This window comes from Argiope bruennichi, chromosome 9 (assembly GCF_947563725.1).
Source record: "Argiope bruennichi chromosome 9, qqArgBrue1.1, whole genome shotgun sequence".
Lineage (NCBI taxonomy): Eukaryota > Metazoa > Arthropoda > Arachnida > Araneae > Araneidae > Argiope > Argiope bruennichi.
Window position 1 is genome coordinate 78807037 of NC_079159.1, and position 217894 is coordinate 79024930.

General features: G+C 29.4%; 2 protein-coding genes and 2 non-coding genes across 6 annotated transcripts; all 4 read left to right on the top strand.

Annotated features, from left to right (window-relative positions):
* Positions 1–17639: 17639 nt before the first annotated feature.
* On the top strand, positions 17640–136031 carry LOC129983771 (phosphatidylinositol phosphatase PTPRQ-like). 3 transcript variants are annotated; one of them, XM_056093393.1, is made up of 32 exons: positions 17640–17799; positions 40170–40476; positions 46973–47218; positions 50703–50984; positions 58995–59273; positions 60977–61264; positions 64202–64483; positions 68302–68580; positions 70856–71137; positions 72331–72612; positions 75414–75695; positions 77964–78248; positions 81011–81292; positions 84231–84512; positions 85125–85409; positions 91848–92174; positions 93545–93669; positions 94882–95065; positions 97319–97465; positions 97577–97690; positions 100441–100588; positions 103067–103131; positions 106798–106936; positions 108571–108651; positions 110190–110271; positions 112991–113081; positions 115798–115874; positions 116701–116967; positions 124476–124627; positions 125866–126001; positions 129518–129596; positions 135277–136031. In XM_056093393.1, exons 1-32 carry the CDS (start codon positions 17695–17697, stop codon positions 135321–135323), a joined length of 6309 nt encoding a protein of 2102 aa, XP_055949368.1. In that variant the 5' UTR covers positions 17640–17694; the 3' UTR covers positions 135324–136031. The 3 variants fall into 3 exon arrangements, with proteins under 3 accessions (XP_055949368.1, XP_055949369.1, XP_055949370.1); XM_056093394.1 differs by having other exon boundaries at positions 116710–116967; XM_056093395.1 differs by lacking the exon at positions 50703–50984 and having other exon boundaries at positions 17641–17799.
* Positions 136032–146919: 10888 nt separating this feature from the next.
* Positions 146920–203811, top strand: LOC129984705 (receptor-type tyrosine-protein phosphatase F-like). The gene is made up of 18 exons (XM_056094646.1): positions 146920–147060; positions 156230–156521; positions 159515–159796; positions 161400–161684; positions 167735–168016; positions 169409–169690; positions 175281–175559; positions 180244–180522; positions 183571–183694; positions 184500–184580; positions 186226–186307; positions 188737–188827; positions 189968–190044; positions 194218–194475; positions 197337–197488; positions 198767–198902; positions 200152–200230; positions 203197–203811. The coding sequence occupies exons 1-18, from the start codon at positions 146971–146973 to the stop codon at positions 203205–203207; spliced, it is 3162 nt and encodes a 1053-aa protein (XP_055950621.1). The 5' UTR covers positions 146920–146970; the 3' UTR covers positions 203208–203811.
* A 4414-nt stretch (positions 203812–208225) lies between these two features.
* On the top strand, positions 208226–208297 carry Trnaa-ugc (transfer RNA alanine (anticodon UGC)). Its single transcript has one exon. It is a non-coding gene; the product is annotated as a tRNA-Ala (tRNA).
* A 1236-nt stretch (positions 208298–209533) lies between these two features.
* Positions 209534–209605, top strand: Trnap-ugg (transfer RNA proline (anticodon UGG)). The gene has a single exon. It is a non-coding gene; the product is annotated as a tRNA-Pro (tRNA).
* The last annotated feature ends 8289 nt before the right edge of the window (positions 209606–217894 follow it).

The window sequence follows — 217894 nt, forward strand, 5'->3', positions numbered from 1 at the left end:
ATCACCAAGTCTACATACCTCCACCAAAATCCTATATTGCCACAGCGCTTCAATTGCCACTCTATCTGCTAAACTATATGCCATACCGGAAGTCACTATACACTTCATATATCCACAGTAAGATGCTGATAAATCATTCTTTAGACCCACAATTAAATACTTTCCACGAAACGTTGACAATAGAAATATTTTCGACTTCCAATATCTAAGGGCTCAGAATTTCATTCTACTGGACAGTTCTTATTCAAACCGACCAAAAGAAGAGAAGATAAAACACCCCTGGATATTTCGGGATTGGGACACTTATACTCATATACAAGAGATGAACCCATTTAATTAAGAAATTCTTATATTTTTTATCATAATATTCTGTATCACTATTTACGTTTTATTCTAACTATCGTGTTTATACATACACTGAGAGACAAAGGATGGACTTCTTTTGAGTGAGTTTCGTAAATTTAGAATAAAATTGGCAAACCAAATTTCATTCGTCTGTATTTTTAGACAGTTAGAATTAAATTATTTTAAGAATGCATTTCCCGATCTCAAGGAAATCTAAAATATAGCAATCTCAAAATCAAAATTTTGGACTTTTACAATAGTTTTCCTTATTGTATAATATGTATGCGAAAGAATAATCTGAATATTATAGTTTATGATATCCTCTAAATTAAAACCATTCTGTTGGCATATTAAAAATAAAATAAAATATAATATTCCGCTTGATATGTAAAATATTCTTTTACTTAAATTTTTCTTGTGTTCTTAAATAAGTGAATCTTTTCCATTAATTAATATTATTTTTTAAAAAATCTTTTTTTTTTAGGTTCTTGAACAAAAAAATGATATTAAAAAAATTGATTATGTATTGGAAACTCTTTTTAGATCCGACTGGCCAGATTATGAAAAGTAAGATACTTTATTTATATTACTTTAACATTTTAAATTATAATTTTATATTATTCAACATGTACATTAAACTAAAGTCGAAAATAGTTTAGGTCGCAAATTTTCAATTGCCTTCTTTTAAGCTCCACAGCACTGCAAGGAAAAATAATTTACACACTAATCTAAAAATAAATAATTTTATTCAAATTTGTTAAAACACATTTGTAAATTGGTGTATTTTATTCCTCCGTTATTGTCATTAATTCATAGTTGCTTTTTAAATCATAACTAAAATTTAAGACAAATGCTTTTGACATTTGCAATATTTTTTTCTATTTAGTTTTAATAAATTCTTTTATTAGAATTTATTAAAATATTCTCTTATTATATTAGAACTTAAACTTTGTTGGATAAATTCAATTATCTATTTTTTATATCCAAATGACTATTAATTCATAATTACTTTTTAACTTATAACAAAACCTTAAGACAAACTTTTCTTCTATTTGCAATAATTGTACTGTTTAGTTATCTAATTATTTTCTTAGAATTTTATTAAAATATTTTAATTATTATATAAGATCTTAAACGCTACTGGAGAATTCAATTTTCTATTTCTTTTTTTATCCAAACTGCTCGAATTTGTAAGCAATAACAGAGAAAATCTGAACTTTGTGGTTACCCCGTCGGTACGCCAACTCTCGCGAAAATGCGCCAATCCATTGGCGCTATCATTATTGTTTGGCGTCAATTACTGCATTGCTAATGCGGTTATTGGCTCAGAAGCTACTTTTTGGCGATAAGATCGGGTTGGCAAAAATTGTCTACGGAATAATCCCAAAGAAAAAAATGGTCGATGAGATAATCCCAAAGTACCAAAAAAACTAATATAATGTTGCTGGCGTTTTAAATGTATTGGCGCAAAATAATACTTGGTCATACTGCACCAAACAAATCTCATGATCCTAGATTATAAAAAAAGTCATTGAAATGTAAAAAAAAAGTATCAAGATTGATTGACTGAAATGGGATGAGAATGGTATTTTTGGCATCAAAGGCCATTATCCAGCTATCTTTAGATAAACAACTTTATTCTTTGTCAAAGAAATATACAATATACAAAACAAAATGAAGAATTCTTTTAAAATACTACTTTTTACGGATAAAAGACCACAGAAAACAGTATAAAGTCGACTTAAAACTTTTCCTCTTTTCACATTCCATATTTTTTTTATAACTAATGGATGTTAAATAAAGAGTTTAAGAGAATAGGATTTTTCTTTTTCCAAATCAGTGCAAAAATGCCATCTGGAATTTCTCCTCAAATTGAATGTTTTAAAAAATTGTATTAAAGCAGCATTATACTTCTGAGTTAAAGTTTGCATGAAAGGTGGGAATGCATTTCGTTCACACAATACAGTATTTAGGTAACATATTCTCTCACAATATTTTGTGATGTGGCGCTCTATATTCGTTAAGTGTTCAGGTACTGTGGCCCTGGTTTTAAAACGTCTATTGTTATTACAAAATAAATATAGGAAACAGATTCAACAATCTAAGAAAAACAAGACAACTAAAAACGGATATTGAGTGCATGTGTATTCTTTACAACTCGCACCGTTTTCGCTAATGTGGCACAAATTTGCTTTTATACGTTGAATAAGAAGATTCTGACAATTTTATTTTCTAATATACAAAGTGTACCGTTTAGAAAAATGCATCTAAATCCCAAATTTGATTATCACCCTCTAGCAAAACTGCAAGCCAAAGGTTAATCGCCAATAACCTCGCCAAGTATCATACAACAGATTCAGTAAAAATGCCAAATTCACTCCAAAAGTTAATATTTCGTAAAATTATAGGGCAATGCTAGAGTAAGGCGGTCGCTTTTTTAACCAAGAACCATAATTTTTTGAAAAATGTGGGGTATATGTAATCTTTATTTGAAGTTTTGAAGAAACCACTCTCACTGTGTGTATGTGTGTGTGTTTCCCAAGGTAACTTAGGAAAATATTATTGGAGGAAAATTATGCATGATTCAATATAAAATAATCCAATCCAACATAAAATTTATAATTTATATTTATAATGATATCTTTGATTGATTGATTGAATGAGGGCTTTAAAGGATTTTTAGCTACAAAGGCTGTCATCCCAGCGTTCAACAATATCTTCAATCAATAAATGTCAAAAAATTTCAAGTGTTGAAGGAAAATATGGAGAGACAGTTTATCTGCAAATACTTTGCTCGTGAGTTGTTTAAAATTACAGGTTGAAAGAGAGATGAGGCCCAACTTCGACCAAAGGCAACGTCTGATGATTGAGTATTTTCGGCAGTGCAGTAAGATATGATCCAAATTATTCAAAGAGTGGCATGTTTCACAGTTTGGTTGATTCGACAGTTAAAACGATGTAGGAGGCTAGGTGTAATTAGTGTTTTGATAGATATAATGATATATGTTTTGTTGTCCTCGTTTTTTTTCTTCTTATTTCAGTTCTAAAGCATTTTTGTTGTTTTTAGTCATTATAATTAGAATGTAGCGTAAATAACTTTTTTTTTAAATTCTGACAAAATAAAAAATTGTACAATTTTTAAAAATATTTAAAATATTTTCCTCTTTTCAGACATGAGTATTTTGACAGAGGATGGCAACATGTTTCTGATGAGTCCACTTACTATCCTGATACCACCACAAATACGGCTACATCAGAAACCGAAGTAATGAAAAAATAATGAATTTTAAATAGAAGTATTAAATAAGTAGCTTTTAATTACACAACGACATGCAAATACGTTCAAATATTTCAAAAAGAATACATTTGTTTAAAAAATTAATTCTATATAAATTTGGATGCATGGTAATGTGGACTGCTTTTCTGCCTGCTCCAGTATTCAGCAGAATGAAAAAATTATGTTATATTTAGGAAGCTATTAAAATCAAAGCAAAACTGAAAATTAATTTTTTTTTTAATTTTACGCTTTTTAAAACGATGACTAGCCGTTTTTTTGTATATTTTCAATATGATTTTTTTTCCTTGTTAATGTGTACATATTTAAAAAATTCCGCTTAATGGAACTTTCCTTATATTAGCAATATTACATTTAAAAAATTTTAATAATCCAGTAGACTTAATAAATCATTTGACTCTTCGAACTCATAAGCCAGACCATTAAACTCATGTTTACTGTCCGAAAATATGCTGAAGTAAGGTCATGTATACGAGTCATTTTAAAAAGAAAGATTTTTAAACATACCAGGTGCCATGAAATGATGTCGTATACTGTCGCTGCATCAATCTTTAAAAAAAATAACTTTCTAAAAAGTTACATCATATTAAATAATTTGATAATTGCGGTGATTTGAATTAATAGCAGTGACTCTAAAATATTTTTCATTGATGCAATTGTTTTTAAAAATGATGATTATTTTTTTAAAGCAATTGTAGCTTGTTGAGATCTCAGCTACAAAATAGGAAATAAATTCTAAATAGGAAGTTTTGAGACTCGTTTCCTCCTATTATTGAAGTCGATAATAGTTCTTAACCATTGTTAATATTTTCATTTGGGCTTCATATTAATTGAAAAAAAGAAAGAAAAAAATTAAAAGAAAAATAATATATCCAATAATTTGTATGAAATATAAGTAATGCTGTCAAAGTAGTTTTCAATAGAAACGATATATAATTTTCTGAAAAACTGATTGTAATTTTTAAATTAATAATATTTTCTTTTCATTTCAGGCATCTGATACTGAGACCTATGATCTATACCATAACTTAAAGGATATTTACCAAGATCTCACTGTTTTGTCAAAAAAATTAGACGAAATAGCCACCCTTCAAAAACTTCTGTAATTAACTATTTTATGGAAGAAAAATTTGATACAAACACTTTAAAAGAACTTACATGCAATTAAACAAATTCTATACACTTGATGAAATATCTTCCGCCTATCAATAGATACTTGCCGTCAATCTCCACTTTAAAAACTGTGTGCGCTCTCGAAAGAAGCTTTTAAAACAAGCATAAAGTGTTTTCCAGGAATTCCGAGTTCTGTCAATATTAAGGAATGAAGCGTTGAAAAGATCCTTTCTAACTACAATCAAAACGGAACAGCGGCGAGATGGGCTGTTTTTAAGATCGAGCATGCCACACCGTGTGTAAAAAAGGATGACTTAAGAATCACCAATGAACTGGATAAACATTCTTCTAACTTTGCTTCTTAAACCATGTCTGGAGCTGTTGCACATGCTGATTAACGTCAATTCAACTATGAACAATCAACTACATGGGTCATCAAGGGACTTTTCAGCAAATTTTGAATTTTTCGACTGCTCCTCTGCTTTACTAATGATACGAGGTAGTTGTTTGTTTCACACATGAAAAAAAATCGAATGTAAAGAAAATATATTAATCTGAAAGATAAATCCTCAATTAGAAATTATTCCTCCGGATACACCGAATCGTTGGAAGGCAGTGGCGGAGAAGTTCAATAATGTCAACAGATAGATCAAGAATTTGGCTGCATTTCAAGAATCTTGTATATCGATCGACACAGATCAGGAAAATATGGCAATCCTTGAACTTAACTAAGGATCCTAACAACAAAATATCGGGATGAAAAAGCTTGAGAATGGTAAAATATTATCGCCAACTGACAATTTCTTATCCCCAGTAATTTTGGATCTCTGACAACTATTACCATGCTTAAACCACAATGTACAAACCAATGTTCATAGATTCAGAAATAGAATCTGGTTGGAGCAAGTTTTTGCTCTGCTTTGATGCAAAGATGGAGCCAACAGTAAAAACATACAGATATTTCTCACAGAAAAGGTTTGTGATATATCGTCAGTGGAAATCTTACAAAAAAAAAGAATACAGGATAAATTAAAGTACATGGATATGAGTTGAAAACTTGTTCCAGAACCCATAAATAATTGCAACTCCTTATTTGAACACTCATTCTAAGCTAAACCACTAAATTTATGGAATTTTTAAAAAAAATATTTTTGAAATCCTTGAAAAAGTAACAGACACGACATTATCTTTTACACAAATGTGGCGTATAGGAGTTGCATGGTTGCTAGACTCAATTCCTAAGTTAAGAGAAAAATCATTATCAAATTTTCGTATAAAAAATGAGCATTTTATATTTGATGTCAACTCCCACCACCCAGTTTCTAACAAGTAGTGAAAATGCTTTACAGGCAAGAAAATGGAACAGCAATCAAATGTGTTAAACTTTTTATCAATACTATAGAGTTTTTTGGAAAAGAAACCAAGTAGTTCCACTATTGATGCAGCTTGCGTCTGAAATGCAGAACCTAGAGCAAAATCCGAAGGTTCAACCATTAAAGATATATGAGTATTCGGTGGAAGAAAAAAAAAAACAGAAATTGCGTCAGAAATAAGTTTTTACAAGACCCGACAATAGATTCGGCTTCTTTTGTCCATATAATGGGCGTTTCTTCTGCTCTTAATATATATATTTTTAAAATTCATAGAAACAAGTTTTCTTTTCATGTGCATTTTATATGAAACAATGGAACAAGTAACATTGTATCGTCACAAATTCCCTTCGACTGTGGAAAATTTTTCTTCAAAGTGGTCATTTTCTAACCATACATTTCTGTTAGTTATCTCTGATTTAGTAGAAACTTCAGGTTTATGATCAATTTGTGCAAAAGTTAAATTGTGAAGATCGATTTGTTCAAAGAGGCATCACGAGCTTCATCGATAAATTTTAGCAGTTAATCCAATGAATCTTTGCAAATCGGTACTATATGCAAGTGACAAATATGTCACCACAATATCTACGCGGGAAATGACATATATCGTGCCAGTTCCATTTTCTCACATGTTTAAACCACCAGCGTAGAAGTCAGAAAATTGGCACAGATGTTGATGAAGTCATCACAGGAAGATCAACCGATGGACTGATATGCCATATATGAAATTATATCACATCAACATCATGACTACAATATCTTAAAACGAAAAGAGGACTTCTCAATGTACTGGACTATACAAAGAATATTTGATACACACATCGAAAGGAAAGAATATAGTAATGATTAGAGCAATTACCGCTTCGCTACATGATCAGAAATCGAGGCATAATTTCTTATTGAATTTCCCTCATATAATCCAAGTTGATGACGATTTTTCAATAAATGGGGACCATTCTTTAACAAAGGTAGTCACAGAATAATTGTAACTTGCCTATAGATTTATTGTACATTACGTGTATTCATTCTACAAGCATAACAGATGAAGGCAGGTTTTGAAATTCCTGGACGATTCAATTTACCAAATAACTTTCATTCACCAGGAAAAAAATCGTTTACTAAAATGCCATTATCATGTTTATTTAATTCCAACGAAAGTATCAGCTTCCATTGGATCATAATAGCAAATAGGATCAATTTCTCGGATTTATCACATGAAGACTTCTTATTGAGGTTCAGAACAATCGTGAGGTATCAATAAATCAAATATAATGAGGAATATATGTTAAATATTCTTAAAAAAATAATCTTTTAATAAACAAAACAAATGTTTCATTCCAATGCATCGAAACCACTTGTAAGAATACGGACTTTCAATGATTCACAGAACTATCGAACTCTTGATAGACATTCTATATTTCTTAAAGATATTCTGGGACGATCTGGAATTTATAAATTCATCATGGGTTATGGATGAATAAAATCCTTATAAGGAATGCTTTTTTCATCGTCCAGTGGAAGCCAACTTTGAAAAATTCACTTTAACCGAATATTTTTAATGCATTGAAACCCCCACAGAGAAAAGTTAATCAATTTATTATATGGAAAAGGTTTGGAAATTTCTTTATCAACTCTGTAAACTTGATTAGTTAAAAGTGTGCAAAGAATATTCATCAAAAGACATCAATCATTCATCAAATTTGAAGCTACGAGTACTTAAATATACTATACGAGGACAAAATATTTTTTTAAAACTATTTCTGCGTATGTTATTATTTATAACAAGCAAAGGGTTTAAAATATTCCTAATAAAGTTACTTTAACAAATATTTAAAAAAATTAATTCTATCAAGGATTGCAATCATAAGAAGAATTGTTTATCAAATCTGTATTATAAAATCTGACTTTTTAGAATAAAATATTTTTTTGGCATCAGATTGTGTTGAATTTTATGGAGCCGTGTTTTTTTAAATAGTTATGCTTATGTCGTTTTAATGGCTCACAAGAGAATCTTCCCAATGATTTCACTTTTAACATCAGTCTCATTGAAAACATAACTATCCATATTGTTTGTCTTTTAATTACAATTTCCCTTTCTTGGTACCGTAACTTCTTATTCCGCATGTAAATTACGCAGATAATACACAGAATTTTTTTTTGGTCTTGTTTTGCAACACGAATAAAATCTATTTGAATCGGGAAAAAAATGAAATTTTTATTTATTTGAGGTTTCAATTTAAAAGGTTTGAATTCCATATGGCCAATAATATATATTGCTAAAAATGAAACAAAAAAGTGTTTTTAAAAATTTGCTAAATTTTAAGAAAAATTTTAGATGACAATTAAATTGGTATCATCAAGAAGAAAATTTCGTATATTGGTGTAAAAATAAGTTATGCGCAGTAATATTTCTCTGTATTATCAAGGGAAAAATGCTAAAATCTATGCTTCAACTCTAATTAATTAATAATCTAATAAAAATTTCAAAAAAATCATTTCAGCTAGCGTATAAATGTACACAGCATTCTCTTTTAATATCAGCAGAGATAAATTTTTAAATGGGATGAAATAAAGTGATTTATCGTTCAACAGCGTTATAGCCAAAAACTATATTGAACTAAATTCATGATTAAATTTTAATTAGTTACAGTAATAAAATTAAATCTAAGTGCTTAGATAAGTTAAAAAATATTAATACGACTTGTGAAAATCCATAAGTTAAGAGATTATTAAAACCATATATTTAAAAATCGCGATATATAAACGTAAGACAAAATAAAATCTTACATATTTTAAAGGTTGATTATGAAATTTAAAAAAAAAATTATACGCTTTTATTTCCGTACGAAAAAAAAAAATGGAAAACGAATTCTTATTGTATTAATCGATGTTGGTAGATTTTTAAAACCTCTGGCGGAGAGTAATTTTTTTAATTCAGTAGAAGTGCAAAACACTCGAAATATCAAACCCTCTAATGTTGTCATTTAACTTATAATTTCATCCAAATTATCTTTTTTTTTCAAGATAATCTAAAATCCCTGATGGCTTGGGCTTAGAAATTTTACTTAAATTTGTATCTTCATCGCAATTAGATTCTTTCCTCTTTAACAAATTTATATTATGTTTCGTTTTTAAATGAGTATGGAGTCCACTTGTACTTCCTCAGTTTACTTTAATAACTCTTGAACATTTTTTACATTGTGCCACCATATTATTTTCATCATATAAATAATGAAACCAAACAGAATTATTATCAAATAATTTTTTATGTTCTTTAAAGTTATTTTTATTCATTATTATGGGTTATTATTTTTTAGTATACATACAATAAATCTGAAAAATATTTTGCACCCTAAAGTATGATATGCAAATACAATGTGAATAACAAACTCAGCAGTTAAAAAAAAATATTGAAATAGTACGCACTTTCTTCACAACTACAACCTTGTTTTTGTTGGTATCCTTGCATAGGGGTAGCGCATCTTCCTCGTGATTTGGGCGTCTCGGGTTCGAATCCCGGTTCGGGCATGGTTGTTCTTCATCTGTGTTCTATCTGTGAGGTGTGTGAATGTGCCCCCCTTTAAAAAGGAGTTGTGCAAGCGAATGTGTGAGTGTCATCTTCCTATGAGCTAGAAGTCAGACTTCTGCCCTCGGGTACTCAGGGATCTTTGCCCTCAGAAGCTACTGCACTCCCTTTCCGTGGTAACGCGGACACGACATCATCATCATCATCACAAGCTTGTTTTCACAGATACGAATATCAGACTGCGAATCCTGTCTGTGTGCAGTATCATTCTGAGAACTGCAATAGAATAGTTTTGACCCGCCTCCTTGGATGATTCACATACTAAGTGATAAATACTACTAGTAATTCATCGCTTCTCTTGATTGTACGATGCAACTTTGTATTTACGCGTAATTAATTTCGCCAGTTAGGGCGACATAAAAACATATACTATTTTGCTATGCTGGCTATCCCTGAACATATAGTGTAGGCAATTTAAAAAATTTCTAGTAAATACCGAAAAAACGGTATTTAAACTTGTGAATACCGGTATTACAGAATTGTATAAATGGCTCAAATTACCGGTATTCGGTATACCAGTATTGCAATCCCTAATATTGCAATCCTAACCGGTATTGCAATCCCTAACTTTGTGAGTTTTTTTATCTAGTACGAATGTTTCCTTTTTTATTTCTAATTTATCTTAAAGTTGGTATACGGTTTATGGAAAACTCAATCGTTTCAAGAATGTATAAGCAGAATTTGAGCTTATTCACACAAAATAAATTTAAATAAAAAATAGCTATTTCCACTTTTTCTGCATTAGCCATATTAAAGAAAACGAGCATTAATCGAAGAATTATCAGTTATAGCAAGCAATCAGACGCATATCATCCGTATTTTCTGGAAAAAAAAATCAGAAATATATAGGAATAAAAAGCAAATTTTAAATATAGTTATATAATTATAGCGAATGCAATATTATATATCATTAATTTTTACAAGTCGGATAAAATCATAATGTGGAACAGAAAACGTTTCAATTGCTGAAATAATCTTCCCCGCAGTATTAATGATTTTCATGCCTTACCAATGTCAGTAATCGATGCAATAAAAATTTATTTCGTTGTAGATTGCTGATAAAACTAACGCATTAAAAATCCATTACTTAAATGAGAAATTGAAATGTTTCATTTTATTACTTCGATAAATGATGTGTTGCCATAAAATGGCTCCTTGGTGATAAAAAGAGAAGACATTGGTATCAGTATTGCGAAAATTATGTAAAATAATTCGAATATCTATTTTAAATGGATGAATAGCTGACAAAAGAAATAAAAAAATGCTAACCATTATGAAATTATTTATGAGCATTTATTGGAAAGATAGCAAAATATTTTAAAGTGAATTTTAATAAATTTTGTAAATTTTATCACAAAATAATTTAAAATACATTTTTGATATTTATTTTATAAACTTAATTATTGCGGAATGAAAGTGGATAAATTTTTTTAATAATACGATTGCAATTATTTTTTCAGAAATCGCATGTATTTCATCAGAATATAATAAACCTAATAAAAAAAACTCTTAAACGTAACAAGAAAACAATTACCTAAAAAAATAATCTTTTTTCATTTTACTCTACAGGGAAAACAGTAATATCGAATCATAACACTGTTAAACTTAATTATTCGAAATTCTTTTATTATAAAATATATTTTAAGTGATTCATGATTTTACAGCGATGAAAATAGATAAATATACAATGACAAAAATTGATTATTCTGTTTTACGTATAAATGAATTCATATACACGAGAGATCCCAGTGTTTCCCGTAAAAACATATTTTAAATCAAAATAACAACAACAAAAAAAATCTATTCATAATATTTATTTATTAGAAAACACCGTCTGGATATAACATTTTGTGACATTAACATAATATTTATTTTCGGAGAAACGTCTGTTTTTCTCGTAAAATAATCATATTTTACATCTATCTCGGCAATTCCGTAGTTTATTTTTATTTTCATTGTTTGTATCGGAAAATGTATACTATTTATGCTTGAAATATTTCAGCTAATAAATTTAATAAGATTCTTTGGAACGTTGATTTATTATCATATATGTTGTTGCAGTCTTATAGATATTAATTTTTATTTTGTGTCAGGTAAAACAAATATTGCTAAATCGAAACCTTTATGAAGGTGTGCCATAATCTTTCGTAGAAAAATTCTTTTTTAGCTTTAAAATATTGTTCTGTGACTGTGATTTTGATAATTTTGGAAATCCTTCTTTTCCTTTTCTTTCGTTGTTTTAATAAATACATAAAGGCATAAATACATGTTTATATAAATCACAAATCACAAACTAGCCACTCCGACCCGTGGGAAGAAACACAAAAAAACTTGAATGACCGAAACGCCGCAACAACAACACTGGCGGGAACTGTGGTTGAGTCCTAAGGGGCATCAAAGGCCAAGGTACATACCTTCCTTAAGGAAATAAGTCCCATCACCGAAGGGAGGAACCAGACCCCCACCTTTTCGAGTACTCACAGGGGGTGGCGGAACGAGGCCTCAATTACGAGGTCCCCCCCCACGTGGAACACATGTTTAAATAAACACATATTTCATGTCTCATAAACATTTTATGAAAATTTCACTAGATTTAAGATTTTTTTTTTGTTTTAGTATTTATACTTTTGCAGTTGCAAATAATTTATATAGTATGTCTCAATGCATATCATTAAAACGATTTCTACTTGATTAACTAAATGAAAGGTTACAATAAGATGGTGAAATTAATTGATATTTAAAATGTCATTCAATTGAATTCAATATTTATTACATTTGATTATTTTTTATTTAATATTTTGATCAAAGAGCTGTAAACCAGAACAATTACTCTAAAATTTTGCTAATGGGAGAAACTTTACAGAAATATATGTAAAATATGTCTATCTTCTTTTCAGAATAAATATGAACCGAGCATTTTAAAATCGCAACGAGCTAATAGATAACATTTTCTGCAAGTATGTGAAACCAAAATACAGATCTGAGTCAAATAATGGACTAAATCAGTTAAAACTGAATACCTGTTGGATCGAATATTGTATGAACATGAATAAAATAATTAAAAAACGATGTCATTATAGACTGAGGAATTTTAGTATATGTTTTTCACATCAGAAATGTATACTTTTGTTGATTCAGTTGGCTTAGCAGAAGCATTCAAAATTAGTGGTGATTTTAGGTTGTTTGCTGTCCTAAGCATCGTATGAAGTCAATTTAATTTTACATTTTGAAATCACTTTATTTTATTTCAGATTAACTATTCTTTGTTTCATTAAGTTGATTTATTTATTAGGACTGGGTGTCCATATTTCTATATGTTAGTAGTGAAAGCCACCTTCTGTAATAATAAATATTCTAATAACTAATGACCCATTAAAACGCTTAGAAACCTGACCAATTATACATGATAAAATGTTACTACTATTCTGATCTTTCATAATCCATAGAATTTACGCTTTTTATTTGGCAATTAGTAAAAAAATATCATTTAATGGACCTCCTTGTGATCGTTTACTATTTGTGGGAAATCAATCACTGTTCAAAACACATGTTCAGTTCTCTTCAGTATAAGACAGAAAATATAAAATGCGCGCGCCATCTATTGAAGTTATTTGTAAACATTATTAATTAAAATCATGTAAGTAGAATATTCCTATCGTTCATTAAATTCACGAACAAAATCCGTCGGTTATTTTCAAATTTATGAATCCCATGTTGTTTAACCTTTCTCAGTTTTAATAACTTTTCATTTTAAACGTAAATAACTTATGCCACCTTATAAAATATTTGAAATAATTAAACAGCAGAAATACTCAATTTTATTCCCAAATTTGAAAATTTCAAGAACATTTTAAGAAATGATTTCATGGAAGTCCAAACCTTTCGAGACATGTATCTTGAAATACTTGCGAAATTCGAGGAGAAATTTGAAGTAAAATTTCATTTCCTTAAACTGAACTTTCAAGAATCGTGTTGCGAAAATTCGATTAATTCGTTTTGGAAAATTTCTGGACATTCTAGAAAAACTTTAAGGAAGCAGATGGCGATAAAACTATTGCCACTGAAAATAAGACAAAAGTATTTATTAAAATCTATGAAAACAAAATCTGAATCTAGATGTCTGCTGTTGGATTTCTTGAATATAGTGTAAAAATATATTATCTTTACTTTATGTAAGCATAATAACTTCATGCTCAACTGATGCATGAATGAGAACTTGCGACATTCATTAATCAAAACCGGTTTTTATTTCTATCAGACGGAGTGGTGTTTTTCTGAGTTTAATCAGCTGCCTCGAGTTGCTAGAATGGCATTCAGGAAAGATAATTAAATAAATGTTATTAAACTTCTTAAATAAATTTGGGAAAAAATAAAATTTTTATAAATTATATAAGTTAGTATTGCAATGTGTCCTTACGTAATTATTAAAATCATTGTTAAACGAACTAAAACTAAATAATTACTTATTCATAATTTATTGGAATATTAGTCATTCGTTTAATTGATTGTGGCATATTTCACTTGACAGACCCTATAAAATAAAAATTTTGAATGTTATATTTAGTTTAAAAATTTTATTTCTTTACAGTCTATTATAATAATTAAATACTTTTATTTATAAATAATAAAATTATTAATATATAATGATGATAATTTTTTCAAGAATTTTATTATTTTTATAATTTTTTCCATGCTACATATATATATATATATATATATATATATATATATATATAGATATATATATATATATATAATGTATTTTGTTTGAAGCAGACTGCAGGTTTGACAAGCAGTGAAGAGACTTTGTATTTTTAATTTCGTTTTATTCTCTCTTGGGGAACAGTCATGATTTATTTACAAGACGACGCAGCGCGACACAAAAGCAGAAGTAAAGAAGAAGAGCCGAAACAAATGATCCCTAGTCTTATATAATATAGGTTTTCCGGTCACGTGCCGATGGAATACATGTGTTGACCTTTGACAAGGGCAACGTAAGTATTACTTTCATTTGATACGTAGTACTGATGGCGCATTATTTTTACAAAGGAATGAATTAAACCGAAAGTGGAATTATATCAGGAAATAAGAGAATATTTTACTATGGGCTAAATTAAGATAAAATTTTGGAAATTAATTTGGTTTAACCTAAGAGTTTAAAATGTCATTACATATATATGAAATGATATTTTAAACTCTTAATTTAATCCAAATTAATTTCCAAAACTTTATCTTAATTTATAGCCCATCGTAACTTCATTCTAAAATATTCTCTTATTTCGTGATCCAATTCCAATTTCGGTTTAGTTCGGTGTGTAATGATATGGAGCACTAACAGTATACGCAGGGTAGTGGAGTTTGAGTGATATGGATGTAAAGAAATAATTCTCCATCTTCTTGGTCTCCCTATAAATTAAAAAAAAAATGACATTAAAAATTATTATTTTATACAAAGTGTATAATGGAATCTAGTATATTCAATTATTAAATAATTGATGTTCCAGTATATTATAAAATAATTATTTATATTGTATTTAATATTTTTACAATTCAGTGTGCACACACGTTATAGTTCCAATATTTGGTAATAAAAAGTGTATTTTTTAATTTAGTTATTTGACAACTAGATTATCATTTTTTAATCGACCGACCGACGCTCCCTTTTCATTCCACTGGCTTTAGGCAGATGGTTAGTCAGTTACCCACTACTGTACTCTTCTTTTATTTCCAGCTTTTGTTTTCGTCTTAATATAAATTTTAAATTTATTTAGCCAAAATGAATTCCCTGAATAACATGCACTGATTAATTTATATCTATGCGTTTAAAAAGCCGGGAGTATTTATGCAAATGAAAAAAAAAAGAAAGAAAAAAAAAAGCATTCAATTAATTTTTGTACATTGGAATTTTTGCTAGAGTGATTTTATGCATCGACTGTAGTTTACATATCCGAAACTTTTTCTTACGGTATGTCACTAATTGAAATTTTTAATGGATTGATCTTATGTACCACTGTTGTTTACGTATCCGATACATTTTTTCCTAAAGTATGAGGCTACTTTTATGGTGAAGGTTTTGAAAAATCACAAAATGTTTATCTTTTTGTGTAAAATAAATTTAAGAATAATTTAAAAACATATATGAAACAGAAGTATATCATTTAAAAGCCAAAATTCCTTTGAAAATTGGAAGATGTAAGATTTTTTTTTTTTTTTTTTTTTTGGCTAAAAAGAGGTATACTATCTTCAGTTTGGTATAATATACGATTTGTTCAAATTCTTGCCGATAAGAAATATATTTCGTATTTTATGAACTGTAAATATACTTTATTTCTATCTAATCCTTGAAATTCGAGGTTCAGATGATAAATAACATGAAAATTTCAAGTCTAACAGAATTTTCTTAGGAACAATCTAAATTTTGATTCATTGCAACTGGCGCCATCTGGTTGCAAATTTGAGAAAAAATGATTTTCTTGATTCCTAAGTAATTTTTATATCGATAAATCAAATTAAGGAAATAGAAAATGATAACAATAAAAATGTTTTTTTAACATGCTTTTAAAAATGATTTACAAATTCGAAATTTTTTTTTTCTATCAAAAAGCTGAAGGTTGAATCAAAGTTATAAAATAATATGTGGCACTTTGAAAGGAAACGTGCTGCAAATAATATATAAAACTGAAAGGAATATCACTAGAAATTTCCTAAATATTTTGCATAAACATTACAAAACATTTTTAAAAGATAAAAGAACATATACTTTATTATATTTTTAAACACCAAATTACTTGAAGGATTTCTTCCAACATCTGGTGTTTTTATAATTAATTTTAATATTTATATTTGTAAAAAATATTTTTCACTTTTTTTCATAAAAATTGGATTTAAAAATATTTTTATGTTTATTTTTATCAATTTATTTTGTCTATTTTTATCAATATTGTAATTTAACAATTAATATTTCTGATGAACTACAATATGAGATTCTTAGAAGTAAGTATAAGAACAATTTAGATCTTTTAATAAATTCCTAAACAAAAGTTAAAAGGCAATGGAAAACAAGAAAAAAGATAGATGAAAACAAGTGAAATGGAATAAAATATGAATATATGATACATACATGAAAGAAAAAAAAAGTGTCAATACAAACATGCACACACACACACAAAAAAAAAAAAAAAAACTATAAACTATGATGAACGTAGTTACACTGAAAATTTATAGCCAAAAGTTCAATTTTGGAAATAACGAATATAAGAAGACAAAGATCAATCTTAAATGAAGGAAAACAAATATACACACGCACAAAATAAATAAATTAATTAAGAGATGAAAAATATCAAAAGACAAAAAAAAAGAAAAAAAAAGAAATGAAAAAAGGAAGGATAGAACAAATGAAAGCAAAAGTATAAAAGGAAAAAAAAAAAAAAAAAAAGCTAAGCAAAATAGTCTAATGAGAAGTATAAAGATTAAAGTTTATTTTTATTAACTGGAAATTAATCCTCAAATTCTTATATATTCTCGCATAATTGAAAAAAAAGAAAGAAAACGAGCATACATTGACCTATCCTGGAATTGTCTACTGATTACCTAACTGAAGAGTAGAAAATTACGCAATGGCTGACAACAAACAGATGTAACATGTTTGAAACACAGGTACTAACATTAATCTACCCCAAACAAAAATAAAAACTTTTACAAAAACGGAATTATTCTCATTTAGACCCTACTTTATTAGAAATACTTTGGATTTTATTTATATTTTCATTTGTTATGAAAAAAACAAATCGCAACCACTGAGCAAGACACAGATTCTGTGACGTATGGGGAGCTGCCGTATTTCTTATCTGAGCATTTCCGCTGGAAAAAGAGTTCTTCCTGACAGAAAACTTTTCTCTGGTTTTTATCTCTGCTGTACCCTTATCGCAAATGTAGAGGATTAAAAAGGGGTGGTTGTGCGACGAGCTGGGCTAAGAATGTAGACAATGGCAGGGGCAGCGGTGCTGTTGTTGTGTGTCTTCCTAGGACTAACTGACACCACCACGGCACAAGCGACAACGGACGAGCCTACCACATTACCAACTACGGAGGTGAGTCATATTGTTATGAGGGATTTTTTACCTTGCTATAATCAAAAATTAGCATATATATTTTCTAATCAATATTTTTGATGATTTAAATTATAACATGGATTTTGATGATAGGTAATAAAAGTGAATTGTAAATGGATTGATGAGTGAAACATATTTAATAGATCGTATCGAGTCACGCTGTTGCTAGAAAAGTCAGTTATAACGATCAAATTAATATCTACGTTTCGCCAGTAATGCTGTTGATAATGTATAGGTTTAGATGAAATGTTGACGTTTGTTAGATAATTAAGGATTTATATCGAAAATTGATGCAACATTATTCTGAGTCATGTATTTCTGTGTAATTTCATAACCTTAAATATAAACTGAAAAGCTAAATTTCATAAATAGCATTTCAAGAAAATGAACGAATTTGATGAATTTATATGTTTATGAGAAAAGAAATGTATGTTGTACTATCATTGGAGAGAAACATTTATAACATTGGGTTGAATCACATCATTACTTTAACTTTTACAATATAAATGAAAGTTTTAATACCTGAATTTTATATGCAATATTATTGAAAACAAATTGGAATTCTAGAGTTCATTTTAAATGCTGTATGCCAACATAATATTTCCAGCACCATATTGAGTTACACCGTTGCATGAAATATTACGTTAAATGACAATATCAATTCATATATTGCAACTGATGTTGTTAATGCTTAAAAAAATGATAAATTTTGATATTTATTAGTTATAAAGTATGCTATATGATAGGTCAAAGAATTAATCCATTAACATGATAAGAATAGGTTATTTTGTAATGCTGAAAACAAAGCTTTTTTTTTGTTTTATTACTGATTGGTTAAAAATATGAAGAATTAATTTAAAAATTGTTCGTCATCTTTTAAACCAGCATTTCTTAAATTATGATACTTGTACCATTTATGCCCCCTTACGTTATTTTTGAGGGTGCAATTTTTTAGTAAAAGATTTAAGGGGATGTAAACGAATAAGAATCTGTAGATCTTAATAATTGCTTTCTTTATCTCTAGATGATTTAATAATGATATGCATAACTTAAAATTAATACATACATATATCTTTGATTTCAAACAGGTTGTATTTTTTTAATAGTTTTAGTACTATTAATATTTTAAATGTTTTTAAGCCCAATTTTCACTTTCCGCAACAGATTTCCAGTCAGGACAAATATAACTTTCATTTGAATTTTGATACTTATTATAGCCTACAATTCAATAGTGTACTAGAAATTTATTTATTTTCAAAAGTAATAAGCTGTATTCTGATTTTTAAAATTTTTCTAATGCGCATAGTTTATTAATATTTATTATAATTTCCATAAATTTAGAATCGTTTTTTTCCAGAATATTTTTAAACAACTGCATAAATAAATTCGTTGTATGTATAGCTTCGAATAGCTAATATTTTAACTATGATGTTGTTTTTATATCAAAAAGTATTTCTCACGTATTTTATTCCTAATTTTTATGAAAGCTTTTATTTCGGATTTTCAAATAAAACTGGACATTCTTTTTGTAAAAGTGAGTAATAGATTGATAAAATCTTTTAATTGATAATTAATTAATTTTCTTTTTAAATTATTCCCTTTTGATTGTAAAATAACTTGCTCTGTTGGAAGACCACTGTAGCTAAAACTAATGAAAAAATGAAACTGAATTTTAAATTCAAATTGTGGAAGATACGGAATTTGAATTTCTTAAGAAAATTGTAAAGAAATTGGATTATGCAAAACTTGATCGATAAAAAAAAAAAAAAAAAAAAAAAAAAAAAAAAATTGAATTTTAGAAAAAAAATAATCTTTTATTAATTAACATTAGATGATTGATTTTTGGTCCGCATGCACCGTTTTAGGTTAAACTAAAGAATTTAATGCAATCGCCAAACGGTAATTTTTAAAAGCAATAAATTGCCAAAGATGATAACCTAATTGCATTCTGTATTTGATATCTGGCGAATTTTCTACTGTTTGATATGATTTGGCAGAGACTCGTCAAAAATTTAACCGTGTTCTTTAGTTTTACCGCATTTATAATCTGGTATTTTCCCAGCGTTCAGAATATCGCATCGACAACTTTTGATACTTTCTTTTTATTTTCACGAAATTCATCTTCCCGTCCCTTCTACAGTCTTTGTACAAAATTTGGTTAACTTTAAGTATCTACAGACTGGAAAAGTTATTTAATGGGCTCCCTGTCCATTTAAAAAATTTCAATCGTTAGAATATCATCACTTCAGTTTTTCTTAGCATTATATAGAAAATTTTAAACACCAATTATTATAATTCAGAAGGCTATGTCGTATTAATATTTTACGGTCAATATAGTTAATCGGCTATTTCTTATAATACATGTAATTAGTATTTGTTAACTTCGATTAACATAAATAATAATTTGCTATTATTAATATTAATCAATTTATCAAATTACATATTCATGCATCTGATTTTCCGCGAAAATATTTGAAAATAAATACAATCCTTAATCAGAACATGTAGCAAACTTGGCTCGTACAAAACATGAAAGTATTACATAATGGGTCCATACTTTCACTGTTTAAAATAGTATATTAATTTTAAGACTTGTCTTAGCGTCACTATTACTTAAAAATGTTCTACGTTAAGTTTCCCAAAATATTCTAACGTTGAAAAATCTATATATATAAAACGCTAACGTACGTGGCACAGAAATCGCTCTTATTACTAATTACGGAATGGCAGCAATGAAATGTAAACATGTCGATGAACGAAAGTTTCAACAGAGTGCTTTATGCAGCGCTTTTATAGCTGCACTTGATGCAGCTCGCCTTGTCAAAGACTTCAGTCAGACAGAAGATATAAAAGAAATTAAGATATAAACTTTAATCGAAAAGTTTAACAATCAAGAATGAAAATAGGCTTAACCATCGCTATGGATACTCACTTGGACTTCTTTTGCATGCTTTCTAGAAAACTATCCGTTTTCTTAAGCTTGAAAATATAGCTTGCAGAGCATCTTAAATTCTTAAAACTAAAATAATATTCCAAGCAATTTAGAATTCCATCGGCTTGTTTATTCTTTCAACATAACAGCGTATCTTCCAAACATTGCTAGATTTCAGAAGGCTTACAATTGATCATCAGCTATTATACAAAAAATAAACGAAATAATATTAACAAAATATTTTTATGAAAGAAAAAAATCGTTTGCTTTTACTTTTTAATAATATTTTAACAAAATAAAAATAGTAGCAGTTATAAAATGTCTGAAAAGGAATCGTCTGCTAAATGTCTGTGGTAGTGGGACAGATGCGTACAACCATTTGCGTACGAATCATAAAACTGTCAATCAGTTGTCTCGTTTACAATGCGGTTGAGTTACTGAGAAGGTTCAGTTCTAGAAGAGGTTACAACATCTTAAACGTTAGCTAAAAGTGTCATATTTGGCGAGAGTTAGCCTGATGTTTGACACAATTTCGAATACTTAACGATACGTTCATTAATATAATTTCATGCGTTTTAATACTATAGGAGTAATTTCTACTTGCTTTTTCAATGTATATATTTAAAAATGTAAGATAAAAACATTGGGGAAAGATATTTCTGCTCATATAAATAGTGTATCCACTTCGAAATAATAATCATTTTTTCTAGATTTCAGATATAAATGCATTACTTTACATAAATATAACGTTTTGCATTAAACGAAAGAGTTTGCGTTTCATTAATTTTTTATTTATTTATTCTTGATTCGTTTATTTAATTCAATAAGTTCGTTATTTAAATATAGGCAATTAAAAATTATTTCTTAAATTTAAAGTACAATTAAATGAGGTTAGTGGAATTGGAAGGATTTGTAAGGTGGGATTTGTATTTGTTTTTAAAAAATCAGTTTCCAGAGTAGAACGCCATTCAAATTTAAACTTTTCTGTTTATCATCGTAGATTTAATTTAAATGTTGTTACATCTTTTTCAAAAATCTGTACTCTGATAAAGATAAATTATTTGTTCATTATACGACTTTGCACTTTATGTATGAAATATTTTAAGTATAAGGTGCGTAAAATAAGCAGCTTACTAAATCAGAAGTATATTAATATTTTGCTAACTGATCATTTGTACCTGCGAAAATTTGTAGGAAATATTAGCTGAATTCAAATTTAATTTTCTTCTAGTTGCACTATTCATTAAACTATAATCGAAATCTACTGTTAAATATAAAACAAAATTAAGAAAAAGGATTTTTACATTAATATATGTAGTATATGTTCTTCAGAAACTTTAATTTCATTAAAGATCGTTCTTATATGTAAAAAAAGTCATTAAAAATAGTGTTGAATGGAGTTCTGGTAATACACTCTTCAACAATATACATCTACCCCTTTATTGAAATGTTTACTTATTAGCTATGCGTTTTTTTCCATATTTTAAACAATGTAATTATTTCTAATTTCAAAAGAATTCATGGCCGTTTTAAACCTCCCTGGGACTCTGAGATAATGCAAATCTCAAAGCCCCCTTTTCCCTCCAAATTTTTTATTGATTTTAATTTAATTTTTATTTACCAATTTTAAGTAGTAAATTTTGAAAACTGAAGTTGCAAGTCCCTTTCTAAAAAGTTCATTTCAATATTGTACAAATAAAAAAAGTGCACTGACAAGACGTAAAATTAATTTTAAGCAAAATATCGAAAACAAAAGAAAACTTTCTATAACACTCTAAACAATATTGTAAAAGGAGGGAATATATTTCTTTAAACTGTAAAGCTTCAAATTTTTTAGAATTATAAAATAGCATAACGAGTAAATGGTAATTAGAAATATTACTAGAGTAAAGTCTCAAAATTAATTTATAATTTTGATTATAACTTGAATAAATTTGACTGCACGGCCCACTGTCATTAAATGAAAGTATAAAACTATTTACCTTTCTACAACTATTAAAAATTATCAAGAGCTGAGGGGTTCCTTGACAATTGCCAACTTTACCTATTTAAAAATCTTGTCCCCTCCCCCCCCCCAGATTAGAATTATTTAAATAATTTTTTTGGACTGTTGACATAACAGCTCCTGCATAGTAGATTCAAATCTCTTGGGAATTTAATTATATTTAATAGAAATGGCTTCAAGGGCATCTTTCGATTTTACCATTGATTCGGACGTTCTTAAGCGATTTTTTTTCTTGAAAACAATGCACAATTTGCAGATATTTTGCTATGGAAAAAGTCTGGTTATCTCAGAATGAGCCCATAGTTTTCAGAAGTCCAGTCGAGATCCATATAAGATTTTAAGAGCAAATGAATTTAGAACATTAGTTTCTTTATTTAAAAAAATAAAGTCAGACTTCTTTTACTGCATTGCAGAAGAAACTCTTGCTGTAACATTAAAGAAATTTTTAAAGAGATGTTTTATTTCTTCATAACTATATAAGTGAACATTCACTTCTATTTCTGTAATTTACTTTCATTCATAATACATGAAACTTTGATTAAATCTTCAGTATTCCATTATAGTATTTCCATTATAGAAATTTGCAATCTTGTAATTAAAATAAAATGAATAATTTCCTATTAGTATATTGCTAAATAAAAAAAACTGCTTATAATACTTATGTAACAGTTATAATTTTTTTTCTCAATATAGGCTAAAAGTTTGGTGAGTTTGTATTGGATTTGAAGGAATATTTCACAGAGCATTAATTCTTTAATGCTACTATGTACAAAACAATAATTTAAATGATTTCTTAGATCATAGTATTCAATACACTGCAATATTATAAAAATCAAATAAATAGTAAATGCGGGATAAGTTTAAAAATTGTGAAAAATGCTTTCTTACGTATTATTATTCCATTTCCATTTGTAATGTTCCATTAAAATATCCTGAGTTTTATTTTTAATTCATAAAACAAAATAAGGACTGTTTTAGGAACTTAAATAAAAAATTACCTAATAACATACGCACACACACACAAAGGATGGGGGGGGGGATTGGCTTTTAACACGGGAGCATGTATTTTAAATTTCACAGATATCTCCAAATTTTTCGTTTAAAATTATTCAAAAATTAAAGTGTGGAATATTCAGACTTTAATCTAAAAGTTTTAATTAACAAAATAAGATTTTCTTCCAAGAATGAAAGTGAATGTATATATATGCGTCTATCATTCTATTTAAAATATCGACCATTGGACGTAGAGATACTAAATTTAACACACGTATATTTGGAAGAAAAAAATGCAATTCAGTGCATTTAAAAATATTAATACAAAAAATATTATGTCTTACGTAAATTATCTTAAAATAATTTTTAAAAAATTCATTAATTTTATTGGTTTATCAGTCTTTGCTTAATTTTATTCTGTAAAAAGAATACAGATCTTAGATAGCATGTATGCTTTATAGTCAAGATCTTCCGTTTATATTTACGTACGAAAAGATAAAGTTTTCACATAAAAGAGAATACTAGATTTTTAAATATAAGATAAGATGTATTTTTATTATATCAGGCTTCTTAAATTATTTATTTCATGTGTATTTGAATTATTTATTTGAGTTCCAGAAATTCAAAAGCTTTGAACAGATTTAATTTCAAATAGTAGTAAATTTATCACTGTTAAATTCTCTTATTGATTTATGTGCTATTAATTAGCTGAAATGCACATTTAAATGATCCGCTTATTTTAAAACAATGGGAATCGTTTGTGATGGTAATAGTTAAGTTCAGGTGTATTTTTTTTCTTTTTTAGAATGGAATTTCTATTTCAGATTTTTTTAAAGTTTATTGATTTTCATTTCATGAGAACTATATTTAGCATACTTTGATTTTGAATGAATAATGCAGAGAATTTATATGATTTGGAAGTAAAAACTATTTTTTACTGTAAATTTTTAGAAAATTATCAAATAATTCTCTTATTTTTTGATAAATTAAAATTCTAATTAAAAATTCAAAAAATCCCTTTCCTACCCTCTAAAATATATATTTGCCAAATTTGATAGGCAGACGGCAAGGTGTGTACAGAGCCAGCATATACACATAGAGACAAAAGTTTTTTCCCTGTGTTTAAGCATCAAAATTTAGTTGAAATACCAATACATTTTCTCGCCAAATACTCTTGCCAACAGATAACATATGTTTTAGCAAACCTAGACTAATTACTCCCTACCCCCTTTTTTCAAAGAGCTACGCGTGATTTATTGGCTTTTTTATGAGCTGTACGCAAATGGTTGTACGCATCTGTCATACAACCAATGTCGGTTAACAGATTTAGATTATGATATTTACCGAAAAACTACCTTACTAGAAATAGATGATTTCCATTACTATTTATTCCCCCAAAAGATTTTTTCCCTATCTTAAAACTCAAAAAATTATCTTTTTATTGATTCCGATATCATTTCCATATAGTTTTTTTTTACTTTACTTTTATTGAATTCTTCAAGTTTAATTTACAATGTTACAATGCTTTTAATATTTGGTTTTCTTTAGTTTAGTTTGGTTTGTAAGATGATTTTTAAGAGTAATGCTTACTTCAATTGCCTTTTTTATGTCATGAAAGTCAAACTCCTCCATCGAATATTATCAGTCGTGTATATTAAAATTAAGACAAAAAAATCTTTTTATCATTAATTTCAATATAAGATTTTAACTTCCCCTTACATTTCATAATATATATACTTCTAATTTGTACCCACAATAATTTGCAGAATTATTCAATTAAAATCCTACTTTTAAGTTGTATCATATAAATTTTTTTTAAAAAATGCATTCCATATTTATCAACCTTCCGTATTAGTAACCTCAAAAATCAGCAATCTCGATGGGCAAGCTGGTCACCAATGGTGGCTAGTATTTGTATAAGTTAGCTTCCCCATTTCCCAAGTTCAATGAGATTATTCTATCTTATTATGTAATGTCATGCATCACTAGAGATACCAATTATTATATTAAACTTTACATTTACAATTATTATATTACACTTTACATTAGTAATGCCATGCATCATAATTACACATTATATTAAACTTTACATTTCGACATATAACATACTATATGTCGACGCAATATAAAATATTGTCAACAATATTTTATATAATGGCGACATTATATTTTATATGTGCTGTATGAATCATGGCGTTATATTTCCCTAAATAGGAATTATTTTGATTACATAAAGTCAAATATTGTTATATTTGGCTATATTCTTTCGAAATCCGGTTTCCACTTTTATCATTCATTTATTTTGTTTATTTTTATGCCTATGTCGGTACGGCATTATTTGAAAACGTGTAGATGTTTGCTTATCCTGACCGGAAATGCAATTCACAGCTGACTCATAAGCATTGATTCATTTGTCCACCGGAAGTGTGACCGTCATTGGAACAAAGAAATCGAACTTTTTCATTGCTGGTAATTTCTTTACATTCTGTGAAAAAAAAAGCTGAAGTTCAAAATTGTGGAATTTTATTATAATTGCAAAGACTTACTTTCGAAATTCTGTAATTTAAAAATTAAAGATAAATAAGTAAAAATTAGCGAAATGAAATATCAGATGTAAACAACAACTTAATATTCAGAAGTTAAAAGTTCCAAAAATTTCTCATTTCTCCATTGTACTTAATATTAAAAAAATAATTTTAAAAAAAACTGTTTCTGTTTTCGTCTGTGTCTAAGGATTAGTGTTTAATATCTAGCACGAAATAAATTTTCGTTTACAGATTTGTTTACAGAAAGTAAAAACTTATTTACATTTGGAATCGCTAATGTAAATGGGGACCAGTAAAGCTCTTTATTAGGGAATTAATTAAAAGAATTCAATAAATAAATTGTACAAGGTAATTTATAAGGCACAAGGTAATTTACTCTTTAATAGCCATGGCCGTACGTTATATGTGCATGATATTATTTGATTTAATTTAGTGGAGTTTAGTGTCGCAAAAACCAATCCTGATTCTGCTGCGCCAAACGAATGGTATGAAAAATTTTGTTTTATAAACTCTTAGATAAATTGTTATCATTTATCATGACTTGCCAATGTTTATACGATAAAAAGCAGGTAAGAAAACTTTGAAATTGAAATTTTATTAATTAGATGAAATGGTAAATCATTTTTAAGAAAGTAAAAAAAAAGCAAATATCTTTTCCCAAATTTATTAACTAAATTTTTTTAATTCATAGAAATATTTTTCCATGCAAAAATTACAAGTATGCTAAGGAACTTTCAGTTGTGTTAACATATATCCCAAACTTAAAATAACAAATATCCCAAATGAAAATACATCATCTAATTAGATAGTAGAGAAAACACAAAACGATTTAAATATTAATGAAATTTAGATTTAAAATGGCAGAAAGAAGCTTTAAGATTAAAAGCCTGCGAAATTTGTATAGCTATGGATTGCCAGCCATTTGATTAATTTAAGTACTTCAAGCCGACGTCCTGGCATAGGGGTAGCGCGTCTTCCCCGTGATCTGTGCGTCCCAGTTTGGGCATGGTTGTTCTTCCATTGTTCTATCTGTGAGATGTGTGAATGTGCCCTCCTGTAAAAAGGGGTTGTTTGCAAGCGAATGAATGATACGTGAGTAGCAAAGTCGTACTCTTGGCCCTAGTTGGCGCTACTATAAAAACAAGAGACGCTCCCCCTCCAGCTTAAATCGCTGTCTTTGTAACAGCGGGCTTATCCGTGGCAAGTGTCATAAGAAACAACAGCAACAAGTACTTCAATTATTTATTGATACTACATCCTGCTTACCATGTTGTATAAAACTTGCCATGCCAAGTCTTTTGAACATTTAAGTACTTACAAGATTTGTTTTTGATGTTATTTCCTGCTTGCTATTATAGCTGTCCCGTTGCGTACTGAAATTTAAATGGCAAGTCCTCTGAAATTTAATTTAAGCACTTCAAAGATATTTGCCGATATTACTTTCCACTTTCCATTTTATGTTGCCTGCAGCTTTTAATGTTTTTCACGCAATTTTGTAGCTGTATTGTGATGAATTTGTATTTCCTTAAGCAGTGTTGCACATTTTATTTAATGTATCATTTTCTTTAATTTAATCTAACAAAGAGCCACCTGTAGTGGAGGCCACACACTATGTTTACTACCCTAATTCTATTGTGAAAATGATTTATTTCAATATGCCTGAACACAATTAAAATTAAACGTTCTTTTGAAACACCCTGTAGGCAACCTAAATTCATTTTACAAGATTTTATTTCCTTTATTTGAATTTTAAAAGTACATACTAGGAATTTTTATGAAGCGTTTGTAATTATTTTAGTAAAATTAATTTTATTAAAAATCAAATCCTAATTTTCTCATTTCTAGATTTTGATGATCTAGAATTCCTTTTGTCACAAAATTTAATATTTCTTTTATTTGTGATCATCATATTCGCTTTATCTAAAAGCATATATTTGGCAAAATAGAAGCTGATACGAGATAAAAATTTTCATGTAAATAACTAATAATGATAACAAAAATATCTTCTTTATGACAAAAGCATATTGGATCAAACGATATCGTGTTATCTCTTCTATCCAACGACTGTCAACACGAAATGCCTGCGTCTGTAGTAATTCGAAGAAAAGTGATAATAAGTTTACTTTCACCTGATAAGAGTTGACAGACGAGGTGAAAGGAAGACAATTTGGTTCCTTCGATAATAAAGTTGGAGGCTTTGTTTTCCTTCTCTTTGTTTTGTGCTATTGAGTCAGTTGTCTATTTTCTGATGAATTTCCTTTTATCTTTTTTTTCTTCTTTTATACTGATTGACATCTTGCGAAGTTCTGGAAATAAACTAGACCATGCAAAAAATGTATATAAATATCCTTACATTTTATATTTCAAATTTTATATTTTTCAACAACAAAAAGCATATTTCTTGTTTTGGTGTAATGAAATCATTGGAACGACGCCAAAATAAATTATATTGTCACCACGAACACTATCTTTTCCTCACCTTTAAAAGTAAACAAGGAAAACTAGGAGTTGAAGTTTGTGTGTGAATAATTGAAAATGATTGAATTAACTAATTAACTGTTTTAATATCTTCAGAAAATGAGTATCTAAATTGTGTCTCATGCTTAATTATTTACTCATTATTTATTAATTGTAACTCCTGTGTAAAATGTATTTATGTCTCCTGATTAATTGTTACACCTGACTAATAAACTCGTCATAATGCAATATTTTGTATTTTCTTCATGATGAGAATACTCATCAAAAACAGTTAATTGGTTAAGAAACAGAATGAAAAGAACAATATTTCAAGAATATATATAGACGAACAAATATTTCAAAAATATTGTCTATTTTATTTAGCTTCTGTTTTCTTATCCAGTATGCATGTATTTTTTGAAAATTTTAATCTGAATTTATTTTATTTAATGATAAACAATATCAACAAATGATTAATTAAAATTTCTTACTTTATATGAAGTATGCAAATGTGCTTAGGAATTTACAAAAAGAGGAAAAAAAAAAAAAAAAAACACATTCTGTGAATTTGTGACACAGTGAATTGTAATAGCTCAAGAATGATTTTTTTCTGTCTCTTGGTATCACTTTATAATGAACATCTATCTAATTCAAAATTCATCCAATGGAATCTGTTCTTACCTACGTTTTAAAATATTTCTAATAGACCTCATGTCATAATCATTAAAAGTAATAGATTTTTGTCTGTTTGGTCCATTTGATACAAGCCCAAGAAACATACAACTTCAACTCATTTAACACTAATTTCAAAAATCAAAGAAATAAAAACATTCTTTTTTCTTTACCCATTCTCTGAATTTCCCCTTCTTTGATTTTTAGGAAAAACAGAGGAACTGATGATCTTTTTAAATTATTTCCTATCACCATGAATTTACAACCCTTTCCCCGTTTTGGAAAAAAAAAATCCACAAATATGACATAAGAGCAAATCATTACTTTGCGTAAAATTTCATTCATTGTTTTATTGCATAGTCTCATAGACCTTGGATTTAGTTGCTTAAATTATATCAGATGTGAAATCGAAATAATATAGTGCCAGGAAAATTAGCAATTAAATACTATTTTTATCAATTTCATAAATAAACTAGAGGGAGTGGTCTCTGTAAAACTTTCGTGCATTCTCTGTAACAGAGGTGCTGTGCCAGAGAACACCTTGGCGTACAAAGCTACTGAATATTAACTTTTGGCGTGAATTTAATCTTTTTATTGAATCTATCATGCGATCCTTGGCTAGTTATTTGGCGATTAATTTCGGGCTTGCGGTTAATAGTATCCGAAAATGAAATTTGTGTTTTAGATACGTTTTTCTCAATTAATTGAAAGAAAAATTTGTCACAAAACTGCATTTGTAGTCACAAAACTCCATACTTGATTTGATATATTTCAGGCATTGCATTATTGAGCTATCGAGTTTATATGTTTCTGAAAGTACAGACCGACTGACGATCACCCCTCATTGGATTTGACTCACAATTTGATAAGTGTTTACACTATAAATACTAAATGTATATGTCTAATTTTACATCATCTTTTCGTTTTGTTGTTATCATGTTAACTTCGAACAGACGGACAGACAGACTTCATCTGAGTGTATTTTGCTCAAAATATGATAGAAATCTACAAGATAGTATAAAGACCGTATACAAAATTTCATCTGTATAGCTCAATGAGTTATCTTTGTCACAGATAGACAGACAGACATTTTCCAGAAACGTGTTTTTCGAACTCGGGTTGGTCTAAAACGTTTAAATTCTTCAAAATCTCGATTTCGATTTTTCTGATGATTACTATATTTTCTCTATACTACCTATACGTGAATGTAAAAATATAAAAGGATGCTCTCTTTTCTTTCTTTATTTTTTAAATTTCTTCTTTGATGTTATTAAGAAAAAAAGAAATTGATTACAGTTTGAATAACTCGTACACTATCAGGAATTGAAGAAAATCATTCCTTTACCACCCTAAAAAATCCAGTATTGTGCCATATAGGAAAATAATATTTATTTTATAAATTGTAAATGCTGAATCAGCATTCTCACAATCTTCGGGATTAGTTTGGGTGATATAGAATGTGAAACTGAAGTGATTTAGTACCAGGAAAAGTATTTGCACCGATTTCATAAATCAAAGAAGTAGGGATGTAGTCTCTTTTTTTCCTCTTCCTTTGAGTATCCTCTTTCCTGATGTTTTAGAATAAAAGGAACTTGTCCTAATTCTAAATAATACTCATATTGCTAGTAATTCCCGAGAATCAGCTTTTAAGTGCCCTTGAAAAGTTCAGCATCCGGGTTTGGATATTGTTATAAAGAAGATGAAATAAAAATTCGCGGAACACACAAATCTGCATTGAGTTCGAATTGGATATTTTCTCAAAATCGATCAAATCGAAACGTCGAAGTTTTACTTTATACATTAATGAGGAACAGGCCAAAGGCAGGATCTGATATTAAGTTTCTAATTTTTACTTAAAACCAGAAATTTGTGGAAATTTATTTAAAGAGTACACAAGACGTTAGAAATGTGAAAAATCGACCTGCCGACCGAAATCGAATTTTCGAATTTCAGGCGAAGTTTCTTTTCGTTTAGCATTCATGGCTGCACAGAGTTAAAAAACACAAAAATTCCAAAACAAACTGGAGCGAAATAAATACTGCAGACGATTTTATAAATTATTGCCAGTTGCTTTTGAGTAAAAATAAAACCACCAAAAATATTTTTATTGCTTATTTCAGTCGATTTTTGTTGCATATCAAATGATGTCCCATCACTTATGTGAGTTATTTTTTGCTCCGTTCTAAACAATTGTTTTTTTATTAAATTAATATTTTAATATTTTGACAAAATGTATGTTATGTAATAATTGTTACTAAATTTAAGTATGAAACACACCCACAAAAAATTTGTATATGTTTATTTAATTTAATTTATTACAATTTCCTTTTGTAGAGCTTATACATACAGTGTCTCACAAAAGTGTCCCATCACTTTTGTGAGACACTGTATGTATAAGCATATTTTGATAGAATTTTGCATAAATAAATCATTTAAGAATATATATATTTTTAAATAAAGGCCTTGTACATTCTGCAAATGTTCAATCCTTTAAGTCTTCAATTATTTTGATGTAACAGATACAAGAGCTGGGAAATTAGTATCTAAAAGGAATAAATCGGGGCATTTTTTTGTGTTTAATGAAATCTATAATGTCTTAAGAATATTATTTTGAAAAGTATTCATTAGTAAAAGTATATGATATTATGAAAAATATTATTAATAAAAGTATTAAGCAGATGATTCAAATATCGAAACTTGATAAATCTGCTTTTAAAGTGAACTGAAAGAAAAAAGAAAATTGCTTTTTTATTAAAAGCTTAAAAGATGAAATCGTGCTGCATTTAATGCAAAAATTATTATTTTAATTGGACTGAATACGCATAATACAACTCAAGTACCTTTGATAATTCTGAAGATAAGGCATTTTTATTCGATACAGAAATTGCGCATAATTCAGAAACATCCCAAGCATTGCTTAAATCCTGAGCATGTAAGTAAATGTATGGAAGTAAATGAATCATTGAGAAAACACATTCACAATGATACATTCTTTAGCCAATGTGTATGTCTGAAGTTTTGTGTATATGTGAGTGTGCAATCGATACGTATGTCTGAAACTTAGCAATCAATTTTAAACTATCTTCCTGATGAGTTAACGACTTGACATGGCGCCATTTGAGATAATGAAAGTTTTTAACCGATTGCAAAATTTGCACCGAACGAACAAATAGACAGACAAGAAAACAAATCAATATTGCATTTTCATCCATTTTTAAATACGTTTTACGTTTCAAGCTTCTGGCTCATCTAGAAGTTAGTTAAAATCAGTTGCAAAATTGGTTTCAAATAGACAAACTGACAGAATTTAAAGCGGTTTAACAAAAACACATTAATGTAAAAAAAAGAAAGTATTAAAATAATGTAGGAATAAAAATATCATTGCTCTTATCTTTCAATATGTATATGACGTCAATTCTATTTCCGCCATAAGATTAGCCTATTTTGAAACTTCTGGTTCATTTTGTAAATTCAAAAATTAAATAATAGTATTTTTAGATATTAAAATGCTTTTTCATATAATCACATTTATATTTTTATTTTTAAAATTATCTATTCCATCCTTTGTTTACTGTAACTTGAGAATAATGTTTTTATCTAGCTAAAGATTTGACATCATAATTTATCCAATCAATTTATTAGCAATGAATTTTGCTATCCAACTGTAGGTTGCTTGATTCATTTTTTCTTTAGCTTGATTTGGCTGATGTAGGGAGTCAATTTTTACTCATATAATTTGAGTAAAAATTATATGAGTAATTTAAAACTTATTTTTAATTATGAGTATATAAAAATTATATGAGTTTTTATCTAGCTAAAGATTTGACGTCATAATTTATCCAATCAATTTATTAGCAATGAATTTTGCTATCCAACTGTAGGTTGCTTGATTCATTTTTTCTTTAGCTCGATTTGGCTGATGTAGGGAGTCAATTTTTACTCATATAATTTGAAAATCTGCTGCAGAACTAAATATGGTAGATCCCACGTGGATAGGGGACGATTTTAATTTGCCTCATTGTCATTCAGCAAGCTAGAATGAAGAAATTTTGCTTTTTTCTTCTATAATGGGATCTTGGAGAAGTAGGTCGTAACTAAATTTCCATTTCATATTTAAAAATTAATTTCAAGAACATCTCACAAATCTAGCATTTTTTAATAGTTTTTGTGATCACCGTATGGAACCCCTTAAAATAGTATTGAATAAATTTTAAATAATAATTGGTTATTTCTTTTCCCGATCATAATCTTTATCAGGATTTTAAAATATACCACTTCTTATCGAGTTGGCTATGATTAACAGAAATGATTCACGAGTGTGATTCATAACTCCAATTCTATTAGATAATTACCTTCTTTGTTGTAAGATAGTTAGAGATAGTAAAGTAAGGATTAATCTATTTAGAAAGAAGATGCGAGTTGCAGTGAAAGTAATAATATTACTCAAAATAATCTTATTTTGCTTTTTAAAAATTCCAAACTTATTACATACATGCCAGAAGGTTAATCAGATTAATTTAGAATTTATATAAAAGAATACTTTCATATAAAGAATGAAGCAAAGCTCAGTAAGAATGCAGCAAAACTTCATTCTATACTGAGAAAATTACATCTATTTAAAAAGCTATTTTTTTATGGGCATATTGGAATTTCGACTAAAATTAAATATATTTTCATTTTCTCGTGTATGAAATTTTTTGCTTGTATATTTTAATAATTGTTTTAATATACTATATTAATTTGAAGCTTCATATGTAATCACTTATTCTGAAAGTGAATGAAATACTATAACACTTGAGTGAATTTTTTACTATAGCATTTTTCTTTATAAATCTTTTATATTTTGTTCATAAATAATAAAATTATTTTGGTCATCTACACTTATATATAAAGCTCAATGTGTGTGTGTGTGTTGGCTCTCTACAGAAAAGACCATTTGACCTACAGCTACCAAATTTGGTACATGTATACCTTGGAGGTCGGGAATGTGCACCTGGAGTCCCGTTTTTTGAATTTTGAATTAGAATTTTAATTATTAATTAAAAACTAACTTTCCCGCCAAAAAAATCTTTTCATTTTCCCCACTGCCAAATGAGTAAGGGTTCAGTTTTTTTTCCCCAAAAGAAATGAGGCTAGGCTTAAGATTTTTCGGCCGATTATTTCAAACGATTCTGTTTATTTTCTTAATGTTTGATGCATTTAAAATTAAACGTTAATTAATCGATCTTTCAGATTCTATTCTGAAGTACTTTTGAATTAAAATAAAACAGAATAAAGGAAATTAAAAATTTCTAATCTGCATAGCGTTACCCCAACTGGCGTAGAAAAACTCACGCATTTGCATTACCATTTCAGGCGTTGAAAATTCACGCATGCGCATTGTGTTCTGATCGTTGACATGACAACCATTATCAACGGATGATTTAAATTATTTTTAGATCAGTTGCATGCTTTTGTAACTAAAGTGTATTTATGTTAGTTATATATTTTTTGTATATGCTTATAGTTTTAAGTCCATCGTTTTTTAAGTAGTTTTTTTTAACCTGTTTTCAACCGATTATTTTAAACGATTAGTTTTATTTTTTTAGTGTTTGATGCATTTAAAATTAAACATTGTTAATTAATCGATCTGATCATGATGAATCTGAGAAAATTTTGTTGACAAATTCTTGAAATATTACATAAATTAAGAAAGATATTCTTTAGTGCCCATAAAGTTTAAACGCTCAGTGGCTGTTTTCAGTAATCATATTACAAAAAAGTACTTTGTTTCAGTAAAAACTATTATTATATTAATTGCAGATTAATCCTTTCAGCTTTAATTTAAAGTATAAATTCCACGGGAGCTAACAGAAAATTAGAGAGATACATATTACGTTATGGCTGAAGGCGTTTATAATATTATGAGTGAATTATATGACTATCAAAATTTGAAGTTTTAAAATATATTGATGAAGAAGCTATTAAAGTAGGAATTGCATAAAATATTTAATTATTAAAATTTTAACGAACATTAAGATTGGCGAACCGGCTGGTCGCCAAAGGCGGCTAGTAAATAATAAAATATAAGCACAATTATAACAAAGATTTTATAAAAAGTATTTAAACAGTTGATGTATCATTAGTGAAAATATGTCAAAATAATTTCATCTCGATAGAAGTTGAAAATATCATGAATTCACACATATAATTAAATCGTGCGGATTCTTTTCAAAACAACAGCAGTGATTAATATTGTGAAATTTCATTCGGGGGCATTAACCTGAATTTTTTTTTTTCATTTCCATCAATACTATTCAAAATTAGATTTGTCTTATCAAGATACATTTTTTAAATAATTTTTAAATTCAAAATTATAAAAGTCTTTCTATAAATTCAAAAAATGAAGTCTGAGTAAGATAATTTAAAAACTCAGCAAGCTATAAAAATAAATATTAATATTTAGTTTGATGCATACATTATACATATATATTGAATTTCGTACATAATTGAGACAAGAATTCACAAGCATTTTGTTTTCTTAATATTCACAAGTATTATTTACTATACTAATCAGGAAAGAGTCGTATTGCATAACTAGGCGATAAGTTCCTGGGAAAATTATTTCTGTTGATATTCTTTACTTTCGAAAAATATTTACAGTGGCTGAAATGAAAATACAAAATAAATTTCTCAAAAACATAACGGATATCATGGTTGGTTTTAACATAGTATATAATTAATAATTTCATTCTTTACATTTTTAAATGTGTTCTTTTTCATTACGTTCTAAATTCCATCTTATGATCTTAAAAATTATCAGAAAATTTGAGAACATTTATTGTCTTTAGAAATCGATGTATACTTTTCTTTTCGTAGACTTTTTACACTTCTTTTAAAATTTTTGTTGCAGATTTATATCAAGATATTGCAGTGAAATCTACCTCTTTAATGAATACAAATAAAAGAGATTTTAAATGTTAATAAATGCTACTTTAAATTAGTCCAAAAATGTATGGTATAGTATATATTTTGTTTTACAAAATGGGTTTTTATTTTTATTTCCATGAGATTCAATTCAAATATTTTACGTCCCCTTTGTTTCAATAACTATTTAAAATTTTACTTTTATAAATGTAACCCTAAATTTATTTTATGCTTACAAAAAATTGAATTAAAAATTAGCGATGAAAATTTCAGTTTTTATTAACTAACTAGCTGCCTTTGGCGACCAGCCGGTTCGCCAATCTTAATGTTCGCTAAAATTTCCTTTATTCTGTTGTATTTTAATTCAAAATTACTTCAAAATAAATCTGAAAGATCGATTAATTAACAAGGTTTAATTTTAAATGCATCAAACATTAAGAAAATAAACAGAATCGTTTGAAATAATCGGTCGAAAAATGTTAAGACTAACCTCATTAGCGTGGGGGAAAAAAGCTGAAGCCTTACTCAGTTGGCGGTGGGGAAATGAAGATTTTTTAGCGGGGAAGTTAATTTTTAATTAATAATTAAAATTCTAACGAAAAATTCAAAACAAAAAGGTATACATGTGCCAAATATGGTAGCTGTAGGTCAAACGGTCTGGCCTGCAGAGCACCAATACACACACATTGAGTTTTATTATAAGTATAGATTTTAGATGTTTCTTCCTAGTACTTTCACTACGAAGTTAAAATGTTTGTATTCTTTTATTAAAGAAAAAAAAATGAGTGATAATACTGAACCGATTCTGATATAAGTATTGTAGAAATATAATTTTCAGTCTTATTCAGTTTTTATGATAACATATTCGAAGCAATTCTTCGAATTATATAAAAATTTAACCAGTCTTTGCTCTACAATTTTATTACTTTTCCTGTTAGAATAACTTAAATTATAAATAAAAAAAACTAAATACATATGTTTATGTCAATACCTCTGAAAAAATTAATTTCTTTGCAAAAAACGCCTTAAAGAAATGACAAAACATCTAAACTTTTAAAAATATAATTTATTCAATAGAATGAAAAAATATTAGATATTAAAGTGAATAATCTAAATACATTTATTTAAGAGAACAAGAAACTAGTTAATAAAAGACGAATAGTAATTCAAAGAATAGATTCTGATAAAATACTTTCGAAGGTCAAAAACAGGTCGAAGAATGGTTCAAAGTGAAACCATTTTAAGAAAAACATTTGGTAATGCTGATAAATAGTCTTTGAAATGAAAATGCGATATACTTTTATTGAATCTGCTGATTTGACTACCGTATCAATGAAACACCTGTTTTTGTATTTCTTCTTTCCGCTGTATTCTATTTCTACAGTTAGACAAACTTTGTGAAAGGCTTTTGTGTATTCGAAGGCGTCAATGGTTCCACTTTCATTCTAAAGTTTTTCGATGGCATTTTCGATAAGATAACACTGTGGACAAAGCATTGTGGAGAGTATGTGTTCCTTCAAGTGCCCTTGTTGTTCAATAAGCACGTGATCTCATTGAAAAGCGATAGTTAGTACGGCAAAGTATTAATAAATACTTTGAGTAAATTTAATGTACAATTGAGTTCTGAAGAACCATGCTCATCACTATAATTAAGAAGAAAAAAGTTCTGAAACAATAAGAAGTTCAAATTTTTTGTGAATGTTATACAATGACTAAAAATAAAAACTGTATTTGTCAAAGTGTGAAAATTTTATCAAGCGTTTTTCGCATAAATTCAGCATAATACAATTCTTTATTTTTAGACTATGAAAACTATTTAAAGTATCATGACTCTTGTTCTTGAGAAAATTGCAAAAATGTTTTTTTTTTGTCTGGCTTAATGTTATCAACAGTTACAGTTATAATAACTTTTATAATAACTTTTATTATCAACAGTTATAATAACTTTTATTTCAAGAAATGTACAGAAATTATGAAAGCCTTAAAATATTATCAAGATAATAAAAGCAAAACTAAAAATTTTGATTTAGAATTAATGCCTAAAGAAAACATTTCTTTTTATTAAGACGTTATCATTGGCTTACTCGACAATGAAAGTTTTGGTGAAGCAATAAAATAGTTTTTATTTACATTATAAAAAATGCATTGTTACTAAATGTGTTAAGTATTAATTTTGAAAGGTTTATTAGAATTAGGAGAAAAAGGGAATGTGCAAGTCAATTTTATGTAATTGAATATGAAATAAAGTTAATTTTTCATTATTAAGTGCTCAGAATAACTTATTGTAGAGATAAAAGGTGATAAAAGGTGGATTTATTTTTTAATTATTCAAATATTCACTCACACACACGAGACACAGAGAGAACTATTGTAGATTTTTCGCAAATTCATAATTTTATAGATCTGACTGTAATAATCTAATCAACAAATTATCCAATGGACATTTGTTGTTAGATTATACTGTCTGCCTTGATGAACACACGCGCACTCACACATAAACACACGCATGCACACACGAGACAGAGGGAGAATTATTGTAGACATTCTGCAAGTGGATTCTTACTAAGTAAATATCAAGAATGTGACCACTTATTAACCAAAAAGTAACTACGTTCCAACTTAGTTAGATCTAGATCCAACTGTCTGCTGTGAAGAAACACCACAATGACAAAGGAATGTATGATATTCATTTTGCTAATTTAAAAAAATCTACTGTAACTCTCACTCTCTCTCTCATGTGTGCGTGTGTGTGCTACACACACGCACGCACGCACACGTGAGAGAGAGAGAGAGAGAGTTACAGTAGACTTTTGTAAGTTAGCAAAAATAATGTCATACATTCCTTTGTCATTGACTACATTTCGAAAAAATTAAATCGAATACAGTGTCTTTGTAGAAATGGAAAATTCTTATTTCAATTTTAATTAAAAATTTCCGATAAAAGTTTCAATTCATTTTTCAGAAGAACAAAAACAATAATAATTCTCAATATACACGGATTATTAAAAAAAAAGTTCTATTAGTAATTTAGGAATGCGCATAAGAACTGATTAATTCTAACTATTTCCAGGCCATCGAAACTGTTGTTTGGATTGATAGCAGATATCTCGGAGTGGGTTTATGATAGTCTATATTTTATGCTAATAAAGATGAATCATTATTGCTATTTATATTTCTTCTTGGCTTTTTTTTCTATTGTCGATTATTAAGATATTAAGATTTCGGCTTTACTTTTTTATATAGAGAATGTTTCAGTATAAAGTACGGTTTTAATAACATTATTGAAATTTCATTTTTATTACAATTAGGATTCAACTTCAAAACTAAGCAATAGTGAAATTTTTAAAATTCAAGACTGCTGCTCTTTCCAGCGACATAATTGGGCATGAGGCTTTTAAAATAATGTGTTATATATCTATTAAATTTCGAAGATTAAAAATATTTCCCCGAGGAAGCCATTAATATCACGTTTGAACAAAATATTTAATTAAAATTCTTAACAATATCAATCTTGACGAACTAACTAGTCGCCAAAGGCGGGTAGTATTGAAAATAATCTTTACTTAATCGTCCTCATGCGGTTGCAACAAATGATTCATCAAAAACTTTAATTGAGAAATATTCTCTCATCTATTCTCTATCTTTTACAACCTAGATCCCTCTACTGAATGACTTCCATGCATGCACTTTAGATAACGATTAAATATTTTGCTTCAGTAACGTTTTGCTCTCTTTTAGTTGACTTACTAAACTTGCTAACTAGATATCTAAATAATAGTGAAATTAGTTCTCCAATTTCGTTAATACGCTAATAGAAATTGTCTTTCTGTATTTACAGTTTCCATCAAATGATGATTGTTTTGCACCTTGGACCGTAAATGTGAGCAAACGTTTCGAAATAGTTTGGGATGGATTGGAAAGAGACGCGACTGTTTTTGTCAACATTGTAGTCATTGAATACTACGGAGATGACTGTTTGAAGAACATCTCTATCTCTGCTGAATTTCACGACAAAGAAGCTGCACCAATTCCAGAGTCTCCGTGTTTCAATTCTGTGTATAAGGTAGATGTTGAACTACGTTGCAATGACGAAAACAACACAGTGGCCCAGAATTACAAAACTGAAATATGGACTGAACCTGATGGTGAGTATCTTTCATTTATAGAATGTCGCGAATTTCAGAAATCTGGAAATTTGGAATTGTCTTCTCATTAAGAGTAGTATTATTTAAGGGGAGTAATTCTAAGTTCAGCATTTAAATTATTAGAAAACCAATATAAAAATATTTAATTTCACAGGAATACATAACGGAAAAATCATCATGATAAACTAGTGCAAAAGTTGCCAACGTGTAGTACGCTTTTCTGGAGGTACGTGGTAGAATTAGTTAGAAGTAAATAAAAATATGGATGATTATTGGATTTTCAAGTTATAGCATGGTTATCTGGAAGTATTTGACGTGCCAGTTAAGAATGCACTGAGGTAAAGTTGATAACTAGAGAAACGTTTCCTAATACATGGTGCGCTTTCTTGGAGGTACATGGTAGATTAATTAAAGATATATGGAAGAATGGTTGTTATTAAGTTTCCAATCTATAGCATGCTTATCTGGAGGTATTTAACGTACCAGTTAGGAAAGCACAAAAGTAAAGTTGAAAACTAGAGAAGAGGCTCCCAATCTATGTTACGCTTTTCTGGAGGTACGTGGTAGAACTAGTTAGAAGTAAATAAAAGTATGGATGATTATTGGGTTTTCAAGTTATAGCATGGTTATCTGGAGGTATTTGACGTACCAGTTAGGAATGCACTGATGTAAGGTAAATAACCAGAGAAACGGTTCATAATACATGTGCTCTTTCTTCGAGGTACATGGTAGATTAATTAAAGATAGATAGAAGAATGGTTGTTACTACTTTTCCAATCTATAGCATGCTTATCTGGAACTATTTGGCGTACCAGTTAGGAAAGCACAAAAGTAAAGTTGAAAACTAGAGAAGAGGTTCCCACTCTATGGTATGATTTTCTGGAAGTACGTGGTAGATCAGTTAGGAGGAAATTGAAGAATAGTTGGTTACTAAGTTTCTAACCTTTAGCATGCTTATTTGGAGTATTTAGGAACCTACAGAAGTAAGGTCGATACCTAGAGAAGAGGTTTCCAGTTTATAGTACACTTATCTGGAGTTTCGTAGTGGATAGATAAGGAAAAAAAAGTAAAGTTGTGATGGTAGAAAACGGAAACATAAGAGATTAAAAAAAAATTTAAATTCCTGTGAATTTCTACAAATTCGAAAGTCTGTTTACGAAATAAGCAGTGATGGATTTCCAATTAGACTGGTCTACTGGATAACGGAGAGGACGAAGGCATGTTGATTAGAAGTTGTCATTAGTCAGTTTGCCAGATAAATACATTTAAAGAAATGTCCAGAGTCTTCTGGAACATAAAATAAAGGAAAACATAAAATCAAGGGATTAAATATTTACACATAGTATTGATCGCATTGTCTCTAGTGGGATTCGAACTTACGGCCTCTTCATTATGAGACCAGGGATATGACCATTCGGCAATGGATAGTCGAATGCCTCTTTTCAATGCGGCAATATTAATATGTTTTATTACATTCTCTTTGCTGTTACAATATCTATAGACACTGAACTTTTAACTTTTCAAAAGTTACCAAGAAAAAAAAATTGAATCTTCTTAAGGCTTTCTGTTTCGACACTTTTATTTAAAACAGATTAAATAAAGGCATAACAAAACTGATGTACCACCATGTGTGTTAGATTTCATCATAAGTTAGCCGTAAATTATCCCAATGTCATTTTCTCTTGTTTTAATATTGAACATATATTATCATAAATTATACATATTAATTCAAGTCGCTTAACTATTTAAGTTAACCTAGGTTTTAAACATTATTAATGAAAACTTTCTTGTGACGTTTGATAGCTTCGAGAGATTTATCAGCTATCCAAAATGAAAAGACTGGTCAAGGAATGGAAAAATGTTTGGATCCCTTGAAAGATATAACAAGTACCAGATTCAAACTTTCAATTTGGCGATACTTTAGGATTAAACATTTCCATTTTTACCACAATAATCAAAGCTTCTACAATTGATAGTTATGCAAGTTTCATAGCAGCGATGCATGAATCGGTTAACACCTCTGAAATTATCTCACATTTTATTGATATTTGCTTTTGGTCTTCCGTTGCCTTAAACTACTCCACATGTCCGTCATCTCAGTATTTATCAATTGTTGTGTATTCTCTACAAAATGTGAATGTTGAATGACTAGTGCTGAAATACAACTGGCAGAGAAAGCTCTATAGTTTAACTTTTTGACTATTCCGATTATACTTTTATGTAAGATTCTAGCTTCTTATTGTGTTCGCTAACTTCCACTAACAGTTTATATGTCAAGTTTTAAATCACCCTGCATCTGTAAACAGAAACATTATGCTGGTGAGAAATGTGGAAATAATGTGTTATTTTTAAGTGATTATATTTTAGTATCTGAAGTGATTATATTTTAGTATCTGAAGTGATTATATTTTATTATCTGAAGTGATTATATTTTATTATCTGAAGTGATTATATTTAAGTGATCATATTTTATTATCTTACCGAGAATAATCGTAAATATTCATGTTTAGAGAATGTTTACAGATTGTATCTCGGAAGCTATAATAAGCAATGATGAAAGTTAAAAAACTTTCCTGGTATCATAAATACAAAACGATGTTCTATATATTCAAATAATTTAATTAAGATTCCAAAATTTCATATTACGTGATGTTCAGTCAACTTCATAATTATGTGACGATCGAGCGAAAAAGCATTATTTTTTAAGATAAATCTGTAGTACTAATAAAGATAAATATATACTTGTGTGTACTGGCATTCTACTGACCAAACAGTTTGACTACAGCTACCAGTTTGGCACATATATGCTATGGAGGATGGGAATATGCACCTCAGACCAATTTTTTTAATAAATTTAATCAACTAAAATTTAAGTTGAAATTTGAAATTTTCACGCAATAACTTCTGATAATATTATTGTAGAAAAATAAAAATTGAACCGTTTCAATATTTAACAAATTATCTTTTTAATGATATAAATTTTATAACCTTGAAAATGTCCCCTGAATTTTGAAAATCTTCTAAAAATAGTTTTTATGCCTAATTTTTAAAGTTGAATACATTGTTACCCTGAAATTAAAATCGTTTTCATTGTTTCATTATATATGAAATCCCGTGATTCAATTATTGGAAGCCAAAGAAAACAATTCCGTTTAATATCTGTGTAGTTCATGTAACTATGAAAAAAAGTGAAGCTACAATCCACGAAAATTAGAAGATAGATGAACAAGACAATTTGAAAATTTGGCGATATTATGGACTTGATGTCTAAATGATTTATCTGAAATTAATTATAACCAATATTATTTTCGAACCAGCTGGTAGCCAAGGCGATTAATTAATTAAAAAAAAAACAATTTATTTGGAACCTTTTGAAGGAACTAGATATGAGGCGAAAATGAACTTTTGAAGTATTTCACACCAGTAATTACAATTATGTGTGTTCGAAGTTTTACAGCATTACTAGGAATTTCAGAACTATTAATAAGTTATTGAAACATTCAAATATCATTCTACAGTAAATTAATGATTATTTCCATTTATTCAACTGGTTTTTCCCGTACTGTCTGTCAATATTTTTCTCTAATGGCGTTGCGACAGATTTCGCATTGACTTTAGGGCACTTTACTATAATCTACTTCCACATTTCTAAGTTTCTTGTTTTGAGCATTATTTAAATGTATTGGTTTCGTTTCGTTTCGTTTCGTTTCGTTATATTAACGTCCAGTTTGAAGCAACACTAGGGCTATTTTGGGATGGACCTCGTAATTTTGAACCGCGGTCAGATGACGAGGACGACACCTGAGCTGGCACCCCTCTCTCCACACCACACCACACCATACCACACCAGCGGGAGGACGTTTGGTCATGACGGATTTAACGTGCAACAGACCCCCTTACACGAAGGTTCTTCGGTGGAATCGCGTCACGAACCAGCAACCCTCCGGTTCCGAAGCCGAGACCTTACCACCAGGCCACCATGACCCAAAATGTATTTGTACACATCCATCAATGGAAGCATGATTCTTTATAATTGCATGTAGGTGTGGAGATTGAATTGCCGAGGACCGAACCCGCGACATTAGGCTTTAGCCGCTTAACATAACCACTAAACAAAAATGATCACCCTGGTCCAGAGGCTGTTAACTGCCTTATGAAGCTAACACCACATAGGTCCTTTGGAGCATAATTAACCTCTTTTTATGCTACTAAATAATATATGTTTAGTGAAATTATTAAAAATTAGCAAAAGAAAAAATTTCTAATGATATTTTATAATATGTATATATTACATCTCTTGTTTATCATTATATTATTTCATTTAAATACTACGGTCCCTGAAATCATTAATTAAAGCGCACTCTCTAGCACTCAATGACGCAAAAGTCGTAACAGAACGTTGCTTCATTAGAATCAGAACAGTTTCCGCGAATTTATATGAACTGAAAATTTATATATATTTGACTTCAACAGATTTCTGATCATGATTTCATAAAATATTCATTCCCGCCCTGCTGGTATGTACAATATTTATAGATGTTCATTATTTAACAATTAAACTCAGTGACAATTCGTTCGATGATCGTAGAAAGAATCCTGTAATGTTTTTTTTTCAATTCTTGACATATCTAAGAATTTTATTGTAATGCTTCTTATTTTTTATTTTTGGCATATGCAAGATGCTGATTTTAATGTCTTTTTTTTATCTCTTGAGATGTGTATGAGGATGAGGGTAAAGTTTCTTTTACTTTCTCGTACACGTAGTATAGAGAAAGTATAGCAATCGTCAAAAAACTTGAACTCGAGATTTTGACGAATCTCCCCGTTTTAATACTACCCTGAGATAGAAAAACACATTTTTTGTAAATGTCCTTTTGTATGTCTGTCTGTGACAAAGATAACTAATTATAAGACAAAAACGCCTTAATGAAGATGGATGAAATTTGGTATACAGTTTTCATACCAAATTTGTAGATTTCTATCAAATTTAGAGCAAAATCTGCTCAGAGGAAGTCTGTATGCCCGGCTCTTCGAATATAATTTAGCATGACAACTTCAAAACAAAGAGAGCTAGATAGATCAAATTCGAATATGATTTAACATGATACACACAATTAACATCTATTGTCTTACATTTTTCTAAGTTTGAGCCGAATCCAACAAAGAATTGGCAGTCTGTCGTTTTGTATTTTCAGAACATGTAAAACTGATGATTCGAAGAAGGCAATGACTTAAATATATCAAATTTGGTATAGGATTTTGAGACTACAATTGTATTTCTTTTTCAAATTTTTCTTTACAGTCGGTTGGAAAAGGTGCTTCTAAAACACAAATTCGATTTTCGGATATTTTTTAACCTTATACGGGGAATTCGTTGCCAAAAAAAAATCTCCAAGGATCACATAATACATTCAGTAAAAATGCTTTATTCACTCCAAAGGTTGATGTTTCGTAACTATTGTACGCCAATACCTTGCAAGGCGCTCTCTGAGATAAATCTTTATTAGAAGGTATGAGAGAAAGTTTTGAGAGACCACTCCCATTGGTTTTAATTCATGGCATAGATACGAGGTCGGTTTCATTGAAGTTCTCTTGAGTGAGTCGGTCTGCTGCAGATTATATCTAACGTGGACAGACGTACGCTATGGTAAAGCAAGATAAACTAGAAGGGCAAGGAAGAATAAAAGCTTCATATTGACTAAAGTGTCATCCTCCTCATCTGACCAAAACTCAAAATTATAATCCATTTTCAAACATTCCTGTTATAGTTTTAAAGCTAGATTAAAGCCAACACTACAGGATGTGTTAAACTACAGGACTCAAATTTTGGATCAAAAGTTTGAGTCAAATAATTATTCAAGTACAGCGAGAGTGCTTCTGCTGTACAGTTTGGTGCTTTGTTCCAGTTAAGATTGATTTAATCCAGTGCTTGACTGTTTGAATAGAGCAAATGAATGTTGATTTTTTTTTCTTGTTGAAGTTTGTTAATTTAAAAAATGATGTGCTAAAAATTTAAGTAACGATAATGTAAGTAAGTGTAAATAACGATACGCCCATCAAACAAATGCCTTGCTATGAATGTTGAAGCCTTCATTTGAATTGAATGTTAAAGAGTAGTGATCACCGGACACATCGAATGTGAATGTCCGATGCATGACATTTAAAGCTGGTAGGTCGAAGTTCCACTGCACACTGCTATAAACTATCTAGTTTTAGATGTTGGAAAGTCTTGTAACATCGAGTAGCGTCAACTTAAATCTAGAAAATTTGTTCAGGTATCTCTTTATATTTTTGCATTTTTATAATATTTTTATGAGAAAATTAAATCATCTGCGTGAAGTATAGCAATGCCTCACAAATAAACGCGACATACTTGCCTTTGTTACTTGATCAGTTACATGTTGCAGCCTTCTTAAATACATATTTATTGAAAAAAAACTTTATTTATTTTATATTTAGGTTTCTACTTTCGATTAATTTCTTTTTTCATTTCTAGTGCCTCGAAATGTTCACGTGACAAATGTGACCACGTCTAGTTTCCGTGTAGTATGGGACAAACCACCTGGTGCAATAGAAGAATATAAGGTGAGGGTGAATTCTGTCGAAACAAGCACAGCGGACACCTATCTTGACTTGAGAGATCTCCAACCCGTTACGAAATACCAAATTCAAGTTTCAGCGAAAAATAAACATGAATGGGGAAAGTGGTCAGAAGCAATTGGTATTGAAACAATGCAAATTGGTGAGTCGTGTTTCTGATTATTAAAAATACCTTTTGCTAAATTGAGAACATTAATTGAATTCGAGTTTTATAATCTTAATGCACTTAAGCCTATTTAGTTGCGGGATTTGTAAGTTAACTTTATGTAAAAAAATATAAGAGGGATTCTCAATTATATGATTAAAAATATCAAAGCAGATAGATGGAATGGAAGGATAGGATAGGATAGTCGGATTTAGTGGCGCAAGAGCCATATTTGACTCTACTGCGCCAGTCGTAGGGTTAAAATATAAAAAGCATTTTTATGTAAAATTCTGTAATGTCTTCTAACATTGTAAGCAAGATGTTAAAAATGGCAACAAACTGAAATGTTAAATAAAATGATAAAACACAATTGCTTTTAAAAAATTTAAAGATGTTTTTGTGGAGACGTTCCCCGACGAGGATTTGCATGTCCAGTGTTGAAGCATTAAAAATTATTAAACAATGATGATTAAAATCAGGACACTCAATTAAAAAATAAAGAACCGTTAAAATCACATGGCATCTCGAGCCGAGAGGAGCTTGATTGGCAAATAAAAGATGTTTATTAGTAAAAGAAGTGTGACCAATGCGGAGTTTAGACAATTATAGGGAACGGAAATAAGCAAATTTTATGGTAAAATCTAGGACAGGCGATCCCAAATTGTAGACAGTGGGTCAGTGTTTGGTGTGGTCTCGACAAGATCTTGAATTTATATGCATTTTTATATAATTATTCAAATATGCGATGTGAGCTTATTGCGTGTCGCACATTAAAATACTTTTTGTAAAGTTATATCTATTATTAAATATCCTTTTTCACATATGATATTTTTTCATTTGTTGGGACAATGAAACCATTTTTTGGTAAGAAGGGCTGGTCAGAATGGTCTAGAATTGTTTCTTCTAGGTCTAGATTTTTGGAACGCTATATCTAGAATAAAGTTAGTGAATAAAGGTGATATTAAAAGAATTAAGGATACAATTTTTGTCAGTTGATAGTTTCAAATGCGCCCGTCAGTAGTAATACAAAATTTTACTTAAGATTACTTAAGGATTTGAGTATTCAAGTAAGGAATTAACCCACTTTGTCGATACAAATAAAAATTCAGACGCTTATCTTGATCTATTCATTATGAAATTTTTAGATCATGATCTTATTGGGTGCATGAATTCCTTAGTGAATTGACAATCCATATATGTCAAATCTGATGATCATGTAAGGAATAGAACAGTTTCACTGTATTCGATTCAGTGAGGACGTCAGCAACGTTTAGATAACTTTAACCGTTAAATTGAGTTCAGGATTCGTCATACTCGAATTGTAATCGTGTTGGAACTATTGGAAAGAAATTCTTTTAAAGTGGCAGAAACTGTTTACTTGATCACTCTACCAACTGGATTAAATTTATTGATCCATAAAGTAGATTTTTTTCACACAGTTACAGAATTTCTTATAAGTATGCCGATTATTGATATATGTACAACATATATATGTATAATATGCGTATTATATACTATAATATGCGTCATCTTTTAATGGGGTCCTAATTATAAGTGCGACAAATGCATTACATTAATTGCTCAGTACAATCCAAATCTATTATTCTGCAATTTCCAGAAGAATGAGTCGTAAGCATAAGTGAAAAATAAGTCACTGTATGAGGATTTCAATGATTTTAGATGGACATAAACTCAGTTGGGTAGGGCGCATCTCAGCCAACAGGAGCTTAGGCGCCCATTTCGCGGCGCCTTTATTTAAATATTTAAATCCAAGAAGCTCCAAGATTTTCAAACATTCTAAAAAGGTTTTCGGCAAGAATAAATTTGTTATTGAACTGGGTACAAATAAAGGAGTTAAGTTTGTGTTCTTAATAAATTAATAAAGACACAGTTACTGAAGTTCTTGTAAGTGTGCCGCCTACTGATATATGCGCAATATTTATAATAGGCGTCATCTTTTAATCTGTCCTAATTAGCGGTGCGACAAAAATATAAAAAGAAATAATGCAATATTTTTAGTTCATACTGCAAGATAAATTATTATTTGTTGAGAAATTCTGCATCTTCAAAAAATTGCCACTCATTGAGAGCTGTCTCAGCGCCCCTGCTACGCTGTTGTTAAAACACAGGAATTTGAATTATATTTTGAAATTTGCATTATATAAAATAATTTGGTTCATTTTTTTAATGTATTGTGCTATAAACATAGGTTTCGGCATTAAAATTTTTTAATGAACCTTTATTATCTGACAAATTTATTAAATCTGGACTTTTACATTCACGTCGAAAAAACCAGCTAAAATTAAACCTGTCTCTGACTCATTATATGTAACTGATTCAGGGAGATTTCGGAAAATTTCAGGTGAAACATAGGAAATCTGTAAATCCGATTTACAGTTAACTTATGATAGTATAGCAACAATTGATTAATTATGGTTAAGGTGCTGAGAGATGTGAAATATTTCAAATGCCTCACGATAGTGACTACGTTATCGTGACTAGTTTTCCAAATTATGACAAAAAAAAAAAAAACTACATTTTTTTTTGCTGTTTACTTATCTTAAATTGATATGCTATTGTTATTATTATATCAGTAACACCAGAAAAGTGAAACTTTTCAGATGAGTCGCGATAATGCAAGGATATACTGCATATATAATCCATATATTTAAAATAATTAGGAAAGCCAAGAAATCCGTCCACCGGCCAGAATTACTGATCTGATTTCGTCGATTTTTATTTCACATGAAAATTTCTTCTGGATATGTCACCAGTGGTCATCTACTCCTCTTTTTGAGAGAAATCTCAGAATAACTGTTCACTGTAAATTTTCTTTGAGATGAAAACCAATACAGAGTTACCTAACCACAACTTCTGTTATGATTTCGCCAATTTTGTTTAAGGCTTGAAAGCACATTAAAGTTCCTCCTAGACCAGTGGTCATCTAGCCCCATTTTTGAGAGAAATCTCAGAAAACTGCTCACTGTGACTTCTCTTTGAGATTAAAACCACAACTTCTGTAACGATTTCGCCAATTTTGTTTCATATAAATCTCATGTTTTCTGCATAAGTCACCCTCCTCATCACTCTCTAGTTTCAGGATACATCGCAAAATAAAACTTCTGCGAAACTTCCGTCTGCTAGAACCAGACCGATTTCTTCAATTATATTCTCTCCTTGGCAAGCACAGCTAACCAATCAGAACGTTATATGTTTACTGCGCAAATATAACTTAAAATAAACTCTTTTTTTATTATGATAAGAAGTATATCATCAAAATTGGCTGACAAGGCTATATTAACAAAGCTATATATAACAAAGATTGGAGAAAGGCTGGTTGTCTAAAGCGGCTAGTAGACATTAAATTCCTATTGGTTAATTAATATAAAATTTTAAAATTATTATTTCAAATAAGAAGTTGAATATTGCGTTGTTTTCTAATCTTAGTGATTAATACATGCCCTTATTATTATTATCTCAGAGTTACCGACGCCGCAAAACTTGAGGCAACTCAGTATAACCAATACCACCGTCAAACTTGCTTGGAACGAAGTCGAATTCGAAGACTATCCGATCTTCTACAATTTGCGCTTCTGGTCCGGAAAACGACAAAAGCGTGGAAGAGGCTTAAACACGACACATTCCAGTATCAATCTTAAGCGTTTGAATCCCTACACCGACTATTTTATCCGGGTCCGTGCCTGTACACTCGAAGCGACAGGAAATTGGACGGAAGCACTCGCTGTCAAAACGTTGCCAGGAGGTACGTAATATCACAGTTCTAGATATATCCTTTTCCGGAATCAGCCAGTACTGATGAAAGCATTACGTAAGCGACTTTTAATATGCCACTTTAAATTAATTTCCAGTTTTAAGTTTGTATGTTTTGAGGGTTCGTTCACCTTTCCCGTAAATAGCGGAAGATGAAGGGATTTAACGGCCCTGGGCAGTGTACGTTATGATGCCTCTAGATTTATAAACGCCAAATTAATTCAATATTTCAGAAATTTTTTTAAGTAATCAGCATTTTAATGATTTATTATTTTTATTTTAGTGTTATATTATAGAGCTATTAAAAGTGGCGCAGTTTTAAAATATTATTTCTAATGACTGATAATATATGTAAAGACATCTATTGCGTATAGTTGAATAGAGAAAAGTTCAAAGTTTTATTTATATATATTTTTTTCATTCATCATGTTCTGTATTCGTTGCACAACAAATGCCACTTTTATGAAGTAATTGGGCATTGATTATTGAACTCACAGTTGTAACAGTTTCATCTCGTTGGACATGAAGAGTAACAGGCAGAGATGGTAAATACATAAAGCCTTTTATGTACGCTCACAGACTGGATTATTTTCTTTTGGGTAACATTCGCAAGTAGTTCGGATAACCACAACATTTTCATCTGATATTCGAGGAAAAATAGCTCCTTTTGTATATGCAACCCTCTTCCAAGAATGTATTGAGCCAATTCTTCTTTTGTTCATGATGAGACGGCTCTTTTTTTAGTTTACCACAAAATGTCGTTGCAACGCAACGGTGGATTCATTGGTTTATTTGTTGAAGTTACTGCAAAATTCACGTTGCAATACAACAATGGATTTATTGTTTTTTGTTATTGTTGAATTTACTACAAATATTATGTTCGAATGCAGCAATTGATTTCCTTTTCTTTTTGAACTTACTGCGAAATAAATGTATGCAGCAATGCAACAATGGATTCGTTGGTTTATTTGTTGAAGTTACTGCGAAATTCAAGTTGCAATACAACAATGGATTTATTGTTTTTTGTTATTGTTGAATTTACTACAAATATTATGTTCGAATGCAGCAATTGATTTCCTTTTGTTTTTGAACTTACTGCGAAATAAATGTATGCAGCAATGCAACAATGGATTCGTTGGTTTATTTGTTGAAGTTACTGCAAAATTCACGTTGCAATACAACAATGGATTTATTGTTTTTTGTTATGGTTGAATTTACTACAAATATTATGTTCGAATGCAGCAATTGATTTCCTTTTGTTTTTGAACTTACTGCGAAATAAATGTATGCAGCAATGCAACAATGGATTCGTTGGTTTATTTGTTGAAGTTACTGCGAAATTCACGTTGCAATACAACAATGGATTTATTGTTTTTTGTTATTGTTGAATTTACTACAAATATTATGTTCGAATGCAGCAATTGATTTCCTTTTGTTTTTGAACTTACTGCGAAATAAATGTATGCAGCAATGCAACAATGGATTCGTTGGTTTATTTGTTGAAGTTACTGCGAAATTCACGTTGCAATACAACAATGGATTTATTGTTTTTTGTTATTGTTGAATTTACTACAAATATTATGTTCGAATGCAGCAATTGATTTCCTTTTGTTTTTGAACTTACTGCGAAATAAATGTATGCAGCAATGCAACAATGGATTCGTTGGTTTATTTATTGAAGTTACTGCGAAATACATATTGAATGGAGCAATGGATTTACTGTTTTTTTTGTTTTGTTAATGTTGAACTTACTACGAAATGTATGATGCAGTGTAACAGGGGATTCATTGGTTTATTTGTTTGATCTTACTACGAAATCTATACTACAACGCAACAACGAATTTACTGGTTGCATATTGGACCATACAAAACAACTTTTTCTGAAGCATCGCTATTTTTTTCTAAACGAAAATCAGCGCCTCTTTAACCGATATTTTCAGAATGCTCAAAATAAATCTTTCGACTTAATTCTATTCAGTGATGCATCATATGCTTCTCTATCTATTGTCCTTCATCAGAAATAATTATTTATCATCTTCTCATTTTTGAATAATCTTACATATGTTTTAGTCATTTATTTGTTTATTATGACTGATGATTTCGAGACATACACGTTTATATACATTATTATTTAAGAAGGCGTTCAATGCTTAACTAAGGCTAATTAATTAATAGCACTTAAAGCAGAAGAATCCCGTCCAGTTATACTTGAAAAATTAAGTTAATATATTGCCAATATGTTTTCTTAATTCAGTTGATTTATATTTTTTTGCAAATTTATTTTTTTGATAAATTGGTTTCTAATATCTTTTAATAAATTTATCAACGGCCCTGAGATAATGCATAGATTGCCTAGTTAGGAATATGCCACTGCTTTTGAAGAAGTAAATGCACTCGACAGCCAATTCTCTCTGTATTGATATAAAAAGAAATGCGACGGAAGTTGCATTTTGATGAGATTTGTAATTTTATGTTAATATATTTTAATGATATTCCTTTCATAAATTGTTGAATATATACCGTGAATAGACTTAATTATTCTAAAAAATGTACTGTTAGAGTTATTTAGGTGATTTAATTTCGAATCATTGATGGTAGTAGAGAGTCATATGAATTAATCAAGTCATGGAAAAGTAAATGTTTTTAGGACAATGTTGTTCAAAAGTTATACTAAAAATAATAATTTTAATTTTTTATTCCGATATTTTAACATGGTAACTCTCCAGCATCTTGGTAAATTGTGCGAAATCTCCTCTCAATAGTTGATGCCTCATTGATTTGGTTAGCTCCCAGCTATGAAGATAGATCTCACATTTTAGTACCCCTTCTCAACAGTATCGATTGACTAGTATAAATTCAATTTATTTAATAATTTAAATTCAGAAATAGTGACTCTATTACGAAGAATAGAAAGCAGAATTTATTGACGAAATTATGGTAAGGTAATGTGCGCAAAATTGTTTCTCAATTACAACAAAAAGTGAGGATTTTCTTTTATGTGGCACTTAAATCGATTCAAATTTTACTCACTAAACTGTCGTTCTAAAAACTGAAACATGCACTCTGTATGTTGGTTTTCAGCGATGTTTCACTGGAACCAAAAATACAGATTGAAACGAAAATTGTGGCCTCACAAATCCCAATTCTGGATCTAAACAACATTGCTTGCAACACTAGAACTTGTTAATTTCTTGTAAAAATACGTAGAATTAAACTAAAATTCTTTCTTTCTATGCATCAGTATTATACCAAGGGAGTATCACTCCAGTATTTTTTTTAAATTGATTATATTACGTAATTATATCGAAGGTAAGAGTAATGTTTTAAATTGCAAATTATGTAGTTCAAGCTTATATCCGCTAATAATTCAGACAAATAGATTTTATTCATTATCGATGCAGTGTTCATAAAAACAGGCATCAATTTTAAAATTTCATAAAAGAGAAAAAAAATATCCATTTTGTAATTTTAAAAATAACTGGAAAATTTGCATCTCGTTTCCTTTCAGAATTATCGATACTTGCCGGATAGAATATGTCTTCCGTTATGGTATGAAATTTAGATTTAAAATACCCCGATTATTTTACTTTATTGTGAATTAAAAAAAAATTCTTTATATAATCCTAAAAAAAAATCAATCGATCATATTCAACCAATATCAAATTTTGAATAGTGAGCCAGAACGTGAGAACAATGAGCCAGTGTAATAGCCAATAGTGATAGCCTTTCTTATTATTAAATTCTATTAAATATAACAATTGTGATGTGATTTTGATCTATAGAATTTTTGTCACTGCATAATTTCTCTAACTTTGGGATTATATTGGAAGGAGCTATCTTTGACGAAAACCCGGCTTAGAAGAAACACGAATTACAAATAGGATTACAAATAAAGTTCTCCGAGCTTCAGCTATAAAAAGGGCATATTGATCTTTTATTGATAACAGAGATTCCAATCTTTTCATTCAACTGCTGAATTTTGCTTTTTTGATTTCAAGTTTTGGTAGTGGATTCATTGTCTTATTATGTTTAGATAAATCAAATATCTGGTACAGCTAAAATGCAGATAGTGGCAGAGCTAACAGATCAGTGGCATTAAATGGGCTTTGAATTAATATAAAATGATAGATAATAAAGTGTGAGTTAAAATGATTCATATTCCCAATTTCATAGATGTAAAGGGTGTCCCAAAATTAACATAAGATTTGTATTTGCCGCCATTCATACAGTAAAGTGTTGGCAACCCAATTAAAAAGCCATTTGACAGCTGATAATTTAGGGTTAGTAAAAAATGAAGCGTTACACGATAGAAAAACGTGCTTTTATTGTTCAGCAATATTTCAAAAATAATGGAAGTCTGGCGTCCACAGTTCGAAAATTTGAAAATTGGTTCTCCTCGATCATATGATTTAACACAATTGGATTTCTTTTTATAAGGTTATTTTAATATCACAGGTTTATGCTAACAAGCCCACATGCAAGCGTGCATTGAAGGAGGCAATTCAACGCTGCACCAATGAAAGTCAGCCATATTTATGCAAAATGGTCATGGAAAATTTCGACAAAAGAGCATGTATGTGTCAGCAAAGCCGTAGAGGCCATTTGCTCTATGTGTTATTCCAAACATAACCGTACTCAGTGCATTTTACGATTCAATAAAAATATAGCAATTTAAAGAAAAAAAACTGTGTATTTTCATTTAATTAAAATCTTGCGTTAACAGGTTGTTCTATCATGCAATGCTCCAATTTACTATCCCTAAACTATCAGGTGTCAAATGGTTTTTTAATAGGGTTGCCAACACTTTACTGCACGAATGATACCAAATTCTTGTCTTAATTTCGGGAGACCCTTTACTACGCAAAATGCAAAAAATGTATTCATTAAAAATATACATACAGGCAGAGGTCATATGAATAGTTTTGAATGCATATTTTTAAATCCGGCTAATAAATTATGATATGTGTTTCACAAAAATGTAAAAAAAAATGTAAAAACGTAAATAAAATTATTAAAAAATCTAAAATATTTCAAGACAGCTTTGTTATGCAGTTAAGATTCACCTTGGCTCTGAGGTGCATACTTTGGGTACCATTGGTTTGTTAGCAATTTTGATTTAATGATAGCTTATTTTTTTAAAACAACAATTGTTAATTCCTTATAAAGAAAAATATTGTCATCAACTTTGCATTTTTAATATTTTATTGGCCTTCGTTTACATCATGGTTTGATATATTATTGACCATCATGGCTATTTTTTAAGACAAATATTGCTATTTCCTTATTTAAGAAAAAAAAATGTCAACATTTTTGCATTCTTGATTTTATATTTACTAACCCTTAACCATTATTTTCACGTATATATTATGCTAAGCAAATATATTGTTTTATGAACATAGAGCTAACATATTGTATAGCAAATGATTTTGGATGCCTTTGATGAACAAAGATATTGCTTCAGAAATTAGCTTTATGTTGAAGGTTTTAGCTTTATGTTATGAATGTAAAATTACTTATATGCTTGTACGTCTACTTGTTGTGAAGAATAAATGTATGTCTTACTAACGCCGTCGTCTTTAACAAGCGTATTGATTTACAAACATATTCTAGTTTAGAGGATATAATATGGTAGCGTGGATTATTCCAAAGAAACAAGCAGATTTTTAAATCGAATTGGTTTATTTCTTTTTTTGACACATAGGGACGATCACTACATTACGCAACTTTACAAAGACTAATATTTAAACATGAAACATTTTAAATTTTAATAAACTATTCCTTCCGGTGTTCCTTTTTCACGCACACCACACCATTTCGCTCCACGCTTCTTTCTCCACGTTGCCACTCTGCGCCAACTAAATTTAGTTTCTGTCGCCATCTCACCAAAGCATCTAGTCCTTCAGTACTTTACAAGGAAAAGTATTAAATTGAATGTTTTTGCATTATATTTTATGCAAAATATTAAATTGAATTAAATAATTACTTTTATCAGTTGCAATTGTGTATTATGTTTTGCAATTGTGTTTGCTAGTTGCATTTGCTATTCAAATTTGAGTTTCTTAGTATTGATTGACTTCTTTTTTGGATTCATACTTTGATGCTTAGCGAAAACACTGCTTTTGTTAGTAAAATGTTGTTTTGCAAAAATATTTTAATTGCTGTACAAACATATAGTAACACGATTATAACTCATAAAAGAATACATTTTTGATTAAAGAACACATCTAAATGTTTTACGAATATTTTCTTATGATAAACGAGCTAATTGTTTTAGTAGTATTCTTTCATAAAACGAATTCATTATTATATATATTCTAATATTCAATGAAAGAATATAAGTGGATTAAATATATACCCCTACTAGTCCTGATTGCAAGTTAAGTTTGCTTTTCTTTGCATTTAATTAACTCGTATTTGAATTCATATTCTAATTTTAAGGAAATGTACTGTGCTTGCTAGGAGAATGCATTATTTTTCAAACATACTTTGGCTGCTGAACTTTATAAACAAAGAGAATATATTCGTAAATGAATATATTTTTACTTTAAACGAACGCAACTGTTTTACGAAAAAATCACTTGACTGAATATATCACGAAATTGTTTTACATTCAGCGAAACCTGTTATTTTATGTACATATCCTTATTCCCAATGTGAGAAAAGTAATAAGATTAAATATTACCCCTATCGATTGTAATTGTATATTTATGAATGATTAGTAGTCAAATTTACGATTCATGGTATTAAATTGCCCGTTCTTTTTAAATTCCCAATCTGATGCTAGGGAGCATACTGTATTGCTATTATAGAACATGCTATCGTGATTGTTTAATGAACATATTATAATAATATTTGTGTAAATGAGTATGTTTTAAGAACAAATGTTAAAAGAATACATCAAACTGTTTTACGAATATTCTTCCAGCACTTGGAGGACCAAACTTCTTTCGGCTTTCTTTCTTTATTTTTTTTTTTTTTCTTTTTTTTTGTGAAGTCGTGTGTTTCGGAGAAAATATTTAGATACGAATAACATACTGCTTACATGTAATTTTTTTCAATCTTATTTACATGCGAATTGATCATTTAAATAAAACTAATCATGAATGCACTTAGTATAAATGTTATTCGAATTGGCTTAACACAATAAATGCATTTTTGCGATTGGATGTGAGCCGAACGTATTCGTATTCGGATAATGTTACATAGCGCCATCTCACAAAATTCTGAGGTACCAATAGGTTATCAAGTACTGTAAAAAATTTACGTTCGCGCTGTTCCTGATTATGATTACACAATATGACATTGTCAGCACGAGAGCAGATAGAAAAAGACTCTAATAGTTGGTTATAATTTTTTTTTGTGCAACCCCCTTTTTTCAGGGAAGACACCTATTTAGATAATAACCAAAACCTTATTCGAATCCCGGTTCGAGCATGGTTGTTCTTCATCTGTGTTCTATCTGTGAGGTGTGTGAATTTGCCCCCTGTAAAAAGGGTTGTGCAAGCGAATGTGTGAGTTTCATCTTCATATGAGCTAGAAGTCAGACTTCTGCCCTCGGGTGCTCAGGGGTCTTTACCCTCAGAAGCTACTGTACCCCATTTCCTTGGTAACACGGACACGACATCATCATCATCACCAAAACCTTATCTAAAGATAAAATTTGACACTATAATTATTATAAATAAATATACATATAAACATTAAATATACATACATACATACATAAATGTATGGCTGTGGTTGCAGAATGTCGTCGAACGTTTTACTAAATATCTTTTCACTAGGTTAATTTTTAAACATCTTATATTATAAATGCATCCTTAATTTCGAGGTAAGAATAAAATAGAATGGTTATTATGCAAAAAAGAGAGATTTTTTAAAAAATTAAATCAATAATTGGATTATCTAGCTGTTTATCAGAATACTTTAATTTATTATATGTACTGTCCAAACACCAACTATTTTTTTTTAATTGTATGCATAATTTTTATTTTTTTTTTAGTTCCCTCTGAACCGGAAAACCTCACGGTAGAAAAAGTCGATAGCGTAAGCATAAAGTTACAGTGGGAAGAGCCATTTCCTTTTACAGGACCCATTATATCCTACACTGTGGAATGGATGGAGTCTCAAAACTTGCTCGAAGTTCAACAGGCGGTGACAAATGATTCATTTTATACGATTGAAAATCTGATCCCTCTGACATCTTACGACATATCGGTGGCTGCAGAAACGGAAGCCGGGGTAGGAAATTGGACGTCTCCGATTCAAGTGAAAACAAAAAGTAAGGCCTTATGTCTGCTTTCGCTTTCAAATTTTTAGTGTTTTTTAGGGTAACATTTTTCTGTTTGTAAATTGCATGATGGGGAAAAACTTACAAAGATAAGGTGACATGGTATATTAAGCGTAGAACGCAACATTAAACAGGGCAGATCGTTGGATATAAACTCTAAATTGGGATAGGGCAGTTTTTTTTAATAGGTTCTCGTTGAGAAAAATAGTTTAAAATTTCGAAGAGATTTTTTAATTAATTAAAAACAAATCGGATTTTTAATGATCCTTTTTAATAATTTCGGAGCATGTTATTTTATAAAAATCATTTTTGCATGATTTTAAAATTTTTTAAATTCACTTTTTATTGATATTAATTTTATTTTCGTAAAGATTTGTCTTAATTTTAAGTGATTTTTCAAAATGTATTTTAAAGCCCAATTTATAACACAGCTATTTATTGATTTTTGATATTTTAATCAATTTTAATGTTTCAGCAAGTTTTTTACTCGCATCAAAAATTTAGACCCATATCAAATTTTGAATTAACGCATCCAAATTTTTGGTTGTTGGTCGATCTGTATATACAAAAAAACACGAATAGCAGAAAAATGTAGCAACTAAGTTAAACAATGTGGTATCTTGGTATTTTGCTTTTGATTGCTAGCTTGCTACTAAAATTGTTTTGTATCAAACTTTGGTTTCAATCGGCCTCAGAAAAAGTGTCCAAATTCATATTAGATCTCTCTTCACTATGGTACGAAGTCCAAAATATTCATCTGCGGGACCTCTGAAAACAAAACACCCAAAATTAAAATTTACTAATAAAACAACTATATGTGCTTGAATTTGACATTCAGGGGTAATTAGTTTCCTTTTTAAAGTTTTTATATCTCTTATTACTGAGTGGTTATAAAAAATGTCCTGATATATGAAACCGTAATTATCATAGCATTCACAAGAACGGAATAAAATTTTGGTTCAAGATCTTCTGAGATATGCGCTCAAGAATCATATGAAAAATAACAGAACAAATGTGGTTACAGAGACAAAATTTAAAACTTTTCAAATGGCAATCATACCTGTAGCACAAAAATCACTAGCGGTAGACAGACTAAGAAGAAAAGAGAAAACAACCAATAACAGCAGAGAAGGAACAGAAACCTTTACAAAAAACAGACATTTTATTATGTTTCAAAAATTTTTTACTTGACCTACTTCAACCACCATGACACTTTGCATGCGGCAGATGGTGTCTAGATCCAAAGCAGGTACCATGCAGAGAGGATTCGATTTTCGTGCTACACGTACCGTTCCAATGTTATTTATTGTTTAGTGCTATAGTGAGCGTATTCCAATAAAAGAAAATCAGTATTTCCATTTGAAAATGTTGAAATTTTTTCATTGTAACCATAATTGTTAGAGTTGAACTGTTGCTTTTCATATGAGTTTTAAGCAAATAACCCAAAATACCTTCAACCAGAATTTTATTCCGTTCTTGTGAATTCTATGATAGTTACGATCTCATATATCGACATTTTTTTATATTTACCTGATATATATTATATTGCTGAATTCCTAATTAAAAACGAGACGTCAATAATTTTTACTCAACATTTTTGTCGTAATCTTTCTTTTAGTTTATTAAAAAAAGCAAATATTAAAGGCGTTTCAATAAGTTTTGCTTTGAACGATTAAAAATAATATTTCTTGTAGGTCCAGTACCTCCTGAGAACCTGAGGAGCACAAATATTAGCAGCAATAGTATCTCACTGGAATGGGAAGAACCTCAAATTTACAAAGGGAGAGGAATTTTTGTTGCTTATTCTGTCAGATGGAACCAGCTGACATTTCTAAAAGCAGAACCCATAAAAACGACAAATTTATCGATGACCATAAACGGATTAGAACCCAAAACAAGGTATATGTTTGAAGTTCAAGGATGGACAGAAAAAGGATCAAGTGAATGGTCTAAACCTTTGATGGTCGAAACAAAGGTTGGAGGTAAGTTAAGAGTATATGTTAGTAATTTTTAAAAAATATATATTGCTTTAAAGCTGAGATGTTTTAAGGTTTGCTCCATAATGAAGACCCTGGATTTTAAGTTGAATTTCTTTTCTTAGCTGAAATGGTCACAATGACTCATTCTTTTCCGTCAAGATATAAAGGGAAAGAAAACAAAAACAGTTCGACTTTCTTCAGCGAGAATCGAATGAATGATAGGTTTCGCCCGAAACACACATGCAAACACACATTAAAACAAAAAATCTTCACTTCTTAAACCCTTAGACATCCATTATGTCGCTTGTCAACCCCTTGATACGTCACCTTCAAACCTGCCATCTATCGGCATGAAAGAATTAAAAAAGGCATTCATGCTCTGCTCAAAACTATTGAGTCATGCAATCTATTTTCCCCAAGTACTACAGAAGCAGAACATGATGAATATATTAATCAAACCGGAATTGATAGTCATTTTATGTTTTACTAATTAATATGCATATTAAAATTTAAAAGTTACAATTTTTGTATGCGTAAAATTATACGTATGCTATTTCAATTTGTATACAAAAGTTTAATCTGTGTAGATAATTATAATAATGTCTTGATTCCCCCTCATAATCGTTAGAACTAAAAAGTTACTAATGTTTTATATTATCAAAATTTATTAATATTTCTGTCCTACGACATTCATTTTATTTAGTTCTTAAATCTTCTATTAGTTCTTTATTTAGTTAGAAAAATAAAACGAATGTGAATTTTTTTTGTTAGTAAATAAAAAATGAAACGAAATCAAGAGATTTCAGTAAATAAAATCTTATTTTAATACTTTGATATTATCAGCTTCTTCTTGTTTCTTGTGTACAGCCGACCACCCTGCCAACACTGAAGATAGCCAGTATCGACATGATTTGTTGTGGCCGACTGCTATCTTTAGTATTGTCCGTCCATATCATTGACCGATTCACCACACTGACATCCTCCATGAGGCAGTTGGTCCCTAGCCCCAAAGTGTTCAATTACTGATCTTCCTCCTCATCTTCCTGTATAACTATCTTCCTATGAAACAAAGAACAGGCCATCACTTAAAGAAAATCTCCTCGATATTCTTAATATTTCTCCAAATTCTCGTTTCACAACAACAGAAATCCAAATACTTCCAAACTTTCAAACTGTGCTAAAAAACTGACAATTTTTAACATCATGTCATATATCAACAGCTAATGACAGAATAATCTAAATAATTTTTAAAAAAATACTTTTATTAATGTAGTGAAAAGCATGGTTTTCATTTTAATTAGTTTCTATTTGTCAATTAAAAAATGTTTTTTCACTATCTAACTGATAAGTGAAGCCACTGTTCAGGAATCAAAATATTAAAATTAATTATTAATTAATTTCCTAGAATATTTGAATACTGCATTGAGAACGCATAAGTGCCCTAAATTTCGAAATTCACTGGGAATTGAACAAAATATTAATTGCGGAATTTTATTTTTATGAACATGAAACCGGTGTAGATAAATACATGAGTTTATTGAAATAAATAAGATAATTTAATGCCGGCGTCCTGGCATAGGGGTAGCGCGTCTTCCCCGTGATCTGGGCGTCCAGGGTTCGAGTCCCGGTTTGGGCATGGTTGTTCTTCTGTTGTTCTATCTGTGAGATGTGTCAATGTGCCCTCCTGTAAAAAGGGGTTGTGCAAGCGAATGAATGATGCGTGAGTGGCAAAGTCGTACTCTTGGCCCTAGTTGGCGCTGCTATAAAAAATAAGAGACGTTCCCCCTCAGGCTTAAATTGCTGTCTTCGTAACAGCGGGCTTGTCAGTGGCAAGTGCCATAAGAAACAAACAAACAAAACAGATAATTTAATTAAACTTGATCACCTTCTTATTTAATATTACTATGTATAAAACATCCATTAAGAAAAATAATTCTTCCAATCCTTTCAATTCTTTATTTTTGAATCGAAAACAGAAGGTTACATTTTGAAGTATCTAGATGGACTCAATTAATGATACACATATATCGGAAATAATGAATTATTAATCAAATTAAATATTAAGCATTAATAATTTGATATCACTAAAGTTTCAAAAAAAGTTTATGAAAGTCTCCAAGTATACGTTTCTTATATTTTAATGACTTTAAAAGGATAACCGTTTTTTGTTTCTCTGCAAAAATCTTAGTTTTAACATTTTCTTTACTGAATGTTTTTTAGAAGATTTTAAAATTTGTGCTAACTTTTTTAAATATTGAATCTAGGCTCAAGTAAATACTCTACAACAAATTTCTCTTATAAGTCAACACCAAGGTCATTAATTACATAAAAAAATAATTTGAGACTTTGAAGTCCCTGAAAGACTTTAAGGACGCCCTATTTTGGTAATTATAATGTTATAATATTTGGTAATAATTGAAATTTTATTGGTAATTTGAAGTATACAAAAAATTAAACCCTAATTTCATTAAATAATTCTGTGCATAGTATAAATATTGTGAAATACAGAAAAAAAATTAATTATAACTTATCAAAATGAAAGACATATAAGTATTTTATGATGCAAATATTCAGATTCAATTATTCTAGGCAGCCATCTGGGCCTTATATTAATTATTATTCTATTTACTTGTCTCTAGCAAGCTTCCAAACAGAAATAATATTGAGCTGCCATCCGAGAATTGAAGAACGAACTTTATAGAAGTAGACTTCAAGGTCTTAATGGGTCTTAAATAGCCACTCTTAAATTATATAGTACCACGTGAAAACTGATTGTATTAAAGAAATTGTATAAATGAAGATTTCGAATTTCTAGACGCAGTCTAATAGTCCAACCAAAGCTTAATTTGGATGTTCGTTACACTAAAACATGTAAACGAGCATTTAAATATTCTTTTACAGAAAGAAATACTAATAAAAAATCGTCTGTTTTCATTACAGTTCCTGATCCTCCCGTAAAGGTTTATGAAGTGGCAGTGAGTAACACGAGCATAGAAATAAAATGGGATGTGTCATCGCGATACAAGAATCTTGTAAAACTTCATACAGTTGAATGGCGTCAAATGAGCAGCCACCTTGCTACAGCCACAAATATAACGGAGACAACCTTCATTATTGAAAACTTGAATCCTTTCACCAATTATTCAATCCGTGTTAAGTCTTGGACTGAGGACGGAGCTGGTGAATGGGCTGGACCAATTATAGTGCAAACAGCTATTGGAAGTAAGAAAAATATGATTATGGAAATTATATATTTTTTGGCTTAAAAAAAGATTTAATTACACTATATTTAACATTGGAGGTTGATTGTATTCATAATTTATGAAGAATTTTGTGATATATCATAGTTTGGGATGAAAAATTCACTATTTAGCCTATAGATAGAGGGAGTAGCCACCCAACTTTTCTCACAAATTCTCTAATAAAGATGTTATTCCCTTAGCCCAGTATTTCCCAAAGTGTGGTACACATACCCCCAGGGGTACAATAAGAGTTTGATGGGGGTACAACTGAGGTGAAAGTCAACCCCCGGAAAATAACGTGACTCTGTCCAAAATAAAAGAAAGCCCAATCATCTGTGGTCCACTGTCCCTGTTTGAACTTAGACATGAACTTCAATGTTTTCTTAATGATAGATTTGAGTTCAGAAATTGTTTACATGACTGGAAATGGCTTTGTAAGTTTTAGAGCTATCGCGTTTAAAAATACGACAGATAATACATTACAGTACAAACAGACATTCAAGCGTTTAACATATTTCATTTAAAATTCGATACGAATCTAAATTTTAGATGCTAAAATTGTGTACAAAATTTTACTAGTTACGAACTATATAATTGTTTAAAAATTCTGTGCAATATTTCTAGCTCTTTCATTCGAGTTATAATTTAATTCATATAGCCAAAATAAGTGCATTTCTAGATGTTATTACGCTGTGTTGTGAAATACAAGTTGAAATGCGTGTTAAGCTATAAATTATGTTACCAAATGGGCGGAGTGCTTTATTTATTTCAAGAAGAAACCTGGCTCAAGAAATCTTTGCTGAGAATATGAAAATTTTGAAAGATATTTCACTTTCTTGAGAATTTTCTTCTAATGTAATTAGGAGAAGACGGAATAGTTTTAATTCATTATGAAGAATTCAATTTAAAATCTTCTTAGAAGGAACCAGAAAATATTGCTAATATTAATGAATTTGTTATTTGTAGTAAATTTAGGTTGGCTAATGGGAAACTAAATATTTTCTTTTAAAATTTAATTTTATAAAATAATTTTAAAAGAAAAAAGATGGACATCTTGGAAAAAACAGTTTATTTTAACTTTCCTCAGTTTGTAGAATTGCAATGTTTTCAAATCGGCTTAATATCTCTAATTCTATCATGCGTAAAGTTTTTAAATACTTTATAGAATAGATCTCTGGGATTAGAGATACCTTGTACGTGATTACATTTTGGATAATAAGTACGAGATATTATGAGTGTATTTTTCAAAATCTAAATGATATCTTTAATCTGATAAAAATGATTGAAATATTCATTCAATAACTTTAGGACAAGTAATAGTTAAAAACTATTTTTATATCACTAAAATTCAAAATATTAAGGTTCCAAGGATACCACTGTTTTAACCGCAGTATATCGTTTAAATTGCAAAAATTCTTTTGATATTTATTATTCAAATGTGGATGCAAACGATTTTTTGCTATTGTATTCATTCTATGTTATTTCCTAGTTTGTTTAATTGTAGAGTCGGCTTGCACAGTATTACTTTTGAGTGAAAAAAAAAAGAAAAAAAAAGAAGGAACGTATATTTTAAAGACCGCTTATATATTCTAATTTCAATTTCACTGAAACTATCTGGTGTTTTATTTTATTTTGGTATAATTTTTTAAAATTTGTAACTGTGACGGTGAGGTAGTAATATAAAAATATAGACAATGTAATACATAATGGCTTTTTGACATGATAATATTATTTTTATACGAACATTCCAGACAAGAATCACGAATTTCCTGTTAAAAGTTTCTTTTTACCTCGATAACTTAGCAAAATCTAAAGATCAGAAAAGTAAAGAAAATATAAATTCTTTAATCTTGAAAGTCGATTTTGCAGAGGCAAGCTCTTATCGGTATAGAGACCCTAAAACCCTCCTTTTCTTATCTTTAACTTGTTTTATGAAGGTTACAGCCTTATAAGCTTTTTCTAAACTGAAAATGTAGTTAGCTAATGGATAAATGTAATGACATTTTCTTCTTATCTAACATCTTGTATTAAAGAGTTTGAAGGAGAAAGTCGACAATCCTGTAAAAAAAAAAGTGCTAAACTTTTGAAGGACTTAACTATAAAAGATCTAAGATATCACATTTTCACCATCACATTAAATGAATTTCACAAAATAGTGGAGTGAATCTTTTGCTGTTCGCTTTTGAAAATAATTACCGTGTTACGCCCATTCCTTTAATCATTTTTTAATTCCACCTTAAGTGAAAATTCGTAATTGAGCAACTATTGAATACAATATTGTCATTTTAAGTAAATTATCTATTAAATAATATCAAAATTAATCTTGAAAAATAATGTTCTCCAATATTAAATGTTATATAGAGAAGTTATCTTAATGCATTTGTTTAAGATTGAAGAATTCCAATATAGCAATCTTCGTAGTACTTTTTTTTTACTTTCTTGCAGTGTCCAATATCGAGAGAAAGTATTTCAGTTGTCTAAAATTTGGAAAGATTTTGCCGAATCTCTATGTTTTAGGCCTCCCTGAGATCGAAAAAGACATTATTGACATTATACTTGTCTGTCAGCAAATATAACAAATCAAAAACACTTTGAGCTAAAAGAATAAAATTTCGTATATGATATTTAGACTATATTTTTAAATTTCTAACAAATTTTGAAGGAAATTTATTCAGAAGGAATCGGTCTATCTGTTCGAGTTAAATGAATTCGATAACTTAACTTTAAGGCGCTATATAGATAAAATTGAGTAATCAGGTAATCAGGTTAAGGCGCTGTATAGATAAAATTCAGTAATCAGGTTTAGAACTAAAATGTTAATTCTTATCCAGTTTTCGGCTCTATTTATCAAAGATTTATTGTGTCGGTATGCATGTTCGCATGCATACATACAGTGAGGTAAATCAGTGAAATTCAATGTAATCTTGAGACTACAATATTAAATTTTATCAAATCTTGGTTGCAATCTGTCGTCAAAAATCGTCAAAATATAGATTCTGAAGACAGATTCAGTAAAAATGTTTAGATTCACGCCACAAATTTATATATCCTAACTGCTATTCTCTAATGCCATGCAAGGAATTTTCTACCATAACCAAATTCCCCATTTTATTATGGCGGGAGAGGAATAAGATCTGTGTTTGAGAGTATGCGAGAAAGTTTCGAGGAGACAACTACCGCTGATATAAGCATGATAACGTTTTTTAACGCGTGTAAATTTGGTGATATATTGCATCCTCCTCAAGTATCTTTGGTTATAGTTCTTCAAGTGAATATTGTCACGTAGGTTCGTCAGTGTGGAACTCAATGACACACACAAGAAGTAGAGCTAAACCAATTTATGAACTGAACTCTGAATACAGTGACTGACAAATTTTCTGCTTTTATACTAGCAGGGAAAGTTCCAGAATACTTTTCTGGAGACAGTAAGGAAAGTCCAGAACACTTGTCTGGTAAACTAAAGAAATGTCCAGAATCTTCTGGAACATGAAATAAAGGAAAACATAAAAACAAGGAATTAAATATTTACATAAACTGCGAATCGCATTGTCTCTCGCGGGATTCGAACTTACGTTTTCTTGATTATGAGACCAGTGCCATGACTATTCGGCCATGGAGATTCGGCTGTCTTTCTTCAATGCTACAATATAGATAAGCATCTCCAAAAACAGTTTATCAGTTTATGGTGGAACACTCTTCAACATATTTATCAATTTTATCGTGTATTTTATTTATATTTTTTTTTATAAATCTTGCCTTTATGATTCGTTACTATTCCTTCTTTGGCTGTTTTTTCAGTTCCTTTTGTGCCAACGAACGTACAAGAGGATGAAGTGACTAACACCAGCATTCTGATAAAATGGGACGAACCGTTTCCCTTCAGTGGTCCTATTGAAAAGTATGTCATCAAATGGCAAGAAGGGTCAGCTGATCCGTTTGTGGGACACAGTTCTGATCCATCCTATTTTATTGAGGAACTGACTCCTTACCAAAACTATTCCATACAAGTCTCTGCTAAAACCCAAGCAGGATTTGGAAACTGGTCTGATCCTATCACAGTCCGAACTAAGCCCGGAAGTAAGTATAGTTGTTTAATTTTTGCTATTTTTAATTTGTTTGATAACTAAATTTAATATTCTGGTTTTCGTGAGTTTTATGAAATATATTCAAGCATAACAACAAATTGGCTACTCCGACCCGCCAGAAGAGACATAGAAAAACTTGAATGACCGAACCGCCACAACAGCAACACTGCGGAAACTGGGGTTGAGGCCTAAGGGCCATCACCGGCCACGGTGCAACCCTTCCCTGAAGAAGTCCCATACGTCCCGTCATCGATGGGATCGCGCTACCTTTTCGCGTACCACAAGGATGGCGAGAACCAACCACCATATCGGAAGGTTTTCATCCTTAATTATGAAGTGTCCCCTCAGCCCGGGGGACTTATGTTCAAGCATAAGCTTTGTTAATGTCTGTATTAAGATCTCAAGATTATACATTTTGACAGTTTCTTTTGATATCAATGCTAAGCCAAATATAAATCCCAATTGAATTTTAGCAGACTAATATAAAGATGAGGACTAATATAGTTTCTAAGCGCATGTGGTATGCGCCCATCTGATTTACTTTTCCAAGAAGACGAAGGGCATTATTTGTATGTTTCTCGATCATATCGGTGTTTAAGAGTCAAAACAAAACGCCTTAAATTCATTTTAAAGGATGTTGAGATAGTTTAGCTTCTCTTTTATGTATATTTTCCCATTATATAAAATAGTACAAAGGAGACTTGATTGTGTAATAATTATGTAATGTAAGAATTACATTACAATTTCACATTGGAAGCAAATTGATAGGAAATGCTGTTATGCATACAACTTCAGAGCGTGCTGAAATAGCTTAGATTCCTTTTTATGAATATTTTCCCATTATATAAAATAGTACAAAAATAAGAAATTTAATTGTGGCAACTTTATAATTGCAACCAATTTAACACTCGTGGCGTGAAATGTTTTCTGTTCTTCGTATAGTCGCCAATATTGTGTACAGCTTGATTCCGGCGATGTGAAAACCTTGGAACACTTGAAGTAGAGCCGGTAATTTTGATAGTTCGGATGAAATAGCTTAAATAATTTCTGGTGCAGCTCAGTGCCAAATGCTTCAAAATCCAGCAATGGGCGGTTCCATCTGATTTATCAACAAATTTGGTACTGTCTCAGATATTCAACGATTTCCATAGCACAGGAAAAAAGTTGCACGTTGATGTTGCACTTGTTACAGCATCAATGGATTATTATGCTTCAAGATAGTTTTACTGTTATATAGAGTATTATTAAATAACTTCCAATATTAAATTTAAAACCTTCAGAATGCAGACATTTCTCTACTTATGTTTTCTTATTATACAATCTAGAAACTTAAATTAGCAATATGTTTGAAAAAAAAAAGATTTTAAAAATACTTTCGAAAAAGTGTTTTGTTGAAAATATATTTTATTTAATACCAGTTTTCAACCTGTTTATCACTGACGATTTCAAAACTGTTTAAGATGAAGACATAGCATTGCATTTATTTTTATTTATTATTTGAACAGCGGTAAATTGATAGTGGGATTTCATCTTTAAATTCAGGGGAGCATCAAAAGGAGTTCCATAATCAAATAAATTTTATTGTGAATATGAACTTGGGGTGCATCTAAACGAGCGTCATCCTTGGAACATGTCGGTTTTATAAGGTCCTGTAGCGGATTGAATTCAGCGAAGATAGAGCCTGGGACCTCTTGGTTCGCAGCTCAGTAACATGACCACGATACAAAAGCAATTGCTCAGGTAGCGTAGCTGTTAACTGGCTTATAAGCTATTCACTACAGACTCTCCCTCCAGTGAGTCGGAGGTGAGACGAACGATATGGCTTTTGAGTGGTGATGTATTAGCTGTTGATTCTAATGCGCCTGTACCTATCTGAGTAGTGCCAAGCGTTATGGCGAGCGTGTGTGGGTGAGTGGTTGCTGATGCTGTTGCTGCGTCAAGTGAGTCTGACGACTTTGGATTGCTGCAGCCTTTTTATGTGTGTTGCTGCGTCAAGTGAATCTGACGACTTTGGTTTGCTGCGTCAAGTGAGTCTGACGACATTTTGTTTGCGGGTAGATGGCGCCACAACAGCTGTAACGAAGGTTGAAGGTTCATCGTCCGAGGTCAACAATGTTGCGGGTCCTTTGATAACAAAATAGGCCACATATCCCACAATTCAGAATCTTTTCATCTATGGACTCTAAACAAATAAAAAATATAATTAGAATAACCATATATAATATATAACAATTTTTCTGAGCTTTATTTTTTTTTTTCCATTTCAGTTCCATTCAAACCCTGGGACATCAAAGGAGAAAATGTCACTAATACCACCATTTTGGTAAAATGGAACGAACCGAAGCCATCAAGGGGTCCTATTGAACTGTATTTCATTGAATATCAAGAGGAAGGGTCTTCAGAGTGGGTACAGAAATCCTCTGATGTGCCATTCTATCTCATGGAAGGATTAACTCCATGCAAAAAGTATTTAATACGAGTTTCTGCTAAAACAAAAGCAGGAATTGGAAACTGGTCTGATACTATAACAGTTTCAACTACCACAGGACGTAAGTTGGCATTCGCAATTCCAATGTTTTTCATTTTGTTTCTGACATTAAATATTGCGTATGACTTTTTTCAATGGCATAGTAATTGGAATTTCTGTTTGTGTCGAAACTAAAATTTGTAAAATAATGCCTAATAAGCTTTACTTGAGCGGAAAATACAAAATTTGGGAATGAGAAATGAAATTAGTTGCATTATGCAAAAAGTTGTAAAAGTTTCTCTCTAGGTTGTTATGGTTGTTTTTTTACTGATGCCAAATATTTAAAGGTGGGTTTTAAAAAATAAAATTACTTTCTTTTCTATATATTCCTCAAAGACATTGATGCTTTTATCATAATTTTCAACGCAGTTTAAGAAACTTCTTTGAATAAATATTCATGATTGTTATAGAGATTTGCAAAAAATGCATACCTATATCAATTGCTGTTTATCCGTCTTCGGCTCAACATGACTAGCAAGTGGTTGAACCCATCACTTAACTTTTAGCATCATTTGATTCAGCATAAAATATGGATCTTATATACGTTATGAATTTTGGCACTCGGCGTACCATTCATATAGAACAATAGCTCGTACCTCCACCTTTGTTTACAAAAAGCATATCTTCTTTCCATACTTGCCTAAGAACAGAATGCAACATTCATCCTAAAAAAGCATATCTTCTTTCCATACTTGCCTAAGAACAGAATGCAACATTCATCCTAAAAAAGCATATCTTCTTTCCATACTTGCATAAGAACAGAATGCAACATTCATCCTAAAAAAGCATATCTTCTTTCCATACTTGCCTAAGAACAGAATGCAACATTCATCCTAAAAAAGCATATCTTCTTTCCATACTTGCCTAAGAACAGAATGCAACATTCATCCTAAAAAAGCATATCTTCTTTCCATACTTGCCTAAGAACAGAATGCAACATTCATCCTATATCTTTCTTATAGCAGTGCATTGGTGACAACTTTATAATCCAGCTTTTGCATCACCAAATGGTTGAGGGAAGATTATTATATATGAATAACATCTTATTCACACAATTATTTTATAATTTCCTGAGAAATTGATTAGACATATCATTCTGCTTTCAGCTCGTCGTTCTTTTAATCAACGATTTGTTCTCATTAACGATTTATCGTTTAATTGTATCGTCACAAATTTTCAGAATTCTAATTCTAATTCTCTTTTGTTTCTTTTCAGTTCCAATGGTACCAAAAAATGTTAAAATTTCCTCTTCTAAACCTCGCAGCTTAGAAATAAGTTGGGAAGTGCCAGAACCACATATGGGCAACATTGTTGCCTATTCCATAAGATGGGGTGAACGGGGATCCGATTTGCCTTCCGTTGATTTCACCAACGATACATATTATATCATAAGAAACTTGTCAGCCTACACATGGTATTCGATACAAGTAAGAGCAAGCACTGAAGCAGGAGATGGCGAATGGTCTAATCCTTTAGAAGGCAGAACAGCAATTGGAAGTAAGTTTATATCCTCATGAAAATTTAAACTATACATATATTTTTTTCCATTTTAATATCATGCTTGTTATATACAGAATGATACGATATGGAGATTGGAATACAAATTATTGTCGCAGTAGGACACATTTGTCCACATAGGCAAGCGGTAACACGATTTTTATTCAATTTTTGCTAAGGAAAGTGGACTGAGTCTAATAACAGCTATGATATCTATGTAGCAAAACGAATATAGAATTTACGCCTGTACCAATTCCCTCAATAGAGGGTTGAAAATGTAATATTTCAGTGTGTCGATATGATTTTGAAACTGAGTTTAACAATATTGATTATCATTAATTACCATTAAACGTGTGTATTCAATTTGAAAGTTTTTCATGTAAAAACTAAAAAGGAAAACAATTATTTATAGAAATTCATTTTTAAATTATCTTCTGTTTCGAAAATCTAAGTATTTGTTTTATCGTTTTGATATAAAGACGTATTTTTCAAATAACCAAGTAATAATTGAAAGTATTGCCCAGTTCATATGCTTATGATGAAATTAATGTTACAAGTGGCCAATTATAGATAGGATTCAATAGGTTAAATTTTAAAAATTGGCTTTAAAATCAGATAAATAACCTATTTTTTTAAATATAAAATCGAAATTTCGATATCTTAAGAACATGAGATTTTAAGAAAACGTAAAATAAGAATAATCTTGTTATAAAATAGATATACTTTATTGTTCAATTCCCAGTTTTCGAATAATTGAACTAATATTTTATTTTCAATATTATTGATCGCCAACTTTTCCGAGTGAAGTATGTCTTTTTCGATGTACGAATTCTAGATCAATAATAATTCATTTTCGGAATCCAAAGCTCATCTGTAAGCATTAAGCCATCGAAATCAATCATTGGAAAGAAATTAAACATTTAATAGATGGAAAACAACAGGCTTCCACAGCAAGTAATATTTTCGGGTATCAATGAAAAGGTAATTTTTTTTGTTTGTTTGTTTGGTGTGTAGCTTTTAAATAAAATTTGTAGATTTCCGTTTAATTTATAAAGAAACCCATTCAGACCCATTCCATAGTATATTCATTATAAAGTCTGTACATTCTCATGTATATAAACGCGATAACACAAAGATGCAGTGACTTAAATAAATGGAATTTGATATGTGATTATTTTCTAACATTGTATTTTTGTGATAAATTTTGGTTTCAATCCTGTTGAGAAAAAATTGTCCAAAATTCACTCTCGGTTTCCTTTACTTTACTACAAAACACAGAAACTCTCATGTGTGGATGTCTGAAAATAAAAATCTGAGTACTTGTGGCCTATTACCTCTCTGTTTTTATTTCAGAATATGCTACACGAAGACACTACTTCCGATGGGTATTTCTGTTATTAGAAGTCATTTATTTTAAATAACAATTATTTTCTTCGAATATAATCGTAGTTTTACAAAAATGGAAAGCAAAATTTCTATAATAAATTATTGGTGGTGCGTTTGTTCAAAAATTAGCTGTGCGTAAGAAAGTATTTATCAAGATTCCATTTTTAAAAAACATAAAAGCATTTTTACGCACAACCAGTCTAAAAATTTTCACTTTATATCTACATGTGAAGTTCGTTGCATTTTATAGTTATTAAATAACCTATATATGGTATAAATTCATGGTAATTTTTTCAATAGACATTATGTGAATGTTATTTGATAATTTTACTGTGTATACTTTCAATTATTTGATAATTCAAAAATTGAAAGTAGTATGTAGGGAAGTATTAGAGTCTCTTTCCCAATATATATTTAAATCATTTCTCATTAACTAGATAATGCTTTTAGGAAAATGAATATCAAATCGGGTGATCAATCAATGATCTTTAATGTTCATCAGTTTTTACAGGCAATAATTTATAGTAATTAATCTGTTATAAAAATTTTCATCTGAATAATATTAACGTAACGTTTGAATAACGTCATTTATTGAATAACATTTTCATCTGAATAATGAATTTTTTTTTGAAGAGTGAATTTAAAAAAAAAAGAAAATGAATATTCAATAAACGATGTGTATTTCTATAGAGGTAATGAGAATCGAAACTAAAGTTTATAAGAAACCCTATAAGAAATCAAAGACGAATTGAAGGAATAAATAAAAGTGCGATCAATTAGCCGTCCTTCAAACCAGGTCTGGTCTTTCAATAGATTTGATGTCTCTAAATTCAAAGGATGAAAGGCCATCCATTCATCTTCAAATCAAACATTTGTTGCTCAGCGAGATGTCTTTAGCTGCTGGATGAATAGCCCCTAATTGCAATTTTCTTGCTTGTTGATTCAGTTTCAGTGTAGTTTTTACGTTTTTATTGCTTTTTCTCCCTTTTGTTGGTCATCGAACTCTCAAACAGAAAAAGTAAGGAAATTTGATAAAAATCGAAAGTGTAGCTTTAAAAAAGTAATTTCATGGCGTATTTCAACTCTGTAGTCCTAATAGACGAACCGCCATTGGGTTACACTCGTCTCGAATAAGACCACCATCTATCTCGCAGTTGGCAATCAATTTGTTGAAAAATTCTTGTAAGAAATTGAACATTGCTAAGCCATATATCTCTTCATTTATAGAAATAAAATAACAAATCTTGCTTGTGAGCGTTAATTGGCTTATGAAAATATTTTTGAGCGTTCTGGTTTTAAAAAAAATTCCAATAAGTCAACATTAATTCAAATTTATTTTAATTCATTTGATTTAATAAAATCAAACTGCTTCCTTTAAATGACATTTAATAAACTCATCGTATTCTTCCTCATAGTTCCATCATTGCCAAGGAATTTCCATGAAAAGAAGTCAACCAATACATCAATTCAAGTTGAATGGGAAGAACCCATTCCAACAAACGGCCCGATAACAAATTATACTGTGAGATGGGCTAACATCGACAACGATGTCATTGATTCAAGGACAACGAATGAAACAAACTATCTCATAAAGCCTTTGAATCCGTTCACCAACTATTCTGTTCAAGTGAGAGCGGCTACAGCGGCTGGATTCGGTAAATGGACAGAACCGTTAGTGATACGCACTGATATTGGAGGTAAGAATAAGATATGAAGTATTTCCGTTTCTTATCTTTCAAAAATAGAAAAGAAATTCAATTCTTTGTGGTGAATTTAGCAGAAAAATTGTTCCTTAATATAAAGTAACTGGAAACAATTGTCCCGATGTGGAATGGCTATGAATTTCTTCTAAATGACTCTAAGGGAAATAGAAGTGTGAGAAATTCTGAAAGAAGCGTAAAATTTTGTTTATGTACGTAATACTTTCTCATGCCGGCGTCCTTGCACAGGGGTAGCTCATCTGGTGCGTCCCGGGTTCGAATCCCGATTCAGGCAGGGTAGTTCTTCATCTATCTGTGAGGTGTGTGAATGTTCCCCCTTGTAAAAAGGGGTTGTGCAAGCGAATGTGTGAGTTTCATCTTTATATGAGCGAAGTCAGACTTCTGCCCTCGGGTGCTCAGGGGTATTTACCCTCAGAAGCTACTGCACCCCCTTTCTGTGGTAACGTAGACACAGCATCTTCATCATCAATAATTTCTCATTGTTACTGTGTTTGGTAATACAAATAGAATTTAAAGAGTAATGACTCTAAGGGAAGGGGGTCTCTGAGGGACTCTCTCTCTCTCTTCTTTGTGCAGCATTTTATTTGAGTACACGTATTTCTCTATCTTACTGTTGCATGCAAAGGTTATGGAGCATTCTTTTTAAGTACCTTTATTTTTCTTTCTTATTGTTGTGTCCAAAGAAGACGAAACATTCTCTTTAAGTACTCTAATTATTATTTTTTTTTTTTACTGTTGTATGAAAAGAAGGTGAAGCATTCTTATTAAGTACATTCATTTCTCTTTCTTACTGTTACATGCAAAGGAGATGAAGCATTCTCTTTAATTGCCTTTTTATTTTACCATTGCGTGCAAAGAAGATGAAGCATTCTTTTTGAATATCCTTGTTTCTCCTTCATATACTGTCGTATCCTAAGAAGATGAAACATTCTCTTTAAATACCTTTATTTTTCTTATATACTATTGCATGAAAAGAAGGTGAAGCATTTTTAGTACCTTTATTTTACTTTCTTACTATTGCATGTAAAGAAAATGAAGCATTCTCTTTGAGTACCTTTAATTCACTTTCTAATTGCTACAGGCAAAGAAGGTGAAGAATTCATTTTATTTCTCGTTCTTACTGTTACATGCAAAGAAGATGAAGCATTCTCTTTAAGTACCTTTATTTTTATTTCTTACTACAGCATGCAAAGAAGGTGAAGCATTCTCTTTGAGTTCCTTTGTTTCTCTTTCATACTGTTAGATACAAAGAAGGTGAAGCATTCTCTTTGAATATTTTATCTTTCCTTCTTACTGTTATATCCAAGAAAGATGAAACATTCTCTTTAAGCACCATTATTTTTCTTTCTTACTATTGTATGCAAAGAAAGTGAAGCATTCTTTTTGAGTGATCTGAAGCATTCTCTTACTGTTGCTTGTAAAGGAGGTTTAAAAATAAATTCTATGGCAAATGTCAATAAGATGAAGTCACAAAAAGTAACAGCCTCGTGTTCGTTCTACATATGGCAATCGAATCGAACAATATCTGCGAAATGTTTCATACTGCATGGTATGAAATAAATTACAAGTTTAGAACTAAACAGGCACAAAACGTAAGATAAATTTCAGTTTAATTGATAGTTTAAGTTGCAGTTCAATTTATATTTTAGGTTTAGACATCTATGTATATATATAGTGTGGACATTCTATAAATATTCAAAAATATTGATTATTCCGTTAGAGCGACAAATAAGAGCTTATTAACTGTGGCCAACCATAGAGGCAAATTTCCTGTTCTGTTTGTAATGTAATTGTTTGCATTGTTTAGAGTCAATTTTCTCAGAAACTCGTGATGTTTTTCATTGAACATGTGGCTCTTTGGGCTTTCAGGTATCCGTATTTCAAATCACTATATATTTTTGTTCGGGGATTCATTAATTCATTGAGCATCAGCAAAAGATGTATTCTCTGGAATTGAAGATTAATATATCTGGAGCAACTGATTAATAATGCTTTTAATGCTATAAAAAATCATTTACTTCTGAAACCTACCCTTAGAAAGAGATAGAGTACAATTAGAATACTGCAAATCCATAAATGGTATTCATATTTAACTTCATTTCTTGTATAGAAACTCAAGGATTTTCTATCTGTAATCTGAATGATCTTCAATCTCAAATTCTATTTACTACGTATTGTTCTTTCAGTATAAATGTTTATATTTCTTTTACTCTGACATCTTTATATCCTCGATTGTTTTTCCAGTTCCATATAAACCAAGGAATGTGACTTCAGTGACGGTTACAGACACAAGCATCCATTTAAAATGGGAAGAACCGGAACCGGTAGTTGGTATTATAACTCGCTATGATGTGGAATGTACTGATTCATCATCGAATTCTTCTGTCACTGAGAAAACGTTTGATTATCTGTACTACATAATAAAGAATTTATCGCCCTTCACAAATTATACAATCAGAATTCGAGCAGCCACAAGCGCAGGTTCAGGGAAATGGTCTGATCCTATCTTTGTACGAACGCTCAGTGGAGGTAAGTTTCTATGTTTACTTTTTCATTTTGAAGTTATACCTATATTGTTAATAATAAGCACTGAACAATGTTCCAGAGTTTTGAAATTTTGGAAATATCTTTTTACCTAGCAATATTTTTCACCTTGAATAGAGCTTTATTTCATCGTAAAAATAAATGTAAATTCATCAGTTCAAAATCTGTGAATAAGGAATTCAAACCCTTAATAATGAAATTAAAAAGGTTTTCTTTAACCCTTTAAAGGGCCATTTTTTTCTAGTCATATTATGTTAAAATATTTTTAGGCATGACATTAGAATAAGAAAAGAGATTCATTTAGCTTATTAGATAAATTTAATGTGATTAATTAATTAATTTGGTTAATTAATAATTAAGTAACAAATCAAGACACATCATTTTGTGTGAGATAAAGAACTGAAGCATCTAAATTTCTGTCTTTCTAAAAAAATTTGTCAGAACTTTCGCCAAACTACATAATTTCATGCAAAGATTTGATAAATTTGGTGGGAAGTATACTTCCCACGGCCCTAGAAAGGGTTAAACAAGGAAAAAGATACTGTAAACGGAGTCAATAGTGCCAAAACCCAAAATATAAGAAATTTAGAGCTTGGTTACGAAAAAAATATATTTTTCTAAAGGCAATGCCAACTTGCATCTATACTGTTTTGATCACAGAAAATCAATCTTAAAAATAAATTGCATTTTTTTTATCTTTTTATGACAAAAGTGGTTGTTTTATGTAACTGATTGAAATTTCATCAAAAGAGATTGTGAGCAGTCACATCTCATTTTAAAATTTTAATCAATTTTTTTTAATTTTTAAAAAATTTTGTTTTATAATTCAGAGTTACTAATTTAGAATATATATATATATAGTTAAATGAAATCAAAGTACTTTAGAATCAAAACTAATCAAATTAATTAATCAAACAATACTTTAAATCTTAAATATTTATCATTTGAAAAATACTAATGGAATTAACATTGAGAAGTGACTATTCTAACTCTAATTACTTTAATTATTGCAAACCTAGCGATTAAAATATAATATTTTTTCTCCTGTCTTGGTGTTAACGTGAAATCACTCTTTAATGATAATGCAATGTATTTGCAAGAGAGCACACATAGTTTTAACTCACATGTAAAATATTGTACAGGTATTTAACATATATTATATTCAAGAAAGAAAAGAAAGGATAATTTTCTTGATATTTAGCATCTTCACTAAACTTAACGAATTTCTTAAACACAATCATGTTTCTAAAGATAAAAATGTTAAAAGATAATTGAAAAAGATAACTGAATTTTCAATCACTACTTAATGGATTATAGTTCTAAAATTTTCTACAGCTGTATGCTTCGGATAACTGAAAATTATTTTCAGATTTTTAATAATCTGCTATTTACATGATTCCATATGAGAAACGCCATTTAGTAGCTAATTTGTGTAAAAATAAATAAATAATCCATTGATAAATATAATAAGATGTTATGAAATATATCAAGGACTAAAATGTAGAAATAATAAAAGTAACAAAAATTTTAAAGGAATGCTTTTATTAGAGAGTTTAAAATTTGAAAATAGGTTTTCACTAAATATTCAGAGCTAATAATCAAAAGGATTGACTGTTGCAGACAATACAATAAATACAATTAATTCATAATGAATATCATAAAAAAAATTCTAAACAATAATTAAAAATTAAAATATATATTGAATGTGATTAAAATATCAATTTATTTCTAGTTTATTTCACTCACCTTCCATCAGCTCTTCAGGCTTTTATCTTTTTTTTTTCACCCTGACTTCTGATAAAAAATGTAATTTCCTATGTTTTACTTACTTATGTATATGTGTGTTTGTCACACACACACGCACACACACACACACACACACACACACACACACACACACACACACACACACACACACATATATATATATAGATATATATATCGTAAGTAACACAAAAAATAACTTATATTCACGCCTACTATTTATTGTCAAATGGCAGCAATCAAATAGTATATGAATAAACTATCAAAAATTCCATACTAATTTATTAATGGTTTTAACAACAGCATTAAATCTAGCGCTTAGTTTAGCTAATCAAGGGAACTAAAATATTACTGGCAGTATTCTGGTGACAATCCACCTTGTCACCTGAAAGTATATTCCGTAAGAGCAAAGTAAATATATAAGAAATTAAGAAACAAACTCCCAACAGAAAATTTAATCGAACAAAAAATTAGGTTTAACCATCGTCAGATAAGTAATCACTATGACTTGCCAACGGAAATAAATGTTCATATCTTCCAAAACAATTATGTTATAAAAATAATCTTTGTATCACTTTGGGACTCAATGAAATTATCTTTTTAATGATATAAACTTTATTTTCGTGCAATTTTTCTCTTAATTTTAATATCTTAAATTGAATTTTTTGCATTTTCTATAACAATGTTTTTAAATGCTCTGATAGAATTCAAGCTCGTCTATCAAAAAATTCAATCGCTTGCTTTTACCAGTCATTAATTTCGTAGTAAGAGATTTTTATCACACTGATTCAATTAAATTCATGTTTTTCAGTCGTATCAATTAATAAGGAGAAATATTTTAAAAAGCGTTCCATATATCATTTAATAATCTAAAGAGTCAATCATTAGATCGAACAGATGTCGCCAAAGGCGGATAGTATAAATAATATTCCAAATACCCATTTCTTTTTTCTGATGTTATCCTGTTCTTTTCCAACTTTTAGTACCGCTTCCTCCCAGGAATCTTGAAAAAGAGAAAGTAACCAATCTCACTATATGCATCAAATGGGAAGAGCCTTCTCCTTTCAAAGGTCCCATTCTGTCCTATATTGTGCGCTGGAAACCTGCAGATTCCAAAACAGTCGAAACTGGAAAGACCGAAGCCTCTCCATATTGTATACAAAGTTTAAAGCCGTACACACTTTACAGCATTGATGTCCAGGCAGAAACGACAGCCGGATTTGGAGATTGGTCGGAAATTAAGAAAATACAGACAGCGATTGGAAGTAAGTAAATTGTTTCATCAGTTTTTACCTTGCAGAAGGGTTTTTTTTTTGTATATAAGTTGATTCAAATACTGTTTCTAAACTATTAGAATTTTTATTTCCTGAGGAATCTATCGAATCCATTTGATTTTTTTCAACCATATTATAATTACGGTTATTACAAATAGAAAAAATCCAGACTATAAACGGATTATAATCCGATATTATAAACGGATAACAGATCTTGAAAGTAGAGAAACATTTCTTCGAAAAAATTTCCACTTCATAATATCGCTACTTAACAAGAAGCACCATTATTTCAGTTTTTGTAAATTTAAAAACGGAATTAAAAATTGTATTTTTTGTAACTAATTAACAATATTTCTAATTTTTCGCTCATTCCATATATAAAATATTTTATTTATACTAGATGTTTAAAAATAAGCAAAAAATATTTGTTATTAGTAGAGAAAACGCAATTTTTCTCCTCTTTTTGTGAAATTTGGGAGCTTGATCCTCTGTTTTTGTTTCTTTCTAACATGGTAAAAAGGCCCTTGTGTTTACAATTTTCAAATACCGCCAAGATCGCCAAATGTCATTACATATTAAGACGCCAAAATAGTTGCATTCTGGAGCTTAGCTGTGGAAATTTTCAATTTCTGATAATCGAAGCTCCACATCGAAATAAGGAGTCTCTTTGATTCGTAAATGAATTCATTCATTCGAAAAAAAATTCATTTGTTGTCAAAAAACTTTTTATTTTTAAGTTTCATTTGAATGGATTATTAAAAAAATCATGATGTCTGTTATTTTAAAGCAATTTGTTAATTTCTGAGGATACAAAAAAATTTTGATTTATTTTAGTGATTAGAATATTAGATAGGAAATACATTTGACAATTAGATTTGTTAAATAAAAGCATTAATGCTATTCAAAGATGATTATTTTCATAAGATAAAATATTACAGCCATACTTTTAATTTGATTTCTCTGATGTGTTCATGATAGAATCTGTTTTTCCCTCCATGATAACAGTGTCTTCTTTTACACATATTATACATTCTATAAACTCATTCCCTTGTGAGTAATTAAAAAGTACCATCGAAAAATTATCATTGATATTGAAGCAAAAGCTGCTTTCTGTTATTTCACGATTTAGCACAAAGAAGAGAAAAAATTTAAGCGATTTACAGATAAAATGCGAGAATACAAACAAAAAGGTATTTTTCATTGTTTTGGTAAAACATTTCCAAATTAATTTAAGATACAAAATCCCTCTAACTTGTTTCTTAGCATTCTTGGGAATTAAATAAACATCGAAAACCAATCATTATAATGGATTTGCTCTCGAGGTGTTTTATTATGAATTATATATGAACCTATCTGGAGAATAGCACTTTTATTAGAATGTGGTTCTCTCGGTTCCCTCTTTTCTTTCGTATTGTTTGGCATTTATGCAATAATCGAAATGGATAATTTGTAAAAAATGTGTTTGAGCTACGTATTTATTAAAAATATATCAAAGGATGTTCAAAATATTTAAATAAATTCCTTATGTTATTTGTGTCATTTTTAAAGCTTTATATTAGAAAACTTTTTATCGTAAATAATTATTCGAGTATGCGATTTATGTAATGCATCAATTAAAGCTATCGTAAAAAAAATTCAATTCAAATAATATAAATAGAACAGAAACACTAGATTTTTTTGTATAGTGGTCCAAAGGACTGATAATAAATATTTATATCATGAAGTCCAAGGAATTTCTTAGTGATGTTCGATTAACTGTTTAGTTAAATGTTAAAGATTGCATTTAATTAGATGAATAAATATAAGAAATAACTATCTAATTAAATGTTAAAAATTTATTTCAGTAAGGCAATTAATTTTTTATTAATTAAAAACTATGTTTCCATTGCAAATGCGAAGTGTTGTGTTAAAATTGCCATTTATGTTGTAACTTATGACACTTTCAAGCCCGCTGACAGTTATCTGTCAGCGATTTAAGCCGCGTGAGCGTCTCTTGTTTTTTCAGAAGCGCCAACTAGCGCCAAGAGTATGACTTAGCTGTTTCATGCGTCACATTCGCTTGCACAACTCCTTTTTACACAGGGGCACATTCACACACCTCACAGATAGAACACAAAGGAACAACCGTGCCTGAACTGGAACTCGAACCCGGGACGCCCAGACCATGGGGAAGAAGCGCTATTTTTATGCCAAGACGCCAACATTGCAATTTATTGCTTAATAAATTGAATTTAAAATAGCATAAACAAAGAAAAAATATTTAAATAATATCTCTTTCAGCCTATTAATATTCAAAAATTTCTTTTTAATTTATTCAAAAATTATTTTAGGGTTTCTTGTCATTTAAAAATATATAGAAACGTTAGTAATCTCTCTCTTTTAATACCAAATACCGTAAATTGAATACAATTGTCGAGCACTCAGTTGTAAGACCAACTAGATCCAAGGATGCAAAAAATATCACCTTTTAAATTATATCGATTTTAATTTCTGGGCAACTTTTCTGTAATTCTAATGCATAATTTGGTCCAGTGTTTTTATTATCATGATGAAATCAGACTCATTTCATAGCTTTATTAAAACATTTTACTGAGCTTTTTTTGCCGTTGTTAAATTTAAATTTAAAAAAATCTATTTTCTTTGAGCATTAACTCCGAAACAGTATTTCATTTCAACTTCTTTTTCACAGTACATGCACTTGTTAATTCACATACAGTAATTTGTAGTAGATTTAATTCAATGACTTCCAATTTTTAATAGTATAAGAAAAGGAAGGTGAAATTTTATATAAAGATATTCCACGTTAATGGCTATTATTTCGTTCAAATAAGCTAGTCATCAGGGGCGATTATTTTATATATATATATTTAATGACATAATAAAAACATTTAAAAAAATAAATGTCTTTAATGTTTCTTTGTGCATATAGTTCCTGCTGCTGTTAAGGAAGTCAAGACATACAACAAGACGGCTTGGACTATTTATCTGAATTGGTCACCTCCAGATCCGCCCAATGGTCCTCTGAAAGAATACATGGTGAGCTGGGGAGAGCATGATAAACCGGAGGCGATGAAAAATTTCACTAACAGCACCTTCTTTGTCGCCAAAAACTTAACTCCTTACACTAAATATATTTTCGAAATCTCGGCATCGACGGAAGTTGGGTTTGGACCGCCATCTGGTTCTTTACTAGTAGAAACTGAGATAGCAGGTAAGTTCTAACTTAAACTGCAATTCTCCACCATGGTCTTATGAAGTGAAAATTATATACATTATTCGTTGCCAAACATGAGAAAATTATAGCACGCAAAGTTTTCTTGCCAGCAATAAGAAAATCTTTATTGATCTTGTTATTTAAATTCCCAATTACAAGTATTAAAAGGAAACTGCATGCATTTTTTATTTGTCAAAAAAAAGAGAAAAATAATACATTTATCGCACTGAAATGAATTATTTATTTACTTCAGATACAATAACTAAATGTTTAGAACGCAAAAATATATCTAATCATTAGATATTTTGAAAACTAAGTTATTTTTTTACATTTTGTTGACACTTTAATAAATATATTGAAACAAATTTCTGATTTATTGCATACATGTATTTTATAGTTTTCAGTCCTAAGTTATTCATTCTTGAATTTTACCAAACACAAAGAAAATTAGTTAAATGAACTTAATTAATCAACAGACATTTACTAATCCTGAAAGATAGTCATTACAACTAAATGGTAATATAATAAATCATGGGTTTGATTTGTTATATAGTTTAAAATTAAAGCTTCTTACTAAAGAAGTAACTAAAATTATTCATTATTTTATAGTTCCTAGTGCTCCAGTGAATTTAGGATTGGTCTCTGCCAGCAACATCAGTCTTACTTTAAAATGGCAACAACCAATCGCACCCAACGGACCCATTTTGGGCTATATTGTTAGCTGGAAAGCAACTTACGTGGAAGGTTCTCCTAGCGTTTTCGAGGTGCAAACACTTCAACATAAAATACCGGATTTGGTACCTTACATGGACTATTCTATACAAGTTTCTGCTAAAACAAGTGCTGGAACTGGACCCTGGTCTGATGTTTTAATGGCAAGCACGAAAATTGGGGGTAAGTCATGTATTGATGATGTGTATGAAACTTATTTTAATGATTTAATCACTTACTTAATTACCATCCAAGCTTAAAGTTTGAATCATCTATAGTTATAGCGTATTCTTTTATTTTTCATAATTTTTCCTGTTGTTACCTTTTTTTACTATGCAAATGCAATTTTCGTCTTAACGCACACGTTGAAGTAATGTATTTTTTTTTATTTATATTTATGAAGTAGATACCTGCTTTGCCTGAAATAATTGTCGCTAAAATTTTAATTAAATATTTTGTCTTAATGGCTTTTTGAACCAAATATTTTTAAGCTTCAAATTTTGATAAATATATGATTCATTCTATTTTAGACGCCTTACGATGTTTGGTTCAATTTATTATGCATGAACCAATATAACGTCCGTTATACGTTATATTGGTTCAATTTATATATGTCCGTTATCCCTGCAACTCCACTAAAATTCGTTAAAAACGGATAAATTTTGCTATTTCTATCTTTTTAATAATATAACCTTTCTAATCTAAAACAATGTAAAAAATTACATTTTTCTTCATGTTATTATTATTTTAAGTATGAATTTAAATCTTTTAGTGATTTTTTGCCGAAATTAAGTATATGTACTGCTTGATTTCTTTAAATGTGCTTGTGTTCATCACAGGATGGCAACTTAGATTATAAAACAAACACGAAAAACAAAAATAACAGTAACTTTAATAATAATTTTTTTATCAACAAATTTGTTCTTTTTCCAGAATTCTTATGGTTTTGTATTATCTTTCGTCATACATTTAATATTCGATTTTTTAGATTTTTGTTGGAAAAGTATGCTTAAAATATTTTTTTAATAATTTTTTTTTTGACTTTTAAGATGATGTAAAAATCATGTTTGTACTGCAATATTTTCATTAGTTATCACGAAAAAAAAAAAAACGCCAAAATTTTGCATCGCTTTTAATTAAAATTTCAAAAAAAAAAACAAAAAAAACCCTCCGAATTTTACGTTTTTAGTTTCCAAATTATATATGTGCCAAGTTTGCTGGCATTAGGTCAGAGGCCTAGTCTATTGAGCGCGAACACGTACACATACACATACACAAATACAAATTCATATTTATTTTAAGATAACGGTAAAGCGTAGACTGACCAAAAGCGGGCTAAGCAAGCTTAAAATATTTGAAAAATGGGTGTAAGTATATTAACAACTAATTATCTTAGTTGGAAAGAACAATATAATAAATTACATTTTCGGAATATATATTTCCATTCCTCCTTACTTGAAGTGAATCAGGGTTAATTCTAACGATCAAAATTTGTTTCTTGTTGGCCTTCCAGAAAGCTGCATATAGCATACCATAACTTACAATGTCTTTAACATTTTCTTCTGAAATATGTTAATAATAATCTCAAAGGCCAATTGAAGTTTCGAGTTTGGACTCTTTAGTGAATGTTTAAATTTAAAACGCTTCTGGAACCAAGGAATGGGGACAGATATAGTGTACGTTTTGTACTCAGTATTTAAATTTATATTTTTAAACGATTCATAAAAGGAAAACAAACTTTTCACTAGTTCAAGACTCATAGAGAAAAGTTGAGATATTCGGAGCAATGCCATTCTAAAATTTTATATAGGGAAAAAATCATTTATTAAAAATCAGGTATTTTTAGTGCTTAAATTAAGTGTTTTCAATCCCTCGAGAAATCTGAAACATCGAAATGTCTATATAAGCAGAGGTAATGATCTTCCTAAAATTTTCTTGCATACTTTTCAATAAACCTGTCATGTCAGAGAACGCCTTACATGGAATTTACATGCAATAGTTATGAAATATTGACTTTTGGTGTGAATTTAGCATTTTTACTGAATCTATCGTATCATCCTTGGCGAGTTATTTGGCGACTCATCTCCCTGATATGCGTTAATGGTGTCCAAAAATCGAATTTGTGTTTTAGACATGTTATTACCAACCGATTGAAAAAAAATTTGGCACGAAACTGCGCTTGTAGTCATAAAATCCCATGCCAAATTTAATATACTTAAGCCATTATGCATTTGATTTGCCGTGTTTACTTATTTTTGAAAGTACAGACCGACAGACAGTCAACCTGTAGTTGGATTTTAATCAAAATTTCACAGGTAAACACACTATAGATGTTAAATCTGCGTATCGAATTTAATCTATTTAGCTCTCTTCGTTTTGTAAATATCTTGTTAACTTATATTCGAACAACGGACAGGCGGATTTCCTCATAACATATTTTACTCAACATTTGATGGTAATCTGCAAATTTAGTGTTAAGACCGTATTTCACCCATCTTGATCGCATCTGTTCATAGATAGATTTTATCTTGATTATTATTTGAGTTATCTTTGTCACTGACGGACAGACAGAAATTTTCGAACTCGGGTAGTTCTAAAATGTAGATATTCATCAAATTTGAATTTTTTTGACAATTTCTATACTTTGTCTGTACTATGTGTACAAGAAAGTAAAAATCTAATCGTTTAAATTCGTAATGATTGAAAACAAATGAGGTGAAAATGGATGCCATTTATTAAAATATTCAGCAAACGAATTCCTTCTATTGTGAATAATGCAGAGAGAAATAAAAAGATCTCAAATCATTTCTAAGAATTCATTTTGATGACCATTCTTTAAGCACTAAGCGATTCTTCTTCTTTTAATGGGTGATGGGGCTTCTTCAAAGGCTATTATCTCAACCAAGCAATAAGTGCGTAAATGCTGGAAACGGCAGTTGAGTTTTTGATGATCCCAGCACTGACCATTCTTCCATTTCATTGTGAACGAAATAATAACTCTCTTTATATCTACTTCCATTGAATTCCCTTCTCTATTATAGATCTCAGTATTTTCATTTAATTTTATTTAGTTAAAGCTTTTATAGTTATTTAGAAAGAATTATTTTTGGTTAGATACAAACAATATTTATTCTGGAAAATAAATAATATTTGTTTCCATAACATCCCTTTTAATTGTCTTTTTTTATTCAAATATTAATCCTTATTTTCTCTCATTGTTAAAAATTTTCTTGGATATTTATAAAAAAATTCAGTTTCTTTTATTGACCATTAAAGGACTGTAAATATTTTAGTCTATTCTTTATGAGACTCTTGAGATTTAATTGCATTGTGATCTAATTTCAAAGAAAAAATTGTGATTATATTTCAATTTTGATAATAGTATATAGATCGAAACTCAAATTCTAGAAATAAATCATTTTAATTTGTTGCAGCAAGATCATTGAAATATTTAATTGGAGTTTAATAAATTTTTGACTATTTTGTATTTGGTTCGAATTTAACTTAATCTTTTTTTATACTTACGAATTATTTAAATTACAACAAAAAAAATTAATTGAATAAAGCTACAATTATTTATAAATGCCTGTTACTAGGCAATGATAGCATATACAAAAGAAATCTTTAGAAAATGAAATGACTAAATCAAGAAACTCATAAAAGATTTTCTTGAAAATGAACAGTATTTCTATATGCAATTACATGAAATGAATTAATAATTAAAACCCTACCAACGCAAAAAAAACCCGAAAAATAAAACGTATTTTTATTTTTAAAAACACTTTCCAATTCATAAAGAAAGAAGAAAAAAACCCATTTCTCTTTCACAGCAGTCCCTGAAGAATATAAGCGTTTTCACCCTCTTCAAGCGAGGAACTTTTAATGAAATCATTTCCCATGGATCTTTCTTTTTATCACTCCCACTTTTAAGATCAGAGCTACCCTACTTTGTTGTACTAATTAGGGATTCTTCGTAGTCATATGTCTTTTAGCATTATCAGTGTCAAAGCATTCTTACCAAACAACGCACTCAATTTTGTATCGATTTCGTCGGGTCGATAATTAAATGAGCCAATGCATGGTTTTATAAAGGATATTATATAAAATGAATCTAATTTCAAACGGTTTTATAGCACAACTTTTTCAAAACAAAATCTAGAATAAGTAATAAAAGTATATTCAGTATGACTTCCTAAAAATTGATTTTTTTAGCTTAGGAAACTTAGGAAATTTTTTAAATAAGGATTGGATCTACGAGCAGGAATTCAGATATGTTTTATGAGGAGAATAAGCTCATATACAGAACAAAGATTTACTACTGTTCGGATATGAGTAACAAAGAATGCAGAAAGGATATGATGATATTATTTTTTAAGATGGTTCTTTTTTAAATATATTTACAGGGTGCGGCAAAATAAACTCGGACAAAGCTATTACATCACAGAGTACAATTAATTTCTTTTTAATTTTTGTTCATTTCGTTTTGTCTACCACTTCAATTATAACATATTTTATAATGTATCTTTTAGTTTACGTATTGTTTTTTGGCTTTTTTTACAACGCCAAGCAAAAGATCTGCTGTTTTAAGAGTTGTTTAAGCAAGGAAAACGACAGTATGAAGTCATTCGTTTGTTTAATGTGCTTCAGCAAACACTGTCTAATGCAATCTGCCTTTCCAATGAGCTTGTCAATGATGGTCAAAGTCCAGGAAGTGAGCGAAAACGTATGGTGAACATTTGCAATAGCCGTGAAGTTATCAATAAGCAAGTTCAATGAAATTCGAGGGTTTCCATGAGACAGATCACTTGTAAACTGGGAATAAGTGACCAATCAGTGCAATGAATGGCAAAAACAGAACTTGGACTGAAGCCTTACAAGTTCCAGAAAGTTCAGTTTCGCACTAAAGCAAACAAACTCGGCTCCAAAGACGCCGAAAACTTTTGAGACGGGCAAGTCAGCGCTGAGAGAGATTCCTTTCCCCTAATTACCGTGTAAAAGCTCGTATCGCCTAGAATTTTAGGATCTAGTCTGTAGATTCTCCAAGCACTTCTGCAATTGTTGAACATCGCAAAAATCCAAAGTCGGTCATGGTCAGGGGCGGAATTTGCGCAAGCGGCGAAACATCTCTGGTTTTTGTGGACGAGAGCTTTAAACTAAACCAAAAAGTGTACCAGCGGGACATTCCAGAAGCTGTTGTATTTCCGTGGGCCAAAAAGCACTTCGGCAATGTAAAGTGGGAGTTTCAACAAGACTCAATACCAGCTCACAAGGCTAAAAAGAAAGTGGTGCAAGGCGCATTTTCCGGGTGTGATATCAACGGGAGCGTGGGCTCATTACCCTCCGAATCTCAATCTCATGATTAAAGTGTATGGTTCATTTCGGAGTCTAGAGCTTGCACTAAACTACACAAAAGTATGGACTCTCTGAAGCAATGGATTCGGGGGGAATGAGATATATTAAAAGTAGGAGACTTGCGGCCCATTGCTCTAAATTTCAACATGCGTTTGCGCCTTTACATTATTGCAAAAGGCGACCACTTTGGAATCAATTTATTTATTAGTGAAAGTCTACTATTATTATTACTTGTTATATTTTGCTAATTTATTTTTAATCAAGTTATATTAAAATTTTTTTGTCCGGATTTTTCTGCCGCACCTGTATAAACTTTTTCTTTTATGTAAGGCTTAGTAAGATATGGAAAATGAATTATATAAAAAAATAGGTTCTTCATGTACTTATTTATATGTGTATAATTAGATTTCAAAAGCGAAACATTTCATGCTAAAACTATTAGATCTTGAATCTGAACTCCCCTATCTCAATTTTAAAGCACATGTTCTTTTCGTTAAGAGCTATTTTCCCCCTCTTAGCTATTACAAGCTAATATATCTTCTAATTTTATTACAAAAGTCAAATAAATGAGACATTAAATTATACTAAGCGAAATAGTCTACCAGTACATGAAATCTAAGCACAGCAAATTATTTCACTATGCGAATATGAAAATACAAAATAACCTTCAAGAAAAAAGAAGAAAAAGCCATAACAAAATTGACATGGTTATCCATGTACGTTTATCAAGTGTCTATTTATGAATTCATGAACGTGTTTATTCAGTACTTGGAGAGTTCTTTCAAGTGTTCTGTGTGGGTGCTTTTATTGGATCTACTCTAGTTGATCAAATATGATGTAAAATTATCGTTGCATTTCTTTATTACACAATAATTTATGTGATAGTGAAAATTGTGGTCTGGGTGAAATGACTTAGAGACACATGTTGTCTTTGATGGGGTTTATTGGTAGCATCAACAACAAAAGGCACATGATTACGCCAAAGTGTAGTAGGCCTAGAGAACTACACATAAAATTTCTCGGGGGAGAGAGAGAGCCGAGATCACCCTCCCCCAAGTAAAGGAGTCAAGTTTGCTTCCCTTGGAAAAAAAATTACTAACAATCAACAGGGAGACCACATGATATTTACATGATTGGCAGCTAGCTCCGCCCAGAAAGACCACGTGGTTAACTGAATTCTTAACATATGATTTAAACTGTATTCTAATACAAGCATTATCATTTTCTAAATAGTGTCCTTAATTAGCTTTATATTTTTTTCTCTTGCAGTTCCGAAACCTGCTCAGGTGTTAGCAATAGATATCGTAAATTCGAAAACAATATCTTTGGAATGGGAAACCATCCCTCCATATCCTGGGCCCACGACTTTTGTGATTGAAGTGTGGAGAAAATCAAGCCACTGTAATCCCAGAGCTGGAGCAGTCCTCGAAACTTTCAAAAATGGTTCCAGAGGGTCGGGACAATGGAAATTTAAACGACCAGAAACTATTGAGGGGCTCACACCTTACAGTGAATACTATGTACGAATTTTGTTGAACACGGTTGTGGCTGGAAGTATAAGTTCCAACTCCTCCGTAGTAAAGACACCACCAGACAGTGAGTATTTATATTTTATTTGAAATTTGGAATCATGCTTCTGCTTTTTTTTCGTCTAAGATTTTGTAAATAAGTATTAGTATAGATGAATTTCGCTAAATCATGTAATCATCAATCATAATCTTGAATAAATTGATCGATTTAGATAAAAATGATCCAGAATGACTTTGTTTTTTTTTATATAAACTTGCTTAGTTTATGTTTTAGATAAATATTCTATTTTTGTTGGCTTGAGAATCGCGGCATTTTAAAACATGGTCAAATGATGACGTCAATCATAAATATATAACTCCTTTTTCTAAACCATTCCAATGAGAGGGCGTTGATGTACGACTGCTTTAATAAGACCCAAACCTATTACATAGAAACGAACCATATTATCTTTTTTTGTGTGAAATGCCTATCAAATTTGCTATTTGCCGGTAACGAAGCCTTGATTCCCTCACAAAGTTATCACGGATCATCTTTGTTCAAGTTGAACTGATTTCGAATTGACGATCACTAATCACTAAAAGGTAGGTAGGTGAATATCACTAATCCTTAGGTTTAGAAATTGTGGTTTTGTAAACGTTGAACTCATGGTCTTTATGTAGAAGACGTCGTATTGGAGCGGTATTTATTACTCTGAGTAGAAAATTGGCAATGAAATATCTTGTAACGGTGTCATTATAATAATTTCTCAGACAAAAAAATATCTGAAATAGTTTTATAAAACAAAAAAGATTAGCAAAAATACTTCTTAATTACCTGTAAATGCGCTTTAATTGATTTTAAAATTTCAGCCATATAGATTTAAAAACTTTTATGTTATACTCTTTTTTATTTTCATACCTATGTCTCATTTACAGAGAATTTAAGATTAAAGATGATATTAAAAAGAGATGCGCAGTAAAAAATTTTACATTTTAATTGGCCTTTATTAGATTGCCACTGTAAATAAGTAGCAGATTTTTGAAATAATATCGCAGAATATTCACATTATGTATTCAAATATGTGATGAAACAATCCATTCATCAAGGTCAAATACCTCTTCTTGTCGTGTTGTAGAAATATGCAAAGCGAGTGACTATTTCTTTTACTTAAACTTTTGGCTATTAGTCTCGTCATCTGACCAAAGTTCAAAATTATGAAATTTACAAGAATAGCCCTCTTTTTGCTTCAGAAAGGAAGGTCATTCTTATGAAGTAAAATGATCTGTGTTAGAAAGTAATTTAAATTTACATTACAGGAGTTTACATAATATGTATGAAATAAATGAATGAGCATAACGGCAATTGTTTTTTTTTAATAGTGACGAAAGATTTAAATATAAACCTATTTACATGAAATAATAACTAGCTGTAATTATATCATTTTCTGTGTTTGTCAGGTCCTGGCGCACCTCGAAATGTGGAGGCCGATTGCAAAGAGAGCACCGAGACTGTCGTAAGGTGGCAGTCTCCATTTAAACCCAACGGCAAGATCATCGAGTACCTGGTCAGGTACGGAGTAGAGGTGTGATTTTTTTTCTCCCTTTCTTCATTTCTTTCATTATAATATGAGTAACTCAAAAAAATTTTTTGTAAATATTGTTACTAAAATCTTCCGGATTTCTTTTTCTATTTGTTGGTCGATGAAATAAACAGTCCTTTAGTAGAAATCAACGACGTTTATTGACATGAAGACACAAATACGCAGACAATCAAATATACAGCAGACGACAAATGCACAGCCGAGACGAAAACGTGCAACACACAGCAGCACACTACAAGAAACAGTAGCCCACAAGTAGTAATCGGTAGTAATAACAACCACAGCACACAAAGCGACCAGACAGAATCCAGAAGGAGGGAATCTATGTAGTTTCACTCTACGGTCTCTCCAAACGTCTGCAATTTACCACTGTTTCCTCATTTTAGCTGTATCCAACTGCCAACTCACTATTACACAATTGGCTACTCCACACACGACTCGATGCTGCTTCTACAATAAACATCTGGACTCGGTACACAGCTCAATTCAGCAATCGCTAGAGCTCCCCACAACGCATGCTCTTCGCCGGACTGATCCAACTTTTCGCCGTTAAATCTTTCCACGATTACGACTCGTTTCACGACTGTCTGACTGCAGCTTGAGACTGCCGGATTTTTATAGTTCCGGGAGGCGGGCAGAGAAGGTTCTGGACCAATCAGTCGTATCTCAGTTCCTATTGTTTCAATTGCTAAAATTCTGGAAGTTTTCAGTAATATCTATTTTGTTGCCAAAGTCGACAAATTCATCGCTAAGCTCTGAGATCGCTGACGCGGCACCAGGTCAGCATCCAAAAACGGTCGTAAAACGGTCTTTCCTGTGATTGAATTTAAAGCATTTAAAGTGTACATAAAGTGTACATTTGCATTTAAAGTGTACATTCCTCGAAATTCCTCCAAAGAAATCTGTATGTATTTCTATTTGTATGCTTGGACACGATAGTTCAACAAGACAACAAGGTACATAATTGCATTTAATATGCAATCCTGATCATCAAAATTATGGATCTGTATGTAATGATCGCCATACTTATTTAAACGAAAGAGATATCTAAAATTTATTTTCAATTTTTTTTTCAATTAATAAAATTGATTACATTGTTTCATTATATGAGAAAATCTTGAGGAAAACACTCCCACTGATTATTACCAAACAATAAAAATCTGGAAAAACTTAATTATTCCATTATTTTCTCAGTACTCTGGATGGAGCGAAGAAGCTGTTTCAGTGGAGGACGAATGTCAGGAGAATCATAGCTTTAGACTGAGGGGTCTGCGTCCTGAAAGGAAGTACAAGATCTACGTTCGAGCGAAAGCCAAAGACGTCGAAGAGAACGGCGCTGAAGCCTCCATAAAAGGATACTGCGTGCTACCCGCAGGAAGTGAGTTCTATATTTTTTCATATCGTGATTATAGTATGTTAAATCTTTTAGACGAGCTGAAAATCTTCAGATTTAGAGCCATAATGTATGAAAATGTAGTTACGATAAATCTGATTTCTTTCATATCTCAAGTGATACTTCTCCTGTATAATCTTTATAATGGATCTTCTCTGACTCATATGCTTGTAGGGTAGGTGCTGTCATTGTAAGGAAATTATTTAACAATTTATCAGTGTGCTTGTCGCATGTTCAGGAACTCAGTTACATCGATTCAATTCATCTGAATCTTATTTTAGCAAGAATATAAATATTTAATATAAATCTTTACTAATAATAAAGAAAGATGTGCATTTATTGACGCTCAACAGACCAGACTGTTTGAACAAGAGTATTGGATTTCGCATAAATAAACGTTCAAAGATGAAGGCTTTTGAAAATTTAATTCAATCAAAAAGAAACGAAGGTTTGATATTTTTCGACACTAACTCAAAAAAAAAAAAAAAAAATTATAGCATAAAACTGAGTTTTGAGCTATTTTTGAAAATTAAAATATCTTTTTAGCCATATCAATTTAATTACCGAGAATTTTTTTTCTGAATTTAGGCAATCTTTTAAAAATCATCATTTTATAACTTTCACCATAGATTTCATTGTTACAATGAAATTCAAGTCATTTTTATTTTTTCATCAAACATGTAATCTTGTTGTTTCTTTCCAATTTTTTGAAATTCTTGAAAAAATTCTTCTAAACAAAAAGGATTCTATTTAATGTCTACTTAATTTATATGTGTAATCAGAGATTAAGATATCATAGATGCAAAAGACAACAAGCGTTTTAAAAAACATTGTCTAAATATTTAAATTTTTACTGACATGATGACGTCACGGGATTCGATTCCATTAGAAATGCTCATGCACACAATAAACATAAAGAAGGTAAAACTATTAAAATAATTTTTCTTTTATATCTGTCATAATTTGATATTTAAAAGTGCTTTGTCGGCTAAATGCTGAACATTAAGTTATTTGATGGAGATTTAATTGAAATTTTATATAACCAATATTCTCAATGAATCAGTTTTATAGTTAAAGGTGGTTCATTATATTTAAAGAGGAACTTAAACTAATTAATAGAATAAAGAAAGATATCCCGAGAATTCATAAATTAAAAGCATTGCTTGTAAATATAACTGGAATTTCAAGAAATGAGATATAATTCTCTCAATTCAAATTTCGTTTGTATCTGAGGGGGTAAAACTCAAGTATTTCAATAATCTGGAAGTAAAATTGCTGAGACAAACAAGTGGTGGCAGCAAAATCATAGCTGCTGCCATAGATTTGCTTTTTACTTTTCATTCAATTCTAAATAAATACACTTGATTTAAAACAGTGAGTGTTTAATTATTTTCCTTTACTTTTCTGTGCTTCGGGTATACAAATCGTAGGCATTTTTATAAAGGTTTTATGGTTCATTTAAAATTACATAATTTTTTAATATTACTTACTGAATTTAGTTCAATAATTTTAAGCAATTTTTAATTTAAAAAGAGTAATTATTTCAAAATTTATTGATCATTTATTTTCTATAAGAAGACTAAAACTTTTGTTCATAATTCGCAATGATATAAACAACTGTCAGAAATTTTGTTTATCTTATAGAATTAAGGAAGCTAATATTTAATGATTCGTAATATTTTGTATGAAAAATAAATTATGTCAAAATCTGTACTCGAAAGGAACTATATCAATATTTAAAAATCTACTGTAAGTACCAATACATTTCTCAGAGAGATAGAATATAATGTTGTTTTTTTCCTGACGGTACAAAAGTTTTAACATTAGTGTAGCTTATAAAATAAATAATTATAAAGTTTGCATGAAGATTGTATTTTTCTTTTTTGTTACTTTTTTTATTTGTTTCATGGTTGAAAAGATGTAATCGATTTTTCAATCACTTTCTTATGATCCTGAACTTTGACATTTTGTACAACTATATGTTATTCTATTGTAATTTTCTATATTTCTATTTGCTCTGTTGTTATTGTATCTTAACCATTAGATTATAGATAAATTTAATTAAATGTTGATTCCGTAAGCGTGGCACCATCTAGTGGGGAATTTGAAAAAAAAAATATTTCATGATTCTATAATTTATGATGATAAATTATTTAAGATTCATAAAATAGTTAATACAAAAATATACTTTTTAATGCTTTAATAAGTATTCTAAAAACAATTTCTATTACTCTCCAGTTCCCCCAGTGGGCGAAATAAATAGCTTATCTATCCACGGATCTGGCCCCCACACTTTAGATTTAGATTGGACAAGGAATGTTTTCTCTGACACCATGGGAGACATCATCCACTACGCCGTGATTATTGGCGTGTCGGAAGCCGTAGGTATTTATTTATTCCGTTTCTGTCTCGAGTGAAGCATCTCTTTGAAAGTTAAATCCTTTTTACTGAAAACCCTGTGGGGCTTCCCTTTTTCTTTTTACCTAACAATTCTAGGCAATGCAACGACCGGTCGCATAGCTGAGACATTTCCTTCCTGGTCCAATTATTCAGAGGGTTTCACGTCATTCTATCAAGCGACGCCTCTGGAGTGGAATCCTTTTAAAGAAGGTGAGAATTTTTGTTTATTCCTAAGATTTTTAGACGCTTTTATTTGGTAGAAGACTTTCTTCCTTCCATTTTTTTTTTCTTTATTTAAAAACACGTCCAGAAATAATTGGCACAATGCTATATATTATTTGAAGCAGAATTTTATGCCCTACAAGATAGTTTATTTCTATTTCATAGATTTGTGCTTATTTTCACTTCATTAGAATGGATTTTTAAATGGACAATTTAAAAATTTTGTACATTATTTGTTTTTTGTTTCAAATAGAAGTGTTAAGACCGTCGAAGCTACTCTTGGGATTTATCTACCATGAGTCAGATTTGTGTGATTCAAGAAAAGGAAATGTGACTCGTGAAATCTGTAAAACTAAAAAATTGGAATTCCGCTAAATAACAACCGCTGTTAATTTGTTTGAGGAGAAAAGTATTTAAGAGAGATTGTACTAATATCTTTGTTAAATGAAAGACGAGATTTTTAATATATATATATATATATTTGAAAAATGCAGCTGACTTATTACTCAGTCCAATATATTGTCACGTAGGTACTCTAGTGTGCACACACAAGAAATAGAGCTAAACCAATTTATTAACTGAACTCAGAACACAGTGACTGACAGATCTTCTGCTTTTATACTAGCAGGGAAAGTTCCAGAATACTTTTCTGGAGACAGTAAGAAAAGTCCAGGACACTTGTCTGGTAAATTAAAGAAATGTTCAGAATCTTCTGGAACATGTAATAAAGGAAAGCATAAAACCAAGGGATTAAATATTTACAGAGACTGTGAAACAAATTGACTCAAACGGGATTCGAACTTACGATCTCTTGATTAAGAGACAAATTCTATGACCATTCGGCCATGGAGAGTCGACTGCCTCTTTTCAATGCGGCAATATAACTGGATTTGTTTCACGGAATTTTAAGATCAATTTTACTCATTATGTGCTAGATTTAAGAAATTTTGGAAAATAATGCCTTTCTAGTTATAATAAAATATTTTGATATTTTTAGAACTCAGTTATCAATTAATCAATCAATTTCAATTAAATTTTGATTCTGTGTGAGTGTTTCCATGAGAATCTGCTAGCAAAATTTTAACATTTTTTTTTAATGCTTACTTCTGAAAATATTATCACATAAATTGATTTCAAGCTATCATAAAATTAAAATATATATATGTCACTTTAATGATACCAATTTGTTTATCATCAAATAAATTAGAATTTATAGAATTTTTTTTTTACTTTAGAATCACAGACTTTAGAATTTTGGCAATTATGTTCTATTATTAAAATTACTAAAATTATGTTCTATTATTAATTTTCCGTTATCAGTTTTCCTATTTAATCCATGTTTTCCCTTTATTGTTGGAAGTTGAGGACGAAGATTCTATTTAGATTTTTGTACTGTAATGTTGTGAATGTTAATGATTTTTTTTTCCTTCTAAGTTTATTATATTTCAATATTTTTTTGTGTGTAATATGTAAAATACTATTTAAGAATAGTGAGAATTATACTTGACATTCTTTAATACTTTTCATCTTCAATCTAAAAAAAAAAATGGCTACTGGACTTCGTATCTTGGACTTGCTCATATGTTTTAAATAATATTAATTAATAAATAATAATAATTATAATATTAATTAATAATAAATAATTTAAATTAAAATTATATATATATATATATATATATATATATATATATATATATATATATATATATATATATATATATAAATTTTGAGCATGCATTTTATGTGATTAAAAAGACAGTGAATTTAAAAAACTATGTAAGACAACGTGAACTGTACGTTTACGAGGTGACTATGACATTACATAGTTTGACATCGTTAGAAAGTCTCTGATAAACGTAATAGAGGTACAGCCTCGGACGTGAAAGGGCCTATATTTATGTTTTAAACTTTATTTTGAGTTAAATATTTTTGACACAAATTAAAATTAAAATTGTAGCAGTTGCATTACTCTTATCTTCTCTTTTGAATATTAGATGGCGATGCCTGATTAGGTCATCTCATATGTCATCCCATAGTGCATTGCGATTGTAATTGGAATAAGATGTGATGCTGAACTGTGAAGCGTGAATGTCTTGTCTTTGTGTTTGTTCAGTGTGTGAATGTGATTATTAAAAGAAATGTTCCTAAAAACATTCGTCCTGTTGCTTCCTGCCTGCATCATAATAATCTACATACCATCACATTGGCGCCCAACGTAAAAGAACTTCTGATGAAATGAAAATGAAATCGTCCCGACGATCACAAGACAATTTTCCTGCCACCACATTGGCGCCCAACGTGGGGCGTCAATGTGGTGGTATGTAGATTATTATGATCCATGCAGGAAGCAACAGGACGAATGTTTTTAGGAACATTTCTTTTAATAATCAATTTCACACACTAAACAAGCACAAACACAAAGACAAGACATTCACGCGCGCGGCTTCACAGTTCAGCATCACATCTCATTCCATTTACAATTGCGATGCACTATGGGATGACATATGAGATGGTCTAATCAGGCATCGCCATCTAGTAACCGAAAGAGAAGATAAGAGTAATGCAACTGCTACAAAATTACTTTTTTGAAGCAGCCATAATAGTCAAGTTATGCATATGAAATTTAAACACTACCAACGTTCCTAGGTACCGTGAAACCCATTAAACGTGGTTAATAAATCAAAAGAAACACTGTGTTTTTGGATGGCAGTAAAATGTGATCAATTTTTATGTTTTAGAACAAGAAGATCCTCTTCATTGCAAGGAAATAAAAGCGGAAGAACCAGAAAGGAAAACTTTTATCAGATGCACAGTCGGTGTTGACAGGGAATGCCCCTCTGGTAAACCTTACTGTAATGGGCCGCTTAAACCTGATACTCGTTATGGGTAAGCAGTTCCTCTCATAATGTAAAAGCTGAATTCGTAAACGATTATTTAAGCTGATATATTTGAAGATATTTGATGAAAAAATATTTCTAGAGTGTAATATTATGATTGCAATTTTAAGTATACAATTTTTGATTGACAGCTTTAGTACTCACCATTTGGTAAGCAGTTTAATATTTAAATATGTTTTTTTTAATCAGACGGAAGTATAGGTAAACACTTCAAATCTCAAATTCGTGGCTATCAGAATTCATATAAACTCATGTAAACCTGAATTTTATTCAAAACGATTTCAATGTTTGGTTTAATTGACTTCTTAAAAATAAAATCCAAAAAATTTTGTATTAAGATGTTATCACTATTATTTTTAAATATTTCTGTACTAAATGAATATATATTTAAAAAAACATTAAAATGCTCATAAGTTCATAAGCTTAAAATGCCCTAAGCTGGTTTTTGTGTAAAAGCATATTTATTACCCCGTGAGTGCTCAAAACTATAAATAATTTTTAAAAAAACTATTTCCTTTTTAAATAGGATAATAAATACTGCTACAATTAAGCTATTAAAATAATACAGTTAAAATTAATAGCAAATAAAATGTGCATATCCCAAGGATAAAATGAATCAAAGCGAATCATTTTCAACAAAATCGTTTGCAATTATTTGTACAATATGAGTTTTAGCATTTTTATGCATTTGAATTCAATTTAAATCAAACGAACAAAATCGATGCAATTCAATTACATGATATAATTTTTGACATTTATTACTTGATGAAATCCATTATCAAAGTGAAACAAGCAAAACAATTTGAAATTTTGATGTGATATAGTTTTTATCAATTTTTATCAATCATGATATAATTTTCAACAATCTTTATATGTGGCCAAATCCACTCTTTAAATCTAATAAATAAAATCGTTTTCAATCAATAAGGTTGATTGGAATTAATCACAAATATAATTCATAAACAATTATTATGTGATTAAATCTATTCGAGAAATTAATGATTATTTAAGATCTAAGATTTTCTGTCTAAATAAAAAATACTTACTGCAATAACATATTCTCCGTCAAATTTTTCATCTAATATTATGAAAAACCACATTGATTCCTGGACCAATAAAAATGTTATATGTCGATCGATTTCTAATAAATTACTTGACAGCAATAAAGTAACCATAAAAAATCGAAGGCTTTCAAATTCCATCAAAAGAATTTTTACATCCCTTCCATTTTCTGGAGAACAAATCCTGTTAAGTACCTTGACTAATCAGCTTAAGAATGCCGGAATCTAATTCTCCTTAAGTAAGTGCGCCTTTCAACCATTTCATTGACTTAGGATATGTGGAATAAGTGCCTTAGGCAACTTTGCTCACATCATTTTGAAAAGAGCCAGCAAATTCTTTAGAAAGCTAGTAAAGAATGGCGTCTTTGGATGACTTTACCATTTTAATGCTTGAAGTAAATATTGGAAGGATTTTAAAAGCATCTGCTGATAAGTATGACGCAATGTCAAAAGAAAGAAATTGACATAAAGGTGCTTTAAGAGAGAATTTGTGATAATATAATTAGAATATGCGATAATTTCGTTTCGGAAACTGTGACTCTAAAAGATCTCCTAACATTTGTGAAGAGTAGCGTGTTAAAAGAAAAAAAGATACAATTAATTTGTAACATTACTTATATTTTTGCAATAAATGCCTCTATATTTAGATAATTAGTATTTGGCTAGTAATTATTACTAATAGTTTTCTGTATCTCATTACTATTAACAAAATAGAAATGAATATTCTGAAAATTAATGGACCTTTTTCACATGTGAGTCTAAGGTATCACTACTATTATAGAACTTATGCAATAGAAGTGAAACGCGAATTTAATTAAATCCCGAAGAAAAAATAAATGCATATAAATTATTATTTAATTCTCTTAGATTAATGATTAAAATCTATTCCTTTTTCCATAATTAATACTATGATCTTAAATAGAGAAACTAATTTTACTTACTAAACCTTCAAAAATTGCTTTTGCTGTAAAAAATACTGATGTAAATTTACTGAAAAATATGGTATTTGTAAATATTGTTAATTTTCCATCATTAAACTCTTCAGTTTCTCAACAGTCAAAAGTACAGAAACAAATATAACAAAATTAAACCAAGCATTTAATGGGGAAAAAAATTATTCTTAAAAAATGAAATGAAACTATATGGAATAGTTTTAAAATTTCCTTAAGCAAATAATTTTAATATTGTTTTTATGTCACAATGTGTAACACTAACTAATGCTAGTAAAAGTTAAAATTAATTCAGATATTGACAAATAATTACCCGTAAATGTTAGTTGCTAGTTATTTATGAAGCAAAGTAGCTGAAAAATTATATTTCATTTCAAATAAATCAACAATAAATCATTTAATTGGATTTGTGAAATACATTTTTAATTTTTTCTTGCTTTTTACTTGTTTTTGTAGAGTGAAGTTGAGAGCTTTCACTAGAGGTGGATTTTCCGAAACGGATCCTTTATATACAGTCACAGGTAACATATTTTAAGAATCATGCTATTTAATAATGCTAAATACCAACTTTTATAGAATCATAACTGGATCTTATTTTAATTAGTTCTTTTTTAATAATACGAATTACTTTAAGGTTTATAATCCACGTAGTAGTCTTAAAATGAGTATCGTAAAAATCCGAATTAAAAATTCGTATCACTTACGAGAAATGTGTCGCTTCTAAAAATAACTCAAATGAATAAGGGCTGAAATTGTGAAATACAGGCGACAGATACGATTATGCGCGTGCTTTAAATGAATTATAGAATCAATTATCGATGGATGCACGTGTTGCAAGCGACAACTAGTTAATGCTGAATCATATTAATGAGTTAAATTTAAGTGAATTATTTCTAAATAAGTTTTTAGCTGCAGAGTAATTGCAGAGTAATCCAAAGCAGCTGATTAAATTTTTGATGCAGGCATGTCTTTGTGTTGGAGTTTTAAATTGAAATACAAATGCGATCGGGACCAATGAGAAATTTTTTTAAACAATTAATCATCCATTTCATGGCTGTGATTTTACTATTTTTTAAATAAATGTTGGCTTTTTAATCGTGCTTTATTTTAAATAGAATCGTTTTTAGAGCATGAATACTTGAAAGAATTTCCAAATGTAATTTAATATTTTGCAGCTGTCATGGAACGATTAATCCATCAATATTTCTCATTTCATTTACCTCTCTTTTTGCAGATAAACGTATTTAAAAATGAATATAAATATTTCCCTTTATGAAATAGGTGATATATTCTATTTAAAATAGCTAGATTTTGAGTTAAAAAAGATAAACTATTTCTTAAAGAGGAATATGATTTCTATTTCTAAGGAAATCTTTGACTTCAAATAAATTTTAAAATATTGAAAGAATAATTATTCTGCGTGAGTTTATTATAACTATCTGCCCGAATTTCCAATGGAAAGTAAATCTTTTATAGATAATTTTGGTAAATGAGATGTTGTTCATTCAGCGTTATTATTTTTATTTATAACACTTTCTGAAACTAAACACTTCTTTAGAAGCATTTGCTCTTTTCTATCTAAAAGAATAAAATTAGATATGTGTTATAAGAAATTAAATATTTCTGAAAGAAAAACATTATATTACCGAGGAAGTGTTTACCTTCTAAAAGGGAAAAAATCAAATTTGTAGATCACGCAGTTCCTTATAGAATATTTTATACGCATATTGCCAAAGTTTCTAAAACTCCAATATTTTCATTTACCGAAAACATCTTAAATCGTTTCGCGAACATATTCTATTTTTATAATTTGCAAAGAATAAATAGAGTAACATTTTCTGATGTGGCCATATTAATCCTTTCTAGGGCCGTGGGAAGTATGCTTCCCACCAAATTTATCAATTTTTATATGAAATTATGCAGGTTGGCATAAGTTCTGACAAATTTTTTTAGTAAGTCAGAAACATAGATGCTTCAGTTGTTTATTTCAGACAAAATGATATGCCTTGACTTGTTACTTAATTATTAATTAACCAAATTAATTAATGAATCAAATTAAATTTATCTAATAAGCTAAATGAATCCCTTTTCTTATTCTAATTTCAAGCCTAAAAATATTTTAACATAATATGACTAGAAAAAAATGGCCCTTTAAAGGGTTAACTATATTTCATAACAACAGATATATTTTCTTGTAACTTTTCCTATAGGACTACTTTTTGAAATATTTAATAAACAGAAATGAGAACGTCTTATTTGATATTAGGTAAAAGAAAAATGCTGGTACGCTACTTAAAAAAAAAAGTAGCAAAATGCGTTTCAGTTTGCTCGCTGTTACAAATATGCTATGTATTTAGATAAATAGTTTGTTTTGTATCTTTTTTTATTTGAAAAACGTGGTAATATGTTATCTAAAAGTTGTTGTTTTTTAATTTGAGCTCAAACGCCCATATACTTAGGGAGCAAAAATGCTAATATTTTCGATACAGAAATGTATTTCGTCTATTCAGATACATATGTCAAACATTTAACAATTTTATAATTATTAAGAATTAATCATTTGAGAATTTCATGAATTACCTGAATGAATTTCATGAATCATTGGTGTTTAATTATCGTAAAATAAATATATTTAATAGTCTCTTTTAAAAGAGCATTTTCATTATATATTATAAGTGAACTCAGAAATTGATTATAAAAATCAGTTCGAGAATTAATTTTGTTTGATTAATATAAGCTGTTAAAATTTATTGCAGAAAAGTTAATTTACTTAAAATAAAGTCCATTATTTGAGAGCATTTACTCAGTGGTTTGTAAATGCTTTTAGCAGAACATTTGCTTGAGTATAATTTTATATGCTGAGAAATGCTGTTATCTTTCATCTCTTTAAATAATGCTGTTGTGGGAACAAAATATCAAAAATGGGCAAAGCTTATTGAAGATCTGCCTCTTAAAATCCTTTTAAGCTAAATCTCTCGCATGCAAAAATTTGTTCTGCTTCAATAAGTAAGTACGCTTTAATGTGTACTTATTTATTTTATAATGCTTTCAATTTAATAAGCTCATAAACTGAGAACTTCCTTTGTTGCAGAAGTGTAGTTAACATTAATGCTATATAGATTTTGGACGAAGGCAAACATTAAATTCTTCAGCAAATTTTACGACGGTTAAAATATAGTTTTATGGTTAAAGCCGAGATATATTTTAGATGTGCGTAGGGAAAATCAATTATTTTTTTATGCTGATATGTAGGTAGGAAAAATAATTTTTTAATATTAAAAAAAAACTTTGAAAATATCTTTTTTTTCGTCAACTTTTGATAAAATATGGTGTATCTTATATATAGCTGTATATCATTGTGAAAAGAATCCAGTAAGAATTTTGGATCGACACATTTCAAATCTTATTCTTCTTGCTTATTTTGTTTTTGAGTTATTGCTTTTATATATAAACGAACAAAAGTCATATTTAGTTCAAAACGAGACATTCATTTACAATTAGAACGAGGGGCGAGCATTCCGTTGAAGTATTTAATTTAAAATTGGATATGTTTCTACAATTTTATTTATAAAACTATTTGCCAAGTTTCATATGCCTGGCAGGTTGCGTTTTGATGTTTTTTGTTCATATTCCCACTAAAGAGAGACAAAATTTTTGTAAATAGATTTGATTGAAAATTTGACAGAAGTGTAAGGTAAAACGGTTATCAATTTCGCCTGTCTAGATCGTAGCATTTTAGAATTATTGTACTAGTAGTCTAACCGATACATAGATATAATCCCAAAAATGTTTTTATTTTCAATTCAGATAAAACCAAATTTAGAGATTCTTTAAATTTTCATGGCCGAATATTTTGATAATTACATTATTTTATCTGTATTTCGTATGCGTAAAACTTAAGAAATTAAAAGAAAGTTTAAAATGTTGTATAAATTCATTTCATTCAGACTATAAAAAAGATAATTAGATTGCTTCATAAAAATGACATGTAGTAGTACATATTTAAAGTTTATACGATCCAAAATGATGGTTTGAAAGCAGAATTTTAAAACAACTGTATAGCAATAAAAGTAATGAAGATTTTTCTGTTGAAGGATAATTACCTTTTCAGTTAATTCTGATATAAACATATAAGTAAAGTGACTTCCCTTTATATTTTTAAATATTATCTGTTTACTGATGACTAGATCGCATCAAAGAAACATCTAGTATTGTGGGTGTCGTCGTTGGAGTGATAGTTGTCTTTCTGATGTTGAGCGCTTTTATTGCTTTCACTCTTATCTTAAAAAGGAAAGGCAAGCTCGTAGAACTAAGGCTTTCCATTCTGTAAGTATTCTTTTTTTGTATTTTCGAGTTATTACGAATGATGTATATATTCAGAGCTTAGCAGTTAGAAAATATAGTACTGTAGTTTTCCATAATTTATCAGTTGTGGCTGATGATACTGAGGCTTTATTTCTTATTTCATAACTTATGTATAACTGAAATATATCAATTTATGGTATAAGTTTTTGAAATGACTCTTAAAATAAGAAACTTCAGAAAACTGCCAGCTTAGATTGATAGAACTGTGGTTTTATTCCTTATCTCACAATTCTGTATACAAAAAATGGCATGCAAGATTTAACACAGTATCCTTTAAACTAATAGACTGCCAAAAATATTTAATTAAATGTAGATTTTAAAAACCTGGTTCTTGTGAATAATTTTAGAATTGCAATACTTTAAATTTTTTTGGCTTCCATTTTCGAAATGAATAAATAGTATAGATAAAAATCGTCAGTTGCTTGTGGAGAAAAGGTCCAAAATAATGTTTTAAAGTTTCACAAGATTGAAGGAGTTGATTTTAAGAGCTTTTTTATGTTCGCAATACAAATTTATTAAAATATATTCGTGAAAATAGGCTCGAACAGTTTATTTTTAATATCTTCCAGCTAATTCTTCCAAAAATTGGAGAATTTTTCGCTTTTGAAAAAGAAATATTCCCCAAGTGGGATATTATAGCGTAATGATATGAATGTTGAAAATATTGCAAGAAAACATTATCTGGGATTTTCAGAAATATTTCGATTTCGAGAAAAGTTATTAGTTTCCTAAGTCAGTAATTTTTAGAAAGATTGCGATTTTTAGAAAAGTTATTAGTTTCCTAAATCAATAATTTACAGAATGATCTCGATTTTTAGAAAAGTTATTAATTTCCTAAATCAATAATTTACAGAATGATCTCGATTTTTAGAAAAGTTATTAGTTTCCTAAGTTATTAATTTTCAGAAATATTTCGATTTTGAAAAAAATTATTACTTTCCTAAATCAGTAAATTTTAGAAAGATATCGATTTTGAAAAGTTATTAGTTTCCTAAATCAGTAATTTTCAGAAGGATTTCGATCTCGAGAAAAGTTATTAGTTTCCTAAATCAGTAAATTTCAGAAAGATCTCGATTTTGAAAAATTTATTAGTTTCCTAAATCAGTAATTTTCAGAAAGTTTTCGATCTTGAGGAAAGTTATTAGTTTCCATAATAAATAATTTTCAGAAAGATCTCTATTTTTAGAAAAGTTATTAGTTTCCTAAGTCAGTAATTTTCTGATAATTATCTTTTTTAATATTCATAACTGTCTCAAACGATCATTATTGCCAAACAACATTACATTTATTCGAAATTTAGAAAGATTTTCAAATAGGATTTCGAATTTCGTTAGTTTCTTAACTTAAAGCCGTAAACCACTTCAGGTTTCCAATTTCGGAAACCCAAAAACTGTAATATTGATGATTAGAAGTTACTCTTAGTGAATCCTTTCATGGAAAAGTTAAAGGTCACTCCAATTGGGAATGATTGCGATCAGATGCCGGAACACCAATGACAGTGCCTTGCGAACAAGGATCAAATTATGTCCGCAATAGGGCTTCACATCTCTTACCTCCATCCAACAGAACGTTACATCTATCTTGTTTACCTCTAGGGCAAGATTTGGACGTCAGCCCACAGCTCCCCAGCTACCAGCAGAGCAAGTGCTACAATTAGAAGCATGCCCAACTGTCGCGTGAGTAACTGTTTCTAGTTGATTTCTGCTGATTCCAGTGGACAGTGTTTGCATCTATATCTTCTAGAAATGATGTTCGATTAAATCTGATGCATTAATGCTGTATATTTGATGTCTGTAACTGTAATAGAATGTCTATTATTTGTTCCAAAATGAGAGCTCTCTGTAAATCTGTAAATTAATTTGCAATCGCATTAAAACTATGTTAAAGGTTTTTGATAAAAATAGCTATACATAAGTAACAAGCTGATATATAATAAAAGTTCAAGCGCTTTTAATTCCTTAAATATTCATTTTTAAAAAGTTCAAAATTAAGGTTTCTATAATTTTTTTTTGAATTAATTCGCAATTGTATTAAAGTTGCATAAAAGGTGTTTTTTTTTTTAAGTTTTAGGATTTAAATGTTAAAAGGTTTAAGATTTCAAAAATAAAATATTAAAAATAAAATGCCATTTTTTTATAAATCTAAAATATGATATTCCAAAGTATCGAAATAGTCCCTCGCTGAAAGAAAACTTCTAATTCTTTAAAGAACTTTTTTCATATACAAATCAAAAATATCGAGTAAAAAAAATTCGACTCGGGATTTTGAAGAATTTTCACATTTCAGATTTTCTTAACTACGTAAAACTCATTTTTGGAACGATGCCTGTCTGTCTGATATCCGTCTGTCTGTCTATCAACATGATAGCTCAAAAACATTTTGAGCTAGATAGTTAAATTTAATATAGGTCTATATGACAAATTTGTAAATATCAATGAAATTTTGAATGAAGTCTTTTTGATTGTCCGAATGTAAGTAACACGATAACTACGAAATGAAGAGAGCTAGATGCATAAGATTTCGTAGACAGATTCACTATCTAAAATGTAGATGTGCATAATATTTCGAACCAAATCCGTCAAAGAGTTGTGTATCTGTATTTTTTGTATATATGATAATTCAAAAACATAGGGACTGAAGTATATGAAATTTGATATGTGATTTTGAGATATGAATTGTAGTTCTATGTGAAATTTTGCTTTTAATCGGTAGAAAAGGTGCTTAAAATATATAATCAGTTTCCTGATACATTTGTGTAAACCACATGCCAGCTATTTATCGCCAAATATTGCACTCTGATACAGACACTTTCCTAAATATTGTGCGCATATAGTATATGGGTAATAATTCACAAATACAATTTATTAGAGAAAATGCGAGAAAATTTTGGTGAGACGTTTGTCGGATTTCACTCTAAAGATATTCTTAAAAATTCTATTAAAATGAAAAAGTATTGGTACTAAACAATGATGAGAATACATTTTTAAAATTTCTACCTTTTTCTCCCTTTATAATTGAGGCACTCTGCAGGTACAATGGCTAGCAATGTCGTAAGTGTCCACTCTAATTGCTGCCCAATAGGTAATTTTTTTACTTTGATAGAAAACCATGCACTTTCTGTAGGGGAAAATAATTAAAATGACTCTGCAAGTTTGGAAAAAAAATACTTATTTCTATTTTTTTTTTTTTTTTTTTTTTTTTTTTTTGTTTGCAGACCTCTAACTATCCGAAATTTTGCCGACCATGTGCGCCTTATGATGTCTGATTCGCACTTGAGGTTCTCTCAAGAATTTGAGGTAGTTTCTCTTTATTTCTCAATTTCTTTATTCTGTGAATTATAATTAATCTTTTTTAATTCTTTATTCTGTAAAATTTATTAATCGCATTACTTATTTTAGCCTTAGGATAATGTAATTCAATAAGGAAATATTATTATTTTTTAACAAATATTATTTTTAATTCACTTTAATTTTTTAATATACTTTTGAAGATTATTCATTAATAACTCGTAGAGATTTAATTAATTCATCGGGTAAATAGCATATTTAATTCGTGTCGCATTGAAATATATCGTCGTATCAGAATAATAGGTTTATATAATATTATTTTCGGGGGTGGTTCATTAACTCAGAAATTAATAGTGTTTTTTACATTACTACATTACACATTAATAGAGTTCCATAGGAGGGCACCTCAGATATGTAAGTGAGAAGCTTTCAACATGGTGGCTGGTTCTCGCCACCCTGGGGAGTGTAGAAATGGTATGGGGTTGATTACCCCTTAGCGATGATGGGACGTACTTCTTCTCCCTGGAAGTGTTCCACCGCGGCTAGTCATGGCCCTTAGGGTTTAACCTTAGTTTTTGTCAATACTATCGTGATGGAGCAGTCATGGAAATTTTACCGTATGCCAACTCAGACCCGCTTTGTTACCAATTAATGGCCTAAGATTTTTTTAAATTTTAAACTGTATATGAAACTTGTTGCATAACGATTTTAAGATACAAATTTCTTATATTTTTGTCAATATAAAATTATTTGGATATTTAATTGCTGATTCGATTATCAAATATCAACTGATTTAATTGAAATAAAATTATCAGGCACACATAGTTTTATTTTAGCCCAGCTCAAGAATGCTGGTCCAGCATTGAATATCAAATAAGATGGCGAATCATTGACCTGCAATATTCAGTATTTCGACTTTTGATGATTCATAAATGATATTTCCTTAAACAATTTTACATTTGATTAACATTTCAGAAAATTATCAACGTGCTTTTTTTTCTCGAAGCGCGGCCTCTAATAAAAAATGAATGTCTATTAAATCAATTGTGTTTTGATCCAAGCATCCAGAATCCAAGCCAAAACAGAGAGTACGAAGGCATACGTTGGAATGGAGCGTGTAAAAAAAGCTGTTTGTTACTCCCCGGGTAGGGGAAAGTCTGATTGCAACTCTATTGTGTCTAAATTTTAAAGAGAAAGGTTTGCTTTTGGTCTCCAAATCAATGAAGCATTTGTGTGCAGTGAGCGTTCATGAGTTCTCGCTAACAACTCCGATCTACATTTAGCTGGATTGTTAATTTATTTTTAGTCTTCTTTTCACGTTTCCATGGCCCTTTCTCCATTTTCCTTAAACATTAAATTCTCCGAAGGTAAGCAAAGAGCATTGAACTCTCAGACGTGAAAAGTAAACAAATTGGATAAAAAGCGAAAATACAACTTTAGAAAATAATTTCAAGAAGTGCTGCAGCTGTAGAACCTAAAATGGACAAGTCGCCATTGATTTTTTCCCCTTTCTTTTCATGTCTTTATTCAGAAAAAAATCTTTGACATTTCATACAACTTTTTTTTCTTTTCTTAGGATATAATTAATATTATGCAGACATTTTTTATTTTTTATTTTATCTTTATCTCTTCTTTATTTGTTTATCTTTTTCACCATATGCATATTTATTTGTCGTTTGTCATTTTTTTTTCCTTGCACTAAAATTATAATTGTGCATTAATACGTTTCATTATGGAATTTTTTATCCTATATTTCTTTTTTATAGTACATAATTCCAAATACTTAAAGAGTGTATGTTTGTTCTCACCAATTATTACATTTTTTCTTAGATTAAAATGCAGGATATCCCGCTTTAATCGTGATTAGCAATTAATTTTTTAATTACATCTAATTTTATTTAAAAATAATTATAATAGACGAAGAGAATTATAAGAATTATATTTTATATTGTTAACATTAATATATGTTAACAATGTTTTAACTTTCAGACAGTCGTCTATCTTATCAATCATATTTAATAAAATATTCTAGGTACATCAAAAAACTTTTTGTTTTGTTTTTCTGCGATTGAAATTAGTTATGAAAAATTTCATAATTTTAGACAAATCTTTGGCATCTTAAGACCAATCTACTTCAGGAACATCATACATTGAATGAGGGGCTCTTTTGCTATATAATGGTCTATAATAGTGATATTCAAAAATTCCTATTGCAATCAATTTTGGTCGTTGAAACATGGAACATTTTGTTTAAAATTTTCGTGGGTAAAGAACATTTATTAAATATCATTAATAAGACCTAGAGCTCATATAACGATTAGGATATCATAATTTTTTCAGAAGTTTATTTATTGAATTAAAACATTATGAAATATGCTTTTATATCATTTAGAGATGCTTCCAAATGGATATAAAGTTTAAAAATTAATTATTTACACACAAATAGAGTGCCAACTTTTATATATGTTTTTAATTTTTGCATCTAATAATTTTTTACTGAGTTTCTTGAGTGCTGTTATCTTTTTATTATACTTGCAGGTGCGTAAAAAGTTGAAATCTAAAAAAAAAACTTTTATAACTCTTTATTCTATACTTTATACTTATAACTATTTATCTAATTCTTTATTTTTATTGTATTCATACAAATGTTCTCATTTAGCTGATATCAGATTTTTTTTCGCTCTATGCATCTATAATATTTTTCAAAAATTTATGCTATATTTTTCAGACCCTGAAAAAGAATAGCCCAAAATTCCCTTGTACTGCAGCTGAAATGGATGAAAACAGACCAAAAAACAGGTGGCTGAACATTTTTCCATGTAAGTTATCAGTCTGTCTAATGCCAATGGATTTTTAAGACGTATTTACTTTTCTTCGTAGACAGGAACCGCCAATTGTAACTTTGTGCAGACCAATTAGCCAAAAAAAAAAAAAAAAAAAAAATGCAATGAAGATATTTTTTTTCTGTCCCTAACCACGTGTTGTTTGAAATCTCAAATTAGGACAGGTGCTTTAAATATCTGTAACATCCGAAAGAAGTAGGTATGAAATAGTTCTCTAAATTTCAAACACGTCAACAGGTTGGAATATAGAAATTATATTTATTTCTGGACATAGTCCCTTGTCTTCATAATTTCTTCATTTCGTTCTCCTAGCAAACGATAACTGCTCCAGTGGTGAAAAGGGTGATCCAATGCTCAATGTAACAAAATGTCCATTAATAACCTCCTGGTATTTTTAAACTTTTACTATTTAAAATAAACTTCAGTATCCTTAAAACCTCTTTAGAAATATTACTCAAGAATCAGATTGGACTTCTAATGTACTTCAGATGTGAAGAGAACAGTCACAGAAACGCTATTGACCACGATTCTTTTTTCACTGATTTTGAAATTTAGCAGCACGAAATCGTCTCTTTTTTTTATTGTCTATGATGCACCTTTATTTCTTTTCTGTTTTTTTTATTGTTTTGTTTTCTGTATTGTTTATTAATTTATATATATATATATATTATGTATTTTTTTCTTACTCTTTTGTCTTTTCATTTAAAAAAACAAAATTCGTCTGCCACCACCCAAACTGGAATTCGGTTTTATGATTCTGAAAACGGGTTTGTAAGTGGTGTAATGTAATATATCCTGATATGTTGAAACCATATCCAGTTTTTCTTCTAAGCAACAATTTATTTGTATTTTTGTCGCTACTTTCTAAAATTTAGAAAATAATACCAAAAAGAAAAAAAAAAATAATAGAACCGCACTGAATATTATTCTGTACTTGATTTCAAATCCTTCAGGTGAAATATTTCTTTCTATATCTTTTGGGGTATTTATTAAGGAGAATCCCTAAACATCATCACTTTGGAATAGGCTCAGGAAGAAGGAAGAAGCTCAGGACACGATTTCATCCGTCGTATATGTTGAGCTTATGGTGGAGTTAGTATGATGTGGGTCAAATGTGTAACAAGTCAATGCCAGAAGTCTCCTTTTTAACTTATATGTCAATGCTGTTTCTAAACATCGGTCTCTTTATGTAGAATTGCATCATTGATTCGTGCTTAGAATTACAGAATTTTTTATGCCTAGATTTATAAAAAGTCAAAATGGTAATCATTTAAAAAAACAAATATCATTCGGATATGTATAAGAATATCCAATATTCTTCACATTTATATATGGAATTCAATGACAATAAAGATTCAAAATAAGGCATCTAATTATATGCTAAATATATTCTCAAATAAATCACAAATTATTAATATTAATTTTTGGTTTTTATTCTTATTTTATATTTCAGTGAATAATTTAGAACCTGATTGTGTTTTGAAACTTAATCTATATTTTAATAAGATACTAGTGAACTTCGTCGACTAGCTGGCTGACATGGTGCTTCATATGCTACCAAAAGTAACATTAACCAGTAGCCTTCCACTGGTTTTGCCACGAAGACACTCAATGGGTTGCTTGATGTTTGAAACTTGAAATATATAAAATTCAATTTTTTTATTCAAACAATACAAATACATCTTTACAATGATTCCAATTATTAATTTTCGGTTGCTGATCAAAATAACTGTATCATGTTCGTGGAAAAAAATTAGTTTCATGTGCTTTAAGTCTAAAATATGCAAACAATTCGATGTAGCCATTGGGCGGCACCAGTAGAAGGCTGAGAGTTAATAGTCATGTCAACAACCTTTAATGAATTACATTTTATCACAATAACAGAAAATTTTATTTAAATTAAAAATTGAACTGTAAATATATATAATTGAAGCTCGAATAACGAGCGTAATTCTTTCCCGAATCTTTCTCGTAATGCAAAACAAATTTATTGATAGGAATCAATGTAAAATAGGATAATGTGTTCTATTATGAAGGAAAAAAAAGCACTCAAATAGATTTATTATAATGCAATTTATTTTTTTCTAATTCAAGCTTTTTTTCACGAGGAAAATTGTCTAAAGACATTTGTTCAAAATACACTTCAAAATTTGACAGAAAATGAGACACAACATTATGAATAGTTTTGTAGTGCGCTATACTATTATTTTATCAGGGTGCTGCTTCTCAACATACCATACAATAATATCCCATACTTTTAGAATCTCCTTTATTTCAGTAGAAAGTTGTTATTCTGCTGCGTCTATTATTTCTGTCTCTCCTGATCAAATCTCCTCCGCAGCTTTTTGCTGTGTCACAGAATGCAACTCCATAAGCTGTTCGGTAGTTCCATAAGTTTTTCAGTAGTTCTGTTGCTATCCACCTCTAACCCCATAATCTTGACATATAATTTTTTTAATTAAAGCTTCGCAGACACTTGCTCAAATCTCTCGGAGACACGTTCCATAACGGTATTTATTAGCTTCATACAAAATAAAAATTGACGATATCTGATAAGTTACCGGTAAATTAGAGGACATATTATTGGATTTTCCTAATTATTTTGAATACATAATTTGTAGAAAGTTTCTTAGTCTCCCTAATTTTAAGTTATCTGTAGATGCAAGTGATTGATTGTTTTTTTTTCTATTAGATGATCATTCTAGAGTCAAATTGCTGCCATTGGGTGATGAACCAGGATCTGATTTTGTAAATGCGAATTACGTTCCGGTGAGTAAATGGGACATAAAATTTTGCTGTTTATTTTAATATCTATATATAACTTTATTTTTTTTTCTTAATATTTTTATGCGGTGATTTTTTTCAGAAGTTATGGGGGAAAAGCATAATATTTCAACTCTCTTTTCACTTCCTTTAGAGAGTCATAGAAACTTTTTGTGAGCGCAATTTGTTTTTCTACGTACTTTAGGAATGTATGTTCCAAATTTCTTTTGAATTTATCTAGGGGTGTGGAATTCTATAAGCCTGAAATAAACAAAGGGATTTTCAATTTTAAATATAGAGATCAACTAGTGTTACTATTTTGTTCTTGAGCAGTAATTCAAATGTACTAAAATATTACTATTATACTATTATTCGAGCAAAGATCTTATTTTCATGGGCCGCGGTGGCCTGGTGGTAAGGTCTCGGCTTGTGAGCAGTAGGGTTTCAGGTTCGTAACCCCATTCCACCGAATAACTGTCGTGTAAGGGGGCCTGTTGCACCTTAAATCCGTCAGGCTAAACGTCCTCCCACTGGTGCGGTGTGGAGAGGGGGGTGCCAGCTCATGTGTCGTCCTCGTCATCTGACCGCAGCTCGAAATTACGAGGTCCGTCCCAAAATAGCCCTAGTATTGCGTCACAACGGGGCATTAATATAACTAAACTAAACTAAACTCTTATGTTCATTTTATCGATTTGCCTTGTAAGTACCGCACCTTAATGTACTTTTCCCTACTTTAACGGATCCGCATATTTAATCAGTACATTATACCAAGATAATGTGCATATTATCTTATCTTTTGGCATTTGGTGTATTAGAGTGTGACGTTTCGAAGTCTTTTCAGGGTTACTCCAGCCTCCGCGAGTACATCGCCACGCAGGGTCCCTTAGCCAACACAGTGGACGATTTCTGGCGCATGATTTGGGAACAGTCTGTGTCCATGATAGTGATGCTGACACAGTGCGTGGAGAGGGGCAAGAACAAGTGTGAGCAGTACTGGCCGGACGCTGGCGAGGCGAAGCATTACGGGGACATGCAGGTCAGGACCATATCTGAATCCATGCTGTCCTCGTACATCATTAGGCTCTTTCACGTGCAGCTGGTGAGTTGCTATTGGTTTTCTGTTCACTTTTCTGTTTTTCTTATTATATGATAACCTATATATTTAACGTGCAGCTAGTGAGTTGCTATTCGTTTCTGTCCACATTTCCTTTCCTGCAATTATATGATAGCCTATGTATTTAAATAAAAAGAGTTTAAGTTAAAGAATATTATGGTCTTATAAATTACCTAATAAACTACTAGTTAGTATATAATAGGGAACTTTGAACTTTAGCCAAACTAATTTCTTGTTTTGAAGCTACATGATGACTATTTTTAGTAGCTTTAAACAGTGGTCGAACATACTTCGCTTATATTATTTCATTATGTAAAAAAATGCATATTTATGGAGGAGGAGGGTGCGAGGCATGTGCAGGTTTGAAATTCTCTTTTAACTTTATTGGTTCATTTTCATGACCATACTTATTTATCGTTAAAATTCCTATACTGACTAAATCTTATTTTTCATTCTTTTTATTTTGCAATTATTTAATTTTGTTGCGCATTCTCTTCTAGTTTGTAAAACATTATTTGATTTGCTATAGACTGTTTTCCTGTTAAGGAGTTGGACCATGATATTGTATGGAAAAGAAAATGTTGTGAATAAGAATTATATTGAAATCTTAATATCTCCATCTGTCGAAGTTTCTGAAATTTAAAAGTAAATTTTGAATGAGAAATTAATGCCGCTGCTTGTAGGATTGGAATTGGGTTTCAAGGGATTTCAGAACTTGGCATGCCCTTCTCGGAAAGCTACACAATTATGCAAAATTTTTGGATTGATTGGGAGCTTTTCTGGACATTGGAAAGAAATAGGGGTGGATGAAACCTGGATTGGCAACTTATTCTCCAAATTTCTACATATGTGGAATGCACTGCTTTAGTCTACATAAAACTCAGATACTTAGAGTATCTTAAGTAAATGAGAGTTCTGGACCAGTGATCCTTCTTTTCTAGAGCCGAAACTTTATAAAATTGAATTCCGACTATTTTAGCATATGTCTTACTTTTAATATGATAGTTATTTTTATTTTACATTGTTAAACCCTCAGTAATAATAATTTTTATAATAAAATCAATTATTACAAATTTATAATATTAGTTTTAAACGCATTAAGTTTCTTAGAGAAGAAGACAGTTTAATAGGAAGATCTTATCGATATCAAATGATCTCCGGCCTTGGCGACCATTTGGCAATGAATTTGCTACTTTTACATCAAAGCTGAAGCTGGAATCTTGTCGATAGATCTATTAGGGCACAATTTATGATGAAATTTCTAGGATTTTCTTTATCATGTCACAAAAATTATAGAAAGCCAGAAAACATAGTCGAAATCTGTCATTTGAGTTGACTTCTAGCGAATAGTTAACAAGTTCTCGCTGAGCGCTTCGTATTGTTTTGCTGCTTGTGTGCTGCTGTTTATTGCAAGTGCCATTTTGAGTACGCTTTGTCTATTTTCTGCTGCCATGAATTCGTGGTTTAGTGAAAAATAAAGGATTGTTATTTGTTAATGATCCTATACTCACTGCATTCAATCCTAATTTTCGAATTAAAAACTTTCGATACAAATGCAATATATATATATATATATATATATATATATATATATATATATATATATATATATATATATATATATATATATATATATATATATATATATATATATAGCTTGAACAACATTTAACACACATTATTACATGATTTGTATTTTTTATATATTTTTATGAAACAATTTTTGTAATGTTATATATATATATTTTAAAAAAACTTTCGATACAATGAATTGATTATATAAAATATTATAAATCCAAAGAAATAAATGTAAATACCGTCTATTATTTTTGTCTCCGTTCGTTATGCTATAAAATAAATACAAGAATCTAAACTCTTTCATTATGAAAATCAATAAATACAACGATTTTCATTGATTACGATTTATTTTGACGGAGCGTAGTTATATATGATTCTCTTGTGCCATTAAAATCAAAAATCTTAGTCTCGTCTTTCATTATTTAAAATATTAGCTAAGCACTTTTTGTGTCTGCCAACAACGAATTACATCGATGATTCTAACTATCAACTATTCTTAGCTAACAATTTTATGGGGAAATAACGACGTCTCTTATTCGCAAATCCAGACCAATTTGTTAAATTGTAATCTCAATAGTTCTCCCTGAATTATGAGGTAATGATGGCTGCTGATTTCAGTTAGTAAATGTAGGAATAGTTTATAACTTCAGAAGATTGGAGATTGTGATTATTACTTACCCTGTCGAAAGCATTTTATACACGATGTCTAGAAAGTGACATTGTAAAGATTAATGAATTTCAGAAGTTTGAGAGCTCATATGTAAGGAATCTATTACTTGTAACTAATTTATTTTGATACTCTGTTAGATAAAAGTCCACTTAAGTTTTTATTATACTATGGGTATTTGTGCATATAATTTATGCGTAAATTGCACATAAAATTTTAACACAGGTCGAGAAAGTCCAATTCTAAAATATTAAAACCATTGCACCACAAATGTTCAAACGCTATGCACAATTTTTATATAAGACTTGAAAAGATCACGAATTTATAATATTCCTCCCCTTCCGAGTAAAGAAAATAGTTTTAGTGATAGCTCTAAAGGAACCTTAATGAATGTCGCGTCAATGACTCTCGGCTTTGGCGATGCATTTGATCTCTACTAAGCGAAAAAATTGAAGATTCCAGAAATTACAAGATTCTTAGCGATAGCACCATTAAGACTCGAGTATCAGGGATCATTCTAGGAACTTCTTTTCCCCGACATAGAAACTAAAAAGCCGGTATACAGAGCTGAAGTCAGTCATTGGTAATAAATTGAATTGATATCAAACGATTAATAGACCAAAGTCTTCATCGAGTTCCCTCTGAGACAATTATGCTGTTGTAATTGTTTAATAATGAGTAGTTTTCTGTGATGTTGCTTACTCCAAGTACTGTTTTTGTGTATGCGTCGCCTATGTTTTGTCACCTGTGAATTATGTTTTCGTGTCGAATAAAGTCATCACTATCCAATATTAAGCCTGTTGAGCATTTTCACGATAGTATGCATTTCCGTAAAAATGCTAATTCTCCTGTGGCGCAGCGATCTGTGATTGGATAAAAAGGAATGGATGGGTTTGGAGGGATAAATATGAGGACTAGGGCGCAATTTTTGAGAATGCAATAGAAAAAAAAAGTTTGTGTGCTCACATCACTTTTTAAAGCCAAATAGGATGAAAAAAACATTTCACCAAGAACCTTAGGGCCGTTTGCACTTTCTAAACTACAAATGACTACTGGGATTAAGAGAAACAATCACACTTATTCGGGCATCAATCACTTGACTATGCCATTGCTATTCATATGGATACCGGTTGTAGTTTTAGATGTTCATAAACTTTCAGTAATAAAGAACAAAAAAATTTAAAAAAATACTTTATATTAAATGACATTTTTAAAAAACACTGAGATGAATAAGTGTGCAGAATCCTTTATTTAAATTTATTATCTTTACATAAAAATTTATGAATCAAAGCTCCATTATGTATCAATAAATACATTTAACAAAAAGAATAAATAAGCAGATTACGAATCTAAAATACTAGAATTGTAATATAAAGACTTGTTTTTATTTTTTATTTTTATTTTAAAAGGATCATGACAGTTTAAACTTCAAAAATTATGCAATTTCTTAAAGTTTAATTTAAGAAATCACATATACTGTTATAAAATCAATACTTCGAAATCTTTTACTCGTGCTCAAGTATTGAACAATGCTTTTTAAGAATAATCTCGTCTTAATTGAGCCATATTGGTTTCGGAGTTTAGGATTGGGATTTTTATACAAAATTCAAAGAAGGTCAACTGCGTATACAGACCTAGTGCAAGTTGCATTTGGGGTAAACAGACCTAGCGCATACACACCTAGTGCAAGTTGTATTTAGGTTGTTGAGGGTAAAACATCTTCCCTTTGATGTTGAGTGGAAGTTCAAAAGCAGTTTTGGTTCAAATGTCGTGCTCGTTACCTGCCCACGGTTTAAAACTACTATATTCTTCTTAATAGTTGATTAATTAGATGGTAATTGCCTATTTCAACGACACATAATTTCTCTGCTATTTAAAAATGCCCTAAGTCAAATAAGTCCCTATATTCTCCTGGCGCAAAACACTTGTATATTGTTACGGAACTTTCTCCCACAAAGTCCATAAAGTCAACGGATTCGCCTGCATTGGGTGCATGGTTACACAGTTAATAGGCCTCAATAATAAATGACGACGTTTATTAATACAAAAGCACGAATACACCAAACGTCAATATGACCAAACACAGTCAAGACGTACACAAACAATAAACAGCAGCACGTCCAGTAAGCAGTGGAATGCAAGCAGTACAACAATGATAAGCAGTTTGAAGAGCTCAGGGAGAGTACTCGTTCAACCATTAACAAGAGCTCAAATCAAATGACTGCCTATAGCTCAGTCTCACGATCTTTTATAGTTCCAAAGACATGGCAAAGAAGGATCTTGAACAATCAAGCATATCTTAGCTCCTACTGGTCCCATCGCTAAAATTCTTGAAGTTTCTAGTATCATCCATTTTATCATAAAGTCGCAAATGATTGCCAAGTTTGCCGCCAAGCCCGTGGGGGTCACTGATCCTGCATCCGATCAGCATTCAATAGAGCTGATCGTAAAACAGTATTTCCTATGATGGAACTAACTGTATCAGGAAGTAACATTACAGATTCGTAACAATATTTTAACTACATCTGTTTTTAAATTTTTTTGTATCTAACCTACCACTGTTGTTACAAAATATCATACTGTCTGTTCCTTCATAAAATTCTATGTCTTCCTTTGAAAAGTTTTTAGCACAAAATTTTGATTTAATAACGAGCTAACGAGCTTCTAGTAAGATGACGAAGACGAGATCTTTATAAAAATCCCAAAGTACTTACTTCTAAACCACACTAACATGAGGACAGTTGAGCCATGATAACGAATCAAGATAAACACAGAAAGGCATGAAAGGGCGTATTTTCTATGGAAAGAAATCACAATCCTTTGATCCAAAAATTTGAGACTGCATCTAAATCATAAAGGTCTTTCCTATATTAAGACAAATTTGTTACAGTTCGTCATGTTTCTATTGGTTTCAATTAAAGGAATTCTAATCAATTTCAACTTTAAAAAAAAACTAAGCCCTTTATTCGCTTTTCTATTCGAGAACGTTTTGATTAATATTGAACTTGGGGGGGGGATGCAGCAGAATAAAGAAGAACTATTCGTGTAGAAGTGATGAATGGTAAAGAACTTTCTTTTGACGTCTTCGAAAGTACCTGCAGTAACATTCGATAACTGTACTCTCCAGAGGTAAAGAATCGAAATGATTCGTAGAAACGTGATGAATGTATTCTAAAAGTACGAAAGAACGAACAAAAGGGAGGGGAAACAAAGAGAACATTTTGCGAAAAGAAAGGTTTGGGTTTGTATTCTGTGAATTAGAGTTTCTAATTAAGATAATAAATGAAAATGTATAACCTTGAGTTTTAAAATTATGTAATAAAGAAATTTACATTTAGGAAACGGAAATGATAGTTGATAAACCGTTTATCAACCGTTTAGTTGATAAACGGATTTTGTGAGATATAAATACGTATGAACTAATTGTGAATCCTGCACATTTTTTTAAAAAAAATCTTACTCTAACTGTATTTACCAAATATTATTTTGGATATATTCAATTTTATATGTTTTTTTTTTATCTTGAATACTTTTAGAAATTGTTATGGAATTTTAATAATACTTGTAGTTTTGCTTGATTTAATAACTAAATAGTATTATTTGTGTTCATAATTCTTTTGTTTTAAATTGTCAATTGCATATAGTTTTATTCATTTTCACAAGCATTGGTACAATTTGCTTACGAACACCAATTACAATCCATTGAAGAAATTTTATTAGACTAAGCTTGCAAGATATTCTCTTAGAAAATTAACATGATTCGACGATTTCTGATCAAATTTCGTAGACTAACAAATCAATCAGCAAAAAAAGGGGAAAAAAGAAAAAACCGGAAAGTAACTTGATAACTTAATTTATTGCTTAAGTTTGTGGTGGATTGAATTGAGCGAGGATAGAACCTAGGACCTTCTGGTTCGCAGCCCAGTAACATGACCACAATACAAAAGCAATAGCTCGGGCAGCGTAGTTATTAACTGGCTTATAAGCTTTCACCACAAGTTATTGCCAAGTTGATGTAAAAGTTAAAGTATATACTACCCATAAGATTATAAAAGAATTATCAGAAATATTACAGCTTGGGATTGGAGCATTAAAAAAAACAAGTGAAAAGTTTTTACTGGAGTTGAAACTTAAAAACAGAAAGCCAGTTAAAAATCAATAACCGTGTGTGCGAATCGTGATTCATTTTGAGATTATTATTGCTGTTATTTTTTATTTATTGTATTCGAAGCAGAGGCAGGGAAAATATTGTAATTATTGAGAATAAAAAAAAGAGATGATTCAGTTTTTGATGAATTTCCATATTTTAATTTTCTGAGCAAAAATAAAAAAGTCTTTTTCCAGATTGTATCTCTTTATGTGAAAATACTACGAATCAATTTCGACTAACAAAATTCTTTGTGCTGTTCTATATCAAAATTATAAATTTCGATCAATTAATATCAGTAAGAAATATGTTTGTTTGCCCATCAGGAAGTATAATCATAATAAATAAAAAATGTGGCAAAATGGATTGATAAATTTGATTTATGATTTTTTTTTATTTCAATTTTAGATCTATGTAAAATTTTCAATCAGTTTGAACAACAAGCTGACTGTCTTTCATGCCATATGTTCGTGCATATGAATTTCATTATATAATATTTATACAAAAAATATCAATCCGTGCCTAATTTTGAATTAAATTTGGCAATTTGATCGAATGCTTATAAACATAATATCTTAAAACTCACAATCAGGAAGAGAAATAATTTGATTTGATTACAATTTAATAAATAATTTTTAGATATATATTAAATTTTAGACCAATTGACTAACAGGAAAAATTCCTGATTCAATGCAAAGCAAATACAAAACTCTCAAAAATGTGCAATTATAATAAGTATAAATGTACAAAATTAATGTCAGAACATCCGTTTATTGAATCACTGACTGGTAAATTAATATTTTTTGGCAACTTTGTACCTTATTTTAATGAACAGTAAACCCATGTTGGCTTAAAGGTAAGATTTCAGTTTTGTGATATCAGAATCACATATTTGAGATCCTTTTTCATTGATAGAAAGAAAATAAAAGACAAAAAATGGAAAAGATTTCATTTTTATTTTATATAAAATGAAAAAAAAATATATTAATTGACTGAAGATGCCTCAATTGTAATCGTTTTTGTATCCTCTATATTATATTTTGCAATTCTATTTTCATAAGCATCATTCTTTAAATCGATGATGGTTGCTTTTCATTCCAGGGATCTCAAGAGCGCAGGGTAAAGCAGATGCATTTTACCCACTGGCCAGATTTCGGATGCCCGGAATGTCCAGACGATCTTATCAACTTCATCAGAGCAGTTCGAGATCATTTACCGAGGTTCAAACCTGGTCCTATCGTAGTCCATTGCAGGTAAGATTTGTGTATTGATTTAACAAGTTTGAGTCGATTTGTCTCCTTTATCCTACTACTACTATCCTTGAAGTTTGTGCACTATTGGTATAAACATTGGTATGGTGCACAAATTTAACAATTTGGGCTTACAGGCCAATAATTATATATATTTTTTTTGCATCGTTGCAAGAATTGGTAGGACAAAATAATGTTACACCTTAACAGAATAAAAGATTTTAAGTAATCTAATTTATCCAATCAATTCCTTTAGTGTTGTGAGAGACACACCAAGGCCGTTTTCAACACAAATGTGATGAGAGTGATATTAAATTATATGCTTAATATTTAAATCTCTTTTAATGACAGATAAAAGGAAACGAGTATTATTTCTTCCTTTACGTTTCTCCTTTTTCTACTAATAAAAGTGCAATTCGATCTTAGATTATATAGTGTTAGTTATAGACGATTAAATGCTAATAATCTTTATTTGTAATTTAATATTTTTAAATATTAGTATTAACAATCTTTTAAATATAAATTTATTAGTTAATGTAATTGCTTATTCGGCGCAAGAATTCCTGGATTCTCTATATAGATTTTTGATCCTCTAATGCATTAATAGAAATACAAAAATTCATAAATCACTGTAAAAAGAAAGAAATACTGTTGCATAATAGGGGACAGAAAACAATTTGGACTAGCTAGGATTCTTCCTACTTATTCTTTCATGGAATTTCATTAAATGATAGATCTTTCTAATTCCATCAGCGAAGACGAAACAACATTTTAAAAATAGCATTAAGACAAACATATCTTTAGAATATATATTTTATACACAGCACAATCCACAATCACTGTCTGGCACACAGCAGAAACAACTATCTATATTGTGCTAAGATATAGTTATCTACGTATCAATTCCAATTACCGCCTAAAAAAAGTCTTACAATTCTGATTAAATAGTTGTGATGCCAAATAAAGTGATTAGTTCTAAGCAATGCCACAAATCCTTGAGAAAGCTTTCCTTCGAATCTTCAATAAAAAGCAGGAGATATAATATAAATTTTGAACTGAATGCGTTATTTCATAACCTAAATACAAATTCCTATCAAATACATTCCCCAAAATCAAGCTTTAATGCTTCTGTAGGACCAAAAATTCACCTGGTCACCTGGTATAATACAGTAATATTTACTTCCTTTTATATCTCCCATTGATGCCTGCCATGTGAAATCACACCTTCGATTCCTTTTCAGCGCTGGCGTCGGCAGAACTGGTACATTCATCGCCGTGGACAGGCTCTCTCAGCAGCTTCGAAGCACAGACAGCATTGATATTTTCGGCACTGTCATGGAGCTGAGGCACCACCGAATCAACATGGTGCAGACGGAGGTATTGTGTTTCTCTTCCTTCCGATATCCGATATCGATTGTCAGACCTTCTGACAGCATCGAAGTTTTGAGAGAATGTAATTTATGGGAAAGCTTTCGGTGAGAGAACCTGCTCAAGAAAAAAGGATTAAGATGAACGTGTTGGCATTTTAAATGGGCCCTCCTTCTCTGTAAACAGAGATATCGCATCGTAGCAGTGAAGGGGAAGCGTTTGGGTAAAAATTATGAATAGGATAATTTGTGATGGTTCCTTATGTATTTTTTAGCTTTCTGTTAAGGTATCCGACTAAGTTCGGTGGCGATTTTTCAAAAAAATAAATTAATTAAGGTTTACATTATTTTTTATTAATATGCGGATAAAATGATGAATAAAAGTGAAATTATTTAAATATATATGTGACTTTTAAAGAAAGATTATATTTTGATGTAAATCTTAGCATTTATTTACAAGAACTAGGATTGTTCTAGAAAAAAATATTGTAAAAGTTTTTCATTTTTCTTTGTAACATATCTTATAGTGAAACTAATTATTATCTAAGAGTTATTTTTTAAAATAAGATTTTTGTGCTTAATGTTCAAAATTATCTATGAAATTTTGAATTTTTTTTTTCCAAAATTATTTACATTAAACAACCATAAATCCACTTCTAGAGTATTCAATGTCAAATCTATAGTTCATTACATTCTGCATAACATAATGAGCATAATTATAAGTTTCTTTAAGATATCTTGGTTATTTTTTGAAACAATACCATGTCCGTATAGTAGAATTATGAAAAAACTTGTTCTTCAGAAAATGCTTTTAAAGTTTTTAAATGCCTATAAATAAGCATCACTTACATCTCAATAGTTTGCTGTAACTTCGCTTTTAATTGACATAGAGACAAAATAAAGATATCACTATAAAATATATCTATTTTTTTAAACTGTAAAAAAAATGAAAATGGGAATTTTTATCCAAATTTATGTTTTTAACTTAGATGCCTTAAGTAAAAAAAGTACATTATCTTTTAACTCAAGCTAAAGCTGTATTGATAATTCATGATATACAGTCACTCAAAAAAGTATTGGGACATATGGCATGCTTAACATGTAAAGCTATTTACAAAAATAATAAGTTTATTAAAACAAAAATAATTAATGAACCAATGATTTAACATTTGATAAACAGCATATAAGGAAATTTTTCTTACTATTTTAGAATTACAATTTATTTTAGGCTTTTAATTATATTTAAGATGCATACAGTTATTAATAAAGCATTAAAATATTTTTGAGTCGAGAAATTTAAGAAATATATAGTGCATTAATAAAATTTAATTTACAGTCACTTCTTTTTAGAAAAAGTTATGTATGACATAATAGCGAGAAACAAATATATTTAGATTGATGTGCGAAATCTAGAAAGAGATCGTTGGAAAAATGGAAAAATCAGTTCGCCGTATAGAACAAATCTTAAAGCTTAGAAATCTACTGCTTTTAGTATTATTCGCAGGTTCAAGAAAACAAATAACATTGAAAACAAAGATCAGGTCGACAAAAGATATTTAGTGAGCGTGAAGAGAAGCGAATTGGGAGAGAAATTTTCATTAATCCATAAACTGGAGCAATAATATTAACTCTGAAATGTAAAAGAAGGTTTCAGAAATGTATAAATTCTGAAACTGTTAGCAGTATTTCTAGAAAACATAAATATCATGGCAAAGTACCTTGGAGAAAGTCCAACATAAGCAAAGCAAATCAAAAAGCTAGATTTTAGATTTGCTTAAACAGCCAACAGTTTTGGAAAAATATCATTTTTCTGAATGAATGCTAATATAACATTAAAGGATCGGATGGTAAGCAAAATATTTGGCGCACACCAAATACAGCATTGCATATCAAAAATTTGCATCCTATTATAAATTATGGAGATGACAGTCAATTAGTCTAGGACTATATGTCAAGCTCTGGTGTGGAGAACTTTGACTTTATAAATGGAACAATGAGTAAATACGTCTTCCTTGACATTCTCAAACGAAATTTACAACGACGTGTGAACAATTCGAGAATCTCATTTTAAACTATACCTGGATAAAGACCCAAAACACTGCTGATATTTTCGAGTTATGGATCCTCTATCCTATTCTGGTGTGATTAAATTCTCTGCCCAGAGTCCAGGCCTTGATCCCATTGAGCATGTGTGGGATTATTTGCAATAAAAAAATCAATGAACACAATATTTATAACAAGCAGGAGTTAAGAAAACATCTGATCGGAGAGAATAACCAAAGGATCATTTTGCCTTGAATTGATCAAACCCATGCTAAATAGATTACGATAGATCATAAAGTGAAGGAGTGGTCTATAGAGATAATAGCTATCAAGTTCATAATTTTTTCTTAGGTTATTGGACAGTGTCTAATTTTCTGTCTAGATTCCTTTTACTTTAAATTGTAATCATAAATGCAGTAATATATGAATCTTGTAGACTTACTATGATTTGCATTTATCAAAATGTGATTACTTCATTTTTTTCATCTGTTTATTTAAGCTATATATATATTGATAAAATCTTCTGAATGTGTATTGTGTCCAAATATTTTTTGAGTGACTGTATATTCACTTTAAACACTTTTATTTCACTTCACTTCTCATTTTTAAAGATAGATTTTTTTTTCTTCTAATTTTAACCTTTTTTCTTGATGTTCTGATGCTGTGAAATTGGATTTATTCTTTCTGGATGGCTATGCTCTATTTTAATATCTTCGGAGTTCAATTATCAATTAGTCACTAAATTTAATGAAATTTTGACTCCTATTCGTGGCGCCATCTGCTATAGAATTCGTAAAAAAAATGATTTCGAAAATCAAAATAATGGATTTTAAACTAAAAATTAAGAAGTAGAAAATAAATAAAAAAAAATTTAATGTAATTTTAAGAATGTGTTTTAAAAGCTGTTTTTATTGTATTCATTGTGCAATATAATTTTTTTTAAATAGTTTTTTCATTGATCACAATATAAATTTTTAGATAAAATAAGCGCTTTTGTGATTTTTTGACTGACCCCTCGTACATAAAAACTGATAGTCAGTTCTATGCTGAATAAAATTCTAAAGTTTATACAAATCTGAAATTTTTATTGATAAAGTTGTATTCTGAATTCACCCAACTATCCAATTGAAATTTTGAGTTATCTTGTTCAGATGCGTATAGACAACCATGTTTCCAATAGACAAACTTTTCACAATTTTAATTCATAAAATATTCACAATTTCGTTGTAGCGACAGATACTAAATTTTAGCCATCTAAATGATTTCAATTTTGAGTTAACATATTCACAGACAGAATAATTATTATCTTTTTTTCAACTTAATGGAAGTCTAAAACTTAAAGATTCATCAAAATCTTCAGAGAGAATTTTTTTATGATTATAAAATAAATAATAAATTCACAAAAACAATCTCTTTAGAAACACTTTATGTAAATATAATATTTAAATGTTTTTGAAAATTAATCAAATACATTTTGTTATAGGATCAATACATTTACATTCATTTGTGCGTGAAACAACTCGTGGATGACATTAACCAACCACATGAAAGTGAATATGAAGGTAAGATTAATTATCTTTATGTTAAATCCAAAAATTTTAATAACATTTATTGGATATAGTCTTTACATCCCATTAGCTATTGCAATGATGTTAAAAGGTGAAAAAATATTTGTGATATTTAAAGAATTTCTAAAACTTTCCATGCCTTGAAAGGATTTTATATTTTGTGGAGCTAAAAGAAAGTGTAGCACCATCAATAATCCTGTTTTCGGCTTTTAAAGAAGATTAAAGATTTTTCAGCCTAGAAATTTGACATTTCGAGCCGATTTCGAAGAAAAATGGAACATTTAATCAATACTTGTTCGAGGAAAGCTCCGTGAAAATTAAATTACAAAAACGAAGTTACTTTTATAAAATAAGAAGGCAGGAAATGCCAAACGATTTTTTCCCCTGATTGAGGGAAAGATTATAAATTACATTTCAGTAAAGTAACAAAGGATATTTCATTTAAATTTTTTACAACTTTCCTTTTATTTCTCTTACTTGTAGGAAAGGACTCTTAAACTTTCATAAGATATTCCAAATATTCAAATACATACAAAAACCGACTTTCAAATTCAATATTTCCGAAAAACCGGTTTTATCCGGTTTTCGAATTTTTGTCAAAAAAAATAGAACAGGGAAAAATATTTTATTTAATTTATAAAAAATAACAAAAAAAAAAAAACGAAATCAATATCAAAGTTAAACTATAAAATATATTAAGAATTATGTATACATATTATTTACACAAAATAACGAAAACGCAAACAAAAATTTCAAATAATATTTATAATATTTTCACTAATTTTAATTTCTCCTAAGAAAATAGGATTTTAAAAAACATAAAATATCTACTGCATGGTGGCTAAGTCTTGTTTTTATTTTGGACACAACATTACCTGAAATTGAAAATACTCGTTCACTAGCTACTGAGCTTGGTTTTATAATTTTCATGGCATCAAATAACAAATCTAGGGGGGGGGGGTGTATGTTTTGTTCTTTTATTCGTTGAATCAAATAATGAAAATTCAGTTTTTAGTGTCTTTGGATTTTTAAGATTTTCTTCAGGGTCTTCAAGAAGCTTTTGAATTGATTTTTCCATGGCTTCTTTTAAAAAAGCATTGCTCTGATGAGTAGTTCCTTCAATTTGCTCTTCATCAGAATTGGTTTCCACATAAGAATTCGGAAATATTCTAGACAGTATCTTTCTACATAACTCAATAATTTCGGTTTCTAAAGCTAAAGAAAGTAGACTAGATTTCTTCGCTGAACTAGAAATGTGCAAATACAGCAAAAGAGTTGCTAACTCTACTTCTTTCTTGAATTCGTTCTTCTAAAGCATATAATAATTTCAAACTTATTTCAGTGTTTAAATTTTTTAGTTCATTTAACAGAAATTCGGATATACCTTTTCTTGTTAATAAATTGGTATCTCGTCGCCTAAGCCTTCAGCTGCTACACGAATCGGTCCCAACCAATAAAATTCAAAATAATTTTTTAAGAAGAGGAATATCCAGGCGTTCAGGAAAACCGGTATTTAAATGTCACAAATTTACTTTAAAAAACCGGTTTTTCGTCCGAAAAATCGTCAACCCCCAATGAGAGATGGCCAATGTAAAATTCTAAACAAATCATAGAAATGTTTTGAATTTATTTCTGTTTTTCAAATTTTATTGTTTAGATTTTTTACAATATTGCTTTGAGCGCAAAAAATAGTTACTGGTATTTCAATTAACCTCTTCTTATGGGAATGTTTTACAGTATCAAAATATTTTATGTAATTGTTTAGATATTATTTTTTCATATTAGCAATAATTTAGAGAGAAATAAAAGCAGGGAAAATAATATATATATATATTCAAAAATATTATTTATATAAGCAGTACATATGGAAATTTATAAAACAGCTTCATATAGTCAGTTCAAAATATTTACATTTTCAGCATTTTTTTCCATGCCGTTTTAGAACTTCTTTATTTCAATTTTTTATTATAGTGATTTCTATAATCTAGATTGTTGCGAGAAAAATTGTAGTCCAGCATTTGGATAGTTTAACTGGAAACTCATATACCAAACTTGACTCTTTCAATACGGAAGCGCCTGAAACGTCCATTAGAGCAAAGTGCGACGAACACCCGAATACTTCTGCAATATTCTAACCAACTTTCTTTAAGTGAGATTTATTGAATATCCGAACTACGTGCTTTTTTCTTTAGAGTGGTTCAGTTTAAAAGAAGAAATCAATTTCGAATCCATTTCTTCTACAGAAGTCGAATCCATTTCATCTCCTTTTATGGACAATTACAAACAGAGTCTCTTAGTATTGATCAATCTTTTAAGAATAAGAACTGTCGTTATGTTTACGAGAGAGTTAGAGAGTTTCCTCTTATCTTTGAATTTTGAAATGGAAGGAAATCGAACATTTTAATAACCTAAAGTTTCAGGATACTGAGACTTTCAGGAAGCAGAAAGTTAAATTTAAAGAAATTTATCTTTGGAATTAATCTGATCATTAAAAACGGTCGTGAAATCACATTTAGAATGTAAAATTATGCCAGATGTTAGTATATGTTTCAAACAATTAAAAAAGTTAAACTCAGCAAAATCAATTTCAATATTTATGAAGCATTTATTATGAAGTAGAATAAAATAGTATCAATGTTTCAAATTAATACGAGGGGGATTTCATATAATTGAGAGTTTCTACGAATATAAATTAAATTTTTTTCTTTAATTTAAATTAATTAAAATAATTTTTTTAAAATTAAAAGAAAGTTTAGTTTAATTAAAAGAAATTGAAATAAAAACTTCTCTTATTCTTAAAATTGAACAAGCAATAATGTGGAACTGAAGAAATTCGATGCAATTTACAAATTTAATTGTACAAGATGTATTGTTGAAATCGGAAATCAAGATAAAAAGTTTAAACTATTTACATATCTTTGATTTTAATGTTTTTAATAATATTTTTTAAAAAAAAAACAAGAAATTTCGAGATATAACAATGCCAACAATCCATTTTATTGCAGACTTATAGGAAAAGTACTTTAAGTACAATATTAAACTTTAAAAATATAAGTTCAATATCGTATTGTTTTACTTTAATAAATTGACTTCTAAGTTTCTGCCATTTTATATTATGAACAGATTTTTTTTTTCTTACTGAAAATGTGACTAACCTACATCCAAATATTCTGGATGGCTAACTTCAAAAAATACCGAAGTTTTATATGAAAACTTTATACTTGTTACATTAAGTTTAAAATGTCTGTCCAGCAAATTAGCGTCATTTGACATTTGTCACAGTCATTATATCAATAAAATGAAGAAAAATGACACAGATAACTACAAAAATGTCTTCAGCCAGTTTGGATTTAATAAAATATTATCGTAAATATCTGTAATAAAAAAAGTGATAGACACAGTTCCATTTCGCAGATATATCCGCTTAAATGAGAAAAAAAAGATATAGTTTTCTCCAATATCTGAAATGTGAACTATAATCACCTTATCAATACTACTGGCATTCGTAAAGAATTCTTGAAAGCAAGATTGTCCAGAGGGATTGCTGTGTCAGAGAGTTGAGTTTTTTAAATCTAAAATAACTCTATATTTTTGGGGGGATGGGGGTGAGGATTCTTTATGGAAAGAATGTGGTAAAAAAAATATACACTGCGGAAATATACGAAAAATATTACAGATTTTTTTCTATCTGAAAATTTTTCAATATCATTTGGAGATTCATTTTGGTATTGAGTAAAAGTCAGTAAAGATACCTCAAATAATATTTTTTATCAAATGATATATTTTTGTCAAGTCGGTGTACATGACTTGAATCTTTCTATTTCTTTGAATTTTTGTCATGATTCAAAAATTTTTTAAACGATTATTTTGAAAATAAGTTTAGAATTAGATGTTAAAAAAATTATAAATCCTTTTATTTAAGATTATAATTATTTTGTTAATATATAAGCATTGGAAAGATACAAACTTCAAATATTAAAGAACTTTAGTAGATTAAATTTTATATCCTCATACAACTATCTGAAAATTAGTAACAAACAAAAACAATAGTGTTATAAAATAAATACAATGAATTTCTAATTTTAGGCCTCGTTTCGGTTCATTAACTAGTCTAATTATTTTAACAATTATTTATTAGATTTACGCTACTCACGCATAAGTTCAAAATATTAATTCCAAAAAGATATAAAAAAAGGCACTAGATGCTTCAATAAAGCATATTCACCGTTTCGCTTAGCCTTTGTTGAAGCCTTTCGTTTCCAGAGGGCGCCGCTGCTTCTGCTTATGACTGTTAGTTGTAATTAATGTCACTACAATGATTTTTGGCTCTTGACTAATTATGAACTAAACGTGACTAGGGTTATTGAAGTTGTTGGCATAACACATTGACACGTTTTTACATGATTTGATCGACAATGAATTGTCCACATCGAGTGTTATTTACAAATCCTACAAATGTAACTTCAAGATAAATGCGTACATTTAGTCCATATCCAACAAGTGCAATTTTAGAATTAGAGAAATGTGAATTTTCTAATTGCATTTTTGAGGTCATTAATTATTGGTACGAATGGCTCCAATTAATTGTGATCATCAAAGTACTGACTTAATTCAATGAATGATTTTGGTAAATAGATTAAATTTTCTGTATCGCATATTTCTGAAGTCGTTTAGTCTTGACAGGACTGAAGACTCTAATCAAACCTAATCATCAAAATCCCAAATTCATCTTAAATTAGATTTGCGAGCGAAAATAAATTTCAGTAGTCAAAATAAATTTCAGAAATGACTTGGGTGATGAGATAAATGCTTTGGTATCGTATTTCGAACGGTTATTCGTTGTTGGCAGGAATGATTCCAATCATTCTTTGTCCCTAAACTATTAATATCAGGAGAAATTTACATATGAGAGAACATACATAAATTTCTGAATATATGGGATGTACACATTCAGTGAACGGCTTTAGTGTACATAGGATATTTACTGTGATGTGTGTGTACTCAGTTGCTGAGAAATATCTTAAGCATAATCACTATCCGGCTGCCTTCTAACTTCTTACGACTCTTCAAGAAAACCAATAAAGTCAATAAAATCTGGCAGGAATTTTTAATATTCCTTGCAGATTATTCTTTTAGAGAATTTTTGATCATCAAACAACAGTCACCAACCATGATTATACTGTGTCTGTTTGACGAAACTTTTCATCAAACTGGCAATAGAATAAATTTTGTAATGACAATTTTAGACCGCCGCATTCAATTGACATCTATGGCGAACTTGAAATATTCATTCTGTTGTGTTAGTTCTTAGTTGCTTGGAAACATCCCAAATTTAATCCTCGATGATGCTGACTTGCAACTTTTGGACTCTTCAGAGAACCATTCAAACCTATGAAAGCATCTATTTAATTTTTTTAATATTCCTTATAGACGAGTTTTAGAGACATTTTATGAAGAGCTACCAATAATTATAACACAGCATCTGTTTGACGAAACTTTCTAAGATAACGGCAGAAAAAAATCCATTTTGTAATGATAAGATTTATTACAGAGACTAATACAGAATATATTTTCTTTCTCTTCATTCAAGATAGTAAAAATTCTCATTGCTACTATTGCAATTTTTAATATTTAAAATTAATTTATATTTAATGTATCTTCTTTTTTATTGCAGAAGCTATATATTCCAATATAGGCATGGAAAAAGATACGGGAGTTTGAAACCAGATGTGGATTAGAATTTCAATCTGACTGCTAAACATTCCTTTTATTACATTCCAAAGAGGAGGTGCTATGGACAGTATTATCCGGTAACACAGCAACGCACAAGTAGATACATTCAGATAAACGTCAGATATTTTTTCAAACTCTTTTTGAATGGGAGAAGTTGAAAATCATCATTGTTCTGTTGAGAGTTTAGATATTTAATATCTTCTAAGAATGTCTTTCTCATGTATAAATTAAAGATCTAATTGAATGTACTTAACTATTTTATTGAAGCAGGGTGTTAGTAAAAGAAATATTTTTAACACTTTCTGAATTGAAAACAATTTCAAATATTTTTTTTACTATCGAAACATGGACTTATTAAATTATGGATCCTGAGTGCAAGTGAGGTCTCCTTACTGCATATTGGGGACCATCAAATTTTGAATGCTAGTGCTCTTGCCTTATTTTTCAATATTCTTCATCTCCTGCCTCATGCGATTAATTAAGTGAAAACTAAATTAATATAAATTATAGATAAAGTATAGAAAATTATTATTATTTAATTACGTCTAAAATAATGTGACTGAAAATAGTTTAAAGAAGTTTCAGCTTTAATAATATTTATGGAAAAACTTTGATTATGAATCGTAAATATGCAGATGGGGAATATTTATGAATTCGTCGCATATTACATATATCTTATCAAAAAATTTTTAAGACTGTCTTAAGAATAGATGCACATCCCAAGTTTTACCTTTTAATTTTCAGATCAGAAATACATAACAATTAAAATGAAAGGTTTTAATACATTTAAATTCTTTCTAATGAATCAAACAAAATATGACTATATTTTTGATTAATTGATTTTAAAGTTACTCTTACAATTAAAGTATTGATTATCTAAAAGATTAATTCGGATGTTTGATCATTGAGAGGAATAAAAGAGCATGCTTGTATTTAATAGAAATTAATAAGAAATTGCAGTGCAGAAATAAGGTTATTCTCTTAAGCAGGTACAATTTGAATTTTGAGATGAAAATAATTCAGAAATAAATTTCTCAAAACCGAATCAAGCTAAGGATTTTTTAAAATTCTTTATATGTGTTTTAAATGTAAAAGTAAAATAAAATTATATCACCTGATCCTTTATTCAAAATTGAGGTAAATTTCGAAGAATAAAGAAATAAAATACTTGGAATTTTCAAAATTATCAGTCACTTAAGATTTCTTTATTAAAAAATAATATGCAAAACCTTATGCATTGCTATTTTCTGATGTGTTGAAAAACTATATTTTGTTTGAAATCAGTCTACATGCTATATCTTCTATCGACAATGTTAGCTCACTTTCATATATGTATATGTATAAATGTGTGGTTCTAAAGATTCTTATACTTGTGTTGCTCAAATGATATCAATTTATTGATGGAATTTGGATGTGTCTTGTTGAGTATTTTGTAAATACTATTTTTATGCTAAGTCAAATAAATTATATTTTATTTCTATCAAGAGTGCAATGTTCTTAAACGTTTGATGAAACGTTATGCAAATATTAAAAAAAAATAACCAGAGGTAATAACATTATCTAAAGCTACCAAAAAGATATACTGCTGATGTAATCCATTTTTAAAGAAGCATGTATCAATTATTATATTTTCAACGTTTAGACGAAAATTAGTAACTTTTAAATATATAATAATAAATAATTAAAATATTCAATAAAATGAATCATTACAGAAACGAATAAAAATTAGCATAATTTTAAAACATACTTTGAACAAAGCAATAAATTGAATGTAGATGATTCAATAAATTTTTAAGTGAATTATATAATCATTAATTATTTTAAATGGTTATTTGCATTTTCTAAATATTTTTATTAAAAAAATAATGAATTATTGAATCTGTGTTTATACAAAAATAATCAAATTGCTGTACTCTTAAGTCATTACTCATACTGCACTAGAATACAAAATTCTATTTCAGTACACATTATAAAAACAGTTTTTAAGTTAATATTGAAATTACCATATTTAAGTAAAGTAATATTTTAAATAAGATTTAATTAAGTAAGATTTTAAGAACCAATTTAGATCATAAAAAAATCATTTCGAAACCTATGAGTATTTTTATTCATAAATTTAAATATTTTATCATAAAATTGAAGTTTTAAAAGAGCCTGCAGGCAAGATCGATAGAATTCTTTAAGCATTTGAAGTAAAAATGAGTTTTCAATTTCTAATAATTGGGCTCCTTTTTGAAATTCATATTTTTCATCGATTTTATTCGTCTGGAAAATTGGAGCAATAACAAAAAGATGATGAGAGCTTGTGCCTTTTTTCTGCATTTCTATAAGAAAAATTTCTTTTCTTTTTTCTGAAAAGTATTTCAACAAAGTAACTTTTCAGACACAAATAATTTTTTAAGAATGAAAAAGAGAAACCAGACGAAAATCATTTTTCTAAAAAAAAGAGTAGGATTTTTCAGATCCTTTAAACGATTTTCTAAATACTAATTTTTTTTTCGAACTAAAAATAGTCATTCAGATTTCATATGTCTGTTTGAAACTTATGGAAAACTAAAAAATTTTTTATTCACTCTACATTATAAATAAAAAACGTTCAAATGACATCATTTTAGGCAGTATATGTGGTACTATTTTTTTCATAATTTAAAGAAAATTTTCTAATTTGTTTGCAGGCATATTAAAATAAAAGCGTATACTTTACAAAATTTCTGTAGTTCTTTATTTAAGTGAATAATGGACAAAACAAAATTGAATACTTTTTTATTTAACTAAATGAAATTAACAAAATTCATAGTATCATTGTTTTAGATCTTTGAATTTTAAAGAAGATAGATTGAAAAATATTTATTTCAAACGAAATTAAATTTAACATTCATTTATATAGAATTATCAATGGTCTTTCTTCACTTTTATTACACAAATGCAAAGAAATCAATGAGATAATTCAAATTTTGAAAAATTATATGTATGTTTCCAACATAATAATAATATACATATATATAAGTTGCAGAGTTGGACATTTAAAAAATTTAAAGCTGATTTTATGATTTTAAATCTTTTTTATTCAAAAATTAAATGTCATTAATAATTCTCTAAAACACATGGTTAAAAGTTTCTACAAAATGCCTACTTTATTCTTGAGATTAAATATTTATTACATCCGACTAAAGTCTACAATAAATTTAACAATTTTAATGTAATATTGTTAATTTTTTATTCTATTGTGAAAACTTCAATTTTAAGTTTAAATTTGTTGAATCTTTAAATATTTATTTGAATTCAAATTATAATTGAAACAGAATATTTCAGAGCCATTGAGAAAAAATAAAGTAATTCACTAATTTTACTTTAAGATTACCATACGATCCATTCATATTGTTGTGGTAATGCAATTGAAATACAAAACGTCAATATCTGTTCATAAAATATTTTAAATTTTGAAAGATCATTACCAGAAAACGTAATGATGGTGGATATTTTGTTTTTAATTGTTATACTGAAATAAAAAGAAATGAAACTTAAACCATTTTGCAATAAATTTCTATTTCCGATCATTTCTTGTGAAATGAAATAAATACGAAGCAAATCCTAATGCTGCAGATGCTTTATTCATGAGGTATAATCCATCTTGAAATCTGAATCATTGAAAATGCATTTTTACCCCAGAAAATACAAAACTGTGTGTTTGAAATATGCAATTATAAAATGTTGTATCTGTTATTTCATACTGAAAATCACACAAGTAAAAATAATTGAAAATTGGCTATAAAAATGCGAATTTCTGGTGAGATTTCACATTTTTGTGACAACATCCAATAATCATGTATCACATTAAACAAATTTTAATTTGCTTTTAATAAGAACAATAATTAAAATACAAATTTAAATAAAACGACATCCGTTCGATCTAAAAAGATGGTTACACTGCTTATTTCAGCTAGCATGATGAATGTTTACTTATATAGTATCGCATAGTAAATAAGTGTAAATTATTAGTTTTAAACAGTCTTTAATAAATTTATAAATGTAATTAAAAGTTTAAAGCAGTCGCAATATAATGATTTTTCCTAAATACTTCACATAAATACAGGCCATAAAATTTTTAAACCAAATTATGGCAAGATTAAAATATATGAAAAGTTCTCAAGAATAAATTAGTCTGAGTTTATAACAGAAAGATACAATAGTAATTTATTTACTTATAGTAATTTATTACTGATGCAACTTATTCGTAAAGAGCAAGGCACTCAGATGGATAGTAAGGCATTTGAATACAAACACATAATTTCAAAACAAAAACAAACTAAACATTTTATAAGTAATAAATTTTTAAAAAATGTACAAAGGCAAATACAAAAAAAAAAAAAAAAAAAAAAAAAATCCTGAAGAAACTCAGAATACAAAGCTTAAGTCAAGGAATTCATTGTCAATTCTTGCAAAAGTATTAGATTTAGATACAGAAATATCAAAAATCAATTAAAACATAAAATGCATTACACCATGGATGAAAACTCAAAATGTACAAATTTAATGCCTTAAAAAGGTATCAAAACTAAACCAGCGGGATTGGTCTCCCCAAAACTTTCTCGCATATTCTCTAATAAATTTGTCATACCAGAGAACGCCTTACAAAGTATTGGGGCACAATAGTTAGGAAATATTAGCTGTTGGTATGAACTTTTTACTGTATCTATAGTGTCGTCGTTGGTGACTTATTTGAGGATGAATCCCTGGCATGCGTTGATAGTATCCAAAAATCGAATCTGTGTTCTAGAGACGCTTTTCTGAACCGATTGTGACCAAAAATTGACAAAACTGCACTTGTGGTCACAAAATCCGAAACCAATTTTGATATATTTTAGTAATTGCGCATTTGGACTGTCGTATTTACTCATTTTTGAAAGAACAGAGCGACAGACATTCAACCGTTTGTGAAATTTTGACTAAAATTCAACAGGTGTCTACACTATAGATGTTAATTCTATGTACCGAATTTCATGCATCAAGCTCTCTTCATTTTGTAACTATCATGCTGACTTATATTTGATCTGACGCACTTACTTTGAACAAATTTTATTCAAAATCTGATAGAAATCGGCAAATTTAATGAAAAGACCGCTTACCAAATTTCAACCGTCTAACTCAAAGCATTTTTCGTTACATTTGTCAGAGACAGACATATAGACATTTTCCAAAAGTGTATTTTTCGAACTCAAAGGAGTTCTAAAATGTGCAGATTCGTCAAAATGTCAAGTTCGAATTTTTTGAGGATAACTATAAGGGTAACTATAATAACTATGAGGATAACTATACTTTCTGTATACTACGTATCCGAGAAAGTAAAAATGTGAAAAGAACCAAAGCTATAATTTTTTCGACAAATCATCTTCACTCATAGAAATCTTTAAAACTGCAGGTCTAAGGAGATCTAATTCAATAAACAAATGTATTAATACCTTTAAAAAGCAGAATCGGCCTCATAACAGGTCAAGGTACTACTATGAAAGAAGAGATTGCGATGTATACAATACACCAAGAATTATCACTTTAAAAATTCAGCAACGGATAACAGAAAAGCAGGATTTTAATTAAAAATTTTCTAATTGATATCAAAAGGCCTACAACAATATAAGAACATATATAAGTAATTTATATTCAGATACATTGTTTGGGAAAAATATTTTGGTGTAACATTAGCAATATAATCAATTTAAATCTTCGCAATAATGTTATATGAATATGTAAAATACTCTCTCTTAAATCAGAGGAAGAATAGGTTCAGCTTAGATTTCACCATGCTATCGATTAACAAATTTGTATTAAATTCTCTCAAATAAGCAGGAAATGAAGAAAAAAAATACTACATTTTATTTCATTTCATACTCTCCCCTTAAAATATCCCTCTTTCTAAAACTTCAAATTGGTTCCAATTATACGCTGAAACTTCAATATTTTTAATCAAATATCCTTAGGCAGAGTTAGGATTCTTTTATAAATCATCAAAAATGATAGTTGAATAGATTCGAAAATAGGAATTGAATTTAATGATCTGTCTTCGCATTTGGGAAAAAGAAAACGATTCGTTCAGTTCCTTTTTATGTTTTGGCGCAGTATGGCCAAAGATGGCTCTTGCGCCATAAAACCAAACCAAACCAAACCTTTTTATGTTTTCGCTCATCAACGTCGAATATTCAGCAAAATTTTCGAAAATTTTATTGAAAAAAGCTTTTATGATTTGCAAGTGAAATATCGATTGTAGAGAATTTCTAAAGACTGAATAGACTTAAAATAGATTTATTTTTGTTTTTCCTTCTATTTCTTTCGATAACTTAGGCCTTTAAGCTTTAAAATTCGATAGCATTTGAAATAATCAGAAAATATATATTGAAGATTTGGAAAATATTCTTTTAGTCTTATCCTAAAAAATAGAAAATATATTTCAGTAAAAGATATGGATGTCAAAGCAGAATCTTAAAAATGGGGCTAACTTTAAGGAAATTGGAATTTTTTTATGTTAATGATTTGTTTTAACTTTTATTTAGAGTTTAAGAGCATTTTATCCTTTGATATCCTCATTTCATTTCCTATTTTTTCAACTTTATAAACTTTTCTTCGATGCCAGCAACTTTTATAAAAAAATTTAATGAGAAAAACATTATTAGAAAACTGCTAAAATTAAAAGTAAAAATTGGACATTAACTAAATGGCATCATTGAAAAGATAATACTTTGAAATTTTGCAACATGCAAAAATTTCTTCCTTGCGTTGATATGTTCAGAAGTTACAACGGAATAATGCTATAATTTTGATTAATTTCTAATTAAAATTTCAAAAACATCGATCCAAAAGTCATAAAAAAGGAGTAACTCAAAAATATATCTTTATGAATCTCATTAACTCTAGGTTTAACAATCTTTCTTGCAGAGCATTAATAAGTACATATACAAATACATATTCGCTTTTAATATTAGTAGACTGGCTACATTTGGTGACCTGATGTTTTGTTGGGAATAATCCTTGCAGATAATTTCAGTATAATATTTTATATTTAGTTTGGTCTTAATAGCCTCCTCGTCAAGGTATTTTTAAATTTAAATTTTTGATAGAGATGTGGAAACATTGCACGTATGCATTGCTTTTGAAACATTACACGTATTTTATCTTTTGGGCTTGGCACTTGTAAAAGCTCTCTATCCGTCATTTCATCAAAAATTTAAGCTTTTATCAGAAATGAGATATTGTGAAACATTCAACTGACTTACTTGCTAAATCGAAGCATGCCCATAACATATATGAGTTTATTTTGAGAATTCATTCAGCTTCGGAATTGTCTTGCACGATACTGAAAATTTTTCATAATTTTTGTAATATTTTAATATTTTCAGATAATTTTACAATAATTAAGATAAGTAATATCTTACAAGAATCTTTAATGAAGGTTTGTTAATTTTTTTTTAATTTTTAATAAAAAAGTAAGACTTCAATCTTAAAGAGAGATAAATATTTTTTTTATATCTATACATGTTAGAGAAAAGTGGAACAATTATATTTAAAAACACTTTTCATTTATAACTTTTGAATATTATCACTCTAAATATTACTCATAATTATCAGAAAATTGAATAAAAAAATGAAAGAAAATAAATCTATTCAATTGCTAAAAAAGAAAAGTTAAATCCTCACACTTTGGCCACTAGCATGAATTAAAGATGCAAGATTAAATATTTGTTAAAATAACAAAATAATTTGGATTTCATTGTAACAATGAAAAGTATGAAGTAAAATGTATCTAAAACGATTATTTTTTAAATTTATCATAATTTGAGAAAAAAACTGTACTGCAACAAAACTGTTATAACAGAAAAGCTACTTTTTAAATTTTCAGATGACGTACAAAACATTTTTGTGTTATAGTACTTTCTCTAATTATCATTGGAAAACATCAAAATTTTATTTGATTCTTAACTCATATTAATTTAACCTCTTATTAAAATTTAATAAAAATAGCTCAAAGGTGCACATTCCAACCTTCCAAAGTTTATGCTAAATTTCATAGTACGAGATAAGCGATCTGCCTGCAAAGCGCCAAAAAACAGAACATACAATACTCTTCTTTAATATTAGATGATATAAATGAACTACAACTAAAGAATATCGCATTAAATATTCTTCGTCCATTTGTTTTCTTTTCATTCGGAACATGTTTGCGCTGAACCAATTTATAATATTGCAGATTAGTTGATCTAAAATCCAATAGAATTTATCTTGAAACTCTCAAAATTAAATGAAAATCATAATTCTTATAATTATCCCTATTTATTGTTCGTGTATGAAGTATAACTAATAAAAAGTATCGTAATTGTTTTAAAAAATCGTTTCCGTTTAGCTGACATGTGAATACGATAATTCAAGAAAACAACACATAAAACGGATGAATTTCGTCTATATCTTTTTGACATTTCTAAATTTCTAGTTGACAGAATTTTGATATTATTGAATTTCTAAATCTATATCCCATTCTGGCCAAATCTGTAGTTCAATGTTTCTCTATTTGTCTGTCTGTGTTTATGATAGCGATAGTTCAAAAATGTATAAAACAATATCAGTGAATTTCATTCAACAAAACCTTATATCTTTGTCCAATTTTGATTTCAATTCGTCGATGGAAACTGATCACAAATTGACTACTCCAACCCGTCACAAGGCACACGGAAAAACTTGAATGACTGGACTGCAGCAACAGCAACATTGGTGGGAACTGTGGCTGAGTCCTAAGAACCATCACCGGCCACGGTACAACCTCTCCCTTGAGAAGTACGTTCGGTTATCGACGTGAGAAACCAGACACCTACCTTTTCGTGTACCCACATGAGTGGCGAGAATCAACCACCATGCCGGTAGCTTCTCATCCTCAATTACGAGGCACCCCCCGTGTGAACCATCGATAGGAAAACAAAAACATATTAAAGAAGATAAATGCAATTTGATGCACTTACTTTACGATTTTAAACCTCAAAAGGATAATAGGGGTGAGTAAGATAAGCGCATTTTTGAATCTCTTTATTAGATCTTGATTTTTGTCCCCTTTAACTGTCCTTTCTTTGCTTTGATCCTTTTTTTTTTCCTCAATTCGTCTATTTGAATAACGCTATTTTATTGTAATTTAAAATTGAAGCATTAATTGCTTATGTGTCAAGTTCAATTTTGTAGATCATCAAAGATTGCTACAGCACCTAAATCCTCTGATAACAGGGTTTCCCTATATGGATAAATAAAAGTGAAATGGATCCTTTTCCCAACTCTCCTTTCACACTATTTTGACGAAATCGTTATCGCTTGGCACATGCGCCAAACTCGGAGAATTTCCATATCAGAGAATAAACATGTGTTAGATCTCGGTATCAAAATTGTTTTTGTCAGGTTTTGGTCCCATTCTTAACTTTCTTTGTCATTATATAATATACAAAATATACAAAATTATACAAAGTATACAAAAATATACAGTAATTATATAGAAATATAATATAAATAATTTTTTTGTTGCTTAAAGTCGAAGAGGAAACGATTCCACTACTTTGCAGAATAATAGAGTGTCGATTATCTGAGATGAATTCCCTCGAATGATCGAAAATTCGTTTAACAGAAATTAAATTTTGAATCATGTCTTCTTTTTTCTATAAATCTTTTTCCAAAATTATTTATTTGGAATTTAAAAAATAAATCGGCAAGTAGTATTTTATACAATATTTTAAAAATCTGTTTTGTTTGTTATCAAGCTCTTTCCATGCACTTCTTTAAAGCATTAAATCGTTTTTTTTTTCAAAAAAAATCATGGGCTTAAATATATACTATTATTTAGAATTTTAAAAAAAATAGAACTTTGGGTGATGAGCAGCCAAATGAGAGATTTTACGTTAACAGGAAACCAATAAAACTTATTTCTGAAAAAGGAGACATTCTCTTCCTTTCAAATTAGTTCAAATTAGCATCAAAGTCGTGATGGACTCGTATCATAATTTGTCCTCCATGACAGCCAAATTCAGCACATGTCATTATGTTTATTCCTTTTTTATCTCTTAAATATCCATTCTTTCTTTGTGTGAAAGTATTTTGAATTATTTTATGATTTTTTTATCAAAAGGCCCTAATTTAGCTCGATTTTTTTTAATCTATATTTTTCTATATTATCTATATTTTATCTATATTTTCTTTCTTTTTCCTTGCCAAATGTCTTATAATATGTAATATTTTTATTTTTGACAATAATTTTTCCAAAATTATCTCGCGGGCATTTTTCAAAGCTTTTTGGAAACTCACTCCAATGTCATTCAAGCGGCTACAGTATCAGAATTTATCGCAGTTGATACCGTCGTCAATATCTGTACATTCATTCACAAATACGTTGCCTCACTTCATGGTAACTTGCCATCATATTGCATTTTCAACATACAACTGCCTATAAGTTTCAGCAAAATTATATCTTTTTGCTCAGAAAATCTTAATCACTGCACGTATTTCCAATTTAGACTCTACTCATAAATACCAAGACATGTTTACTATTGATAATGAGACAAACTAATACTGTTGCGTGAAAGCAGTGACATCACGCGTTATAGATAAATGCCTGAAGTGTTACCATAAAATTTTATCAAAATAATTTCTTATAGAAAATTTTCACGAAGGAGAGCAAGTAACTTTTGACTTTTTGACCACCTCATTCTTTATTTCCCTCTAAATACTTTTTTGAATAATAAAAAATTCATTCCAATAACGGCATCATCAAATTAAATTTTAATCATCATGGAAAGAAGTTTCAATGGTTACTTCGATATCCTTTTTTGGTAAAATTTTTATGAAAGAGAGCAAGTAACTTTTGACATTTTGAGCAACGAATAACCCTCTAAATACTTTCTTGAGTTATAAAAGATTTCTTCCAATAACGGCATTTTATAAACTTTTAATAATCAAAAAAGTTCCAATGGTTACTTCGATATCTTTTTTGGAAAAAAATTTTCGAAGGAGAACACTTAACTTTTGATTTTTTGACCAACGAATTCTTATTTCCCTCTAAATACTTTCTTGAGTTATAAAAAAAATTTCCAGTAACAATATTTTATAAACTTTTTAATCGTGGAAAGAAATTCCAATGTTTACTTTAAAATTCTTTTTGGAAAATTCCGTTGACTCTATTAAAAAATAAAATAGAAAAACAGACTGTTCGGTTTTCTTATATTGATTCTATTTATACAGACATAGGTTGATAGAAAGTTGAGATTGAAGAAGGTTGATAATCGAGGTTTCAACCTTAAATAGAAATCAGGGATTTCCTAAACAAAACATTTATGATCTAAGGATCTAGACCTTAAAACCAATGACTGAAATTAAAATCACTGTAAGAATGAGAAAACTATGGTTTACTCACTCGTAACAAAGTGAAAAAACAATAGTAGTAATATTTACTTTCTTACATTACATTCGATAACAAAGATAAAAGCTTTCCCTTCAATATCGAGTCCTTACCTTGACTGAAGAATTTGTAGACGGAAGGCTTGTGGTTGAAGTGATCGAATACATCCTTATCACTTTCGTTCTTTTGTAAGGTTTTATCTGAACCAGCTGATAACCAAATGGGATGTTCCATATTCGTACGTTTTACATCCATGTCATAATGGCAGGTTGGTTTTACATTGTTTTGCTTTTAATCCCACAACTTCAAGCCCAGGTTAGTACATAAATTATTTGCTTTTACTGAGTATGAAATATTAATATACGATCTTTAAAATCGTTATATATTATCTTATTAATTAAACTTTTTTGAGAGATAGATAAAAACATACTCTGCAAATTTTGCGTTAAATCAGTACTTTGCGATTATTACTTTCACTTTAGGTTTAAATTTTATAATTAGTTTCACTAAAAAATTTAGTTAAATAGCCTAAATATTTAGTTTGCCTAGTCAAATCAAAATGTTATACATATTTCTATTGAATTTTTCTTGAAAATTTGATAAAACTTATCAAAATGATGAAAGTTTTATAAGAGTCAACTCTGACAAAAGATATTTAAATGACTACATGAACCAAATTTATACATTCATTTCACAACTGAAAAGTTTTTAACAGTCTTTATTCTGAAAATATCTGATGATGATGAATTGGATAAATGATAACTTTTTCGTTTGAGATATTAGCATGGTTCTCAGAGGTATTTGAATTACAAGGAATTTATCTCTATCTCGACTAATAACAAATGTAAATGTGTGTGTGTGTGTGTGTGTGTGTGTGTGTGTGTGTGTGTGTGTGTGTGTGTGTGTGTGTGTGTGTGTGTGTGTGTGCTGAGGATCTGCAGGTCGCATTGTTTGAAATAGAATTACTAAACTTGGCACAGTCTGGGAGATGAAATGAAGTGATTTGTTTTGAAATTTTAATTAATTAAAAATAAATCAAAATCTGAATCATTTCCTTTAATAACTTACGCAAATACTCATAAAGAATTCTGGCTCCTTCTAAAATTGCCTTTTGAGTAATATCAATTTAATTATCGAGTAATTTTTTTATTAATTTTGGTATTTCTTTAATTAAAAAATTTTTTGTGAAAAATTTAGATTTTTTTTCCTTTGAAATATCTAATTACATCTATAATATTACTTATCTTCCATTGTTGGAAGCTAGGAATGAAGATTCTGTTTAATTGTATTTTTCACTTTTTAAGCCTGCGAATATTTTGTTTGACATATTTAAAAAGTCTTTTAAGATTTTAAGAAATATATTTCTTAAGACGAAAAATGATACTTGTCACTCTTTAATATTTTATTAGTATGTTTGAGTCCAGCTAACAGACCATTCAACGAGCTCATATAATGCAAATTGAATGTGTGCGCCATTTTAATGTTGGAATTATATCTGTACATTTTATATGAGAAATGAGCAAGTGAAGTTACAGTAGAGTTTCAGATAATGTGCAATTAAATATCTAATGAAGCGAACAGTTACGTTTACCATGCAAATTTAACATAATCTGATATAACTTCATAAACGTAAGATTGTTGAGTCATCATGGGTTAAATGTCTCTTACAATTACTCGCTTTAAATTCTTTGCTTAGAAAATTTTGTCCATCCAGCAATGTATAAACGATTTTGTGGAAATTAAAAATAACCATTTTTTTAGACAAATATAATTATATAAATTAAAACCTATTATTAGAAAAATATTAATTTTATTTTAAAAAATTAATGATACTGTTTTTACTGATGTACTAAAAATGTTTAAAGAACACAAGAGTCGGTACTATTTTAAAGACTTGAATGTTGAAAGTAAATATGATAAAAACGTCATTCTTCAAGGTTGATATTTTTGAGCTGTTGAGATGGCAAGATTCACATCAGAGCTCATTTTACTGATTTAAAAATGAGATTATATTAGATAAGTTATATCAGTCAAAGACAGTAATGTTAATTATGCTGCTATAGCAATGATTAGATTTCATTTAATCGGCTACAAAGCGAACTGATTCTTGTTCTATAGTACCATTTTATTATTCAACAGTGTATTTGAAAGAAATTATAATTTAAAATAAAAATAATTATTAATTACTTTTTTAACACTAAAGAAAAAAGTTTCTAACGAAGAAATTACAAATTCGATAATTATTACATATGATTAATTAAGTAAAAATTTAAATTCGAAATATTCCCTCAAAAAAACTTTTTGCAGTACACTTTGCTCATGTTGGTATAGATTATCAAAATACTTGTTAATAAAATAAAATTAATTTGAAAATTAATTGCTAATTAATTTTCAAAAAAACTGTACTTTATATTTATATGCTGCCCAGATTTACAGAATAAAAATAATAGGGTTTAAAGTCCTGGGACGGTGCGTTTGAACTGTAAATTTGAAATAGATATTTTGCTCTGCATTTTTCCCCCAAAAAATATCTGTCTTTAAATTGACCACAATTTCATCAAAATGAAAAATATATATATTTCATTCTTTTATTATTTAAATTATTATTTACTTCCTCTTTTTATTTATTTCATATTCATTATTTTATTCATTTTATTTCAAATTCTAACAATAGCGACTTATCTGAAATACGATATAATTCATTTATTAAAATTCAATTTACAGAAATGTTTATCAAATAAAAAATGAGTTATCAAATAAAGAAATTTTGAAATAGATACTTTTGTTCGATGTTTTTAGAAAAAATAATAATAATAACTGCATTTAAATGAAGCATGATTTCCTAGAATTGAAAAAAAAATAATATTTTAATTCTATTCAATTCCTTTCTTATTATAACTAAATTTTATTACTTTACTTTATTCTTATAATGGAAATTTTAGGAATAACTCCTTATCTGAAATACGATTCAATTCATTCAAAGAAATCCAATTTACCATTTGTTTGCAGGACTTTATTATTTTTAGGATTTATTGAAAAAAATCAAAGACTAATTTAAATATTCTGAATAAATTTAAAAATTAGATAATAATAGGCATTTACTTAGATATATTTTACGAAAAAGAAATTTAATACCTAATAAAACCTTGAATATTATAAAATATCCTTTTTTTTATTCTTTAAAAGAATCAAGATGATATTTAAAAAATTCATATCCTTAAAATATGTGTGGGAGTAGATTAGTTTTCATTTCGTTTCTTTGCTATTAATTGTAATTTAATATTTTTTTAATGAATTTTGTGAATGGAATTATTTTTTATTCTTTATAATAATGTCGTTTGCAGAAAATGATCCATTCAAAATATGACACTAAGCTATTTAAAGCAGAATTTCAAAGAATTATCCTAAATATTACTCATTATTGTTATGAATACGAAGTATTTTTTTCTGATCAAATATTGTTTCTTTACAAAGAAAGTACTTCAATTTCCGTTTGAGAATTTAACTAAAAAAAGTTTACAGAACTCCAGAAATTTCCATTGTGAAAACAATTGGGAAAACTAGTATCGAATGCATTAGAAAACTTTGCTTCAACAAAAGAAAATTGCTAGCAGGTATGAAAATAGAAAAGAAATTCATATTCCCTATTTGTTAAAGATATAGAATGGAATAAATTCCCTTTCTTGAATTCTTTAATGGCTTTTTGAGTCTCCAAACTAAAAAATTACTTTATTAGAGGAATTAAGATTCTATCCAATCTCCAAGAATGTTAGTGTAGTAAAAATAAGAAATAAAAAATTATACAAATATTGTAATTCATTCAAATTATTTGACAAACGTATGATTTTCGATTATATCTGTTTCTATCAAGAACAGTCTCTGAAAAAAAAACCTCAGCTCTATTCTGCTGTCAATCATCATATTAATTAAATTCAAAATACTATTAATGAAATGAAATTAATAATTAATTTAATTTAAGTTTAAGTAAATTAATTAGTAATTTAATTAATGTAATTAAATTAATGATTAAGTTAATTGTAATTAAAGTAATTGGTAATTTAATTAATGTAATTTAATTAATTGTTAATTTAATTACCTTAAGTGGTAATTAATTTTAATTAATAATTAATTGTTAATTAATTTTAATTAATAATTACTTAACTTAATTGTTAATTTATTTTAATTAATACTTACTTTAATTTCATTAATTTAATTGCTTTTCATTAAATTTATAATTTTTTTAATTAAAATAATACCCATTACATTAAATTAATAATTAATCTAATTAAAATAATATCCATTAAATTAAATTAATAATTAATTTAATTAAAATAATATCCATTAAATTAAAAATACCATTTTAAAGCTAGTAACGTATACTTAAATATGTTCTGTCTAAAATATTCGTACATATTTAAAATTGTGCATTGAAATTTCCGATGGCAACACCTTTTTTCATGTCATGAATAGAAAAATTACCTAGAATAAAAAATTATGCATGATATATCATGATCAAATCGGAAATTAATTAACATTTTCTTCTGAGAGGTTGTTTCCAAATTTAGATGGTATTTAAATATTCTATGGATGATGGTTATATCACATTTTTGTGGCATTGAAAAATTACCTATAGAGTTACTATCTACATGTTAAAGTTGATTGCTACTACATGGCGAAATATTTACATTTATTAGAAAATTTCTGGGGGAAATTCCTTTTCCGCAAAAATATATTGAAGAGCTTTGAAAATTTTTTTGTTTAAATCGCGTTTGAGGCTGAATCACTATTTTGTTGAAAGCATCAAAATGAAAATTTCGTTGTATGTGTAAAGGAAATAAAATTCTATATATTTTATATTGTTTAAAAGAAATATTTTTAATGTTAATTTTAATACATTATTAATAGAGAGAGAAAAAAATATTTTATTTTATTTTATGTGTAATATATATAATATATTGTAAATTCACTACGAAAAATTATACTTGGGTAAATAACTATATTATTTTTTGAAATAGGAATAAAAACCTAAAATTTTATTTCAATATTAGTAGGTCAGCATTTTGTTAGTTAACATAATTTCAAAAGCAATAGATCTAGACTAATGAAATTTGATTTCTGGAAAGACTTTTTGATGCATTTTGAAAGCTGGTGAGAAAAATGAGTGTTGCCATTGGAAGTTTTGAATTTTGCCTTTATTTCAATATATAATGGGCTCTTTATGAATTTTTTAATTAAAAAATCTTTACTCTAATTACTTTTGAATGATACCTTCTTTCGTGATGTGAAGGAATTTTGTGATTTGACAATGAATGATACCAGCTTAAAGCCAGGATGGGACCTTTTTTTCCTGTGAGAGTACTATTCATTGCGAGGAGCAGTATGAAGCAGAAATATTTTGAGAATACATCAGTATAACAGACGATAAATTATTTTTTCGTATTTTTACAAAATTAGAAAATTATGAATTATAACTAAAACACTATTAATAGCATATTTGTAAAAGCAGAACTTAATTTGGATAGGATAATAATTCTATCAATCTTAACAAATCTATATATCTTAAACAAATATATTAATAATACATTTGTTTAAGAAGAACTTAATTTGGATAGGAAAAACATTTTGGCATGAATTAATAAAAATTGTCCGTCAGAAATTCTGAAATTTAATCTCATTTTCACATAGAAATGAATCAAAATACTGAAAGCGAAATATGCAAGCCAATCAGTGAAAATGATTTTTTGACTTTCAAAACAAGATATTAAAAATAAATCTTAAAATCAATCAACAGGTAAAAATTTTTATAGATTTTCCATAGAAAAAGAAAATTCCTTAATAAAAGCTGTAATAAAATCTAAAATTTCTCATTACTTTTCGTTTGCATTACTTTTAATATATTTATATTTTCCCATTAAAACTGTACCAACATCATTCGAATGAAAAGGCTTTTCTTTAGCATGCCATCAAAAGAGATTTAAATGCGTGTCTTTAATATATTATTATTCTGAAAGCACTTTCATGCCTTACAGTTGATCATGGGTCAAAACAAATTGCCTTTTTACCTTGTAGTGAATAGCATATAAGCCAGTTAACAACTGCGCAGCCCGAGCAATTGCTTTTGTATCATGGTCATGTTACTAGACTGCTAATCACAAGGTCACAGGTTCTATCCTCACTCATTCCAATTCACCACATTGGTGACCTCGGACGATGAACCTTCAAACAGCTTCGTACAGCTGTTGTGGCGCCATCTACCCGCAACCAAAGTCGTCAGACTCACTTGACGCAGCAACAGCATCAGCAACCACTCACCCACACACGCTCGCCATAACGCTTGGCGCTACTCAAATGAGTACAGGGGCATTAGAATCAACAGCTAATACATCACCACTCAACAGCCATATCATTCGTCTCACCTCCGACTCACTGGAGGGAGAGTCTGTTGTGAATAGCATATAAGCCAGTTAACAACTACGCTACTCGAGCAATTGCTTTCGTATCATGGTCATGTTACTGGGCTGCGAACCACAAGGTCTCAGGTTCTATCCTAGCTCATCTCACGAAGTATAGAGGAAGTATCATAATAGTTAAAAAATACGAGATTTAGACGATTTTCACATTTTAGACTTAACTGAGTTCCAAAACATATTTTCGACATTATGTCTGTCATATAACTCAAAAATGTTTTCAGTTACATGGATGAAAATTTGTATATACTACATATGGGATATTTGCACATACGACCAAGTTCGTAGATTCCTTTAAAATTTTGGAAGAAATCCATTCACAGAAAGATATGTTATGCTATTCGTGTGAAAATGAATACGATAACTATAAAACGCAAGGAGCTAAGTAGATGAAATTAGGTATTAGAGTTTAGAATCTAAAATATAAAATATTATCACGTTTTTTAACAAAATCCGTCGAACAACTGATTGTCTATCAGTTTGCTCTTTCGCATGAATATAAAATCAATGACCTGTATCAATGTAACTCTGTATGTTATTGGTGACTGCAATTGTAGTCCCGTGCCAAATTTTGGCTTCAGCCGGTCGGCTATACATATTCGTGAGATGGGTTCAGTAAGATTCACATCAAAGATCTATCTTCGAAACTTTTATTCGCCAATGCCATGCGAGGCATTCGCTGCCTTACTCAAGATCCATAATTTTATGCCGGAGAAATTGGTAAGGCATTTATTGGAGAGTATATGTTTATTTGAAGGAAAGTTTCGGGAAAATTATTTACCCTGATAATTCTTTGGAGGGTAACAATTTTTTGAACTCTCCAAAAACTATGCCACCTTTGGAAATTATACCACCTCTATCGAGTTTAATATTATTTTATAGCCCCAAAAACATTTTTGTTTGCCTATCAAGTGACTTTTCCGCTTTTTCCGTCATCATTTTTTATTCATTTCCAATCGCTATTCCATCTATAGTCACGGGAAGTAAGTTGAAGCAATACAACCAAAAATAACAACACTATTGCAATCTTTAAGCAAACATCAAAAATAAATATTCTTAACATGAATATATATGAAGTTTAATCATTGTGGATTTAATTAAAATGTATTGTTTTTAGTTCTGTTAATGCTCTTTTAAAGAATGAGTTATGTGCGAAATGCAAAATAATATGTGTTTCCAAAAAGTTCCCAAACTTGTAAGGAACTTGTTTTCACTAAAAATAATACTGTTCCACTGCTGAATAACTAACGTTTAAACGTTAACGTAACAGAATAAATAACGTTTGCTTCAGCCTTTCTTCGATACAGTGAAAGGAAAGAAAAATAAAAACGGTCAGAAGTAGACACATTGGAATAGCTTCCATTAACGTTATTTAATTGTAAAAGGAGAAAAAAAATTTCAACTTCATCCAGTGTGCCATATTTTATTTGTTATAATCGCTATCAAAGCTTTGTTTCGTTTCATTATTTGTAAAGATTGAAAAAAGCTGATTTTAAAAACAAACTATTACGGTGCTGAATAATCAGAATGAAAAGCATTGTTTTTTTATCATTTGTGATAATGAATATCGTTACTCTGCGAATCGATACTCGTGTCAAAATATTAAAAAATATCGAATATTGACAACAAAATCTTTTACATGAATCGAAATAAATGAAGCAAGAAACGTCAATAAACTGATTGAATTCTTTAAGCTTATTTTATTTATTATGTAACACTTTTATTTAGAATAAAGTAGAGGTATCTAATATATTTTATTAGATACGTGGGTTATACTTTTTCTGTGGAAATTTGAAAATAGGGAGGCTTTAAACAATTGTAATAATAAGAGAAAGCCAAGAAAATGACGAGAAAAGTTTATATGCATTTTCCTCAAGTAAAATAAATAAGACTTTCTTTCAATGATGAATCAAAAATGTATTCAAAATTAAAATAATGAATTCTATATAATTTTTTATTAAATTTGTCTTAACTAATCATCCAACAATTCAGGATTTTCAACTCGTAAATAAATTACACTCTTCATTTTTAAAACCTTTTTCATAGCATGAGTTATACTTTAAAGAAAATTTCATTTTTAACAAAATGGCAATGAAATAAAGTAAATGATGCAATCAAGAACCGCAAATCTCCAAAAACACTAAAAAATATAAGTAGTAAATCACACAGAAAAAAATCTTATTGTTTCTTAAAAGAATAGGCATGTGTATATCGAAAGTGATGAGCTCTCACCATAGTTACCATAGTTTATATAGATAACAGCAATATTATATATTTACTGCCTTTCTTTTTTTCTCTGTTTCCTTTTCTTTATAATTTAGTTTTAAATTCATATGAGGCTATAATTTAATATTTAATAGTAAACATTAAAAAAATATCATTTTATAAGACAATAAATCCTAATAGTAACTTTTTCACATAAGTAATTATTTTTTATTGGAACAATAATTTTTACAGAAATTTATTAAACATGTGTGCGAACTTTGAAAAATCATTACGAAAACAATTAACAGCAAATAATAACTTCGTTTAATTCGATTAAGTAAAATTAGCTGTCATAAAATAATTGAAATTTTAAAGACAGAAAATATAAATGTATTTAATCTTTTAACCCCCCCCCCCAGAACTCACTTTATTCTAATTTTTATCAACTAATTAGAATTATGATATTTTAATGTATATTAATAGCTTATGTAATATCTATTTAGGATGTACTTACATTCTTGAGATTTCTCGTGTTTCTTAATTCTTAATTTCTTTCCTTTTAAGAAAAATATAAATTCGGAGCCTCAAAATTTTCAGTTTTTAATTATGAAATGTGGTAAATTTATAGAGAAAATTAACATATTTTAAATTTTAGAATGTATTTATAATGTATCTTCGAAGAATAAGCAATAGTTTTAAACCTTCAAATATTCAAAAGTGAATTTTTACTGCTTTATAGAACAGTAATCAAGAAATACTATGCCCATACATTTTTCAGCTATATTAAAGTGGAAAAAAATCCTTTACTTCAGGAAACTGCTACTTGCAACACTCCATGGAACATCACATTTCAGAACTCCCTCTACGTGAAGTGGGATGGTGCGGACAGGACGGTAGATGTTCAAATTACAGTAAAGCCAGACACAGGCGAAAATAAAGACGACACAACTGGATGCAATGAGCAATCGCATCTTACGTCTTTCAATATCAAAAAATTGCTCATTGATCCCTTGTGTTCAAACAAAACGCATTGGTTAGAAGCTGGTCTAATCTGCGAAGATAAAAGACTTGTACAAATCAAGAAGCTTACTATCCAAACAGATTGTAAGTATTGATCATTATTTTGTGTATTTTAATACTATTAGTATGCAGGTACATAAAATCTAGGATTTCCGACTAGGCAAACTAGGTAGTTGCCCAGTTTGCCTAACCGGAAGTTCTCAAGAACAGTGCTCTAATAATTCATAGTACTCATGAATATAAATACTACTCTTCAAAACTTTGAGATAAAATAATAGATATCTATTAACTCTGAAGTCCATACTTATATGTTTTATTACGCCTGTTGTTTAGACTTTATTTCTATATAGCCCATTCCTAGGATTTCCTAGTTTTTAAACTCTATGATCCACTTTTCAGAGAATAAATCTATAAGGATGCAATTTATTTTTGGTACTAATTCCATAGTAATCTATTTCATTTTCGGCAATAATTACATAGCGATCCATTTCCTTTTTGGTGTTTCATATTTCTGCAGAAAGGAATAGGAAACGTTCTTTCCGAAAGAGGTTGTAAATATTAATGAGTTGGAAATTCTACTTTGTTGATATATTCATGCTCAGTAAATGACATAAAAGAAACACGTGCACAATTTATTTGTACAAAAGGAAAATATATTATGCTTAAATAAATCACAATAAACATAATATCCATGCAGATGAATTTCAAATAATCTCAATTACACTGGTGAAAATTTACATATATGGAAAATAAAAAACGGATTTGATTAGTAACAACTAAAGTAAGAAACGTAGGTGAGATTGGATACGAATAGGGTTAGGTTGGTTGGTTGGTTACTTCGGGTTTAGTGGCGCAAGAACCAAAAGTAGGCTATACTGCGCCAATCATATGGTTTGACGAATATTTGTTGACAAATAGGGTTAGAATAACTCTTTGTGGGACAGAAATTAACTTCTATGAAGGGAAAAAACATTTATTATTACATATGATTGTTAAAAAAAATATTTTTTGAAATATGTCTTCATAAAGAAATTTGAGCCCACATAACATTTTTGCAGATTGTGGAAATATACGTTCAAGATATAGCTGCGACTCACCCGCCCCCAAAGTTGGTGCAGCATGGTCAAGTTTGGTTTTTTGTACCCTTAAAAACCAACTGCCAGTTTTTAGCAACCTCTCCCTCCAAAAAATTGTCCTACAAAACACAGTTTGGGAAACCTAACCTATTAAATAAACTACTTTTTACACAAATACATTGGTTTTAGAGCTATAATGGTTTGAGGAAAATTATAGTTTATAAAAAAAATTGCTTGTTATGTGCTTATAAATTAATTGAATTATTTCAACTTAACTATCGAATTATTGGAACTAGAATGTTTTTAAATGTTTCTATCCATCATTTAATGAGGCTAAATGCAATCGTTTCTGATACAGATATGCTAATAGAGAAGGGATGATATTCGATTTTATTGTATCAGATACCGATTGATATTGATATTCGATTGCAACCGATGCAGAAAGTAGGCCGGCGTACTGGCCTATGGGTAGAGCGTCTTTCGTGATGTAGGCGTCCCAGGTTAGAGTCCTGGTTCGGGCATAGTTGTTCTTCAACCTGTGTTTTATCTGTGAGGTGTGTGAAAGAGCCCCCTCCTCTGTAAAAAGGGGTTGTGCAAGTAAGTGTGTGAGTGTTATCTTCATATGAGCCAGAAGTCATACTTCTGTCCTCTGGTGTTCAGGGGCCTTTACCTCAGAAGCTACTGCACAAACTCGGATTAAAACGCTGACTTCATCAGTGGGCTTGTCTATGACAAGTGCATAAGTAACATAAATAACAACAACAAAAGAAAGTAACCGACTTTTTTCTCATCGAAATGAAGCCTATTTCTCGGTGGATATTGATTTTCACTCTCTCGATGAGATTGCAGCTGATACAATACAAATATGATTCCAAATTGACTTTTCGTTTCTTTGGAAGATATATTATTAAGAATATGCCGATGGCGATTGGTTTTGACAGTGATTGAAGAATGGGTGAGAAAGGTAAAGGAAGGGCTTTGATCATATACTAGTTAGTATATGAGACAGTGAAGATTCTTTAATGGTATGCGCATCGTTTAATTGAGCATACATCACACATGCTAATAATGTTAATAAGACCTGAAGGCAAATTAGGTAAAACTGCCTAATAAAGGGTGTCCCAAAATTAACGAAAGATTTGAATTTACCACCATTTGTGCAGTAAAGCGTTGGCAAACCTATTAAAAAACATTGGACAGCTGATAGTTTAGGGTTAGTAAAAAGGGAGAGTTACACGATATAACAATTTGTTTTCATTGTTGAACAATATTTCAAAAATAATGAGAGTCTGGTGGACACAGTTCGAAAAATTGAGAATCCTCCCTAGACCATATGACCATTTAACACCATTTGATTTCTTTTTATGGGGTTATTTGATGTCAGAGGTCTATGCCAAAAATCCCACACGAACGCGTGCATTGAGGGAAGAAATTCAACGATTCATCAAAGAAATTCAACCACATTTTTGTATAATGATCATGGTAAATGTTGGCAAAAGAGTGTTTATGTGCCAGCAAAGCCGTGGAGGCCCTGTGTGTTTCATACATAATCCTATCCTGTGTACTTCAGGATTCCATAAAATATAGGAAAAGAACTGTGTCTTTTTTTAAATTCAAATCTTGGTTTAACACGTTGCTCTAATATGTGACTCTCCATTTTAATTAACCCTAAATTATCATCTATCAAATGGTTTTTTTAATAGGGTTACAAACACTTTACTGCACGAATGGTGGTAATGGTGGTAAATTCAAATCTTGTGTTAACTCTGGACACCTTTTACTTTGTATGATATTGATATAGTGCCACACGATCGAATACGAATCAAGTCGAGGAAATTATCAATCGAATCCAAAAACTAAATCCGAACAACCCGGTACTCTTATTCTATACCAGTTTTATGTACCTGATACTTTTGCTACCTGATACAATATATCAGATATCACCCAACTCTATCTGCAAACAACACATTAAAAACTCAGACAACATTTATTTTATTTTAGATGTTGAAACTCCTTATAATGTCACCATTCTTGGCGTCACCAATACGAGCATAAAAATAGGATGGGATAAACCTTACTCTGACGCACAAATTACTGCTTATGAAGTCATGGAATTTAAAACGAAGGACTTTAAACTTGGTGATGTTTACCACACGCCTACAAATTTCTTTGAAATGTTCAGTTTGAGACCATACACAGAATATTTCTTCACTGTCAGAGCAAGAACTGCTACCACTCACGGATCATGGTCGGAGATTGTATCAGAAAGGACCGCAGTAGGAGGTAAAAACAATTTTCATATATAGAACTTTGGATGTCACAATGATCCATTGATTGCTTACATAACACATATTGACTACTTATTGCATTATTATCCTTGCATTGATTATCATTGTAATCTATAAGTCAAGGAACATGTTTTCAATTCCATGCTAATGTTAAAGAATGTATTTATTAAGTGTAGCTGATATTTATATAAGAGATGTTCAACCAAATTTCATCGATAGTTACAGTTATTTTCATGACTATTTCAATGCTTAGCTCTAATTGTAATTGTCAATGAATTTCCAGTGCTTTTAAATTACTTATTTAATGCTCATTCCGCATTTGGCATTATTTTTGTAAGATTAACACCGGATTTAGAAATGAAACTTAAGCTTAATTGTATTGAAGTTGTCTCAGATTAAACTCATTCATAGAATTAAAATAATGCTATGAATGAATTTAATCCGAAAAAATAATACAAATACAAAAGATACAAGTCAGAAGATAATCAATGTAGAATATTGATAGATATTGCATGAAATATTTTGTAAAAAAATTCAACAAATGGAATAAGTCAATAGTAAACAGTTTTAGAAGACTCTAATAGTAATCTGCCCTACCCCATGTCTACCCCATGAACCCTTATTTGATATTCTGATTGAACTCTTTCATCGATATTCATTAAAATTATAAAGAATTTTTTTATTTATACAAGACCTATGCCAAAAATGTACTCATATTATTCATTAAAATGATAAAGAATTTTTTTATTTATACAAGTGGCTATGCTAAAAATGTACTCATATTAGTGCCAAAATTTTCCAACCTTTAAAGCATATTCTGAATGTATTCTATATACAGTTCACTGCAGTATGATTACTGAAAAAAAATTCTTAATAACTAAGAAGAAATATAATCCAGCAATAAACTCAATACCAATCACAGGTGCTGAACATTTTGAATAATAACAAGGTTACAATTGCGAGATCCATTAAAAATCTCTACTTGTTGCTTGTCATTGCTCTACTTAGAAAACGTTTTAAATATGAATTGTACGCAATTGCCTTTTCTCAGGACCTTAAAGGAATTTTTAATTTTTTTACCATTTCCATTTTTATCTTAAATGGTAGGAGAACTATCTTATTTGTATTGGTGAATGGCTCCTTCTTTTATTTCTTATAAAGCTTTGAAATTTTATATTTTGAATAATCATCCATGCACTTTAATCGGATATTATAAAAATTAATAATTAGTTACTTCACACAAGCTTTTGTTTCTCAGTTTCTTCAAGTTATCGGTATGCTTGTTTTTGCTTTTGTGTATTTTTTTTAATTTATAATTGATATAATGTTTTACTTTTTTTTTTTGCAATCGTATTTTTCTACTAAAATTCTCCAGTTTCCATTTCAATATCTTACACCCTAAGGAGAAGTTAGATCGGTGTGGACTAGTAAATATATAAACATTCTGTGCATGAAATTTCGCTTCACCCAGTAGATTGATTTCAGCAGTAGAATCTCCCATACAAAGAAAGTTATTGTACGATTTCTCTGTATTCTCTCTTCATACAACATTCACCTATGCTATACAAAACTCAAAATAAATCAAATTTCTTTTGCAGTACCTTTTGTTCCAACGGGTCTGATTGCAGATAAAGTGACGAATACCACTATTGTTGTAAAATGGAATGAACCGGATCCATTTAACGGCCCTATTTTGTCCTATGAAATAAAATGGCGAAAGGAGTTAGATAATGTATCTATCGATTCTCAAAGTGTTAATTCAACTACTTTCAAAATTGATGATTTGGATCCGTATACTGAATACGCCATTCAAGTTAAAGCCAGCACAGAAGCCGGTTCAGGCCCATGGTCAAGTGTTTTAAGCGTGTTAACTGATGTTGGAAGTAAGTGAAATATTTTATTTGAAATAATAAAAAACCCAAGATCATTTTATAAGCTAAACATTTTTAAAAAGAACATTAATAATTGGTCTGAATAAAGAATTAGTCTAAAAATAATTCATCTTTTTGTAACACTTTGTAGCGAAAATTTATAACTTTTATTTTGGATAAATATTTATTTTCAAAAACGAATTACTTTAGTCATGATCATATTTTCTGTTCATATGTTAAATGTTTTCTACACAGATGTTCAGTTGTTAGTATCAATATAGATATGTGATATTTATACGAGAGATTATCGATAAATAATGCACATGATTTTGAACACGTTAATAAAAAATTTAATGAATGACAATATAAAACGAAAATGAAAATATTGCTAGTTTATTACTTTTTAACAAATCTGCCAATCAAAGTGTGGCATTTGTTGCACCGCTGGGTCGGTTTGAAATTCATGAAAAGCCTTAGTTACGAGTACAGCCTCTGTCTTCTGACCCGTTTGATGTCGTCTTCAGAGTCAAGCTTCTCACCATCGATTAACCATTTTATGAGCTCAAACAGATGAAACTCTGAGGATTCCATGTCTGGACTGCTTTCCAGGAAATTCCGGGAACAGTTTTTCCCTATTCGTGAAAAACTACAAATACAAACGTTCGCTTGGGAAGTTTTGGAACAGCCACCATATAACCCGGACGTGGAACCCTCAGACCCTCAGCCTTGAGCCTTGACTCTGAGGACGCCCTCAAATGGGCATTGCGACAGCGATTTTACTCGCTGCCAACGGCGTTTTATGAGACTTGAATTCCAAACTCATCCAAAACTGAACAAATGCTTCAATATGATTGGCAATTATATCTAATAGTAGTAAATAGGCAATGCTTATAGGCATATTAACATTTATTGCAGTGCTTAAAATTAAGTGCATTACTTATTGATACACCATCCTTTCTGCTTATTTGAAATTAATTTGATTTTTAACTAATACAGGATATTCGACAAAATTAGATATTTGTAGCATTTCTAAGAAAAGTAAATATACATCACATTTATTTGAGCATTCCTTTTTAATAACAAATGCAATGAAATAAAAAGTTAAATCAAAGTATCGTATGTGAATTGCTTAAATATAATTCAAAATAGAAGAGAAGTCTTGAATAAAGTTTTATGAACAAAAATATTCATTAATGACTTATATTTATTATTACAAGATATTGTTCGATATATCTGTGGTGTTAAAAGCCAATGTGACCTAGGGTAAAGTGTTGGCTTTGGGGTCGGAGGGTTAAAGGATTGTGATACGATTCTACTTATGAACCGTTGTATAAGCTGGTCTGATGCCATGTTAAATCAGTCGGTTCCAAATGTGCACCAGCTGTTATGGTGCGAAGTTTAGAGAGGGGGCATTAGTTCAGGTATCGTTCTCGTCCTATGGCCGCGGCTAAGAATTACGGGGTCTGTCCCGAAATAGTTCCTAATTTTACTTTAAAACCGGGTGTTAATATAATTAAACCAAACTATTAAAAAAATTCTTATTTAGAATATCACGCAAGTAATTCCTATAAGCAATTATGAATACTATTCAAGATTAAGGAAGCAATCTTATTTATAAATATATCTGTCATAGCTTTGAGAAACATACCTGTGATAACCTGATTTTTGAGGTCAGTTTCAGTATGACAATTTATTGTTTTTCTTTTCTTTCCTATACAAAGCAAATAAGTTTTTAAAGATTTGAGTGGTTCTATTTCATCGAATTAAATTTTTTTTTAAATATTGTTCTGAATAAAAGTTTAAACGTTGTGAAAAAAAATAGAAATAAAATGCAAAAATTTTTCAGTTATAAATTTAAAGTAAAAATTTATTAAAGTTGAATTTTTAAAAATTGATTAAATTCGCCTGCTTTTGAAAATTTTAAAATTTATGTTATGTAATTTTATAAAAATTAAAACTTTTGCAACCAATTTCTTCACCCCAAATAATGAAAATATTGGGTAGCTTTTACAAAAATTAAATCCGAGTTCCTCTCCAAATTTTTTTTCTTTCAATTCTACATTCTAAAATTTGCCATGTACCAATGTTTCAACAAAGCATTTTTTTTTATTTATTATATTAAATTTTATAAAATGGTATGGAAATAATAAAAATTGGGGAAGTTTGTATAATTATCATGGAAATTAAATCCTAGATCCTTTAGAAATTTGCAATTTTGAGCTTTTCTCTGTAAAGCCTTCCACTAGTAAAATTTCGACAAAAACAGCTATTTAATTGTGATTGCGTCAGCAAAGGCAAATTGGAACTAATTGACTCTCAGGGCATATCATCGTTTTTCGCCGTCCTTGTAAATTTTGCTGACTTAAACACAAGAATATTTTGCCATTACGACGCCCTCCAAGACTGGCGCCCGGAGCATCATCGTTTTAACCTTGGAAATGAATAGAACTACCAGAGCGAATGCGAGCATAAACAAACTGATGCAAAATTAGCTGGAGCATTAAAGTGGCTGCGTTTAGTGTATCTAACAGAGATGTGCTAAAAGTTTGTTGAACACCATTGCTTTTCTCCTTAATTGGGATGCATAACAAGCTTATTTATCTATAGCGAGAGAAAGATTTCTACATTTAATTCCAGTTATTTCCATGATGATCACGCATAAACTTTTTTGTAACCCAACATGTTTTATTTACATGTTTGTAAACATGCAAATTTACTTTCTCGTATATGTAGTATAAAGAAAATATAGTAATCGTCAAAAATAAAATCGAACTCGAGATTTTGACGAATATAAACGTTTTACACCTCCCTGAGTTCGGGAATCACATTTTTGGAAAATGTCTGTCTGTCTGTCTATGACAAAGATAGCTCAAAACCGCTTTGAAATAGACGGTTGAAAATTGGTCTAGGGTCTTTGCACCAAATCTGCAGATTTTTAACAAATTTTGAGTAAAATCTGTTTCATATCTGTCCGGCTATTCAAATATTAGGTCATATAATAATTAGAAAACGAAGGGAGCTGGGTAGATAAAATTTGGTACACGGCTTTAACATTTATAGGGTAGACACCTGCCAAATTTTAAGTCAAATCTAGCAATTGGTCGACTATCTGATGATTCAACGATGATAATACACAATGATTCAAAAACACAATGACTAAAATGTACCAAATTTGGTAGTGGATTTTGTGACTATCATTGCAGTTTTGTTTCAAATTTTTATTTCAATCGGTTGAGAAAAATGTATCTAAAGCATAAATTCTATTTTTGGATCCTATTAATGCCTACCAGGGATTAATCGTTAAGTATTCGCCAAGGATGACACGATAGATTCAATAAAAATGATAAATTCATGCCAAAGACTAATATTTTGTAACTGTTGTGCGCCATTGCCATGTAAGAAGTTCTCTGGTATGGTAAAACTTCCTGGTAGAGAGCATGCAAGAAAGTTTTAGGGACACCATTTTAACTGGTTTAATTAAATTTTCAGTCAGCCCTGATGAGCTAGAAACTTTGTATATTTACACTGACAGCATTATAATAAACCATCATCAATGAGAAAACATTACTTTAATTTTTACCGAACTTAATTATAAAATAATTGATTAATTTGGTTATTTTTTTCGTTATTTGGCATCAACTGATAGAAAATGTAAGTAAAATTTGTTTTAATGTATTTATTTGCTATCATGATAAATCATAATTAAAAAGCAAAAAAGTATATAATAATTAATATAAAGTGTACTTTTTAGCATTCTTATAAAACCGTGTTTTTTAAAAATATTTTTTATCATTTCTTATCGCTATAAGTTAAATACTTTTTTATTTTAAAAATATTTTTTTTCTTATATTTTGCACGGTTTTCCGATACACGAGTAGTGGCTTAGAGAGGACTAGAATATATCGATAGATCCAGAATCAGCTTTCAAAAGGGCTAGATGGAAATAAAAAAGAATCCTTCATTTCAAATATTAAAATTCAAAAGCTGACAAAAGCAAAATAATAATAATAATAAAATCTGATTCTAAAACGCATCATTGTTAGTATACTGAGAGGATATAATTTATTTTAATACTTTTCTACTGTTCTGACTTTTATTTTGATAGCATTGGTTTTGCTTATATAATTGAATTATTGAAGTTTAACTTATAAGTATCTCCCCTAGAATGGTTACAAATTATAATTGTCGATTTTTTTATTTTTAAGTCTTTGAGCGTTTATTTTATCGCATTTAAATTCTGCGAAAATACAGACTAGTTAAATAGTCAATTCCTTAGAAGATTTAGCTCTAAATTTCATACATATCTGCATTTTAAATACTAAAATTGTGTATCAAAGTTTATTCATCTAACTCTTTTTGTTTTGTAGTTTTTTTGTAGTTTGTAGTTATGTAGTTTATGTTAAACTACATTCCGTTGGACAGATATACTTTCTCTGCATGAACTTCGTTCGCGATTTGACAGAAATCTACAAATACCAAATTTCATCTGTCCAGTTTAAAGTGTTTTTAAATTATCGCATACACTGTCGAAGAGACAGAAATAATCCCAAAAGTCCGTTTTTCGGACTCAGCGAGGTTTGAAACATGCAAATTCGTCAAAATCTCGTGTTCGTTGGAGTTTTTTTTTTTTTTAACGTTACAATGCTTTCTTTTTGAACGTTACAATGCTTTCTTTTTGAACGTTACAATGCTTTCTTTTTAATTAACAAGAAAGTAAAAAGAGCTTGAATACTGCATTGACATTTTTTTTTTAATTTTGATCTTTTCTAAACATAATATATTGATTACAAGTAACATCATTACTCAAATAAACATTAATGTTTTTTTTACTACTGTCATTTTGGAAAATCTTTACACATATATTACACATTATATCTTTACACAATCTTGGAAGGGAAAGTTATAAACCCATTTCATTGTGATGTAAAATGGCATGAATGATTCGACATTTAAATTTACAACCCATATTATTATGCATTCAATGCAATATAGCAGTAATTTTCTGAAAAATTTTATGCACTTTAAAGCAATCGATTCCCTGGATATTTTTGATTTGTATTTTTCTTTTCTTTTTACTCTCTAAGAACATATTAAAGAGTTATATTGTAATCCATTTTACAAATGCTTAATATTCCATGCATAAAAATGTAGAAAAAAATATGGAATTTTAAGCCAACCCGATTCTTTTATTCACGTTTAATAATAAAGGCTGTACCAAAAATGCCTTTACCTAGAAAAATTATACAAACTTTGATTCCTTGCAAAAAAAACTACTTTTTCTGGGCTTTTGGAAAATATAAACTATTTTTATACGACTTTTTTTCTGCAAGAACTCACGAAAACAGCTCTATCTCAAAATGCATATTCTGGATTTGGTGAAAATTTGAGCCTAATTAAATCATTTTGTCATTTTATAGCGTAATGAATTGTTAACCCGTTCACGGAGTTGAACGCCATAGTATTAATTTTCATCGTAATATATAGCAAAATACTACAGCATTCAAATTTATAAATCCTATTATGATGCAATCTCTGTTTAGTCCTAATGATTATTTCTGAATAATTCATTGAAATTTTTCATTTTTTATTTTTTTTATTTCTACTTTTTATGGATATATTAAAATTTAAATATTTCTTTTATTGATTCTTGTCTTTAAAATTCTTTTTTTTACCCCTAATGACGACTTTTGTATTTCCTTTATTGATTCTTGTATCTTTAGCTTTCTTTTTTCTAATGACGTCTTTTGTATTTCTTTTATAAATTCTTGTATTTATAGCTGCAATGATGTCTTTTGTATTTCTTTTATTGATTCTTGTATTTGTAATTCAATTTTTAATGACGTCTTTTGTATTTATTTTATAAATTCTTGTATTTATAGCTATAATGATGCCTTTTGTATTTCTTTTATAAATTCTTATATTTATAGCTGTAATGATGTCTTTTGTATTTCTTTTATTGATTCTTGTATTTGTAACTCTTTTTTTCTAATGACGTCTTTTGTATTTCTTTTATTAATTCTTGTCTTTATAATTCTTTTTTCTAATGATGTCTTTTGCTTCAGTTCCTAGCGTACCCACTAATTTGATAGCCCTCAATACAACTGAAAATAGTATCTTCATATCCTGGAATGAACCCGAATTGGCGAATGGACCTTCACTGGAATATGTGGTGTCCTGGGCTATGAGAGGAGCGGAAATTAATCAGGCTCTCATCAAAAATGGAACAGAGTACCTTGCAAATAATCTTAAGCCTTACAATGAATATATGTTTCAAGTAGCCGCTGTTACCAGTGCTGGTTTTGGACCTTACACCAAACCTTTACTGGTTTGGACTATGATTGGATGTAAGTTTTTTTTTTTTAATTTTTGATCAAATGAATTACAAAATGTGAATCCAAATATTTGATAATCACAGGCGTGTTAAGTTACTGTTAAGCAATTTGGAAGGAAAAGTCAATTTTCTGTAGCCCAAAAGCTATCAAAATATATTTACGATTTATATACCAATTACAGAAAAAGAACATCAAGTTTTGAATAATGTTTCTTATTTTTAATATCAATTAGTGCTTTTCGCTCATGGCATTTCATTCGGTTCCTGTCCAGCTAAAGAAAAAAATGGAAAAATACCATATTACAGAAATTTTTAAATGTTTCTTTAAAAATTTATTCGAAAAATAAGTAATGTGGATTTTTTATGTTAATGCATTATTTGTTCGAATACGTATCGCGGAGACGGAATACGCATAAGCGAATATCTGTGCGAAAAACATTTGATATACTTTCTTTAACGAGGTATTTTGTTAAATGACTGTCCAGTTTTGAGTGAAATTTAAATTTATCATCAAAATTATCTAACACGATTTGTTCTTCAATTATAGGACTTTAACGACGAATATTCAGTCGATAATATTTCTTTATCAAAGTCGGAATCGGCATAAGCAAATGTCTGTTTTAACAACAACTGATATACCTCTTTAGGAAAGCTTTTGTTAAAAGATATTCTAATTTTGAACGAAATTTTAATTTATCATCAAAATTATCTAACACGATTTTTTGTTAATTATAAGACTTTAGTTACGAATATTGAGTCGATTTCACTTATAATATTTTTATTAGAATCGGAATCGGTACAAGCGAATATCTGCTCTAACAACATTTGATACATCCTCTTTAGCAATCCATTTTCTTAAAAGATAATCTAGGTTTGATAGAAATTTAAATTTATCATCAAAATTATCTAACACGATTTTTTGTTAATTATAAGACTTTATTAAGTAATATTGAGTCGATTTAGCTTATAATACTTTTGTCAGAGTCGGAATCGACATAAACGAATATATGTGCTAATAACATTTACTATACCTTCTTTATCAAGGCATTTTGTTAAAAAATAATCAAATTTTGAAAGAAATTTAAATTTATTACTAAAATTATAAAAGACGAATTGCTTGCTAATTATAATATTTCAGTAACTAATATTGAGTCGATATAACTTCTAATATTTTTATCAGACAAATCAACTAGGAAATTGTATATATGTGTACAAGTAACCCAAGTACTGCAGCCTGTTGCGCAATATTGTACAATATGGTGCGATATTAAAATATATTATTTAATATTTTACAATATTGGGAATATTGTTTAATGTCATACAATATCGTGCAATATAAGTGTGCTACTAGAGAATAAAGGAATGTGAATCATTTTTAAAAATGCATCTTTAAACTTTCTTTCAGTGCCAAGTGCGCCAATAAACCTGACTGAAAAACACGTCACTAACACAAGCATCACCATTGAGTGGGACTGTCCTGAATTTCCTAATGGACCCATTCTCGATTACGTCGTACAATTCTTAGAATCTCCCAATGGAACGCTAATGGAGAAGAATATCACAGAAAACTCTACAATACTAGAAAATTTAAAACCTTATACACTTTACACCATCCGAGTTGCTGCACGTACTGAAACGGGAATAGGATCTTTTACAGAAGACTTAGAAGTACAAACAGGCGTTGGAGGTAAGAGATTTTATTAGATGTTTTATATATATTCGATCGTTGGAGGTAAAAGATCTTATTGGATATTTTATATATAAATTAGATCGTTGGAGATAAAAGATTTATTAGATATTTTATATATATTAGATAGTTGGAGATAAAAGATCTTATAAGATATATTGTATATATTAGATCATTGGAGATAAAAGATTTATTAGATCATTTGTATATATTAGATCGTTGGAGATAAAAGATCTTATTAGATATTTTATATATATTATATCATTGGAAATAAAAGATGTTATTAGATATTTTATATATATTAGATCATTGGAGATAAAAGATCTTATTGGATATTTTATATATCTTAGATCATTGGAGATAAAAGATGTTATTAGATATTTTATATATGTTAGATCATTGGAAATAAAAGATTTTATTAGATATTTTATATATATTAGATCATTGGAAATAAAAGATTTTATTAGATATTTTATATATATTAGATCATTGGAGATAAAAGATTTATTAGATAATTTGTATATATTAGATCGTTGGAGATAAAAGATCTTATTACATATTTTATATATATATATTTTAGATTGTTGGAGATAAAAGATCTTATGAGATATTTTTCATTCTATATCCATATAGCTACTTCGTTTGAAGCAATAAAAAAAAGTCTAGATATTTTGTGCTCGTTCAGCAAATATAAAACCAAAGGAAAATTGTTATGTGATGAGTAACTATTGGAAAGATAAACTATTTTTTATTCTCCCGTATACGTAATATACAGAAATTACAGTAATCTTCAAAAAGTTCCAATTTGATATTTTGACAAATATCCAGGTTTTAGACTTTCCTGAGTTCGAAAAGAGCATTTTTAGAAAGTGTTCATCTGTCTGTGACACAAATAACTAAAAACTGCTTTGATCTAAACGGATGAAATTTTGTAGACGGTTATTATATCAAATTTGCAAAATTCTGTCCAGTTTTGAGAAAAAATCTGCCTTTCGGATGTTTGAATATAATTTAATAGATAATTACAAAATGGAAAGAGAGTTAGATAGATAAATTCTGTACACAGATTTAGCATCTATAGTGTCGGCACTTATAAAATTTTGAGCTACAACCAACAACGGATTGATCGTCTGTTAGTCTGTGCTTTCAGAAACATTTAAACGTAGTTCGAAACGAGTTAAAAATAATACATTTTTTGAAAATTTTTGTCTGTCTGTGACAAAGATAACTCAAACACGCTTTGAACTGGACAACTGAAATTTGATATACGGTCTTTACACCACATTTGCAGATTTGCTTATTTCTATCAAATTTTCAGTAAAATATATTCAGAGGAAGTCCGTCTATCCGGTTGCGCGAATATAAAATTACAAAACAAAAAGAGTGAAATAAATAAAATTCAATACACAGATTTAACAACTATAGTATAGACATCCATCAAATTTTGAGCCAATTTCAAGTATGAGGTCACTGTCTGCCGCTTTATATTTTCAGAAACAAGAAAGCCCTATAATACAAAATGACAAAATTTGATATGGGATTTTGGGACTACAAGTGTAGTTTTGTGTCAAATCTTTGTTCCAATCGATTGAGAAAAACGTGTTTAAATCACAAATTGGATTTTCAGATACAATTAATGGATTAAACGTCATTTAATTCACTAAAGATGACACAAATAGATTCTGTGAAAATGCTAAATTAATATTTCGTAATTATTGTATATCAATGCCATGTAAGGCTTTCTTTGGCGTGATAAGTTTATTAGAGAATATACTTTCTACACTCGCCGGTTTTCCCCTAGTATTAAAACAGTAATCATTAAAGAATAAACAGTAATCAGTAAAAAATATTGCAATAGAACAGGAAAAATAAAAACAGAATAGAATGGGGAAAATGCAATAGAATAAAAGCTTCTAATTTGGTATTTTCAAAGTATTTTGAAATCAAAAATAATCGAAAAAATAACTTTCAATTTTCATTCGAAAATAGCATTAACATCTTTAAATAAAGTGCCAAAATTAAAATCCTCAGAGTGAGAAAAGGTAGTTTAACAGAAGCCGAAAGACCGCACGTAAGTTTTATATGCATAAAGCAAACAAACCAGAAATCCCATCTTAAAAAAAGATTCAAGTCAATAAAAATACTTCTAAAAATAGATTGCAAAAGAAATTAAATTAAACTGGAAACTAATAGATCAGATACAAAAACGATTAAATATTATATTTGGGTGAAAAGTAATTAAATATTTCTAGATACTCTTTTAAGGCTCTGAATAAAGATACGGCATGACGTAAGCCAATTTAAACAAGATCATCAAATTATATAATTTATATACTTCAGCACTCGGAAATTGGAATATTTCATAACCGGTCTCCTAAGGCTTTATACGCTTTAAGCAAATCATTTTAACCGAGAAACTTTCCACTTTCTGATTCAAATTAAACTTGAAGGACTTTCAAAGTCTAGTCAAATTCCGAGATCTTCCGAGTTTATTAAAATAATATGAATCTTTAATTAACCTCTTGAGAATATCTTCTTTGCAGGAACTATTTCTATCCTGAAAGAACCATTAAGAATTTTCGTGCGTTTCATTAAATTTAATTGATTCATTAGCTGCAGGGAGACCCTTAATGGAAAATCACTTTAAATGTTCGATAATTACTTTTAATGGAGAATTCGAATCGTATCTGAATTCCCAATGTCCTCTGAAGTTTTATTTTTAATTTGTGTTAATCACTTCCAATTATTTCATTGGTTTCTGCAAGTAATTAACCTTTTCATCTCTTTCTGTCATAAAAATCTGCTTCTGAAGTCTCATTTTTTTATTATTTTTCCTTATCAGATTAATTTCAATAGCTAATTTCTAATATCCAAATTTGCTTAAAGTTCTTACTCTAAGTTACTGAAATGTGGAAGTTTCGTAAATTGCTCAGACTGAATTTCAAATAACAGGGGAGGGGAGGGGGGGGAGGATGACGATATACAGTGTTCTTAATGCTTTGGGGTTTATAGAAAAAATTATGCATACAAATTTTCGAAAGAAAGTACATTTTATTGTTCACTAGCCAACTTTGAGGACTAGTGGATTCACTGGGATGAATTGCTGTTAAAACTTTCAATGAAATATTTTGAAAATTTTTATCTTAATGACTTTTTCAACAAAATATTTTTAAATATGTAAATATATAACTCATTCTAGTTCGGAAGTTTTCTCCGTTATGTTGACTATGTTATATACTTCTTCGTGATCTTGTCTCTATATTTTTATGTATGGAATTATACTATAAGAAGGAGCACTAATATTTCAAATTAGTGAACTTTTTCCCCTTGCTTGGTTTTGAAGTTAAACTTTAATAATAAGAACAACGAAATTTCAAAATTGTATTGAAAACATGAGTTATACTGAAATCTACTCAATATAACATAAACCAAATCTTCAGATCTGTGGTTATCAACGGTTTGATTTTTATTTAACAATAGAATATATAATTGTAAAATATACTTAAAAATATTTTTTAATTAATTAAAAATAGAAAAGCTAAGAGGCAAAATATTTAGTATCACTGAAAAATTAATTTTCCGAACTTTAAGATCATTTAAAAAATTAGTTTATTTTTGGAAGTTATTACGGAAAAACGTCAGAATTTATCTTAATTTTTAATTAATTAAAATTTCAAAAAAATATCGCCCAATGCGTATATTTTGAATATTCTAAATATATTGCACTAAGTTTAATAATACTAAGTCAAATGCTCAGACCTAAAGACAGCTAACCCTTACACAATTCAACTGCGCCAATATGAGTTTGTAATAATTTTCCAGATATAATATTTTTTTAAACTTTCAATTGAAAAATATTTCTTGGAACAATTCGACTTAGAGCCTCAAAATGTCCATCTCTTCCGTGAAATGAAGAACCAGTTAGGATTCCATAATAATAATTCCAGACTAATAAGGTGGCTTCAAGGGAAGGTTAAGGTCCTTCTCAGATCACTGGTGACAACGGTTTTCGAAGAGATATTAGGAAACCTGATCGATTTATATGATAAATATATGTAATTTATATGTAAAGTTTGAAAAAATAGGTCCTTGCTTTACAGTATAGACAATGTTTATGATGTCGTCAATAATTTAGTCCAGAAAACCCGATTAGTGAATATTATCTCATACTTTTCTGTGATTTTGTTTAATTTGTTCAGTTTAATGACGTATTTTTATGTAGTATATCATCATTATCAGGTCTCTAAAATATAACCTAGATTTATTCCATTATGCTGAAGCCCTGGATGCATGAATTGGTGAAAATAGAAAGTTTATGAAAAGAAAACTTCTTCATTCACTTTAATAAAATTTGGAGATATTGTGACGATGCAAAAATGTAATGATCCCCCTCTCCCCCTCCCCTACCAACCAGCCAAATTCATAGATATGCCGCTGATGACGATGAACTACGCTTTATTTAAAAATACTAAAAATGATTAATTTATATTTTAATTAATAATAGGATTTAAGTTTCGTTATTTGCTTATCTGATGACTTCTTTTCAGTAATCTATGAATTAAATTTTTACAAAATAAATTAACTTTTCCGTTTATGAAGCAGTGTTGTTTGAAATATTAGAATTCTATTTTAGAATGACAGAAATTTGTTGTTTCCTTTTAAAATTTCTCATACAAAGTATTAATTCGTAAAGAAAAACTTCAATGTAAAGAAAAAAATTATATTAAAAAACTGCGAAATTATTTTATGAGAATTGCTAAAAATAAACTTATAGCACAGCCTTTTCCACAGGTTTAGTTGTTGAACATCTGATAACGTATGTGCATAAAATTAGTTAAAATAACTTATGAATCAATTAATTATTGATTCCTGTTATGAAATTACAAAACGTATGCTAATTTATTACAATGTTCAGATATTGTAAACTAATATTGTTTTTAATAATAAAATTTTGTAAATGTAGAGATAATTCAGGTTAATATTTAAAAGAAGATATTTTTGTCCCTGTGATTCTAAAAGTATACAATAAAAACTTGCTTCATGCTTTCAGTGTGTCAAGATTTTCAACCCTATCAATTATCTTTTTGAAAAAATCACATTAACAAAGAGATAAAAAAAATAGAAATAACTCTGGTATTTCAAATATATATTTTAAAAACTTATGTCAATATTATTCTCAAGAAATTATTTTTAGGAAAGAAAATATTCCTTCCTTTTATAACACATTTCTATGATATTAGATCAGCTTTAAAAAAATAAGAACAAACCAGTATTTTTCAGGAAAATGTTCAATTAACATACTGATTGATAATACCTGGTATATAAAATACTCTTATGAGCCAAAGTTTTTTTTAAATAATCAAATGATGTTTTTAGCAATTAAAATTGTTTACTATTGTTCATATACATCCAATGTACAACCAGTTTATAGTTGTTGAAATCTTAGTATCATTCATACATAAATGCCGTGGTATTCAATGTGCTCAAAAAGTGAGATTCAGAGGGAGATATAGAAGAAGAAATAACAGAATTTTAAAAATAGTAATATTTTCAGATTAAAAATTTAACCTTTTATTATTGTTTATTATAGTTCCTGGACTGCCTATCAACATTTCCGCTGTTATTAATGCAACAAGCATAATCTTAGATTGGGATCGTCCGGAGATAGTGCCTGGTATTTTGATGGATTATCAAGTAACATGGGGCATACGTGGAACACCTACTTCCTTAGTGGTAATTGACAGCAATACGCACCACTACGATGCTGTGGGACTTCGACCATACACCGATTATCATTTCGAAATTGCTGCAAGAACAGAGGCTGGAGCTGGTATTGCTGAGACTTTAGCAATACGAACGGGTATTGCAGGTAATATGCCTTACAGATTTCAGATTTCTTTTTTTATTACCTTTCATTTTAAAAGCAATAATTTTAATAATGTTACTGAAAATTCAGTTGTTGTATGATACAGTAAAAGTTCCAAGAGGGTCAATAACAAATAAAGACGGAAATTCAAGATTGAAGCACAAATTCACTATAGCTGATAAAAGCGGCATTTGCAGTAAACAACAGTAAATAAGCAAAAAAGCAGCACAAGGCACTCAGAGATAAATCACTCAACAATTCGCTTGAGTTCAACCCAACTGACTGACTTCAGCTCTATCTCGCATCCTAACTTGCATCTTAAAGAACTTTGATTAAGATTCTTGCTGTTTAAGAATAAGATATAAGACTCTGGCTGTTTCTCGAATCTTCAATTTGTCGCCAAAGTCATCAAATTCATCGCCAAATCACCAATTGATTGCCAAGTTTGTCGCCAAGACAGGAAATTTGTTATCAGGTATAAATTCAACAATTATTAGAACTGTCTGTAAAACTCTTTTTTCTTACCATTAAAGTGAGCTCGAAATGATAATGAGATGCTTCCGGCATGGTGGTTGGATCTCACCACCCTGGAGGGTACACTAATAGGTGGGGGATCTGACTCCTCCCATCGATGACGGGACGTAATTCTTTCGGGGAGGGTTGTACCGTGGCCGGTGACGGCCCTTAGGACTCAACCACAGTTCCCGCCAATGTTGCTGTTGCGGCGGTCCGGCCATTCAGTTTTTATGGTTTAAATCCGTGTGCCTTCGTGGTGGGTCGGAGAGTTAGATGGCTGACTTACCATTAAAGTGATTTCGGAGAGAATCAGTATTACAAATTCATAACGATAGATATAAGCTAAGATATATAACAATAGATAACAGCTAAGATATGGATTGCTATTCGACACCTGCCTTCAAGATATATCCGAGATATTCCACCACTGTAGATAATTCAATTAGTTTCATTGAAAGAGTATGCTACTTCGAACCGGTGTGTAAAAGATATGCTGCAACATTTATCCATTATACATAATTCAATTTGTTCCAATGAAAGGAAGTGATTTTATGCGATGATGCTGAAAATCTTTATGGATCAAATGACCAAATTATTAGGCTGATATGTACCAAGTTTGGTAAATTTCTCCAAATTTCATTTCTTACAAGATTTGAAGTATTTGATTATCTAAGAAGATTTATTTAATTTCGACAGAACACTCTAGTACTGTCATCTGGCAGTCTACATCAAAAGTAAAAACGAAAAGTTTGACTCTTCCAGAAGATTTAACTGATTTCATTGGATAGTTTGACATTTTTCTGCAACAATCGTTGTTTATAGGAAACGGCCCATAAAAGATTGAAGCAATTCATTGAGAGGATATGGCTTATATCCATTTAATTAGTGAATGAATCCAAGACATTTGAACGCTCTAGAAGGGTTAATTTATTTAATGGAAGGAGTTCAATTTTATTTCTTTGGTACATTTCTTCTACAGCCATTCTCTTAACAAAATAGAACATTTGACTATTCCATTTAATTTAACCATCTTCTCAAGATTTTTTATTCTTCTTTACGTGATTCAACAATGATAGGATTTATCCACATCTTTGAGTCTTAAAGCGTTTGTCAGAATTTCAAAACAAGCAGTATTTTTTTTTTAAATTAATGCTTTTACGCATATTATGTCTAAAAGTTAAAGTTTTAAGCAGGGACAAAAATATATTGTCATTGAATGGTAAATTTTAAAAATGGAAATAAAACACTGTTTCTTTTATTTCTTTCTTGAAAGATGACATTTTTCATACATGATGAAATATCTTGATTGACAATTAGAATATTTTAAAGCATCTTTTTAGGTTATGTTAAAAGCTATCTTGCTTGCATTTAACTCTTTCACGAATAAAATGAATTTTCTGTCAATTGAATGACAGCGATTTTAAAACACGAAACTACGCAAATCGCCATTATAGTGTTCAAAACATCACAAATATACTTTTTAATAACATAATCCAAACATACTTCTTTAATTAACATAATAAATATTAAATAAGTTGGCATTTTCCTCTTTCTCAAGCAAATAATCCTCTATAGCTGTAAAATTTATGATCTTTGGAATTCGGAAAATTAAATATGATTGCATTCTGAAATTAATGAATTTTAATAGATCATTCATATTCTGAAAGTCATTATATTCTTTCTATCCTGATCAACTTTATACTGACAATTTTTAAAAATTTTCTACTTTAGAAGTTTTGTTAATAAGTCTTCTGCATGAGTTTTTTTTCCTTTACTTTCCATATAAAAAGCGATCATTTTTACCTATGTCGCACTTCCATTATATATGAATAAATAATATATTACAATATACAAATAATGTATTACAAATAAAGAAAAAAAAGAAGAAAAGTATAGGAAAGGATATTCTGCATTCTTTTACATTTTACTCTAAAAATTTCCACTGCGTTTAGAGTTTTTAATTTTATCTGGCTTCACATTTGAAGCAATTACTATACCATTCAATGATGTAGGGTAGGATAGATCCAAATGACGATCCCACTTTTAGAAAATCATCGATAGACAGGAAATTGGCAACTGAATTTGTATTCTTAATTTCTGGATATATATAATTATCATTATTTGTCTGTTCAAAATTATTTAAAATTTCAAAAATTAAATTAAAGAAAGAGCTTTATTTATTAATGCTTTGCATTTGTTTATATTAACACGGAAATATACGCGGAATTTAATACAGCAAGTTCGATCCTAAAAACCAATGCTTTATTCCATGGATTTACCATTAAACACGAACTAAAGATTACAAATTTCAGTCAAAATATATACAAAGAAAAGCGTTTTAAGGCATTAACAATATAAACAGAGCAGATCGCTAATTCAATAACATCAACAACGTTCCTGAGATTCATCTACAGAGAGTTATTGATTGCTCTTCAGATATTTTTGTGTTCATGACAGGTCATGACGTCACATAGAATTCTGTGTAAGAATCTCCAGATCTCTGTTTGCAATAGAAATAGAATTTATGATTCTTGCATTTTCCAGAACATTTATTTCATTTGTCAAATCCTTCGCCAAATGTTTGACAAGATAGAGAATCACTGCATCATCCATTCAACATCTCTTAAGAATCTCAGTAGATCTTTCATTCTAACCATAAAACTGGCATGACAGAAAAATAATATAACACATTCGTGAGATTATAGAGTAAAATCTATATTCTTTTGTAATGCGGACTTTAGTCCAAGTGTCTTTTTCATTTGGCTTTGATGCTGAGTCTCAACAAGGTGATGTAGGACCTGTGTTTATATAAGAGGAGACATCATCAGTGATAAAAATTTTTCTCTCATTTCTCAATAGAGGGTTATAATCTAACTTCTCATCAAAAAGTCAGATGAGTTCGGCAACGAAAGATGCACTATATAAATTGATTGACTTGTTTAAATTTGTAATCCTGATCGCCTACATGGCACGACTTTGACGTGTGCTGAATGAGATAGATATCCTTTTAAAATCTCACTATTGCTCAAAATTTATGTTTGTTCCGAAAGTTAACTCTCGGTTCTGATACCTTCCGCTGATCGCTCTAAGCAATGCTCAGCTTCTGTTCTCAACCTTTGAAATGAGTTATTTTCTAGGAGGTGGCACTTTTGGCAATACTCCTGTTTGCTCACCATCAACAATCGCTTACTTATGCTTGCTTGCTGGCAATGCAAATATGGATATGGAATCTTTTTGGCATCAAATGCATTTTTTACTACCTCAAAAACAAGAGTGCTTTTCAAAGTGCAGAAAATATGTGTGTATTTACGCAACCTATAATGTAAATGAACGAATATGTATGATATATTTGAGGAATTCGTATGGACCGATTTAAAGAGGAAGTTAATCTAACTTAGCAAGGATATCTTATTATACTCATCATATAGTCCTTACTTGATATCTCAGGACTAATGTGTATCAATTCACTGTTATGTAGTGCTGAACTAAGCCTATTTCCTCACATATACATGTATTGCCTTGTATCCTTCTGAATCTGTAGAAGTATTCAGGAAAGTTTCAATGTCCAGATATAATTTTTATTATCATCGGGTGAAATATTCTTATTCCGTGGAAATTTTAAAATATTAATAGAAATAAAAAAAATATTTTTGGCACTTTACCTACAGTTTGAAGATTCTTTGAAATTTTGTTGGCTGTTGTTTTCTTATGAAAAAGTTGAATAGTTAAGGAGCATAACAGAAAGTCACTGTTTATACGGCTTAGTTCTCGGTAACAGGCTGATTGGGTGTAATTAAATAATATGTGTAAATTCACTGAAGGAGAAAAAATGAATTCTCCGCTTTTTTAACGATAAATAAAAAATATTCTCTGATTGTGAGATAATGAAATTTTCAAAAAGATGGCAAATTATTATCAAAAAAAAATGGCGCATATGTTTTTAAATAAACTTCGCCGTTTATATAAAAATTATTATCAATTTATCCCAAAATGCGGCAGATTCTTTTCGAACAACCTGATAGAATTTCATTATAATGGGTTATTAATTTAACAAATCATATAGAATCAATTCTTTATGGAAAAAGAAAAACATACTATTTTTTTAGAATTGTAAATAAAAAGAATTTGCACTTATTATCTTTTATACTTATTTATTTTCTATCTAATTTAGCTCCAAGTTCACCGAGAAAGTTGTCAGTATCTGAAAAACATGATTCCAGCATTCACCTGAACTGGATTCCTCCTGAACATCCAAACGGACCTGATCTCATTTACAGAGTGGAATGGATCGACATGGCAAATAATTCCGCAGTTATGGAAACCAATTCCACTTCTTGTGCCGTTACAAGTCTAAACCCATCAACAAATTATTCCATTGCCGTTATGGCAATGACTCGAGCAGCAGAGGGACCTTGGTCAGAAAGCCTGTCTGTGACTACAAATGAAAAAAGTAAGAAAATGCATACTTTTTTCGAAAATTGGTGTCTCTCTATCTTTAATCTTTTTGCTTCTTTGTGGTACGAAAATCCATCTGGTGAGTGTACTATCTAAGAAGTCCAACAATCTTTAGAACGAACACGACACTTTGTTCTACAAATAAAAATCAAAATGAAACACAGGTAGCAAAGCGCAACCGAAGCATATGCAAAGACAGTAACTAATAAAAAAAAGACAGTAAGAAATAAAAAAAAACTACGCTTTAATAAACACACTAAAAAGTCAAATATTATTTTTCTACAAAAATGGTGATCAAGCTAATCATCTATAGAGATCATAAGAGCATAAGGCATTGATAAAAGTACTAAAAGTTAACTGATACTCTATATTTTTAGTCTTTTTGCTTCTTTGTGTTAAGGAAATTCATCTGGTGAGTGTGTTATCTAAAAAGTCCAATAACCTTTTGAAGGAAGCAAGACACTTTGTTCTATAAATAAAAATCAAAACGAAACACAGGTTGTAAAACGTAACGGAAGCATAAGCAAAGACAGTAACTAATAAAAAAAAGACAGTAAGAAATTTAAAAAAAAAACTACTCTTTAATAAACACACTAAAAAGTCAAATATTATTTTTCTACAAAAATGGAGATCATAAGAGCATAAGGCATTGATAAAAGTACTAAAAGTTAACTGAAATTTAATATATATTTGTATTTTTAATAAAGACTTCGAAGTTTCCTTCTTTATTACATTCATTTTGACTCAGTTTCCTTACAGTACTGCTTCCAGTGCTTTACGCTTTTGCGATTTTCTTCTGATCTTTACATGTTCAATAAAATAATATCTTTTGTTGATAGAAGCTTGTTTTAAAAAAAAATCCTTTTTATTATTCTAATTTTTTGTTACTTGTTTTTTAATATACGTTATGATTTGCCCAAAATAGTATGGAATCTTGCAATCTTGTCAAATTCATTACTAGGTGACATCTCTCATAGGGAATTGAAATTAAGGAAATTTTGATAACTATGTTCTGAAAATATTAAAATATTGTAACCAAATTGGCAACACGCAACTGTATAAAACGTTACAAATCTAATATATCAAGAACTGATTGAAAAAGCACACATTTACAAAATTCTATTTTTAGGAATAATATATTTAAAGGATGAAAGAATTAAAATTCAATCAGATAGTATAAAGACATTTCTTATAAGCAGTTTATGGTCAAAAATTGGCAACTAATGAGGGTGCTTAGTGCAAAATATAATTTAACATTGATTTTTACTTTTTTAAAAATAATCCGAGAATTTTTATTGTTAAATGGTTTCTGCGGTAATCATTCTAATAAAAATATAAAAATATTGAAAAATTCAGAATGGCCAGTTAGACTCCATATATAAATATAAAATACTACGATAAATGTAAGACACTAACAATTTTGCCATGCCTGATAATTAACTTTTAGTGTAAAGTTCAAATTTTTTTTATTAATGCTATGGATTATAAAGAACTGAATGTGGAGCAATGCTTATTCTAGAAGCACAGAAATCAATATTGTTTTTTTATTGAATAGTTTAATTGAAGAAAAGTAATAATTATTAGTTATTGGTAAAAGAATAGTTGCAAGGAGGATTATTTAATTCATTATTACCATTAAAGCTATTGATGACTTCATTTTCTCTTATTTTGTCAATCAATTTTTTTATTGTATGTATCGCTTTCACACGCAACAATAAAACCAGTATTATTAAAAATATTAAAACAGTATTATTATTAAAAAAATAAAAACAGTATTATTAAAAAGGAAATCTACGATCGCAAAATTTCAAGTAATCATGTGAGAACATTATTATTTTTAAGTCATTATCTTTCTTAATTAATTTAAGTCATTAACCAGTTTAAACCGATTTACGAGAGCTCCAAAACTTTTTTACCAGCCAAGAAAAAATTGAAAATGAAAATTGCCATTTATACTTTATTCATTGCCTACACGATTTCGAGCTTCAAAACTTCCTAACCAAAACAACATCATGTTCTCATTTGATAAAAAAAAAAAAAAGTTACTCGATTAATGAGCGATGTTTCGCAGAACGAGTGGAGAGGGGACACTGTGACGTCACATGTTAGATTGGCCTGTGTTAGTCTTATTGAGTGTTTCTTTAAAGAAAGCTTCTACTATCTACATGGGAGAAGTTTTACTCAGATAGAGTTATGGAAAATGACTTGAGCAGTTAGAGGAAGTGCCTGTAGAGACGAGATTTTCTTTCACCAAGATTATGGGACTATAGGAGGTAGCAGTGACATCGATGAGCTGGTGAAAAAACATGGCCAGAACAACTGAAAAGCTTATGTTGCTGCATTCTGTGTCACAACAAAAAGCTGCGGCGGTGATTTAATTTTAAGAGGAAGAGATAATAGAAGCAACAGAGTAATAGTCTTTCAGTAAAATAAAGGAAATCATGAAAGAATGCGAAATGATTGCATTGTTTCTTGAGAAGCTTCACACTGATAAAGCCGTAACTATGCGCTTTACAAATTCGTCTAACGATAATCCTGTATCATACGTTCGACAAATTTTGAAACAGTGCCAAAGACAAATATCTTTAGAGTATTTTCTTCCAAAAAAAATACATGCATTATAAATAATAAATTACAATATTATAAAATTTGTTTGACTATTTTCTTTTGAATGGAACGCATTGTCCTGTTTAACATTTCTTTCTATCAAATAATTGTATCGCTTTACGATATTTCACATTACGAGTAATATTCGTGAATAAATTATGTTCACTAAGCGAAGTTCCACTGTACTCGTTTAGATGTACTTAAAGTATTTTAACATGAATGACAATAACCAACCAATTCAATACAAATGGTGAATATCGCATTATTATGCAATGTTCGTAATTTTTTTTTCAATATTCTGAACCTAACCTGGAATATAAGAATATTTCAGATATTTCTATTTAGCATTTAATTCTATTATAGTTTAATATGCTAAACTTAGAATAGATAAGAAATTAAAGTTTCTATTAGTTATAGATTCATTCTTATTTTGCAGGACATACAAGAAATCCGCATTTTGTTTTGGCTTTGGTTTTGGGCATAATGCTACCACTATTGACTATTTTACTAATAGTAGGATTTATTATTGCTAAAAGAAAAGGACTTTTCGATGACTTTAGGTATGATTATAAAAACTGATACATGAACACCATCTTTTGAGACATAATTCTAAAACTGTATATACTAAAATTATTTATTAAAAATTATAATATTAAAATATAAAATTAGTAGATAACAGATTAAGTTAATCATCGACAGCCAATTTGTATATGCAGTATTAAAATTCGTGCTTTTCTTTCATAGTTGTTCAAATTTCCTGATGAAACCTTTATTGGGAAGGATAATATCAGAAAAAACAAAAAACAAAAAAAGTCGTTATCTTATATATTTAAAATGTTTTTAGTTTTAAATTTAAAAAACAAACCATGAGATAAAAATATTTTCTTCCAAGGCTTATCTTTTTTTCATACAAATTGTTGTATTAATTAACTAAATGCTTAGAAGGAAAGTATTAAAGGCAAATAATTTCCTTGTAAAAAACCCGTCCTTCTTCAAATATCTTTTTCACATATTCATCCAAATGAATTATTTGATGAAATAATGCATTCACATTATTTTAATAGTCAACTGTAGCACTCAAATTTATTAGAAAAATAGTAATGCCTTTAACGAAAATTCACAACTAAGTCGAAGAAAACTTTACACAATTTTTATTTTTATTTTCAAAGTATTTTATGCAGAATCTAAAACTGTATATTCAACAATTCTAGAAAATTGTTAAACATTGCATTGTTTAATGCATTGAGAAATCCTTCCTTTATTTCATTATATAATTTTTAATATCAACAATTATGAAATCTTAATAGTTTCCATTACATTACATTGTACCTGATGTCAATTCTTATAAATATATTGAACATCTAGGCAGAGATCTCGGGAATCTTCTCAAGAAATGGTACCTCAGAGACCTACTATTGAGATGGTATCCAATGAAAAGATTGCAAGGTGAGTTCCACAAAAATAAAATTTGACGCATGTAAACCTTAAGAAATTGTAGCCTCGGTGTTGTAAGCAGATGGAAACAGACTCGTGATGAAAAAACACTGCATACATGGATCTACAACAATTTTTTATTAATTTACAAATAAAAAATAGATAAAACAAGTATCAAAACTAATATTAAAAATATTTAAACTCATTTGAAAAAGAATAGAAACTATTTACTCTATATATTATACTAATGTCTTTAAAAGACCTTATTCACCTTTCCCTTCATATTTGATCTCAAAACGGCGACAGCAATAGGCAAAAAAGTGGTGTCTTGATATAATCACTTGATATAATTATATAATATTATCTTGATATAATGATAAGGCAATAGTTAGAAGCAACATCACGATATATAGAAAAAAGTCAGCAAATTCGTTGTACAATATCATCAATTTAATTGAGTAGAGTCTTTAATCTTGAGTAGATTCCTTTCAAGAATAGTAAACAATAAATGTGTATTTGTTTTGTTGCAATATCTGTGTTGAATGAAATGAATGAAGAATGAAATACTGACCATCAGTAATTAAATGTATTTATTCTTCTTACCCAAATCCCATTAAATTCTATGCAACGTAGCATATCATACGTTGACACATTGATTAGTAAAACCCCATCAATCATTCTATAACGTTTGTGGAAGAAATTGCAAGTAAACCTCCACCTGTTATATATTTATCATTGCATGAAATGTATGCTTTGTCCTTCCTTGACATACCTACAAAAAGCGTTAGCTCTACGCGATTCTTGGAAACGCTGCACAAATCTTACCATCGTTCAACATCCTTTATTTGCAGTATCAGCGCAGGTGCTGGCAGATGCAAATAAAAACCCAATCATTGAGGTAAATCTTTGGAAAGCAAATAGCGTCACAATTTTGGAAATCATCAACAAACAAATATGCATTTTAGGTGTTCCATTCTTAGCATGAATGTATGAAAAATGTAATTTCGTGCTAAATTGAATATGCTTCAAAATTGATTGTGATGTGCCTTTTTTCAACGAGATCAGATACCATTTTCGAGGTCAGAAAGTTAATTTGAGATTTCATCACTAGATGGCGTTGTAAGTAGTCTCATTGCGTAACGTATAGCTACTTAGACAATACTTTTATGACTACAGCTGCTGCCGTTCTGAAATTAAAAAATAGGATAGAAGACTAAAAAAATATAGTGATACAATGAAATGTACGAATATTAATGTTCATACATATGATGAAATTTCTTATTATATATCGTAGTTTCACCAGTAGTATTTCAAATAGTGTCTTACAACAGAAAAAGGAACAGAATTTTTGTGATCTGAATAGCGGATAATTCAGACTTTGAGCATAAGATTGCTTGAAGGAAAGTATTCATTACCTATTCCAAAAAATGGAGTTGGTGATGGTATTTAGAATTTGAAAGAATTAGAACAGGAATAGATTCATACGAGTAAAGAACGAATAATTAATTTTTAAAGATAATCATAAGAAAAAATCACGATAAATACATGATTTGAACTCAAATTTCATGTAGTATTCTAGCTTACAATTTAAACATTATTCTAACTGTAAATAAGGTTTGGTTATTTTACAATTTTTAAATTCTTGTTTCTTTTATAGGTCCTTTACTGTCCATAACTTCATACAAAAAGTGAATACAATCACACGCTATGGAAAATCAGGATTTCTACAAGAATTTGAGGTAACTCAATTTATTGCAAAATTGACTGATGCTATTCTTAGTTCTGATAGATAATGTAATTTTATTTTCGGGTTTGAAATTATCCAAATATATTACAAGAACATTTTTTTATATACTATTTTATTCAAATGAGCTCATACAGTATAATGAGACAGTATATACACGATACCGAAGTATATTTATAAAAATTGATGTTGTATATTAATCCCTGATTCAGCATGAAATGTCAATGAAAAATCTTGAAATTTTTTCCCAGCATTAAATTGTTTAACGATACCTTTAAAAAATAGGAGAAAGCGAAGGGAGGGATTTTAATTTGATGCATCTGTTATAAGAACATTTTAATTTTATATGCAAATATTACTATGCCATTTGACATTTTTTATCTTGAAATGTAATGAAATCTTATCGACAGTAGTTTTGTTAATGCAAATTGTTTTGCAACTAAACGTTGTTCCTTTCTTACTAATACATAATAAATCACACTAGAATTTTTATTTTAAATATTTAATAGTATATATTAATATATTTATATATAATCACTGATCAATCAACATTACTGAGCAATATGCTTCTCCGTAAATAAATTTAAATTTAAAAATTCAATGAAAATATTTTTTTCTAATTCAAATCTTTTATATTTATTTTATGATTAAAATTTAAAACAGTAAATGTAAAATTTTAATCTTAACTAAATATTAACGATAAGTTGAAAGAAGCATTCTTTATATAAAAAAATAAAAAATATTGATAAATCAAATTATTTGAGACGTTCTTTATTAAAAATAAAGAATATTGATAAGTCAGATTATTTAAAAAATTCTCGAGTCTGAATTCTATGGTATTCATTTTCATCATGAAACAAAACGACAAAAATGCTACAATAATCAAATTTATAACTATATTATCAAGACTTCAATTCGATATATCCTGAAATTTGTGCAATTATTATATATTTCAAAGTGAATGATTTACTGGTTCATTGAATATTCTCATTTTTCTTTAATATTTCTTATGCATTTGAAAATTTCCGTTAAGTTAAATATGTCATCAGTTAAAAGTATAAAACTAAATCTAATTGTCTCTGAATTCAATAGATTTATCGAAAGTTACCCTGATATAAGTAGAAAATATAACCACAATTCCAAAACTTTGTAGGAAGACAATGTTTTAGTTTTGATTCACATATCCATATTTTATGTACACTGATTTCCAAAAATTAAGGAAAAATCATAAAAATTACGATTACTCAAACAATTACGGGTAGAATTTTAAGATAGTGAATTTACACTGTATGTACAGAAAAATTTATTTAATATTATGTAGTATAAATAAGTACATGTATATAGACGCAGGAATTGTTGAATCAAAACAATGAAAAGTATTGATATAAAATATATCTTTAAAAATCGTTAATAATTTATTTAAATAAAAAAATCCTAAGATATAAAATTGATATAAATGAAACCTTACTTACTTTATTTAATTTTACAGCAGTGTAAAAACAGTCTTTATGTAACAATATGTTTCACAGTTATTCAAAAAATGTAACAAATTTGATTTTTAATCAACAATTCTTTAAACAATCATTATTTAGTAAGCACCTACTACTCAAGAAGTAACTATGTGTCAAAATGTGTTGCTTCAGATCCTTAAGTTTGAATTGTGGAATGTTTTGAAAGACTCTTGCATCATGATGTCACTTAATGATGCAATTTACAGATAGTAAGGCAACTTTTAAACACTATTAAAAAAAAAAAAAAAAAAAAAAAAAAACTTTACAGTTTTGAATTTTATTTTTAAAAAATTTAAAAATAATTATTTAGTGAGCACCTACTACTCAAGAAGTAACTATGTGCTAAAGTTTGTAGTTTTAGGTTCGAAGCGCTGCCTTGCAGAATATTTTGCAAGACTCTTGCATCATGATGTCACCTAATGATGCAATTTACAGATGGTATGGCAACATTTAAATATTATTATGTTTTTAAAAAAATTTGAATTTTTGAATTTTAATTACAATTGTCTAAAAGAAATTCTTAATGAGCACCTATTATTTAAGAGTTCAAAGTTTGTAGTTTTAGGACCTTAGGTTTGCCTTGCAGAATGTTTTGAATGACTCATATCATGCATCATGATATCGTCTAATGATGCAATTTACAGATAATATGGCAACCTTTTAACACTATTACGTTTTTTAGAAACTTTCAGAAAAGAGGATTATTTTCATTTATCAAACACACGTCATTTTTTGAAAATCCTTTATCGTTTGATCAAATTTATAGTCATTACAATAGTACAATATATTCTGATATTCTTTGTTTTCCTATTTTGTTTTCCTAATGTGTTTTAGTGAGCTAAAACCAAAAATAAGAACTTTTCGAAGCTATTTAATGATGGTGTGATAAAATAAATTGTTTTAATTATTCTAGGAATTAAAAAGGGAGAGTTCTGAACATTCCACAAACGCAGCCAAAATAGAAGAAAATTTAATCAAAAATCGTTGGGTAAAAATATTACCTTGTAAGTAAAATATATTTCATTTGCTGATATCTTTAATACCATTAATGTGAAATACTTATAGATACAATCATCTAATCTGCAATTTAATTAAAATCGTATATCATGGCTCCGTGTTTCTGTAAGCTTCTAGTTAAAAAGCTAAAAGTTATAAAATTGATGACATTTCTTAAGAACTTCTAATGACTTTACTAACTTCTTAAGAACTAAACTAATGACTTTTCTTTTATGAACTTTTTTCTTTATTTATAGAACTGAAACAACAAAAATTGATAAATGGTTAACAAATTGTGTTTCAGGGACATAAGATGAAATGATGGAAATTAAATGCGCTTAGTACAGAGTTTACAAATGTTTGAAGCTCGATTCCCGCATTGATAGAAGAGAAGAAAATGTTTCTTTTACCACTAAAATTCACTAACAATATGGAGTGAGAATTATTTTATATAAAAGAAATATCTAACAAACACAAGTATGAAGTAATACTTGATTGAAATAGCGATGAAGTAAATGATCGAATGCATTTCAAGGTTTATGGTTAAATGGTTCAACAAAATATCTGCAAAGTTTACTGAATTAATTGATGCAGATTTTAATCAAAATCTTTAAGCAATCTTAAATTAACAAGTTAAATTTTAACATATGCAATTAAGTATGAAATTAGAAAAATAAGATAGAATATTTGATAAATTTGATTGCTCAGATGAATGTTAGGCATTTTTTTTTTTTTTTTTTTTTTTTTTGATATTCCCTCTAAATTTACGGAGTATTTTCTTATCCCACAAAACATTAATCCAGTGTCTAGAAGTGAAACAGCGATATTAAAATTTGTTCTATTCTTAAATAATTAAGAACAGCTTTTGGGCCAAAGGCTTTCTACTCATGTCAATTTAAATCAAAATGCGCCAAGTAACATCCAGCTTGTACCTTAGTTGTTATTTCCAGATTCGCCAAAATGAGCTTGAATATCCGTGGCATTATTTCCACGTTTGATACAAATATGTTTCGGGAAGAGTATTTTAATATGCTTCTAAAGACTGAGGGATTAAATTAAATCCCATTTTCTTAAAGTTATCTCTAAACAACGATTCAATTTCTCACTAACTAACTGATTCGCTTTAACAAATGTGTGTTAATTTTCAGTTGATCACTCAAGGGTGAAAATTTATCCGGATGGAACAGCTAATCGATCTAATTTTATCAACGCCAATTACATTCCAGTAAGTATTTACTTTTAAGATATTAAAAGTTTGATAGTATAATTTTAGATATTAAAATTAAAATACTTTAATTGATAAAATATAAATTTCTTATCAATACATGTGTACAAAAGCTGCTATGCCTACAATAATCGATGCACATATACGGAAGCTGCTATGCCTGAAACAATCAATGCACGTATACAAAAGCTGCTATCCGGACGGAACTGCTATCCCCACGATATTCCTTTGCGTTGCCTGTGAATTCGGAAGAAATGCCATAATCTTATGTAGAAAGAAGAACTAAGTAATTTTAAAATTTTCACTAATAGTAGTAAAAAGCTTCTTTTCAAGTGTATGCAAAAATATGATTACTTGTACAGATGTCTTTAAAAGCATGTCTGCATTTTAATTTGCAGTGGTGTCACACATATATATAGATTTAATATAGTTAACAAGTTGGTAAAATTATGTTTATAAGCAACAATACGCAAAACCAAGGTTTTGAGTAAGTACTCTTTTTCCTTAAAATGTTATCAGTGTATTTGTACAGTTCGTCAAAAAGGTTTCTTGGCATTCCTTGTTGATCATAATCTATAAAAGCTAAATTCAAGGAATATATGCCATTCAACTTGGAAGTATGCCCTCTTTACAAATATACAAAAAGAAGACCATCTTATATTTATATTCACATTTCTCAATTGCTACCCTTAATTTTTCGCCCTTTAAATTATGCTGAATAATGAAAAATTCCTAGATATAACATTTTTAGATGAAACCGTCCAAAAAAACAAGAGATATAAATTTTAAGGGTTATTCTTGTTTCTTATGGCACTTGCCACGGACAAGCCCGCTGTTCGAAGACAATCGATTTAAGCCTGAGGGGGAGCGCCTCTTGTTTATATCGTAGAGCCAACTAGGGACAAGAGTACGACTTGACTACACACACGTCACAACCCTTTTTATGGGGCGGACTTCATTTAAGCATTTCATTCACTCATCCCCAGATCGTAATTTAGACCTGAATCAGAGAACGATCACCCCTGATCCAGTACCCCCAGTGGTATTACTCTCGACATGGAGGACTTTATGACCACGATCGATTTATACGCGCATCAGCCAACAAGTACGCGGAGAATCTTCGGCTGGCGGGGTTCGAGCTCGCAAACATAGGGATGCGAATCCAACGCTCTACCAATCAGGCTATCCCAGATCAGGGTTATTCTTATATATATATAAATATAACAAATAGATTGCTCTATTAATATTTTCCTTCATTCAAGTTTACATTTCAGCCATTAATACTTTATTCTAAGAACGATCGATATTTTTTAATTCATCTGTAGAAGCGATGAAACATAACTTAATAAGAATTCAAAATGTGTGCTTTTATTTACATATTTAATTTCAATAAACAAATAAATAATAGTTAAATGTATTATCAAGGCAATCATTTAAAATAATTAAAAATTACAAATAACTAATATCAATAAAATAAGCAAAGAAATATCAGTAAGTAATTAATATCAATAAAATAAGCAAAAAAAAAAAAAAATTAAAATTTGGAGCAATTGAAAAATAGAGACAGATGTTCATTTCTTAAAACTTCTCTTAAAAATTAAAATTTAATTTATTAACTTTTTATTTAAATATTCACGTTTTAATCAAACGAAATTAATTAATACTTTTAATTTTAAGAATTTTTTATATTTAGTTTATTTTACAAGAAAGATTGTTCTTATTTACATTAAACAAGAACAACTAATTTAAATTAATTTATCGAAATATTCTTATGAAGTTCTTATTTCATATTTAAAAAGAAAAGGTATTTTTTTCTCAGAGATACTTTATTATCTGTATACAGGGAGTTGTTTTATGTTTTATTCAAAAAATTTTTACACATTTATAATTGTTTAAATTCATAATTTGTACAGAATACCGCTTCATTTCTTCTTTTTTTCATTAATTGAAGATTTCCAAATTCATTTCAATACCAGCAATCGGCTTCCATTTATCCCAAACAAAATTTTGCTTCAAATAAACGCAGTTAATTGGTTCCTGCAAAAACAATTGACTCGTCATTAACTTTATAACGATTTTTATTTTAGACGTGCACATATGAACAAGTACAAGAAGATATTATTACAAACACGTATATTATTGCAATAAAATACACATAGACAAATAATCTAAGCAAAACATGCTATGAGAAACATCAAAGCCAGACACCAATCCACTCAACTCTAAGTCGGTCACCAGCTCCTTTCTTGACTTTTTTAGAATCTTTTCGATATATCAATTTTTCCCAGTTATTTCTATCTTTTACGACATTTACATAGCTCAGTTATGTGCAATAAACTACTCTCTTTATGTATAATTTAAAATAATAAGCCGTAAATCTAGAAGATGTTAGTTTCTAATTGTATAATTGAATATATAAAATATTTTCCTTTGGAAAAATGGCGAATTCAGTGCATTTCCTTAAATAAATATATAGTACATAGTTTAAACATCCTTAAACGTTTACAATTAAAAACGGAATGCATAACCGAAATTTTAATAAACACTATGATTACTATAAAATTTACTGCGTTTAATGACATAAATTCTGTTAAAGGTAATGATTTTAAAGTTTTTGAATAGTGTAGTATTAACATATTACTATATAACAATGAAAACAAAAGTTAGATCTACTTTAATTCGTAAAGTTCCAATTCTAAGAGTCTTCATTATATTTTTCTTTATAATATAACTGTATACAATTTATATGCAAGTAAGTAAATTCAACTAAAACAAAAAAATTAATTGTAAATTAAATTTTCAATTTTAACTCGCAAATTTAATTTTCGTCAGCATTAAGCACCGCATAATAAATGGTATTTAATTCCTTGCTTTTTCATTAGAGTTTTAAGGAGCCAAATGAGGGCCGCGGTGGCCTGGTGATAAGGTCTCGGCTTCGGAACCGGAGGGTTTCAGGCTCGTGACCCGATTCCGCCGAAGAACCGTCGTGTAAGGGGGTCTGTTGCACGTTAAATCCGTCATGACCAAACGGCCTCCCGCTGGTGTGGTGTGGGGTGGAGAGGGGGGTGCCAGCTCAGATGTCGTCCTCGTCATCTGAAAACGATTCAAAATTACGCGGTCCGTCCCAAAATAGCCCTAGTGTTGCTTTAAAACGGGACGTTAATATAACTAAACCAAACCAAACTAAAACAATTAAGGAGCCAAATAAGTTCGGCGCTTTTCAATAGCATTTATCTCATCTTTAAAAGAAGGTGGAATAACTTCCTCACATCCTTCATCATCATCGCTTAAATTTGCATAAGATTATTTGTCTTCTATTGATTCCTAAATTGAAAAAAAAAATTCCATTAATAGGAATAAAAAATTCATACATGAGAAAAAAATCGGATTTTAGAAAATAGGGAATAACATATAATCCTTAGCGTAGTATTAACGAATCACTTTATCATTAGAAAGGATTTAGTGTTATGGAAAAATTCTTCCGATGAATTTAAAAAGAAAATTCCAACGATCTTGATAGAAAATAATAGCATTTTATTTTACTCGAAAATATGAAGCACAGGTAACAAAACACAAATGAAGTATACGTAAAACAGCATTTGCAATAAAAAGCAACACATAAGAAGAAAACCATTGTTAAACGACCAACACAGCAAAAAGCGCTCAGAGAGAGCTCGTTGGAGATCAATATTCTAAAGAGAGATTTCGTTCAATTACTCGCTTGAACTCTATACATTCACTGAGGTATCTCGCCTCAAGTACTATTGACTCAGTTTTTCAAGGTTTAAAAGTCTCCGTAACAGGAGATAGAATGCTCTAAAATAAACGCCGAAACTCGAAAACTAATGGATGTTTCGCCAAGATTCTCGAATATTCGGGTTCCTTTATTTTTGGCTGCAAAGTCTCTAAATAATATCTAAGGCTAGGAGGAATACTCAGTAGCCCAATACTATATTTGTGAAACCATTTCCTTACCAAGTCATCCACTGTGCAAAGAGGCAATATTGCAAATCCGTAACAACAGGAATTGCGAAAAGTCGCTATATAAATGAGAAATGTATAAAAGGTGTTTTATTTTATTTCTTTCTCGTTCAATATTTCTTTTAAATAGACATTTGATTCCAAAAACATTTGCATATCAAAGAAAATTGAAAATTACCTGATATCTCACAGGGAGAAAACCACATCATCGAATACATCGCAACGCAAGGACCGTTACCAAATACAGTGAATGATTTCTGGACAGTCGTTTGGCAGCAGTCTGTACCCATCGTTGTCATGCTGACGCAGTGTGTTGAGCGAGCAGTGAAGAACTGTGAAAAGTACTGGCCTGCTTCAGGAGAAAACAAACTTTATGGAGATATTCGAGTACAGACGAAGCAAGAGACAATTCTCACTTCCCATATCATGCGAGTATTTCTTGTACAGTATGTAAGCATGGGCTTTTTTTTTATCTATCAAATGAAATCTTTTATCTTAATTCCAATCTATTTACATTAAAAAAGGCTTTGAAATACTAATTAATAATGAAAATGGCCTTATAAAAAGTTTATTAACCCTTTCACAATCAACCCGGCACAATCCGTTATGCAAATTCTATATTGGTGGGTCGATTTCTGTTTTAAACGAGGGGTGCGGAATGTAAAGCGAGGACATCATTGGTAATAACTCATTTTACCTCATACACCCATATCGTTTGAATGCCAGAATAAAATTTGCATAGCCGATTTGGTCAGATTAGTAGCGAAAAGGTTAAGAACTAAAATTGGTCAATACTGTGAATATAAAAAGCGGTATTGTTGGAAAATATAAAAATCTGTTCGATCAATCCACAGAGTAATCACACTTGCGACCTCTTCTTTATACGTTCTTTGATATAATACATTGTTTTAAGTTGTGCCGTGACTTCATTTTAATTTTCTTCGTGAACAATAAAATGTTGGTTCAAACATCAATATAGCACTGCACATTTTACTTGTATTGAAAGAGTCTAATTATTTGTTATATGAACTGAAATATGTTGATAAAAAAGGAAAATAAAAACAAATATAATTTCACAATGGACCCTGCCATTAACTTTTAAATAACATCTTTTTAAATAATACTGGAATGTATTTCTTAAAAGGATTTTATTAAAAGATTGCGCAAAACAAATTGATTAAAAGAGTAAGAAAAAATCCATTGCTGCATTTTATTAAAAGATTGCGCAAAACAAATTGATTAAAAGAGTAAGAAAAAATCCATTGCTTCATTGCCAATAAATATAGAAAAAAATAGATTTTTTAGTCTTTAATTTTTAACAAAGGATGAAAATAAACCAATTAAGTACATGTAGAAATAATAGAAAGTGTAAATATTTCATTGCAGTTATAAAAAGTATTGTTGCATGTTATTTCCCTTATTAAAACTATTGTAAAACATTGCGTAAAGCTAATTTTGAAAAATTATCAAAGCTCAAGGAATAAAGGCATGAGAATTAAATTGACACTATTGAAAATATTATTTTTTTAAGACAATGCAAAAATTGTTTTATATAAAAATATTTCTGGTAGCTCTTGACTGAAATGTCAATATTTTGCTTTATTTATAATCACTTAAATTTTTAAAAAGCATCCCCAAGGGTCCCATTTATATTCTCTCTTATAAGCTATAAAAATTATATAAATTTATTCAAATGTTAATTATTGTATGGAGATGGTTTTTAACCGATATATATCTTTGAAATTTTATGCACGTACTTATTTATGCGAAATGTGAAGATTCTTTCATAAAATTTTCTACTTTGACTCACTGTTATGGATTTTTAGAAAGTCTTAAGAAGTCAATAATCAACTGTTAAAACTTTTTAATTGCTTTATTTTGTAATATTAATCAGAATTTTTTTCCTTCGTTCATCATGTGAATTTCAAAATTTTGATAAATAGTATGGTTTGATACATTGCTAAAACTGCTTGGAACAAGCTCTTTAAAATTTTAAGCAATTCACTTTAAAATTATTGATTTCAGTGAAAAATCTCTTTGTCGATAGAAAAAGTGAGCTCTTGAATAATAGAAAATTAAATATTTTCTCGCATCTCTTTCCATGCATAACAAAGAATTCTCCTGATTTTTCTTTCTCGCCTTTCGAAATCTTTTCTTTAGAAATATTATATTATATATATATATCTTTTATTTTATAAATATATTTATAATAGAATGCTGCTGATCATTCTTCTTCTTCCGAAATCCTTACTTTATATATATATATATGATATTTTAATTCTAATTTCAATCTAATTAATTTCCAAAACTTTATCTTAATTTTAGCCCATCGTAACTTCATTCTAAAATATTCTCTTATTTCATGATCCAATTCCACTTTCGGTTTAATTAATCCCTTTGTAAAAATAATGCGACATCAGAACTACGTATCAAATGAAAGTAATACTTTCGTTTCTCTTACCAAGGTCAACACATGTATTGCATTGGCGCATGGCTAGAAATCCAATGTTATATAAGACTAGTGATCATTTGTTTCGGCCTTTTTTGCTCTTCTTACTTCTGCTTTGTGCCGCGCTGCGTTTTCTTGTATAAAATCCTGCTTGCCACTCGAAAGAGAATAAAACGAAATTAAAAATACAACCTCTCGTCTATGTCTTCAAACCTGTACTCTGCTTCAACCAAAAATAATCTTACATATAATTTAGCCGACAGGATTCCAAAACACTTATATATATATATATATATATATATATAATATGCTCCTGATCGTTCTTTCACTTCTTTCTAAATCCTTTCTTTAAATATATATATATATATATATATATATATATATATATATATATATATATATATATATATATATATATATATATATATATATATATATATATATATATATAAACAGAATATTCCTGGTCTTTCTTTCTCTTCTTTCGAAATCATTCATTAAAAGCATCATTCATCTTTTTTTTTATGTCTCTATCTCTCTGTCTTTGCTGTGTGTTCGTTTGCCGAGTTTTATTCTCTCTACATATGCATTTTACACAAGTAATTCAAAATCATTTTATAATCTTATCATCGAACAAAAGTAATTTCATATATAAAAAATGATATTCATCTTTAATCAATGGCTTCATTCAATTTTAATCTGATGAAATAGATATATTAATAATTAATGCCTGAATATTTCAAACCTTAGTCCTGTTAGCTGCGTTTAGTTAAACAAGTGTAATTTTTTTTTCTGTTCAGTATTCTCTAGGATTTTTTTTTTTTTCATATTCTTTTATTTCAATCTATCTTTTGTACTGCAGCAAAATCAGCAAAGACATATTGTACAAATGCACTTTACTACCTGGCCTGTTTCTGGCACTCCGAGAAACCCTGTGGATTTCCTGCATTTCATTCGATTAGTTCGAGAACAAGTTTCAGATCGACGCCCAGGCCCAATATTAGTTCACTGCAGGTAATTGTACTGAACATATTTTAGTTATAATATTAGTTTAAATTGTGGAGCTATTGCAAAAGTTATTCAAGAAAAAATCTTAGTGGATTAGTATTGCCTATATTTTCTAGAACTCGTAGTTCAACTGTTTGCTCAGACACAAAAGGAAGTGCAAGATACTGTCTGTAAAGAAATAAATAAGAGTTGAATTCTTTCTCAAAATGCAAGCCTTGGAAAGCATGATATTTCAAATTTCGTTCTAGTAAGTCGTTATTTTTGGAAGGACATAAAATATATTAATATTCAGAGATAGCGAAGGATTGCTGTAAACTCATAAAAGAATTTGAATAATGATTGTGAACTTTTTTCAACTTTTTGTTCTTACTTCATTTTTCACTTCAGATATCCGACTAGGTTGGAAACACGAAATTGGATGAAAATTTGAATTATTTTATTATATCTTTATTTATTTTTACGGTTTCAAAACATATGTATGTTTCTGTTTCCAGTGATATTTTTATTTTGTCTCTATGACAATTAGAAGCCAGGTTATAGCAAACCATTGACATGTAAGAAATGCTTATTTATAAGAACTTAACAATTTTCATTGCATTTTCTGAAGAAGGAGTTTCTTCATAATTCTATTGTACCAGTTTCATCAAATCTCAAAAAATAATAAAGATATCTTCATGAAATTTATAATTAACCCTCGTTATGTTATGCAGAATGTAATGAACTACTGATCTGATGTTGAATGCTCTAGAAGTGAATTTATTATTTTTTAAAAAAATAAAAAAAAATTCTTAGAAAATTTCATATATTACACAAAAATATTTTATTTTTGAATATAATTCTTAGATAATAGCCAGTTATACTCTAAGATATGTTCCACAAGTACTACTAAAAAGAAAAAGGAAAATCTGTGACACTTTTTTCTCTAGAACAATCCTAGTTTTTTTTAAATAAATGCTAAAATTTACTTCAAATATGCTTTTTCCTCAAAAACTACATATATACTTACAAAATTTCAATTTTATTCTTCATTTTATTCTTATATTAATAAAAAACATCATATAAACATTAATATATTTTTTTTGAAGAATACCCTCCGAACATAGTCGGATACTTTAAATTTCATTTTTTAAATTCATCATTTAAACATAAATTAAATCCTAAGCTATATTTATTAATTTATTAGTATGGAATAATTTTCTTAACAAACTTCTTTAAGAGGAACGATAAGATTTCTTTAAACAAAGATTCCACTGTAGTTTCTAATTTTTGACCATTTACTTCCAGTGCTGGCGTTGGACGAACTGGGACGTTTATAGCTGTAGATCGCTTAATGCAACACTTACAGTCGAATGATGAAATCGACATATATAATACAGTCCTCGAAATGAGACGCTACAGACCACATATGGTGCATACAATGGTTTGTAGGAAGAATTTCTATTTTCTAATTCAAACTTTTGGCGTTTAGATGAATTTTTTTTTCTGTAGTTTATCTAAACAATATCTAACCATTGAATTCAAGAATTCTCACTTTCATCAATATGTAAATTTCTAATTTCATTATTTTATTTTCGTAAATAATGATTACACTTCTGAGTTAGAAAAATAAAATGAATTATATTTTATGTAATTCAAAATAGATAGTATGTATATTCGATTATTATTATGTACATTATATATTTTAACAGAATATAAAATCTTGAAATATTTCAAAATTACAAGTATACTGTACTGATTTCTAAAATTTTTTGGATATTTTATTGCCTATGATCTCTAAACTAGCCATTAAGATTCGCATACATATGCATCCAAAATATATATGCACATTCTGATTTATTTGGTACTATTCTTGATTTTTAGCATTTGCTAATAGTGTCAGTCGAATGTGATAAATGCCGCGTCATAGTATCAATATCACATATAATAGCTCGGTCCCTTCTGTTTAGTTGTATTAACTTCCCGTTTAAAGCAAGTGGAGATATGATAACATATTATATAAAGACTAATTTAACGAGGTAATATGTATGTCTAAGACGTTAAATTTAAAGGGAGGTAAAAAAAAATGTAACCGTGACACCGGGTGTCATTTGCTCGTATTGTATCATGGCTGAGGCAAAAAGTGTTGGCATTTAAATGACAAAGTTGAAAACAATTAATAAATGTACTTAATAAAATTGTTTTCCATTATGTTCTAGAATAATTGTTATTTAATTGCCATTTAAATGATGAAGTTGAAAACAATTAATAAATGTACTTAATAAAATTGTTTTCCATTATGTTCTAGAATAATTGTTATTTAATTGGCATTTAAATGATGAAGTTGAAAACAATTAATAAATGTACTTAATAAAATTGTTTTCCATTATGTTCTAGAATAATTGTTATTTAATTGGCAAATAAATGATAAAGTTGAGAAAAATTAATAAATGTACTTAAAAAAATTGTTTTCCGTTATTTAATTGGCGTTTAAATGATAAAGTTGAAAACAATTAATAAATGTACTTAATAAAATTGTTTTACATTATGTTCTAAAATAATTGTTATTTAATTGTTAATAATTATTATTTAATTGGCATTTAAATGATAAATTTGAAAACAATTAATAAATGTACTTAGTAAAATTGTTTTCCGTTATATTCTAGAATAATTGTTTATATGCATATTTTTAGGAGCAATACGTTTTCATTTATTCATGCATACAACAATTGATCCAAGATTCAAGTGAACCACAAGAAAATATTTATGACAGTAAGTATTTTTTTTAACTTGAACTGTGAATATTAATTTTAATAAATGAAATATGTTGTGGCGATATTTTGAAATTCGTAATCAATTTTCTTCAGCTTTTTTTTAATGAAAATTGGGAGTTATTTTTTAAGAATTTCGTTATTTTCACAGTCTTTTTCATTTTTTAAGAAAGCTAAATCCTTATTTAGGAAACAACAATAATTATTTTTCAAAGCCTTACTTATGAAAATAATATTTCTGATACCAATTGTTTAAAAAATAAATTCTAAACTTTTTTTACAAAGAAAAATAAAGACAACACATACAATTCCAATTTATTTTGTTCCAACTTATTTGAACGTCGAATGGGCCTGCTGATAAGATTCAAATGGATTTTACAAAGGGTGAGAAGTTTTGTTTTTGTTGTTCATAAATAATAACAGATTCAAAGATTTTCATTTTCGTATTAGGAATAAAATATTTTATGAACTAAATCGGAACAATTTTGGTAAGACTCCGATAAATTCATTTGAAAGCGTTATTAAAATTAATTATTTCTTACAATGATACTCTGCTTATGGCCTATAGCAATCTGAGAGTAGTAAATGCTCTCCTCATCCTAATCAAATAGGAATGCAGTTATTTTCTAAGTCGATTAGTTAAACGTTAACTGCAGTTATTTTCTAAGCCGATAAAAAACGTTAATTTCTGTTTCGTCAGCTCTGAGAAGCATCGTTCAAATTTCATACTAATTATCTAATAACTATTCCGGAAATTGCAGCGAATTATCAGTTGACCTGGAGGTACGTAGCTTACACAGAAATGCATTTGGGAAATATATGTTCTGAGAGCTCCAACCTTTTTTTTTTTTCTATTGGCAATGTACTTTTCTGCTGAAGACATTGTCAGGCATCAAAATTGAATCTATTTCGGGAATCAAACAAATTTCCAGAGGTTGTTGTTGTTTCTGAGGGCGCTTGTCATAGACAAGCCTGTTTTTACTAAGTCAGCAAATTTAAGCCGAAATTTTTGCGTCTCTTGTTTTTACAATAGCGCCAAAGGGCCAAGAGAACGATTTAGCTACTCACGCGTCACAACCCTTTTTACGGGGCGGACTTCATTCATGCAATTCATTCAACCACAGATTGCAATTTAGACCGGAACCAGAGAACGATCAGAACTGATCCAGTACCCCCAGTGGTATTACTCTCGACATGGAGGCCTTTGTGACCACCACAAATTTATACGTGCGCCAGCCACCACCACACACGGAGAGCTGGGCGGTTCAAACTCATAACCCAAAGGATGCGAATCCAACGCTCTATCAACCAGGCTATCCCGGCCTATAATTTTCGAGTGGAATTCTTAAAAATCTAATGGCAGGTGAAACAAACTACTTATATTTATTAGAAACATTTGTTCAAAAGCTCTGAATATATTTTCAACAAAAAAAAATCCCTTGAATTTTCTATTTCAAATATCAGGAGTGGTTTCCTTATATCTTTCTCCCATTCTCTCTGATAAAAGCATACTCTCCCTCCTGACATAAAACTGTAGATTTTGTTTTAAACCATGAATGTCATGAATGCGCAGGTTTTTATTTTCAGAGTTCCACACCCTAAAATTGCGCGCTTCTTAATATAGTAAAGAAAACCGACGCTTCTTTATTGATTGGACACAACTATAGGGTGATGTGAATTGGTTGAATAAACTATTATATCCAGAGTAGTAACAATAGCTACAAATATCTTGACAGGAATCTAGCGTTTTGCTGAATCTGGATGAGATTTTTGAAAATTAATTCTGGGCATAAGGTTAATATACAAGTTGAAGAAAATCAAACATGTCTTTTGAAAGTCTTTCTTCTGACAGATTAAAACCGAAATTTGACACTGCGTTAACTATAGTCGCAAGATCACATTCCAAATTTCAGTTATTTAAATTGTTACATTTTTTAATTATAGCGTTTACATTCATGAAACGTACAGACAAACAAACAGATGGGCAGCCCTTTAACAGATTTCGTTCTAATTTTGAGCCGGAAATACGCTACTCAAAAAAAAAAAAAAAAAAAAAAAAAAAAAAAAAAAAAATACTTACATAAATCAACAACATATAAGCAGAAAATCGTTATTAAACATTCACAACAGCATAAAGCGCGCTGAGAGCCCTCGCTGAAGAGCAACACTCCAAAGAGAGATTAATTTGACTACTGGTTTGAACTGGATTACTACTGACTTTATGCGCCTTTGCTTTTATAGCTCCCATCACAGGATATCGAATGTTCCAGAAGGATATCGTATCTTCACTCTTAATCGATATACACCAAAATTCCAACAGTTTCAGAAACTTGCGTTTTAGCCACCAAAGTTTCAATACAATCTCTGTATTCGCCAAGGCCGTGTATTATTAGTCTAGCATTTATTCAGTAACCGATGCGTTATTTGAAAAAAAAATTCCTTAAAATAAAATTAACTGTGCAAATAAGTAATATCATAAATTCGTAATAATATTAGTCATTCGGTATTCAGTTAAATGTATTTCGTTTGATATGAGATTTTGTGCGAATATTCTTGTTTGCTAATTTTATTGACAATTTTCAAAATTTCTGCGAAAACTTAAAAATAGAAAAATTCCTATATCACACTTGCAGAACTTTCTATAATCAATTCATTTCGCTCATGTATCATCATTTGGAGGTTTTGTAAGATTAATTATTTTCTAAAAAATATAGAGTTGTTAGTAGTAAAACTGTATTTACTTAAAAACAATACTATTATTTTTTGTATTATTTTAAGTGTTATTATTAAACGAAGAAGAATATTTTCTATACAAAAATTAACAAATAATACTATAAGTCATTATTTTAATTATTAATTCTATATCCCTATTTTTCAGTGTTTTCTTAAGAAAACTGTTATATCTATGTTTTCTAAATTCATGAATGATTCTAATGATTTTCTGCAATTATTTTTCTCTTTTTCCAGCTGTAGCTTAACTATCATAAAGACATCTTTGAAAATTTAAGAAATGATATTTTTTATAAAGAAGATCTAGCCTTCGTACGAGGAAGAATTTGCTCATCATCGGGCTTCATTTCATTAAAGAGTTTTCAGCCAACTGATTGAGGAAAAAAAAAAAAAAAAAATAGTCTTTTAGTGCAGAGGTGATGGAATGCGCTGTTAAATAAATGACGTGGAACTGTAATTTCATCGCATCTCTGAATTTCGAATCACCCAACTTGCGCCTAAAGATGTGTCTATTCGTCTTTTCATCAAATTATGACGGTTATGAATAATTCAACACCATTTAAAGCACCTTCATTAACGACACTCAAAAATGTTACTTGCTGAAGATTTTAACCAAATATTTGATAAAGACTTTAAAGAAAATGTTCCATCGTGTCAGAAGCCATTTTGTTAAAATCTTTGATATCCTATGGTTGTGTAATGGATAATAACATGTTGTGATGGTAGTAATACATGCATACATACAATGAGTTTTCTTATAATTATCATATCATGAATAAATTTATCATTTTTATTTTCTTTCTAAACGCCTTCATTTAATTTTACTCTTTTTCCTATTTTTAAAGATGGAAGTTTGTAATTGATTTTTAATTCCTTTCCTGATGTATAATATTTATATTTTTTATTCGAAATGTGATTAATGAATATTGTATTGTGTGTTGAATGTGTATTTAATATTTTATAGAATGCGATAAATTTTAACTAAAATTTGATTCCATATGAGATTTGCCATTCGATTGTGAAGTTGAGATCATCAAAAGTATGGAAGTATGGACGAATTTCACTAAAAACAGTACTATAAAGAAGATAAACCACAATGAATATCAAAAGACAGAAAATATCTAATTTCCTTTATCAATAAAAATTTATTATTATCTGTAGTGTACGATAAGTGTATGGTGCAAGAAGTTTGATAAACTCATAGGGATGACGAATATTTTACGAGTGGTTATTACATAACCAATATCAAAAAGTCATAAATACAAGTGATCAATACTTTTCAAAGAAGGGTGTGATTCAAATCCTTGATACGATCTTACTGGTGATATTTCGATTACAGGTTTTGGATCACGATAGAAACTAACAATCGATACGATATCACTGAAATTTACCGGAGCGGTGACTTCACTGGAAAGTAACAATCGATACGATCTGTCCAATGGAAGCTCTCGAACATAACAGAAAAAGAGAAATCTGTGAACGGATTGAAAAGTGAACGGACCGGTTATTGGAATCATCGTATCACTGAATTGCATATCACTGAAATTTATCGGAGTGGTGACTTCACTGGAAAGTGTGAAGTCGCCGCTCCACTTCATGAGAGTAACCGGTCTTACTGGTATTCGTATGTGTTGATGCACTGTTCCATACAAATCGTTCTTAATTGCTTGTGATTTAACTTTGCATATATTACATTTACTGCTGGTGCCATCTATTGGTAGAATATAGAACTAAAGCAAACAATTTAAAGAAATAATATTTATATTTATTTAAAAATTTTCAGAAAATGGTTTACTCCAATACAGAAATTAAATAAATAGTTTTGTAAAAAATCAAATTTAAGAAGTAAGCTGAAATAGATCAATTAATTCAAGCACACGTTACTTAAATTAGTAAATTAAGTATTAATTACAATTAATAAATTTTATATTTAATATTAAATAATAATATGATTGAAATAACAGATATTGGGAACAAATATTTAAAAATAACAATAGCAAAATTATTTGTTATTCAAAAAATCGTGGATTATGCATCTCTATAAACTCGATGAAGAATAACAACACTTTGTTTCACTAAAAAAATAGAAAAACATGAAGCACAACGTAATCGAAGAGCACACAAAAAAATATTTACATAAATAACCAATATACTGGCAAACAACAAGTTTTTTAATAGAAAACAACACAGCACTTTGCGATTAACACTTCAAACAGAAATCCACATCCTTTCTATATAGATTCTGTAACAGGGCACAGAGCTTTCTAGAAGAATCAACGTCTCTCAGATCTTATTGGAGATATCACCATAATGTACTTTCGAAAACCACCATTTTAGTCACCAAATGATTGCCAAGTTCATCGGCAATACCGGAATTACTGATCTGGCATCAGTAAAAAATATTTGTAAAACTCTCTTCATCATTACGAGACTAATCGAGCAAAAAAGTAATATTTAAGATTTATAACATGACTTTAAACAGGATTTAAATTCCCATTTGCCTCATGTATTTCAACAACGGCTCAAGATTCTGCAATTTTTTTAACTCCTATTTTTTAAAAAAAATGATTTCCTATAGTTCAGTAAGCTAATAAAAGCTTCTTCTTAAAGACTCTTTTACACATTGAAAATGCTAAATGACAACATAAGAAAGAGATGGTTCTTTACCTACACAAGCAATGCAAATATGAGTAATACAGAAAAGCAGATTTTTTTCTTCTTCTCTTAATCACTAGGAGATGATTTTAAAAAATGTGTTTGTTTATTTTCTCCAGATACAGATTTTTTATAATTCAAGAAAAGAGTCCTATTTAATAAAATGTATGTGAAATATTATCGAAAAATGCATACGTATTACAAAAATGCATGCAAACTTTTTCAGTAAAATAACAATAATAAATATAATATACAATAATAAATAATACAATAATAAATATTTTTGAATGTGGCTTATCGTAAATAATTAATGAATTTAATTAGTTACATATCTCTTGTAAATTAATTCAAGACACTAAAAATCACAATTTTTTTTAACATAAAAGTTAATGAATGCACAACTTTAAACGGAGAACTAGAGTAAAAATTCAATTAAATCTTCTTAGCATGGCTTGGGAACAATATTTAAATTCTTTCTACTTTTAATGCAGTTGTTTTGTATCCAAGTGGCACAAAATAGATACATCATGACAATTCAGTTAGAAAAGCTTCTGTCTTCCTTTTCCAATATTGCGTCGAAATATAACATTAAGTAAGAGGTGCATTTATTTTTGTCAAGCAGTTAAAACGCCCGTTGCCTTGATTGGCTCCTTCAAAAAAAAAAAAAAAAAAAATCCTGGTCATTTATTTTTAAGTTTTATATTTGGCACAGTTTGTTTATAAGTTATCGGATTCATAGACAGAAAGGTGTAATTCCAAAATTGTGTTTTCCGGACTGAGAGAGATCGAAAATTCTGGAATTTGTCAGAATCTCAAGGTCTTATTTTTTTGATGATCACAATACTTTTTCTTTGTACATTTCATATACGAAAAAATAAAAATAAATATACTTGTAATTAAAAATATAAAAATCATCTGTAATTTTTCCTTATTAAATGAAAAATCAGATGCATATAATTTGGTTAGCTTATTTTTATTTTTTGGGGATTTTTTTTTTTTAATTTTTTGTATCCGTAGTATAGAGAAAGTCTAGTAACCGGCAAAAAATTATTCGAAGTCGAGATTTTGACGAATCTCCACGTTAACTCAAAAGCGCTTTGAGCTAGATGCTTGCAATTTGTTATACGATCGTTACACTAAATTTGTAGATTTCTATAAAATTTTGAGCAAAATCTGTTCAGAGGAAGTCCGTCCGGTTGTTTGAATATAAGTCAAAAATATGTACAAAATAAAGAATGATAGATAGATAAAAGTCAGTGCGCAGATTTAACATCACACCTGTCAAATTTTGAGCCAAATCAAATTACGGGTTGACTGCCCGTCGCTCTTTCAGAAACATGTAAATACGATAGTTCAAAAACACAATGATTAAAATGTACCACATTTGATATGAGTTTTTATGGCTAAAAGTGCAATTTTATATCAAATTTTTATTTCAATCGTTTGAGAAAATGTATCTAAAAGACAAATTTAATTTTTTTAAACTATTAATGCATGCCAGGGATTAATCGCCAAATAATAACACAAATAATACCGGTCATAAATAACACAATAGATTCAGTAAAAATACTGAATTCACGACAAAAGCTAATATTTCGTAACTATTGTACATCAATGTCATGTAAGGCGTTCTTTGGTACGACAAATTTATTAAAGTATATGAGAAAATTTGGGGCTGACCTATTTTGTTGGTTTACATTGTAAATATACTTTTCTAGCTTTATACGCTTTTTTAAAAATGTTTTTTTTAACGTAAACCGCTAAAAGTTTTAACATCGGCAGCTTTCCGGGAAAGCAAGTTAGGCAAATGTCTTATGCCACTAAGCTTATTGGGAAGCGTACATAGATTGATTTTTAAAAATGCTAAAGCTTAGTTGTCAAACAAATAAATTTGTAAAATTGCAAATTTTATAAGTTACAAAAAAGTATTAAAATTAAATGTGCGTTAATCTAATCATGAAATCCATTATAAAATAAATTAAAATATCATTAATTATTTGTTTTTATATTTCCTTTCACAAACTTCGTAAATTAATAATTTTTAATGTTATTTTTGTTTGAAGTTTATTGTTTCATTATAATCTATCATAATAATTAAATATTTTTAAATTTTATTAAAAGTAAGAAAATCTTTAACTAATAATTCTGAATTATATTTCCAGATTTCTTTTTTTTTATTATTATTTTAGCCACTTTTTCTTGTCACTAAAAATAACACATAAATAAAGACATATATATACTCAAAAAGATATTCAAATTTTTAAAAATCTAATTAAAACAAACCATAAACGTACTGATTTAGAAATGTACCAAAATGGAAAGTAATCAATAAGAGAAAATAAAAGGACCTCATAAAGGACATTGCCAGAAGTCGCAAAGCGCCTAAATCCGCCATTGTACAAAAATCAAATGTTAAAAAATCTTCATTGTAAATGACCTTCCAAGATGGCACATTGAAATAGTTACGAATGAGTTTATATTTTCATTTTACACAATTCCGTGCCGAGACGTGACCGCGTTGAGTAGAATTGCAAATTTCATCATTTTTGATGAAATCGAGAACAAGGCCAGTGTAAGCTTGTTTACACCTGTTTCTCTGCAGAAACTGCAAGGGGGTGTAGCTCAGTGGTAGAGCGTTCGCTTTGCATGTGAAAGGCCCGGGGTTCGATCCCCCGCACCTCCATTGTGGAAAAGGAGTACATTTCAGCTAATTCCTCTTTTTTTTTTTTTTTTTTTTTTTCTAAATTTTTTTTCTCATATTGATCTAAATCGAGTCCTGATTATACATCACGAATCAATTAGTGAAAATTTTATTTAAAGGGAAACTTATCTCTTAAAAAAAATAAGTAAACTACGAAGTCTTCTGAGCAACATTTATTAAATAAACTATTAGACATTTTTTAATTAAATTAAGACGGATTTCATTGAAAAATGACTTATTATACAAAGATCATTTAATACTTTTTTCTCCCATTTTATGTTTGATTTTGTAATCTTTGAAAATGCATTTTATCTTTCTAAAATTGTAAATATTTCATGAATCATTAAAATATTCAAACAATTTTTACATTTTTGTATTATATTAAGGCTGGTTTTAAACATCTAGGGCTCTGTAGATAATTAACTTCCAAAATCAGGTATTTTTTTATTGATTCTTATTGATTTCTATTTTAATCCCGGTTTTAAATAGTAGATTTGTACAAATTAAAATTTAAAAAAAAAATTAATTTGTTTTTACCTTTAAGAAAATTGGTAAGAACATCGCACTTACAAAAAAAAAAAAGAAAGAAAAAAAAAAAAGTTGCCCAACATCGTAAAAAAAATGAAAACTTTTTTGACATGATCCCAAATACTTTTTAATTATAAGAAAAGGCTTTTAAATTATTAAAACACGAATCTTGAATTATAAACAAATAATAACAAAACGGGTAAAAGGATATTAACTAGGAATTTTAATGGAATAATATTCAAAATTTTAAAAGATATTTTGTTTTGTTTAAACAAATTAGCATTCACGGCTCTTATAAAGCATGCAAAAATAAATAAATAAATAATCTGGAGGTCTTCGTTACTGTTTGGCTGTTGTTGCTTATCATACAATAATCTTAACTCGAGTGACACATATTAAATGCTCTGCGGCAATTTAATGTTGCTACCATTTCAGCATATACGAAAAAAAAAAAAAAGAATGTGACGTTTATATCGTAAATCAACGCAATGTTAGATGTCATGTTTTTTTCCGTGTGAATGGGATAGTATATGACCAGATTACATTAATACGAAGTGTTTTAAATAAAAAAAGATGCTGAAATATCAGTTCATTTAAACAGGTGCCATTCGAACAGCTTTTAGAATCTAGAAAAACAGAGCAACCATTTCGATCTGGCAATGGGTTCTTTAACACGGCAAGTCTTAACGTGGCTCGGTGGTCTAGGGGTATGATTCTCGCTTTGGGTGCGAGAGGTCCCGGGTTCAAATCCTGGCCGAGCCCAATAAGCTTTTTGTATTCGTCGGATGTTTCGCTAAGAACATATTCGGAAATAAGATAAGTTTCGAGTAGCGAACTAAATCTGCTTTATTTTTATATTTGAAACGTACATAAAATATCATGGAATATATGAAAGGTATGAAGTTAAAGTTAACTGTAAAAAGGATGAAAGTTATATATTTGTAAATATTAAAGCTGTCCTTTTTATAAACGGTTGTATGTATACTACATTATTTAAGTAGTATAATAAAATGATCGGGGTTTAAAAAACAAATTCCCTGTGCAACAATTAAAGATTTTTTTCCAAAGTCCAATATAAAAGGAAAAGAAGAAACAGAAATACATCATTCAGATTCCATTTTATAAATTTATTAAAAATAACACCGAGCTGAATTAATTTTGAAATGTTTCTTTCCTCTTAAAAAATATATCCAAAAATAATTTAAATGCCTACTAATAATAAAGAAAATGTGTGTATCTATATGTGTACGTGCGTTGACACTAAAATTTAAACCATTTGACCTAAAACTATCAAATTTGGCACAGATATATTTTGGAAGGTGGAAATGTGCCTCTCTGGGGGAATTTTTTGAAATTTTAATTAATTTAAATATGAATCTATAAATTTAAATATGAGTTTTATCCATCTTAAAATTCAAAAATTATCTTTTCAATGATACTATTTTAATAGACATGCAAAATTTTCCGGTATTTTGACAATTTTTAAAAATATTTTTTATCCGATTTTTAATAATAGATTACATTGTTTTCCTGAAATTTAAGCCATTTTTATTTTTAACTAATACTTAATCAAATGTTTTTCCTCCTTTGTTAAAAATTAAATATTCTGTTTAAAATGCGTGTAATTCACAAAATTAATAAAAAATTAGAGTTTCTATACTTCGGAAGTTAAATGGTGGATTCGACAAATCAGTTTTTACTAACGCTATGATGTTAGGAAACTGGGCCTCATTCTAAAGGCTCATATAAAATGAGGAGAACATGAATAAGACTATTAAAATAACATGACTTTAACACTGTAAACACAATGCTTAAAACTAATTCAGATGATTTAAAACAATTCTTTGTCCAAATCATGTACATAAACTTAAGTCTGGAAGATTTAATTAAAATTAAATACAACTAATATCCCCGGCAAATCAGCTGGTCTCCGAAGGCGGCTAGTTAAGTATATTGAAAACATTTTCAGAATCCTGTTACATCAAAAATTTTCAAAGATGTGGTCTTATTCTGTGACCTTTAATTTGAGGATGAAAATTCTGGGGTATGAATCTTAGCTAACACAAAAATTTATTTATTTGCTTAACAAAAGCTTAAATAAATAACAGCTATGAATAAAATAACAGTTAACATTTTTCAATCAACAATTTGAAACTTTATAAAATGATAGCTTACATTTGTTACAATATTTTTGCCGGCGTCCTGGCATAGGGGTAGCGCGTCTTCATGGTGATCTGGGCGTCCTGGGTTCGAGTCCCAATCCGAGCATGGCTGTTCTTCATATGTTCTGTCTGTGAAATGTGAGAATGTACCCCCATGTAAAAAGGAATTGTGCAAGCGAATGTGATCCGTGAGTAGCAAAATCGTACTCTTGGCACCAGGTGCTACTAAAAACAAGAGACGCTCCCTTCCGGCTTAAAATTGCTGAATTAGAAATCAGCGGGTTTGTCCATGGCAAGTGCCATCAGAAACAATAACAATAATTCTAAACAAAATTTTAGTAATTTATCAACACTCTCTATGTTTCTGAACGGAGAAAACGACAATAAAATATGAGAATTTAATTTTTAACCATGTGTAATTAGCTAACTTCAACGCGAAAAAAAAAAACATTTTTATCCTATCTATAGAGAATACAAAGAAATGGATGTGACCGCCCCGATACATTTTTTTATGTTTTGTAATAAAAGAGTCACTTTCTGCATGGAACTTGGTGTAATTACATAAAACTGAGAACAAGGTTATGAACACCATGAATACTCAGATTTTTACTTTTAGAGTTCCGCAGATGACAACAGGATATCTGAATATATTTCGAACGACCCCTTTGTTTCCTCTACAAAATGGAAACGAAATTTGGCATAATACTACAATTTTAGTAATAAAATCACTTAACAAATATTACTTATCTACGTCATTGCGTTTTTTAGTGATCATATTTATAAAATTGTAGCAAAAGTACAAATCGGCAGTTGAATAATCCTTTGAAGGATTTATTTCCAAATCTGCTATGATTTAAATGCTAAATCTTTATACCAGATTCTATTCATCTGGCTTTGAATTATCGTTCTGAGAACGACAGATAGACTTTCTGCGAATGGATTTCTTGGAAAATTTGATACTTCATATTTGATGTTAATAATCACATATAGATTTTTTTAACCGCCTCACTCAATGCCTATTTATATTATCACTCTTACAAATAGTCATAAAATATTCCAAAATAAGGTCAGGGAACTCTAACATGAGGTGATACTTCATAATCTCGAGTTCAAATTTATTGTCGACTGGAATACTTCTTCTCTGTATACATTTAAGGGCCGTGGTGGCCTGGTGATAAGGTCTCGATTTCGGAACCGATAGGTTTCAGGTCCGAGACCCGACTCCACCGAAGAGCCGTCATGTAAGCGAGTCTGGTGTACGTTAAATAGGTCGGGGCCAAACGTCATCCCGCTGGTGTGATGTGGGAGCTTGAAGAGGTGGTTGCCAGCTCAGATGTCGTCCTCGTTATCTAATCACGGTTCGAAATTACGATGTCCATCCCAAAATAGTCCTAGTGTTGCTTTAAAACGGGATGTTAATATAAGTAAACTAACTCAACTCTGTATTTCTGTAAACTCTGTATTTCACATACGAGAATATGAAAAAGCTTAAATTCTGAAAATGCATATTTAAATACACAGAACTTGCATATTTATTATACTTTCTGAATATCTTTTTTCACAATGATAAAGTAGATTATATTTTTAAAAAACCATTAAATAGAGTTTTCCAGCATAAAAATATTTTTGACAGTTTTATCCATTGAAAAATGCAAGACAAAAAAAAAATGAATAAATACTTATAATTATTATATTTTACTTATAATTAAAAATAAATGTGTGGTGTGTGCGTGTGTGTGTGTGTGTGTGTGTGGCGGCTGTCTGTGAGCCAGACTATTTGACTTAGATCTATTGAACTTGGAACATATTTCGGAGAGTGGAAATGTGCAAATCGGAGTGATTTTTTTTTTTTTTTTTGAAATTTTAATTCACTAAAAATTAAGCTACATTTTAGGAAACGGCGTAAAGCTTTGTGCTGTGCAATCAACCTTGTTAGTACAGCAATCAACCTTGTTAGTACAGCAATCAACCTTGTTGAGTTGTTGAATATTCTCAAAGGCCGTGAAGACATCGTAATTAGGGATTGCAATACCGGTATACCGGGATTCACAAGTTTAAATACCGGTTTTTCGGTATTTACTAGAAATATTTTAAATTGTCTCCACAGGGATCGCCAACATAGCAAAATAGTATACGTTTTTGTTTTTATGTCTCCCCAACTGGCGAAATTAATTAGCTAATTAATGGCTTAATTAATTGCTTAAATCTAAATTAGCGAAACATGGATTATCCCTGAAAGAAGATATTGTATCTATAACGACTCATGGAGCAACAGTTATGAAAAAATTTGGAAAGTTGATCGGTGCAAATCAGCAATTGTGCTTTGCTCATGGATTTCAATTAGGAATAAATACCAAATATACCAAAAAAATAAAGAATAGAAGAATCCAAATATTGTGAATATAGAAACTTCGGATTCCGACATTGAAGAGAGTAAGAGTGAGAGTGATATTGACAATGAAGATAATGACAATGTAATTGTGGAAGAAGATATTGCTAATGAGGATGAAATATTAACCCATCAAGAATTGCTTCCTATAATTTATAAAGTTCGAAAAATTGTTAAGATATTTAAACTTTCCCCTACAAAAAATTTCATATTAAAAATATATATATACTAACTGAAAATAAAACAGAATATATGTCAATAATATATTCTAAGACACGTTGGAACAGTTTACTCCTAATGATGGAACGGTTTTTGAAATTTAGAAATCCAATCCAAAAAGCAATAATCAACTTAAACCTGCAAATTAATTTTTTCAGACAGTGAATCCGTCTTAATATCCAGAACTATACCAGTTCTACTTCCAATAAAACTGACTATAGAGGCATTATGTCGGAGAGATTTTAACTTATTAATAGCTAATGCAACAATAAATTTCTTGTTGCAATCATGAAAGAACAGCACAAATCACTATCTGAAGAACGTAGACGTAGATGCCGAAAGAGCGTTTACGACAGCTGGTAATTTTTACACAAAATTACTTTTCAGCTTTAATGACAGTACAACTGATGCATTATGTTTTTTAAGATCATATTTCAAAAATTTGTATTAGTACCACAGACTGAATTTTACAATTTGTTTTTTGTGATTTAAATAAATAAGTTGTTTCTTTACTTTTTTGTGATTCTTTATATACTGTTATAATTTATAAGTTCCATATTATTTTTTGTGATATTACACTCTTTTATAAAACTGGCAAATAAAACAAAGAAACACCTTGTTTTCATTCTTTTTCTAAAATTTCTAATACCGGTATTAAAACCGGTATCCCGGTATTAAGATCTATAAAATACCGAATACCGGTATTGAAATTTTGGTCCGGTATTGCAATCCCTAACCATAATAATGTTTTTGTGCATTTTGTGATAATAATGGGGAAATGGTGCATGAATGGACTTCCGACTTCAATCCTATCGATCATTTAACCATATCAGTGATGGTTCTTTGAATAATTCGTATAGCCGTGACATTTGCCTACGAACCAGCACTGAATCTGAGAAAGTGTTACATGTCTTTCTCATGTAAGGATTTTCTTCTGTAGTCGATGATCCTGTTCTTTCTTAATTTTTTTTCCGTGCTTACAGATTTCAAAGTTTTTATGTTTTACGAATATTCGATATTCTTAGTAGACTTGCACTCGAAAATTCAAATTTCATCATATTTCGAAGACACTTTGTCCCATAGTGTGTCGAGTTTATCCCTCGTTCGCAGTCTCTTAAATATTGATACCTTACCATTGTAGCAGTAAGAACCGATCTCACAGTTTTATCAGATGCAGCCGGCCACATCGAGTTACACAAGCTCTCTTAGTTGGATATGCAAGCCTGTATTAGTTTTCATTGTTCTTCAATGTATTATATTAAAGCAAACTTCAAGGATTTTTGGGAGCAGCATTTATTTTACAGAGAATTTTATTTCATTCTTTTCTCAGAATTGTAAGTTTAATTTTCATAAACTAAAAAAAAAAAACGATAATGAATTTTAGAAAAATAATATATACACAAATTTATTTCTCAAAGTGCCGGTGTTCTGGCACAGGAGAAGCGTGTCTTCCTCGTGATCTGGCCTTCCCGGGTTCTAGTCCTGGTTCGGGCATGGCTGTTCTTCATCTGCGTTCTGTCTGTGAGGTGTGTGAATGTTCCTTTATATAAAAATGGATTGTGCAAGCAAATGTGACGCATAAGTAGCTACGACGTACTCTTGGACCTAGAAAAACAAGAGATACTCTCTAGGCTTAAAATCGCTGAGTTCTTCAATGGGCTTATCTATGACAAGTGCCACAAGAAACAGCAACATTTCTCAAAGTTATATTGCATTTAAACCTGTCTTACATAATATATTCTAATAATACATCTTAGAAGCGAAATCACTTCCTTTTGTCTTAAAATGACATTATTAACTCAAAATTTTAAGAGTTATTAAATTAAAAAGACAATCAAAAATTAGATATGGAAGGGATAGGATTCTTATCAAGTCAAACCCCCAATTACCATAATCGAGAAGGGTGTAACGGCTTGTTATGAGTGAGGATAGAACCTGGTACCTTGTGGTTCGCAGCCGAGTAACATAACCACCATACAAAAGTATTTGCTCGTGTAGCGTAGCTGTTAACTGGCTTATAAGCTATTCACTACAAGGGCATTGCAAGGTTTTGTTATTTCAGTGAATGAAATGCCGGTAAAGAAACTAAATGGTCCCGAGTTCAAATCTGATTATAAGTTCAGCGAATTTAGGTGAAAAAAATGATTGAGGTGCGCTAAAAATCGGATATTCGCCTTCATACAGTTATATGTGATTGTAATTAGCTTTAGGAATATACATAACATGGGAAAGCAATTTGGTGAATATTGGTAAGCCTCTGTTGTCATAAAATGCCCAACAACATTAATAAGGATCTACAATATTGGTCAATATTGTAGCGTTATCGGAACTCAATAATAATGATTAATGTAAAAAGAACCGTCTCGCTTCTTACACTGTTTCAATATTGAAACACAAAATTGTTTTTCATAATATTGTGTGCTGCTTGGGATTCGATACTAATAACCAAAAAGACTTAAATTCCGATTGAATCGGCTGATCGCCTATCATTCATCGACAAATCTTTAGTTGTATGGCTTAAGAATAAATGAAAAGGAAAAAATAAGTGGCTATCAAAGTGTTGCGATAAAAGCACTAATTACAAAGTAAGGAACAAAATAGGGACAGAATTAAAGCGAATAAATTGAAGAAAACTGTTAGAAAGCGAAACTGTCAAAAACAATTAGAGGGAATTCATTTGACAAGGCAACTCTAGATTGATAATGTTCGAACCAGCATGTAATCGACATCGACTAATTTCGTGCTATCATTCTTGATCTTCAATATTCTGTAACTCAACAATATATTCATTTGAAACATGACTTGTAGAATACCAATATACTAACTAGAATGTACTTAGAATTGTACAAGGTATAAAAAAATAATTTAATTAAAATCTACTTTCGCACATTTCAAGTAATTTGAGAAGGCGTTTATTTTACAATTTTAATTTTAATTGACAAGATCTGGATTTTTAAAACATTGTCGATTGCACGCACACGAAATAGGGATGATGAATATTTTAAGAGAGGTTATTACGTAACCAATATTAAAAAATCACAATTACCAGTGACCAATACTATTCAAGGAGGGGTGTGATTCAAATCCTTGATACGATCTTACTGGTTATATTTCGATTACAGATCTTGGATCACCATAGAAAGTAACAATCGATACGATCTATCCAATGGAAGCTTTCGAACAAGAATTCAATCATGCATAGGGAAAGTCCCTTGAACGGAAATAGTGAACAGACTGGAGATGCATAATCCACGATTTTTTGAAAAACAATTAATTTTGCTATTGTTATTTTTAAATATTTGTTCCAAATATCTGTTATTTCAATCATATTATTGATTAAAAATTATTAATTAGTATTAAATATAAAATTAATTGTAATTAATACTTAATTTAAGTAACGTGTGATTGAATTAATTTATCTATTTCAGCTTACTTCTTAAATTTGATTTTTTTTTCAAAACTATTTATTTAATTTCTTTATTGGAGTAAACCATTTTCTGAAAAATTTGAAATAAATATATGTCATTTCTTTAAAATGTTTACTTTAGTTCTCTATTCTACCAATAGATGGCGCCAGCAATAAATAGAATATATGCAATCACAGTCATATCACAAGCAATTAAAAATCATCTTTATGGAATAGTGCATCACCAAATGCGAATATCGGAAGGTCAAGGTCACTCCCATGAAATGGAGCGGTGAATTCACACTTTGCAGTGAAGCCTCACACTTTCCAGTGAAGTCACCACTCCGATAAGTTTCAGTGATATGCAATTCAATGATACGATAATTCCAAGAATAACCGGTCCGTTCACTTCAATGGGTAAGGAACTTTTAATATGCATGATTGAACTCTTGTTCGTGAGCTTCCATTGGACAGATCGTATCGATTGTTACTTTCTATCGTGATCCAAGACTTGTAATCGGAATATCACCAGTAAGATCGTATCAAAGATTTGAAAAACATCCCTTTTTGAAAAGTACTGATCACTGGTATTTGTGACTTTTTGATATTGGTTGCGTAATAAGCGCTACTAAAATATTCGTCATCCCTAGAACGGACCGGTTATTCTCGGTTGGTATCACTGAAATTTATCCGAGCGGGATGTTACTGGAAAGTGTGAATTCACTGCTCCACTTCATGGGAGTGACCTTGACTTTCCAATATTCGCATTCGACGATGCACTAGGGATGACGAATATTTTACGAGCGGTTATTACGTAACCAATATCAAAAAGTCACAAATACCAGTGATCAATACTTTTCAACGAGGGGTGTGAT

Excerpts from the sequence above, each read along its gene's own strand:
- LOC129983771 (XM_056093393.1), top strand. The coding sequence starts at position 17,695 with ATGGCAGGGGCAGCGGTGCTGTTGTTGTGTGTCTTCCTAGGACTAACT. Across the intron at positions 50,985-58,994 it reads TGTCAAAACGTTGCCAGGAG|TTCCCTCTGAACCGGAAAAC; the intron begins GTACGTAATATC and ends TTTTTTTTTTAG. Across the intron at positions 97,466-97,576 it reads TGGCGTGTCGGAAGCCGTAG|GCAATGCAACGACCGGTCGC; the intron begins GTATTTATTTAT and ends TAACAATTCTAG.
- LOC129984705 (XM_056094646.1), top strand. The coding sequence starts at position 146,971 with ATGTTCCATATTCGTACGTTTTACATCCATGTCATAATGGCAGGTTGG. Across the intron at positions 159,797-161,399 it reads AGAAAGGACCGCAGTAGGAG|TACCTTTTGTTCCAACGGGT; the intron begins GTAAAAACAATT and ends TTTCTTTTGCAG. Across the intron at positions 198,903-200,151 it reads CACATATGGTGCATACAATG|GAGCAATACGTTTTCATTTA; the intron begins GTTTGTAGGAAG and ends GCATATTTTTAG.